Consider the following 216,066-nt stretch of genomic DNA (forward strand, 5'->3'; position numbering starts at 1 on the left):
GGCCTTCCCCCTGCCCCCTCAGTGCTCCTCCCTCGACAGCACAGTGGCATGGAAAAGTTACCATTATTGGAGCAAGAAACAAAGCAGCTCTGCCAAAGAACTTGCAGCAGCGGATTGCCCAGTATCTCCATGAGAGTTTCCTGGAGATTTGAAGCAGATTCCCGTGAAGTGAGGGAGTCAATCAACAGCCTGTTCTGCCGCTCAGACTAGACATGTGGTGGTATGCGCATCACACAGACACAAGTCTGCTTTCTGAAACCTCCTGCCCCCAACAACTCGCTTCAGCGATTCCCAAAATCAAATCCACTTTCCAGGGGCCTCCTCTCCTGTTTGAACTTTGCCAGGATCTGACAGCAGTGACTAGCTAGCCTCCTCCAGGGTAGAAAAGAGCTCCTGGCTGCATGCATCTCTGACCTCCGAGTCGTCCTCTGCCTCTGGGTCCCTGTGCCCCTCCACATCGTCGTCCAAGATTTCCTCCTCCTGGCTCGGTCCACTCGACTGGCACAGGTATCTCAGTGGCCTTTGCAGTGGAGGTGGGGTCGCTGCCGAGTATTGTGTCCAGCTCTTTGTAGAACCGTCAGCTTGTGGGCGCAGCACTAGAGCGTACGTTTGCCTCCCGCGCCTTGTGGTAGGCGTTCCACAGCTCCTTCACTTTGACCCTGCACTGCAGTGTGTCCCCGTCATGGCCCCTTTCTGTCATGCATCATGAAATCTGTTCATAGGTATCATAATTCCTACAGATGAAGCGCAGCTGGAACTGGACAGCCTGCTCTTCCCCAATGTTGATGAGGTCCAGCAGCTCAGCATTGCTCCAAGCGGGGGATCGCTTGATGCATGGAGCTGGCATGGCCACCTGGAAAGATGTGCTGAGATCACTGCACGCACCACCGAGCAAACAGGAAGAGGATTTTCAAAATTCCAAAGGAATTTACGGGGTTGGGATGACTATTGGTCAGCCTGAGGGCAGTGCCATAGAGTTCAATTTGATGAACAGGGGTGAAAACAGGCATTGTGGGACACCTCTCAGAAGCCAATTGCAGCACTGTAATCCACCACGGTGTCTATGCTGGCCCCGCGCGCTCCAGTCCCAACGCAGAAAGCTGTACGCCTCTCGTCAGGGTGGTTTTTTTTACAGTGCTGCAACTGTGCAGTTTCTGCGCACTAAGTGGCTTGGCAGTGTGTGTGCCTCGGGAGTTACAGAGTAGAAAGCTGCTTTGCTGTGCAGAAACCTGCCAGTGTAGACAGATGTCATGTTTTTCCAGCCAGAACGGATTTCCTCCAAGTGCAAGCTGGTGGCTGTGCTGGAAAAAAAGATTTGTAGCCTGGAAGGACAAAGTACAGACATGTCAGAGCATCAGAGAGGTTAAGGAGTACTTGGACAACCTGATTCAGAAAGCATCACAACCCCAGGTTCAAGAAAGAAAGGAACCAGCCACTAAGGAAGCCGAGTGTGGAGACCAGAGAGGATGGTGGGCAGTTTACCACCAGGCGCAAGACGACCAGGTGGCATTCCGCACTGCTAGCGGCAGATGTGGATGAGCAGGCGACAACCACCAGACAGAACAGGACCAGGAGGAATTACCCATAGATAGAAGTGTACAATCATTATCAAGTTCTTAGCATGGAAACTGAAGATAATTATCGCTGACGAACTGATTGATCTAATGGAATAGAGAGTTGTATGGGACCTGGATGGCTACAAAGCCCAACCCAAAAGCCAAGCAAGTGCGCCCACAAAGAGATTTCCAACCATCCAATAATGACAGGTTTCAGAGTAGCAGCCGTGTTAGTCTGTATTCGCAAAAAGAAAAGGAGTACCCGTGGCACCTTAGAGACTAACAAATTTATTAGAGCATAAGCTTTCGTGAGCTACAGCTCACTTCATCGGATGCATTAAATCTCTCCTCTGTTTTTTCCACCAAATGCATCCGATGAAGTGAGCTGTAGCTCACGAAAGCTTATGCTCTAATAAATTTGTTAGTCTCTAAGGTGCCACAAGTACTCCTTTTCTTTTTGCCAACCATCCAAGGAGGACAGACAATCTTTCTTGGGAATTCTGTCAGAATGGTCGAACCAAAGGCCCATCTAGCCCAGTATCCGGTCTTCCGACAGTGGCTGGTGCTAGGTGCTTCAGAGGAAACGAACAGAAGAGGCAATCATCCAGTGATCCATCCCCTCTTCCAGTCCCAGTTTCTGTCTGTCAGAGGCCAGGGACACCCAGAGCATGAGATTGCATCCTTGACCATCTTGGTTAAAAGCCATTGATAGACCTATCCTCCATTAATTTATATAGTTCTTTTTTGAACTCTGTTATAGTTTTGGCCTCCACAACATCTCCTGGCAACGAGGTCCACAGGTTGATAGTGCATTGTGTGAAAATATACTTCCTTGTGTTTGTTCTAAACCTTCTGCTGATTAATTTCATTGTGTGATCTTGTTCTTCTGTTATGTGAAAGGGTAAATAACATTTCCCTATTGGCTTTATCCACACCATTCATATTCCTCCCTCTCAGGTATCTCTTTTCCCTGCTGAACAGTGCCAGTCTATTTAATCTGCCTTCCCATAGAAGCTGGGAGAGCAAATGTAAAGGAAAAAATGTGAATGATGATATGGAACTGTTTAAGAATACATTACTAATTGCCCAAAATGCCATAACTGAGAGAGAAGGCTCAACTGGTATTAAAAAAACAACCTTATAGGGGAAATAAAAGCAGCTATTTAAAAAAAAAGGAGAAATTGATAGCTATAAATATCAGAAGCTAAAATTATGCACCATGACACAAGAAGGGCTAGTAAAGTTAAGGACAGTGAAGAGTTTTCAAAGTGTATTAGGAACAAAAGGAATCCTAACACGAGTATGGTATTGATCTATTACTACAATTATTCCTGTGGTACTCCACAGAAAAGGCCCCCACCCCCGCACGATTTCTTTGCTTCCCTGCAGGAAATGACATGAAAATTCTGTCTATTTGTAACAACACTTTGTACAGTTGTAGCTTTCAGAGTAGCAGCCGTGTTAGTCTGTATTCGCAAAAAGAAAAGGAGTACTTGTGGCACCTTAGAGACTAACAAATTTATTAGAGCATAAGCTTTCGTGAGCTACAGCTCACTTCATCGGATGCATTTGGTGGAAAAAACAGAGGAGAGATTTATATACACACACAGAGAACATGAAACAATGGGTTTATCATACACACTGTAAGGAGAGTGATCACTTAAGATAAGCCATCAGCAGCGGGGGGGGGGGGGGGAGGAGGAAAACCTTTCATGGTGACAAGCAAGGTAGGCTAATTCCAGCTCTTAACAAGAATATCAGAGGAACAGTGGGGGGTGGGGTGGGAGGGAGAAATACCATGGGGAAATAGTTTTACTTTGTGTAATGACTCATCCATTCCCAGTCTCTATTCAAGCCTAAGTTAATTGTATCCAGTTTGCAAATTAATTCCAATTCAGCAGTCTCTCGTTGGAGTCTGTTTTTGAAGCTTTTTTGTTGAAGTATAGCCAAACCTATCCTGAAGGACGAGCCCTCGCTCTCTCAGATCTTGGGAGACAGACCAGTCCTTGCTTAGAGACAGCCCCCCAATCTGAAGCAAATACTCACCAGCAACCACACACCACACAACAGAACCACTAACCCAGGAACCTATCCTTGCAACAAAGCCCGTTGCCAACTCTCTAAGGTGCCACAAGTACTCCTTTTCTTTTTGCTTCTTTCATGCTTACGAAAGTAGTTCATGGGTAAGAATCCCCTGAATTCAAAGGTTCTAAGTATGAGTCAGGACTATGTGCAAAGGTCAGGACTGTAACTGAGATCTGTCTTGTGGTTTTTGTCTTGCACCACTGCTGCTGTTTGCGGGGTGTAGGGTAACACACCTGTATAGGGCTGGTTACTGTGTCATGTTATTGCACCACCACAGTAGGATTGTTAACTTTGGTTGGATGAATTCCTGGAAATTTCATCACCACAATCTTTAATTCAAGATTAATCTTTAATTGCTGGAGACTCCAGAACAATCCTGGAGGACTGTCAACCCTATACCCCAGCAACCTCTCTTGGGGGCCAACTGCAGTGAATTGCAGGTACCCAACTTCCTAGTTAGCTGGCATGGCTTTCTCCTAAAGGACTGGTTTTTAAATGAACTGGTATTAGGAGCGTACCACAAGATGTGGCTATAGCTAGGGTTGCCCGATAGCAACTGTGAAAAAACAGGCCCGGGGCTGGGGGGTAACAGGCGCCTATATAAGAAAAGGTTCCCCCCAAACGGGACTGCCCTACAAAGACGGGACATCTGGTCACCCTAGCGATGGCAGACACCCAGGCTGCCCACGCGGGCGCCTTCCTGCGTGATACGGGCCTTTCTCTGAGGGGCAGGGGCAGGCTCGGCCGGCACAGCGGTCAGCTCATCCCCGGCTGCCCGGCTCCCTTCCAGCAGCGGGGTGCCGGCCGCCTGGGGACCTCAGCCGGCAGGCCCAGGTCGCTCGCACGTGGCCGCAGAGCCTGCCCCTGGGCTTCCCACCCGTCGCCGGGCCGGGCTCGGGGGCCAGGCGGGGCCTTGCGGCGGGGAGTTCCGCAGGCCCGGCGGCTGGCGCAGGCGCTCTACCGCTCAAGCGGGGAGGTTCATCTCCGCCCCGTCCACGTCGGCTCAAGCGGCGCGGAGTCGCCGCCCCATGACGAGGAGTCCCGCTCCAGCCCCTGGTCCTTCTTCGGTGGCTGCAAAGCCCCGCCTACTGCTCTTCCCCTCTGTGGTTGGTCGACCTAACTGTCAGTCAGCGGTAGAAGACGATGCTTTTTCTTCCTCCATTGGCTTGCGTGGTTGTCATTCCCCGAGAAAGGGCGGCATAAGGAAGTAGCTCCCTGTCGCGTTTCTTGATTGGCTATCGCTTCCCGCGTGTCACTGCTGTAGGGAGGGCGTAGAAAAATCGCCTCATGCTGCGTTTGGTGATTGGCTAAATCACCGGCTCAGCTCCTGATATGGTTGGATAATCTGGTTGTCACTCACGCTAGTAGGCTGAGCAGCAGGGAGCCCCGCCTCTATCCCCCCAGACTTGGCCTAGCCTTTGTGATTCGCTCTCCGATTGGCTGGCTGGGTTGTCAGTCCCTTCAACGGGGCCGGCGGAGCAGCCACGGCCGCGGCCGCCCCGCGCCACCATGAGCCCCGCCCCGCCCCGCGCCTAGTCCCGCCCCGGGGTCGCTGCCCGTCGCCGCGCGATGAAGGTGGCCGTGGACTTCGAGGAGTGTCTGAAGGACTCGCCGCGCTTCAGGTGAGGAGCGGGGGGCTGGTCCCGGGGCGGGGCTCCCCGGGCGCCGCCTGAGCCCGCGCAGCGCCCCTTCGGGGCGGCTCCGAGCCCGCGGGCGGGGGGCGGCGGCGGCCGCGGTCCTCCCTCCAGCCGCGCCTCCATGTCCTCGCGCGGGGCGTCCCGTGGCTCGCGGCAGCGGCGCGTGGGGGGCCGCCCTGCTGGGGAGACCCGCCCGTGCCGCCGGGCTGGGGAGCCCCCGGGACCCGCGTGCTGCAGGGGCCGCGCGGCTTGCCACGGGCCGGCAGGGTGCGGGGCGGCGGCGGCGGCGGCTTGTCCAAGCGTCTCCCAGGCGTGTCTGCGGCCCCGTAACCTCGTGTGTCGGAGCTGAGCGCCTTCTCCTCGCGGGGTTGAGACCGGTACATGGATTTGTTGTGTTGCCGGGAACTGCGAAGTGTTGTGAGGGGTCGTTAAGGTTTGCAAAGTGCTTTGAGAGCCTAAGCGCGAGGAGGTGCAGTAGAGTTGGGAAGTTTTTACTTTTTGTGTTCGTTTTGAGACCTTTCTGCGCCCCCTCTTAAAACACAAAGCTACCAAGGAACTGGACACACCGCTCTCTCGATACGTTTAACTAACTTACACCGAATGAAGAAGTTGCCCTGCGGAGAGACCCTGGAGCAGGGCGTGTCTTGTGAGAACCGAATTGGGACAAGAAGCTTTATAGGGGGTAGCAAAGACTAACTGGATAAAAGTCTAGATTTAGTTTTCAAGTGCAAGTATTATTAAGATCCTGCTTGCATACTCTGAAAAAATTAAAAACACAAACCATATTTAAACTTAAGTCAGAGGTTGGTTGAACAGATTCTGTTGATGTGACTCATTTTCTTCGTTTATAACTGGGGGATAACTTCCTTTCTAATATGTGAAACAAATACAGGGCAACAGAACCAAAGTCTTAGTTTGAATTTTAAAAAGAAGCAGCAAATTTAAAGTACATGGAAATAATCTGCTGTGGGTGACAGTTGCAGATCTTAGTAAATAGTCAAATGAAAAATGTAGTCTGCTGTTCCAGTTTTATGTAACTGTAGCAGCCTTTTAGAAAATTTGATTAAAATATCAGACTGAAACAATGTACAAATGAGCCCATAAAAAGCAGGTAACAGGTCCTTATATATACTGCAGAATTGCTTGCCTAATAGGATATTTTAGCTAATGTCACGTGGATGAACAATTCTCAGATCAGTCACTTTGGGAAAGGAATATGTTCTAGCCCTGCAGACTCTACTCGGGGACTAAAAGTTATTTTATCTTTAGCTAAGAATGTTAACCAGCAAACATTTTAATTGTACAATTTTTCTTACCCCTAACATCTGTACTGTACTTCACAAACTAGTCCGTACCCATGGTATTCTATTCAAAACTGCCAGAAACTAGAATTCACAACAGCAGTTTCAGTCTAGCAGTAAACCTGGCCTGTGATGAATGAGTATAGCTCAGAGACATCTAAGTGATTTGCATACTTATAATGTATTAGGTAAGACATGTAAAACAAAAATAACACCCGTGCCCTAGTTGGCTGGTGGAGAAAGTGGCTTGCATGAAGGATTGTCAATTTGAATTTACCACTTTTTAGAAAGAAAAGCCTCTATAGTCATTGGAATAATTAATGCACTGTAATGTGAGCTCACAAAAAACACTTTAGTATTTTTATAGATCGAATTCACCTAGAATATTACTTAACTGTTGTTCAAGAGCTTTTGTAAATGTGTCATGTATTACAAATTTTACAAATTCAGACTCCGGGAAGGAAAGTGAGACCGGAAAAATCTTCAAATACTGTGAACAATCATGAAACTGACAAAAACTATGAAGTTTCACGGTGCTGCTTAGGAGACTGATAAATTGCTGCAGAAGAACCAAAAAGAGCAAAAACAACCAAGGAGTACTTGTGGCACCTTAGAGACTAACAATTAGTCTCTAAGGTGCCACAAGTACTTCTCGGTTTTTTTGCTGATACATACTAACATGGCTACCACTCTAAAATAGAGCAGTAGGTTAGATTAGCAGAAACTCCCTCCAGCTTCCTCAAAGCAGACCATAGACACTGGGACTGGGAAGTGGGGCAAACAATGAAAGCTTTCTCTCTTCTTTTAAAGCCTGAGAAGGTAGTAAGTTTTTTAATTAATCTGATATCTGCAAGTCAGAGTCTGATAAAAAGGTGGAGCAACTTGTCAGGGTCTGAGGACAGCAGGCTGGTAAGAATCCCAGCTGTCTGTGGGTGGGTACTTGAGTGTCTTAGGAGGGCAGTGCTCATGGATCTTGCTGCTGCTGGTAATTGTCTGAAGTGGTGTTAGTAACACAGGTAATTTATTTTAACTCTTCTCTTTAAACACAAAGATGAGCAGTTATAAGAATTGGTAATTGTCATATGCAGAACATCTGCTCTAACTAGGAGCAAATTACAGGTTTCAGAGTAGCAGCCGTGTTAGTCGGTATTCGCAAAAAGAAAAGGAGGACTTGTGGCACCTTAGAGACTAACACATTTATTTGAGCATAAGCTTTCGTGAGCTACAGCTCACTTCATCGGATGCATTTGGACAAATGCATCCGATGAAGTGAGCTGTAGCTCACGAAAGTTTATGCTCTAATAAATTTGTTAGTCTCTAAGGTGCCACAAGTACTCCTTTTCTTTTTAGGAGCAAATTAGAATGTGCAATTGACTAATTTTACCTTTAGAGTTAGGAAATCTTTTAAAAATATCTAATGGTAACAATCAGATGCATTTATTTTCTAGCCAGTTATCCCTCCCTCTCTCCTTTTTTAAAAAAAATTAAACCAAACCAAAAAACTCGTGTTTTGGCTTATTGTTGCTATCTAGTAACCCTCAGTTTTCCTAATTTTTTTTCTTGAGCATTTATAGAGGTAACACTAAATATTGGTTTCTCTTTTACATTATAATATTTTACAAATATTCCTTTACAGATGACTTTAAAAGAAAATAAAAACCAAATCTGAGTCCTTATGAGTATTCTTATCCTTTGTATTACTGTTCCAGCAGCGTGCTTACATACTGCTATTATCATAACAAAAATCCATACCATTCAAGCTCAGTTGTATACTAGTTTTTCTCTCCCATATTGAGTTTTATCAAATTTATTTTATTTCTGGATTTATAAAATGTGCCTATCACACAGTGTGCTCTTAATAAATTGTAAATTTTTTAAACTACTGTCAAAGTAAACAGATGCCAACCCCAAAATAGATCCCTATTTCCTGAAAACACCTGACTAAATGTTGATGGTGATTTGCAGGTTTAAGCATGAAAAGTGTGAGATTTCCAAAGCACTTAGAAAAGGTGAGTAAATATTGTTTATTCCCATTTTACAGGTGAGATGACTGGGGTACAGAGAGAAAATATAACTTGACCAGAATCACATGATGATCGCTGGCAGTTAGGAACAGAACCCAGACTGTCTCATTCCCAGCTGTGCTAACTGCATTAGACCTTGCAAGTTCACGGACTCTGTCTACCAGCATAATGGAGGGAGGAAATTCCAGAGTTGAGGGCCCTCATTGATGATGCCTGGCTTCCAGTTCCCTAGTGTTCAGATTCAGGGACTGTGACCTAAAGTGTGGCCCATCCTAACTTCATCTGTCATGATATCACATAGGTTGTGAGGCAGTGTTTCCAGTAATGAAGAACAAACCACACTGAGCTTTATACATCAAAATAAACTGCTTGAATGGCCACAAGCAGCAAGGAAGGAGCCAGTGAAGTCTTGGAGAACTGGTCTCATGTGCTGTTTGTGGTTCTCCATAGAATACTGGCCCAAGTTCAAGATCCTCATTCTAATCTTTACACCTCTCCATGGGCTGGGATCAAGCTGTCTGAAGCACCACCCAACTATCTGTAACCAAACCTTCCATGACAACCGCATTTCTCAGGAACAGCGTAGCGGTCTAGAACAAGAATAAGACTGAGAGCTGGAGACAAAGCTTGTTTAGTGGTTGGTCCCACAATTGTAGAACTCCCTTGGACACATCAGGATGTTTACATATCTCTGTCTTCAGACTCATTTTATAACATCCTTACTTTCCCTGAGAAATTAAATAAACCCCAATAACTCCAATTATCCCTCACTATCATGGAACAAGAAGAGAGAAAGACTACCCCTCCATTTTATTGGAACCCTTAAGGTTTGTGCATGCTTTGCTGAGTAAGTGTTACCTTTTCTCATACCTTCTCTTTTTGTCTCTTAATGATACTTGATGTGTCATGTTAAAAATAGACTGTAAACTCTTTGGGGCAAAGATGTCCCTTTACTCTTTTTCTGTGAGGAACTGAAAAACAATACCCTATATAAAGCATGAACGTAGGCCAGAGGCTTCCTTCAGTAGCATTTGCAGTAGTTTACTGCATCGTAATGGTTTAGGTGTTCACACATTTTTCATTCTGCTTGGTTCATAGGCAATGTTTCATTTAATCAGTTGCAGAATGCTGTTTGAACTTTGCACTTAAACAGTGCAAGCGACTTAGTGGCTTTCAGGTTCCAAGCTCTGTGCTCCATCAGGAACTATGAACTTTCTCAAATCCTCTCCCAAAAAGATGGAAATAATATTTACAGCTTTTTTTGTTGTGGCATAATATTTTGTTGATGGTGACTTGATCAGTCCTGCCACCATATTAAAAACCAGTAGTTCTGTTAATTGTAATGTTGTTGTTTGAGAAATATGAATGCATGGTTAGATAACTTTTTCTGTCCCCTAAATTTATTTTTGTCTTAATTGGAGCATGAAATGGTCACTTACCCTTTTGCCATTGCAGGACTAGATTACTGCACTTTTTTTTAACAGGCTTGCTTGAAAATACCTTGCATAAATGGGATAGTCTTGCCTATTACTCTAGAACTTCTTTTGGCAAATGTTCTGGGGACTTCAGAATTTTTTCCTCAGTGCTCTGAAACCAAAGTTTAGTTTAGTTGATGAGTTCCTCTGACCAAAATATCTGTTAGTTTGAAATCCAGGTGATTGTAAGAAAGCAAGCTGTCAAGCTTCTGTGCTGAACTGGGTTTTTTTTTATGTTGTTGCCTTGATTGATTACATGAGTTGTACAGGTGCCATTAAAGTGGACAGTTCAATCCCTTGCATATGTTCTAAGTGTGTAATATAAAATTCTTATGTATTCTTGATTCAAAAAGTGTGTTTGTGAAGAGAAAATGAGAATGTCAGAAGAATCCTCAGATTGGAATACAATGCTGTTAACATTAAATGACACAATACAGTACAGAAATGAGCAAGTATTTCTTAAAATTAGCTTGCATTTTTATATCAGTTGTGTGAAAAGCAGATGTTTGGATATGGATTACTATGGTAGTAATACAAGAGGAAACTGGATGTGTTATACATCCTTGTGCTCAGCTTACTCAAATAACTGGTTTGCATAAGTGAATATTTAAATGTTGGTCTTAAACTACCAATGACAAATATAAATAACTTACATGGACAGTATTAAACTTAGAGAATTGTATCTTTTAACAGTGTACCTGGGAGTGAATAGGAAAAATTCTATGAGCTGAACTTGCTTTTCTGTAACTGTTCTCTCATGTAATGGGTAGGGTTGGGTATTTTTGGTTACTCGTTCAGAGTAAAACTGAGCTGGAGTGCCCCTCCTCCCACCGGGCATTCAGGCCAGGCTGTTGGTCCTGGGGCGGTGAGGCTTTAGCTGTGAACCTCGCGTGGGAATGACAGCCAGCGGGTATTGTAAGTAACACAGTGTTTACATGGACACTGCATTGCCCTAAGTACATCGACCTAAGCACGATATCTCTCACAGACATGGAGTTCATAGGTCGGTGTAGTGGGTAACTTACATCAGCAGGAGCAACGTTGCAATGTAGACATAGAATTAGGTCGATGTAAACTTCCTTATGTCAATCTAACTCTGTAGTGTAGACCGGGTTATAGTAATCTTTCACTTTGGTGGTTCTTCGAGTCCTTGCTTATGTCTATTCCATTCTAGGTATTGGAGACTTTTGCCTAAGCGGTATCTGTAGGGTGGGATTCAGCATCCCTTTGAGTGCCGCGCTCATGCATCAGTATATTAGGTGCCGCGGACTCAACACCCTCTCTGTTCCTTCTTACTGTCTGTTGATGGTTGGTTGGAGTACCTTGTCTTGCAGATGGCAAGAGCATTAGTGATTTTTTTTACAGCTTTTGTTATCTTCTTTTGTATACTTAGTTAGCTGTTAAGTGTTAGATTAGTTGGCAGTTAGTCTCCACTGGGATTTCGTCCTGGAGCAGGGCATGGCCCGCTCTCCTAACTTCAAACCCATGCTCGTTGTGCAGCAGGCCGATGCATATCAGTGACTCCCCACAACAGCTGTTTGAAGTGTTTGGGGGAAACTCGTAGAAAGGACAAGCGTCAAATCTGTAAAAGCATTCAACCTAGAACCCAAAAGGAACAGGATAGCCACTTGAAGGCCCTCCTCATGGAGGCTTCATTTTGTCCTGCATCAGAGCCCTCCCACTCGGCCCCATGCTGAGTACTTTGGCTTCTGTGTGGAGTGCTCCGCCTGGCACCGTTCCCCCTCACCAGTGCCTAAGTGGCACTGGAAGGGAAAGGGGCTTTGAGCAAAGGACCGATGTCAGGCCATGTGACTGCCCTGGGGCTTCACTGGTGTACTGTAGAGCTCGGACCTCCCCAGCCCAACCATTGATCTGCCTCCGGGGAGTGGCAGGAGACCCTGGTCTCTCCCAAGACCCTCATTGTCTGGAGTGGCCCTGGTGGCTAAAGAATAAGTAGGCTGACTGGCACCACAGGCACTGCATCAGGTGGCAGACTTGGCTAAGACCCTGACATCTAAGAGCCAGCTGATCATGGGACTGCCTCATAGGGCAGTGGAGCACCTTGGTCACCGGGCTCCATCTCTGCGGCCGTGGAGCCCAGCACCGTATCCTAGGTCTCCGACTAGAAGGCAGAGGTCCTTGTCGCACTCTCCACCTACAAGACGCAGGACATCGGACTCTCGGTGCCGGTCCCCATACTACCGGTATCGGCAAGCTTCCCATCAGAGATCGCCGTGGCCCAGGTCACCTTTGCCTAGATAGTTTCCCAGTCATTGGTCCCCACCCAGGCAGGGCTGCTCCTGGTCATGGCACCAGTCCCCTTTCCCTGGTACCATTTGAGCAGGAGTTGTCCCCGGATGAAGCGGTGGTGGATCCCTCCCAGACGGGCAGTCCTCTGACGACTTCAGTGTGCACCAGACCCCCCTCAAAAGGGTGGTTGCTAACTTGAATCTACCGACTGGGGAGGTTGCGGAGGAGTCTAATTACCTATTTAACCTTATAACCTCATCCACTCCAGCCCTGGTCATGCTGCCTGTGAACCCAGGGGTCCTTAAAATTGTCAAATCACTGTGGCAAACCCCCTCTTCCATTCTGTCGACTTCTAAGAAGGTGGCAAAGAAATATTACGTCCCTACGAAAGGGTTTGAATACCTCTACACGCACCCTCCAGCAACGTCACTGGTTGTGTACTCTGTGAACAAATGGGACAGGTAGGGCCACATTAGTGACACACCAAAGAACAAAGATGCCAAGAGACCTGATTTATTTGGCAGAAATATTTATTCAACAGTCGGCCTACAAATCCGGGTGTCTAATCACCAGGCACTGATAGGCAGGTACAGTTTTAACATGTGAGATTCCCTTAACAAATTCAAAGAGGCCATCCCACAGAATTGAGCCCAGGAGTTCGTCACTTTGGTGGACGAGGGTACCGCAGTGGCAAGGGGAGCCCTACAAATGGCCTTGGATGCTGCTGACTCAGAGGCCAGGATGGTTGCCTCTGTGGTGGCCATGAGGTGCAGCTCCTGGTTGCAGTCTTCCGGGTTCTCCCAGGAGATGCAGGCCACTATTCAGGACCTCCCGTTTGAGAGGGTGGTGCTCTTTTCCAAGCTCAGGGCCTTAAAGACTCCTGCTCCACCCTCTGCTCCTTGGGCCTTCACACTCCTCAGCAGGCCAGGAAGCCGTTCTGTCTTCTGCCCCCGCAGTCTAGGTCCTGGGGAACTCCCCGATTGGGTTCCTACAGGAGAAAGGAAAGAGACAAGGGGTCTAAATGGCAACACCATCATCTTCCCACTTGTTTGCTCAGCCTGACCCTCCCAGAAAGCAGGGAGGCCAGAAGCAGTCATTTTGAGGGTGTGCTCAAGGATTACACCCCAGTCACTTCACTTGATCTATCCTCCCTGTCTTTCCTTGATCGCCTCCGCCCCTTCCAGTTGGCCTGGTCTTGGCTAACCTCAGACCGTTGGGTGCTGGAAGTAATATCCTCAGGTTACACCCTACAGTTCATAGACAGCCCTCCCTTCCAGCCCCCTTCCCCGTCCCTTTTCAGGGACTCTTCTCACGAGCAGCTGCTTGTCTAGGAGGTCGAAAATCTCCTGTGCCTGGGAGCAGTGGAGGAAGTACCTCAGGACATGAAGGGAAAGGGGTTCTATTTCCGCTGCTTCCTAATTCTGAAAGCAAAAGGGGGCTTCAGACGCATCTTGGACCTGTCTCGTCTCAGTAAGTCTCTCAAGAGGTTAGTTTCGCATGGTCTCCCTGGCTTCCATTATCCCCTCCCTGGATCCAGGAGACTGGTATGCCGCCCTCGACTAAGACGTGTATTTCCATTTTCCCGGGGCACAGACACTTTCTTAATTTTATGCTGGGCCAGCGCCATTTCCAATTCACAGCGATGCCCTTTGTGTCTCATCATCCCTGAGAGTGTTCACAAAGTGCATAGCGCCAGTGGCCACTCACCTTCGGCATTGGGGTGTTCAAATTTATCCGTACCTCGATGACTGGCTAATAAAGGGCCAGTCCTGGGATCAGGTGCAGTGGCGGCATCTCAATATGGTTTGTTCCACCTGTCGTGACCTGGGGCTGTTAATAAATAAGTCAATCGTATCCCCAGTGCAGTGCATAGAATTAATTGGAGCAGTCCTCGACTCTACTCAGACCAGAGCCTTCCGCCCTGAGGCTTGGTTCCAAGCCACGGCAGACCTCATCTCGTGCATGCAAGCCCACCCTCTCACCACTGCTCACATGTGCCTGCTATTGTTGGGACACGTGGCGGCCTGCACCTACGTGGTTTGGCACACGTGGCTCTGCCTTAGGCCTCTGCATGCATAGTTGGTGTCAGTCTACATCCCCAAGAGGCACAGAATGGATTGGGTGGTCAGGGTTCCTGACCATGTACTGTTGTCATTCACCTGGTGGCAGAATTCTATATCGGTAATTAAAGGAGTCCCCTTTGTGGCTCCATCCCGTTGGTGACCCCCGTCTCCGATGCATCAGACCTGAGGTGGGGAGTCCACCTAAGCAATCTTAGCATGCAAAGTCATTGGTCCAGTCGTGATTGCTGCCTACATATCAACGTTGGAGAGCTCAGAGGTTTGCCTGGCCTGCCAAGCCTTTCTGCCTCACAAAGAAAGCAAGGTGGTCCAGGTCCTAACAGACAATACAGCGACTATGTTCTATATCAACAAGTGAGGCGGAGCTAGATAGTCTGCCCTTTGTCAGGAAACCGTCAGGCACTGGGACTTCTGTCTGGAGCACGACATCCATCTCGTAGCAGCTCACCTCTCCAGGGCCAAGAACCCTGGGGAATGTTACGCCCACTCTTAGAATTCTGGAGTGCCTCCTCGCTGGCCCTGACACTGTCAGTTTTCTCTCTTGAGTTGCTGCCCAGGTGTGATCCTGATGTTCTTTTTTTTACTTCTTCTTTCCCCTAGAACTTTATTTCTGTTTGCAGAATATCCACCCTCCTTTTATCAATGAGGAATTCAGGGAGCTACTACTGCTAATGTCCTTTTAATAATGATTTACAGTTGCCAGATCTTGAAAACTAAATGACCACTTAAGATAACTACTCTTTTTTTTGGTGTGTCCTTGTTTCTCATCTTGAGCACCAGGAATAATTTACTCCTACTGACTTCTGGTTACCTATCATATTTTGTATATGCCAATTATTTTGATTTCACTTTCTGAATAGATATTCTTTCATAATTTTCTTTTTCTGACACAGGAATCTTAAGTTTCCTGGGACGACCATTATTTCTTTTAGTATGGTCACTAAAAGACCACTAACAAGTGGTCTTTCCCAAGCGTTTTTCATAGCCCAAGAGAGGGAGATAATGTTTGTTTTACTGTTTGCTTCCTCTCCATGCACCCATATGATTATTTATACAGCTTCTTCCTTTATCTATACTTAGAATTCTCTCCTGTGTCTCTTCTTTTCTGCTTACTAGTTTATATTCATCCCAGCAGATCTATCTACCCAGTCAGCCGATTTGTTGTTGCACCTTTTTGTGTGCATGTAATCATTACACTTCTGTCTGCCCATTTGCCTTTTTTTATTGTTTATATATTGCCATTGGGGGGTGGGTTGGGGTGTGTGTGGTGCTTCAGATGAACACAAGTTCTTGCTCCAAGGACCTTACTATGTAAACAACCCAAACTTATGAAAGATAATGTCAAGCCATATGGGGAGAGGAGAGGGACATTACATAAAACAAAACAAAGGGAAAAGAGGCACAAACTTGAAAACAGACTATATTTGCAGCTATATTCTTAGTACACTTGGTTCCTCATGTACCTGGGCATAGATATGTCCAAGAAAATGATCGTTTAGGGAGGTGCTGTTCTCTAGTTTACTTGTTAATTCCTAACACCTAGTTTTCATGACCTTCTGTCTACAGTTGTTTGTCACTGAGAATATGGATCAAAACTGTTTTCTCTTCAGTTTCAGCCTGATTCTGGTCCATTTGTCCTATATCTCCTACACGGCCAAAAATCATGAGACTTGGTCATCACTCAGGTGATCTGTTTCAGAACCTGGCTCAGCCATAGACTGTCCGTGTCCGTGTCCATGAGCAAGTCACTTAGTCTCTGTGCCTCAGTTTGCCATTTATAAAAATCAGATAGTAATATTTCGCTGCCTCACAGGGTTGTTTTGAGGACAAAATTAATGTTTGTGATATAATAATTTAGCTTAAGGGATCCATATAAGCCCTTAGATTAATATGCAAAGAAGAGTTGTGGAATACATTTAATATATTCTTTTAATGTACTTTTTTAACGACCATTTTAAGATGAGTATTCTGAATATAGTAAGGATTTATTGGTCAGGTGATTTTGCAAGAAAAATACAAGAGGCAAGTTAAGTTATCAAGTGCATGAGATCATTACAATTTGCCAAATTATTTCTGAAGTTTTACAGAAAACTAACATCATCACTCAGAAAACAAAATCCTAAATCTTTAGTAAGATACTGCAAACATTGTATAGCATCTTTGAGTTGTTAGCAGTATTAGCTCATTCTTGCCCTAATTTTCAAAGATGCTGACAGTTGTCTCAAGATTTGAAACATAATAAATGTAAGCAAATGTTCAAAAATTACTCATATACCTTCAGTAATTCCAAATTTTTGGAGCCATCCCTCACATACTTGAAACTTGGATTTCTTGCTAGGATCTACCAAATAGGAATGTGAGGAACAAGGGCTAAGTTACAGCTGGAATACCCAGGGAAGAGATGGTCTTTTATAACGGCTGATTACAACTACCACTACTGTAGGTTAAATATACATTTAAATTGCCTAAATATAGTTTGGAGTCAGATTTTTTTTTCAGTTGCTAGGTTTGCCATTACTTTGTTTATAGTGATGCCTTTAAAAAAGTTAGTATGAATATTCAATCTGTACAGAAATGTTATAGAATTTGAGGAATCCCCTGCATTTCAAGTTTGTATTGGCAATTTAAGAATGCGTGTAGAGAATCTTTGACTCTGTGTCCTTTCTTGTCTTGAGGTAAATTTTCAGATTGGTATGACATAGTATTTAGTGCAGAGGAATGGAAAGTAGTATGAGGAAACAATTGGGGTCATGCTGTTTTGCAGTGTAAATTTAGCTCTGGACTTGGTTTGGACACATAATCAAGGACAGGATTTTGTCATTTCCTAATCCCCTTAAATGTTAAAGTGAAGAGGTAAGAGCAGTGGGAAAAGGACAAAAGGGAGTTCACCACAATACCATTTACGTGTTAGCGGTCCCTCATTAAATGGAGCATGGCAATGGTGCTTTATTTACTTTTGTTACTCTAGAGCCAGCCTTTGAAGTTGAATGCGGCTACGCTGTAGTAAATGAAAAAGTGATTGCAGTAACTTCACCATAAAATTAGACATTTGAAGAAAACTGGAATTCATTAGATAATCTATAGCTAATTTTGCTTATCCATTTTATGCTATTGAACTGGTGTGGATATCCGTCTGAAGGAGACAGCTGCTAATCCAAGTCGTGCATCGGTGGTACATGCAGGAAACTTAACTCTTTACTAACGTGGTTTTTAAAGTGCAACTTGGCATTGATAAAACTTCAAACAGTGAAAACCTATTGTCCCCATCTGAGAAATAGAAAACGTACAGGCTGGTGGCTAGGGGTATCTCCACAGATGGCTCTTAATTTTGTACTCTTGTATACTGGCCAGCTGCCAGTGAAAGTATAGTCTTCTGAGCCTTTCACTTAATTGAAATAAATCTGAAGAAATTATGGTAGCATTTGGCTAGCTCTGCTTTCCTTGTGTACTGAGGTTCTATCTCTTCTTTCTAAGGAAATTCTCTGAAATTTGAGATGCATTGTTCCTGTAAAATTGACTCAACATTATATGTTGAATGTGAGCTTGAGGCCTCAGACAGGTGGCACCCATTGTGTTAGGCGTTGTACAAACATGCAAGGACTGACAGCTCCCGCCTCCCAAACCTTATAGTCTAAAACAAGACCTAACACCTGAGTGAGACAAGGAGATTGGAGTAACAAACTGGCCAGCCTTCCTGCATCAACTAGTGGGTGGGTATGGTCACTTTCATTTTGTTCTTTCAAAAAAACAAAAACCCTTTAAGTTTTTTTTTTTTTTTTTTCCATCATCTACCTTACTGCTCCTGCCCTCCATCTGCGGCCGTTCAGGGAAATTGACTCTACCACACTGCACCACGCTCGGTGGGTGGCTGCAGAGAAGAGAGAGAGAGATGGTCTTGAGTCTGCATTACAGAGTGAACATAAGATTGGCCAGACTGGGTCAGATCAAAGGTCCATCCAGCCCAGTATCCTGTCTACCGACAGTGGCCAATGCCAGGTGCACCAGAGGGAGTGAACTTAACAGGTAATGATCTAGTGATCTCTCTTGCCATCCATCTCCACCCTCTGACAAACAGAGGCTAGGGACACCATTCCTTATCCATCCTGGCTAATAGCCATTAATGGACTTAACCTCCATGAATTTATCCAGTTCTCTTTTAAACCCTGTTATAGTCTTAGCCCTCAAAACCTCCTCAGGGAAGGAGTTCCACAGGTTGACTGTGCGCTGAGTGAAGAACTTCCTTTTATTTGTTTTAAACCTGCTACCCATTAATTTCATTTGGTGGCCCCTAGTTCTTATTATGGGAACAAGTAAATAACTTTTCCTTATTCACTTTCTCCACACCACTCATGATTTTACATACCTCTATCATATCCCCCCTTAATCTCCTCTTTTTCAAGATGAAAAGTCCTAGCCTCTTTAATCCCTCCTCATATAAGGCCTGTTCCAAATCCCTAATCATTTTAGTTGCCCTTCTCTGAACCTTTTCTAATGCCAGTATATCTCTTTTTTGAGATGAGGGGATCACATCTGTACTCAATATTCAAGATGTGGGCGTACCATGGATTTATGTAAGGGCAATAAGATATTCTCCATCTTATTCTCTATCCCTTTTTTAAATGATTCCTAACATCCTGTTTGCTTTTTTGACTGCCGCTGCATACTCCTTGGACGTCTTCAGAGAACTATCCACGATGACTCCAAGATCTCTTTCCTGATTAGTTATAGCTAACTAAGCCCCCATCATGTTGTATGTATAATTGGGGTTATTTTTTCCAATGTGCATTACTTTAATTTATCCATATTAAATTTCATTTACCATTTTGTTGCCCAATCTTAGTTTTGAGAGATCTTTTTGAAGTTCTTCACAGTCTGCTTTGGTCTTAACTATCTTGAGCAGTGCAAGAGAAGAGGTCACTGATTTGCACCAGACATCCTGCTCCCTTCAACTGCTGCTCTGGTTTTGTTTTGCCTGCTTGGGTTTGACTCGCTCAGGAGGTTTACAAATGTTTTATGTTGCGTGAGTGAGAATCAAGACAGTAGAGTTGTTCCCTTAGTCCTAGTGGCAAACCAATCTGTTAGAGACTACAGTGGCTCAAAGCCCTAACCCCACATCCTGCTTCTTTCTAGAAATTCATTCACTAATGGACATGCATTCCTGGTACTCAGCTCTTGGTCTTGTTTTATGACTACTTCCCATGTTAGAGTTTTGACTAAGTATGGGGATTAAGTCTGAATTAGTTTTTATGAGGTTTAAATGATCCCTGCCCCAGATGCCTTATAGTGTAGAAAATGTGCCTGCTTTAGTTTGCATTGCCTTCCTTTGGGCAACTAAAATGAGAAATCAAATTTTTTGTTAGTATAATAGTCTGAGATGAGCTGTTCTTAGTGTGTTCTCTGATATCGCAATAATTCATTCTTTTCAAGTAGCTTGGAAATTGATATGCTGCTACTACTACATTCCTTGTGCAGGAAGGACAGCTCATTCCATTGTCTTTCCTAATATTAACACATTATGGGCCTGATCTTGCAAAACACACATGTATGAATGCAATTTTACTCAGATAAGTAATGTTACTGTGTTTTCAGGGTGGCACCCTCACCTGGCAAATGTACCAAAGAATTTATTTATTTATTTATTTATTTGCTATCTAAACATCTAAATACCTATTCAGTTCTTCCTTTCTGTTTGACCCTAATCCCAGCTCTCCTTTGAAAAACAAGTACCTACTGTAGAGACCAGATGAAAATGAATCCCTTATGAGCAGGAGGTGGAAGGGAGTGATGGATGACTCTGTCATACCTGAAATCCGGCACGTTCTGGTGCTGGAGAACACATTTTTTAGATTTAGAGAGAGTAGTGCTATAGATGTACCACATCCTGTGATGTGTTGAGAGCCTCCCATTGAAGCCACTGAGGGCAATCAGCAACACCTTACAGAACTGGACTCTAATAAACTTGCCAGGGTTTAGGACTTCTAGCTCTGTATTTCTTCGTCTCTGTGAACAAACGTGAATTGGAGGAAGAGCTACCAAAATTTGTAAGGAAAATGGAAAATTCCAGTGTACTAAAACAGAGCAAAAGGCTGGATCTTTAGGTGTTAAGTAAAATCATAGAACACTGTGTAAATGTAGGTGAAGAGGGGGTGAGACCAGGATGGTAGATTGTTGTGTAGCTTGAGAGCTATATTGCCGTAAGACAAGCACTGGTGCTTGACTTTGTCATGGATAAATAACTGAACAAAAGCATTTGACTTTATCTTCCTGAGGATTACAGCAGAAAATGGTGCAGTGTAGGCTTATCATTCTGAGAAGAGCAAGATTGAGAGAAGGAAGATGCTGGGTTTATACCAGAGAAAATAAATGAGCAGATTTTCATGATGCAGCTTTTATTGCTAGAAGTGGAAGGATTCAAAATCCCAAGCATTAGACTGAGCAATTCTAATATGGTGGTAAACTTTTTGCAAACCTCCCTTAATCTATAAAGCAGTTCTCAGTGCTGCATGTTTCAAGTACCAGTGAGCTTTTTCTAAATTAAATTTTAAACCTCTCAAAGGGGAGGTGGGATCACCACATAACTCACTCTGGTCATAAAGTAGGTTTTAGAAATGCCTTCTCCAAGCAGCTTGTACTAGCTCACATAAATATGGAAGAAAAACAGAAACTGACTAGACTTGACACGAGACCTAAAAGTGTGTCATCTGGTATTTTACTACAAAGACAGATACATTATACGTGATTTTTTTTTTCTGATTTTTTCTTTTAAAAAGGTGAAATTTTGACTGCTCATCGTCTAATTGTTTGTTGAATGATGATACAGGATGATTGGCACTGTCTGAGATGCACAATATAGACAGCCCCTGCCCCCCAAAGAATTTAAGCTTCAGTGTGTCACATGATTCCTCTCATCCTTTGGTGCTATCATCTTCAAATGTTTGTAGCCAGTCGTCATTTGCTCCCTTAGTCTTGTGGTTCCCAAACTTTAACAAACTGTGAACCCCTTTCACTAAAATGTCAAGTCTCGCGAACCCCTTCCTAAAAATGAATATTTCCAGGGATTTTCTCCTTTACTGGAATATAAATTATAAAAGCAGTGATCTTGGAAATATAAAATTTTGTTTTTATGATATGCTTATTACACATATGAAAACAGCAACACTCTTCCAAGATCTCACTTTAGTAGCTTGTATCACTTTGAATAAGCCTGTTATAAGACAAGGCTCCTATGTTTCATCAGTGGGTATCGGATGTGGAACAGCATGAAGGTATTTAAGAAGCCAACTCAGAGTTCCTCCTACACAAGCATTCAGGTCTTGAGCAGTCCAGGCAAACAATGCACATTACACCAAAGCTTAAACTTGTTCTTCATTATAATTTTAAAAACAATACCAGCTGCCTATTTATTTAATTTTAAAAACAGCAAAAAATATCCACCTCCCTTTCCATTTCTTATAAGTAGTCTTGAAGTTTAAATCTCCTCAGTGTGATAGATATGCTTGCTTTGATCTGCTTAGCTCTTGTGAAGTCCAGGGGCTCCGGGCTGCTGGTCCCATGCTGCCTGGGGTTCCTAGGGACAGCTCTGTCCGCCATTAGAGAATTTTTTCTCAGGAACCTCCTGTAACATTTCACAAACCCCCCAGGGGTTCTTGAACTCCAGTTTGGGAACCACTGCCTTAGTCATTGCTTAGCCAAGCTTATACATATGTAATATTTCTCATAAATCAATTCCACCAGCCCTTCTTTCCCAAACCAGCCAACTTGTCACTATTTTTCTGGTAGTGTGGCACGCATTCAATAAGCAAGGGATTAAGCATGTTGCCTCCTTTGTGTTCCATTATAACCCATACTAGTCTAAACTGTGTTCTTAAGCATTCAAGTCTGCATGAAACTGTGGACTCATGAAAGCTCTTAATATGAGCAACTGAGACCTCGTGCTAAATCAAGAGAATTTTTAAAATAAAAGATGAAGTGTATTGTCTATGTAAAGTCTTACTTTCCAATATATTGTTTTTAACTTTGCAGGGCTGCTTTGGAGGAAGTGGAAGGAGATGTGGCAGAATTAGAACTGAAACTTGAAAAGGTAAGATGCTTAAGTTGATTGTGTATACTTTGAAAACTTAAAAAAATTCAGATGAACAGGATCAAATAAACCTATTATTCTGCTTCTGATTCTCTGTGGCAACTGTTGCAGTGCTGATGTTCTGTTGCAATTAATGTTATGTTAGGATGTATCTGATACATTCAGCAGCATAGTTGTTCATTTTCTATAACCTGCTTTTTGTGTTAGGCACAGTCAAGGGGTTAAGTACTAAACCAGATTTGAGATAATAGTCTCAGCTGTAAATTTTGCATATAATGGTTTCAGAAGCAACAGAACTAAGGTTAAAAGTATCAGATTGTTGCTAAATCTGTTTAATAGACAAAAGGTGGGTTGTTGCTGAAAACAAGAGGAACTTTCCACAAGGTCACTTTAGCACTACTGTATCTCTGCTGTTGTCTTGAAGTGCAAGTTACCCATTTGAATTCCAGTGCTTGTCGTCACTAAGCATTTTGCAATTACATGTATTTTAAAAATAAATTGACTCCTCTTGGCCATCATATCACCTTTAACTGATTCTACTTTTACTGAGTTTTCGTGCTATTTTAATGTGAACCTTGCAAACAAGTACATTTTTCTTTGCATTATTTTAATCTAACTTTTTTAAAAAAGTGCCCAGTACTTCCCCTTCCCACCTGACCAGGATGTCTCCATTCACTGTTTCTCTTGATCTTCCAGTTCTTTCATACAGTAATAGGATAGTGTTTATAAAAGTATAATAGGAGAAAATCTTTCCTCTTACATGCATGGTGAGTAATATGCTCTTCTTTAAATCAGTTTCATATTGCTTCCTTCTGGTTTGTTACAAGTCTGAGATTCACACATAGTTGTAGATTAGAAACAACTGGCTCTAATAATGATACTTCAAAAGTATACTTTCTCTTTTTTTAACCTTTATTGGAACTGTAGAAGTTTCAGCTGCAGTCAAGTCAGAGAGAGCAAAAATAAATCAAGGTGATGTGAAAGCAACAACTAGGCATGAGTTGTAGAAATTTTGAGTTAATGGGGCAGGAGAAAAATAATACAGTAGACTTTTGGTTGCACTGAGTCCTTTTCATAGTTAAGAAACAGTCAAGGTGCATTACACAGTAATGTGTAAGATACTGATATTTCACTGACTCTGTAAGTAAATGGACCAGCCATTTTCCACAAAGCACAAGCTTACGTTCCACCTTGAAAATCGGAATGTGTCATTTAGAGTGCGTACATGAATTAAGATGCTGGAGTTATCACTATCAGAAACAGCATGATAGTGCAGTACTTCATCGATAAGACGATATTGGTAATAACCCAGCAATAAAATAGAATGACTAAATCCAAACTCCTTTGGGGAAGTGAAAGTGCTACCGCTGAACCATACTGATGGTGATCACTTGAAGTTGCCTTCTCTTTTTGAAGAAAGTGTGTGATATCTCGGTTAACTGAAGGGAATTTGTGCTAACCAATGGTGAGAAGAATAAACCTCTTAATGTCACAAGCACTCTAAACAATCTTTTGGAATGCTGGTGAGATCAGTCTATAACAGCTTGCGGTTAAGTGTTTTCATACAGCTTAGGACAAAATTAAGTAGCAATTTCTGAAATACTGAAGTCAAATCATTGGTTTCTAAAGTATTTGTTTTAGTTCAGGCTCTCTCCTATGCCTGGACTAAATCTGCTACAACAACTTGGCTTATCTAATGGGTCAAAATAACTACTGCACCTGTGTGTGATCGCTTGCTATGTACCTATAAAGGTTGTCTTTCACAGGAAATTAACTTTGAAATTCTGTGTAACAAAGTAACTGAAATATATTTTATTTACCATGATCATTTTTCCCCCCCCTCCCTTTAGCTAGTAAAGCTTTGCATTGCGATGATTGATACTGGTAAAGCTTTTTGTGCTGCCAACAAGCACTTCATGAATGGAATTCGAGACCTTGCACAGTATTCCAATAAGGACGTAATAGTTGAGGTAAGTGGTTTGAGGGTTAAATATTTAAAAGGAGGGAACATATAATTTAAGTGGGAGCAAGTGTTGGAGAAATCTTTCATTTACAGTATTACTCGTTCTTGCTACTTCTATACAAAAGTACTTAACCATCACTGGCACACCTGTCTTGATGAAGAGGCTTCATTCCAGGCCATGGCACAATCTCCTATTCAGTTTTGGGTTTTGACCTGCACTGGAGATTGGGTTGTGCCACATGCCTATGAAAAATATTCTGGGACAGGGTTCTCAACTTGGGGGGGTGCTGAACAGGAATGATGGTCACAATCACTGTGCCCCTTCCTATGTAGGGGGTTGGGTCCTGATATGGAAAAGCTAGAGAACCATTTGTCTAGGTTTGACTACAATAAACGACAAAACAGGTAGCATCAGTTTAGATCGTGGGTCTGAGGTAAAGCACTTATTGTAAATAAAATACTCTCCTGGCCTACCTTTGCACTGCACTGGGCCCATTTCAGCAGAGCCATAACTTCAAATTTCAAATGTTGTCTGGTACCAGTTAAGTTCTTTAGTCTGGTAAACTGGTATAACTTGTCGTAGAAAATATACAAATTTTGTTCTATGGAATTCTGCATAAAAAGTTCCTTTTTTCAAGTGTGACTTTTGTTTTTCTTCCTTCGCCCCCTTAATTTTTGACTTGCTATTTCAGTTAAGGGCTTGTCTACACATACAGCGCTGCAGCGACACCATTGCAGCTGTGCTGCTGTAGCACTGTAGTGAAGATGCTACTACACCGATGGGAGAGCTTCTCCGGTTGGCATAGTTAATCCACCTCCCCAAGAGGCAGCAGTTATGTTGGCTGGAGAAGCTTTCCCTTCAACATAGCATAAGAACATAAGAATGGCCATACTGGGTCAGACCAAAGGTCCATCCAGCCCAGTACCCTGTCTGCCAACAGTGGCCAATGCCAGGTGCACCAGAGGGAGTGAACTTAACAGGTAATGATCTAGTGATCTCTCTCTTGCCATCCATCTCCACCCTCTGACAAACAGAGGCTAGGGACACCATTCCTTATCCATCCTGGCTAATAGCCATTAATGGACTTAACCTCCATGAATTTATCCAGTTCTCTCTTAAACCGGGTTATAGTCTTAGCCTTCACAATCTCCTTAGGGAAGGAGTTCCACAGGTTGACTGTGCGCTGAGTGAAGAACTTCCTTTTATTTGTTTTAAACCTGCTACCCATTAATTTCATTTGGTGGCCCCTAATTCTTATATTATGGGAACAAGTAAATAACTTTTCCTTATTCACTTTCTCCACACCACTCATGATTTTACATACCTCTATCATATCCCACCATAATCTCCTCTTTTCCAAGCTGAAAAGTCCTCGCCTCTTTAATCTCTCCTCATATCAGACCCTTTCCAAACCTCTAATCATTTTAGTTGCTCTTCTCTGAATCTTTTCTAATGCCTAATGTATATGTTTTTTGAGATGAGACCACATCTGTACGTAGTATTCAAGATGTGGATGTACCATGGATTTATATAAGGGCAGTAAGATATTCTCCATCTTATTCTCTATCCCTTTTTAAAAGATTCCTAACATCCTGTTCACTTTTTTGACTGCCGCTGCACACTGCGTGGGCATCTTCAGAGAACTATCCACGATGACTCCAAGATCTTTTTCCTGATTAGTTGTAGCTGAATTAGTCCCCATCATGTTGTATGTATAGTTGGGGTTATTTTTTCTGATGTGCATTACTTTACATTTATCCACATTAAATTTAATTTACCATTTTGTTGCCCAGTCACTTAATTTTGTGAGATCTTTTTGAAGTTCTTCACAGTCTGCTTTGGTCTTAACTATCTTGAGCCGTTTAGTGTCGTCTGCATACTTTGCCACCTCACTGTTTACCTCTTTCTCCAGATCATTTATGAATAAGTTGAATAGGATTGGTCTTAAGACTGAATCTTGGGAACACCACTGGTAGCACTGTCTACACTGCAGGTTAGGATGGTATAACTTGCTCAGGAGTGTGGATTTTTTCATAGTGCTGAGCAATACAGTTATACTGATGTAAGTTTGTAGTGTAGACTTGGCAGACGTATTTTTCACTGAAAACTTGTAAAAATGTCGTGTGTGTGTGTGTTCAATATCAAGTTTACATCTAACTGAAAAATTCTCATTTTTTGTTTGAAAATTTTACTGAAAAATGCACATAAAATAAGTTTTCCATGGATCATTTGTAATTAATGAAATTTGAAAATGTTTGAATTCCATGTAGCTTTTTGTTTGCTAACCTCTGGATACAGTTGCTTGAAAAGGGCAAGGACCACTGCTTTATAACACATTTCATGGAGACATTGTAAAGGATACAGAAGTTCACCTGAGATACTGGTCTGTTGAACTATGCTGATTTGCAGCAGCTGGGGAATCATTCTTTTTTTTGTTTGACAATAGTTGATCCCTTTAACATAGTAAGCCTCTGAGTGTGGACCCTCCCCCTTATAAATTAAAAAAACTTTTTGTATATTTAACACCATTATAAATGTTGGAGGCAAAGCAGGGTTTGGGGTGGAGGTTGACAGCTCGTGACTCCTCATGTAATAACCTTGCGAACCCCGAGGGGTCCCGACCCCCAGTTTGAGAACCCTTGCTATACACTTTTTATGTTCTCAGTATAATGAAAAATCTATAGCCTTTTGAAGGCTTACTTTTTTGTGTTTCATATCTGATAGGATTTAGCTTTACCTACTTGTTTTCTTTCTTTACAGACCAGCTTGACAAAGTTTTCTGACAGCCTACAGGAAATGATCAATTATCACACAGTAAGTGTGGGTAATTGGAGGATGATTGTGACCACTTCACCTAAACAAACAGATTTTGCTAGCTAATGGTATATTATAATATTTATGGCCCTTAATTCTTAATGGATTTGAAATTTGTATGCCTTGATTGTGCTGATATTGCTGGAACTCAACTTTGCACCCTTTGATGCAGGTCTGGAAACTGTGGGATACTCCTCCCTTCTTAGCAGGCTTATGGGCAACAGAACCAATTTGTAGCCAGAGTTCTTTGCCAGACTGAGTCTTGCTTCCCCTCTCCATTGTTTGCTCAATGTTTCTGGCACAACAGAGATGATATAGCAGATGCAGTGTGTCTGTTCTTTGTGCAGCTTCCTTCTTTGGAGCTGTGACAGATCAGTCAAGAACAGAAAACAGAGAAAATGCCAAGTTTGAACACAGCAGTAGTTTGTACCATTGTGGACTCCATGTGGAAGTTCAAGTATGAGTAGAGAGGTTTTTTTCTATATTTGGCATGATTACAACTGTTGCTGGAATATTGTGTCCAGTTTTTGTGTTCATAATTCATGAAGGATGTTAATAAATTAGAGAAAGTTCAGAGAAGAGCCACAAGAATGATTGAAGGATTAGAAAATATGCTTTATAGTGATCTATTCAAGAGCTCAATCTATTTAGTTTTGTTTAACAAAGAGAAAGTTAAGGGGTGACCTGAAGTCTATAAAAAAAAAAAAACCCTACATGGGGAACAAATTTAATAATGGGTACATCAGTCTAGCAGAGACGGGTATAATAGGATCTAGTGGCTGCAAGTTGAAGCTAGACAAATTCAGATTGGAAATAAGGCATACATTTTAACTTTGAGGGTAATTAACCATTGGAACAACTTGCCAAGGGTTGTGGAGAATTCTCCATCATTAACAGTTTCAAAATCAAGATTGGATCTTTTTTCTAAAAGATCTACTCTAAGAATTATTTTGGGGAAGTTCTATGGCCTGTGTTTGACAGGAGGTCAGACTAGATTACAGCGTTTCTCAAATGCGGCCATCGTGCCCTCTTGTGGCCACAGCCTCCTGGGCTGTGATTGGAGGGTGAGGGGGGAAGCAGTGGCTCCTCCCTGGTGCTCCTGGATACACTGCCTTGGTGTTGGTTGCTGGGGCCACCATTGGGGTTGAGCCCTGCCCCCATCTGGAGACACTTGGAGCACAATGGTGGAGGAGCAGGCAGCCATGGGTACCTCACCTTCCTAGGGGCTGTGGGACTCGGGCTTTGTGGTTCAGCCCTGGGGTGGCGGGGCGGCAGGATCTGGCTCCGGCTTTGAGCTCTGTCCTCTGGCCACAAGGCTTTGGGCCCAGCCCCCTGCTGTCTCCCTGGCCCCAGCTGCCTCCCCGATCACCCATCCAGGGCTTAATTTGTCCCCAAAACTTGCCAGGGCTGAGTAAGTCTGCTGTGAATGTTAGTTAGTTAGTTAATATCACTTTTCACAACAGACTTACTAGCTAGCAATAAATACATTTTGAATTGGACATGTATATGTGCATGTTTTGTTTTTTCCCAAAGCTAATTAAGTATTTTAGGAAAAGTGTGAGAGAAGCCACCAGCAAAGGTTGCAGAGTAGCAGCCGTGTTAGTCTGTATTCGCAAAAAGAAAAGGAGTACTTGTGGCACCTTGGAGACTAACAAATTTATTAGAGCATAAGCTTTCGTGAGCTACAGCTCACTTCATCGGATGTGACTACCTAATTATTTGTTCTGAGAGCCCCAGGACTAGATGATCAGTCATCCATTCTGGCCTTGGAATCTAAAAATCTGTGAAGTTGCAGTGTCTAGGGACTCAGCAAGCTGTCATGGTTGCTGGCTGAGTATATCTCTCCCCATTCTCCTTGCTGCTGCTGGAAAGAAATCTTCAGGGGACATAAATTCTGCACATGTGCAGTGGCGCAGAATTCCCCTAGGGGTAATATTCCGTTCACTATCCCATTCTGAAGCATGTGCTGAGCTGTGCTGTCTTCACTATTGCTGTTACCCAGAGTAGCTGGATTTGAGCTAGCTTGGGTAGGTTAGCCTGTGCACACCTTTTACTGTGTAGACATGTCCATGGGGAGTCTAGACACTGCCTCCGTGGTGCAGAGACCATATCTCTGCTGCAGCTGGAAGGGAAAGCTGCAATATGCAAACAGCAAGACCTTCAGGAAGACTGACTTTTTACAAGCTGAAGGCTATGAGGGATGCTCCTGTTCTCCCCCTGAAAGGGTGGGGGGAACTCACTTTGTTAAATCTTTGGTCCTGATCACTCTTTTGTTGTCCTTGGAGACTTTCTCTGATGAGGCTAGGCAAATGGAATAAAGCATCATCTCAGATCTGGCAGTGTGAGAACAATTGTTACAGCTTCAGGCCAATAGCACCATTCTCAGACTACCATTGTAAATTGCTGTGTGCTTAAGAGGCACCTGGAGTCTCTGTAGATCTAATCAGATCTACCTGAAGGCAGTTTTTCAGTTCTTTCAGGAAATTATATAGACTTCTCATGATTTCTTTCTTGCAAAGCATTTTTTTATATTATTTAGGTGGAATTGCACACCAGTTTTCTACATGTCTATTAATCAGTAAAGCCTGATTTTTCTTCGAGATGTGGTGTTTGTCCATTCCAATCAGGTGTGTGCATGCACACATGCATGGTAGGCGGAAGATTTTTCTATAGCAGCATCCGTCAGGTCGGTCTGGGTGCCCCCTGGAGTTGCGCCTTCCTGGCACTCAATATAGAGCTCTGGCGACCCACCACCCCCTCCGGTCCTTCTTACCACCAGTGATGGTTAGCTGGAACTTCCCTGTGCTCTTGTCTCGACAAGCGCATTTAGCAGTGTTGTTATAGTCTCCATTAGATATCTGTTGTTCGTTAATAGTCAGTAGTTCATTAGTGTTAGATACGTTTCCATTGCGGGGGAAGTCCTCGCCTATGCTCTCCTGGCACCGGGGCATTCCAGGGTCTCTGGGCTTCAAAGCCTGTGGCAAGTGTATGCCCAGAAACGATCCTCACACCTCATGTCTAAGGTGCTTAGGGGAGGGCCATCAGAAGGGTCGTTGTGCCTTCCAAGACCTTCCAGCCCAGGACTTTAAAAGATAGAGAACAGCGCCTGAGTGTCCTGTTGATGGAGGCAGCACTCTGCCCGCAGCCCAACCCTGGGTTGACAGAGCCTGTGCAGAGTACCTCCTCCTTGGTGCGGAGCGCTCTGGCACAGTCAGCAAAGGCTCCGGTGCTGGGTAAGGATAAGGACTCATGGCACCATCCCGGCTCCACTCGCAGCTCACATTCTGCACACAGGCACTGTTCACAGTTGCCAGTGCTGCAAAAGAAGAGGTTGGAGAGTGGTCGCTCTCCCCCTTCTAGACCTAAGGATCCTGCCACTGTTAGAACCAAGTCAGGCCACACTAGTGTTGCTCCACTGTTGATGGTCGTGTTGACTCCTGCCCGCATAGAGGGGCGGTTGATTGCAGACCCTGCTCGCTTGCTGAGGCCAAGCCGTGAGCTGCACCTCCCTTCAAACGGAGCCGTTTGAGGTGGTCCAAGAACTGCTTCACTGCATGGCACTGTTTTCTCCATCCAGATGGGATAAGTTGCTGGCACCGGTCGTCCCCGGGCTCCTTCAAGGGGAAAGCCTGCTGTGATGCCTGCCGATCTCCGACTCCACCGCACCACTCCCCAGCACAGGAGCACACCCAGCCACGCCAATCCCTGAGCCCTCGGCGTGAAAGCACGGTGCCTAGAAATACTGCTTCCCTGTGGTCATCATTTTCAGACACCTCAGAGTCAGGCTTGGACCCCTATCGCTCCCAGAGAAGTAGGAGCAGACAGTTCCCATCAACTCGAGACTTGCACTCTTACCCAGCATAGTGGCCAGCCCAATGGCAGCCCCTGGTGCAATGGGCCTTTTGGACTTCCTGGGCCTTTCATCAAAGTCAAGGTCGCGGCCAAGGGCAACATCAGTGGCCTCGGCCTCATTTGTTCCCCTGCCAGAACCGCCAGCATCGGCAGGGTTGGGTATAGGCCCATTACCACCCTGTGCTACTATTTTAGCACCTCTGGTGCATCCAGCACCGGACCCAGAGGTCCCGGCGGCGATTCCAACATTCAGAATATCAGCACCGATGGCACTTTCAGCACTGGTGGTGCCTGTGTCGGTGTATGCCGCCCTACACTGAGGGTTGGAACACCATCTGAGTCAGCACTGGCCCAAAAAACCCACCCTTGAGGGACCCTTGAGGGTGGAAGGAAAGGAGCAGCCACCCCTCATGGGGGGGGTTCTCTTCATCCTCGCCAGATGAGGCATTGGGGGGCACAGCAAGAGCCCCGGCCTTGGAGGACAATAGGGTTCTGCAGCAATTGCTGCGGAGGGTTGCCCGGGCCTGGGCACTCAGGTGGAGGGGGTAGTGGAGGATGCAGATCCAATGGTGGACATCCTAGCCCCCTCCGGACCTGCTCTTATTGCCCCACCCTTCAGAAAGACCATCTGTCACACCACGAAAACTCTGTGGCAGACTCCAGCCCCGTTGCCCCCTGCCGCGAAGCGCAATGAAAGATACTACTTTGTGCCGTCCAAGGGTTACAAGCATTTAGACACTCATCCCACACCGGACTCTCTTGTGGCCAATGTTGCCAACCAATGTGAACATCAGGGCTTCACATATCCAATGAGTAGGCCATTGTCAGCAGTACTCCTACAACACCTTCTCGGTGATGGCCAAATTCATGAAGCTGCTCCCCTTGGATGCCTGTGCCAAGTTTTTGGCGTTGGTGGAGGAAGGGAGACTCATCTCATGGGTGTCTCGTAAGGTGGCACTTGATGGGGCAGATGTGGCCACTGGGGTTATGTTCACAGGAGTGGCTATGAGAAGGGACTCATGGCTCCAGGTTTCTGGGCTTCCCTAAAAGGTCCAGCAAACCATTCAGGACTTGCCTTTTGAGGGTGAGACTCCCTTCTCAATAAAAACTGACACAAGGCTTAACAGCCTTAAAGACTCCAGAGCCACCCTCAGGTCCCTGGGCCTCTATATGCCTTCAACGCAGCGGAGACACTTCGGTTCGCAGCCTCCTCAACGGTTTGGTCATCAGAACCACCAAGATAGCTCCAGAAGGAGAAATCGGAGCGTCGGGAGAAGGCCGCATCAACCCTCTGACCAGGGCTCGGGACAATCCAAGCTGCTTCCGGGGCCAAACCACCCTTTTGAAGGTGCGGTTGAGGACGGCGCACCAGAGCGAGATCTGGATCCACACCACCTAATGTTTTTGTCCCAGCTGTCCCCTTTCTACCATGCATGGTCCCGCGTTGCTTCAGACCGCTGGGTGCTCCGCACATTAGAGAGGGGATACTCCATCCAATTCTTTGCCCTCTCACCCGTCCCTCTTCAGCGACCCCTCTCACGAGCACCTCCTTAGATAGAAGGTGCAGTCACTCCTTTTGCTGGGGCAGTGGAAGAGGCTCATCAGGAGCAGTAGGGCAAGAAGGGCTTCTATTCCTGGTATTTCTTAATACCAAAAGCCAAAGGCGACCTCAGGCCCATCTTGGACCTGGAAGAACTCAACAAGTTCATAAAGAAACTCTCAGTTCTGTATGATCTCTTTGGCCTCCATCCCCTTGCTGGATCCAGCAGACTGGTATGCCACCCTCGACTTGAAGGACACGTATTTTCATATCGCAATTACTCAGCTCCACAGAAAGTAACTCAGGTTTGTGGTGAACAGTACCTGCTACCAATTCACAGTCCTTCTGTTTTGCCTGTCAGTAGCATCTCGAGTCTTCACCTAATACACGTGTGCCAATATCTATCTGCTGTGTGCATGCACAGATAAAGTATTTGAACATGTATTTGGCCAGCTTACTTTCACTTTCTGCTAGGTGCCCAATACCTGATTTACTAACACAAATTGTATGTAGCCAACTGTTAGTGTTGAAGTTCGAAAATATGACCCTGTAGTTGGAAAGGATCCTTGAAATGAAACCAGATCTCCAAGGATAGCCAATGATATTTGAGACGGATGCATACAATTCTATGTTTAGAATTACATTTGGTGGCTTATAGGGATAGCTCAGTGGTTTGAGCATTGGCCTGCTAAACCCAGGGTTGTGAGTTCAATCCTTGAGGGGGCCATTTAGCGAGGGGGCAAAAATTGGGGATTGATCCTGCTTTGAGCAGGGGGTTAGACAAGATGACCTCCTGAAGTCCCTTCCAACCCTGATATTCTATGACCTCTACAGTGTGGATGCTGGCTGGCTACTGTTGAGGAGCTGCTGGTAAGAGGCCCATAATATACTTACTCACAGTAGAAAACACTCTGCTAGGCTTACATATTCAGCCAAGTGAAAAATTTACTAGTGGTGCCCAACAATATCACTTATTGCCTGTAGTGGTCTATATACCTACCATTCAGGACTATCTATGAGGTCCTTAAGTGTCTACCTGGTAGCAAAAAGAAAAGGAGGACTTGTGGCATCTTAGAGACTAACAAATTTATTTGAGCATAATAGACTTTTTGGTCTCTAAGGTGCCACAAGTCCTCCTTTTCTTTTTGCGGATACAGACTAACACGGCTGCTACTCTGATACCTGGTAGCAATATCTGCTAACCTTTTGCCCATTCAGGATCACACAGTATTCATACCCCCAATGGTAGATAAATTGCTCGAACGCCTTATGCATGTGTTCTTCTCCCATTAGGGAGCCTCCCATACCTTGGGACCATAATGTAGGGCTGGAGAGATTGATGGGCCCGCCTTTTGAACCAGGTAAAGGGTCAGGCAGTATTGACCATGAGATTATCTATTTGGATTTCCAGTTGAATCAAACTGTTATGAATTGGCCGGTTTAGACCCACTGATAATGATTACAGTCCATTCCTCTGGTGCTCCAGCAGCTACTGCAGCTTGTTTGAGAAATGTACCAATCTTAGATCTGTAGTAAATTGGCAATGTGGGGTATGGTACATATATTTAAACTGCTACTCCCTGGTAGAGGCATCAAGATCTGATGCCAATTTTGGCACAGCTGTCCTTCAGTGATTGTTCAAATAGCACCCACCTCCTATCCTATAGATTACTACTTCTGAGTCGCCAAGAGAGGAGTGTACTTGGACAAGCACTCAAAGAAGAAATGGTTACCTTAGGGAAACTGTGGTTCTTAGAGATGTTGTCCATACATATTCTGCAACCTCCCCGTGGCTGCAGAGATTACTATCTGAATTGTGTACTGGCAAAGGAACTGAGATGTTTGTAGTCACCCCACCTTTTATGCTTTCGGGTGAGGTGCCCCAACAACAATGTGCTGGCCAAATGGATTCAGTCTTGAGTGCATGGGGCACGTGCACCAAGAATGAAATACGTAGGGACAAGATGTCGAAGAATCACAGTTAAGCAAAGTAACAGTTTGGAGAGTCAGGCCTTTGGCAGAATTAAAGGCTTTAGATGTTTTCTGGCCTAAAATAAAAGGACTTCAGTACTTCCAAATCCTTTATTGAACTAAATTTTTGTTTTTTTCCTCTTTCAGACCCTATTTGACCAAACCCAAAGATCAATTAAAACACAGCTTCAGATGTTCGTTAAAGAGTAAGTTAATTTTCATTTCAAATAAATTCACCTTTAACAAACTGTAAGGAAAAGTATCTCCACTAAGACCAACTAGGAAGAGAAATCGGCTTCTGAGAGAGGTTGAAGATATTTGGAAATCGTCAAGCCATAGCTTGCATAGCACCTCTTAAACTTGCCAAAAATAACCCAATGGCCCAATAGGGATTGGATTGGCATGGAGACATTTTCAGTCATTGTATTTTTTTAAATCATTGCTTTAAGTCATGCATTGAGTGTTTGTCAAACTAATCTGAAAAACTGTACTATTGCAACTTTAAAATACCATTTATAATTCAATTATAGATGCTTTTTTTAAATGTCACTACTGGGATGGTATCTTATTTTAATTTTACAAAACTACAATGGGCAAAAAAAAAAAAAAAAATTGAAAATAATGGCCCTGATCATGCAAACACTGAAACAGATATGTAACTTTACTCACCTGAGTAGTCCTATTGACTTCAATGGAACTATCAATATGTTTAAAGTTAAGCATGAGCATAAGTGTTTTCCATATGAGGAGCTTTTGTTCTCTCATTTATTCTAAAATTTTCTCTTGTAGGCCCTTATCCTGCAAACAGTTAAGCAGCTCCTTAACTCTGCACTGGGAGTAGTCTCAATGACTTCGGTGGGACTGTGCTCACAGTGCATAAAATTAAGTATGTGCATACATTTTTGAAGGATTGGGGCCTTAGTGTCATAAAATCTTTCACTTTAAAACAATACGTCAGAACTAACAACAAAGATTCATATTTAAGCACCTAAGGTTGGGATGTCAAAAGCACCTAAGTCACTTAGGAGCACAAGTCCCGTTAACTTCAGACTGCAAACCGTAATGGAAGAGTATGACCTGGTTGAAGCATTTCAGCTTTCTTGACATTTTGAAGCTTAATACATCAGAAGGTATTGCTGGTTTCAAACATAGCATGGACTGTTTCCTTACCAATTTTGTGTTTGAATTTGTGGTGGTATCACAGTAGAGATGTTGAACGAGATCATGGATTGTCTTTTTCATGATAGATGAACATTTAATGTGAATCTCAGCAGAAAAAAACCTGTTAAATCTGAAATTCTACTAGCAATTAGGAAACTATTTAAGGAAAATACAAAGCAACCCACCTTTTTTGTGTTTAATCAGATTTTTTTAATCATGATTATCATCTGCCCTGGGTTGGACTAGATGAATACACCAGTGTCTACAAGATGTATTCTTTTAAATTTCACTCCCTCACTTGTTCGGAAGAACAGAGCAGCCAGGACAGTCACACTTCTATCCTTCTTGTGCTGTAACTTGCACCTGATCCAGATATTTAAGGTGGAAAAGGGGAAATAATAAAAAGATCAAATATGATACCTGTAAATGGAACCATGTTAAAAACGTTTAAAATTTGGTATATTTTTAAATATTTCATGATCAACAAAATGAGCCTTCCAAGGATATTGCAATTCATCTCCCCTTTTGTTTAGCGATATTAGAAAATTTAAAGATGCAAAGAAGCAGTTTGAAAAAGTCAGTGAAGAAAAAGAAAATGCACTCGCAAAAAATGCTCAAGTTCAAAGAAATAAACAACACGAAGTAGAGGAGGCCACGAACATTCTCACTGCAACACGAAAATGCTTTCGGCACATAGCTCTGGATTATGTTCTTCAGGTAAGTGTAGTTTTTCAAGAGCAATGTGTTACCTCCTGGGGGTGTTCTGCACCAAAAAATTAAAAATTCTGCACACAATATTTTAATTTCTACAAATTTTATTGTCAAAATAACACTGTATAATCACACCAGTTTAAATTATTTTGGTAATTTATATCGAATACCTGTCAGCAAGTATGTGTGTAACAACACATACACAAACATTCCCTCCCCCCCCCCCCCCCCAGGAGTAGGGAGTTAAAGAAAACCCTATGACAACCCAGTTCCTCTTTCTCTGTAATGCCATGACAGGTCTGTATCGATCCATGGATGGATACAGACCCTGTGGTCATCAGCAGGGATTGAATCTGAAACCTTCAGCACCAAGGATTAAATTAATTCCTGTCCAGAGGCCCTGCACAAGATCTATGATCTGTGGACCACTTTACAATTAGAAATGAGGCTGCACCTACAGGCTAGACACTGTACAGATGTAATAAAAACATTCCCTGTCCTGAAGAATTAGTATAAGAACTAGTATAAGAGAAAAAATAAAGGTTTATTCAATAAATGAGAAGTGTAACATAACAAAGAACAGCACAAGCAGTAGTCATAGCATTCCAGCTGCCTAATCATTATCAAGGCTTTTTTTTGTTGGCATTATGTCGGAGGAGAGTTTTCAGAAGATGCTTAAGTGAACATAAGTGGTTCATAATGGTCAATATAGGGGTGAATTTAGTTCCTACCATGTGAGATAAAGGAGTACAGTAGAGTTACAAACACCAGGGTTATGAACTGACCAGTCAACCACATACCTCATTTGAAACCCGGAAGTATGCAGTCAGGCAGCAAAGACACGACCCCCTCATCTCTCCACGAAAATAACCACATACCTCATTTGGAATCCGGAAGTATGCAGTCGGGCAACAAAGACCCCCCGCCCCCGTGCCTATCCTTGTCCCCCCACCAAAATGAAGCAAGGCAAGGAAACTGTGCTTGTTTCCTTTAAGATGGTTAAAAGCAGAATTTTTCTTCATAGTAAAGTTTCAAGCTGTATTAAGTAAATGTCCAGTTGTAAACTTTGAAAGAACAACCATAACATTTTGTTCAGAATTATGAAAATTTGAGTTATGAACATGTCCATTCCTGAGGTGTTTGTAACTGTGAGATTCTTCTGTAACTTATTTGTCCGAAGCAGGCTCTTACTATTTTGGTACAGGCTTAGGAGAAGTGATCACATGAATTCAGCCATTTTTTGCACATTCTGTATTGGAATTATGTGCCTTTTGGAGTTCGTCTATTCTTGTGTACACTACAGTCCACTTAATAAAACTGCATTTATAGTGAAGGAAACTCCCAAATTTTCCACGTAATCCACCATGCAAACAATTCAAGTTATAGATGGACCTTTCTGCTTACAATGAAGCTTTTCTTCTGGGGAAAAAATGACTTCACTATGAAAGGACTCTACTGGAGTGTCTTTGTCGTTATATTTACTTGAGTTTAATTTGTATTTCAATATTTCTCTGAGTTCCCTTTTATTTTTTTATCCAGAAAAGTCATGTGTGTGTTTGTGTGTTGCAGAATGCTTTCCAAAGCATTGAATGTGTAGCTTTAAAATACCATCTGTTTTTGTTTACAGCTTCTGTAAAATTATTTTACTTGTTAGCATTAAACCGACATGCCAAGGAAGTGAATTCCACATTAATGTATGCCTCTGTTAAGTGAGGGTTTTTTGAGAAAATCTTTGTTGTGGCAGGTAATTAAAGCCACTGACGAGAAAGCAAGAAGAGGACTAGATACATGTGAAAAATCAGATATTGCACATAAAATAAGACAAGGGGAATGAATGTTACTTTCTTGAATAACCAATGAACACAAGTGGTTAGTGATGTCAGCTAACTTAATAGCATGATTGAGGTGGTGAAGATAAAATGTAATTAGCTTAATAGAATTCTTGCAAAGACTTTTAGACTCTGCTCCCAGAGGTGGGGACCCAGTCATCTTGCGTGACTTTAAAGTGTCTGACATGTTTTGGCACTACGTGAATAGATTTTAAGAACGTAACCCCTGAGATTTGTAAAATACTTTTTTCAATTAATAAAACTTTGTGAGCATCTTTTGGGAATTCTAGCATTGTAAGTTTCTTTTCTCTAACTGTAAATGGTGGTGGTAAATACAATTAGTTGAAGTCGTCTCTGTAATATTAAAAAAATTTCTATGAAGTCAGATTTTTGAATTCTGTTTTTCCCATATTTTAAGGTTACTTTATTTATTAACAGTTACACATAACCTGGATTATTGCAGTTTGCGTGGGGATTGGTGAATGAAGCAAGATGTTTTTTTTTCCTAGATTAATGTTCTTCAATCTAAGAGGAGATCAGAGATCTTAAAATCGGTAAGATCTTTACATTTTATGTGTAAAATGTCTGGTTAAATCTGAAATATAAAAAATAAACATTTGAGACTGCAAGTTGCTACCCTCTGATCAGCGACTTGTGTCACATGAATTTGTCTGTTTGCCTCCATGTTGCACAACCACCATCACAACTGGAACACTGGCTGGTGGTAGCAAGAGAGGCTAAGACTGGGTGGACATGTGAACTACACTCTGTCACTATGCCTGCACTGCAATCGGAGGTGGGATTGCAGAGCATGTAGGCACACGCATGCTAACTTTAATTTAGCAAGTGCAGCTAAAAATAGCAGTGAAGACATGATGGCTTGGGCTTGAGCACAGACTGTACAAATCTGCCCAGAAACCTGGATATGTATTTGTGCTAGCTGCGCCAAGATCCACGCCACCACGTCGTCACTGCTATTTCTAGTTGTGGTAGCTAGGTTAAATTTGTCCAGGTGTGCCCACCTGAGCTGAGCTGCACTTGCAGCTCTGACTGCAGTGTAGACGTACACTTAATGGTGATCCTTTTGTGTCAGGGTGGAGGAAATTGCTAAGGTTTTACTGCTATTGTGTATGCTGTACATGTTTTGTAGCGAAACTTGAGTAGTTTGGCCTCCAAGGCTTTCAATAAGGCATCCTTTGGGAAAGCTGCATTCACTTAAAAATTAATACTTCTCCAAATCTGTTTTCAAGATTGAGTCTCTCATTTCTTTAAAATGGCACATTTTTACATGAAGGAAAATAGATTGGGACCATTTGAAGCTAATGTACATTTTTGCTTCAAATCTCATCTCTGTTGAGTGCCAGGTACATAACCGGAGACCGTGTCCTTGACTTTGTCCCTTTCAAATTCCATTTTCCATTCCTTCACATCCTTTTTTCATGAGATTGTATAATTCACTTAAACTGTGAGAGGTCGGGTCATTATTACAAATCAATATTTTTCTCTGTGCCTTTGGAATCCTGGATATCTTCCCTTCTTTTTTCTCACAATGTATGAAGACTGCTTGATGGTTTCTTCTCTTGTTTTTGGTGAGTTGTCTTGGAAGTCCCAGGGAAGCAGATTGTGAGCTATTTCAGCTGTAATTGTAGAAGTTATGAATCTTTAACAAGCAGATTCTGTACCTTCCAGTTGGTTTCTTAGGTGTTTGAGCTGCATATTTTTTAACAAAAGTTTTAAATAATCGGACTAAAACATGACCTCACCTGTCAATCAGGTTTTATAGGATAATTTTATTAGCCCGTTTATGAAAGATTTAACTTGGTAGGGTGATTCATTTCTGTCTTGACCCTCGTATAGTCATTTAGACCTGTGCAAAGTGACCACAGAGTGGGTGTAGAGCACTACCAAGGCAGAATGGTAGTATTTTGCACGCACTTTGCACTCGTGTATCTTCACGAAGTGCAGAGCAGTGGAGAATTAAGCCCTGTACTTCAAGCTTGTTTGCGAGAATTCATTCAGTGTGAGTTATGTACGTAAGATCTGATAACGCTCTATTTAAAACTCCTTTCTAACGTATACTTGTATTCTTTCTTTCTTCTAGATTTTATACTTTATGTATGCTCATCTGACCTTCTTTCATCAAGGCTATGATCTATTTAGCGAGCTTAAGCCATACATGAATGATCTTGGAGCACAGGTAATGTTACAATACAACTCCTGAATTAAAATGCACATACTAATTTGTGTTTGGGAAAACTATTGGGGAGAACTATGTATGTACCAGAGCCACTGAACATTTATTAAATAAAAGTGGAAACTTTGGGGGATAGCCACGATGAAGGCATATTGTCACCATAAAAATCATACATTTAAAAATGTTGCTAATTAAATGCGCAAAAAAAAAGTTAATACAACATTAAGGCTGCACATAAAAATAAATTGTATTTCCTTGCATTTTTCAGATTTCCCACAGCAAAATTAATTTGTCCATGTTCCACATATATAGTAAAATCTGTCCGTTTTGTTAAGTATGTTCATGTTCAGTATATACTGTAAAATGTAAAAAGAAAAGGAGTACTTGTGGCACCTTAGAGACTAACAAATTTATTAGAGCATAAGCTTTCGTGAGCTACAGCTCACTTCATCGGATGCATTTGGTGGAAAAAATTAATCAAATCAGTTAATATTGCTGCTGGAAACTTAAAAGGGATACTGTCAACTTGAAAACTGTTTAATTTTAATAATGTTTACAGTGTTTGGTCAGACTGTCACAGCTAAATATAAGGTGGAACAGATTTAGTGTAACATTTTATGCTAAACAATTAATTCTACCTTGTATTTAGCTGTGACTCTGAATACCTTTCCCTGACCTGAAAAGAGCTGTGGATAAGCTCGGAAGCTTGTCTTTCACCAACAAATGTTGCCTCACCCATCTTGTCTCTCTTTTATTTTAATAATTGAGATAAAACCGATTTCAGATACTGGCTCCTCCTGAAGATTTTTTGTTTTTTTACAATTACATTTTCCTATTTGTAAGTATTTCTCTCTTCACTTGTATGAGAGACTCACCCAAGCAGGGGAATTGACTACAACTAATTACTAGAGCTGTCAATTTATCACAGTTAACTCGCGCCATTAACTCAAAAAAATTAATCACGATTAATCACACTGTTAAACAATAGAATACTGATTGAAATTTATTAAATATTTATTAAATATTTCTACATTTTCAAATTGATTTCTATTATAACACAGAATACAGCATATACAGTGCTCAGTTTATATTGTATTAGATATTTGTTCTGTAAAAATTATAAACAAAAGAAATACTATTTTTCAGTTCACCTCATACAAGTACTGTAGTGCTCTCTTTATTGTGAAAGTATAACTTAAAAATGTAGATTTTTTTTTTGTTACATAACTGCACTCAAAAACAAAACAATCTAAAACTTTAGAGCCTACAAGTCCATTCAGTCCTACTTCTTGTTTAGCCAATCTCTAAGGTAAACAAGATGAGTTAAATACTATTTCTTTTGTTTTTTACAGGGCAAATATTTGTAATAAAATATAAAGTGAGCACTGTACACTTTATATTATGTTGTAATTGAAATCAATATATTTGAACATGTAGAAAACATCAAAATATTAAAATAAATGGTATTCTATTGTTTAACAGCGCAATTAATCGCGCGATTAATCACAATTTTTTAATTGCTTGACAGCCTACTAATTACACAGAGGAAACACTTAAATTGACTATACATAAAGCACTGCCAAGTGCATAGGGCACACACACTTTAAACTTAGCTACAATCGGTGGTTTGTGGTTTGGAGCGTGTGCATGCGTACATGCATGTTTTTGTTTGCAAATCACTACTGTAGATGCATTACTCGGGTATAAAAAGTGTCTTGCAGCAGTGTGACCTCACATGATTTCAGACATCTACACTAGGGGTTTGCAGATGTGCAGCTTTGGTAATATGGGGGAAAAAGTATAAGAATTGCTCTAATAAAATAGATATTTTCCTTGACATCTTTTCCTTACGGTTGTCTTTAAGTATTACTTTAGTAGGTTAAAGGTTTAGATAAGTGTGACCTTTTTTAGGTGTCTGTGTGCCTTTTAACCTCCATTTTCTTACTTTTTGATTTTTGATTCTGCAGCTTCAGTGTTACAATGTAGGTTTTTGCATGTAATTTTCTTTTTCTTTAAAAGAAAAATAGAAGAAATGTCTTTCCTTCATAAAAAGAAAAGGAGTACTTGTGGCACCTTAGAGACTAACAAATTTATTTGAGCATAAGCTTTTGTGAGTACAACTCACTTCACAAAAACTTATGCTCAAATAAATTTGTTAGTCTCTAAGGTGCCACAAGTACTCCTTTTTCTTTTTGTGAATACAGACTAACATGGCTGCTACTCTGAAACCTTTCCTTCATAGTAACTTTAGTTTTTCCCTGTTAGGCTTTGATGTTTCCAAATCACTTAGGTTAATGGGGGTAAGAAGGGCTTAGTTGCCACCATTATTATTGTTTGGCTGGAGACATCTTCTGTAAGGCTTGGTTAACAGGACAGCTGCATGTTTGGTTACATTATGATGCCCATCCTGTGGAAATTAGGCGGGGGCTGGCAGGGAGAAGAAAACTTTTGTAAAATATGAATCTGGGAATACCTACAATAGATTAGAAATGCAACAAAGATGGTGGCAAAATCCTAAAACTGTGCCACTTGCTATTTTTCCCCCATCTGTACTTTCTTCTGTCTGTTACTGTATATACTTATTAAGTCGAATATTTTTGTAAAGTGATGCATCAAAGAGCAGGGGTTGGTTTATAAACGGGTCAACACCAAAATTTGATTTTAAACTCTATGAAATCATTGAATTGAATATCTAATACTTTATCATTTTGTTTACCTGGAGCGTTCACAAGCACGGAGCCCCTCAGCTCCCTGTGGCTGCGGTTTGCCGTTCCCAGCCATTGGGAGCTGTGGGAAATGGCTTACCCTGATGGGCTGGGAGCCAAAGTTTTTGCCAAACCCTGAAATACAGGGTTGGCTTATGAAAGGGTCATACAGTTTTTACTATTTTTACCTATACATCTTGAGGGGAGGGTCAGCTTATAAACGAACGGGCTAATGAACAAGTGTATACGGCATGTTAAGATCATGTCTATTTTTTGTTGCGAAGAATGTGCTTGTTGAGTCTCATAGAATATCCGGGTTGGAAGGGACCTCAGGAGGTCATCATCTAGTCCAACCCCCTGTTCAAAGCAGGACTAATCCCCAACTAAATCATCCCAACCAGGGCTTTGTCATGCCTGACCTTAAAAACCTCTAAGAAAGGAGATTCCACCACCTCCCTAGGTAACGCATTTCAGTGCTTCACCACCCTCCTAGTGAAAACTTTTTCCTAATATCCAACCTAAACCTCCCCCACTGCAACTTGAGACCATTACTCCTCGTTCTGTCATCTGCTACCACTGAGAACAGTCTAGATCCATCCTCTTTGGAACCTCCCTTCAGGTAGTTGAAAGCAGCTATCAAATCTCCCCTCACTCATCTCTTCTGCAGACTAAACAATCCCAGTTCCCTCAGCCTCTCCTCATAAGTCATGTTCCAGTCCCCTAATCATTTTTGTTGCCCTCCGCTGGATATTTTCCAATTTTTCCACATCCTTCTTGTAGTGTGGGGCCCAAAACTGGACACAGTACTCCAGATGAGGCCTCACCAATGTCGAATAGAGAGGAACAATCATGTCCCTCGATCTGCTGGCAATGCCCCTATTTATACAGCCCAAAATGCTGTTAGCCTTCTTGGCAAGAAGGGCACACTGTTGACTCGTATCCAGCTTCTTGTCCACTGTAACCCCTAGGTCCTTTTCTGCAGAACTGGTGCCGAGCGATTCGGTCCCTAGTCTGTAGCAGTGCATGGGATTCTTCCATCCTAAGTGCAGGACTCTGCACTTGTCTTTGTTGAACCTCATCAGATTTCTTTTGGCCTCTAATTTGTCTAGGGCCCTCTGTATCCTATCCCTACCTTCCAGCGTATCTACCACTCCTTCTAGTTTAGTGTCATCCGCAGACTTGCTGAGGGTGCAGTTTCCATGAGAGAGTTACAATTGTTATACAATTTGTACTGGTAGCAACCCCTATATTTGGCAGGTTAGAAAGAAGGCATATTGTGTCATTCCAGAATAGGCAGGGATTCATTAGACTCTACAGAAAACTTTAGCAGATACCTGCTGATCATGCTCAAAGTGAATTTTCAGTTGCTTGTAACCAATCTGGTTGTTGATGTATTTTAAAATGGCTACTATTTACAGGTTGACTTTTGAAGTTCAGCTGATTTTTAGCTCTCTCTACAGAAGCAGCATGGCATTAATTTTTTTTCAATGAGAAAATCATATTCCTTTCGTAATTCAAATGTATGACATGATTTTTCTTAAGCTTTTAGCAATAGCATCACTCTTCAGTTGAAAAAAGGGATGGGAAATGTCAGTCCAGAGAGACTAGTTCTGAGTTTTAGTGAGAGACCTTAACCAGTGTGCACTGCCTGGGGCTCAGTGTGTGCCTCCATTCCCTCTTCTGCCACATGCCAGGGTCCCCCAATTTCCCTCTGCCAGGGAATCTGTGTGCACTCCATTTGCCTCTAGCTCCCACATAGGGTTCCCCATTCTTCCCCCATGCTATTGGCTTTGTGTGTGCCCCTTCCCTCCTCACCCATACCATGGTCCCCTAATACCCAGAACTCCTGGTGAGGGGGAATCCCCTATTCCTCTTCCACTCTTCCAGAGTGCCCCACCAAGGCAGGGGCTGTGTGCACACCCCATTGCTCCTTTCCCTTGCATGCCAGGCACTCTGTCTGCTTCCCATTTCCTCTGCATCTCACAGCAGATTTTCCCATTATCATGTCAGGGGCTCAGTGTCTACCTTCTTTTCCTTCCCCAAAGTACACACCACCTCCCAGGGGAGCAGGCAGGGGGCTAGGAGGAAGGAAAGAATGAAGCTGCCTCCTCTCTCCTATCCCTCTGGTTGCCTCTGATGACTGACATCTGTCCCATGGTTCCCAGCAGGGAGAGCAGCTATTTCTTCTCTCTCTCGGGATGTAAGACATTCAGGTGTCAACATGTTACATTCTATTGGGAGGATGAGCAGGGATAGTGTTATGCTGAAAGATGTGAATGGGTGTCATCTAGTTGGATATATAGACGATTTCAGAAGTTCCTAGAGCTGTGGCTTTGCTAATCAGGTGGCAGGGGCTCCTTGTGCCCCCCCTTTCCCTTTTGGTTTTTGGAATTCCCCCCCAAATCAATAGGGTTTTACCCTTTGAGGCTTGAACACTCCCTGAAATTTTGAAATTGATCAGATATGGGGTTCAGATATCATCATGTTATAGACCAACAGAAATGCTGTCGAGTTGAGCATAAGGCCTTTGCAAAATCAGCCAGTGATGTGAAAGGATTCAGCTGCAAAAAATCAGCTTAGAAAATGTTGTGCCTTTTTTGAACAAATGCCTGTGATTGGTTCCCCCCGGGGTGCCATCTGGAGCTGGGGTACCACTGAGCCCTCTGACCCACCACCCTGGGCTCCCTCTCTCACTGTGCTGCTGTGACTAGTTGCAAAGGCCTCCAAGCTTGCACTTTCACCAGCATTCATACAGGTAGGGACACACCCAGCTGCAGTCACTTGCATGCTTTCTAACCACTAGCTTCCTAGCCTAGGACCCCAGAATAGAACTGTCCTGTCCTGGTCAAATCTGGCCAGTATATGGGTTTAACACTCGTCCGTCTCTCCATCAATGTGAAGAGGACCATGCACGCTTGTGGTGACCAAGCTGAGACTTTCCCCAGACACCTTAGTTAAACGCACACTGATTTGGATTAAAACATAAAATAAAAATCTATCCTTTTGTAGGTTTCATAGTAGCAGCCGTGTTAGTCTGTATTCGCAAAAAGAAAAGGAGTACTTGTGGCACCTTAGAGACTAACAAATTTATTAGAGCATAAGCTTTCGTGAGCTACAGTTCCGATGAAGTGAGCTGTAGCTCACGAAAGCTTATGTTCTAATAAATTTGTTAGTCTCTAAGGTGCCACAAGTACTCCTTTTCTTTTGTAGTTAAAGTTAAGTGATATCAAACAGATCAAAGCAGATTACCTAGTAAATAAACAAAACTGCAAACTGAGCTTAACGTACTAGATAGGTAGGATATGAAATAGTAAATTCTCACCTTGAGTGATAAAGATGCTGGCAGATTCTTAAGGCACAAGCTGCCTTGGCTTTGCAGCTTGGGTTTCCCAGGTTTTCATACGCAGGCTAGAAATCCCTTTAGCCTGGGACCATCACTTCCCCCCATTCAGTCTTTGTTCCTCAGGTGTTTCCAAGTGTTGTAGGGAGAGTGAGGTACCATCATGATGTCATTTCCCCCCCTTTTATATCTTCTCACTTGCTGGAAAGCTCTTTTGCTGTGCCCTGGGTCAAACAGTTCCCACTGTGTAGTGCTATCTCTACACAGAAATAGGTTTCTATTGTACACAGTTGCTGGGGTAATCCTGGTGCTTTTGTGCATTTCCTCAATAAGCCATTAACATTGTCTGGCCTTTTTACTGTTGGACCTGAAAGACTGCTTGTGGGTGTGTTCAACGTCGGAACAAGTTTCAGTAATACATACCTAGCCAAACTTCATAACTTCACATACAATCCAATGACATATTAATGTCGAGCAGAGCAAGACTTTTAGAATGATGCTTGGATTTAGTACTGCAGTCATCTTCCACCATGTGCAATGGGTGGGAGGGTGGGAGTGCTGGCAAGAAGCCAAGTATGGCTTCCGGATTCTGAGGTCAGTTTTGTGCCAGGCCTGGCCCTATGAAGTTTAGAGCAGTCGAAGGCATGTTCTAAACATGGCCAGGTAGTAATGGAACCCCAAGGATAGCTGGAGTAAAGCATGCTCTGGACACCCACTGTACTAGAGGGTACAGGGGCGATAGCATAGGAGCCAGCTACAGAGTATCTATTCCTCCTGAGGAAATGGCAAACAGAGAGATGCGGCCAGTCTCCATCCCTTTTGCATTGCCATAATGGTAGAAATGAGAAGGGGAGGGCAGAATTCCTCATCCATAGTTAATGTGCTGAGTTTCTCTACTAAGGATTCTGTTGGTCAGATACTGTGCCCTTCTCCACGATTGACTTGTGGTGGTGAAGTGCATTTGCTCTCTGATGCATACAACTTTGCTACCCCAGTGCTGAGGTAGGGCAAAGGCTGCACAAAATCACATATGCAAAATTGCTGGTCATCACTCTATTTAGTACCAACTCTTAGTCCTCAAACCATAACTTCTTTATCTGCATTAATGTTCAGTGATCTTGTAACACTGATTGGGGCTGAGGGAAGTATAATATTATGGTTTGGGGTAAAAGGACCAAATTATTGTACTTAATTTTTATAGGATGTTGAAAGTCTAAAGTCTACAACAGTATACAAAATATTATACCACGCTGTATCGTACCAAAGGATCTATCAACGAGCTTCCATCTCCACCACATCAGAATACTTTTTAACCAGTCATATATTCATAGATCTCTCTCAAGTAATTCTGGGCAAAAGCACTGACATCAGTAACAGTATTATCATAGTTCTACTGATATTTTATTACAAGACAGGTTTTAAATAGTGATATTTTTTGTCTTAAGACACTTGAATGTGGGTTTTTTTAGAAATATCTCCTGTGTGCCACGTTTTCTGCAATAATCACTATTTTTACAACTTCTGGGAAGCCGCAAACAACCTGAATAGCTATAGAACCTTGCCCCATTGAATGCTGTCTCAGGGAGCACATGGGAGCTGTCAATTTTAAAAAAGATCAGCTGGGGCTGTCACCACCTTCTCTTTGGAGGGGAAAGTCACCAACCTCCCTTTCTGTCTGGCTTTCTCTGCTTATGCCACTGTTGCTGAATGGACCAGTCAGCCAGCAAGAGCAGCTAAAGCATGAGTCATTCCTTTCTTCAGAGGCTGAACATGTCATCAATGCAGTGTACCAGTCGCATATCCTTGGCACCATACTATTCTTGGAAACGTTTTCCTTAGAGCCTAAAGGAAATGTACACCTATCAAAGAGGTTTTGTGTCAGGAAAATTTGTCCTCTTAATTCAGAATGGTAGTAAAATGCTTTAAACAGGACTTTAGTTGATATTAAAGGTAAAGCTCTGTGATCAAGAAAGTGACTTTCCTGTGTATAAGGCAAGTCATGCAATGTCTAGACATAATGTATTTTTTCTAACATGCATTATAAAGTCTAAAGAGCCAAATTTCTTTTTCTCTTTACAGCTGGATCAGTTGGGTGTAGATGCTGCAAAGGAGAAGAGAGATATGGAGCAAAAGCACTCCACTATTCAACAAAAGGTACTTGAAGGAATGTAAAATAGAAACTGTACATACATTTTATACATTTGTTTGGTATGTCTCAGCAACAGAGCATAACTGCATTAGAACTGCTAGAAATAGTGTCCTTGCAGTGCAGTGAAATAGAATTACAGGTAATTAAATGGAGAGATGGTTCGCAGATGTTCAGATTGTGTTACCAAACAAGGTCACAATATTTCTGTGTGCTAGCTAAAATATCAATTTCACTGTTCTACTGAATCACTATATTCAAATGCTGAGAAATATAACCCATTTATTAGAAATCTGACTCTGAATATGGTATCTTGGAGTCTTCTTTGCCATAAAGTTAACTTTTTGCTTGCTGTAATTGTTATATATCTATAGAAAGGGCATCCTCCATGTGGCCTTGTAGATGTACGTTCTATTTTCTTCCTGAATTGGGGCCAAATATGATAGTGTTTTGAAGTTGAGAGTATCTGCCACTCTTCTAGACAAACAATTAAAGGAAACCTATGGGGAAGCTTGGCTTGTATTTCTTATTTAAATGTATATGAATGTGAAAGCTAAACACTAACTGAAAGTTAGTTATTGGCAAATTTGGATATGTACTAACTGATGCTATTGCATGTTGGGAAAATTGCAGCCATTTAAAGTGGAACAAAACATCTTCAGTGGCATGGATAGTTATAAAGATCTGGGTCAATATTCATTTTGCTATTGTAATGCTAGAATTTAATAAGAAAATTCAGCAGCAAAATGAAGTTGGGACTAGGATGGAAGTTTTTTGGGAAAAGCGATAACTGGAAAGTAATAGGCTGTTAGAGAGCAGCAGCACCTGGCACAGCAGCAGCACCTGGTACTCTCTTGGTACATACTATCAATTGACCACTGAAGGAGTAAGTTACGTGATTTGTTACCATGAGCTATAATAATTGCTGTAGGCCCATTGTCCTTACTTGTCTTGTTTTTTTTCCTTAAATGCTGCATAAGGCTGCATTACAGGTAAATTATTTCTAATAAACTGAGTGGTTACTATGGAGCTTTTATAAAGAAATCCAGTACTTATGGAAACCTGATCAGTTAGAATTTCAAAAACATGTATTGGATCTTACTACTTGTTGCCGTTCAACTACTGCACTTGAGTTAGGTTAGCAAACTATATGAAAATAATTTAATTCATCAAGTCATCTGTAATTATTTTAGTTTCTTAATAATGTTACACCGTTTACATGGACTCCCAGTGCATTTACAGATGCTATTCATGCTGGTTTGGCTCTAAAAAGCCCTAGGGTTTAGGCCTTGTTTCTGTTGGTCATATGCTCCTCATCTCATAAGTCAGGATTACCTCATTTGCTGTGATGATAGTCCCTAAATTCATCATTCTGAGGCTTGAAGGAAGACAGGAAGAGGTTTTGGTGGAAAGCCCTTAACTTGAACAACAACTTCTAAAATTGCTTTCCTTGTCTCTCTCTCCTCTTCAGATCCTTTCACTTGCCTATGCACCAGGTTTAAGCTTCTTGCCTCGCAGGGCCTTCACAGCTCTCAGCTGGCCTAAAGCCTAGCTGTGGTTTCTTATGTCATCTCATTTCCCTGTCACTCGGTCTAGAATGCCAGCCCATTTCTTTCCTTCTCCCCCATCCATTCCCATCATCGTACCTTCTTTCATACTGCCCATAGGCATGAACCCTCACATTATTGGCAAGCCAAGCACTTCCCTCCTCCCACCAGTATTCACATCCCTCCTAAAGGTTCACTTATTCCCACAAACATTAACCTTCAATAAAAAGTGCATATGTGTGTGTGTGTATATATAATACAAAGTTTTAACTTGACACCTTATCTAGGTTTTCCAGTGTGTGTATTCTTCTTTGAGTACTTGCTCATGTCCATTCCATGTTGTGCGCATGCCATGTGCACCGTTGCCGGAGATTTTTCCCCTCAGTGGTATCCTTTGGGCCAGCTCTAGCACCCTCTGGTGCCGTGCGCTTATGCACTAGTTTAAGGGGCCCCACGGACCTCACTCCCTCTGAGTTCCTTTTTACCACCTGTGATGGTTACTGGAACAACTCCTCTTGCTTTGGCAAGGCGTCTTTCAGTGGTTTCGTCTGTTTCCTAGTTTATTAATCTTAGTATAGTTGTAGCGTAAATATTGTAAATAACACTAGCGTAGATGGTTAGAACCCCTCCTGTGGCATGACCCACATTCCAGTTGTCTGAAGTGTCTGGGAGTGGCTCGCGTATGAGAGTGTTGTCAAATTTGTTAGGAATTTAAGCCTCGTACGAAGAAAGAGAGGCTAGATTGAGGTTTATCCTAATAGAAGCTGCTCTTAGACTGGCTTTGGAGCCAAGTTGCTTGCATTTGGCACAGAGCACTTGGGCCTCAGTGCAAAACGCTCCTCCAGCACTACACGTATCCCGATATCATTCTCTATCTCTGGTGCTGAGGAAGAAACATAAAAAGCAATAATCAGAGAGAGGGTGCTTGCTGGTGCCAAAGAAAGAAAGGCAAGCAAGGGGAAGGTAGTAGAATGCAACCCATGTTGGACCACTCCGCCCCCTTCCTTCACTTCCGCCTTCTGCACCTTTTGACTCTGCCCAGAATGTTGAATCTGCTGCAGGACCCCCTGCCGATGCCGAGAAGTCATTGTGGCATCAGTGGAATCATGGTGCCTTCAACCCCGGAGGCCTTTGCAGCAGCCAAGGACTTATTACTCCTGGTACCACTGACTCCAATGGTACAACCACCAGCTCCGATGAGCATGAGCAGGAGAGAACATGGTGCTCCGAGCTCCTTCCCAGCACCGGGACCTTTGATACCTCCCAAGGGCAAACTGATCCTACTTTCTTCTATGAGGTCTTCCCCTGTCCAGCACTTGTTTCCAGACTCTCAACACCAATTCATGGAAGGGAGGGTTACCACTCCCCTGTAGTCACCTCAGGACTCCTCCTACACCCACCCCAAGAACTGCTACCGGTACCTGTCTTACGTGCTGCCGGACCCTGGTGAGGTTCTCCTTGCTGGTACCTGGCCAGGTGTCAGGGCGTAAGCAATGGCCATTCTGGAACCCATGAGGGTTTTCCCCGGTATCGGGTCCGTCTCCTCACTGGTTCTACTTGGTTGCTTCTGAGAGGAGGGCTCCTGCACCACTCCATTCAGCACTGAACCCAGTACTGACACAGGACATGGACCCCATTGAGGTAGTTGAGGCTGAAGAAGAGGAAGTAGACCCCCTCCCCCCCGCCCCTGGTACAGGCCTCTTCCTCTTCCTCCCATCTCTGGACCAAGCGGCTCACTGCTGCAAGATGATTGTATATCCTATCAAGCAAAAGGACACACACAAACTCAATCTGTTTGGGAGAAACATTTATTCGCCAGGTAGACTACAGCTATGAATCTCAAACCAAGAAGCACTGCTTGGGAGATGCAAAATTACAACTTGTGGGACTTCTCAAATGTAAAGACTCCGTGCCTCAGGACTCAAGGCAGGAATCCTCTGCCCTCTTAAAGGAGGGAAAGAACGTTGCCAGAGCCTCTCTCCAGGCAGACCTGGACACAGCCGACGCGGTGGCTAGGCCAGTGGCCTTTGCAGTGGCTATGAGGCAGTGTTCTTGGCTGGAGTCTTCAGGGCTACCTCAGGAGGTCCAACAGTTGATTCAGGACCTTCCTTTCAAAGGCATATTGTTGTTTTTGGAGCAAATGGACATAAAGCTCCAAGGCCTGAAGAACTCCAAGGGCTACCCTCGGGTCCCTGGGCTTCTGTGCTCCAGTCCCAAGAAAACACTTCAACCCTCAATAGCCAGCCTGTTTTTTTCCAGCTCTGCCACCAAGACAGAACCTGTTCAAAAGAAGAAGCAGAGGTTACAAGCACAGTCAACTGCTTCCATCTGCCTCCACCTCAATGCAGGGGTCGTATAGGTACTTTGGGCAGGCCCAAGCAGGCCTTTTGAAAGTGCACCCGAGGGCACTATGCCAGTTCCTGCTTTGGATCTTGTCCCCCCCCTTTGTTTTTGGACCAACTTTCCCACTTCAGCCTGGTGTGGTCCCACAACACGTCAGACCACTGGGTGCTAAATACAGTGGTGGGCTGTTATACCCTTCAGTTTTTGTCCACCCCTCCCTCCCGCCACCCATCCCTGTTCCTCTTCAAGGACCCTTATCACGAACAACTCTTAGCCCTACAGGTGAGGACTGTGGAAGAGGTACCTCAAAAATTGAAAGGGAAAGGGTTTTACTCCCAAAATTTCTTAATCCCAAAAGCCAAGTGGGCCCTTGGTCTCTATTCTGGACCTGTGTCACCTCAACAATTATCTCAAGAAACTGACGTTCCACATTGTCTCCCTAGCCTCCATCATCCCATCCTTGGATCCAGGGGATTGGTACGCTGCCCTCGACTTGAAGGTTGCTTACTTTTACATTTCCGTCTTCTGTGGCCACAGAAGATTCCTCAGGTTTATGGTAAACCAGACTCATCATCAATTCACTGCTCTCCCTTTTGGCCTGTCCATGGCCCCTGGGTTTTTACAAAATGCATGGTGATGGTAGTGGCCTTCCTCAGAAGGCAAGGCATTCTAGTCTACCCGTACCGTGACGACTGGCTGATCAAAGTCCAAGCAAGAACAGCATCAGCATGGGCCAAGCCACCTTCCGAGTACTGAGCCTGTTGATAAAGGAGCAAAAGTTGACTTTCATTACAGTACAGAGAACAGAGTTTATTGGGGCAGTGTTCGACTTGACCAGGACAGAGCCTTTCTTCCAGAGACTCAATTCCAGACAATTTTGGACCCGATATCCAAGGTCATGGCCCGTCCAATCACAGCAGCCCGGGTTTGCCTCAAACTCCTGGGACACATGGCCACATGCACTTATGTGGTATGGCACATAATACTATGCCTCAGGGCCTGCAAGCATGGTTAGGTTCAGTGTACTTATCAAACAGACACCACTTGGACTCGGTGCTCACTGTTCCAGCCCTGGTCCTTGCCTCCCTCGACTGGTGAAAGAGTCCCTGTTCGGTGATGGCGGGTGTCCCTGTTGTTACCCCTCAGCTGTCGCTGTCCATAATGTCAGATGCTTCAGACCTAGCATCTTCTCAACAGGGGAAAATGTAAAAGGCGCCAAGACATTGACAAGGCGCCACTTGTGCTCAGAGGGGGAACGGGTGCTGCCCTGCTCTCCCCTAGTTACACTACTGACTTTGATCACCTCAGGACACAGGGCCTGTGGTCCCAGGACGAACTCTCCCAGCATATAAATGTTAAGGAGCTCAGAGCGGTCTGCTTAGTTTGCCAAGTGTTTCTTCCTCAAATCGCAGGGAAACACCTCAGCCGTATTCTACAAGCAGGGAGGAGCACGCTCCTCTGCCCTGAGTCAGGAGGCCATACCTCTATGGGACTTCTGCGTAAAGCACTCAATTCACCTCGAGGCTTCCCATCTTCCAGGAGGCAGGAGTGCCCTGGAAGATAATCTCAGCAGGTCTTTTTCCCCTCACCACGAGTGGTCCCTTCACCCAGAGGTCATGAAGTTCATCTTCCAAAGGTGGGGATCTCCCCAGGTAGACCTGTTTGTGACCAAGCAGAACAGGAAAGCTCATCAGTTTTGTTCGCTGAACAGGAACAGCCCTGGCTCCCTTTCAGACGCTTCCTGTTTCCAGGAACAGAGCTTCTGTTCTATGCATTTCCTCAGTTTCTCTGGTACACAAGGTCCTTCTAAAAATCAAGCAGGACAAGGCAAGAGTTATTCTTATTGTAGTCATGCCAACACTGGTTCAGCATGCTGTTAGACTTATCAATAGCGCTACTGCTTCCATTCCGCCTAGACCTGATCCTGGCTACGCGGCTGTAAGACAATGGCTATTTACTCCACCTGAACCTCCTGTCTCTTTACATGACTGCATGGAAGCTCCATGACTGAACCTGGAGGAGCAAACCTGTTTGGAACAAGTTTGACAGGTCTTGCTGGGTAGTAGGGAGCTGTCCACTAGAGCAACCTACCTCGCTAAGTGGGAGCACTTTTTTGATATGGTTGTCCCAACGAGGCCTTTCTGACTCAGTCTTCCCTTGAGTCCATTTTAGACTATTTGCTCCACCTTAAACAAGGAGGTCTGGCATTCACATCTGTCACACCTAGTAGCAGTTTCAGCCTTCCATCCGTCAGTGGGGGGAAGGTCATTTTTCTTTCACGAGATGACAATCTACTTTCTTAAGGGGTTAGAGAGACTTTATCCTCAGGTTTGTGAACTGATTCCCATGTGGGATTTGAACTTGATCCTTATGAGCGGCTAGTATCGTGTCCTCTGCTGTTTTTCTCCTGGATGGTCACCTTCCTGATAGCAATGACATCAGCCAGAAAGGTCTCTGAAATCAGGGCCCTTATGTCAGAACCACTGTATGTGGTTTTCTTGAAGGACAAGGTTCAACTGTGGCCCCCCCCCGCCCCATATGGCCTTCCTGCCAAAGGTGGTCTCGCAGTTCCATAGCAACCAAGCCATTTTCCTGCCAGTCGTCTTCCCAAAGCTGCACAAGAATTCAGAAGAGCGACAACTTCACTCATGGGATGTTAATCATGCCCTTGCCTTCTACATCGAGAGGGCTAAACTGTTTCGCAGATCCACACAACTCTTCATGGCAGTAGCAGAGAGGATGAAAGGACAACCAGTTTCAGTCAAGAGAATCTCATCCTGCATAATCTCCTGCATTTGGGTACGCTATGAGCAGGCGAATGTTCCGCCGCCTGCCATCTTGACCACTCATTCCACAAGAGCTCAGGCCTCTTCAGCAGCGTTTCTGGCCCAAGTTCTGATCCAAGACGTCTGCAGTGCTGCAGTCTGGTCATCGGTGCATACTTTCTCCCCCTACCCCATCACCCAGCAGGCCTGAGATGACGCTAGGTTCGGGAGAGCAGTGTTGAAGTACGCATGTCCATGAACTCAGAGCTCACCTTCTTGGGTACTGCTTGTGTGTCACCTAATGTGGAATGGACATGATAAAGCACTCGAAGACACAATGGTTACTGACCTTTTGTTCTTAGATATGCATTGCTCGTGTCCATTCCCCAACCCACGCTCTTACCCCTATGGTCACTGAGGGAAAAAATCTCTGGCAGTGGTGCACACAACGTGCACACACCTAACGTGGAATGGACAAGAGCACCATATCTCAAAGAACAGCAGTTACGGAAGGTCAGTACCCGGATTTTGTGTAGATAGCAAGCTTTTCAGGGACAGGACTGTTTGTGTATATAGTAATCATAATTAATAACTCATTTCTCAATTGGTTCAACAAAGATTTGGTTTGTTGATGTTCAGTGTGCTGAAAGGTGTATTTTTTAATTTTGGCTTTTCCTGAGAGGTTGGTGTAAAAGTGGTGGGGCTGGGTTAGATGTGCTGGGTAGTCTGATTTTTCTTTAGGTAAGATGGTCTCCATTTGTTATGGTTTAATTTGTCTGTCAGGTTCATGCATATACTGCAAGGATGTTAAAGCAATCCATATGTATAAAAATACAATGAACGAACTTTTCTCTCATATGCTCGGGTACATGGTGGTTGGTGGAATAAGATGGCAACACCAGGTGAATTCTAGGACCCTTTTTGCTATAAATGTACAGATGGAAAAACAAGTATTTTATCTGCCAAAAGAGGATAGGCAGCCTTCAGCGAATAGTATTGTCAGTCTAATGTGAGACTGCCAGAGTTCTTGTTTTTCTTAATCTGATGCAGCCGTGTGTTGCAGCAACAACTGTTGTGTTATTAAATAACTTTGGACTCACTAAATTAATCCCTTTCTCTCAAGGTTATAATGACTTTTTGTTTTGTAACATATCTTATATGATGCTGTGAACACAGGAATAATATGGTAAAATATGTTTTCACTGTATTCAAAGTATGTTTTTCATTTTATTCAAACACTATTCTTTCATGTAAAAAGTAGCCTAGAGTAATGGTCAGGAGGGAGCTGGAGTGAGGGGAGATGGATGAGAAAAGTATCATAGCACAGGCTACGTCTACACTACAAAATTAGGTTGAATTTATAGAGGTCAATCTTTTTAGAAATCGATTTTATACAGTCGATTGTCTCTCCTCACTTAAGACCATTAAGTCGGCGGAGTGCTTCCACAGTACCGAGGCTAGCGTCGACTTCCGGAGCGTTGCACTGTGGGTAGCTATCCCACAATTCCTGCAGTCTGTCGTCCATTGGAATTCTGTGTTGAGAGTCCAAGTCGAATAGAGTTGGACCTTGCAAAGGGAATTAAAACCAATAGTAAAAGGTTTTAAGATTCTACTTGATAAGTTTATGGAGGAGATGGTATGATGGGATAATGTGATTTTGGTAATTAATTGATCTTTAAATATTCATGGTAAATAGGCCTAATGGTCTGTGATGGGATGTTAGATGTCGTGGGATCTGAGTTACCCAGGAAAGAATTTTCTGTAGTATCTGGCTGGTGAATCTTACCCATATGCTCAGGGTTTAGCTGATCGCCATTTCTGAGGTCGGGAAGGAATTTTCCTCCAGGGCAGATTGGAAGAGGCCCTGGAAGTTTTTCGCCTTCCTCTGTAGCATTGGGCACGGGTCACTTGAGGGAGGCTTCTCTGCTCCTTGAAGTCTTTAAACCACGATTTGAGGACTTCAATAGCTCAGACATAGGTAAGGTTTTTCGTAGGAGTGGTGGGTGAGATTCTGTGGCCTGCGTCGTGCAAGAGGTCGGACTAGATGATCAGAATGGTCCCTTCTGACCTTAGTATCCATGAATCAATGCCTGATGGGGCAAAAAACATTTGTTGTGGGTGGTTCTGGGTACATGTCATCAGCCCCCCCCAGGTTAAAGCAATGGCAGACAATCGTTCTGCGCCTTTTTTCCTGGGTTACCCATTTAGACTCCATACCACGGCAAGCATGGAACCTGCTCAGCTCACCGTCACCATGCGTCTCCTGGGTGTTGGCAAATGCAGGACTGCATTGCTACACAGCAGCAGTAACTCATTGCCTTGTGGCAGCGGATGGTGCATTACGACTGGTAGCCGTCCTCGTTGTCTCCTGGGTGCTCTTGGCTGGCCTCGGTGAGGTCGGTCAGGGCGCCTGGGCGCTCCTAGCAGATCTTAGTGAGGTCTGTCGGGGCACCTGGACATAAATGGGAGTGACTCAGGTCATTTTCCAAGTTTTGTCTAATGGAGATTCAGTCCTGCCTGGAATATTGGCAGAGGGATAGCTCAGTGGTTTGAGCATTGGCCTTCTAAACTCAGGGTTGTGAGTTCAATCCTTGAGGGGGCCATTCTGCCTCAGGCTGCTCTCCCAGCCAGCAGCATTGTGAGCACCCAGGAGACGATGACAGCTAGCAGTCGTACTGCACTATCTGCTGGCGAGCACCCAGGAGACGACGATGGTGGTAATGGAGCAGGTTCATGCCGTGGAACACCGATTCTGGGCCTTGGAAACAAGCACAGACTGGTGGGACCGCATAGCGTTGCAGGTCTGGGACAATTCCCAATGGCTGCGAAACTTTCGCATGCATAAGGTCAAAGTTCCCTGAAAGTGCCTTGCTTTCCCCTGCCCTGAAGTGCCAGAATACCAAGATGAGAGCAGCCCTCACAGTTCACAAGTGAGTGGTGATAGCCCCGTGCAAGCTTGCAACGCCAGACAGCTACTGGTCAGTCGGGAATCAATTTGGAGTGGGCAAATCTACTGTGGGGGCTGCTGTGATTCAAGTAGCCAACGCAATCACTGAGCTGCTGCCGCCAAGGGTAGTGACTCTGGGAAATGTGCAGGTCATAGTGGATGACTTTGCTACAATGGATTCCCTAACTGTGGTGGGGTGATAGGGATACGGGTTCCGTCTATCTTGGCTCCAGAGCACCAAGGCAGTGAGTACATAAACTGAAAGGGGTACTTTTCAATAGAGCTGAAAGCAGTGGTGGATCACAAGGGACGACGTATCACCAACATCAACGTGGGATGGCCGGGAAAGGAACATGACGCTCGCATCTTCAGGAACTCTGGTCTGTTTCAAGAGCTGTAGGAAGGGACTTTATTCCCAGACCAGAAAATAACCGTTGGGGATGTTGAAATGCCTATAGTTATCCTTACTACTGAAATGAGCTGTAACTCACGAAAACTTATGCTCAAATAAATTTGTTAGTCTCTAAGATGCCACAAGTACTCCTTTCCTTACTACAGTGTAATTTTCCCCTCAGAAATAAGTAACACGTGCATTCTTAGTGCTTAGTTATCCTTGAGGACACAGTGTACCCTTTAATGCCATGGCTCATGAAGCCATACACAGGCAGCCTGGACAGTAGTCAAGAACTGTTCAACTATAGGCTGAGCAAATGCAGAATGTTGGTAGAATGTGCATTTGGACGTTTAAAAGCACGCTGGCGCAGTGTACTGACTCGGTTAGACCTCGGCGAAACCAATATTCCCATTGTTATTGCTGCATGCTGTGCGCTCCGCAATATATGTGAGAGTAAGGGGGAGTCATTTATGGCAGGGTGGGAGGTTGAGGCAAATCGCCTGGCTGTTGATTACGCGCAGCCAGACACCAGGGCGGTTAGAAGAGCACAGGAGGGTGCAGAGCGCATCAGAGAAGCTTTGAAAACCAGTTTCATGACTGGCCAGGCTACAGTGTGAAAGTTTTGTTTCTACTTGATGAAACCCCCTCCCCTTGGTTCACTCTACTTTCTTGTAAGCTAACCACCATCCCCTCCCCCCCTTCAATCACTGCTTGCAGAGGCAGTAAAGTCATTGTTGCTTCAAATTCATGCATTCTTTATTTATTCACACAAATAGGGGGATAACTGCCAAGGTAGCCCAGGAGGTTTGGGGGAGGAGGGAAGGACAAGGCCACATTGCACTTTAAAACTTATTAAATGCCAGCTTTCTGTTGCTTGGGCAATCCTCTGGGGTGGAGTGGTTGGGTGTCCGGAGGCCTCCCACCGCGTTCTTGGGTGTCTGGGTGAGGAGGCTATAGAACTTGGGGAGGAGGCGGTTGGTTATACAGGAGCTGTAACAGCGGTCTGTGGTGATGCTGCCTTTCCTGCACCTCAACCATACGCCGCAGTATATCAGTTTGATCCTCCAGTAGCCTCAGCATTGGCTCCTGCCTTCTGTCGGCAAGCTGATGCCACCTATCATCTTCAACCCACCACCTGTCCTTGTATTCATATTGTGCCTTCCTGGACTCTAACATTGTCTGCCTCCACACATTCTGCTGGGCTCTTTTAGTGCAGGAAGACTGCATAAGCTCAGAGAACATTTCATCATGACTGCGGTTTTTTCGCCTTCTAATCTTCGCTAGCCTCTGGGAAGGAGATGATATTGTGAGCATTGAAACATTTGCAGCTGCGGGAGGAAAAAAAAGGGAGAGTAGTAGTTCAAGTACATTTTAGAGAATAATGGGTAGACTCTTTCAGGGTGAACCTTGCTGTTAATATTACATACCACATGTGCATTTGGTACAAGGTTGCATTTTGCCTCTTATATTAAGGGTCTGCCGGTTTGGTGTGAGAGATCACACATGCAGGGCTGGCGGGCAACAGAATTCGGCTTGCAGGCAGCCATGGTAAGCCACGGTCTTTTGGCTTCTTTAACCCTCATAACGTGGGAATGGTTTCAAACAGCAGCACCTGCATTTCCCATACCAAACAGCTGTTGGGTTGGCCATTTAAAATGGGATGGCAATTTAAAAGAAGGGGCCAACTAAATCCCCTCCCCCCCACACACAACCAATTCTCTGGGATGATCGCTTCACCCCCTCTCCCCACCATGTGACTAACAGCGGGGAAGATTTCTGTTCAGCCACAGGCAAACAGCCCAGCAGGAACAGCCACCTCTGAATGTCCCCTTAATAAAATTACCCTATTTCAACAGGGTGACCATGAATGATATCTCTCTCCTGAGGATAACAGAGAGAGGAAGAACTGATGTTGCTTGAATGCCAGCAAACACTGGGACCATATGCTGCCGTGCTTTGTTATGCAATGACTCCAGACTACATGCTACTGGCCTGGCGTGGTAAAGTGTCCTACCATGGAGGATGGAATAAGGCTGCTCTCCCCAGAAACCTTTTGCAAAGGCTTTGGGAGTACATCTGGGAGAGCTTTATGGAGATGTCCCTGGAGGATTTCCGCTCCATCCCCAGACACGTTAACAGACTTTTCCAGTAGCTGTACTGGCTGCAAATTAATCATTAAACATGCTTGCTTTTAAACCATGTATTATATTTACAAAGGTACACACTCACCAGAGGTCCCTTCTCCACCTGTCAGGTCCGGGAGCCCTCCTTGGGTGGGTTCAGGGGGTACTGGCTCCAGGTCCAGGGTGAGAAACAGTTCCTGGCTCTCAGGGAAAATGGTTTCTCTTCTTGCTTGCTGTGCACTGTCTTCAGCCGCCGCCTCCTCCTTCTCCTCATCTTCCTCATCCCCAAAATTCACATCCCTGTTGCATGATGATCCATTGATGGAGTGAAAGCATGGGGGTGGGGTAGTGGTGGCTGCACTCCCTAGAATGACATGCAGCTCAGAGAAGCGGCATATCAGGGTCAGAGCCCCAGAGCGGATGTTTGCCTCTGTTTTTTTGGTAGGCTTGCCCGAGCTCAAGTTTGACATGGCACTGTTGCGGGTCCCTGTTATAGCCTCTGTCCTTCATGTCCTTGGATTTTTTCAAATATTTGGGCATTTCGTCTTTTGGAACGGAGTTCTGATAGCACGAATTCGTCTCCCCATATGGCGGTCCGATCCAGTACCTCCAGTTTGGTCCACGCTGGAGCTCTTTTGTGATTCTGGGACTGCATGGTCACCTGTGCTGATGAGATCCGCACTCACCTGCAGCTCGCCATGCTGGCCAAACAGGAAATGAGATTCAAAAGTTTGTGGGTCTTTTCCTGTCTGTCTAGCCAGTGCATCTGAGTTGAGAGCACTGTCCAAAGCAGTCACAGTCGAGCCCTCTGGGATAGCTCCCGGAGGCCAATAACGTCGAATTGCGGCCACATTACCCCAAATTCGACCCAGCAAGGTTGATTTCAGCGCTAATCCCCTCGTCGGGAGAGGAATACAGAAATCTATTTTAAGAGCCCTTTAAGTCAAAGTAAATGGCTTCGTCATGTGGACGGGTGCAGGGTTAAATTTATTGAACGCTGCTAAATTCAACCTAAACTCGTAGTCTCCTTCAGCCAAGATGAGGAGCCAGTTGCTGCCGTGTCTATAAATCAAGAGTGGATTCCTTCACTACTGTTGCTGAAGCACATGCACATTTTGGCCCTTTGCTCCTGAAGGAAGAATGATCCTTCTCGTCCACCTAAAACAGAACTGCTGTTGGAAAAATAAGAGTTACTTCCTGGCACTAAAATAGGGATGAGACAACCTTGCGTTGTCCCAGCTTCTGCTAACTACTCAAACTATTTTGGGTTTTGCTAAAATATCTCAAGTTTGTTGGCTTGTTTTTTTTTTCTAATGGTGATTCAGTTTCAAAACCAAAGATATCTTTGTGATGCTGGCACTGTGTGAGGGGAATAGATGATTCCCCCCTCAAAAGCTGGATTTGCACAATGGATATCCTAAATACTGGGTATGCTGTATTTATTTTTCATTAAGATTTCCTCTCCCCTCATCTGATTTTGTCACACTCTTTGTATTTGATGTTCATTCAACCTGCCCCATTTTCCACCCTATTTTTCATTGGATTTTTTTCTCTGCTTCTTTTTTTGACAGTTTCACTTAAGCAAAATACAACCCCAACATTTGAACACTGAGTGCCTTCAGAGTCTGGCAAAATGAGTTTAACCATCTTTTCTATAGACTTTAATGAAGAACTTATAACCAGTCACTAATTTTGGCTATTGCAAGGATCTAGAACTGCAGTTCCTAAAGAATAGGATTATATGCAATAGCCGCAAGAAAATTATCTTATGATAAAAGTGGAAAAAATACATGTCGCATAGCAAGTTTTTTAAAATCCAGTATGTCTAAAATATCGGTGGTGATTTTCAAGAATTTCTGAGAAATTATGGCTATTATGCAACACTGTCAAATTTAGTAAGACTTACTGTGATGTTGCATAGGTGCTGACTTTTTAATTTTTTCCTGGGATGCTCTGCTCCACCACTTCCCCTGAGGCTCTGCCCTTGCACAGCCTCTTCCCACCCCTGCTCCGCCATCACTATGCCTCTTCTCGCCTCTGCTCCAAACCCTCCCCTGAGACCCTCACTGCTCGTTTTTCTCTGCATGCCCTCAAGCACTGCCTCCAGCTGATCAGCTGCCCCCAGCCGCCCAACAGCCGATGCTGGTGGTGCTGAGCACCCAAATTTTTTTTGCTGTGGGTGCTTGAGCCCAGAGCACCCAGGAAGTCAGCAACTATGCATGTGACTTACTAAATTAGTGTTGGTTGCACATGTTACAGTTGCCTTGGGGTAACTTAACTAAAGGGGGATCCCTGCTTTCAAAGATATGAAAAAGTAGAACACCATACTATACATTTCAATTGTTTGGCTCATTTCCTCTACATGACCCTCCCTCAGTAAATGGCAAATCTTGAGAAATGAATGAATTCCAAAATAGAAAATATAGTTTGAATTAGAAATCTAATGTTGTAGCACTTCAGTTTTGTCTATGCTGGCTAGCTGAAACATAATTTCTGTTTTAATGAAAATAAATTTGCAAATAACTTATCAGTCTTTAGCAAATATGTTTATGTTAAGGAACATAAAATTCTAAATCATGTGAAATGAGTGGGTTTATTTCCTATAGAGCTCTCTGGAAAGAGCTGGAAGTATTTTTTTTTTTTTTCCCCTCTGATTATTTTTGTGATTCATGAAACTTTTTTTCCTTTTGCCAGGAACGGAAAAATACATTATAATATGACTGCTTTGCCCCTCTTGTTTGTTATGAAATACAAAGACGCTAAAGATGATACTCTGCCAGTTTCTTTTTCAACAACTATTCTGTTGCTGTTATAGAAAATTTCTCCCCCCACCCCCCAACTTCACCAGTAAAATACCATGGATAGAGTAGTTGGAGGCCTTTAATTGGTTTTGGCTTTCTCTTGCAGTTTGATCTTTGACTCGTATGTAAATGACCGGCTGTGGAGTACAAACATGTTAAAAATACTTAGTCAGTTGTGTACTGTATGTAGATAGGAAAGTATGAAACTACTGTCTGCACCTACTCTCAAGTCTTAATGTACCATGTAAGGTTGCAAGTCAGTTGAGCTAACATCAGCAGTACTGTCCATGCCTTAAGAGAAAGTCATGGTTTCAGTCAACGTGAATTGAAGCGGGAGCTGCATAATAAGAGCGCACTTGGATTATTCACACAAGGCTACCAAGAAAGCAACTAATGGATCACGTTTCTTTTTACAAAACAATTGAAATGTCAGAAACAACTTTGTGAACCTAGAGGAGAATGTGATGACTGCATGGCACTCTTGGTTGGGCAAAAAGAATCCAGGAAATCTACCTTTTTTTCCTCAGATGACAAATCAAAGAAATCATTAAGGACAGCAAGATGCAAATCTTTAGCAGGTTTCATTATGTTTGGGAGTTGGTAAGTTTGAGAGAAATTAAAACCTTTAACTTAATTATATTTTGTAAGAAGAATGTTAACTCAGCAAATTTTAGCCCTTTTGAAAAGGTTACAGTATGGAAAAAGAAACCTTGAGAATACTTTGTAAAACACTTATATTTTAAAATGGTACTATAATTTATACTGAGTATGCATTTTTATATGAAATCTTTTTAATATTTAGCATCTTCTGAATTGGAGACCAGGTGTCAAAGTATTAAGGTTTATGAAGTGTTGAGGACTAAAGAAAAGTATGTGTGTCTGAATTCTGGATTTTATGAGCATTGGGTTATAAACTGCTTTGTGTTTTTAACATATAAGCACATACAATAGCTGGTCACTGCTAAAATTCAAACAGTAGTTTTTACTTTTATAGTGAGTGCCTACTATCAGATTCTGAATGATTAGCCAATATTCTGATCATGATATAGTTACCTATTAAAATAAATTGGGAATAGCTGAAAATATTGTGTGTAAGCTCTTTGGCCATTTTATTGAATAATATACTGTCCTGGGCCCAGGAACCTGCTGTCTTAATTGCCTGCATCCATTCATAAAAGGCCTAAATTAACAGTTGTAACCATGCCCTGCTGGGTTATCACTTTTTCTTCCAATCACAGGGGCAGAGCAGTGTTCCCTTTGGGATCTTTTTAGAATCCTATTAGTAAGGTATGAGGCTCATCAGTGGGAGCAGATTATGCTGTCTTTGCTGCTGCCTCCTTTTCCTTCTACCCTAGGCCTGGTCATGACAGAGTTTGTGTCCATTCAACTATTTCAGTTAAGAGCAAGATTTTGCTCTCCCCCCCCCCCCCCAATAGATAAATCAGTACAACCCCTAGTGAGAACACAGGTATACCAGTATAAAGATGCCTTATAGAAGTAAAGCTTCTTCCTCCACATTTCCCTGAATAAGCTATGCTTCAACAAGCATCTTTATACTGGTGTAACTGTCTCCATACTAGGAGGTTGTACTGCTGTAACTACACTCGTATCTGATAGTTAAAAGCAATACAGAAAGTGTTGGAAGATGAGCCCCTATGGATCAAAGCTCAAATCAGAGAATTAAATGGAGGTCCCTCATTAATTTAGCTACTGCTAAAAATTAGTATGGTCTGGTCACCTTGCTCTCTGTGAAAAGTCTCTGTGCAAGTTTGTCATTCTCACCCTCAGGCAATGAACTGCCCCCAATGTGATGGACTGGTTAAACTTGGGGCTTGTCTACACAGCCCTGCTGTGTAGGATAGATTCAAATCCCAGCTTGCCATGAACTAAATGTTATAGTAGAAAAGCCCTCAGTTTATTTCAGTTTGTTTACAACGTGAATTAAGATAATGCTGAATTCAGGTCACTTTAATTCTGAATAAGCATGACCATGCAGTGGTTTCATGCAGTTTAAACTACTCTGAAAGTGAATTTGGTTTGTTTCCTGAGTTTGCCCATGTAGCCAAGTTCTAAGTGTATTTCTTGTCCTTTGAGCCATGGCTTAAGGTTTCACAGTGTATATATGTATATGATGTCACTCTGAGTGCATGTAAATCCCTGGCAGACTTCAGCCTGCTACATGCAATGAAGATCTAGAATTTCTTAGGAAGATTTGAACTATCCACCCAAGGAACAGGTCTGTGTACCTCCAGGGATATGAAAACCAGCAACTATGACTATATATTCTTTACTTATAGATCAGCACCTCCTTCGTAGAAGTGAATCTGTCAGCCTCCCTGAAGAATGTACTAGCTGACCCAGTCCTGAAAAAAGCCAACATAAGATGGAAACAATCTTTCTATCGTCCTGTCTGTAGCATCATTCTGCAGTAAAATCATTGAGAAAATAGTGACAGCCAAGCTCTAGCCTTGTATGATCTCTGCAGCCATGCTGGATGCTTTGCAATCAGGCCCCAGACAAGGACACAGCATAAAGCAGAGGTGGCCAGACTTACTGATCCTCTGAGCCACATATAATAATCTTCAGACGTTTGAGAGCCCCAAGATGCATGCAACCCGCCCTGTGGGGCGGAGCCTATTGGGGCTTGGGACTTCATCCCTGTGGGGCGGCACCTGCCGTAGCTTTGGGCTTCCACCCCGTTGGGTGGTGCCTGCTGGGGGGCACACCTGGCTGAAGACCTGACCCATGCCAGTTCCCCCCATCCCTGCAGGGCAGAAGTCCCTAGCCTCACCACCTTGCTGCAGGGCAGAGGCCCCAAGCTCCCTCTCCCAGTCTGGAGCCGGAGAATGGTGGGGGAGTGCAGGGGGCTCAGCGAGCCATGCTTTAACTGTAAAAGAGCTGCATGTGGCTTGTGAGCTGCGGTTTGGCCGCACCTGGCATACAGCCAACACTAATGGTATTAAGACAGCCTTCTTATGGCAATGGATGGAGGCTACATCTCAGTGTTTCCACACTTAACCTCTCCTCTGACTTTTGACACAGCTGCCCTGTTTAGATGATGCGTCAGGAGAAGGTGGTGTAGATATACAATGGCTTCAATTGTTTCTCTCCGACCGGATGCAGATAGAATGAACGCCTGCTTCGCTTCCTTTCCCACACCCCCAACCCTCACCTAAGGACCTATCCTAATCTCCCTCTTTGTAACCATGCAAGACCATTTAGAGAGTGGTGAGGCCAATAAAAGGTTGATGACGCTCAGCTATCTTTCCTTTTCCGAAAAGTCAACTAACATCTGCATAAGAATGCTGCAGGTCTACAGGTGACTAACTCCTGGAAGAAAAGCAGCTACTTCATATCAAAGCAAGCAAGACTCAAGGGCTGATGGTCAGAAGAGGGGGAAAATCTTTGAAGGAGTGGTTGGGTCTATTGTGTTCCCTTTCAAATGAAGGTGCATTTTGTGTCACTGCAGAAATTGTTTTGGGATCGTGCTTATTGTTCCAAAATCCATTGGCTGTATCTTTGACAGCGGTGCCCATGTTTTTTTCGGTGGACCCGGTGATCTATTTATTTTATGCTCTGGATGTTCAACTTTGTGTTTTTCGGCAAGGTTGAGGAGATGTCCTATCAGACTTTTAGCCAGATATTGTCGTCCTTTGCTCACTGTGTTTTCCCCCTCATACATTTATTGAATAATGTCTGTTGATACATAGTTGAGTTCAGTCATGATTCCAAAGGGCAGTTCGGGATATGTATTTCACAGCCATCTACTGTGTTTGGATACTTATTTACTATTCATTTTATTGGGAATAGTGTTCATATCCCTTAAACATATTTGAAAATCTTACCCTATTAATAAAATATCAGATGTAAAATTCAGATGTAATCGAAGCAGAGGGATAATAAAAGAAATAGGATCATGGGATGGGGGACTCTGTACAAAACACAAATATACAGTGTTGAGCGTAGGGTGACCAGATGTCCTGATAAAATTGGGACTGTCCCGATTTTTAGTTCATTGCACAGTCGGGACACCATTTGTCCTGATATTGTGGCTTTGGTTGCTCCAGTGGTTGGTTTGATGTGTTTTTTTTTTTTTTTTTTTTTTTTTTTTTTTTTTTTTGCTTCGGCAACTCCGGCTGCTTTTTTAATGTTACTTTTGTTTTTTTTTGCTTCCCCCATATGTCCTGATATTTTGTCTGTTTCATCTGGTCACCCTAGTTGAGCGTGTTGCTGTGAAATATAACGTTCCAGTAAAGACATGGTGATTACCACAATTTCTGATTAATTGCAACTTTCTGAAAATATACTCTTAGTTCAGGTATTGTTACTCAGTCACTCTTTTTTGTATCTAGACAGTTGGGTGTTCTGCTTTTAATGAAATTACGGAAGTTTTCATATTTCCTTTCAATTTGATTTTCAGTTTCTTGGCTTTTCTGCCACTTGCCCACTGCTGATGTGCAGTTTATTGAGCTGTAGAATGCTGCTTTTTTTCACAAGTATCTGTAAATATGGCTGGTAAAACTCCCCATGTCTTGTTGTTATATAATGCAATTATGACAGGTATAGATTTTGTGAAATAAAATGGACTCTAGTGCCTTAATTTTCCCTGAAAATTCACCACCTTACTGTTGTGTGTGGGCCTAATAGCTGCAAAATAATCAATAGGTATTGCAGGCATGATGCTATTGCCAAATATCTGCACAGTTTACAATTAATGTTTTGAGCTGCATTTGAAATTTTCTTTTCTTTTTTTTAAATACCAGGATTTCTCCAGTGATGATACTAAGCTAGAATACAATGTAGATGCAGCCAATGGCATTGTTATGGAAGGGTATCTCTTTAAGCGAGCCAGCAATGCCTTCAAGACTTGGAACAGGTAAGACTTCAAAAACTCTTTGTTATGGTTTGTAACCATGCTGATTATTATTAAATTCTGGGCTGATTTATAACCCTGGAAAACCCATTAATTCCACAGAGTTGCCTGAGGCATAAATTGGTGCACCATTTGGCCTGTTATATTTACTGCAGTGACTGTACAGAATTCAAGGAAATTTCTTCTTTTGTTTTCTTGCTTGTTTGCAAGCACAGGGCCTGATCTTTGCAAGTCCTCTTCTCAGAGCTTCTATTGAAATCCATAGATGCCACAGGTGCCGGCTTCTAATTTTCCCCGGAGATGCTCAACCCCTGCTCCACCCCAGACCCCGCCCCCACCCCTGCCCCACCTCTTCCCATCGCCACTCCACCCTTCCCCCACTGCCCCATCCCTGCTCCTCCCCCTCCCTCCTAACACCTCCTGCACGTGGCGGATGGCATGCAGGAGGTGCTGGGAGGAAGGGGGAGGAGTTGATTGGTAGGGCTGCTGGCGGGCGGTACTGGGGGGAGAAGGAGGGAAGCTTGGCTGCCAGTGAGTACTAAGCACCTGCTAATTTTTCTCCGTTGGTGCTCCTGCTGGATTGGGCTCATGGATTGTGACTTCACACAAACTTTGCCTTGCTCTTTGGGTGGAGCATTATAGCTCGTGATTGTGTACACAATGTCATTTGGTCACAGCGTTGCACTAGAACAAATGTTCAGTTGATTATCAGTGTCACTATTTCACAAGCTAGAATGCCCCATCCTGTAAGTATGGCTTACATTCTTTGTTCATAGAAGAATATATTTACAATTAGTCATGATAAAATGCATATTGTTTGCTTGCTCCCAGCTTACCAAGTTATCCAGATAGCTGTGTATCAGTGGTGTGTCCTCTGCATTATTTACCACTCCCCTAATTTTTGTATCCTCTACAAACTTTCAGTGCTGGTTTTGTGTTCTTCCAAGTAGTTAATAAAAATGTTAAATAGCATTCGACCAATAACAAATCTCTGCTGATCCCACTAGAAACACACCTGTTCAATGATGATTCTGTGTTTATAACTACATTTTAAGACTTGTCAGTTATTAAATGGATTTAAAATTGGCTGTGGGCCATGTTAATTTTATATCTTCTAGTTTTTTAATTAAAATGTTGTGGAATACTAAATCAAATGCCTCCCACAAGTCTAAGTATATTACATCAACGCTATTACCTTTAACAACCAAACTTATAATGTAATCTTTTAAAAAAAAAAAAAAAACAAAAAAAAATCAGGTTAGTGTGACAGGATCTATTTTTCAAAAAGCCATGTTGACTGGCATTAATTATATTACCCTACTTTAATTCTTTATTAATCAAGTCCTATATCAGCCATGCTGTCATTTTGCCTGCTATCAATTGTCAGACAGGCAGGCTTATAATTACTTGGTTCATTCTGTTAACTCTTTAAATATTGGCACCACATTAGCATTCTTCTGAAACTTTCCCAGTGCTTCAAGACTTATTGAAAATCAACGTTAATGGTTCAGCAAGTCCCTCAGTGAGCTCCTTTAAAATTATTGGATGCAGGTTATCCTGATTTTAAAAATGTCTAACTTTAGCTGCTATTTAACATGTTCCTGAGCTACTAGTGGAATGGAAAGTTGTTTATCATATATGATTACATCAAATGTTTTTCCCCGAATACAGAACAGAAATATTTATAGAACACTTCTGCCTTTTGTGCATTATTATTGATGATTGTACCATTGGCATCTAGTAATGGACCAGTATGCTTATTAGGATTCTTTTTGTTCCTAATATATGCTTTAACATCTCCTTTACTGTCTTTAGCACTACTGACTGGATTTTTCCTTGTGTCCCTCAGCTTTCCTTGTCAATTTTCTGTAATTCCTAACTTCTGATTTGTATTCATTATTATCAACTTTCCCTTTCTTCCATTTGTTGTAAATATATTTTTCTTTATTTTTATTTACAAGTACTTTTCTAACTTTAGTTCTATGCATTCTTAGGCATAAATGCAGTAACTTCCTATCTGTTTCTGAAGCCTAAAATGAGAGGTGATAAAACGCGTTGTTTACATATAGAAACTGGACATCTCACTGAAATGTAATTAGAAATATGAAAGATAAAGGTGACATAAGAACCAGTTTTACACATTTATTACAGTGACATCACACTTGATCACAATGAGATACATTCTGTCAAGAAAAAAAAAGGATAACATTTTTCTCTTGCTCTCCTATTTTCTGGTGTGTGATTACTTTACTTCCCAAACTGGCCAGCTTGTCTCCATGTATTGTGCAATCCTCTGGGCAAAGGATTTGCTTTTGGTTTGTGTTCATATTCCTGAGATTCCAGAACTAGCCAGGAATCAGATGCTATAGTCCAGAGCACTCTTATTGGCTATACAATTAACATTACTTCCAGGAGTTCAGACTGGTTTTCAGTGTGGCATTTTTTTTAGGATTAGTACTGATGCTGCAGTGCAATTCTTTATTTTTTTTTCTTTAAAAAAAAAAAAATTTTTTTTACTATAGAAGCAGAGACTTTAGTGTTAATTTAATTAAAAAGGTCTGTCTGGTGTTATGACAGCAATGCCAGTAAGTGGTGAAGATGTTAGAAACTTCTGTGGATTCTGATGGCTGAGGGTCATAGTTAAGATTTAAAGTTTATAGTGTATTAAAGGAAAACTGCATTAGAATGTCTCCAGTCACTTGACCACATATAACACGATTATAGTGCTGTTTATTTCTTTAAAATGTCCTGTATATAAAAATGTAAAATGAAACGGAAAGCATTTAGAAATTCTGATGCCTTTATACATCTGAAAAAGTTGAGAGCTGCAAGACCCAGGGAAGCACAGGAAATTTCCACAGTGGGTTTTTTTTAAGATAACTTATTTGTGCACACGTGAAATGGGAAGGAAAAAAAAAAAAACCCTTAAGAAAAAATATAGAATTTGCCTAGAAAGTGCTATTGAAATGTACTTTCCTGAGTCTCTTCCTACAGTGCTGATCTTCTTTCTTGCTAAGTACAGGCTGCACTTCCAGTTGAAATTATTTTAAAAAGGGTAACTGCCAGTTCCACCCAGTTCCTGTCAATTAGCACTTTGACGTCTCTTTAGTATTTTAAAATACTTCTTTGTAACTGATTTTCTAAAAATACATTGTAGTAAAAATCATGGCACGTTTTGCAAAAACATTTTGCTCTTAACTTTCCAAGATGTTTTACGTTAGACTGTCTTTTTAAAACTGCCATTGTGTTTCCTTAACTATCAAACGGATGCTGCCCTAATTAAATAATTTTTTATATTACCTTTGATGAAGACACCATATAGAAATGTAAGAAAAAGTAAGTTGACAGCTTTTGGGATTCTTTGGGGGAAATTATCTGTTTACAGGCAACCCTGCCCCTTTTCCCAATAAAAAATACTATTGTAAGTTTTCGTTGGGTGTGGAGCAGATCAGTGCATTGCTAGCTGACAAATACTGATGATGATGCATGTCTTGGTATACAAGATTCATAAATAAACTTGTGGACGGGTTACTAGGCAAATATAGAAACTATACACAATGTGACATTGTTGTCATGTAATTTTGTTTTATCAATCCAGACAAAACAATTGGGTGATATTCTCTGAACATTATTTGTGATATTGAGTATTCCTCCCTTTATTTTCATTTTGTGTAATTGTATGCTGTGCAAGTGTGTGTGTGTTTGAGGGGGCTGGGGGTGGTACCCAGTGCTCCTTCTTTTTAAAGTATTAGAAGCTAAACATTTTGAAATCTTGTATATTTCTAACTGTGAGTATTCATCTATGTGATGATGGACTTCAGTGGCGATGGGAGTTAAAATGTAGTAATTTTATAATGGAAAGCTTGCAAAGAGGGGTATGCAGATTACTGCTGGAGTTATCGGTATATATACTAAAAGATGCACATGTATCACCTCAGTGGTTCAGGAAGTGAAACCACACTCGGTTCTTAGTGTGATGCACTCTATGGAAAATTACTTGGGTTCCTGGAAATTCAGTATTTTACAAAAATTCTTTCTCTTTATCAGTGGTGTGAATGTGGTAGGTGGAAACAAACCCCTTAGGAAATACAGTAGTACTTTTTGTGTATTCTGTGCAGTTTGTCAGATTGGGCACTGTAAACCTTGTCTTTGAATTCTGCTGGGTTTTCATATCATGCTAATTCTTTTATTTTGCTCATTTTGCATTTTCATTCCTTTCCCTCCTTTCCCTTATGTTTTAATCCTACCCAATTTTTTCACATGACAGGAAAAAGCCAGATCGCATCAGGTACCAACCAGCTTTTTATACTTTCCCAATGTTCTTTGGCACGTAAAAGCTCATCATTAACCCTGCATTTCATTTTGATTACTTGCAATGGATATAAAGTGTCTGTTTAAGAAAACAGAAGGATTTTGCATGGATTGACAGCACATGTGCTGCTCAACACCTTTTAAATTGATAAGAAGGTATGATGCATTTATAGTCAGAGAAGCTTAAAACACCCCCACCCCCCCCAACTTAGTCTCCAGTGTCAGACTTTTGCAGAATATATGTTAAAAAAGCTGTCTTGCTCCCATTTAAAAGTCAATGGGTATTTTGCTACTGACTTCAATGGGAGCAGGATTGGGACTTCAAGTGCTTTCTCTTTTAATCATTCTATTTAATTCTCTTAGCCTAGATGATTCGGTCAGCTGCATGCCTGTCAAACAATAAATGAAATGACTCCCTCTTGAAAGTTGTTAAAGCTGATTTAAGTTTTATGTAAAGACACGAATGTCATTTTAAAAATTCTTTTCATATTGCTGTTTTTTCTCTTGTATTTTCAAACATCTAAGAACTACTCTTCACTGATTTTTGTTCTTTTCTAACTAACAAGTGTTTTTATTTTTCCTTTCTTTTGGATAAAGTTGAAGTGAAATTAGCCGTTTTGTTTAACGGCAACTTTGAATGATATAGAAGAATTTAATGTCAAAATATCTGCCTTGTGGAGCAGCATCGTTTTAGTTATGTGCTACTAGAGAGCCAGCAGGAACAAAACTAATTTTTTTTTTTTAGGCCCCCACAAACTGTCGCTCTTCTCCCCCCCCCCCCTCCTCCCCCCCGTTTTCTGGTAGAGCGATGTATTTAAAACACATGGTTGATAAAGCTCAGCACTTACAGCACAGCTAGTCTCCAAATCATTTACAATCAATCCCAGGAATGCACTAGGGATATTGCATCCAAATAATGTAGGAACAGAGGCACGAGGTAGGAGTCTGATTTGTCTTTGGACCATGCCCTTCAGTGTGGATTAGAAACCAGAGAACTTCCCTCATTGGATTTAACCTTTTTAAGATAGACTAAAATTTGGGCCTAAAAAATCTCGATTATCTTTAATAATGAAATCACTGTGGTGCTACTAGTGATCTTAATGCACTGTATTTTGTAGCTGTCACTTTTCAAAAAATGCTATAATGCTAATGCAGTCACTCACACATTTGGCATAGATCTGTGGCTAAAATAAAGCCAGAAACTAATAAGTATTCGTTATGGCATATACTGTACCAAATAAAGGGTTACATTTTCAGTGAAATTTTTTCCTCATCTCTAAAAATTTAAATCAGTGGGCTTCTTTAATTTGACTTTTTGTAAAAGGTAGATAGAGCAATGTGAAAACCTCCAAGAGAAGACCTCAGAAGTGTCGTGTCATACTGTACATTTATACTGTCAGATATACCATGGTTGCCAGATTGCAGTTTATTCACTGTGGAGATTCACTAAATGTTAACTGTACAAGTGGAGTGTGTTGGATTCATAAAACTCACCACACTTAACAGCGATTATTAGAGATTTGCTCCATTGCATGTTATCTCTTGTGGCAGGGCTGCATTCTTCTTTGCTTTGTAGGGGTTGCTTTTCATGTATCTAACTGGTTGTCTTTACAAAAGCAAAGAATAAGTCTGAGTTTACTTTCCTTTTGCAGCCTGCTTTGTAGCTGAATTATCCATTTCTTTACTTAGATAATCTACATAATGATTGGGTTACATGCTTGATTAATACATTCCTTTTAGATGGTAAAGGTGATACCTTTTAAATTTCAGTGACTGAAATATACTGTAGTTAATAACTTGAAAAAATCCTTTCCATATTTCGTCCAAGTATTTCAGTCATTTAGAATTAACCTTTATAATTTTATAAATGGAGATCTTGCTTTTTGAAACTAAATATATTCCTACAACATTTGGAAATATAATTGTTAAAAGGTAGAATCTCAACTTTCTACAGGCTAAGTACTAACTGTTTTACAATAAAAAATTCGTGGCATGAGTAATTCTTTTTATACCTTATTTCCTGCTTTGTTCTTCCTTAAGTATTTTTTGTGCTTGTGGTGGTTGAATGAATAGGGGTGTTTTGTTACTATTTGTAGTGAAGTAGAGTTCAGTATTAAACAATTTCATGGATAATGTGACTAAATGTTTTGATGGGTACTTTACATAACATTATTCTTCATCTTAACAGGCAGCCAAAAATAAGTGACATACTGTATGAGTGTGTTTGTGATAGCCACATTAATATACGATATAAAACACAGGCTTGTATTAAAATAAACCTTGATCAAACAAGTATGCCCAACTTTGACTATAGTGCTGAATTGGTTTTGTTTTTTAGTTTTTTCTATATTCTTTAGCCAGTTACTCAGTGATTGATTGCATCCCAAGGAAATAGAGTGGCAGTTAATCAGTTATATTTGTCATGTTTCATGTATGGTAGCCTGATCTGATGATGAATCAGATGTTCTGGACCCAGGGTCCTATATGCAGAATCTTTTCCACAGTAGTAGCAGTATTTCCAACCCCAAGGATTCAAAAATGAGTGGCAATTTTGGGAGTCTTTTTATTTGCCTTCTGGTATTTGAGCCTGCAGGGTGAATTTGCTTCATGTTTTCAAGCTTATTTCTCCAAAAACGGGCAAGGAACTAGCTTAAAAAAAAAAAGTTGATTCTCATGATTCCAGCATCTAGGGCTTTAAGAAACACCAAATACTAGAAAACTTGCAATAAATCGCAAGAGGTGGCAACACTGCAATAGTTTTTAGCAACTTCAGAAGTTACTTTCTAAAACCCCCTCACAAAAATATTTGACAGGTTTCAGAGTAGCAGCCGTGTTAGTCTGTATTCGCAAAAAGAAAAGGAGTACTTGTGGCACCTTAGACTAACACTCAAAAATATTTGAATGAGGAATTCATATATTCTAAGGCTGGGAGTGACTGCGGTGATCACCTAGTCCAACCTCCTGCATAACAGTTCCTGGAACTTCCCCGAAATAATTCCCTGTTTGAACTAAAGCAGTTCTTTTAAAGACACATCAAATCTTGATTTTAAATTTGCCAATAATGGAAAGTCCATCACAACCCTTGGTATATTGTTCAGTGCTTAATTACCTCATTGCCTTGATTTCTGTCTGAATGTCTAACCTCTCTGCTTCCAGCCACTCCATAGTTTGTGTTATTGGTAAACAAGCTAAAATAGATTGATAAATAACAATTTAAAACATTTTGCTTGTCATAAAAATATAGACGTGACCATACATTGGAATATGTAACTTTTGGAATGAATAACTTCACTAACATAGTGATTATGTGCATGCACTTGTGTATGATTTAACTAACGTGAATCTTGCTTAATTTCTTTTCCTTTGTCATTGTTTTGATGAAAGCTCATCCTTGTGCAAACTTGTCAACCCTTACTGAGACATAACTTTTGTGAACTATAGATATTATGTTTGTCCGTTACAACCAGTAAGCACTGTGAAATCAGTTAATGTTTGGATGTCTTCTTATTTATATAGACGCTGGTTTTCAATACAGAATAATCAGCTTGTTTACCAGAAAAAATTTAAGGTAGGTACTGTACTTCCAATACCCAAGAATGTTATTAATGGGAATTAGGGTGGTCTGTTGATTAGAGCAGAGGGATGAAAGTTGAGATGCCGCCACTCACTTGCAAGATGACCTTGAGCAACCCACTTAATTTCTGTCTCTATTTCCCCGCCTATAAAATGGGGCAATATCAACTTCGTAAATCTCTGAGATCCCTGAATGATAGTAAGTGCGCATTGTTATCATTGGGTTCCTGATAATGATTCCACAAGTTGGGATGCTTTCTACCATGAGCTTAAACTGCATGAGCATAAACAGTAAGCTGCTGTTTGCTGTTAAATTTCATATAGGATTAGTTTTTAATGCCCTTTAAATTTTCTGTGCAGTTTCTGTCTCACTTTCATTCAGAAATTTGTAATAGGAAGACTTTTAATTTGGGCTTTAATTAAAACTGCCAGTCACAAATTTAGTTTTTCATTGTTGGCTGATGCAACTTATAAAAACATTGTATTCATAGAACTTGGGAGAGATGTGGCAAATCTGGTGCAATAGATAGCTTGGTTTTTAAGTAATATTCTTCCTATAACTGAAAATTTTTGTGTACGCACACAAACCTGATTGGGGCCAGGAATGTGCAGTCCTGTTTGATTGGGAGGTGCAGATGGGCAGATGCACATAAAAATTTCTCTGTCAGGAGTTATCCTACAAGAGAAGGTATGTGCAGCTGCTGCTGGACAAAGTATTCTATGGTGCTCCATCAATAGCTATATTTCTGCCCCTACTGGTCTGCTCCCTGCCTACTTATCCACCTCCCACCCCTAATTAAAAAAATTATAGGAAACTAATGCATGGAAAGCTTTGTTGTGAAGCACTTAGGAGTTGCTACACACAAGATGCCTGACATAAATCACAAAAGCAAGGCTATGAAAAATTAAGCTACTTTATATACATATCCTCTTTTTTCTTCTGCCCACAAACACGCACCTCTCATTATCACAGCTATCAAATACTGCAGATCACGCAGAGCATCCTTAACTCTGCCCCACCTGCAGCCCAGGGAGGCCAACCTTCTTCATTCCCTTCAGCAAATATGCCTGTACCAAATTATCCGTTACCCCACACAACTAACTTCTACACCAAACGCCCACAGTTACTAGTGTTGGGGGAGAAGAGTCTAATAAAGGATTGTGTGCAGAGGGGCAGAAGTGGGGCAGGGGGGCAGAGTTAGTTAGAAATTGCCATTGTGGATCAAAACTGAGGTCCATCTAATCCAGTGTCTTTTGGCCAGCAGCTGGGTGTGGTGCGTGGTCTGTTGTGTAAGGTGGCTCTGGTAATGGTTGGATATATGCTTGTGGGTGGACAGGAAGAATGAATGTACTGATTAGGTGGTTTAACTTTTTTTTTTTTCTTTTTTCTCTTTGGGGGTTTGTCAGGTCTGGGAGTGTGTGGCAATCCTAACTGCTTCATGATGTTTTGTGAGCAGTATTATTATTATTATTCTACCATGATCACACTGTAGACCCCATAACAACTATTACACTTCAACAAAATCCTTAAACTAGCATCAGTTGTTTTGGTTTTTTATGGACCAAATTTTAAAACAGCTTCAACCTAGCATCTGATTTTGCCCTTGCTGTGAAATGTGGGCACATTTAATTGTGACCCCTCTGTCTGATTTGCAAGCTAATTATTCTCTTCTCAGAAAGAACAGTGGTTCTCAGTTGAACCATTGTGCTGTTTAAATATCAGCTGTCAATCACAGTCAATTTTTGTAGGAAAAGGGGGGTTCTCCCAAGTCTATCTTACATTTTCATACACATTAATGTTTATTTCCTACTATGGATTTTACATGCAATCTGTTTTGATGAAATGGAAAAATTGCAAAGCAGTTGGGACTAGCTGTGGCTTCAGTAAGTTTCTCCCCTCACCATAAACTTGACTTGTTTTGTTCATTTTACCTCTTTCTAGGATAATCCCACAGTAGTCGTTGAAGACTTGCGGCTTTGCACAGTTAAGCATTGCGAGGACATAGAAAGACGTTTCTGCTTCGAGGTGGTCTCTCCAACAAAGTAAGGGGTAATTTTTTTTTAAAGTTCATATATAACACAAGTTTTACATATCCATTTCAGATTTGGAACTTAAGAAGGCCATGTAGGGTTCTGGACTAGAGGACCTCTTGAAGTCTCTTCCAATCCTATGATTCGGGAGTGGTCACAATGGAAAAAGAATCTCAACCACTTTGTTTTCTAAATCCTGGGACCTGGAGCATGCGATATTCTGGACAACCTCAGTGACTATTCAGTCTGCTTTTTGCACTTGTAATAAATATGCATTCTGGTGCTCTTTATACAGAAGTACAGTTGGTAGGCAGATTGCTGCTATATGGATCAGTTGCAGGCAGTACTGTCAGCTGCTTCTTAATAGTACAAAAATGGCTTCCAATTACATCTGATAATTTCTAAATTCAGGAATAAAGCACAACATAATATTGAATTTTTAAAAAGTCAGTTTTAGCCCAACCAGCACCATGTAGTATGAAATACTGCCTAGTGTGTTTAGAGAGGAAAGGCAGCTCTGCATGTGCAAAAATTGGACATTCATGTCAGGTTAGTGTCCTGTGGTATAAGGACAGCTGCTCTTGTGGGGTGCTGTGTGTGCGTGTGTGTTCTCTTCATCTTATTATTTGTCTGTTTCCTGCTCTTTCTCCCTCTACCCTGTAGCCGAATTCTACCTTTATTTGGCTTTTGCCTATCTACACTTTCTCAACCCTTCAGTTTGACACTTGATTACTTGTTTTCTCTGAACGTTAGTGTGGGCAGCAGTTTTTCTCTTTAAATCCCTGAAGTCTCCTGCCTTTGAATTCAGTCCCATATGTTAGACATCAGAACTCTGTGCCTTCTCTAGGACTGATGTCCATGTCCTATTTAGTCAGTCATGCAGGTGAATGGGAGATGAGGATGCAAAGCAGAAACTTCAGGATAACCACATGGAAATTAAACAGCAAATTAAACCATCCTTTGGATTTCTTAGTGTCCTACCAAGGTATCCATCATTTAGATTTGAGTATTTTGTGGCAGGAAATGTCTTCATTCCGTGTTTGTGAAGGGTCAAGCACATGTCAGCTGTTAACAATAATAGTAACTGTGTGGAGTAGTATGTATACAAGGATGTGCTGAAGTTTCTAACATAAAGCTTGCTTAAGAGTCTGGCTTTTAATGAATGAGTCTCTTCTTTGAGCCAATTGGTCAGTTTGCTTGAATCTCAAAGTCTGTGTCTTATTTCTCATAAAAAGAAAAGGAGTACTTGTGGCACCTTAGAGACTAACAAATTTATTAGAGCATAAGCTTTCGTGAGCTACAGCTCACTTCATCGGATGCATTTGGTGGAAAAAACAGAGGAGAGATTTATACACACACACACACACACACACACACAACATGAAACAATGGGTTTATCATACACACTGTAAGGAGAGTGATCACTTAAGATAAGCCATCACCAGCAGCGGAGGGGGGAAAGGAGGAAAACCTTTCATGGTGACAAGCAAGGTAGGCTAATTCCAGCAGTTAACAAGAATATCAGAGGAACAGTGGGGGGTGGGGTGGGAGGGAGAAATACCATGGGGAAATAGTTTTACTTTGTGTAATGACTCATCCATTCCCAGTCTCTATTCAAGCCTAAGTTAATTGTATCCAGTTTGCAAATTAATTCCAATTCAGCAGTCTCTCGTTGGAGTCTGTTTTTGAAGCTTTTTTGTTGAAGTATAGCCACTCTTAGGTCTGTGATCGAGTGTCCAGAGAGATTGAAGTGTTCTCCAACGGGTTTTTGAATGTTATAATTCTTGACGTCTGATTTGTGTCCATTTATTCTTTTGCGTAGAGACTGTCCAGTTTGGCCAATGTACATGGCAGAGGGGCATTGCTGGCACATGATGGCATATATCACATTGGTAGATGCGCAGGTGAACGAGCCTCTGATAGTGTGGCTGATGTGATTAGGCCCTATGATGGTATCCCCTGAATAGATATGTGGACAGAGTTAGCAACGGGCTTTGTTGCAAGGATAGGTTCCTGGGTTAGTGGTTCTGTCGTGTGGTGTGTGGTTGCTGGTGAGTATTTGCTTCAGATTGGGGGGCTGTCTGTAAGCAAGGACTGGTCTGTCTCCCAAGATCTGTGAGAGTGATGGGTCGTCCTTCAGGATAGGTTGTAGATCCTTGATGATGCGTTGGAGAGGTTTTAGTTGAGGGCTGAAGGTGATGGCTAGTGGCGTTCTGTTTTCTTTGTTGGGCCTGTCCGGTAGTAGGTGACTTCTGGGTACTCTTCTGGCTCTGTCTGTTTCTTCACTTCAGCAGGTGGGTATTGTAGTTGTAGGAATGCATGATAGAGATCTTGTAGGTGTTTGTCTCTGTCTGAGGGGTTGGAGCAAATGCGGTTATATCGTAGCGCTTGGCTGTAGACAATGGATCGAGTGGTATGATCTGGATGAAAGCTAGAGGCATGTAGGTAGGAATAGCGGTCAGTAGGTTTCCGATATAGGGTGGTGTTTATGTGACCATCGCTTATTAGCACCGTAGTGTCCAGGAAGTGGATCTCTTGTGTGGACTGGTCCAGGCTGAGGTTGATGGTGGGATGGAAATTGTTGAAATCATGGTGGAATTCCTCAAGAGCTTCTTTTCCATGGATCCAGATGATGAAGATGTCATCAATGTAGCGCAAGTAGAGTAGGGGCATTAGGGGACGAGAGCTGAGGAAGCGTTGTTCTAAGTCAACCATAAAAATGTTGGCATACTGTGGGGCCATGCGGGTACCCATCGCAGTGCCGCTGATTTGAAGGTATACATTGTCCCCAAATGTGAAATAGTGATGGGTGAGGACAAAGTCACAAAGTTCAGCCACCAGGTTTGCCGTGACAGTATCGGGGATACTGTTCCTGACGGCTTGTAGCCCATCTTTGTGTGGAGTGTTGGTGTAGAGGGCTTCTACATCCATAGTGGCCAGGATGGTGTTTTTAGGAAGATCACCAATGGACTGTAGTTTCCTCAGGAAGTCAGTGGTGTCTCGAAGATAGCTGGGAGTGCTGGTAACGAAGGGCCTGAGGAGGGAGTCTAGATAGCCAGACAATCCTGCTGTCAGGGTGCCAATGCCTGAGATGATGGGGCGTCCAGGATTTCCAGGTTTATGGATCTTGGGTAGCAGATAGAATACCCCAGGTCGGGGCTCCAGGGGTGTGTCTGTGCGGATTTGTTCTTGTGCTTTTTCAGGGAGTTTCTTGAGCAAATGCTGTAGTTTCTTTTGGTAACTCTCACTGGGATCAGAGGGTAATGGCTTGTAGAAAGTGGTGTTGGAGAGCTGCCTAGTAGCCTCTTGTTCATACTCTGACCTATTCATGATGACGACAGCACCTCCTTTGTCAGCCTTTTTGATTATGATGTCAGAGTTGTTTCTGAGGCTGTGGATGGCATTGTGTTCTGCTGTGTTCTGAGGTTATGGGGTAAGCGATGCTGCTTTTCCACAATTTCAGCTCGTGCACGTCGGCGGAAGCAGTCTATGTAGAAATCCAGGCTGCTGTTTCGACCTTCAGGAGGAGTCCACCCAGAATCCTTCTTTTTGTAGTGTTGGTAGGAAGGTCTCTGTAGGTTAATATGTTGGTCAGAGGTGTGTTGGAAATATTCCTTGAATCTGAGATGTCGAAAATAGGATTCTAGGTCACCACAGAACTGTGTCATGTTTGTGGGGGTGGAGGGGCAAAAGGAGAGGCCTCGAGATAGGACAGATTCTTCTGCTGGGCTAAGAGTATAGTTGGATAGATTAACAATATTGCTGGGTGGGTTACGGGAACCATTGTTGTGGCCCCTTGTGGCATATAGTAGTTTAGATAGCTTAGTGTCCTTTTTCTTTTGTAGAGAAGCAAAGTGTGTTTTTTGTAAATGGCTTGTCTAGTTTTTGTAAAGTCCAGCCACGAGGAAGTTTGTGTGGACAGCCTCAGAAACTGACATCATAATCAAAAAGGCTGACAAAGGAGGTGCTGTCGTCATCATGAATAGGTCGGAGTATGAACAAGAGGCTAGTAGGCAGCTCTCCAACACCACTTTCTACAAGCCATTACCCTCTGATCCCACTGAGAGTTAGCAAAAGAAACTACAGCATTTGCTCAAGAAACTCCCTGAAAAAGCACAAGAACAAATCCGCACAGACACACCCCTAGAACCCTGACCTGGGGTATTCTATCTGCTACCCAAGATCCATAAACCTGGAAATCCTGGACGCCCCATCATCTCAGGCATTGGCACCCTGACAGCAGGATTGTCTGGCTATGTAGACTCCCTCCTCAGGCCCTTCGTTACCAGCACTCCCAGCTATCTTCGAGACACCACTGACTTCCTGAGGAAACTACAATCCATAGGTCATCTTCCTAAAAACACCATCCTGGCCACTATGGATGTAGAAGCCTCTACACCAACATTCCACTCAAAGATGGACTACAAGCCGTCAGGAACAGTATCCCCGATACTGTCACGGCAAACCTGGTGGCTGAACTTTGTGACTTTGTCCTCACCCATCACTATTTCACATTTGGGGACAATGTATACCTTCAAATCAGCGGCACTGCAATGGGTACCCGCATGGTCCCACAGTATGCCAACATTTTTATGGCTGACTTAGAACAATGCTTCCTCAGCTCTCGTCCCCTAATGCCCCTACTCTACTTGCGCTACATTGATGACATCTTCATCATCTGGACCCATGGAAAAGAAGCTCTTGAGGAATTCCACCATGATTTCAACAATTTCCATCCCACCATCAACCTCAGCCTGGACCAGTCCACACAAGAGATCCTCTTCCTGGACACTACGGTGCTAATAAGCGATGGTCACATAAACACCACCCTATATCGGAAACCTACTGACCGCTATTCCTACCTACATGCCTCTAGCTTTCATCCAGATCATACCACTCGATCCATTGTCTACAGCCAAGCGCTACGATATAACCGCATTTGCTCCAACCCCTCAGACAGAGACAAACACCTACAAGATCTCTATCATGCATTCCTACAACTACAATACCCACCTGCTGAAGTGAAGAAACAGATTGACAGAGCCAGAAGAGTACCCAGAAGTCACCTACTACAGGACAGGCCCAACAAAGAAAACAACAGAACGCCACTAGCCATCACCTTCAGCCCCCAACTAAAACCTCTCCAACGCATCATCAAGGATCTACAACCTATCCTGAAGGACGACCCATCACTCTCACACATCTTGGGAGACAGACCAGTCCTTGCTTACAGACAGCCCCCCATCTGAAGCAAATACTCACCAGCAACCACACAACAGAACCACTAACCCAGGAACCTATCCTTGCAACAAAGCCCGTTGTCAACTCTGTCCACATATCTATTCAGGGGATACCATCATAGGGCCTAATCACATCAGCCACACTATCAGAGGCTCGTTCACCTGCGCATCTACCAATGTGATAGATGCCATCATGTGCCAGCAATGCCCCTCTGCCATGTACATTGGCCAAACTGGACAGTCTCTACGTAAAAGAATGAATGGACAGAAATCAGACGTCAAGAATTATAACATTCAAAAACCAGTTGGAGAACACTTCAATCTCTCTGGTCACTCGATCACAGACCTAAGAGTGGCTATCCTTCAACAAAAAAGCTTCAAAAACAGACTCCAACGAGAGACTGCTGAATTGGAATTAATTTGCAAACTGGATACAATTAACTTAGGTTTGAATAGAGACTGGGAATGGATGAGTCATTACACAAAGTAAAACTATTTCCCCATGGTATTTCTCCCTCCCACCCCACCCCTCACTGTTCCTCTGATATTCTTGTTAACTGCTGGAATTAGCCTACCTTGCTTGTCACCATGAAAGGTTTTCCTCCTTTCCCCCCCTCTGCTGCTGGTGATGGCTTATCTTAAGTGATCACTCTCCTTACAGTGTGTATGATAAACCCATTGTTTCATGTTCTCTGTGTGTGTGTGTGTGTATATAAATCTCTCCTCTGTTTTTTCCACCAAATGCATCCGATGAAGTGAGCTGTAGCTCACGAAAGCTTATGCTCTAATAAATTTGTTAGTCTCTAAGGTGCCACAAGTACTCCTTTTCTTTTTGCGAATACAGACTAACACGTCTGAAACCTGTCATTATTTCTCATAGAAACTGCATGCTCCAAGCTGATTCTGAAAAGCTGCGGCAGGCATGGATTAAGGCTGTTCAGACCAGTATTGCTACGGCATACAGAGAGAAGGGGGATGAATCCGAGGCAAGTACATTTACCTTTCAGGATCCAGTAATACAGTAAACCATTTCTGATCCTTTTTTTCTTCCAAGTGAGAATTGTAGAAGAAATTTTAATTATTTTTGTGAGTTCTCTGATCTGTGTCTACTGAATTAACTTTTCATCTAGTAAGGTTATTTTGACCGTTATGTTTTGAATCAATAACTTCTTTGAGCGATTATCTACACAAATTTCACTGTTGGAATGCATGCACCCCATGTGCACATATTGGGTTATTTTGAATGACGGTGTCTGTTGAGGGCTCCGGGGGCACAGGTGTGGTTCCGCTCCCACTGTAGATGAGAGAATAAGGGGCGAGGTGGCCTCAGCCACCTTGCAGAGCACCAACATGTGTCCCAGCGCCTAGGGGTAAACAATACCAAAAACTACAGAGATCTTGGTCCTCGTTCAGGTACCAGTCCTAGCAACAATTCCAACAGTGTCTCTCAGAACTGAGGAAATGTCAGTGGTTCCACTAGCAGTGCTCATCAGTCTCATCCTCCATAGCCCTCCAGCAGGATAAACACCAAGGAAGCTGTTTGGAAGGGAAACTTGAGAACTCAGCTAAATCATCTGTGGATCCACCCCCTTGGTTTTTGTTTGGCCTCTATTGTTTCAAAGAAGTCTGAGTTAGGATGACCTTGGACTGGTGGGTCCCAGAGGTTGAGAAGAAAGGTTCTCACCCAGTTTCAAACTGTTCACCTAGCCCATACCTACCTTCCATCTCCCATCCCTCTTCAGGAACTCTTCTAATGAGGCACTTCTACAACTAGAATTCAGCTCCCTACTACAACTGGGAGCTGTAGAGGAAGTTCCTCAAGAATTCAAAGGAAAATGCTTCTACTCCCACTGGTACTTGATCCCAAAGAGGAATGGTGGGTGGAGACCCATCCTAGATCTGTGACATCTGAATTCCTTCATTGATGTTTCAAGTTCTGGACGGTCACCTTAGCCTCCATCAACCCCCATTGGATCCTATGGACTGGTTTGCAGCTCATGACCTATAGGATGCTTATTTCTACATCTAAATAGTCCTGGAACATCAATTCCTGCGGTTCATGGTACGAACATCCTGCTCTCAGTACAGGGCCCTACCCTTTGTTCTGGACAGCCTGAGGCACGTTAAAAAAGTCGTTCCCCGATAATATTTGGGTTGGGTTATGGGGAACAGCAGCAACTGTTAATTCAACTTGCAAATTCTTAATTTCCGTGTGCACTTTAGCCAAAGGCACAAGGATTTTGTGACCCCCTATTAACAAAAGCTCTGCCATCTGTCCTGGCAGTATGTCTTCCTCCTGAACAAGGTCTCCCCTGACCACAGAAATTTCTGCGCCAGTATCCTTCCACCCAGGGAGTTCTTTGCCATTTACTCTGACAGCCTTTGTGCTTCCTGCCAGGCTGTGCAGTTGCTATTTTTACAAACCCTGTGTGATAAGTGGCAATTGCCTGAGGTGCCTCTGTGCTCTGGGTAGCAGCATTTCCATGAGCTGCCTGCTGCCTGTTCCCACTCAGCACCGGGCATTTATTCCTCAGGTGCTCAGTGGAATTACAATGATAACACCTTCTTGGCTCTTCTGTTTTTCAGGAGAGTTGGGAGGAGGACTGGAGGAATAACTTGGGGAGGTGAGAGCCTACCCTCCCATCCATTCTCCTTCTTCCCAGGGGTAAAATGAGGACCCTGCTTCCCACCAAACTTAAACCCCTCTGCCTGTGATTTATTTCTAATAGATGCTTGAGATTCAAATTCCTCTGCAAAAGTATCAAACTCCAACAGTTTTCACCTTTTTTATCCCATAGACACTGTTTCACCTCATCATTAGACATATTCAGGAACTGTTCCTGGGCAACCAGATCACACATTTCTTCAAAGCTTGAAATACCTTTTCCCCTTACACACTTATCCAGTAAATGTCTCATTCGGTTTACGTATGCCACATTACTCATTCCAGCCCCTCTCTTAATGCTTCTAAATTTTACTGTAAATTTCAGGTGTAATCTGAAATTTAGTTTTTAAAACCAATTCCTTAAATTTACCATAATTTGAAGCATCACTAATTGGCATCTTACTGAATATAACCAGAGCTCTCCCAGACAACTTTGGAACTAAAGTGGTCATCTTTTGATCATCAGCAATCTCATGGAGTACTCAGCCTTTCAAAGGTGATGAAATATTCAGCAATTTCCCCAGTCTCACTATATGCAGAACACAACCACTCCCATTTGTGGATTTTTGGAGAGGTGGGGCCCTCTGGTGTGGGGTTCTGGTTCTGCTTCTCTATCAAGGCCAGTTCAATGCTGTCTCACTTTTTCTCTCTCCTCCATGTCTTTGGCTTGCAGTTCCAGGGCAGCTTTTTGCCTAGCTGCTTCTGCCTTCATCTGCAGACTCTGTAATTCCATATGTCTTCTGTGTTCGTTTTCGTTTTCTGCTCCCTGCGATCTGCAGAGCTCCAATTTTGCAACTGTTTCACTATCACTCATTTTCCTGCTTTTTCTGCCCCTACTTCCCTTGCCCGAAATAAGCAAATAGAAAATAACAAACTGGTAACTACTTTCTGTTCTCTAGCCAACACGCTTAAAACTCCCTTAAAACCACCACCAGTGTGTCAGAGCAATAAGCTGTGCACATTACCCTGCTCTCTGTGCCACTGTGACGGGTTGACCCCACTTTCTGGAGTGCCACCTCATGTACTGGGGTATCACTGAGCCCCCATGTTCCACCAGCCTGGACTCCTTCACCCTGTCCTGCTATGCCAGGCCCTCAAGCCTCTTCTAGCACACACAGACAGGTTGTAGAAGGATATAGACACTGAAATCAGCTCTGCGTGGAAAGACTCAGCTTGGGAATTGCCCTTTCTGGAGCGTAAACCCAAAATTTTATAGTCTTGCACTGCACAGAAATCTGTATGGCATAAACTCATTAAATTTGCTCCCCCCCTCAATGTGGAGGAAGATAAGCACAGCTTCCCCCTTCTCCCTTGCTGTTAGGAATTCTACAAACTGGGTTTTAGAAAACGAACGTTTATTAACTACAAAGGATAGATTTTTAAGTGATTATAAGGGTTAACAAACAGATCAAAGCAGATTACTGAGCAAATAAAGCAAACGCAAACTAAGCTCAATACACTAAAGAAACTGGCACCTAAATATTGTTCTAGGCATTTCTTTCACAGGCCAGACAACTTTTTCTGGCCCAGGCTCAACTCTTCTTCTCTCTTCCCTGCCCTCCCCCCAGTTCTTGTTTCTTAGATCTTCTCAGCAGTCATCGTGGGGGAGGATTCAGTGAAGAAGGAGCCCTGATTAACTTTCTTCCCTGCCTTAAATAGGATTTACATATGGCAGGAATCCTTTATTTCCCAGTTTGGTCTCCACACCTTCTGTGGAAAAATACTAGCAGGCCAAGATGTGGTCCAGTACCAGATGACAGGATCACATGACCCTGCAATGTCAAAGCAGCATCCCAGGAAGCTTCTCAGGAAGGTGGGAGATTAGAATCTTCAAAGTCCTATTGCCCTCCCAAGTGGCTCATTGACTAACCAGCCAGTCTTGTGGGCATTCTCCAGGTGCGAACACTTTGGTAGTTGATACATAGTCTATATTCCTAACTTCAGGTACAGAAATGATACATGCCTACAAATAGGATAATCATATTCAGTAAATCAAAACGTTTCCAATGATCCCTTACATGACTCATCTTGCATAAAACCTGTCTAAGTTATGCCATATTCTTATCATAAGCATACAGGGCGTAGTGTCACAACATCCACACCGACTCTGATGTAATATACAAAATTCATAGGAACAGTGATAGATTCCTAGTTGGCAAAAGGATACCTGCCACAGCACCTAGACATCAGTGACGGACATACGACAATTTTATGTGCACTCAGTAATGCAAGTGAAAATCTGCCTGAAGCTTCTGGGGCACGTGTCGTGTATGACCTGCAGCTTGCTAAACCTCAAAGGGTGGTTAAGATCTGTGTATTAATCCAAGAGAGACTGTAAGGACATGTGGATACCTCTCCACAGAGAGCCTTTCTTCATTAGACTAGTGGATACACCCAGACCAGGAATGCACAGGAGCTCCATTGTCTGCCTCCCTCCCTCAGATTAATCTGATCACGAGTGCCTCCATCTATAGCTGAGGAGCACACTTGGACCAACTCCAGATTCAGGAGAAGTGGTTGGCTTTCATGTCATTCCTTCATATCAGTGTGTTGGAACTCCAAATAATTCGATTGGCATGCAGAGTATTCTTACCTCTCCTTTAGGGTCTCCCTATGCAAGTGCTTATATACAATACCATGGTGATGCACTACATCAACAGGCAAGGAAGGGCCCTATTCTCCCTCTTGTGCCAAGAAGCTATGAGTTTGTGGTTATGGAGTATTCGGCACCAGGTCACCCAGTAGCTCTCCATCTCCCAGGCCTTAGGAACATCTTGGTGGGCCAGCTCAGCAGAGATTCTCCAAGAGCCACAAGTGGCCCCTCAAGCCCTTGGCCCTCCAGACAGTTTTCTGCAGATGCGGCTACCCAACAATAGACTTGTTTGTGATATGCCCCAACGACAAATGCTAGAGGCTCTGCTCCAGAGGAGGTGGAATCTGGGATCCCACACTGGTGCTTTCCTCATCCCTTGGTCTCCAGACCTCCATATATGCTTTTCTCCAGGATCCTGTGAAAGTTCAAGCAGGATTCAGGGACAGTCATCCTGATAGCATCCGCTTGGGCCAGACAGTTCTGGTATTCATACCTGATGAGACTGTCAGTTCAGAGGCCAGTCACCTCACTGAGTCTGCCTCGCCTGCTCTCTCAGAATAACAGTCAAGTCCTGCACCTGAACCCAGAGTAACTGAACCTGACGGCCTGGATACTGGCTGGCTGATGTTCCCCAGGAGGAGTTGTTTGCTGGCAGTCCTTGAGATCTTGCTGCAGAGCAGGAAACTGTCCACAAGACAAACTTACCAATGTAAATAAACCAAGATGGATTTATTTTAATTCACTTATTTAAATCACTGATTTTTAATAATTTAGATCAGCAAGTAGGAGACTGTCATCAATTTTAATCTTGTTTTGCATTTGTATTTTTCTACAGAAAGATTGATTCTTGTTGATAACTATTAAAATATGTTGATTTGTAACTACATATAGTCTTTACCCAATTTTTCTGACTAAGAGGTGTAACCGGGCAAGGCCAGATGGCTATGGAAGAGTAGTGGGAGATAAACAGATTAGCTCCAGGCTAAACAAATCCCTGGTACCAGGATAAGTGAAATGGCAGCTGCTCCAGGTCAATTAAGACACCTGGGGCCAATTAAGAACTTTCCAGAAGGCAGGGAGAAGGCTAGGTTGATTGGGACACCTGAAGCCAATTAGAAGCTGGCTGAAACTAGTTAAAAGCCTCCCAGTTAGTCAGGTGGGTGTGCATGTCAGGAGCTGTGGGAGGAAGTTGTGCGGTTGGAGAGGCTGAGTAGTACACACCGTATCAGGCACAAGGAAGGAGGCCCTGAGGTAAGGGTAAAGTGGAGCTTGAGGAAATGAGCACTGCTGTGGGGGAAGTAGCCCAGGGAATTGTACATGTCATGTTTCTAAAAGGTCAGCTACCATAGCTGATACTGTTAGGGTCCCTGGGCTGGAGCCCGGAGTAGAGGGTGATCCCGGGCTCTCCCTCCACCTTTGCCCCTGATTAATCACTGAGACCGGGAGACAACAGAGACTGTGCAAGGAAGGATAACTTCTCCTCACCTCCCTCGCTGGCTTATGATGAAAATGGCTCAGTAGACTGTGACCCTTGTCTCTAGAGAAAGAAGGTTACGTGGAGGGTGACAGTGAGCCTCTGAGGCTAGCGAAATCTGCCAGGAAACACGGGACCCACGGAGGCAAGGACAGAACTTTGTCACAGAGGATACACTATCATCTACACACATTTATTTAAGCAGCTATATAGCTTAACTTACATTTATTCAGAATATTAATTTTTACATTTTTATGTTAGAAAATGGTGAATGATGCATTTCTTATTTAGTAAAATGATTAATTTTTTAACTTGTGATTTGTGTCAAGCTGTATTTGGATGGAAATTCAAACAATTAAAATGCACAAACATTTCAAATTGTTTTAGTTAAATAAAATGACCTTTAAATGAGCTGTATGCATAAAGGAAAAATGTTTATAAAAACATGTCTTGCATTTAAAACTAACTGATTTATTAAACAAAAGTATTGTCTGTTAGTGAATTGAACTAATTTTTTTCTGGTCACCATGTCCTTTGAGGATGAAAGCTACTAGTTCTAAAATCTTGAACACCTAATTGTTCTATAGATTGGGAGAGAACAACAAGCTTTCCTGCTGTTTCAGCTTCCAAATGTTTTCTTACTTTGAATGAACTAGTTTTTGAACTGAACTGGTTTAATAAACTGAAATTAAGAAATTTTCTCTGTACCTGTAAAAAAGACTACTGCTATCATAAGCTGATTTAGCACTTCAGCAAACTCTGGGTACAGGTGCTTAGCCAGTGACTTCCTCCAGTTCAGTGGTTTGACTTTCTTTGAACTTGGCGGCAACCATGTACTGCTTACTATTGTTTAATGTATCCAATTTTGATAGATTATACTAAGGTTAGTCCTTAACATAGGTTGTCAAAGTTTCAAATTTAAATTATTTTTTTTAAATAAACCTATATTTAAATAAAAAATCCATTTTTAAAAATAAAATTTCAAATACTGATTTTTTTATCCACCTTCCTGTAGGGGGATTAACCATGTTTGTCCCACATGTGACACGCATGTGCATCAAGTGCTTGAGACTCAAAAACCTTTCACGTAGTGTCTGTTGGTCTATGCCTGTGCCCTGATCCATGCCCGTGTTCAGGGTATAAGGGGAGGTAAGAACCAACTGCCTCTGCATTTCCTTCTTACCATCACATGGCCTGAGTCGGAATCTCTTGTGTCTGAAGATAACTTTGCACTCTTATCTATAAATATAATTGCATCCAGTTCTTAGTCTAGTGTGTTTGGTAGTCTCTTTATAGTTAGTGTAGGTCAGCTTTTCTCTGCATCAGGGACCGTCTCCATTTCCCCTCTCGGGAGGAGAGCTATGCCCAGGGTTCAAGAACTTTCTCTTGTCCTTGCTGCTACTTGGTCAGCAACAACCATCAGTGCTATCTTTACTACCTTAGAGAGGCACGTTTCTCTGCCCTTTCCTCCCTGGACCCGAGGGATGAGAGCTTCGACGGAGGAAATACCTCATGGAGAAAGCAGTGAGACCTCAGTTGGATCCAGGCTGGGGTGAGTTCCCCGTTCGTTGGCCTCAGCACTCGAGTACCACCCCTCCGAGCATAAGCTCTGGAGTGGAGGCCAGATCTGAAAAAGCTCAAAACTTTGTGTCAGGCTTCTCATGAGAGTTGAGGACATGTGTTACAGAAACAAGAAAAAAATGCCCTTCCGGGTCTGTTCCCAAGAGAAAGGATCCCTCCTCGACTCCTTCCAAATCGGGTGAGTTCTCGCACTCAGGTCCTAAAGATTTAGTCCCACTTAAGCCTCCCAACCATGAGGGTAAGGTGCACAGGAGCAAGTGAGACATTTTGGAGATCACCAAGATCAGTAAGTGTTTCTCTCACCATCTGCCCTATAACCTCAGGTGCCTTCATGCTCTTCTGCTGTAGCTCGCATCCCTGATGCTGGACTAGCTGCTGGCCTCCTCCCTGAGTAGCTTTGCTGCTAGGCAACCAGTGAGCCCAGCTGCAGTGCCTTTGAACTGACAGAGTAACCATAGCCCCTGATGGGCTGCTGATTTACCAGCCATGCTTATAAGCTTGGTCCGATGATAGATGAACGGATGCTCGGTGCATACCAGCCCTGCAGCTATGCTTGCCCTTGTTCCAGCCCTGCTCCAGCCTGCGTCCAGGGCTTGGCCCTGCTCTGTTCCAGCCTCGTTCCCTTCTGGCTTCAGTCCTCTGCTCCACTTCTTCCCTACTACTTTGGTTGACCCTCTGGCTCTGGCATTCAGCTTCTGTTCCTCCAGTACTGACCCTTGGCCCGTTCCTGAACTCTGTGCACCCTGGACCTAGCTCTAATCTCTCATTTCACTAGGCTCAACTGTCCACAGCTCAGTGGCAACATCTACCTACAAGCCTAGGGTCTCACCCTGGCTTCCACTAGCCCAGGTACTACTTGTCGGGTAACCCCAACAGCACTTCTAGTTCTGAGTCTGCCCAAGTCCATACTTTCTGAATTCTTAGGTACCTTATGCTCAGACTGTTCCCCTCCATCAGCCTTTTGGCATCCACATGCCACGCCGTTTGCAAATAAAGGGCTGCTGGGGAGGAAAAGTAAACAAAAGATTTACTTAATAGAAAAACCGATTCAAACCTGAAATAGCAAGGGAAAGCAAACAGTCAGGTTACACATAAAATAAACATGAATGCAACATCAGGCTTTGTTCTTCTGTATTAGAAAAAAATCCCTTTTCTAATATGAGTTACCTATTGCCTTTGGACGGTTTCCCACATATCCCTTTAGCTTGGGGATCAAGTGTTCACAGACAGCTTCCGGCTTAAAGACTGCTCCTCAGTTTCTGGAGGCCAACCCTAAGACACATGCCTGCTTTTACAAAGCTTCGCCCCCCCCCCCTTAATACATGGAGACTCAGGGTCATGCAGACTGTGGAGATCCCCTCTTGATTCGAGAGCCGGGATGTCTTTCCATTACGTTCAGTGGTCCACCATTGTCCTTTCCTGGGCTGGAAAATGGATGTGTACTTGAAGTTGGTTTAGTGTCAATGACTGGCTGGGAGGTGCCTTTCCCTGTCTCATTGCTCACTGTACTACTGTAAGGTGGAGCTGAAGTTTTATAGACTGAGGCTTATAATTCCCTGGAGGATATCTTCACCCTCCCATACCCATAATCACCTGGGCTTTCGGGCTCAGTCCTTCTGAGGGAAGTATCCACACCAGAAAAGGAATCAATTTCAAGGAGAAAGAGCTACTCCACTGACCCTGAGTGGGAGATACACAATTCAGTGCTAAACAAAATCTTCATTCAGTGAGGAACTCCATCGTGGGAACTGTTCACCTCTGATATACAAAGAGTTCAACATATACTGCATTAGAGCAGCACTGGGTTGGGACTCCAAGGCAATGCCCTTCTACAATCCTGGACTGACCACTTGAGCTTTTCCCCGTTTTGCTGCTGCTGTAGGTTCTATGGGAGATTCATCATGACAAAGTGTAAGTCATCGTTCCATTCCACTGGCCCAGGCTATTCTGATTTCCAGACCTCCTGTGAATGTCTACCCATCCACCCTTCCTGGAGCCATCACTAGAGAATGGCAGGACCAGACATCCCAGCCCATACACTTTCCACCTCACGACCTGGTGTCTGGAAGGAGATCAGACCTAGAGCGTTGGTGTTCGGAGGCTGTTCATCATCAAGCTATTCTTAATCACAGCAGACAAGACTCCACCAGAAAATGCTATCTTGCCAAACGGAGGCACTTCTCTACCTGGGCACAACAAAATCCATTTATTTCCAGAGACTGCAGGTATTCCTGTTTTTGTTCTAGAATACCTCCTCACTCTTGAGAAGTTGGGCCTTCCTATTCACTTGCTGCGGGTCCACCTAGCAGCAATCAGTGCCTTGCATCTTTGAGTAGAGGTTTAATCTATTTTGACACACCCCATAACACTCAGATTCCTGAAGGGTCTCACTAGGGCCTTCCCACCAGAAGTGAACTCAACAGCTAACTGGGGCCTCTGTCTTGTACTCTCAATACTTACTAAGCTGCCCTTTCAACCGCTGGCCATGTGCTTGAGGTCCCACCTATTCGCAAAGGTTTCATAGATACTAAGGTCAGAAGGGACCATTCTGATCATCTAGTCCGACCTCCTGCACAGCGCAGGCCACAGAATCTCACCCACCCACTCCTACGAAAAACCTCACCTATGTCTGAGCTATTGAAGTCCTCAAATCGTGGTTTAAAGACTTCAAGGAGCAGAGACGCCTCCCTCAAGTTACCCATGCCCCATGCTATAGAAAAAGGCGAAAAACCTCCAGGGCCTCTCCAATGTGCCCTGGAGGAAAATTCCTTCCCGACCCCAAATATGGCGATCAGCTAAACCCTGAGCATATGGGAAAGATTCACCAGCCATACCCAGGAAAGAATTTTCTATAGTAACTCAGATCCCATCCATCTAATATCCCATCTCAGGGGATTAGTCCTATTTACCCTGAATATTTAAAGATCAATTACTTACCAAAATCCCATTATCCCATCATACCATCTCCTCCATAAACTTATCAAGTAGAATCTTAAAACCAGATAGATCTTTTGCCCCCACTGCTTCCCTTGGAAGACTATTGCAAAACTTCACTCCTTTGATGGTTAGAAACCTTCATCTAATTTCAAGTCTAAACTTCCTGGTGGCCAGTTTATACCCATTTGTTCTTGTGTCCACATTGGTGCTGAGCTGAAATAATTCCTCTCCCTCTCCTGTATTTATCCCTCTGATATATTTATAGAGAGCAATCATATCTCCCCTCAACCTTCTTTTAGTTAGGCTAAACAAGCCAAGCTCCTTAAGTCTCCTTTCATAAGACAAGTTTTCCATTCCTCGGATCATCCTAGTAGCCCTTCTCTGTACCTGCTCCAGTTTGAATTCATCCTTTTTAAACATGAGAGACCAGAACTGCACACAGTATTCTAGGTGAGGTCTCACCAGTGCCTTGTATAACGGTACTAAAACCTCCTTATCCCTACTGGAAATGCCTCTCCTGATGCATCCCAAAACCGCATTAGCTTTTTTCACAGCCATATCACATTGGCAGCTCATAGTCGTCCTATGATCAACCAATACTCCAAGGTCCTTCTCCTCTTCCGTTACTTCTAATTGATGCGTCCCCAACTTATAACTAAAATTCTTGTTGTTAATCCCTAAATGCATAACCTTACACTTCTCACTATTAAATGTCATCCTATTACTATTACTCCAGTTTACAAGGTCATCCAGATCTTCCTGTATAATATCCCGATCCTTCTCTGAATTGGCAATACCTCCCAGCTTTGTATCATCAAACTTTATTAGCACACTCCCACTTTTTGTGCCAAGGTCAGTAATAAAAAGATTAAATAAGATTGGTCCCAAAACCGATTCCTGAGGAACTCCACTGGTAACCTCCCTCCCCGCCTGACAGTTCTCCTTTCAGTAGGACCCGTTGCAGTCTCCCCTTTAACCAATTCCTTATCCACCTTTTGATCATATTGATCCCCAACTTCTCCAATTTAACTAATAATTCCCCATGTGGCACAGTATCAAATGCCTTACTGAAATCTAGGTAAATTAGATCCACTGCATTTCCTTTATCTTTATTATTTTCAAGTTGCAATGGGGGAGGTTTAGATTGGATATTAGGAAAAACTTTTTCACTAAGAGGGTGGTGAAACACTGGAATGCGTTACCTAGGGAGGTGGTAGAATCTCCTTCCTTAGAGGTTTTTAAGGTCAGGCTTGACAAAGCCCTGGCTAGGATGATTTAACTGGGACTTGGTCCTGCTTTGAGCAGGGGGTTGGACTAGATGACCTTCTGGGGTCCCTTCCAACCCTGATATTCTATGATTCTATGATTCTATGATTATCTAAAAAATCTGTTACTTTTTCAAAAAAGGAGATTAGGTTGGTTTGGCACGATCTACCTTTTGTAAAACCATGTTGTATTTTGTCCCATTTACCATTGACTTCAATGTCCTTAACTAATTTCTCCTTTGAAATTTTTTCCAGGACCTTGCATACTACAGATGTCAAACTAACTGGCCTGTAGTTACCCGGATCACTTTTTTTTCCTTTCTTAAAAATAGGAACTATATTAGCAATTCTCCAATCATTCGGTACTACTCCTGAGGTTACGGATTCATTAAAAATTCTTGCTAATGGGCTTCCAATTTCAGGTGCCAATTCCTTTAATATTCTTGGAAGAAGATTATCTGGGCCCCCCGATTTAGTCCCATTAAGCTGTTTTGAGTTTCGCTTCTACCTCTGATATGGTAATATCTACCTCCATATCCTCATTCCCATTTGTCATGCTACCATTATCCCTAAGATCCTCTTTAGCCTTATTAAAGACTGAGGCAAAGTATTTGTATAGCTGTTGGGCCATGCCTAGATTATCTTTAACCTCCACTCCATCCTCAGTGTTTAGCGGCCCCACTTCTTCTTTCTTAGTTTTCTTATTTATATGGCTAAGGTTGCCTTCCTTATCACCATCACATCAGCCAGGATGGTGTGTGAGCATGATTGAATGCAATCATGGCCACCCTACCATAGGGAACTTGTCAAAAAGAAAAGGTATCCCTTTGCTTCAACCCAAAATTCATCCCTAAGGTAATTTCCGGGTTCCACATAAATCAAGTCAATTAACTTACCGGTATTCTTTTCAAAGGTTTATAACTCCAGTAAGGAGAGGAGGCTTGACTCTCAGATGAGCTTTGGCATTCTGCCTACAAAGAGTGAAACCAATTAGAAAAATGCCTTGACTATTTGTTGCTATAGCAGAGTGAGCACAAGAACAAGTAATACCTGTTCAGAGACTGTCTACATGGATTTCTATTCTCCTTTACTGTCAGTGCATCTCCCTCTCCAGGATGGTGTAAGGGCCCATTCTACTAGAGCACAAGCAACCTCAAAAGCATCTCTTTGATACGCATCTATGGTGAACCTTTGTAAGGTGGCAACCTGGGGTTCCAGCCACATTTTCGCGAAGCATTACGCTTTAGTCTAAGACTCTTCTGCAGGTGCAGCTTTTGGAACATGTTATGGGCATCTGTATCACCTGCATCCTTGTGCCCTCCCTGCTATTTGACTTTTGCTTACCAGTCACCCATGTGTGGAATACACAAGGATCAGCACTCAAAGAAGAAATGGAGGTTGGTTACTTGAAACTGGTGGTTTTTTGAGATACGTGATCCCTATCTGTATTCTACCACCTGCCCGCTTTCCCTTTTGTTTTGGATTGGATTCACGGTAGTGAAGGAACTGGAGAGGCAGGTGGTCCACAGCTCCCTTTATAACCTTTGCAGCTAAGCACAAGGAGCTCCAGGGCACAGGTGCAGACCAGCATATGCTGCTTGCAAGATTTTTGATCTCAGATTCCTGGTGCGCGTGTGTATTGGATGTTTTTGTAGTTATACATCTTTCCTTTCAGTTATTTAGCAATTAAATAGTTATTGATTAATGTGGAAGCTTCCTCAAGGGCCATAGCAATGGTAACTGCTGTGCCTATAGTTCTTTTTATTTTATTTTATTTTATTTTATTTTGCCTCTTTCTAGAAACTAGAGAAGAAATCATCCCCTTCTACAGGAAGCCTAGAATCTGGCAGTGAGTCAAAAGAGAAGTTGTTAAAAGGAGAAAGTGCTCTACAGCGGGTTCAATGTATTGGTGGTAACATCACCTGTTGTGATTGTGGCCTAGCAGATCCTCGTTGGGCCAGTATCAACCTAGGAATCACATTGTGTATTGAGTGTTCTGGGATACACAGGTAGGTAAACCCTTCACACATGCCTCATTTCATGAAGCATGGCCAAAGCATTACCTCATTATGAGGTGTTTTTCCATCTTGTAACGTGTTCGGAGGCAAGATTAGAGATCCCTGCATGCAGATAGAATTAAGATAACAGCTTGATCTGCAAGAGGGACTAGTAAGCCTGCTTAACATAAGACAGTATGTTAGCATACAGTAGTTATGTATTAATGTGAGGTTATTTTTCTCCCCTGTTTAGGAGTCTAGGAGTCCACTTTTCAAAAGTTAGATCCTTAACTCTGGATACATGGGAACCTGAACTTCTAAAGGTATGGTAATCCTTTGAGAAAAGTTTCTAAAAATGATAGTAATAGTTTGTAGCAGGAATTGAATTTTTTGTCTAATTGTTGGTCTAGAGCTCGTGCTTGGAAATGACTGTTGGTACGGAACAATTAGTAGTGGGCCAAGTAGCCTTGGAAAGTGAGAGAGGATTATCATATTTTTTATTCACAGCATTTTCAACCTGATTTAAGCACAATAGCTAATGAAATCTGAGTTACAAACCAAAGCCCAACACCATTTGAAAAAAGGGATTCCAAGGCTTCGCTTGATGTAGAATATTGATGTTCAAGACATTACAGTTGCTTCAGATTTCTTGTGTGCGCTCATTGTGGGGGGAGGAGAGTTATGTGTATGTACTGTGACGACGCAAGGGCAGATGGCTTTAGTTATGTAGTGGGAGACCGATATATTAGCCCCAGGCTAACCAAATCCCTGTTACCAGGATAAGCAAATGGTCAATTAAAACACCTAGGGCCAATTAAGATCCTCCTGAAAGCAGGGAAGACAGCTAGGTTGATTGGGACACCTGAAACCAATCAGGGGCGGGCTGAAACTAGTTAAAAGCCTCCCAGTGAGTCAGGTGGGCATGTGTGTCAGGAGCTATAGGAGGAATCTGTGCTGCTAGAGAAACTAAGCAGTACAAACCATATCGGGCACAAGAAAGGAGGCCCTGAGGTAAGGGTGAAGTAGATATTGAGGAAGTGGGGGCTGCTGTGGGGACGTGGCCCAGGGAATTGTACATGTCCTGTTTTCAAAAAGTCTGCTACCATAGCTGATACTATTAGGGTCCCTGGGATGGAGCCCAGAGTAGAGGGTGGGCCCGGCCTCCCCCTTCCATTCCCCCAATGAATCACTGATACTAGGAGACAACAGACTGTACAAGGGAGGGTAGCGTCTCCTCGCCTCCCTTGCTGTCTTATGTTGAAAATGGCTCAGTAGACTGTGATCTGTGCCTCTAAAGAGAGAAGGGCTATGTGGAGGGTCACAGTGAGCCTCTGAGGCTAGCATAATCTGCTAGGAGGCGTGGGACACACTGAGACAAGATCGGAGCTTTGCCACAGTACGTATTTATCAGAATGGTGTGATTGTTAGGATCCAGTGTCACGTGATGAATAGAAAAAATGCTTTATACATTTGTTCAGTTGGGTAGCTGGTCCAAAGCATTTGTTTCTAGCCGGGATGGTTCACAAGTTATTGGGCCTTACTGCTTTTCTAATCCTAAAGAATAACCCTGTAAAAATGGCAGCAAGGATAAGGATGTGGATTTCATTGTATTTGTGTTGTGGATTTCCACCTCAAATATGTTCATTTTACAATTAAGCACTCCCTGCCCCTTTAAAAGTCAGGTTAGCAATCTCTATCTGGGTCTGAGAGTCAAGCTGTGTTCTTTCCTTCTGACACACCACTGCCAATAACAGTTCTGCAAGGGAAATTCTGCTTGCAGTGACACCTGTGCAGCCCCTATATCATCGAGAGTTTTGTACAGATATAAGTGATTGGAGCTGATTCTGTTGATGCATGAGATGGACTAGAACTGAGTGCATTGCCTCTTATGTGTGCAGGCTCTGCAGGACTAAGAGGAGTATATTCAGTAAAAGGAGCAGGTATGGCTGAATGAATAAAAGAACTGTTGAACAAGAGGGTGGTGCAATTTTTACATAATCACTTTTCAGACTAGAATACACTTTAACCTGCTGCTAGTCCCTTGACAGAGTAGTTCTTTTTTGGTACTTGCCATTTACCAGCCCAAACTATTTTTTTCATCACCTCATTTGGAAGTCTGTTTTCTTTTATTCACCACTCTTGTTTCATTACCCCTACCCTTACAAGGTTTGTAAAACTATTGTAAATTAAAGATATCTCGACGCCCAAACGCTGTGGTAATGGGCAAGGTATGAATATCACTGAGAGATAATGCCTTTTATAGTTGTGCTGATATTTTCTTGTCTTGTAGCTGATGTGTGAATTGGGGAATGATGTCATCAATAGAATATATGAAGCAAAAGTTGAAAGAATGGGAGTTAAGAAGCCACAACCTGGAAGCCAAAGGTAGTGATTTAGTTTGATTTTACTGATCTTCTTGTAACTAGTGCTATAAATGTTTTCCATTTAAGCTCTCTGCATTGTCATTTAGCACAAATAACTTAATTTTGTCTTTTTGTTGCTGATTTGTGCCCATTTTGCACCATTGCCCTTTCGGGTCAAATGCCTAATGGTTACAGGTTCTCTTTCATCACTATTGCTTTAATCCTCTATGAAAGAGCGTATTTCTCTCTGCTGCCATTCAGCAGCCCAGCATTTACTGGGGCGAGGAAGTAAAGTCTGCGTTTCTCTGACATGCTTTTGCCAGGAAATTCTCAAAACTAATTTGGTTCATAGAAGCTGCTTCTGGTTGAGGCTAAAGCTTTTGTGTTCTCAGCACTGCACCAGATTCTCCCTTTTGGCCTTCTGCTTAGCTCCCTTCACCCTTTCCCCAGTGTCTTCCTCCCCCCCGCCCCCATCTTGTCATTTTCTGTCTCTTCCAGCCTTAGTCTATGTCTACACTACAGACCTTACAGTGCCACAGCTGTACCACTGCAGCTGTGCTGCTGTAAGGTCTCTCGTGCAGCTGCTCTATGCTGGTGAGAGAGAGAGAGAGCTCTTCCACTGGCATAATTAACGAGCGGCGGTAGCTATGTCAGGGGAAGAGTGTGTTCCACTACCATAGCCCTGTCCATACCGGTGCTTTTGTTGGTGAAACTTATGTCAGTCAGGGTTGCATTTTTTTTCACACCCCTTACCAACTAAAGTTTTGCCGATGAAAGTACTAGTGTAGACAAAGCCTTACTTTAGCCTCCTCTGCGTGTGTAAAGTCTTCCTCTACCTGTTCAACTGCTTCTGTTCCACCTTATTTTCATCTCCTACCAGTTCTCATGTACATTAATTTCTCCCTCGGCTCCTTCTCTGCCACCATCTCTTTGCTGCTGGCAGCATTTGTTATGACCCTAGCTCTCCTGGCATACCTGTTACCTCCCACCAGCCTTATTCCACCTGCTGTTCCCTCTCAGCATTCCTTCCCTTGTTCTCTTCCTTCTGAAGCTCTCACTCAATCTCCAACAAACCTACCGTATCTCATACCTTCTCCTCCTGCCCTTGTGAACATGTGACTGGAGGCCATCATCGGCCATCCTTATCCTGTGCTGATGCTGATTCCCTAGTTTTCCCCTTTTCTCAGTCCCCATCCCTTAACCTGGGTGACTTCAACTTTTACGCTGATGACAGTCTGACTCCAGGGCTACTCACTTCCTCACAGTCAGCCTGCAGCTATGAAATCCACCTCTACCAACTATCTCTGCCACTCCATGACTGACCTCTTCACAAACAGTGCTCTTTTCTGAGTCCTTCGCCTCAGCGTTCCCTCTCTCATCGCCACCTTATTGCATTTAATTCTTATTATATTCTCAACAACCTTCAAGTAGGTATTTCTGATCCTGCCACTCTGTCTCCTCTCGTTCCTTCCTATGCTTCATGGTCAAGCTGTGCCCAATCATGCATAACAATAGGTCTCCAGTCTTTCATTCTGTGGGTCACTTTATAAGAGAGCTCTTTGTAGAACATTTCCGTATCCAAATTCCCAGTTCCCTCCTGCGTGTTCTTACACAGTTTCATGCTCTGGACTGTCACGCTTTGCAGATCACTCATGGTGCATGGACGCTAGAAAACCATTGTTGCGGGATGCTTGACGACATTCCCATGAGTGTCTTAGCTATTCTTCAGTAACTCCAGTGATGGTGGTTTCATCAACCCTTTCGTTAATTTATTCCTGTACTTGATTGCTCTTTCTTAGCTCGCACCTGAAAGGTGGCTGAAAAATAAAATCACCTGTTTGTCTCTGCCTCACATTTTGTGTGTACTTGGTGATGGACCCCGAGGTCAGGAAAGAGCGCATTTCAGTGCAGGTTGTGCTGCAGCTTCCTACTTTGCACCTAGCATCATTCATCACTCGCATGTCCAGCCCTTAAAATCTTTTAACTTTCCCAGGCATAACATTAATATTTATATAAAAATCTAAATGGACAATATTTTATTAGAGTGCCGTTACATATATAAAGATACGGTATACCGATGTTTCTAAAGTATGACTCACTCATGGGAGTGTCAGCTATTCTAAATATGGAGTTTGGTTTTCTTATAAACTTTTTTGTTCGTTCACTCAGCATTCTCAAAAACTCTTCTCTTGGGCTGAAACAGATGCAGGCTTACTTCCAAAGTGAACTTTAAATCTGTTCAAGAATTTTGCATTTCAGAGAGCTGGAAAATATTGTCTTCAGCTTTCTTAAAAAAAGATTTTACATGCAAATAAGTCGGAGGCTGAACTGCATTACTTTAATAATGGCTTTCATATGAATGTGTGCACTACTTACTGTGTTCAGTAAAGTTAATATAACTTCATTGGTGTTTTGTCTGTGCCAGGCAGGAGAAAGAGGATTATATCAGAGCAAAATACGTGGAAAAAAAATTTGTGGAGAGACAGCCTGCAACAGTGTCTCCCCCTGAGCATGGAACAAAAGTTCTGCCTCAAAGTCGGGAGGAAAAGAGGCACAACATCCCTGAAAAATCCCCTTCGGCAGGTGAACAAGTCACAGCTTCTTCAACAGGTATTTTCACCCCTCTATCCTTGTATCTATTAGCATGTTCTTTTAAAATGTGTTACTGATATTTTATTTACTGAATTGCTATCACAGTAAAGAGAAGCCAGAGCTGGGTCTTAGTTGCTCAAAGTATTTCAGAGGCTCAGGGGAAATATAATACTTGCCCTTGAGTGTGTGTTGATTTTAAGGGGGAGGAACATCTTAAATTCAGACATGTACTAATCAGTCTTTCCTCCCTATTTTTATCATCCTAAACTTTCCCAATAACTTCTTCCTGCCCTTTCCCCTCCTTGCTGCCTGCTTTGTGCTTTGCTAACTTGCATGTCCCCAGCGGTTGCAGTAAGTAGCGACGAGGTGAGGCGGGAGTCTCTGTTCTGTCCTGATGAGCTAGATTCACTCTTCTCCTACTTTGATACCTCTTCAAAACTGCGTAGTAGTAAGTACTACTCTCATGACGGGTTCAGCATCTGCATTGTGGTTCACTGTGTGGCGTGGCCATCTCTCTACCTATAGTCCATTGTCTCCAAGCAATTGCATTGCTTCATGTTTCCGTGAAATTTAAAGATTTTGACTTATCCTGACCTCTTTCCTTTTTATAAAATGGTTGCAGCTTGAACCACTGTAAGTGTCTGGATCAAAAGTGCAGTTTCAGATTATTTCTTTGAATACATTAGAAATATTGAATCGTTACCACTGTTCCCTTAAAAATAACTGGTAATGAATTCAGGACTAAGTGTAAGAGCTTGCTTTATTTTCATGTTGTCTGTGAGAGGTGGGTATCTTAGTAGCATGAGCTCTAATATGTTTTTTCCTAAAAACAGTAAGAAGCAGTGACAGTGGGACCGAGCACAGTGCCGATGACCGTAGAGAACACCTCGCTTCCACCATCTCCACAAACAGTTTGTATGAGTCAGGTCCGTTTGATCTTGCACTTAAAGATGGGACTTAAGTGATTTCTTTTTCTGATTAAAAACATGTTGGCAAAAAGCAGACTGTGATTTGCTGGTCCCAGTAAATACTGGTGGTATTACTAAGATTTCCCCTTTTCCCCTTCCTGTTCCAAGTGCTGTTTTAATATAGCTAATAATTCCTGCGAGTGAGCAGCAGTATTGTCTTTCACCCATTCTCCCTCTCACGTGTGGTAGCAGGAAGGTAGCTGAATCCTTCTAAATCCAACTGGAAGATGTTTTTCTGCCTCAGATAATACCAAACTGGAATTTCTTTTTTACAGCATTTAGAGCAGTGCTGTTTTGACTGTCCTCTGAAGGAAGGCTTCTGTCATTAAAAACTTACATCCCTAGTTAACCACCATTCATAAAAATTGAAAATAGGTGTCCAGAGGAACATATATAAATGGCTGAAAATGTATTGCATCCTGGTAAATGGAATTCTGACTCACTCAGAAACAATGGGAACTTAATGAATGTACAATTTTTGTTGGAGTCTGAAAGCAGAGCAATGAAACAGTCAGAGTTGGGAGTTCCTTTAAAAGTTTCTCTTATTTCCCCAAGATACCTTCATTAGCCCAGCTAGTAAAAACTGAAGTGTTTTCGGTCTTGTCATAGGGTGGTCTGTGCCTGAAGCGTTCTCCTGCAGCGTGCTGCAGTGTGACGGGCACACCTGCCTGATTTTCCCCCTGCAGACTCTGTAGAAATAGTCTAAAGTCTTTCTGAGATCAAACAGCCCTTCTGGGGTTCATTTATTGCAGAAGTCCCATGCACATAAATCATAACAAAACATGTCCCATGCTATAGAATTTCCCTAGCATCATCCAAATGGTACATGCAACACACAGCTCTGGTGCCTCCACCAGGCCTCAGCCCTCCGGCACAGCCCGGTACCCTTCACCGTGCCCCAGCCCACACTTCCATACAGAGTACAACTCCGTTCTTCTCAGCAGGTACCTGGCAGCATCCGTCACTCCCTTTAGCCCTCTCACGGTTCCCCTGGGTCCAGCTCTCCAGCATGGAGACATTAGCCAGTAAGCCTCTCCCCGCTCTCAAGCCCTGGCTCTCCGGCTTGGGACATAGACTAGCAAACCTCTCTTGCTGCTCTCTTTGCCTTCAGCCTTCCCCAGGAACCACCTTCTGCTTCCTTTTGGGACTGTCCAACAGCCCTGATCCTTGGCATCTCTCACCTGTCCCTGACTCCCACTCAGGCAGCTCTGATTCACCAGGTCTCTCTCTTTGTGCATCTCCCTGGTCTGTTATAGCTCCAGGTGCCTAAATGGGAGTGTTGCCATGAGGGAAGAATGCCTTTCTAATCCCAGAAAGTGGTGATCTGGTCAGATGTGTTTCAATTTGGAAACACAATTCAAAATATACCTGTAGGGCACAGAGAGCAGGGCAGCAGCTGCAGCAGAAAGGCTGCTGCATGGTTGTGGGGAAGGGACAAGAGCCATTCAGCTGCACCCCCATCCCCTACAACAGCCTGCTGAATAGATGGCACCAGAAGGCAGAGAAGACTTTTCCTCTTCCTCTGTCCCCTCAGCTCCCCTGTGCAGTTTCCACATCTGCTCTGGGCTGTGTGTGTGTGTGTGTGTGTGTGTTTGGGAGGGGGGTGGTGGTATTACAGAGCATCCAAGTTACCTCTTCCTGCCGCTGTTCACCTGGAGCCCAGAGGATACTTGCTCTTGCCAGTCTGGTCTGATCAAATGTTCCCCTGCTGAAATGGGCAGCGGGGGCAATCCCAGGTTCCAGGTCATCCTTTTTTAGCACAGTTCTGTAGCATTTTGCAGCAGTTCTGACTTGGGATCTCTTTCTCCGCTAGAGCTGTGTCAGTAAACCCTTTGCACCAGAAGGGAGCAGACTCAGGCTCTGTCTACACTGCACTTCCATCGGTAAAACTTCTGTCTGTCAGAGGTGTGAGGAAAAACTCATCCCTGAACAGCAAAAGTTTTACTGATGAAAAGTGCCGGTGCGGACAGTGCTTTGTGGGCGGGAATGCATCTCCCACCTGTCATTAGGAGTGGTTTTATTTTGTTGGCAGGAGAGCTCTCTCCTGCAAACAAAGGGCGGCTTACGTTGCATGCCTTACGTTGCATGCATGCCAGGCTTTAGCGGCACAGCTATGCCACTGTAAGGTGTGCAGTGTAGACATAGCCTTAGAAATCTTCCTGTGCTGCCAGGATTGCTGAAACATATCAGGCATCATTTTGGCAACGTACATGCTACTCTTACTTTTGTTCACTTGATCACCAAAGGTACAAGTCATGATAGCTCCCTGCCTGATGGATCTGTGTCTGACATTCAGACAGCTCAGATTTCTGAATGTCCCATGTGTCTGAAGACTGCTGCGACAGTGAATGATACAGCAACCAGCCACTGCTTCTCCCCTCCCCTATCCCCTTGGATAGAATTGGAAGTTCCCTTCAATGCTTGATGCTGACTTGCCCTTTGCTTGCAGATCTCAGATGACTTGTTCCCTGTTTCTCTGTAATTCTTTTGTCAGTTAATCGCTGACTTGGGGCATGTCTACACTTGCCATTTAAAGAGGAAAAAAATCCCTTTTTTTGCACAAAAACCATGGGAGCGTCTACCCTTGCCAATGACTTTTTGCAGTGAAACTCTGAAGTTTTACCGCAAAAAGAAAACCACCTCCACAAGAGCTATACAGCTCTTACTGGTGATGCTTTTGTGGTGGTATGCAAGTGAAGACATGCTCTTCCTGTTTACAGAGCTTTTAGCCTCCTGAAGATATCCCACAGTGCCTAAAGTGACCACTCTGGCCGGCACTCTGCTGCTTTGATGCCAGGTAAACAGACATCCATCCCTCCCCCTGTAAAGCCCCGGGAACTTTGAAACTCCCCTTCCTGTTTTCTTGGCAAGTGCTCGGGTATCATCTGGCCAGGTGACAATGGCTGCTCCACGGAGCAAAAGATCTCCTGCTTGGAGCAATGCTGAGCTACTGGAGCTGATCAGTGTTTGGGGGGAGGAGGCTGTGCAGGGACCCAGGATGCCCCGCGATCACCCCCCCCCCCAAGACCTATCGTCAAAATGGAGAGAGCTGCACTGTGGGATAGCTGCCCTTAGTGTGCTGCTCTCATCGGGAATGGAAGTGCTGCTAATGTAAACACTCTGAAGCCTGAGGAATGAAGTGAGTACAGAAACCAGGCTTTTCTTTCACCGGGTCCCTATCACTGGTGAAACTTACAGCGCAAAAACTCTGCAAGTGTAGACATACTCTTAGTTTTCTTTTATTTACAAGCCTGACTGCTAGAGTGAGGCCAGGCTTAGCCAGTATAATGACACTTTGATGTGCTGTGTGTCTGTGATGCATCTTTTTTGCTCATTTGTTGGGGCTTTTTTAGATTAAGTTTCAGTTCTGATCATTGGTTTATTACGCTTGGGGAATGACCCCAGCAGTTGAGGGGTGTCAGCCAGGTACAGTCATAGCCTCCAGTGCCTGTATTGGATTGGCATGTAGGATCACCTCTTGCAGTCAGATCCTGGAGTGAATGCTGTTTTGTGACAAGCCACCCCAATGCATCCCATAAGTTAACACCAACATGGAACACAGCCTTAGGGAAGGAGCCCTTGAGCTGTGTTTAGCTCTCACTGGTACTGAGAGTCTGTGTTGAAAAGTGGTGCTTCAGAGCAGAGCTGGCCTGATAGGCCCAGAAGCACTGTTCAACATTTTTGTAGCTATTTTTTGTTCCATTGGTCAGAACTGAAGGGCTGTGTCCAGGTATCAGCTGTGAGTCTTGACGTTTCACGTCCTGAAGCCTGTCTCAAGGTGTACATCAAGGCTGCTTCTTCACGTCGTATACTCTCTTGTCTTTGCTGGAAATACAACTGGACTTCCCAGACAGGCCTTTTATTCACTCTAGTCTGCTTTGGGAATTGTGCCGGAAGTTCTCTGGCCTGTGCTATGCAGGAGGTCAGACTGGATGATCGCAGTGTTCCCATCTGGCCTTGGAATCTGTGCATCTTGGTACGGTTCCCTTGGGTCAGAGAGGTGGATCGGTGGCAGCATAGCCACATCACTAGTGTGGTTGCACTAAGGCATCTGGAATCTCTTGCCATCCAATCTTTCCTTTTCTTTAATTTGTCACAAATATCTATATTCATGCCATGCCGAAGAGCTGTCTGACATCATTTTTCACTGTTATTCCCAACTAGGCTTACAGCTTGAAAACTGTGTTAAGGCACATTCGGACAGAGGGCAAGTCTGCAACAGTTGCTAGATTAGCTCCTGTGCAATGGAGTTGCAGGGCAGCCACATGCAGTTCTCATGTGTGTACAAAGCATTATTGCATAGACTGAAAATCATGGCACCAATCCTGGTTTGTGCCATCTGCTCAACAACCATTATCTGGGTTGAGTACCCAAACTCTGCTTCCATGTACTCTTTTTTTTTTTTTTTTTTTTTTTTTTTTTTTTTTTTTTTTTTTTTGGGCATATTCAGAGCAGTCTTACCTCTCTATTTAAAACTTTGCATTACTGTTTGTTTATGCATTGTATTTACACTAGGTGGTTCCTTTGACACCTTTTTCTACTAGGTTAGCTTAATAGCAAGTTTCTATATATTACTAGTTAAGGTGCTTTTTATGGATGCATCCCTGGAGCTCTCTAGTTTCCTTTATAAGCTACAGCTTGTGAGAAAAGAAAATTTCTTGGCTGTAATTCTTGTATCTGACTTCAGAGAACAATAGCTAGATTAATGAGTGATGTTGCACAATTATTAATAACTTGATGATTATTAATAGTTTTGAATGGAACCACAAAGTGACTTTTATTGGCTGCTGGAACTTAGCCATGGCCATCTATGTCCCCCAATGGCAAGATGGTTCAGTGGCTCAGAACACTGTTTTGCAAAGTCTGACCTGTCATGTGCCAGAGGCACAGATTTGCAGTGTGGATCTATTTCTGTATTCTAAGTGTATTCAGCACCTTCTGAGAGCAAGAATTACAGGTAATTAATCTTCCTTCTTTCAGAAGGAGAAAAGCGAGATTCTTGTTCGTTTCATGATTCAAAACAGCTTCATCCAGGACTGCAGCTTTATCGAGCTGCCTATGAGAAGAACCTTCCTGATATGGCAGAGGCATTGGCCCATGGAGCTGATGTAAACTGGGTCAATACAGAAGAAAACAAAGCAACACCACTGATTCAGGCAGTCTTAGGGGTATGTGACTTACTGCATCTTGATTCATGGGGGGGAACCAGTAGAAATATCACTGGATAGGTGGTAACAGCTAATTATTTGCCTTGCTAGCCAATGATGGCATTTGATTTGTGGTACCAAAATTGACTACAAAATTACCTTCCTTTCTCATAAAGTGATCTCTGAACATTTCTCTGTTACTGACCTGGTTGAGACCATATACGCTGCCAGTACTTAAATGTGATATCTAAGGCCAAATCCACCGAAGGCAGGATTTGGTCTTGGTTCTAAAGGGTTAATCATTGAATTGGTCTTTTGTCTTCATTCCTTAGGGCTCATTGGTTACTTGTGAGTTCTTGCTGCAGAATGGTGCCAATGTCAACCATAGGGATGTGAAAGGAAGAGGACCACTACACCATGGCACAGTCTTGGGGCACACTGGGTAACACACTGCTGCAGGATTGTTGAACACCCATTCTTCCCTGTATTCGTTGATTTGCAAATATAACTCTTATGTTTTCAGCATTTCCTGGCATTTTAATATATGTTGAATAACTGAAGTTATTCTTAAGGGCATTCTGACTTTTTATGCACAGCCCCTTTTCAAACTAGCATTTTCATTCACTAGCAAGCGAAGTATTGGACTGTAAAGGGCTAGACTGAAAAGTCCAGTGTCCTTTCTGTAATAATATGTGTTAAATGATAGTTAGAAGAACATGGGATGTATTTCAATTACCAATTGCTACTAACTCCTGATGGGCACTGCACTTCTTATGAAAGTGTCAAACAGATAGAACTGGTGTAGTGGGGGCCAGAACAGTCCCTGATTTCTTCCTGTCAACACACACTGCTCTGCCAGTGCGCCTCACGTGTGTTCAAACATCGCCAAGCACAGTGGGGCACAGATCTATGACTGAGGCCCCTACATGCTACTGCAATAAAAATTAGTAGAAAATAATAGTTTGACCTGCAGTGTCCCTACTATATGCTTGCTTGAACGTCTCTTGACAAGAGACTGCCAGGCTTGCCAGAATTTCACTTCATCCTGGGAGAGTTTTGACGAAGGGAAGAAAAGCCTAGTGCCTTCCCTGGTGTAGGTGAAGGGCCCCCAGTGCCAGGAAACTGAACAGGATTTCAGAAAGCATCTCTCCAGTGCTACAAGCAGGTGCCTGACTCTAAAGACTCTTCAGCATGTACATTATATCTTGTTTGGTGCTGCTCAGCGGTGGTTCTCTTGCAACATGCTGGAGGTGGACGGCCAGATTTCTGGCATGTCAAATTAAAAAGATTGTAAAGGAGATTTTAAACTAAGGGCTCGGGAAAACAGACAGGTGCGGAGGAGCACCTTGTTCCAACAGAGACATCCCTTAGGGGACGATTTATTAAAGAGGATATTCTATATCCTAGTAAAGAGGAGAGGATAGAAGCTGATAAAATACAGGCAGAAAATGAAAAGAAACAGACAAAAAGAGGCCCATTCAATTACATCAGGTGAAGGCAGACAACCTAATACTGACCAGTTTTGCAAGTGTTTGTCTACAAAAGCGATAAGTCTAAATACTAAGATGGGTGAACCTGAGTGGGATTAAATGAGGTTGATATAATTAGCATCACAGAAGCTTAGTGGAATGATGATGATCAATGGGCTGCGGTGATACCAGGATACAAAATATACAATAGAACCTGAGTTATGAATACCTCTGGAATGGAGGTTGTTCATAATTCTGAACAAAAGTTTACAACTGAACATTGATTTTATACAGCTTTGAAACTTTAATGTGCAGAAGAAAAATGCTGCTTTTAACCATCTTAATTTAAATGAAACAAGCACAGAAACAGTTTCCTTTCTGTGTCAAATCTTTTTTAAACTTTTATTTTTTTAGTAGTTTACATTTAACACAGCACTGTACTGTTTGCTTTTTTCGTCTCTTCTGCTGCCTGATTGTGTACTTTTGGTTCCAAATGAGGTGTGGGGTTGACCGGTCAGTTTGTAACTCTGGGTTTTGTAACTATGAGGTTCTACTGTATAGGAATGATGGAGTAGGTTGCACTGATGGGGAATGGCACTATATGTGAAAGAAAGCTGAATCAAATATAGTAAAAAATCTTAACTGAATCAAACTGTACCATAGAATCTCTTGGAATTTCTATCCATAGCTTGAACAATAAGAGTATAGCAGTAGGAATATACCACGGACTACCTGACCAGTGATTTTGAAATGTTCAGGGAGATTAGAGAGAATACAAAAAACCCCAAACACCCCAATAATAATTGGGGATTTCAACTATCCCCATATTGTCAAGGAGCATGTCTCCTCAGGGCAGCATGCAGAGATAAAATGTCTAGACACCATTAATGACAGCTTCTTGGAGCAGCTAGTCCTGGAACCCACAAGAGGAGAGGCAATTCTTGATTTAGTCCTAAGTGGTGCACAGGATCTGGTCGAAGAGGTGAATACAGCTGAACCGCTCGGTAACAGCAACCATAATGTAATTAAACTTAACATCGTTGTAGGGGAGAAAATGCCAAAGAAACCCACCACTGTAGCATTTAACGTCAAAAAAGGGAACAACACAAAAATGAGGAGGCTAGTTAAACGGAAATTAAGGGGTCACAGGAGTGAAATGACTGCAAGCTGCATGGAATTTAAAAAAAAAAAAAATCAGAGTAGAGGTGCAAACTGTATGTATACCTGAAAAAACAACAACAAAAAACCCAAGAGGAATCTCCTCCTCCTCCCCTTCCCCCCCCCCCCCAAAGCCACCATGGCTAAGCAGAGTAAAAGAGGCAGTTAAAGGCAAAGAGGTATCCTTTAAAATTGGAAGTAAAATCCTACTGAGAAAAATAAAGGAACATAAACTCTAATGATTCAAGCATAAACGTGTAATTAGGCAGGCCAAAAAAGGATTTGAAGAGCAACTAGCAAAAGACAAAAATTAACGGCAAAAGTTTGTTTTAAGTAGATAGAAGTAGGAAGCCCATCAAACAATCAGTAGGACTTCTGGATGATTAAGATGGTAAAGGAGCACTCAAGGAAAACAAGGCCATTGCTGAGAAGCTTAAAAAAAATTCTTTGCATTGGTCTTCGCTGTAGAGAATGTGAGGGAGATTCCCACACCTGACTTTTTTAGGTAACACATCTGGGGAGCTGTCTCAGATTGAGGTGTCAGTAGAGGACATTTTGGAATAAATTGATAAATTAAACAGTAGTAAGTCACCAGGAATAGATGCTATTCACCCAAGAGTTCGGAAGGAACTCAAACCTGAAATTACTGAACTACTAACTCTGGTGTGTAACCTATCAAATCAACCTCTGTACCAGATGACTGGCAGATAGCTAATGTAACATCAATTTTTTAAAAAGGCTCTAGAGTTGATCCTGGTAATTTCAGGCCATTGAGTCTAACTTTAGTACCAGGAAAATTTCTTGAAAGTATAGTAAATAAAATAATTATCAGACATACAGGTGAACATGATATGGTGGAAGTCAATGCCACTTTAGTAAAGGGAAATTATTTCTCACCGATCTCTTAAAATTCTCTGAGTGGGTCAGCAAATGTGGCCAAGGGTGATCCAGTAGCTATAGAGTACTTGGACTTTCAGAAAGCCTTTGACAAAGTTCTTCAACAAATGCTCTTAAGCAAACTAGGCAGTCATGGGATAAGGGGGAAGGTTCTCTGTTGGATCAGTAACTGGTTAAAAGATAGGAAACAAAGGGTAGGAACAAATGGCCAGTTTTCACAGAGGGGAGAGGTAAATAATGAGGGTCCCCCAAGGATCTGTACTGGGACCAGTGCTGTTCAACATATTCATAAATGATTGGGAAAAGATGGTGAATAGTGAAGTGGCAAAGTTTGCATTTGATACTAAATTACTCAAGGAGTTAAATCCAAAGCTGGCTGCAGAGAGTTACAAGGGGATCCCATTAAACTGGGTGACTGGGCAACAAAATGTCAGATGAAATTCAATGCTGATAAATGCATAGTAATGCACATTGGAAAATATAATCCCAGGTATGCATACAAAATGATGGGGTCTAAATTAGTTAACACTGAAGAAAGAGATCTTGGAGTCATTGTGGAGAGTTCTCTGAAAACATTTGCTCAATGTGCAGCAGCACTCAAAAAGCTACCAGAATATTAGGAAAGGGATAGATAATAAGACAGAAAATATCTTAATGCCACTATATAAATCCATGGTACTCCTATAGCTTGAATATTGTATGCAGTTCTGGTTGCCCCATCTCAAAAAAGATGGATTAGAATTGGGAAAGGTACAGAGAAGGGCAACACATGATTAGGGGTATGGAACGGCTGACATACGAAGAAAGATTGAAAAGACTGGGACTCTTCAGTTTAGAAAAGCGGATGGCGTATTCGATAGAGGTCTATAAAATCATGAGTGGTATGAAGAGTGAATAAAGAAGTGTTTTTTACCCTTTCTCATAACAGAAGAACCAGGGGTCACCCAATTAAATTAACAGGCAGCAGGTTTAAAACAAAAGGAAGGTGGTACTACACACAATGCACAGTCAACCTGTGGAACTCATTGCCAGGGGATGTTGTGAAGGCCAAAACTATAAGAGCGTTCCAAAAAAACTAGATAACTTCGTGGAGGATAGGTCCATCAATGGCTATTAGCCAGGATGGGCATGGATGTAGCCCCAGGCCCCTAAGCTTCTGACTGCCAGAAACTGGAAGTGGATGACCCGGGATGGATCACTTGATAATTGCCTGTTCTGTTCATTCCCTCTGAAGCGTCTGGCAGTAGCCACTGTCAGAAGACAGGATACTTGGCTAGATGGACCATTGTCCTAGTATTGCCCATATGATCGTTCTTACATTCTTGTGAGGTCTTAAAGTCTTTGGTCCTACTGAGTGTGATCTCCAAAGGGAGGAGGGGCCCATTGTAATAGTCTCCATTCCCTTAACCTGATCTGCAAGGTGCACCTGTGATATTTATCAAAAACTATTCCACAGCTCCAGCTTAGTTTTGATTAAAGTAAGAAATGACTTTCTGCACTATTGAAATCTTGGCATCATTTCAGATTAATTGAGCTGATGGATTGAAGCTGTGTTGCTAGGGTTTGTGTAAAATGCACTTGGAAGGTATTTGAGATGTTTAGATTATTTTAGTTGGGTTTAAACTAAACTGTATTGAATCCAGCTTGTTTGTCTGTAAAAATGTTTTGTTTTTTGTTTTTTTGGTGGAAATTATGCAATAATGCAATTTCTTTAATAGGCAAGTGTGTTTATTCCTAAAACGAGGAGCAAATCAGCATGCCACCGATGAAGAAGGGAAAGACCCTTTGAGTATAGCTGTACAAGCTGCAAATGCAGATATTGTAACTCTGTAAGTGTTTGATTAGGTTGAATTTCAGATTTTTTCCTGTATTGCTATACTCTGAATCCTGTAAGCATGTAAGAAATACTTGAATGGATTTATACCAGAATGGACAAACTCAAGACAATCCAGAGAGAGGGAGCATAGTGTTCACTGGATGAACTGAAAGAAGCCCTGTGTATCTTTCACTGATGAAACTCGGAAATGCATTATAGTTTGTACTATGTTATTTTCAATGTAGTCAAAATAATGTTCTTGTCTTTTCCAAACCATAGGTTACGTTTGGCAAGAATGAATGAAGAAATGCGGGAATCAGAAGGACTTTATGGACAGCCAGGTCAATACTCTACTAATAACCATACTGAGATGCAGTATAAGAAATGCATTCAGGAATTTATTAGTTTACAGCTAGATGATTCATAGTTTTTGAGCAAAAGAAAATTAAAGTACCTTCATACCACAATGTTTTCATAAGCAACATATACATGTATGACGTTTGATTGAAATGGACAGTTGATTGAAGTGGACTCTAAATGGTCATGTGTTCACAGGTCGAGGAGGGAGGGTGTTTGAAATTCACAGTTGTAGTGGTACATGTTAGCACTGCTGTATGCAACTCTTTGCTGCTGGCCCTCCACACCATTTGCTGTGCAGCTTTCTAGTAATGTGCTGCTGAGACCCAGGCAATGGTCAGCTGCTGCCTTCTATCTGGATGGTTCAGCCGCAGTCAAGCGTGAATCTTACTACGGGATGTCTGTCTTCTCCATTATAACCCTGTTGTGTCTGTCGTCTTCATTATAACCTCATTTCCTGAGGCCTGCACCAAACCTTCATACAAAATCACTGTGGGCAGAAACATAAAAAGAAGGGCTTTTTTTTTTTTTGCACTAATTTTTTAAAATGTTTTAGCCCAAACATTCATTTTTAAAGACCCGTTTTTGTACTGTACAATTAAACCAGCACATTAGAAAAAATTGGCAGGCATTTGGTCCAATTGGTATTAAAAAGCAAAAAATCCCACTTAGCATATATGTATAAATAACTCGCAGGCGAACAATACCATTTATACTTAAATGTCTAAACTTGTATTTATACAAACCATTTTTATTACAGAGGACTTACTTAAACGAATGCTAAAGGAAACCAATAATAGAAATGAAGTTGGTTGACAAGTTATAGTACTAGGTATTGTTAAATCTGACTTAAATGGGCACCAGCCAGGCAATTTAGTTAAAGCAAAAACATCCTGCTTAAAGGACTCATTCCTGCAAAGTGCTAATCACTGTGGTGTTGATCCAACAAAGCACTTAGCGTGTGCCATTCACTTCAAAGTGACTGTGCAAAAGTGCTTTGCCAGCAGATCAAAGCATATACCAATAGCCCATAAATGTGCACATAAATCCTGCAGCATAATCCAGTATTCAGAAACCTAGGATTATGTATTTCATAACAGACCTCCTTAAGGATGGATTTTCAACCATAACTCTGAATTTTCTTGGAGTTGTTAATATTAAAGGTTTTTGACATTAAACTTGGAAGAAACCACCAGTCAAAAATGATGCAGGCTCTTCTGCTGAGTAAAGGAAAGTCCATCCCCTTTTTGACTGTCCAACATTTAGCCAGTGACTATAACAGCTAACAAGATGTGTGCTGTTTGTTTGATTGACAGGTAACAGGGAACCTCCTAACTATTTAGTTCTCAATTTCATTTTCATTTTAAAGTTAAAGAAAGAAATGACCATCTAATTTCAAGGGTGGAATGCATTTGCTTTGAGGCAAAATGCTTGAATTTGGTAGCTCCAGAGTAAAATCTTTTATATAAAATTTGGGTAAATTAACTGATGTGCCACAGATACGAAAGTATTAGAAATCAAAATTTGTATTTGTATAGTGTATAGAAAAGTTTATTACTGAACATTCCAGGGCTTGTGCTGGCTTTCATTCTTAATGAATACATGCAAATTTTATTTACATAAAATGCTTTGAATGTCTAACCTTTAACTTGAGGTGACTGAAAATGTCTTCCCTAGCGTTGTGTTCAGAGGATTTTTAGACAATTTTTTCAACCATCTGGAGAACTCGGAAAACAGAGAATTTGTTTAATCAAAGACAATTTGAGGATTATCTATTATTTGTGTTACAGCAGTATCTCCAAGCCCCAGCTGAGATTGGAGACCCCTTTGTGTTGGGCATGGTACAGTGAGAATCAGTCCCTGCCCAATCTAAATCAGCAAGACTGACAAAGGGAAAATAAAAGTGCATAGAGGGGAAGTGACTTGCTTCAAGTTATGCAGGAGGCCATTGGCAGAGCCAGTGGTAGAACTTGGGTCTCCTGACTTGTGGTCCAGCACCTCAGTCACCGGATCATGCCGCCTCCCTGGGCACTTTGTGACCAGCAATATTTGATAGACTCAAAACATTTACAAATTATAACAAATGATCTGAATGTTTTCAATGTTAATATATGTTAGCCTGGCAAATGATCATGTGAATTTACCAGCCTGAGAACAAAATATGTTCACCCTGCCTTTACTGTGACGATGAAGGCAACAAATTTGCAAGAGAGATGCATCTTAAAATGTCCTTACCACCCTTACTCTAATACTGCTCTTCAGAGATGGTTCTGAAAAAGATGATGGTATAATAATAGATTCTTTGATAATTTCCCTGGGATTGGGAGCTGGAGGAGGGTAAGTGTGGTGTAAGAGAGTCCTGATGTAGTCCTGTAGAGTCCTGACCTGCAGTCAGAGGTGTGATGGCAGCTCAGGTAGGCACACCTGTGCAAGCTTTAATGAGACTGTGTGACTAAAAATAATAGTGAAGGCATGGCAATACTGGCTTTAGCAGAGATGTACAAACCCACCTGGAACCTGGGTTACATACTTGTGTTGCTGGACTGCAGCAAAGATCTGTGTTGCCAGGTTTTCACTGCTATTTTTAGCTGCATTAGCTAGATTAAAGTTACTGCAGGTATGTCTACCTGAGCTGCAGTCACACCTCCAATTGCAGTATCCACTTACCCATGCTATGAAATAAGTGAAACCAATGATTAGTTTATCTAGGTAGCATCAACATTTCTGGTGTAAAAACATATGATTGGTTTGAACTGTTTGATGGAACATATACATGACTTTGCATGGTACAATGGGTCTTCCAAAATATACTTTATGTAAAGGGTATTAGCTGATTTAAACAGCTCATTCTACAAAATATTCATTGCTGCTGGTAGAAGCCATATACTCCATGGGTACTGTTCCTTGCATAAAACTTGAGAATGCTTACATTTTGGTGCTACGGAAAGTCTGTTACTATGTGTCTGCTACCCTTTTTCCAGTCTTTTCTTAAATGTTCAAAGTGTGCCTTTTAAGTTATTTTGCTATTGAATGGTTAATCAGTGATGATAGTATTTTTGTATTAAAAATCTGCACTTTAGCTACATTTTGCTTGGAAAGGGGCTTTCCAGAATTCAATTTTAAACATTTAAAAATATTTACAAGGTTTACAGTATTAAGTATTTTCAGGCAGTGTGCAAACTTAAGGGATAATTTATTTTACTCATCTATTTTTGTATGTGATTAGCCAAAAATAGAGCCAAAAATATATCTTGCAAAAACAGTTTTTCTTGAGAGGGAACATCACAGAACCAAATGTGTTAACTGAACTGTAGCACTAGTTCACCTATGGAATCTATTTTCCTCTTATTTCTACCGTGTTAATTTAATAACATGCATTAGACATGTCAGCTCTGACTTGTGTTCTTTAGTGTTCTCTAGATGAATGATCTCGACTCTGGTTTTATTGTATGCTTGCCTCTCAGTAGAAGTAATTAGAAGCAGCTGTTATGAGCAAACACATGCTGTGTCTGTTCAGGTCTCAAAAAGTGCTTAGAGCTAAACTTGAAAAAGGAAAGGAATTTCAATAGAAAGGAAGTTACCTTTTAAAAATGTGCTAGTGACAGTACTTATTTTTTAGAGTTGGGGAAGATTTCTGTGGGCTTACATTTTTATGTAAGCCCTGCCATTATTCTAATTTTGTTCAGGCCAGCTGTCATTTCTGACAGGTTTCACAGTAGCAGCCGTGTTAGTCTGTATTCGCAAGAAGAAAAGGAGGACTTGTGGCACCTTAGAGACTAACAAATTTATCTGAGCATAAGCACTTCATCGGATGCATCTGTTTTCAAATGAGCACAATGCTAACCACAAATACACAGGAATAAGACAGGTTTTGCACTGGAAATGCACATATAAAATGGTGGAAAGACATAATGGCAATGTAACCTTCTACTCCCTGTCCCTTAAAGACTGTAAAGTCATTTAAAACCATACCACGTGGAAATGGATGAAGGGGGACTATCTGCTTCCCTTCGCCAGCCAGACAAAGGGAAGGGAGGTGTGTTGCACACCACTGTAGTTGGTGAGAGAGAGAAACTTTTGGTTCCCCTCTTCTCTTATGATGTGCAACATATAATGGACTTGTCAGACAGGGAACAGCAGTGTTTGGCCCCTGCATACTCCTTTCCTGACTGGGAAGGGGCAGGTTTTGGATGGCAGCATATTATCTGCTTCTGCAAAGCGTTCGGCATATGAATAAATTCCATGGAAATCAATGGCTGAAAATTGCTTAGCTGCTAGTGTAGACAGGACAGGAAAAGAGACTTGGAACAAATCTCCTTTCCATGCTCCACTGTCTGTCAGCAAAATCTTTTTCAGTACCCATTGAAGGGGGCTGGGTGACACTGCTGAAAAAACATTGTCAGCAATGGGTCATTGTCTTAGTGTAGAGAGACTCCCAATGCATTTAAAAATAAAACAAAATGCCATTTTATCTATTAAAATACTAAAGCACCAGCATTTGCAAACTTTAATTTCCTCAGTAATGTAGGAATGTGCTCTGCTCTTATACTGTTGCTTGCTAATAATTGTTATATTATGGACTAGCTGGTTATGACATTTTTTCTTCATCCCTTATTTCTGAGATAAATCTACTTTCAAGAGAGCCTCTGACTATTTCGTTTTTAAAATAATTTTATTCTGTATATATTAAATGTTTCTTTTACATTGTTTTAAAATGCTTGCATCTCTCCTTTCTAACTCTGAACTTTCCTCTGTGTGGCTGCCTTTGAGGTGCTATTTTCAGGTATAATTTGGCTTTGTTTTAATTTGCTTTTACAGAGTGTGCATGTAGTTAACCAGTATGTCAGCTTTCATGTCATCCATTTTATACCATATATGAAAAATCTGTTATACAAACATAAATGTTATGCAATAAGGACTAGGACATTTGTGAGATGATGCATGGTGTTAGCTATCATGATAAATATTTTAGAAATATTTTCCTAATTTATTTTTTTTTCTTCTACCCAGGAGATGAAATTTACCAGGACATTTTTCGTGATTTTTCCCAAATGGCATCCAATAATCCAGAGAAGCTAAACCGTTTTCAGCAATCAGATTCACAGAAGTCTTGAGTGTCTAAGAAGGAAAAGAACTAAACCTGTTCTTTTCTAATGCTTCTAGAGCAGCAGTCTTTATTTTTTTTAAACTGCTTTCATTGTATGTTTTTTGTTATATATTTGGTAGTCTGGATTGAGTGAGCACTCTAGTGTAGACTTAGGCTGGGTGGGAGGTATAATTTGCTGCATGTGATTCAGGGTGAATACTGCAGCAGCTGGAGATGGAGCTGTTTTAGCAAGGGATACTGCCTCTGATTGGAGAGAGTTTTTTGTTTTGCCATGTGGAGGCAGGATTAGGTTGAATCACACTCAAGGCTGGCGGAAGCTGGGACCGTTGCAGAACTGATCTGTAAGTGTTGTGGGATGACCAGATCATCATTGCTCATGAGCAGTCGCTAGCAGCACAATTTCCCCACGTCTCCCATTCTGTCTAGCTATAACCCTACAGCTCCTATCTCTTAGGGCCAGGACCAGTTTGCCTTTTCCCTCTCCAGTCTGTTTGGATGGGAAAGCTGGTGACCACCTGCCTGAATTCCCCTTCTGTACATCTGCCCCTGACACACACGATCCTCCATCCCCCTCTGCCCCAGTGTGCTACTAACACAGGAAATGATGATGATGTTGCAGGCTCTTCCACAGCTGACTCCTTCTAACCAATGCAGTCCATGACTGCTGTCCTGTCACTGTATGTACGTATTCTGGAGGACCAAATGTCAGAAAAGCAGCAACTTTCCTTTTTTACATTGACTTGTTGTGAACAAAGTTGCTTATTTGATTGATTCTCTGTGGAACTTTCCCTTAGGAGAAAATTTGATCCCCTAATGCCATCAAGTTTTGTTTTTAATGCATTAAACTGACTGACATCAAAATGCATCTCAAAAGCTGGAATTAGGGAGTAGAAAATAAATAGTGAGCTAAGCAGAACATTAACATAGGACAGTCATACAAATGAAAGGTTGCGTCTCCTGCCAAGCTGTTATCAGGATTGTTCCCAATAAAGAAATATTAAAACACAAGTTATGCAGCTGTCCTACACTCGGGGCAATCAATCTTTTTTGCCAGATCTTGCCATAATATAGTCTGTGTACTTGCTCTCTAAAATAGGGCATGTAGTAAAAAATCTGGAAGTCTTACTGTGCTGCTGTTCTAAAAAAAAAAAAATATAATCAGAAATGGTATTCTATTGACAGCAACAAGAACTTTTCAGTGGGCTCCACTCTGTGTTCTGTTGATGTTCGCATGTACATGATGTATAAAAGTAAAGATTTATCTGTATATTTATAGTAGATAGCATATAGATAGATAATACACATCTGAGCCCCAAAAGCATCGCAGACTTTCTTAGTTATTGGTCTTCCATTTGCTGGCACTTTGAACAGTGTAAGAAGGATTTCTAGATAGGTCTTCCAAACTACTGCAGATTTCCTGTAATCTTCGTCAACTATTCAGAACAATGTACTATACTGCTGCTAAAATTTACTTTGGAAATAAGTGAGATTTAAAAACATTAGCTTGTTACAATGCAAATACAGAAGGGGCTTTCTAAATTTATGTAATTGTGTGATAAAATTAAGCTTTTCCAGACATATTACATTTGAGTTTTTTAAACATTTATCCTTGTGCATTAAATAGCTAATCAAAAATAAAATATGTGAAGGATTTTTGATACCAGAATAAGATCTTCATGCTATGGAAAGTGCCCAATAGGTTATTGTGGTAAATGGGTGAATTTTACAGTCTCATCATTGCTTTATTTGTAGCCTAATTACTTGAAGCAAAGTAAATTGTGCCCATTTTAATTGTATTGGTTTGTGGACAGTAATACATTTGAGGTTACTGCTTACAAATGAGTTTCATAAGCTTTAACACGAATTGGTTCCTGGAGAATGATTGGGTGCTCTCTGATGTCACATTAAATAGCATTCTATCTTGAGTAAATTAGAGCTTAGAGAGTAGAAGCTTCCACACGTAGAGTTGGGACACTGTGTAAGATACACCCATTATAGAATATGCATTTCAGATGCACAGTTTTGTCTAGATGCCTTGTCCTCTTACGTTACAAATAATGCTTGGTGTACAGTGAGAGTGACTATAGTAAAGCTGCCTGAAGCTTCAGGGCACAATCACTGTCTTTATTCCATAGTACTGAAAGATATTGGAAGTCTCTCCTCTGAGATGCCCCATGCCATATCTCCACCTTTGTGACCACTGTAGCATTTCCTTCCCAGTCATTCAGGGCTGCTGCTTAAACTTGCAAAAGCGTTCCCTATAAAGCACAGCTCTTTCTCTGTAGCTGTGTGGAGCCCCTGCTGCGTTCCCAGCTCTCGCCAGTCAGGGGAGTGAGTGACCTAGCTTTTGATACTGTGTTTATGCTAAATTGTAGAATTTGCTTGGATTGTTTAATGTGTATGATTGTATCAGAGTGCTCTGACAGAAGACCTAGAGTTTGTAAAAACTTGAAGTAGTTTTGGCAGCCCAGGCTATGCAGTGTAGTTCCTTGGCCTGGTATGTATGCTGAGATGTGAAGTGTAATGGGCATTCACCAGAAGAGCATTGTTGTGATCAGTGACACACTGACAGAAATGGACATGCCGTGAAGCTATCTGGTGTATAGCAAGATCAAGTGTTCAGTTAGCAGGACAAAGTATAGTTGATCCCCCTGGCTTTAGAGACTGTGCTTGATGGGCATATCTATAACTCGTGCTGCTGTTTTGCTTAGTAGTATTAGGAAATTCCCACTCATGCTATGAGGTAAATCTGAATATAACTTGAATAGTGTGCATGAAGTAAGACTCTATTGTGCTTTAGTATCTGCTGAGCCATGTGCCAAGTAATGGGAAAGTTTAGTTTCAGTTCATACTTTCATCTATGTATAGAATACAACTGGCCTTAATTTGTGGAGAAGGCATCAGTATTTTCTTAACACAGTTTAAAATAAATTATCATTTATTTTAGGCTTTTATTATCTTTATCCTAGCCATGGCCAGATGTGCAGAAAGACTTTTGGAATGAGTAAATATGGAAAAGCACATAATACATTTTAGCACACTTTTGGACATGATTTACCTAGGTTACCTGCTGGTTAAAATTGTGGCTAATGTTTCATTACAATCTGTACTTGTTTTTAAGGCTTCCTGTTTTCTGTTACTTTTGGTACAGTGCTTATATACTCAGGTATTTCTGTACTCTGCTGAATTTTATGCTATTTGACATATAGAAACTGTTATCCTTTTCCTTAAGTTTGAGTGAATCCAGTAGGTGGTAAAAGTCTTGCTTTGCTTTCACTCATCTTGCAGTTGGAATATGCACATCAGTTCATTGATACAGGGTAGAATTTAGTTTCCTCACCTGCACAATTGGGACCAAATCTCAACCTCATCGAAATCGGCGGGAACTTTCCCATTAACTTCACTGGACTCAGATTATGCTCTTAATGATTTATAATGTTCATGGTATGTTGGAAGATAACTGTCGGTATCTTTTTACTTGTAGGGATTCATTTTCACTTGCTTTACATGTAGACAGGGCTGATGTGAAAACAAACCCCCTCCAAGTGGTGTTGATTTATCAGTAAATCCTCCATATAAAACGGAGCGTCTTTCTCTCATTCTGAATCATGATTTGTACCCACAGCATGTTGTTTGATGTATAGCAATTGTATGTAAGCATTGCTGCAAGGGATACATGAGAACTAGAAGAAGTGTAACATTTGCTATAATGTTTTCAGTGTGTAGACAGCTGCTGGGAAGCACGGAAATCCTGTTTTTTAACAAACGTGCATGTGAAGTATGCATTTTAATAATCTCTGAATGGCACAGAGAACATAAAAGGACCACTTCATGGAATTCCAAATGTACAAATGCCTTGAGTCCAAGGCATGAGTATTTGTACATCAGAAGGATTAGAACTGATGATTAAGATACTGAAAGCATTTTAAAAGCCAATTCTGAAAACATCCACTATCCATCCACTTACAGATAGGTAAAGAATATTTTCCCCAGTTTAATACAATGCCATGGTTGATGCTCCTTTGCACAGAGTTCTGCCTGACGCACACAAATGTCTCAGTATAGATATCTGTTTGTACAAATGGACACTTTTAAAACAGTTAGCCAACTATGTACAGATACGATGGGGGGAGGAGATGAATGTACTTTTTTATTTGCATTTTCCCCCTTTGCCATTCTTTCTTTACCTTTCTGCGTACTGTATTTCTTCTCTCTTTTCCCATGGAAGGAGATGGTAAGGAAGGAAAATTTCCACTTGATTTTTATCTTAAGATCAGAATTTTTCCCATGTTATGATAGTAATTACTGGGGAATCAAACCATGTTTCCTCAAACTGGATGGTTATTCGGTTTGGAGTGATAAATGACTTTCTTTACCTATCCCTAAGTACATCTTTACTAGACAGTAGTTTTGAACCAGTCCAGTAGTAAATTCTTGTGATTTTTTTTTTTTTGGTTTTCCTAAATGCATAATTGGAAAGAATGTATAACCAGTCCTACTTTGCATTTAATAAGTCTATAGACTTTGTATCAGAAACTTGAATGTAGTTTTATTGTAGTTTCATTGTAAATGAAGAAAAATACATTATCTTTATAGTTACTCTATGTACATTATGTAAGAATTGTAAATACTATACTTGAATAAAGACTTTGTATGCTGCAAAATCCTGGTGAAATGTGTACAGCTGTCAAGGCTTTGCTACACTCTTAGAATTAAAAGTTAATACAGCTTAAAGCAAGTAGCCTTCAATTGCTAGTTTGGTTGTGAGCTACACCTACCCTTGGCATATTGCATTTGTGAGTAAAAGTTCAGCAATGGCAGGTGCTTTGGCAGAGTACGCTTCCAATCACTGCATTGGGAAGGAGCCTCTCCTGCAGAGCTTTGGAATTTTGCAGAAGGAAAATTCAAATTCTTAACTGCTCAAATCATGCCAGTTCGCAGTTTTTCTAAAGTTTCAATTTAAAGGGCAGATTATTTCTGATGCATTTTGAAAGAAGCAGTCCAGACTGATGCAGAGGTGGAACAAGTGTTGCAGCCAATCTGAAACAAAACTGGGAAGAATCCTCCCAGACACACTATAGATGGAGCTGGTAGTGCTGCCTATTATTCAGGTTGCCTAACACTTTCCATTAAAAGACCCTCTTCTCTGTTTAAAATTTTTCCAAAATGTAACTTGGCTGAAATTTTCCATGCCAGGTGTGACACATTCAGTCACAGAGACTCTCTTGGGACTGTCACTTGATGTGCTGAGCCAGTTTTCCCTGGCAGCTTGGGACTCCAGAACCCTGCCTTGTTGAGCCAGATACACAAGCCTGATGCAACACAGACCCAGGGTCTGAACCACACGCCCCAATGCTGCAGACTTAACTGAAAACAGCTTAGCAACTGTTACTGTCTCTAGCACCCAGACACGCAGCTCCCAGTGGGATCCAACCCACAAATCTGTTTTACTCTGTATAAAGCTTATACAGGGTAAACTCATAAATTGTCCACCCTCTATAACGCTGATAGAGAGAGATGCACAGCTGTTTGCTCCCCCAGGTATTAATTACTTATTCTGGGTGAATTAATAAACAAAAGTGATTTTATTAAGTAGAAAAAGTAGGATTTAAGTGGTTTCAAGAAATGACAGAACAAAGTAAGTTACCAAGCAAAATAAAACAAAACACGCAAGTCTAAGCCTAATACAGTAGGAAACTGAATACAGGTAAATCTCGCCCTCAGATGTTCCAGTAAGCTTCTTTCACAGACTAGACTCCTTCCTAATCTGGGCCCAGCCCTTTTCAGACCAATGTTGTGGGCTTATGGCCTGGGTGCAGGAATCACTCACACTCCCGTAGTTACAGACCTTTGTTCCAGTTTCTTTCAGGCATCTCTTCGGGGTGGAGAGGCCATCTCTTGAGCCAGCTGAAGACAAAATGGAGAGGCTTCCAGGGCCTTATATTCTCTCTTGTGGGTGGAAACCCCTTTGCTGTTCTGTGGAAAATAACCGCAACAAGATGGAGTTTGTAGCCACCTGGGCAAGTCATGTCCATGAATGATTCAGCTTTTTGCAGGCCAATGCCATTATTTACATGTTAGTTTGAAGGTTCCCAGAAAAGCTAAGGTGTGGATTGGCATCTCCCAGAGTCCATTGTCAGTTAAGTGTTTCTTGATTGGGCACTTACTGAGAATAGTCCTTTCTCAAGAAGCTGACCAAATGCTTCACTGAGGCTACTTCTATTGCAATGTGTTTGATTCTAAGTACATAGCCAATAGTCATAACTTCAAATACAAAATGATACACGCATACAGCATAATCATAACTGGCAAATTACCTTCGTTGACCTCCTTTGTACAAGATTTGGGGCAACTATAGGACCTCGGTTGCAACAATGATCTATGCGGTCACAGTTCATGTAAATAATGTCACACCAGGTATCTGCCTCCGGATGATTTCTTTTTTTAAATTCAGCCCAAGCAGTTTGGTTGTTTTCTAAGAAAAGGCTAGAGGAAAATATATTGTTTTGCCAATGTTACAAAATTCTTGATCTTTTCTTTGAAATGCTCCTGTACCCTGATGCTTTGGATTAGGGAGCTGAAATTTGGCAGTGGAGGGGGTCTTTGTGTGAGGGATGTGCCTTTTGTCTTCCCCATGAAAATCTGCCAAATTTGGCCAAGTTATTAGGCTTTGAAAAAATGGCAGGTGTCATGTACTCAGCAGACTTCTTTGATTTTTTGATAGCGGAAACTTCTGAAGATTGTGCCCTTGCTGAGCCTGCTGGAGTATCTCACAGCTACTAGTGCTGACCAGTGTGCATGCTCCGTGGTCAGAGAGGTCCTGAATATGCTCCTGAAGGGTGGATTTGATTTAAATCACTAGTCAGGAAGACTTTATTTAGTTATGGATTTCTACATAAAAGCACATTCTTGTTGGTTGTTATAACCTTAATACATATTCTTCACAACTCAGATAGATGTAGGTTTCATTTTCAGAAGGTACACACTATACAATTTTAGTGATTTATTCTGAAAACTTTTCAGATTAGTTTACAGCTCTATCACAAAATGAATGATTGGTTATTTCATTTACAAAGGTATTTGAAGCAGATATTTATGAAGTCATGGGGAGGTGAACTATCTCCAATTCAACAGGTTAATCCATTAATGTTTGGAGGATTTTGTTTTCTAGGCTGTAGTAGGAGAACATCACCAGACAACATTTAAATTGTTTTATCTATCTACAACACCATATGTATTCTGGATTTTTTTTCTTCAAGAGCAAATCGCTATTTAACAGAACAAGCATATGAATTTTTGAACATCGTTAAACATTCAAGTTTTTTTAAAATCTGTTTGTTTGGGGAAGCAGGGCAGGCTGGGGACGGATACTAGGGTTGGGTGTTCAAAGGGGCAAGAGTGGGCCTGGCTGGGGTAAGGAGACTGGGGGCGGGGGTACAGGAAGACAGGTTGGGTCTGGGCATTTCCTGTCTTGACTCTCCCCAGCCCCTTGCCTGCACTCTTTGGCCCGGTGCGTTCAACCCTTTCCCTGGTCCCCACTGAGCTGATTCCGCAGGGGTTGCAGGCTCTTTAGTCAGTTTAAAAGGCCCTTCCTTAGTAATGAGCTTACTGTAGCAATACTGGGGTTTCCAGCTGAGGGGAGGGAGAGAGAATCAGGCTCAAGCAGAATTAGATTCAGGGGGATGTAGACGATCAGGTTCTTTACACTTTATTTTTAATCCATTTGGCATTTTCAGGAGCGGGAAGCATGACCCTGCTCTGGCCGGGCCTCGCTGCAGCCTGGGGCGGGCTGATGGAGAAAGGGACGTTTACTGACCCCCCCCAGCCCTGCCGCCTGTAACGTGTCTCCCTGGGGCGAGGGGCTGGTGCCTGCAGCCGGACCCCGGGACCAGGGACAGGTTAGTTCCCTGCAAGGAGCAGAGCCCGGCTGGGTCAGCGGGTGTCCCGCCAGCGGCCAGACCTTCGCGCCCCGCGCCCCGCACATCACAGGGGACAGTCCCGATTTTGGGTCTTCTCTTATAAAGGCGCCGATTTGCTCCCCCCCCCCCCCCCCCGGATTTTTCACAGTTGCTGTCTGGGCCCGGACCCTGCAGCCTCGCGGCGGGGCCCGTTCGGGTTCGTCCCTCTGCAGGGGCCGGTGCTGAACCCGCCCCGACCGCGAACGGGCAGCAGCCGCGGGCGGCCCCTGGCCTTTGTCCGGCGGGCCCCTGCGCGGCCGGGGGCTGCGGCGCGCGGGCTCGGCCCGGCCCCGGCCGCTCCCGGGACCCCGCCCGGGGCCGGGACCCCCCGAGCTCCGCCCGCCCCACGTGGCTCGGAGGCGGGGCCGCTCCCCGCGCAGCCGGCGGTCTCCGGAGCCGGCCGGCCCGTGCGCGCCGCCAGGCCCGGCTGGGCGCCCTGCGCCCCCCGCCCTGCGCGCTGCCCGCTGCTGCTGCTGGGCGCCGCGCTGGCCGCCTGCGCCTTGCACTACCTGGGCGCGGGGCGCGAGAACCTTCTCCGGCCGCCGGCGCGCCGCCCTGCGCGCCACGCGCGCCCCCGCGGCCCGCTTCCACCTGCTCCTGATGTTCACCAAGGCGGCGCGCAGCCCCGCGCTGCAGGCCCGCGGCCAGGCTGCGCTGCGCTCCCTGCTGCGCCACGCGCGCTTCCAGCCCGGCCAGGTCCTGCACCTGCACTTCGTGAGCGAGCCGCCCAGCCGCCACATCGCCCAGGGCCTGCTGCGCCCGCTGCTGCCGGGCTCCCCTTCCAGTTTGCCAGTTAGCGCCGGGGCGCGGGTCGCGGGGGGGCACCGGGCACTGAGGCTGTACGGGGCGCTGGGGGCACCGGGCACTGAGGCTGTACGGGGCGCGGGGGGGCACCGGGCGCTGAGGCTGTACGGGGCGCGGGGGGGCACCGGGCACTGAGGCTGTACGGGGCGCGGGGGGGCACCGGGCACTGAGGCTGTACGGGCGCGGGGGGGCACCGGGCACTGAGGCTGTACGGGGCACGGGGGGCACCGGGCACTGAGGCTGTACGGGGCGCGGGGGGGCACCGCTGAGGCTGTACGGGGCGCGGGGGGGCACCGGGCACTGAGGCTGTACGGGGCGCGGGGGGGCACCGGGCACTGAGGCTGTACGGGGCGCGGGGGGGCACCGGGCACTGAGGCTGTACGGGGCGCGGGGGGGCACCGGGCGCTGAGGCTGTACGGGGCGCGGGGGGGGCACCGGGCACTGAGGCTGTACGGGGCGCGGGGGGGGCCACCGGGCACTGAGGCTGTACGGGGCGCGGGGGGGCACCGGGCACTGAGGCTGTACGGGGCGCGGGGGCGGGGTGGGACGGCAGGCACCGGGCACTGGGATGGCACCGAGCACTGAGGCTGTACGGGGCGCGGGGGGGGCCCCGGGCCCTGAGGCTGTACGGGCGCTGGGGGGCACCGGGCACTGAGGCTGTACGGGGCGCTGGGGGGCACCGGGCACTGAGGCTGTACGGGGCGCGGGGGGCACCGGGCACTGAGGCTGTACGGGGCGCGGGGGGGCACCGGGCGCTGAGGCTGTACGGGGCGCGGGGGGCACCGGGCACTGAGGCTGTACGGGGCGCGGGGGGGCACCGGGCACTGAGGCTGTACGGGCGCGGGGGGCACCGGGCACTGAGGCTGTACGGGGCGCGGGGGGGCACCGGGCGCTGAGGCTGTACGGGGCGCGGGGGGGCACCGGGCGCTGAGGCTGTACGGGGCGCGGGGGGGCACCGGGCACTGAGGCTGTACGGGGCGCGGGGGGCACCGGGCACTGAGGCTGTACGGGGCTGGGGGGGCACCGGGCACTGAGGCTGTACGGGGCGCGGGGGGCACCGGGCACTGAGGCTGTACGGGGCGCGGGGGGGCACCGGGCGCTGAGGCTGTACGGGCGCGGGGGGGCACCGGGCACTGAGGCTGTACGGGCGCGGGGGGGCACCGGGCACTGAGGCTGTACGGGGCGCGGGGGGCACCGGGCACTGAGGCTGTACGGGGCGCGGGGGGGCACCGGGCGCTGAGGCTGTACGGGCGCGGGGGGCACCGGGCGCTGAGGCTGTACGGGGCGCGGGGGGGCACCGGGCACTGAGGCTGTACGGGGCGCGGGGGCACCGGCACTGAGGCTGTACGGGGCGCGGGGGGCACCGGGCACTGAGGCTGTACGGGGCGCGGGGGGGCACCGGGCACTGAGGCTGTACGGGGCGCGGGGGGGCACCGGTACTGAGGCTGTACGGGGCGCTGGTTTTCCTCCTTTTCCCCCCCTGCTGCTGGTGATGGCTCATCTTAAGTGATCACTCTCCTTACAGTGTGTATGATAAACCCATTGTTTCATGTTCTCTGTGTGTGTGTATATAAATCTCTCCTCTGTTTTTTCCACCAAATGCATCCGATGAAGTGAGCTGTAGCTCACGAAAGCTTATGCTCTAATAAATTTGTTAGTCTCTAAGGTGCCACAAGTACTCCTGTTCTTTTTGCGAATACAGACTAACACGGCTGCTACTCTGAAACCTGTCGTTATGCAAGGCACTGAATTTAGCCGTATAGAGTGGAAATCTGTCAACTTCATGAAAAAACTCGCACAGATACAGACAGACATCATCTTCCTCTCCAAATGCAAACAGATGGACATCATACCGAAAGGACTGAAGGTAAAAAATCCATTACAATCTACATACCACACAGATTATGCTGACAGCTTGTGCCACACACTCTCAAAGAAACTGCGGAACCACCTGATCAACATCCTCTACAGCAAACAGGGAAAGATTAAGAATGAGCTTTCAAAACTGGATACTCTCTTAAAGAACCAACCTTCCACACAAACTTCCTCATGGCTGGACTTTACAAAAACTAGACAAGCCATTTACAACACACATTTTGCTTCTCTACAAAAGAAAAAGGAGACTAAGCTATCTAAACTACTATATGCCACAAGGGGCCACAACAATGGTTCCCGTAACCCACTCAGCAATATTGTTAATCTATCCAACTATACTCTTAGCCCAGCAGAAGAATCTGTCCTATCTCGGGGCCTCTCCTTTTGCCCCTCCGCCCCCACGAACATGATACAGTTCTGTGGTGACCTAGAATCCTATTTTCGACGTCTCAGACTCGAGGAATATTTCCAACACCCCTCTGACCAACATATTAACCCACAGAGACCTTCCTACCAACACTACAAAAAGAAGGATTCTGGGTGGACTCCTCCTGAAGGTCGAAACAGCAGCCTGGATTTCTACATAGAGTGCTTCCGCCGACGTGCACGAGCTGAAATTGTGGAAAAGCAGCATCGCTTACCCCATAACCTCAGCCATGCAGAACACAGTGCCATCCACAGCCTCAGAAACAACTCTGACATCATAATCAAAAAGGCTGACAAAGGAGGTGCTGTCGTCATCATGAATAGGTCGGAGTATGAACAAGAGGCTACTAGGCAGCTCTCCAACACCACTTTCTACAAGCCATTACCCTCTGATCCCACTGAGAGTTAGCAAAAGAAACTACAGCATTTGCTCAAGAAACTCCCTGAAAAAGCACAAGAACAAATCCGCACAGACACACCCCTGGAGCCCCGACCTGGGGTATTCTATCTGCTACCCAAGATCCATAAACCTGGAAATCCTGGACGCCCCATCATCTCAGGCATTGGCACCCTGACAGCAGGATTGTCTGGCTATGTAGACTCCCTCCTCAGGCCCTTCGTTACCAGCACTCCCAGCTATCTTCGAGACACCACTGACTTCCTGAGGAAACTACAGTCCATTGGTGATCTTCCTAAAAACACCGTCCTGGCCACTATGGATGTAGAAGCCCTCTACACCAACACTCCACACAAAGATGGACTACAAGCCGTCAGGAACAGTATCCCCGATACTGTCACGGCAAACCTGGTGGCTGAACTTTGTGACTTTGTCCTCACCCATAACTATTTCACATTTGGGGACAATGTATACCTTCAAATCAGCGGCACTGCGATGGGTACCCGCATGGCCCCACAGTATGCCAACATTTTTATGGCTGACTTAGAACAACGCTTCCTCAGCTCTCGTCCCCTAATGCCCCTACTCTACTTGCGCTACATTGATGACATCTTCATCATCTGGACCCATGGAAAAGAAGCCCTTGAGGAATTCCATCATGATTTCAACAATTTCCATCCCACCATCAACCTCAGCCTGGACCAGTCCACACAAGAGATCCACTTCCTGGACACTACGGTGCTAATAAGCGATGGTCACATAAACACCACCCTATATCGGAAACCTACTGACCGCTATTCCTACCTACATGCCTCTAGCTTTCATCCAGATCATACCACTCGATCCATTGTCTACAGCCAAGCTCTGCGATATAACCGCATTTGCTCCAACCCCTCAGACAGAGACAAACACCTACAAGATCTCTATCATGCATTCCTACAACTACAGTACCCACCTGCTGAAGTGAAGAAACAGATTGACAGAGCCAGAAGAGTACCCAGAAGTCACCTACTACCGGACAGGCCCAACAAAGAAAACAACAGAACGCCACTAGCCATCACCTTCAGCCCCCAACTAAAACCTCTCCAACGCATCATCAAGGATCTACAACCTATCCTGAAGGACGACCCATCACTCTCACAGATCTTGGGAGACAGGCCAGTCCTTGCTTACAGACAGCCCCCCAACCTGAAGCAAATACTCACCAGCAACCACACACCACACAACAGAACCACTAACCCAGGAACCTATCCTTGCAACAAAGCCCGTTGCCAACTCTGTCCACATATCTATTCAGGGGATACCATCATAGGGCCTAATCACATCAGCCACACTATCAGAGGCTCGTTCACCTGCGCATCTACCAATGTGATAGATGCCATCATGTGCCAGCAATGCCCCTCTGCCATGTACATTGGCCAAACTGGACAGTCTCTACGTAAAAGAATGAATGGACACAAATCAGACGTCAAGAATTATAACATTCAAAAACCAGTTGGAGAACACTTCAATCTCTCTGGTCACTCGATTACAGACCTAAGAGTGGCTATCCTTCAACAAAAAAGCTTCAAAAACAGACTCCAAGGAGAGACTGCTGAATTGGAATTAATTTGCAAACTGGATACAATTAATTTAGGCTTGAATAGAGACTGGGAATGGATGAGTCATTACACAAAGTAAACTATTTCCCCATGGTATTTCTCCCCCACCCCCCACTGTTCCTCTGATATTCTTGTTAACTGCTGGAATTAGCCTACCTTGCTTGTCACCATGAAAGGTTTTCCTCCTTCCCCCCCCCCCCCGCTGCTGGTGATGGCTTATCTTAAGTGATCACTCTCCTTACATGTGTATGATAAACCCATTGTTTCATGTTCTCTGTGTGTGTGTATATAATCTCTCCTCTGTTTTTTCCACCAAATGCATCCGATGAAGTGAGCTGTAGCTCACGAAAGCTTATGCTCTAATAAATTTGTTAGTCTCTAAGTTGCCACAAGTACTCCTTTTCTTTTTGCAGAGTTAAGGGTGCCCCATGGCCTTTTGTGCTCTTCCACTATGTCGACAAGCGCGGCTGACTGTCAGAGAGTGGGCGCTCAGCGCTTCCTAGGAATCGGGCCCCTTCTGGTGCCTCCGGCTGATGGGTGAATACGCGGCTCGAGGGTTGAGGGGCAAAGCACAGCCACATCAAATGTAAATGAGAATCAGCCTGAGTTTCCTGTTTCATTCACTGGAGGATGAATGTGCTGGCTGACTTTGGGATGTGATCAGTGTGTAAGGATCTTTGGGGGAGAAAACACCTGCTACTGAAGGGCTCTTTGATCTGGCGGAGAAAGGCAGAACTAGAACCAAGGGCTGGAAGTTGAATCCAGACCAATGGAAAGGAGTAATCAGGCACAGTGAGGGCGATTAGCCATTGGAACAAACTCCCCTGGGAAGTGGTGGATTCTCTCTCTGACTTCAGACCCAGACTGGAGCCTTTCTGGAAGATGTTTTAGCCAAACCCAAGTGACTGGGCTCAGAGCAGGGGTGGCTGGGGGACATGCAATGGCCCTGTGCTTCACAGGAGGTCAGACGAAGGTCCGTTCTGGCCGCACGCTCTGAGTCGGAACGTGGTAGCTGTGGGATGGGCACAGAGCAGAAGGATGAACATAAATACTCAGAGGTTCCAGGAAGCTGCTGTTGCAGTAGAGAGACTTTCTCTCTGTCCGTCACTTTAATTGGAATGTTTAAAATGTATTTGAACCGGGGGGAATGCGCCTTCTTCTAATGAAATTAGAATGGAGCTGGTGAGACGTCATTCGTTCCTCTGATATTCTGAAAGCAAGATCCTCTTCTTTGCTGACGCTTTTGGCTGAATAATTAATCGTTGAGTAACCTGTGATCAAAGAATGCTGTTAGGAAATGACTACAGTTTGTTAAATCATTTTCTGTCTTGTTGGTTGGTGGCCCTGGGAACTGTAGATAGTTTTCAGCCCGCTCTGGCTACTGAAAACACTGTGAAGAGGATAGTGGGGGATGCTGCATGCAGAGCCACCTGTCTGGACTCTGCTGACCTGGCTGGATTCATGGGTATGGAAAACATAGAGCAAGAGAGAGAGACTGCCGGGGAGTTTGACTTGCTCCTTGCGTGTGTCCAGCGCATGTTCCAGCTATTTGACTGACATCTTAGCTAGGGCAGGGCCTTCCCTAAAGGATGAGTTGGGGGATGGTCATGCTGAGACTGAATCCCAGGGCTTTTGTACCTGATACCTGGGAACCCTGCATTCCTCAGCTACAAACCCACTTGCTTCTCAAAGCGCTGTAGTGCAAAAGGCAGCTGACTCCCCCTGTGGCTGTGGGCAAGCCGCCTGCACAGTGCTGCAGCCCCTGCTCCTTTGACATAGGGGTGAGTTCCCCTCCTCCTAGGCCTGGGTGCTGAGATCCTTATCGATTGACAGATTGCAAGGCTAGCAGGGACCATTGTCATCATCTGACCTCCTGCATAGCACAGGTCAGAGAACTGCTTCCCAGGATGGAGCCCCCCATTCAGTAAGCATGGTCTACATTCATTATTCCTAGATGTGTACATTTAGAGTAGCTGTATTAAATACCATATTGTTTGCTTGTGTCCGGCTTACCAAGCAATGCCGATTGCTCTGACTCAGTGACCCGTCCTCTGCATTATTTACCACTCCCCCGATCTTTGTGTCATCTGCAAACTTTATCAGTGACGATTTTATGTTTTCTTCTAGGTCATTGATCAAAATTTTAAATCATATTGGGCCAGGCACTGATCCCTGGGGGACCCTGCTAGAAACACGCCCACACCCCAGAGCTTTGATAGGCACCCACGTTGCAGGCTGTTGAAAGGCATGGGCCCTGGGGTCACTCAGGTTGCACTGGGTGTTCTTATTGCTTCCACGCTTAATTCAGCTGATCCAGTTCATGTGCTGTGCTTGCCGCCTATGAGGCTGGCTCCAGGTAGCATCATCTGTCACTTGGTCCAGCCTTAGGGAATGAAAATGTGGCAGTTGCGTGAGAAATGCCAGTGCAAAGGCAGCTGAACCTGAAAGAGGCTGAGCTCGGTGGAGAGGAATTTGAAACCCAGCTAGACAAACCTTAAGAAAGCCAGGTTAATCTAAAGGCGTAGCAAACAGGGAAGGATCACAGAGAACTCAGAGGGGAACCAGGCAGGGACAATAGTTACTCCTGGGGGCTTTCTGTGCCAAAAAAATAAAAATTCTGCGCACAATATTTTAAAATTCTGCAAAATTTATTTGTAAAAATAAATCACACCAGATTCAATTATTTTGGTAATTTATTTCAAAATACCCGTCAGCAAATATGTCTGGCAATACAGACACACACAAAAATTCCCCCAGGAGTAGAGAGTTAAAGAAACTCCTATGACAACCCAGTTCCTATTTCTCTTCCCCCTCCCCACCAGCCCAGACACTCACACCCCTGCCCCTCCAGAGCCCAGCTGCTGCTCCCCAATCCAGACAGTTGCATCCCTTACCCCCCAGAGACCAGCCACGGCGCCCTCCCCCCCCCAGCCCAGACACTCTCACACTCTACACTCCAGAGGCAAGATGCGGTGGGTCCCCCCTTCCACCCAATCCTCCTAGAGCCCAGGGATCCAGAGGGAGAAACAGCCTGCAGCTGGGTCCTGGGCTTGCAGGGACTTTCCTGCACGCTGCCGCCTTCTTCCTTCAGGGCGTGCTGGGATCTGCAAGTGCTGGGAACCTTCCAGTTTCCTCCCGCTCCCCTCGGCCTTCTTTTATGTTTGCGACCTGGGCTCTGCCCCTAGTGGCGGCCAACATCTCTGCAGCCCATTTCTGTGGGGAAAAAGGGAAATTCTGCGCACAGAACATTAATTTCTGTGAAATTCTGCATTGCGCAGTGTTGCAGAATTCCCCCAGGAGTAAATAGCCTCATGCAGTAGGGACGGCACCTAATTAATCGCGGACATAAAGGCACCGGGGAGAAAAATGAAACTAGCAGAAAAGGTTTAAAGATGAGCCGACATCCGTGCAAGAAGGGGGTTCACAGGAGCAAGGCGTGGCCCTGCCCTCACGCTGGCACGACTGGGTCACTCAGCGTCAGTTAGGCGGGGAAGCTCTTCGGGGCAGGGCCTGCAGTCGCAGGGGCTGTGAGCACACCGCAGGGCCCAGGGCACGGACCCCATGATCCCAGGGCCAGATCAGCAGCCTGCACTGGAGTGGGTGTCAAACGCCCAGAAGGTGGGAGAAGTTCCCCTGGACGCCAGGCTGCGGGGAAGGTGCATCCTTGCCGCCTGGCAGCAGGTGGCACTGGTGCATCGTGAGGCTGCACAGCAAAGCTGCCAGGCAGCCAGAGAGGAACCAGAGGAGTTTGTTGCAAATGTCTCGGTGGCTCTCGGTAGAAGGACCCTGCGAGTGCCAGGTCCCTCCTTCCCCAGCTGCTTCCTCCAGCGCCCTGGCTCTGCTCTATATTTGGAGGTTTTGCTGGATTTTTTATTGTTTGTTTCTGTTGAAAGTTCTTGAGGGTGAGCGTTTCCGGGCTCCGACGCCCCTGGGCTGCCAGCCCTGCCCTGCACCCAGGATACCACTGACTGCGCCGCTTTCTCCACAGCGCCGTGCTCCCGTTCTGGAACTGCAAGGCTGGTGCCACGTCCCCGTGACCGTGCAGCTCCCTCGGCTGCAGTCAGGCTGGCCTCCTCCAGGGAGTGCTGCCTGCGGATGGGATAGCAGAGATTTATTTGAAAAGAAAAAGCTGATGTGAAAGCTGCAGAGCAGTGCTTGTCTTTGTCTCCTCCAGGCAGTGCGGTGCAGAGGGGCAGACATGCGCGTGTTGGACTTAATAATAACCCAGTGAACCATTCCCATGTCTTGTAATCAGCGTTACCCATTTTCTAATTGCCAGAGCTATTTTTGCTTTAAAACAGAGCTTGTTCTCCCAGCCTATTACAGGGACGCATCATTGTGATCTGACATTTGTTACCAGCTGTGCTACTCGCTGCCTTTGCAGCCCTGGGCAGATAACTTCCACTCTCTGTGCTTCGCTTTCTCCATCTGTAACCTGTGGATAATAACTCCCTTACTGCCGAGATCGGCACTGGACCAGAGCGGAGTATTCCTGTCTCCTGTGGTAGTGGTCCTGCAGTGAAGCTATGCTGATCTGTCTGTAAAGCTGTGCTTATGCCATCGCTGCAAGCTAATTGGCAGAGGGGGGGGGGAAAAGCAGGGATAAAGTAGAAATGGAACCTAGTTTTTAGTGAGAGTGCATAGAAAGGGTCTCTTCTCCGTGTGGGTGGTATGTTTATTAAAAGCTGTTTGCACAGGAAACCCACAGCCACACTTTCCTCGAGTCCTAAATGAACTCAGCCAGATTTTGCACCAGGGATTTTACTGAACGCTGCAACACAACTAAAGAATGAAATACAAAACTACAGCAGATGAACTTGCTGCGTCCAAATCTGTGCTGAGGAGAGGAAAAAGGGCCCTTAAAATAGCAGAGCATAGCTTCTCTGGAGGAGAAAGCCCCCCCGGCTGCGGGCTGCGGTACAGAAGTGCCTGTGGTAATTGAAAGCACACGCTGAATGCAGTTATTTTCCCATCTGTTTTCGGCAATGCTCCTTCTGACGGCTGGAGCTTCAGAGTCTGTTTTCCAGTAGTTTTGCCATTGCTGTTTGGCTTTGTGTGCGTTTCCAAGGCAGCGGGGCTCCACTCTGTCCCATCTCAGTGCTGATTAGCCCGGGAAGGGAGCCCCCAGAGGTGCTGCAGGGCTCCAGGAGGAGGCGCTCTTCCCTCTGAGTCAGCATTGAACTGATGCCCTGGCGTGCGGCTGAGAAGCATGATGCTGCTGATGCTGCCATTTGCATGGTCAGAGGAGACAGACCCAGGCCCTAGCTATGGTCTGCGGCAGATGTAACCTGGGCAGAGCTGGGGTTTGTGTTGTGTTAGCCTCTGGGATCAGCCAGAGAGCCGGGGCGGGGGTCATGCAAGACAGCTGGAGCAGGTGAGGTGAAGTGCCCAGGCCAGTCAGCACAGAGGAGAGTTTGGCTGGAGGGAGCACAGGGACACCAGCTGCGTAACATCACCCGTAACCAAAGGTCCCTGCTGATCCCAGCTCCCTCTCCAACCCTGCGCTTCCTTCCAGCCTGCTCCTGCCAGTCTCAGTTCCTCTGGGCCCTGGAGCTTCTCTTTGCTGAGTCCCGGGAGTGGGGGCACTGTGACCCCAGCCTCTTCCCCCCGCCCATGCCCCATTGCAAATTGCATTTGGGACAGCAAAAAACCGGGGAATGGGGGCTGTTCGCCAGATGTCCCGAGGCTCCTGGTGCTGGTGCCGTTAGCTCTGGAATGAGAGTGAATGAGTCACTTTGTTCCAAGCTGTCTGGGGCGAGATGCTGATGTGCTACCTCTTCCCTGGCTATCGTATAACCCCTAGGCACACGGCCTGGACGGCCCCGGGCGCAGAGATCAGGCAGCCACAAAAGCGAGCTCCAAACGGACCCCTCTCTCGGCCGTGAGAGCCCGCCTGGGGCAGTGCATGATTCCCCACCTGCTCTGAGGAAGGGGAACGTAGAGAAAGGATTTCTCCGTTGTTTGTGCAGCATCTCTGAGTTAGCGATGTTATGCAGAGGAGTCTGGTGAGATGACAGCAGAAGGTTGTGGAGCTGAGGTAGCCTCCCTTGCAGTGCGTACCGGACCTTGCCTTCCCCATCACTCCCCATCCAGGGAGGCCTCTCTTGGCACTGGGGAGCCCTTTAGCTGACGTCCCTGCTTTGCTAATGCTGGCTCAGCGCCCCGCTGTGAGAGCCCTGGCTGCTGGCCATGCAGTGTCGAGCACCGTGCCCTCAAAGCCTGCTCAAAGAGGCCTAGTTGCTGCGGTTCTCCAGGGCACCAGCCGTGGCTGGATCTATTGTGAAGTGTTTGTGTTTCTGTGGCACTTGTCGTCCCACACCTGGTCGTCCTGGCCCATCCCATCTCCATGGGCGGGAGAGGGTCCGTGGAGGGATCCTCCCATGGGTGAAGGGTTCTTTGACACAGCCTGTCTGAGTGTGGGGGAGTCGCAGACGCCGGTAGGAGGCTGCTCTGTCGGCACCAGCTTGAAGTGGTCTTCACATTGGTCCTGTGCCACAGGCCACTTGAACCCACTTTTATTCTTCTTGCTCCATTTCTGGTCAAGCTCTGCTGCTTGTTTCCACATCTCTGGATGCAGCAGCTTCCACCCTGGTGCGTGGCGCTGGGTGGGCTTGGCTTTGGCTTGTTTTGGCAGAGCGTGAGCCCTGAGGGGAGCAGAATTCCCCTTTCCACCCAGGCCCTGTGCAGCTGGCCCCCGTCCCAGCACACAGAGCCGTTTATCAGGAACTGCCCGGAGGGTGATTTGTTAGTGTGGCAGCGCGACGGAAGCCCTGCTGATGGCTTTTATTAATGACGAGGAAGTGGCAGTAAAGGAGCAGAGGTAACGAGGGGCACCGTGACTCAGACAGCAGCAGCTTCCCCTTCTGTGGCAGGGAGGGGAGCCCTGCACCTCGGGGCCCAGTGAGGCAGCGCCAGGGCCAGGCAGCGGCTCCCAGGCAGGCTGGAGCAGCCCGGGGCTGATGGCGATCTCTGGGGGAGATGGGTTGGTGGGACTGCCTCAGGCAGAGCCGAGTTGTGATCGCTGCCCCAGGGGCTGAGCCTCACGCACGCCCAGTTATCACATCTCCCCCTCCCCCAGCCCGACCCGCTCATTGGTTGTTCTGTCTCAGCACATAGACCATGTGCTCTTGGGAGCTGGCGTTCGCTGGGGGCCTGCACAGGAGGCTGGGCTCTGATCGGGGTGGGGGGCGGGTCTCGAGCTGCTCCTGCAGCATGAACGTTTAAGACTAGGGCTCTTGCAACCCATGAATGTCCACTTGATAGTGCCCCTTTGCCAGCATGCAGCAGCGCCCCTCGCTGGCCTGGGCTGCAGCTGCATGCAGCCCAGTCCCCTGCGGGCTCACAGCCAGGCTGGGATTACCATAGGGGCTCCTGGTTCCAAGCTGGTGCACAGACCAGGAGAGCTTTCCTTGCCCCAGCCCACCCGCCATAGCATGGCCTGGGAAGTTTACTGTGCATGATTCTATTGGCGGCCTTCTCCAGCCTGGCGCTGGAGGAGATCTGCGCTCTGACGCCCAGCCCACAGCTGCTTCTCAGGCCTCTGCTGTGCTGGGCACTAAGGTGTGACACTGGCTCCCCCAAGCCGTCTGGCTGGAGCCTTTCTTTCTCTCTCCTCTGTGCAGCACCACTTCGTTCCTCTAGCTCTTCGCTGCCCTCCCCGGGTCCGTGCCAGCTCAACGCCCTCTGCGCCCCTCTGTTTTTCTTCCACTCGCATTTGATTTCCCAGCCCCTCCCATGTGTCTGCTTCATTCATTTCAGTAGCAGCATCTTTTAAACCCAATGGTCAGTGTCTTGGCCTATGGCATTAGCTGAACCAATTATTCCTTCCCCTTTTCAACTGCTCCTCCTACCCAGCGGACAGCCGATAACAGCTCTTGGTTGAGGACCTGGTCTGTATGGGAACTGGTGGCCTGAAAAGAGGGTGTGTCCCATTCCTGGGCCTTGATCCTTGCAGAGCCCATGTGACAGGTGCGTGGCTGCGTTCCAGCTCCCGGGAGACAGCGTCACAATCAGGCTGCCCTTCGCTGGTTTTTTGCTGTCCCAAATGCAAGCAAAAGAAGCTTAATCATGTTACAAAGATGATTGTGCCGGTGAGAAAGGGAGAGAAACCGTGTGGCTTAGGGGGATGGATCATTCATGATTACCTGTTCTGTTCATTCCCGCTGGGGCTTCTGGCACTGGCCAGTGTCGGAGGAGAGGATACTGGGCTAGATGGACCATTGGTCTGACCCAGTAGGAACCGCGCTGCATAAAGGGACAAAATCCTTACGTATATCCTGTGTATCGCTGTGTCAGCATCAGCCTGTATCTCCATCAGCCACAGGCAGATCCCTGATACAACCTGAGCTGCGGCCTGCCCCTCCCAAGGGGGGAGCGCAGCACGGCACGGGGGTGGCCTGCCCCCCACCCCAGGGAGGGGGAGCGCAGCACGGGAGCAAACATAGATATGTGAAAGGCAGCCAGTCCCATCCAGACGAAGTGGCGTGTTTGGCCTTCCGCAGCAGGTAGCTCAGGTCCCCACAGACAGCTCGCTGTGCAGAGGAATCGCTTCTCCTCTTGGTGCGAGCCGTTATCATTCAGGGCCGGGGGAGCAGGATGTGTGTGTGCAAGATGCCCCCCGCAAGGCTGGAGGAACTGGGAGGGGGCGAGATGCCCCCCTGGGGATAGGGGGGCAGGCAGGGTCCGAGATGACTTCCCTCTATGGCAGGAGGAGCGGGGGGGAAAGATGTCCCCCCCCCCCCGGGCTGGAGGGAGCGGGGTGGGGCAGTACCTTTGGGCTAAGGGCTGTCTGGCAGGCATCTCTCTTGGTAGCTGTGTGGGGAGGCCAAGGGCCCAGCAGTGATCGGCGATGGCCTGTCCTGGGTTTCTGCTTCCCACTGCCCCTGTTTCGGTGCCCAGGGCATTCATTAAATAACACTGCACTTCTCTACCACTCGCCAGCTGAAACTTTCCAACCACTTTACACGGGCCAATGAGTTCGGCCTCGCCAGGCCCTGCACTAACCGCTCCATTTCGCTGGGGGGCTCATGCCCAGAGCACTAACGTGGCTTGCGGAGCTCACACAAGGAGCCTGGCAGAGTTTGAGACTACAGCACTCTCTGCACAAGGAGCATGACCTGTGGCTGGCAGCTCTTGTCCACCGTGAGCCATTTTCCTCATGCAGCCAGTGTCTGAGAAGTCTTGGCGTGTGTCTGACAAGGCTTGGAGAGGGGAATGCTGCTAAGATCCCTGTCCTGGAGGGGACTCGAGGAGAAATCAGTACCCTATTAACAGACCCTCTTCTGTCTTTAGGCAGCAATGCTGCCAGCCTGTGATTTGACTTCTCTATTCGCTGTTCTTTGGTAATATCACAGTCAAGGTAAAACTTCAACTTCAAGATCAAACCAGACGACAGGGAGGGAAGGTCCGTTTGCAGAGGTAACTCTTGCTGCACTTTCCTGACATCACTGTTATATAATGTGTCTTGCAGAAGAATGAAAGGTTTCAGAGTAGCAGCCGTGTTAGTCTGTATCCGCAAAAAGAAAAGTAGTACTTGTGGCACCTTAGAGACTAACAAATTTATTAGAGCATAAGCTTTCGTGAGCTACTGAAGTGAGCTGTAGCTCACAAAAGCTTATGCTCTAATAAATTTGTTAGTCTCTAAGGGGCCACAAGTACTCCTTTTCTTTTTAGAAGAATGAAAGATGGTGTTGTCAGTTACTGCGTTTCTCGGGTATCAGAGACTTCTCCCTCGTGTGGATGAATTACATCTTGGTTTGGTGGATTGAAGTAAAACCCATCACAGTCTGTTTGAGGGTTGGTCTCTGAGTCTAGTTTAGAATCAATTTGCAGTTCGTCTAGTGATGATGTTTTAGTGAGACAGTACTGCCTGGGAAATGTCTGGGAAGGGAGAGCCATGGAGTACAGACCCTTTGTCCTCTCTGGATTCAGCTGCGTTTAACTTTACTGAAGAGCCAGTGTCCGGTTGAACTTTTCCAGTTTTCCTTTACATGCAGAATACAGCGTGACCTTGACTCTCCAGGTCTCAGAGATCCCAAACTCTCTTATCAGCAACAGGGTCAGGTTCTTGATGTCTGTTAATTACTCTGAATGTTCACTTGGTTATCTGGCATGACTCAGTAACCTGTATTGCATTTGGATAATAAACATTGGACTGCATAGTAGTTACTGTGTGTCAACTTAGATCGCATCTCAAAATCAATTAGGGGCTTGTAAAATGTCAGTAGCTAACGGCTGACAAAGTACATCTGGGAACACGTGCTCCTCTTGGCAAAGCCCCTTTGTTAGCCTCCTTTATGTAGTCTCCAGTCTCTCAGAGGGCAGTATAGCATGTGGGTGCGTTGTTGTTTTGTTTTCCTGTAGCTCATGAAAATAACCAGATTTTTATTTTTGCATCTATTTAATTACGTCGTATGTCACCAGCAAGAGGGTTATAAACAGCATGGATTTGAAAGAGATCTCTACGCAGCTGGGTGCCACAGAGCATCATGGGAGTCCACGTGTTCCAGGCCATAATGCTCTCTACCGTATTTACAGTGGCACGCCACAGTGATGTCTGTGCAAGGCTCACAGTCTCCCTGCATGTCCAGCCACAGAAACCATCCCTGGGAAGGGAAGGGGACAGTGCTCTGTTTGTGATGTGATGTGTTCAATCCAGTATTAAACCAGCCTCTGCTCTGACAGCCTGTAGGGCACAGTAGCAGCAGATACACAGGGCGGGTTTGTGGCACTGATGTCCAGGGACCCTCTGAAGCACTAGCAGAGAGCAGTTATTTTTCTTTCTTTCAATGTACCATGCAGCGACTGCACTCCTTGGCCTCGTGAGTGCCCAAGTCCTGGCAGCAAACTAGCACCGCAGGAGAGTCTGTTATACCCCCTCGTTCAGCACAGGGTTCATGGAGATATAAAGTGTACTGAGAGATCAGCATGGGAAAAGTGAGATGTTACCTTTGATCTGGGTGGGAATTGTTCTCGCAGATGATGGTGGTGATTGTTTTATTAGCATTTATGGTGTGTGCCTTCCTTGTGCTAGATACTGTGCAGACATAGATAGAGGTAGAATCCCTGCTGCAAAGAACTTGCAGGCGAGGGTGTACAATAACACTTCGTGGGATCAGGCCCCTGCTGACCACCTGTGGCTACAGTGAGATCTCCCAGGGTGACAGTTTCTGGTCTCTAACCACTGACATTGATGAGAGTTTTGCCACTGGCTTAAATGAGAGCAGGTCCAGGCCATTAGCCCATAGCACATTCTCACTGCATCAACAGCAGTGTAAGAAACCCCAGGAAGCCGGCTGTGCCACAAGCTCTGACCTCCTACTGGAGCAGTTATTGGACCCTCTTTTATTTGTTGGCTTGCATGCTGTGGCCCATCCTTCCCTGCACCTAGTCTTGTGCTGAAATATTAGAGAAGGAGGCTGGGCTTGTGGTCAAAGCATTGGGCTGGGGCTCCGGGGATCTGGGTTCAGCTCCTGGCCCTGCCCCAGATTCCCTCTGTGGCCTTGGCAATCACTTAATTGCTGTGTGTCTCAGTTTCCCCATCCGAACAATGGAGATAAACAGTTCCCTTGCCCTGTCTCATCTATTTAAATTATAAACTCCTTGGGTCAGGGGCCCTTAACTGTGTGTGTGCAGTGCCCAGCCCAGGGAGGTCTCTGGGCACAACTGAAGTCCAACTAAATAATCTACCTGGTTCAGTTTTAAGCGCCAGCGAATGTGCCGAGCACATGGGGGAGATTGTCTGCAGTGCACAGTGAACCCAATGGTGGTTTGTGTGTCTCCTGCAGGTAATATTCCATGATGTGGACGTGCTGACAGAACAGCTGTTCCCAGTGGTTGAGGCCATGCAGAAACACTTCAGTGCTGGGTCCGGGGCCTACTACAGCGACTCCATCTTCTTCCTGTCCGTGGCCATGCACCGCATCATGCCCACAGGTGAGTCTTCTGGGCGCGGCAGTGGCCAGGGGCAGCACAGCGGGTTTATCCCAGCACATAAATGTACCCAATGGTCCATGCAATGCAGAGAAGCTGCTGTCACGGGAACAGCAAGCTTGTCCATGTGCTGACAGGCAGGTTTGACCTTGATGAGCTACGAGCCACTGCCCTAGTGCAGCGCACAAGGGCATTCTGGGTAGCCTGGTGTCCAATACTGCATCACTGACGCACACAGGACCGTGTTGGCTGGTGATTTCCAGCTGTGTCCTGGGGCTCCCTGGCCCGTTACATAGGTGTTGCTGGAAGGTGCGATGCTGCAACTGTTATTTCCAGGTGGTGGCTGGGGAGTGCCCAGGGCTAACCTGCAGTGGGGCTAAGCCCTGCAGTCAGACGTTCTTTCCAGCTGTTGACACTGAATAAGGCCTCTCCTCCCAAGGCTCCGGAATATGCTCACACGTTCCCCCAAGAAGGTAATTCCCTGTGATGGGGTCAGAACCTGATTTCTGCTCACTGTTCTTAAGGAGCCTGGTGAAGGCCCAAGTTGTCACGGACTCACAGGTCATGCTCTCCTGGCTCCGTGCAGTCCCTGGGGGGAACCCCCTACAGTGCGACAGCCCTTCTCAGGGGTCCACTCTCTTTTGGGGGTTAAGCCCCTCCGCCTCCTGGATCCGCACCTCTCTGAGCCTCCAGCATGCCTGACTCTCACCGTGGGCCCCCTCAGGGAGTCCACTCGCTCTGGGCCCCCGGGGCCTCCATTCCCAGGGGGAATAATGCCACCCTGATCTCCGGATCAGAGTGACTCTCAGCCAGCGGAACACTGGAGGGTGTATTGAGCGTCTGAACCCAGCACAGGAAACTCTCTGGGCCTCAGGCCTGGCCTCCCTCAGCCCAGCACATCTAGTCTCTCCAGCATCCAGGCGGGCTTTGGCTGCTCATGCTCTTTGGACTGAGCTGTCCCCAAAGCCCCGGGAGGGAGAGCTGGTGAGTTGGAGAGCCTGCATTTAAAAAGCCAGTCCTCAGACACAGACCTTTCCTTCACCCACGGTGGTTTCAAACCAGCCCTGTTGTGGACCAGGCCAGAGGAGCTCTCTGTGCCATGCGGGCCTGAAGCTGTGACTGCCCCAGAAGCTCAGGTTGAAAGGGGTGTGGCTGGCGAAAGGTGCTCGGCGCTTGTGAATGGGACAGCGGCTAGGATGTGGGTGTGTGTTCGGAGTGCCAGTGATTTTGCGGGTTGAGTCAGTGTGTCAGGACGCTGCTGTGTTACGTCTGAGTCTCCTTCGTGCCCCTGAAGCCCACTGAAAGGAACTGAAGTCGAGGATCCAAACAGCCCTGAGCTGCAAAGTAGAACGGAGCAGGAGGCTGCCCTGGCCCTGTCTCTGCTTCCGACAATATCTGAAATTCTCTAGCTGCATTAACTTCCTGCTTTTCCATCCCCGCCCATGCCTGGCGAGCAGATGGGGACACAGCAGGTTTGTGGTAGCTGATGGCCCCTGGCTGGCTGGCTCCGTGTGAGTAGACACTGGGAGCAGAGCAGGGTATTGATTAGTGCGTTCCTTTCCCATCGGAAAGCTCTGTTGATGGATGGTCATTGATTTTGTCTTTATCTGTTCTTATCATGCCTTGCTCTCTGCATTATTGTGGAACCAAGGGACAGCAATAAATCTACAGGAAAACAAAGCAGCCCTGGAAAAGGGGCTTGGCTCAGTTAGCTGCAGCCTTTTCCTTCCTCTGCAGCCTGTGGGTAGTTCTCCTGGGACACATCTTCTCTGTAAGCTCGGCCTGTAACTCGCTGTGTCCCTGCTCTGTCCTCCCTTCCAGCTAAGACTCCTGTTTCTCACAGCAGGGGCCAGACCTGGGAGAGTGGCTGAGTTGTTGACGCATTAAGGAATGTTTGGGTCAGAATTTGATGGTCACAGACCATGTGGGTGTTGTGGGGCCTTCATAGCGTTTTGCATCCCTGATTCAGCAAGGTACCTGCGTGTGAGGAGCCCTCTGGCTTTAGGGGAGCAGTCCGCGCCTTGCAGCTCAGCACACACGTCAGTGTCTTGCTGAGCTGGGCCACTGAGCAGTGTTTGGCTATGGCGGGAAATGCATTGCAGTGGTTAGAACAGGGGGCAGGGAATCAACATTTGCATCGGTGACGGGAAAGCCTGTTAGGTCGTCTAGCCCAACTGCCTGCCAGTGCAGGGTGGCTGGCTCTGGAGCTATGTTCTGGCCAGCCAGTGTTCCCAGTGACAGCGCTCCCAGGACTTCTCATGGGGAAGCTTCATTCTACTAGGGCAGAGTTGAGATGTTCAAAGCTGTCTAAGGGATTTGGACACCCAAATTCCCATGGGATCCCAAATCGCCTGGCAGCAGCTGCTTGTGTGCATGTCCTGGGTCGGGGTGTACACCAGCTGCTGCTGTGGCTTCCCTGCTTTTGTTACTTGCACTGCCTAGATCAAAGCTGGCTCGGGTATGTCTGCTTGTGCTACAGTCATGCTTCTGATTGCAGTGTTGATGTACGTGTCATTAGTGATCGGTTGTAAGCCAGGGACTCTGAAATATGCTCAGGGAAGTTTCTGTTTGGCCATAAAGCCCATTATAGCTGAGTTAACACGAGGGGGTGGCTTGCCTCAGCCCACAGTGTATCTTGCAGCGCCGGCAGTTATATGAGCAGTTGTTATTTTCCAGACAAGAAGGAAATGGAGCAGACTCTGGCATCCTTCCTTTGTTCTTGGGCCGTCCTTTCAAACACAGCCTTCTGGAGGAGGGTCATAGCGTCAGGCAGCAGGGAAGGCAGGAGGGTGACCCAAGACCTTCCTGGTGGAGGTCTGGACCCACTGGCACCATGAGGCATGCAGAATGGTTTGTGGGGGAGGGGGGAATCTCCGGAAGAAAGAGGCTGTCTTGGGTTATTTTGTGATGGGCTTTCTATTCGCTGAACAGTCACCCGGATAAAGTGAATCTATCTAATGCCCAGTGCTGTTAGAGTATCTGGATTGGCCTGGCCAGGCACCCGGTGTGGGGCAGAACAGGACAGTGGGTGGGGGCTGAGTCCAGGAATCTGTCCTTGATGCTTGTTAATTTCCAAAACAGCAAAGACCTGCTTTTCTACAGCCCAGAAGGCTGCTCTCTTGTGTTTCTTCCCACCCTGATTTGTCCTCCTCCATCTGAGAAACAGGTACATCCCACCTACCCTCCGGGAAGCCTCAGTTTGGCTTGGAATGCTGCAATCCCCAACCCCAGAGATGGTTTTCACAGCAGCCTTTGCGTATTTGTTGAAATTCATGGATCAGGACAGCACTGGGGCATTCTGTTGCATGGTGGCTGATTTTGTACCCTGCTGCAGCTGAACTGACTGCAGCCCCCTTTGCTCCCTCGTCCCAGGCGCTGGAGCTGTGCCAGGACTCCGATTGAAAGGTTTCCCTGCTGCAGTGACCGAGTGCCAGGCGGTGTGCTTGGCTCTCCTGGCATGGTTCCTGTAGGAAGGGTAAGGTGCTCTCATTATGGATCATTGGCTGCATGGGATTGTAGACCCTTTGGAATGGATTTTGAATTACTGCCTCTAGTTGCTTCCAGTGCAGCAGGGCTCTGTGGTAATGGTTTCCATTTGTGAATTCTTGTCGCTCTGAAATTGGCTCCTTTCTTTGGCTTGTATCACCGGCTTCCTGTGAAGCTGGCACTTACCCTCCAAGGACAAGGCAGAGCCACTTGAGCCTGCTGGCCTCCACCCAGCTTAAATCCCACCTGCAACCTTTGTGCAGCTTGGCAAACTGCGAGCACCGTCTCCCTCTGCAGAGGCAGTAGTGAAATGCAAAGGGCAATGTCTTGGTGGCCAGACTTGTCAGTCACTTGTCACGTTCCTGAAGCCTGAGTCTCCTTCCTGTGGGCATCTGGGGCAGCTAGCGATGACTGGTCACTTGCCATTAACAAAAGAGAAGGAAAAGCGCAGACTGGAGAACGTCACATCCTTGGAAACCTTGTCAGAGAGGCTCTGAAACATGCAAGTTCTGTCGTCGCCCTGAGCATAATGCGTCTGTCGTGGTATGAGCTGCTGGAGGAGGAGTGGTTAGGTGATGCTGGGGTGGGCAGAGGCATTCCGGGAACAAGGAAAGGTGAGGAACAGACTGCATGTCATGCGCAGAATGGACCAACATGCCAGCGAGCCAGGATAGGAATAAATGGTCAGCTTTCTGAATGGAGAGAGTGGTTTCCCCCAGGGCTCTGTACTGGGCCCAGTCCTTTTTAACATATTCATAAATGATCTGGAAAAAGGGGTAAACAGTGAGGTGGCAACATTTGCAGATGATACAAAATTACTCAAGATAGTTAAGTCCAAAGATGATTGAGAGGAGCTACAAAGGGATCTCACAAACCTGGGTGACTGGGCAACAAAATGGCAGATTAAATTCAATATTGATAAATGCAAAGTAATACACATTGGAAAACATAATCCCAACTATACATATACAATGATGGGGTCTAAATTAGCTGTTACCACTCAAAAAAGATCTTGGAGTCATTGTGGATAGTTCCCTGACAGCATTTGCTGAGCTGTGTAGTGTCAATCAGAAAAGCTACTAGAAAGTTAGGAACCATTAGGAAAGGGATAGATAATAAATCAGAAACTGTCATCATGCATGTATACAAATTTATGGTACCCCCACACCTTGCACACTGTGTGCATATCTGGTTGCTGCATCTCAGAAAAGATATGTAGTAATTGGAAAAGGTACAGAGAAGGGCAACAAAAATTATTATGGGCATGGAACAGCTTCCGTTTAAGGAGAGCTTAATAAAACTGGGACTTTTCAGCTTGGAAAAGAAACAACTAAGGGGAGATATGACAGAGATCTATAAAACCTTGACTGGTGGAGAAAATGAATAAGGAAGTGTTATTTACCCCTTACTTAACACAAGAACCAGGGGTCACCCAATAAAATTAACAGGCAGCAAGTTTAAAACAGACATAAAGAAGTACTTCTTCACATAATGCACAGTCAACCTGAGGAACTTGTTGCCTTGGGATGTTGTGAAGGCCAAAGGTATAACTGGGTTCAAAAAAGAATTAGATAAGTTAATGGAGGATAGGCCCTTCAATGGCTAATAGCCAGGATGGTCAGACATGCAGCCCCATGCTCTGGGTGTCCTTTGCCTCAGTTTGCCAGAAGCTGGGAATGGGCAACGGGGTGGATTATTTGATGATTCCCTGTTGTGTTCTCATTCCCTCTGGGGCACCTGGCATTGGCCACTGTCGGAAAGCAGGATACTGGGCTAAATGGGCCATTGGGCTGACCCAGTCTGGCCATTCATATGTTCCTATGGAGACTGAAGCTCTTTCCTGTTGACACTGTTGTAATGAACTGGCTATCAGGCATGCGCCACTACCCTGTCCTGGGCCGAATCAGAACTGCCAGCTGTGTGTCCCAGGCCGTATATTGCAGAGTGCTAAGGGAGAGTCCGCTTTAGTTCAAATGTTGGGGTTCTTTGGCAGCAGGGGGCTCTGGGGCCTGTTGTTGCTGCCGTGAGGAGAAGCGTGGAAGCTGCAGGTGGCAGACGAGTTTATGACACTGCTCTCGTTGCCTACTCTGGCTGGAGAACGGTGCCGCAGCCTGCTTTAACGAAGTGAGCGGCGTCCCGTATGCAGCTCCTCAGCTCTGCTGGGTCTGAGTGCAAGAGCGAGCAGAGACCAGGGGTTGGGGCATGCTCTCACCGGAGAGGGGCCAGGCTGGTGTAAACAGTGCCCCACCGCCCCTCTCAGGCAAAGGAGCAGAGCTGGTGCTGGCCCCTCTCTGCAGACCAGCACCTGGCTGTCTTTCTGTGCTAGGGAGTCACATGCTCTGTGTCCGGTCCAGAGGGACACGTGAGGGCTGTGTGACCATTAAAACGCAGTTGGCTCCTGGCTCGGAGGCTCACCATGGTGATGGCTTTGAGAGCAGAGGAGTCAGTGGGGCGCTGGGGACCAAGGGTGCCTCCGAAGACCCGGGGCCAGTTGCCAGTGCAGTCTCTTTGCCTGTGCGTGTGCAGTGCCCGGGTGTTGGGAGCAAATGCAGAACCTGGCTTGTTCCGCCGGCCCTGCGTCCCCATGCGGCAGGTGGATAACCTGTTTCCATGTCGAGTAGATGTACTTCTGGCTGGGGAGCCCCAATAGGTTGCTTTGCCTGTGAGAATTATTGGGAGGCCTCTGGGGATGACGCTCCTAAATAGTGCCGCTAGCCTAAGGAGATCCCAGGGCAGGAACAAGCTTCCAGTCCACGACCGTTCAGCCCAAGCAGGAGCCGAGTTGTCGTGGGCTGAAAGCTGCTCCCGCTGGGTGGTGGGGATCCCAGGTGATGGGCCCTGAAGCAGCCAGGTTTCAGCTCCAGCTCTGCAGATTTCCCGCTTGGGCCTGAAGCAGGCAGCATAGGCCAGTCACACAGGCCCAGGGCCCTGGGTTGTTTACGAATTTGAATAATAAAAAACGAGAGCCACGCAGTGCAGGTTGTGGAGCAGGGAGCGGGTCCTGGGGCACCCTGCCAGGCCGGGCCTGGCTTAACACCCAGTGCTCTTCTGTAGCGCTGCTGAGGGGGCGAGGCCTGCCCCTCCTCCTTGTGTCGGCACTGGGGATGCGATACCCCTGGGCCTGAGGGTGCGCGTCTCTCTGCCCGCCAAGGCCCAAGTGTGGATGCACACCCAGAACGAGCAGCGGACACATGAATTGCTGAGGGTTCGTTTGCACTGTGTGAATAACTCTGCCCCACCATGGCAGCTCTGCAATTTGGTCCTCCTGCTCTCCAACACTCTCAGCTAGCATAGCAAGCGGGGGTCGGGAGGAGGGGCCATTCTGATCCGCGCGCAGGCCGGAGAATCCAGCCAGGGATTCCCGTGGCTAAGCTCCAGCCGAGCTGTTAGAAAGGTGCCCACTGCTGATTGAAAGAGCTCACGTGGTGGCGAATCCACCGCAGCCCTTGGGAGTTTGTTCCGGGGCTAAACCCTCTTGTTTCTAGTCAGGCGTTGTCTGGCTTCAGCTTCCCACCGCTGGGTCTCGTTCTGCCTACAGCTGCTGGCAGGAGCAGCCCTCTGCCAGCAGGAATCCCCTCCCCATGGACACTCAGTCACTGGGATCAAGTCACCCCTTAGTCTGCCCTGTGGCGAAGGGTTGGGGGAGACACCTAGCGTGCTGGGGAACGCTGGGACTAAAGTGGCGACCGCCCTCACATTGCTGGGCACTGGAGAGGCCTGAGAATGTGACTCTCTCAGGGGGAAAGACCATGGGCCTGTTGCCCGCCCCCCGGATACAGGCTGAGCTGCCTGGTCCTGTCAGCACTGGGCAGCGCTGGTACTGCTGTCGTGGAGGCTGAGACCATGCCAGCAGCCTCAGGTTTGCACCTCCGAGAGATGTCCAGTGTACTGGGGCATCGCTTCTTTCAAGTGTTCAGCCCTAATCAGCCTGGCCTAGCTACGCCCAAGCCAGGTGCGTCTCATCCCATACGACTGCTGATGTAACTGTGGTGCGGGTGTGCATGTGCACGGTCATTGCACTGCTGATGGAAGGGAGCTCTCTTTTCACACCTGGTGGGGCGTGACTCAGATGGGGTCTGGGCTGAGTCACTTGTAAGCAGCAGGCCAGGAAAGACATTTGCTGGAGCCACTTTTCCATTAAGCTCTTGTTACGGTTTTGGAGGTGTAGGTAGTATGCTGAATGCGAATAGCAGTATTATTATGGTCTGTGTCACTTACACACTGTCCTGGTTTCTTTATTCTATGGCTTGAGATGCTCAGGATGTCCAGCTTGCCCTGTCACAGAGGAGTCTGAAGCTACTTAATGTGAAATGCTTGTTCTCAGCTGACAAGTGTAACCGGGGGTTGCAGTCCTGGCTCTAGAGTCTCATAGAGACCTGTCTGTCTGTCTCTGCCTGTCCGTCTACCCATCCATCTGTCAGGGCCTCCCAGGGGCTGACTTGGTGCCCAGTATTTTTAAAAAGACGTTTGACAGTTCAACGAGTTTAACTTTGTTTCAGAAGCTGCTAGTGAAGTTGATTGATGCTTCGTTCTCAGCACGGTCAGATTTACTGCCTCAGGTGTCTGCATTATGTGTGCAGTGCCTGTGGTGATTGACAGGGCGGGCCAGGCCTCCAGGCTCACTCCCTGTGTTGTAATTGAAATCAATATATTTGAAAACGTAGAAAACATCCAAAAATATTTAAATAAATGGAATTTCGTTATTGTGTAACAGTGCGATTAATCGCGATTAATTTTTTCAATTGCTTGAGAGCACTAGTTTTAAGTGTAGACAAGCCCTTACATTTCTCACTTCAGTGGAGTTAATCTGATTTAAACGGGTGGAGGATCTGGGCCACTGTATGCAGTAGTGTGACTTGCGTAACTCTTAGACTCTGATTTGGGCTCATATACCGTTTTTCAATGCAATGGTCGATTTTGTGCTGGGGAGACTTGCCCGGCGAGAGAGTGTGGGAAGTTGTGAGCATTGAGGATATTGCCAAGTTAAGGATGGTGTCAAGGTGAAATAGTGCCTCTCCAGGGGTGTGCAAAGCTTCCTGCTTGCAAAGGGCACTTTGAGCAGGGGATTGGACTAGATGACCTCCTGAGGTCTCTTCCAACCCTAATCTTCTATGATTCTATGTCCTTACCCCACCTGGAGTGAGAAGGGATGGGTTCCCTGAAGGTGGACGCAGTAGAGGATACCATCCCAGTCACTCCTTTGCTGTCTGACTGACTCTGCCAGCAGGGGACAATTAGTGCTGATTGTGGTGCTGGTTTGACATCGCAGGTGCTTGTCCAGGAGAACCTGACTTGAGGCACCAAATTCAGTTCTTCACAAGCTAACACCTTTTGGTCACCTTTGACCTGACCCAGATTCAAAATGGCTGATGTAAAGCTGAAGGACTCTGTCACCCATTTCTCATCCCCTGGACCACGCGGTCACCCCCCAGAGTCTCTGCGTTGGTGGCCAAGGATTGGTGACAACGGAGGCACCGAAGCCTGTTGTGAGCTCAGATCCGTTACCCAGGAGAGAGAAGGAGTGCGCCTGTGCGGGGCCGGTGATGTGAGTAGAATTCAAGGGCCTAAGGAGCCAGAGCTTCACTTGTAACGAGTCTGAATAAGAATCATAGTCTGTGAGGTTCAACTGAGGTGTGATTATTGCTAATTGAATATTTTTACCAGCGTGTGGTGAGCTGATGTCAGCGGGCGTCATGAGCAGCTGGTCTGTCACTCAGGAGAAGGCACTGTGCTCTAGTGGGGTAGGCCCAGCTTTGAAACTTCGCCCTGTTTGTTTGGTTGTTATTTATCTGTTCCATTCAGAGTATGCTGAGTCAGGAGAGGAAAAGGAATCAAGGGGGTGCTCCTCAGGAATATGAGGGACTGTAAACATCTGATCCAAATACATGGCACCTGAAGGTTATGAATGTGTATCTGGCCGTTGTGTTCTGCGTCAGACAGCTCTTTAGTTTATAGCCTCTGATTACACTGGAGGATTGGCATCTTTTTGCTTTGAGGGAATCTCTGAAAGGTCACGGGTGGGCAGTCGTGCCCTGTGGAGTCAGAGAGATTTCGTAGAATTTGGGTGAAGGTGGCATTCAGTAACCTGGAGGCAGCAGGCTCTTGCTTGGCCAATAAGAACAGCTGGCAGGCTTATGAAGACGCGTAGGGTGCGTTTGCACCACAGCTGGGCACGTGCTTCCCAGCGCAGGCAGACAGACGCGCTAGCCCAGAGCGAGCTCACGTGCTAAAAGCAGCAGTGTGGCGGTGGCAGCTTGGGCTACCTGGACGGGCGGCTGGTACTCGGCAGTGCAGACGTGCCCAGTACAGGCCCCATTCGAGCAGTGGGAGAGGCAGGCCTTGCAGACATTCTGTACCTGCTAAACAAACTGACAGGAAGAAAGACGCCCTGGCAATAGAGGAAAAAACCAGCCCAGACTGCAAAGTGCCCTCAGGCCTTAAGGTTCCCGAGATGAGAGGGAGGTTGGCTCTGGCACAGGGCTTTGCATCTTTTTACTAAGGGGATTCATCCACCGCATTGTGTCTTTGTCCCAGCACTGCAATCCTAATCCCGGCCTGATGCAGCAGGGAGGCCCCAGGGACCGGGGCTGGACAGCGAGCGCTCCTGTGCCAGAGGGCTGGCCAGACATTACAACCTGGCACACAGGGTCCCAGTGCCACTGGGTTTTGGGCCAGCCACCCCTCTGTCGGAGTGGCACTGCGAACCTGTGCGCTAGGTCAGGGCTGGCGTTAGATTCATTGGGGCCCAGGGCAGAAACTAACGCGTCAAAGCCCAAGCCCCTCCACCCAGGGCAGAAGCCGAAGCCCGCTCATGTAATTTAGCTTCACAGAGCCCCCGTGGCATGGGGCCCTGGGTAACTGCCCTGCTTGCGGCCCCCTAATGCTGGCCCTGCACCAGGTCACAGCACCCAGAACAGAGAGCTGGCCCCAGCCCTCTGGGACAGGATCTGCCTCTGTGGGATGTGGGCAGGGAGGGCTCGCTCCCCCCAACCCTCTGTCCGTGTGGCCTCCTCTCTGCACCAGGCCCTCGACTCATCTATAACATTCTCACCAAGTGTTTGGGAAACATGGTGTTACCTGCCACCAAGCCACACCCGAGACAAAGGTGAGGTTCTTCTCCTTAAACACCTGTCTGTGATGTGTGGAGATAAATAAAAATAAACAACATTGGGAGCGACTAATCATTGGAACAAACTCTCCAGGGAAGTGGTGGATTCTCCATCTCTTGGTGTCTTCAGACCCAGACTGGAGCCTTTCTGGAAGATGTTGGGCTCAGACCGGGGGTGGCCTGGTGCCATATAGGTCGTACTAGGGGATGTAATGGTCTCCTCGGGGATTAAGTTCTCTGACTCTGTGATGGCTCTGGCACATTTTCTGATCATACGAGGCTTTAAGCATTGCTCCTCACATGGTGATGTTTGACCTGGCTGTTAATTCCAAACCCACAGACTGCTTGGGATTGGCTGCAGCTTGTGTTAGTAGCTGACCCCTCAGAAAGTCACTGTCCAGCCCTGTGGCTGCCTCACAAGTGTATCTGGTAGTCCCAGCCTTGGCTGGCCAGTCTCTGTCAATGACAACGTACACTTCTCTCACAGAGCACAGCCCTTGAGGGCAGTGGCCTGGGGAGAGAGAGACTGGAGCAAGCCGTGAGCTGTTCCATGTCTTTCGCACATCCCATTCCTGCCCCACCTGCTGGTGAATGGCTTCCTGCCGGCGGACCTGAGGGGCTGTGTTGCATCCCAGGGAACCCGTGCAGCCCCCTGGGTAATGTGATCCTTCAGCCTCGTAGGCGTGATGTGGAGGGCTCCCTGTAGATTGCGGACCATGGGAACAGGTCACCGAGTTCCAGGCTTCAAGAAAACGTTCAGCTTAGCTCAGAAGACAGGAAAATTTAGTGGGATCCAGGAGGCATATTTTAAGATGAGGTGGTAAGAAAACAGCCTGTTATTAGACATAGCATGCATTCAAAGAAGACTGTCCTCTGCTGGTATATTTTTGGGAACACAGGCCTGTCCTCTTTTGCAAGTGTGTAGCTTGTTCAGGTGGGACTCAGGTGTGTGCACAGGCAGGTAGGAGTCAGAGCTGTTCAGGCTGTTTGGAGCGTTCACTTCTGTAACAGAAGCTTGGCCCAGCTCAGTCCAGGAATCTCTGCCTGCATCAATACAAGGCCATTGCTGACGCCAGACATTGGCACTACCAGTGATCAGTGTATCAGTTACGTTTTCATCTCTAAATAGACTTGGGCCAAAATTTTCAACCCTGGGAGCCTGAAGTGGGACAGCTAATACAAGTCCTGCTTGTCCGCAGCGCTGAGCTCCCCTAACTCCTGGAGAAGGCACTGGGAGCTGGAGGGTCTCAGCACCTTTAAATAACAGACCATTTATTTCCTACTGCCCACTGGTTTTTGTTCCTTGTAACTTCCTCGTGGGCTTTCACTGATGATTGAAACCTGGTCACCCATGTGGGCTGTTTGGGCTGGGTCATGGGTGCCTTATTCCTGTGTCACATGCTGTACAAATAAAGACACAAATATCAGAAGTTGGTTAAAGGGAAACTTGCATTGTTAATTGGGTCAATAATCAATCTTCTTTTCCTTTTATCAATGTACAGAGTAATTCTTGGTGTTCTTGTAAAATCAGAGAGGATTCAGTGCTCTGTTACAATTAATAAAAGGTATTTACAGAGTGTCTCTCAGCCCTTTGCAAATGACTAACCCTCACAACCGTCGTCCGAATTGAGGGTACGTCCACACGGCAATTAGACACCTGTGGCTGGCCCAGGCCAGCTGCCTTGGGCTCACGGGGCTTGGGCTAAGGGGCTGATTAATGACGGTGTAGTCATTGGGGCACAAGCTGGAGCCCAAGCTCAAGCCCCAGGACCCTGTGAGGTGAGAGGGTCCCAGAGCTCATGCTGCAGCCCAGACCCCAGCATCTACATGGCCATTACACAGCCCCTTAGCTCGAGCCCCACGAGTGCAAGTCAGCTGGCACTGGCCAGCAACAGGTGTCTAACTGCTGTGTAGACGTACCCTGAGAGAAACTGAGGCCAATGGGAGAGCTGGGAGTAAAACCCAGGTATCCAGACTTCATACTTTGTTCCAACAGCTACTCACGGGCCGATCGGGCCAGATTGTCTGAACGCTGCTGCCATGACACAGCCACATGCATTGTGAGGTGAGCGAGCGCCATTTTCAATGGCAAGGTAACAATGGATTGTTATACAAAACAGTAACGGGTGGGTTGGGGTGACGAACTTTAAGAAATGTCGTTGCAGCATCTGTGGAGGAGAAGGGCAGCTGGAAGCACCCAAAGTGAACTCCCATGAGGCAGTGCAACAGCATGTCAGAACTGCAGTACTTTGTTGTTGATTTTTGGCTGAAAACACAACATTTTCCACAGGAGAAACCCCCCCCCCCCCCCGTTTTCTGTCTGGTTCTAATCGCAGCAGCATGGCTTTGTGATCAGGCGTTTCAAGGGCAACAAACTGAGGTGCTTTAAGATTTCTAAACAAGCTGGAGCTGTTAACAAAACTGGAGGAAAATAACTGCTCCAGCAGGGAATAATCTTCGCCTAGACTCACACCAGCCCTTTAACAAGAATCTAGGACAAGGAAAGTGAAGACAGTTCCCTTCCAGTGCCAGCAGCCCAGTGGGACACAGGCTGATTGCTTCTTCCCAGGAACCGTCCTTCCCCCGAAACAGTGACATTGGCATCTGGAAGGAAGGCTGGAGTTTCTAAATGACACTCTGGGTAGGGAAATCCGGTCATTCGTATCAGGGCTGTGGATTGTCAGGCTTGCTCCCTAGTATGAATTTCTAGGATGTACAGTGCACACACAGTGAGTGTATGACAGGTCATGGACTGCAGGGTTTGCTTTGCCCACACATCTGCCAGCTTACATGCGTGCCTGGGGGAATCCCTCGGGTGCCTTGCACTGGCTGTAATATGGCACTTTCAGAGGCACCCAGACTGAACCAACACCAACTGGAGCAGTAACCTTGAAACTAAGCAGGAATGTGTAAAATAGCCATCTCCTCCCCAGAGTGACCTTCCATTTTCTCCAGTGCTTGGCAGATCCACTGAGCAAGTGCAAACCTCCCACAAACCAGTCGTCCTGGCTCGAGAGCGAGCTGCAGGAAATCCTGCTGCTGTTGTTGGTTAGAGCCTGGCTTGAAGCAAGAGCCACCCCGCAGAGCTTGGAATCTGAATCAGCTGGCGCTCAGGCCCACCTACACGACAGCTGCCGTCTGGCCATAGCGTCCAGGGCTGGTTGAAAAATCTCCATCAACACTGTTTTTCGACAGAAAATTGGGTTTTTGACAAAACAACTTTTCATGCACAGTGTGTGCTTTCCACAGAAATGTTTTAGGCCAAAATGTTTTAGGCTGAAAACCTAAAGTGCCACCCATGGTGCCTCATGGAAGTTGTGATTTGGGTATCTCATGCCCCCCTCCCCTCTATGGACTGGGCTCCCCAGCTGGACTACATCTCCCATGATGCATTGCAGCCATGCGCCCTCACCCAAGACGGGCTGGGTTGTGGCACATCATGGGAGGTGTCATTTGGGAAGGGCCTTGACTCTTAAAGGCAGAGGGGTTGGAACAATTTTTTATAGTGGGGGTGCTGGGAGCCATTGAACCAAACTGTAAACCCACTTCAAGCCAGGGGATGTGGCAGCACCTGTAGTTCCAGCACCTATGCTTAGAGGAGAATGGGCCCCGGGGCACCTGATCTATGGCTGCCATGAAATTATCTTTGAAAACTCGTGGCGAACGGGGGAAGTCCCGGATGACTGGAAAAAGGCTAATGTAGTGCCCATCTTTAAAAAAGGGAAGAAGGAGGATCCTGGGAACTACAGGCCGGTCAGCCTCACCTCAGTCCCTGGAAAAATCATGGAGCAGGTCCTCAAAGAATCAATCCTGAAGCACTTAGAGGAGAGGAAAGTGATCAGGAACAGTCAGCATGGATTCACCAAGGGAAGGTCATGCCTGACTAATCTAATCGCCTTTTATGATGAGATTACTGGTTCTGTGGATGAAGGGAAAGCAGTGGATGTATTGTTTCTTGACTTTAGCAAAGCTTTTGACACGGTCTCCCACAGCATTCTTGTCAGCAAGTTAAGGAAGTATGGGCTGGATGAATGCACTATAAGGTGGGTAGAAAGCTGGCTAGATTGTCGGGCTCAACGGGTAGTGATCAATGGCTCCATGTCTAGTTGGCAGCCGGTGTCAAGTGGAGTGCCCCAGGGGTCGGTCCTGGGGCCCGTTTTGTTCAATATCTTCATAAATGATCTGGAGGATGGTGTGGATTGCACTCTCAGCAAATTTGCGGATGATACTAAACTGGGAGGAGTGGTAGATACGCTGGAGGGGAGGGATAGGATACAGCAGGACCTAGACAAATTGGAGGATTGGGCCAAAAGAAATCTAATGAGGTTCAATAAGGATAAGTGCAGGGTCCTGCACTTAGGATGGAAGAATCCAATGCACCGCTACAGACTAGGGACCGAATGGCTCGGCAGCAGTTCTGCGGAAAAGGACCTAGGGGTGACAGTGGACGAGAAGCTGGATATGAGTCAGCAGTGTGCCCTTGTTGCCAAGAAGGCCAATGGCATTTTGGGATGTATAAGTAGGGGCATAGCGAGCAGATCGAGGGACGTGATCGTTCCCCTCTATTCGACACTGGTGAGGCCTCATCTGGAGTACTGTGTCCAGTTTTGGGCCCCACACTACAGGAAGGATGTGGATAAATTGGAAAGAGTACAACGAAGGGCAACGAAAATGATTAGGGGTCTAGAGCACATGACTTATGAGGAGAGGCTGAGGGAGCTGGGATTGTTTAGTCTGCAGAAGAGAAGAATGAGGGGGGATTTGATAGCTGCTTTCAACTACCTGAAAGGGGGTTTCAAAGAGGATGGCTCTAGACTGTTCTCAATGGTAGCAGATGACAGAACGAGGAGTAATGGTCTCAAGTTGCAATGGGGGAGGTTTAGATTGGATATTAGGAAAAACTTTTTCACTAAGAGGGTGGTGAAACACTGGAATGCGTTACCTAGGGAGGTGGTAGAATCTCCTTCCTTAGAGGTTTTTAAGGTCAGGCTTGACAAAGCCCTGGCTGGGATGATTTGACTGGGACTTGGTCCTGCTTTGAGCAGGGGGTTGGACTAGATGACCTTCTGGGGTCCCTTCCAACCCTGATATTCTATGATTCTATGATTCTATGAGGCACTGAAGCAGCATTTCAGAATCAAAATATTTCACTTTTCGGCCAAGGGATTTTGGTTTCCGTGGGGTAAACCTCACATTTTCCTACCAGCTGGTCTGTACTTTGATTGTGCTGAAGTCTTGCCCTTCTTTAGCAAATAAAATAGTACATTAATGACCAAAACCACCAGGGAGACCCTGCAGAGAGGGCGAGTGTGTGTGTGTGTATGTCTGTGCACACACATGCACCTGGGTGTAACACAGGCAGGCCAAGAGCTGTGGAGACCAGAAGTGGGAAAAGCTGCTGCTCTTGTCTGTGTTGAACCTGCTGCTCCAGGGGTGAGCAGAGGCCTTCGGTGCCCGGGGCTGTCCATCTGGCATCTCCCATGAGCACTCTCACTCTGTCGCTCACACTCTGGTGAACAAGCAGACTCAGTGCGTGCCGCACACATTCAGTAGGGCCGCTGTGACAGGGATGATATTGTTGTTGTTTGAATTTAATGGGAGAGGCATGTTCAGGACGGTCCCATGGACGGTGCTTAGCCTAAAACACCTGTTTCCCCTAAAGAACCATCATCTCAGTCAGTCGTGACCCACAGCCCCCCAGGGGTAGTGTCAGTTTGTGTTATTTCCGTGAGCTGCCCCTTGCTGTAGCACTGACACTGATTATTTTCGGTGTCCTAGATCTGTCAAAGCAAGCCAGGCATGTGCTGTTATTTCACCTGCTGCGGAACGACAGGGTCTTGGCATCTGCCCTGCCAGTGCTGTTATGCAGATACACGTCCTGGGGGAGGCTTTCTTCTAGCATTTGTAACAGTGACTATTGATTGTGATCATGGTAAGTGGGATGGGTTGGAGAGAAGTTAAACAGAAACCGGTGCCAGCCAATGGCTTTGGGGCGGCACTGATTCTCTCTGTGCCTTCGGCCACTCTTCCTGTGCTTAAAGGATCATCGCAGCATAAAGACGACTTGGGAGTGCATTGTACGGTGCCTGCTCTGGTATTTACGCACCAGGTTGACAGTGAGATGTGACATGGATGGCTGTGCAGGGCCGGCTGCACTGTGGAGTCTTGCCGGCCATCTTCTAAGGGTTTGCGAGTTTAGAAGAAGATGAAATGAGGATAGTATTTGTCTGTGGTACCATTATCCCTCCCTAACTGCCTTCAGTAGCTAGTTAAGGCATGAGCTCGTTTACTTTTGGTGGACGTATGAAAGAGGAGACAAATCCCAATGAACTTTGGACTCAAACGAAAACGATTATGCTTAAAACCACCCGAGCACTCATTCCACAAAGTCAGTGTCAAGCCACACCGTGGTTAACTGAGAAGGTGTTTGAGCTGCAGAAAAAGGAGACAAAGTGAAAGAGCCTGGCGTGGAGATGGACGAATGTAGGAGAGAATATAAGGAACCAAGTAGACAGATTCAAAGATAGATTAGTTGAGAAAAGGGTGAATATATATAAGGGCAAAATGTATGGAATGTGAGACTTATAAAACAAGTAATAATAGAAATGGTATGGTCACAGTGGTCAGACTTCTTATCGAAAGGTTCCCCTGCGATCAGACATAATCAAAGATCATGATGGCAGAGTCCTCACTGGGGGTGATGATACTAAACGTAGGTGGATCAGGAGCCGCCAGTCCTGAGAAAGGAAGTGAAGCATGCTATTGTGCGGATGAAACCCGGGAAAGCATCAGGGGTAGACAGTGTGCCTGCAGGATTGTTAAAAGGGATTGGCCAGTGCGGTACTGATCTTGTGTTGAAAATGTGTAGTGATGTATGGATGACTAGAAATTGGCTGGCGGATTGGACACAGGGAATTTTTCAGCCCTTTCCAAAGAAGAGAAATGTAGGAGAGTAGTAACTGTTGAACCATCTCCCTGATATTGTTCACAAGCAAAGTTCTGCGCCCCATAATCCAGGATTGCAGGAAATGAAGAACCGAAGCAGAACTAACACTACAGGAAGCTGGTTTAAGAAAAGGCTGAGGCATGTGTGACCAAACCACGGGTCTCTGTCCCACCCTTGATGACTCGCTCCTTAGGGTGGAGTTCAAGATGTGGGAAGTCCCCATATGGCTTCATCCTGAGAGGCCACGCACTCACCGCTGCCTCTAGCGCTGGAATCCAGCAAGGGCTGCCGGTCCTCGGTCCTCGGCACTGCTCAGGATCTGCCCCTGGGGGCGGAAGAGGGGGGTTTGTGAGCAGACAAGCAGCCAGATAGGAAAAGTTAATTCTCTGCATCTTACCCCGCTTCACTCAGGTTGACTGGGAGCAGGCGAGGGATCGTGTCGCTCAGCAATGCGGGAGCGCATCAGGAACACAGCCTTGTGCCAGTGCACAGATGTGCAGTGGAGGAGCGTTGTGGCGCATGGTGTGGCTGGCTGAATAACAGACAGCTCCCGAATCTTGCACGGCACTTCAGAGGGGCTGGCGACAGGCTGGAGGAGCCCTCCTGGGGAGCGCTATGAACAGGCACCGGCCTGACCTTCGTGCCCTCCTCCCACTGGGCTGTGACCCAGCCTGTGTCACTGCAGCCCCAGCACTTCCTAGCCACATAGGGAGGGGGTGTCCCAGCGTTCCCTGCGGTGTCTCGGGTTCTGCCTGTGCTAAGCAGCATCCAGAGCTTTACTTCCAACCCGTGCGCTGGAGGCTGGGACCGACGTGTCCGAGGAGCCAGAAAGGATTAATCGGTCAGTGGTTGCTGGGCACCAGTGTTCCCTCTAGTGTTTTATGTCCATGTGCGGAATGAATTTTATGATGTGCACCAATATGGAGGTGACGTGTGACACATCATCTTCATATGGGGGCACATCACAAAATTCGTGTGGTGGGGGTGGAGCTGAGGGGTTCGGTGTGTGGGAGGGGGCTCAGGGCTGGGCAAAGGATTGGGGTGCAGCAGGGTGAGAGCTCTGGCTGGGGTGAAGGGTCTAGGATGGGGCCGGGAATGAGGGGTTTGGGGTGTGGGAGGGGGCTCAGGGCTGGGCAGAGGGTTGGGGTGCAGGAGGGTGAGAGCTCTGGCTTGGGGTGAAGGGTCTAGGATGGGGCCGGGAATGAGGAGTTTGGGTGTGGGAGGGGGGGGCTCAGGGCTGGGCAGAGGGTTGGGGTGTGGGGGGGTGGGGCCAGGGATGAGGGCTTTGGGGATGCAGGTTGTCCCGGGACTGCAGCGGGGAGAGAGGACTTCCTCCCCCCCCCCGCCCTCTCACCGCAGCAGCTCAGGGCCGGGGGAGAGGCGCCTCTCCCTGTCGGCAAGGCCAGTGGGGTTGAGCTAGGCCAAGGGAGGGCTCCTCTCCCCACTGCAGCAGGTCCGTGCTGCAGGAGAGGCATCTCTTCCCGCCACAGGCCTGAGCCCCTGCGTGGGGCTTAACAGGCAGCTGCGCAGCCGCGCGGCTTAGAGCAAAGTTATCTGGGGGCCCGAGGAGGGACAAGTGGGCGAGCGCTGGGTAGGGCAGATTGGCCAGTTGGTACCTGTGGCATCACCCCTGCACCGTCCCTGGCTGCGGGGAGTTGGAAGCAGCCTGCTGCTCGGGTTCCAGTGATGCCCACAGGCCTGGGCACAGGGGTGCTGGGTGAGGGTCGGAGGGCACGGGCCCCTCTTGCCTTTGTCCTGTCATTTGGTGGCAGTAACGGGCAGGTCTGGGTGTCTCTGTGATCACTCTGGCTGGTGGAACCGGACACGTGTGCGGACATGTGTGCATGCACGCACACGCACATGCATGCACGCGCACACACACACACACACGCACACACACATCCAGCTGAGTGCCGGAGGAACCTGTAGAGAGGGGTGGACAAGGGAGAATCGTTGCTCCCAATCCCTGTGGGAGATGTGGTTGGCACCAGGGGCCCTGATGTGGTGGGACATCCAGTGAGCATCACCCCAGCTCTGAATGGGGTTGAAATAACTGTGTGTTTACCCTTGTGGGGCCACATCCCCTCTCAGCCAGGGCTAAAATGCTGGGAGAAACCAGGACTTGGAACAAGGGAATTGGCTGGGCGACGCTTATAATTAAGGCTTGAAAAATGTACCAGCCACTGACGAGCCCAGGCCTAACCCTGCTAGCCAGGGGGACGAGGACGCGGGCACCCCCCTGGGTCTGTCACGTGGAGTCCTGACTGAGACGGGGCCCAATTGTACAGGGTGCTGCACAGCCCTGGGCCGGGCAAACAGGCCTTGCTGCAGGGGAGGGGAAGCGTGGCTTTGCATTGCCCCAGAAAAGCCCAGGAAACTTGTGTGACACAGAGGGCAGCTTGCCTCCCGCTTCCCTCTTGCTCTGGGAGGAGGGGAGGTGCCTGCTGCCCGAGGACTGGCCTAGCTGGGGAGGGTGCCCTGCATTGCCTGGCCAATGCCTAGGCACAAGCAAAGGGGAGGGTGCAGCACTGTCCCACGGTCGCTGGGTCCTGGGCATGAAGCAGATCCGGCCCTGGGCCAGGGCAAGTGCTCCCATTTGACCAGGTAAGAGGCTGGGGCAGCACCTGTGGGCTATGAAGGACCAGGTGGATTCTGAGCATGAACGAGCTGGTGACTCAGCGTGGCCTGAGAGTCAGGGAAAGAGGCAGGGGAGAGCTGCCAGGATCAGAAGGCAGGTCCTGGAGGCAGGTGAGCAGTAAGGGGGGTTTGCTGGGTGACTTCTCCAAGCCAGAGAGCCAGGGCCGGGGGGCTGAGGACAGGAGCAGCAGCCGAGCTGCTCTCTATTTAAGCCAGAGCCAAAACCCAAGGGCTCCGTTTCTCATATGCCGGCATCCGAGATCAGTGCTCAGGTGCTGTAAACAGCGGTTGGCACTATCGAGGGGGGCAGGGTGTTGTAAACTGCCCTCCAGATGTCGAGTTGGACACTTCCAGCACGAGTTACTGCCTGCAGCGCTGCCCCACAGTCACAGCTGGGGGAGGAAACCAGCTGGGAGAGGAAACCAGGTGCCCAGCTGTGTCAGCTGCGGAGGACTCGGAGCAGCCTGTTGAGGCTGATCCAGGATCTACAGTCAGGAGGGCGGGGAGGCAGATGCAGCCATGGACTCCTGAATTTACGTAGTGTGTTAGAAGCGCTCTCCCACCGATGCTTCCCCCCGGTAAGGCTGTCGTCGTCTGCTCCCTGGAGGCCGTGCATGGTAGAGGGTCAGTAGTACGGCTCCCCCGGGCGCGTGGGCTGCCATAGCAAAGGGGAGTTGAGAGCTCAGCCGGCAGCAGGGAGATTCCTGCCCTGAGTACCAGCAAAACTCTGAGTTGCCCCGCGTTTTGTTTCCTGTCTAAAAACGGGGCGTCAGTCAGGCAGAGCTGAAATTGGTGTCGTCTGTCCCAGCTCTCCCGGCAGGTTTGCCAGTAATGGTGTCTCATTGAAGGCCTGGCGGATCAGTGTGCACTGGCACGCACGGACTGGAAATGGACGTACAATTCCAGCAGCCACTAGCAACACAAGCAATACCAGATTCTGATCCCTGTCAACAAGCTGAAGGTGTCGCTACGCACCCGGCCCGCAGAGCACCGTTCAGGCGGAGCAAACACCAGGGCCGATACAGACGGGGTTCAAGTGTTCGTCGTAAGTGGAGAGGCTGAAGGGAAGGCAGCAGTGGAGGAGTTTGTCTGATGGAGTTTCCACCCCAGAGGAACCGTGAGAGGACCTGGGGAGCAAGGGCCTGGGGGAGTAGCAGGGGTGGTCTCCTGTCAGACAGGCTCTGGTGGTTCCCACTGGGAAAAGCCTGGTTGTGCTTCCGCTGGATGAGCTGGGTGACTGCCTGGCAGAGGAACAGAAGAGGACCGCCAAGGAGCCTAGGTGTGGCAAAAGGCATATGTGGGGCGCCGAGGGATGGGATTTTAATGACTTCTTGCAGTGGGGTGGTAAATGGGCTATGTGTTGGGACTTAGGTTTTGGACAGTTTGCTCAGTGGTTTTGAAAGGAGATGCACAATCGTATCAAAAGCGCCTGGTGGAGAGTCCTTTGGTTTTCTGAGGGGGAAACTGAGGCAGACCCCCATGTCATGCTGTGGCCTTCCACAAGAGGGTCAGGTTTTCAGGCAATGCTGAGCACTCAGGCCCCTCTCAAGTGAGGCACCCAAGTCACTCATCAGCTCTGTTGTGCCGTCTGTCTGTGCCAAGTGTGCCCTGCATGCCCGACCGGCAGAGCCTTGGCCAGCTGGTGCCCCACGGGTCGGAGCTGGATGTCAGTTTGGAGAGCAGATCCACTCAGCGTGACCTCACACACCGTACACGCGAGGGCACACCTCATGGAGGCTGCCATTTTGGACGGCCTAAGGCATGCAAGTGCGGAATTGCATGCCTTGCTAACCCTGTCACACCAGGCCACTGCTCCTCCGGGCTGTTGCTCCCAGCCTCGCCCTGTGACGGTCCCGCAGCCTGCTCTGAGCTGCTCGCTGCCTGTCGCTGGGAAATAACAGAGCCATGTGGAAGCTGCTGTGCAAGTGCAGAAGCAGCCAAGTGCAGGGGCTGTTGATGGTTTGTCATCAGTGGCTGGCATGCATCCTAACTGCTTAATTAGCTGATGGGCTGCAATCGCTTTGCAGGAGCGGCTGTTCTGCTGTGTCAGGGGCATGATGGGGTTGTGGCCTCTGCTTACTGACATCATTAAGGAGATTGAGTTCTGCCTCTGGGGAGCATCCTTCCGCGCCTCTGGCCACCTCTCCTGCTGCAGGTATTTCCCTGGCAGTCTGACAGATGCCTCTGGCTGGGTCAAGAGCATGCTGGAGCTTCTGCTCATTGGACAACTGGTGTGAACGGACTGCTCTGGACTGTCTGCAGAACAGGTGGACCGACGTGGGTCTGGTGTGAACGGACTGCTCTGGACTGTCTGCATAACAGGCGGACGGAGGGGGGCTGGTGTGAACTGACTGCTCTGGACTGTTCGCAGAACAGGTGGACAGAGGGGGGCTGGTGTGAACGGACTGCTCTGGACTGTCTGCATAACAGGTGGACGGAGGGGCTGGTGTGAACGGACAGCTCTGGACTGTCTGCAGAACAGGTGGACGGAGGGGCTGGTGTGAACTGACTGCTCTGGACTGTCTGCAGAACAGGTGGACGGAGGGGCTGGTGTGAACAGACAGCTCTGGACTGTCTGCAGAACAGGCGGACGGAGGGACGGCTGGTGTGAACGGACAGCTCTGGACTGTCTGCGGAACAGGTGGACGGAGGGGCGGCTGGTGTGAACGGACTGCTCTGGATTGTCTCCAGAACAGGTGGACGGGGGGCTGGTTTTCTTCAGTTGACTTTAAAACTTCCTGTGGGTAAAGAGAGAAAACCAGCATCTCCCGCCTGGGTGCAGGGCTGAGGGTGGGGAGCCACCTTAGCTTCTGCCCCTAGCAATGAGAGGGAGATTGGGAGCACTGTGCATGGAGTGCCCACAGTGCAGCTGCTAGGATCAGGTCACTCTGGAATTGCCTGGGCAAGCCCATGTCTTGCCCCGTGGCGCACGCTGCAAGTCCTGTCTCTTTCCAGGGGTGAGGGTGAAGTGGCACATACCCAGCAGTGTACCCCTGGCTAATCCAAGTCTGGGGTGGAGCTCAGGTCCCATTGCAGACATCATTCCCCGCCAGACTCATGTAGCCAGCACCTGTTCTGAGCATGGGCTGGAGGGACAGGTGGATGGGCAAACACCATTCGTTTCTGGGTGTCACTGTAGCAGAACGATAGAGCTGAGCGGTGTATGGATGAGGGCGCTGTAGGAGTGGGCACCAATAAGAGAAGATGGATGTTGTGCCATCGTGCGCGGCTGGATGAGTGGCTAAAAGGGCGGGTTGCAAGAAACCCCCAAGGGCCAAATTGTGAGATTCGGAGAGCAAGCCGGGCCTTGGCCCAGTGCACAACTGGCACGAGAGTCTGTAGCAGTGGGGAGTGCGGGTGCATCTCCTTCAGTGTGCCCCAGAGACCTGCTGGTCTGTGTGGGGAGGGGGCATTGCATCCCCTGCCCTGCCTGACAGCCGAAAGGAGGGACAACTTCCCTGCACGCCCAGCTGCTTGGGAAGACTTGTAGCTCACCATGTATCATCCCCAGGGATCTGCACAGCCCCCTGCTCTGGCCAGCGGCAGAGGGCCCCAACTTGACCCTAAGGATGGAGCTGGCTTGCTTGGCATAGCCCAAGAGGGTGTCAGTGTGGGGCTGCTGGGGGCATGCTGGGAGGGAGCTGCATTTCACACCAGGCCTGGGAGTGGAGCGTCTCGGGACCGTAATGGGCTTTTCCAGGGGTCTCCTTCTCCAGGCGAGTGCAGCTCAGCTGTGCCACCTGGGCTTTAGCAGGGCTCAGGTGGCCACAGGACGCAGCCACTGGGGCTGGAGCGGGACATTTCCATGCGTGTTTGGGGCTTGCAGCTGCCTTGCAAAAGGATAGTTTTCAAAAGGCACATGTGTTGTGGGGGATGCCAGGAGTGTGCAGTTCCCTGACCATGGTGCAGTGTTCTGAGATCTCAGGCCAGCTGTCCCATGGTGTGCCGTTCATGCTGGCTGCAGAGCTTGTGAACTGTGTCACGTTTGCTCTTGCTCATGCTGCAGCCTCTGACAGCAGCCTCCCAGCTTCCTCTTGGCGTGGCTCTGACGTAGTGAGGGCGCTGCTCCGTGGGAGGCAGGATTTGTCCTGGGGGCAGAGGGAGAGACTTTTATCTGTCAAGAAAACAGGACCCTAACAGGGGAACACAACAAAACAGGAAACTGCTCACAGCCCTCAGAGAAGCCCAGGGGAAAACTGTCAGGAACAGCCGAGAACACGGGGGTTAGAAAAACAAAGGAAGCCATGAACAAAGGAGTGGAGCGTGTTTGTATAAATAACCTGCATATCCATGTGAGGTTTACCATAAGGTCTGGGCATCTGAGGAGCTTCTCTGCTGACTTGTCACCTTGTGCATGTGCCCTGCTGCCATTGGCATCCCCTGTGCCCAGAAAACTGTGCTGGGCCCTTTGAGTCACCTGGCACAGTACAGATGGCTTCTCTCCCCCATCCACTGCTTGCCCAGGCCCCTTCCCACATCTCCCTTCAGGCATCAGAGTGCTAATTTGGTCGCTTAGGTGGTGCTTTTTCCTGTGTATCCATGGACGTTGCTGGAGCTGGACTTCACCTGCTGGCTAACCCAGTTGCCTGAGCCAGTGAAATACACTTTATGCATGTCTGTGCACGTGCATGCATGTGCGTGCATATGCACAAGTATGCACGTGGTGTGTGTACGCGCAGGCATGTGTTCAATACACATTAAAGTCCCAGACCAGCCTTGCTGCAATATGTAGTGCACGGTGGAGCACAGAGTGTTTGGAGGCTGGGGCACAATCTGGGAGGTGGTGCTAAGCTGACTTCCCTGGGGGATGGGAGTGCTCAGCACCTCTTGAGATCATGCCCTGACCTGAAAGGAGTGACTGTTATGGGTGCACAGCCAGGTGCCAGCTGGATCTCCCAGGCAGTGCAGAAGGGGGCTCTAGGCCGGCCCATGCCCACAGAGACAGGCCACAGCTGGGGTGGTGGGGCTCAGCGACAGAGACAGGCCACAGCTGGGGTGGGGCTTAGCCAAAGCATGTGCCCGTTCAGTTCTGGGGTGTGGTGGAGATAAGGGACCGTCCTCCAAGTTCAAATCCAGGTGGGAGATTGTGCAAGGCTGAGAGGATGGGCTGTGGCATGTGGAGCTGCCTGGGGCCTGTCTTGTGAACCGCGCTGGCTCTGGGCTGGAAGTTCACACTCAGCACGTGGGAACCTGCTGCTCTCCCCATCATGAGAGTCATTTCCAGGTAGCAAAAATCATCAAAGGAGTCAAGATTCAAACGTGAAACAATGGAGCAGTGAGCGTGCAGCCCAGTGCGTGTCTCTGCCGCACATGCTGGCTGCCTGGCCTTCGGGCCGGCCCGCGCGCTGGCGCCACTTGGCTCAGGGGCAGGGGCCACGTCACCGGCAGGGGCCACGTCACCTCATCGCTTGTTTGGCTGGCTGCATGCGCTCCCCCCGCGCGCTGGCACAGAGGCAGCTCCCAGCCCAGGTTAAAGGGCTTTGTTTCATCGGGTTGTTCAACACCAGTTCCTAAAACACACACGTGCACGCACGCGAGGGAGGCTTGCTGGCAGCCTGCACGCAGCCCGTAGGTGGCACGCTCTTGCCTCCCGTGTGTGACTTGGCAGCTCTCCCCCACCCCCCTGAGCTTTACACCCTGTCCGTACAGATGCGGGCAGTCAGCTCAGACAAGAAGTCACCCGCTGTCGGTCCCCTGGCTGTAGTCTTCATGCATCACCGCGGGAGGTTGCTGCCTTTCCCTCGCAGTCCCCAGGAATGCAGGGCATGCTTCTCCGAAGCTGGACACAGCTGTTCACGGCATTGCTCCGTGCAGGTTATAACGCCCACCCGCCTAGTCGATACGTGGCTTTGGCTGCTTGCCCCGGTACCCAGCGCTTTCCACACTCTCCGGAGGCAGGAAACGGGCTGGTGCTAGAGCCGCGGGGAGGAAAGGGAAGGAAATGAAATCTGGGACTTCTAGGCATTTTTCTCCTTGTCTTAAATTCTCCTCTGAGAGTTTTCCAGCCTGAGCCCACTCAGGCCCCAGCGCAGCAGAGAGTAAGTGCCTGTGTGTCCGGCAGACAACTCCGCACCCTGCACTAGACATCCATCCTGGGTGGAGCTGAGCTTGCAGGGAACTTGTCCCCACTGTATAGAGGGGGCAGACACGGAGAGGCCGAAGGTCGTACTCAGGGTCTCACAGCCACTCCGGCTTGAGCCGGGAAGCAAAGCCAGGAGTCCTGACTGATAGCCCCCTGCCCCTGCCTGTAGACAGCAGCCCCCAGGGACCAGGGCTGGCGAACAGCTAAGGGCTCTCTTGCTGTGGGGAAGGAGCAGCGCTGTGCGCCGCGGCTGCCAGGGATTCGCATGGTTGCGCATGCTTGGCATGAGGCTGCCATCCTGCTAAAGAGCTGCTGACACCTGGCTCCCGTGGAGATGTCTGGTTTCCATGGCGAGCACTTCCCGGGCCGTGGAAAATGAGCGTGTGAGCGAGGGGGTATGTGCCTGGCAGGGCTGCCACTGCCCCCTCCCCTGTGGTTTCCCTTGCACAGGTGGAGGGTGCGCTCACGCTGGCCGTCACTGCCAGGCCGTGCCGAGCGCTAGGATCTAACACAGAGGAGGCTCTCGGTCCTTTGGCTGCATGACGGCCGCAGCTCAGCATGGCGTGCGCCCTTAGCAAGGCAAAACTCTGCTGGCTGCGCGTGATGGGCCGGTCCCAAGAGCCTGTGCAGCTGACTCTGCGCCTTCACGTCGCCCGCGTGGGCTGGAGGCCGCGCTGCATTTACTCTTCACGCCAGCCCCTGCCCAGCTGGCGGCCCGATGGGTAGGTTGCTGGAGGCCACTGGCAGCAAGTTCCCTATTATGCCAGGGATTCATTTGGCCCATGAAGGTAACATGGGTAAGAAACCACCTGAGCACAGGCTGCTCCATCTGCAGGAGCGGGCATCTCTGCCCCAGCACGTCTGCAAGTTGCCTGGTGGGGCCAGTACAGGGAACAGTCACGTTTGCTGATATGATTGAAAGCTAAAAATAAAGCTAAAGGTAAGTGCGAGGGCGGCCGGCTTCTCCCAGGCCCGGCGTGTGCTGTAGGACCATGGGCTTTGCACCCTCCCGCAGCGTGAGTATTGCAGGGTGCGCTTTCCCACTGCATCTGCTGAACAGCGATGGCTCAGCTGCAGCAAACCGGCAGGCGCCTCGTGACGTGTGTGACAGCTGTGCATTGCGGTGCAGAGTTCTGCACCCCAGCAATGTGCTATAGCTGTGCAGGGGTTGACTTTAGGGCCAGGTCCTGCTCCTATCACAGCCAGTGGGCATTGTGCCGTGGCTGCTGGGTCCCAGCCCTGCTCCCACTGGCCTGCTGAGTTGCATGGCTGCTGGACAGGGCTGGGGCTCCGTTTCTGCTCTCTGCGCTACAAGCCCCGCTCTCCATTTCCCTGCAGCGAGTCCCGTGTGTCCCGCTTGCTCTCTTTGGGGAGGCTTGGTGTTGATCAGTCTGAAGTGGAGCTGGGGAATCTCGGAGACTTTCAATGCTCCATCTCAGGCCAAAGGCACGGTTCTGACACCAGCCCTGCTCACAGTGGGGGCTGCTGGGCTTGAGGAGTTCAGCCAGCCAGCAAGGACAGACTCCTGCTCTCCAGCGCCATTGCTCATTCCAGACGTGCCAATGGCACCCACTGAGCTGCAGGACCCTGCCTAGAAGCCGCAAGGCCGTGCTGTCGCAAGGGTGGCATAGTTGGGCCCAGTAATACACCATCTGCGCTGCCTCCCTCATGCAACCAATGAAGGTGGAGGTGGGGGGGAGGCACCGAAGACTCTCCTCACCTGGGGTGCCGGCCCTGCACTCCACAGAGCTTTAGTGTATGTCTACGCTGCAGTTAAACACCCGCGGCTGGCCTGTGTCGGCTGACTTGGGCTGGAGCCCGGACGCTGCAGTTTGATAGCCCTGCAGCCTGAGTCAGTGTGTAATTGCAGTGTGGATGTACCCTGAAAGAGCGCTGGCAGTGGGCCTGGCCCACGCTTGCTGCTTAAGCCTCAGAGCAGCCCCGTGAAGAGGGGGGGAATCCAGTGCAAGAAAAGGAAGGCCCTGATCCAGCCACAGGTGTAGATCCGTTTGCTGGCCCACGGCCTGGTGACATGCCCATTGCCAGGCAGAGCCCATGTCAGAGCGGGGACTAGAGCTCAGTAATGCCTGGCCCTGTCTGGAGTTTAGATCACAGATTAATTTGCGCTTTCATGGAAACTCAGTTCTGGCAAAGAAACGAATCATGTGCCTTTGCCACTTCCTCCTTCGCTGTTTGCGTCCCTCGCCGCACATTGTAAAGCCAGGCTCCTGGCCAAGGCAGGGTGAGAGCTCTGGGCGGGGAGCGTCTGGGGAGCTCAGTGTAACACAGCTGGTACGAGAGGGAAAATGCCATTTTCAAGCCCACGGTATCTCTTGGGTGCACTGAAGAGAGGCCCTGGCCCCCAGGACCATTCCTGTGCATTACCCGGAGCACCTGAGCCATGCTGGTTGCAGCAGCAATTACAGTACTGACAGGCTGTCACCGGGCCAGGCTCTGCTGAGAGTGGTTTAAAGCCCTTGTTTGCACAGCGGCTGAAAGTCCCAGGAACGAAGGGAACAGATGGCAAAATATAGTTACCTGTTCAGTGGCAAAGTTAAAAAACCCTTATCTTCCGAGACACATCCTTATGGTTCCACACACAATCGTGCCAACTAATGCCCTGCGCGGGGAGTGCTCCCTGGGTGAGATTGGGCCTCGGAGCTGGAACCACCTGATTCCTCCTCCTGCTCTTAGGAGAAAGGGGAAACTATCTGTAAAGGGACCAAGTGCCCCAGTAGATCATAACGATTCCAGCCCGGCACACTGCCATTACCAGGGAGCGCACAAGCTGTGCTGGGAGCTGTCAATCCAGCTGGGCAGACAGCAGCTGGCAGAGCAATGGTTATTTTCTCCCGTGCTCATTTTCTCCCTAAGTGCGAGATGCTTTTGTAATGTTTTTACTCTCTCCATGTCTCACTTGAGGGTGGCTGTTCTCTGGAGGTGTGTCAGCCAGCGCGGCCTGCAGACCAGTGCAGAGAGGCGAGAGGAAATTGGAGTTCCTCTCTGAGCTGAGCTTCCTTTTGGGGCACGATTAATTGCAGTTTGTTTTCTAGAATTACAGATGAGAGCTGTCAGGTGGCATGCCTGGTGGCTGGTTTAATTGAAACCCGATGAGCTGTCTCAAGGCTGCTTTGCACTAGAGAAGATAGCTTTGGAAACCTCGCCTGCTGCGGCTGGGAGCTCTTCCCAGAGCCGTCCCTTCTGGGGTACCAGATCCCTTCTCCCATTCCTGCTCCTTGGAAGCACATGGCAGATGGAAGTTTCAGTCCCCTCCTCCTGGCTCCTCCATTCTGAAGCCAGGCTGCTCCTTGGGGTGCTTCCCCCCAGCAGAGGTTACAGCTGCCTCCACCTTGCTCCCGGGGAGACCGCTCTGCCTCCTTGGCTGCAGGTTTGCAGGGGCCAAAGTTGGGTCTGGTGCAAATTGTGCGCTTTCCACAGAAACAGGTCAAAATTTCTCATCTTTGCTGTGGTGCTGCAGGAGTACAGGGGCCCAATTCCTCCTGGAGACAGTTTGGTGATTTTGGTTAAATGTCTTGTAGTTGAAGCAGGGAACTGGGGCTCAGGAGCTCTGGGTTCAGTTCCCAGCTCTGTCGGACTCCCTGGGTGACCTTGGGGAAAGCACTTCATATCCCCATCTGTAATAGGGCTAATGACACCTCCATCCCCTGGTGCTTGTGAGGCAAGTTCATGAACAGTTAAAGTTCTCTGAGCATCTCAGATGGATGTTGCCATAGGAGGAAGAAGTAGCTGCATTAGAGCGTGGCAACATATGTCTGTCACTGTCCTCTGCTATGTGGAATTACCCACTCATCTATGTGTCATAGTGCCTATATAGCAAACCGCTAGTGGAGATTCCCTTTTAGCACAAGTTATCGAGCCCTGACCTGTGACGGGCCCTCCTTGCAGTTGCCTGGCTGCTGGGTTCCTGCACAGGGCCTGGCTGCAGCTGAGCCAAAGTCGGATTCTTAAAAAACGTTCTGGTAAATGAAAAAAAGATTCTGCATGTGACTGACAGCTGGTGGCACCTCCCTGTACAGTATGAGAGCTTCCAGAAACAGCCCATTGTCCCAGCCACAGTCCACGGAGCCTGCATTGCCACGGAAAGCAACGATGCGGGCGAGTTTGCACCCTGTGAGCCTGTTGACTGGTAATGCTATCGATTTCACAGCACGCCCTTTCCCGCCAAATGGTTCCCTTCGCCTGGGGTTGGATTATCGCATTTATCTGGTTTGCCCTAAATCCCAAATGGGGCACACCTCTCTAATCCCTGCTCCCTTATTTCTGTGTATAGCCCAGGGGCTGTTTTGGTCGGGGTCAGTGAACGCACGGTGCTGGTCTGCACAAGTGACTTCCAGGATCCATCTTCAGGTCCCTGTGAGCAATGAGGCTAACCTGCCCACTTTTATCTATATCCACGTCTGCGTTCATGGGACACGTGGGTACAAGGGTTTGGTTTGGCCCTCTGTAGCGATACTGAGCAGTTGTGAAATCCTAGTTTAGCTCTAGGGTTCGAGAAGGCATCCTGGAAAGACCCTGGGGTGTTCAGGCCTGTGTCTCACGTTCCCAGTTCAGAGAGCCTATGTCCTATGTCACTCCCTGTGCATCGTGCTAACGCTTCCTAAAGCTAGCCGGAAAGTGAGGGGATCTGCTTTAGCGCACACATTACTACTGCACACCGATTTGAAATCTTTGCAGAGGATTATGATGGTGGCAAATACTAGCCAGGCTGTGGGATTGTTTGCTGCAGTCTGAAGTGAGTACATCTTTCCCCTTTAGATAGTGTTGGATGAGCACATATCCAGTTAACAAAACGAAATCCTGTGCAGGTTGACGCTCAGAAAGTATTTCACCTTGATTTACAGTTTAGCTGCGATACTTCAGCGACTAGACTGCAAGTCTCTTGTCTGATGTCATGGTTTTTTCTTTAGCTTTTCTTTTTCGTTTCCACTGAGGATAGTATGTTGGATAGGCCAGGTGCTGAGTGCCCTGGATTAGTGCAGGGTTTGCAAAGAATGCAGTGCTGCTGTAAAGCCATGTGTTCCGGAGACATATAAATAGAAAGTGCTGGATGCATTTGAAATGGAAAAGCCACATACTTGATCTATATGTTCCTAGCTATTCCAGTCTGTGTCGTCTCTCCTATTCCCTGCAGTATGCTTTTAGATCTGAAAACGGTGGGCTTTCCACCCATCCTCAGCACAATGGTAACTGCGGACGGCATGACTCGTGCAGAGCGGCCAGAGAGCGTGTGGCGATGTAAGAAGGATGAAAATGGAACATGAAGAACTGCTGAGTCCAGATAGTTCATGTTATTGTTAGTGTTGTTTGCACACGAATGGTGCCAGTTCATCTGAGGATCCCCAAGCACGTAAATGTCCATAATTAACACTCACAGCATCCTGGGCTGTAGATCTTGGCCCCATCCTCCAGGCAATGAAGTGAGTCAGTGGTGGAGCTCACTCCCCCTCCTGGTACCCTGACCTCTACACAGCTTGACACAGCAGGGCCCAGACCCCAGTTACTGTCACAGAACGCCCAGGGCAAGGCCAGCAGGACTATTCGCTCATTCGCACATGCTCAGGGGCTCTGTTGAATGGGGGCCCGGAGGAGTCGCTGACAGCAGCAGCTGGCACCTGCAGAGGGACCTGGCCCACTGAGTTAGCAGGGTTTTGCAGCCAGTGTTTGGAGTAAGCAGCCATTGCCAGTCGCTGGATGGGCTTTACATTTTACCCAGCACACTGCAGTCGGTACAGAGAGAGAGGAATTGGCAATCTGCCACGAGTGGGTATTCATGAGTTCTTAAAATTACCTGGTGGGGAGGGGGGTGGCACTTGGACCAAATTCGTTTATTTCAGTTTTTTAAACTCATTTTTAGACATTTGAGAACAAACAGGTGATTTCTCCCCTTTCTGTGGGAGCTGTTGGGTCAGCGGAGTTGCTGTGGGTTGCATGTGGCCCTGGGTTAGCTAATGCAGCAGCAGTGACTAGCCCTGCTCCCTTTTGCTTACATATACTGGTGCCCACGGTTGCTAATAACAGCACGCTTGGCCTGATGGCCATTGACTAATTGAGCCTTGAGCTGGGCACTCAGCGCAGGTCTGCCCTGCAAGTGACCCTCACTCATTTCTCACTGCGTCTCTGACTTCTAGAGCATGTTGGCTCATCCTGCAGCCAAAGAGCACTCTCCAGCTGCCAATCCTGTGAAATCAGGTCGCTCCCATGCAGCTGAGCCAGTGCTGTGACCTGGGAGCTCACTACCCACACTCATGGAAAGCTAGTGGGTTGCACCGGGGGTGCTGAGGACGTAATTTGACCCATAGAACCTGACTTGCGTAATGATCCAGCCTATGGTGGAACAACCCCACGGTAGCACTCCGAGTCTGCAGGGCTGGCAGCTGGAGCACTCTCTGTGCTTGGGGGATGAGCTGATGTGCTCTAGGAATCAGTGAGGCTGTGTACCCACTACTGCTTAGGTTGGCATAAGTTATGTTGCTCGGGGGGTGTGAATACCCCACCCCCCGAGCGACCTGAGTTACACCAACCTGAGCACTGGTGTGGATGGCGCTATGTTGGCAGGAGAGCTTCTCCTGTCGACAGAGCTACCGCCGCTCGTTGGGGGTGGATGAATTATATCGATGGAGAGCTCTGTCCCATTGGCTTAGAGCATCTGCACTAGCAGCGCTGCATTGGACAGCGGCATTGCTGTAAGCTCTGTAGTGTAGCCATAGCCTGAGACACAGTGAATGCACAGGTGATGCTCTTTCTACAGACTCACTTCCCAAGACAGGTCCATGCTTAAAAGTATCCATGGAGACTCAATAAATCTACAGCTCAGTATTGCCTTTAGTTCTCCTGGTGGCTAGCAACAGACCAAACTAGAGCAGGGAGAGATTTAGACAGAAGCAAGAGCTAAATGATGATTAGAAATCAATTTACACAAGTGGAAGAAAAATTAGAATCTGTCCCAGAGAATCTAGAATTGTAACTAGCCTAAACGGTGGCTCTGTTAGTGGTTTATCAGAGGGGTCCATTGGCACATTCAGAATGCCTGTTCAAAGCATTAAGGCCCAGACCTGGAAGGTCTTTAAACTTCTAACTTCCATTGCCCAGATACCTTTGAGGAATCAGCCCTAAGTTATTAGTATTTAAGTTTCCTGAATTTGATGGAGCTGTTCTCAGTTTACACCAAAGTAAGTGAGATCAGAATCTGGCCCGCTGAGCTGTGTGGCCCAGATCCTAGATTCAGAGATTCCAAGGCTGGACGGGACTGTCCTGATCATCTCGTCTGACCTCCTTTACAGCACAGGCCATAGAACTGCTCCACAATAATTCCCAGAGCAGAGCTTTTAGAAGAACATCCTATCTTGATTTAAAAATTGTCAGTCATGGAGAATCCACCATGAACCTTGGTAAATTGTTCAAGTGGTTAATTAATTTCACTGTTGAAAATATTTGCCTTATTTCCAGTCTAAATTTGTCTAGCTTCACCTTCTAGCCATTGGATCCTGTTAGATCTGTCTCTGCTAGACTGAAGAGTCCATTATTAAATCTTTGTTCCCAATGCAGGTATTTATAGACTATGATAAAGTCACCCCTTAACCTTCTCTTTGTTAAACTAAATAGATGGAGATCCTTGAGTCTATCACTATAAGGCTGGTTTTCTAATCCTTTAATCATTCTCGTGGCTCTTCTCTCCAATTTATCAACATCTCTCTTGAATTGTGGGACCCAGCACTGGACACGGGATTCAAGTACCAGTAACACCAGTGTAAATATAGAGGAAAAAATAACCTGTCAGCTCCTACTCGAGAGTCCCCTGTTTATCCATCCCAGAGCATGCCGTTGTTGTTGATCACATTAGTATGTTGTTCATCACGCCAGGAGCTCATGTTCAGCTGATTGTCTATCATGACTCCCAAGTCTTTTTCAGAGTCCCTGCTTCCCAGGTAGAGACCCCCCCATCCTGTAAGAAAGCAGTTCTTTGTTCCTAGATGAATACATTTACACTTAGCTTTATTACAACTCATACTATTTGCTTGCGCCCAGTTTACCAAATGATCCAGATTGCTCTGAATCAGTGACATGTCCTCTTCGCTATTTATCACTCCCCCAGTTGTTGTGTCGTCTGTAAATGTTATCAGTTATGATTTTATATTTTCTTCCAGGTTATTGATAAAAATGTTAAATAGCATAGGACTAAAAACCAATCCCAGGGTGAAACAGACCCACTCAATGACAATTTCCTGTTTACAGTTATATTTTGAGACCTATCAATTAGCCAGTTTTTAAACCATTTAATCTATACAATGTTGATTTTATATATTGGTCTAGCTTTTTAATCAAAGAATTGTGTGGTGCTAGTCCAGTGCCTTAGAGAAGTCTGTAAGTATATTATGTATGTATATTAAATATATCATTTTTAGATGACAAATCTGAGGAACTGTCCCAGACTGAGGTGTCATTAGAGGAGGTTTGGGAACAAATTGATAAACTAAACAGTAATAAGTCACCAGGACCAGATGGTATCACCCAAGAGTTCTGAAGGAACTCAAATGTGAAATTACAGGACTACTAACTGTCGTCTGTAATCGATCATTTAAATCAGCTTCTGTACCAAATGACTGGAGGACAGCTAATGTGACGCCAATTTTAAAAATGGGATCCAGAGGTGATCCCGGCAATTACAGGCCAGTAAGCCTGACTTCAGTACTGGGCAAACTGGGTGAAACTATCGTAAAGAGCAGAATTGTCAGACACATAGATGAACATAATTTGTTGGGGAAGAGTCAATGTGCTTTTTGAAATCATGCCTCACCAATCTACTAGAATTCTTTAAGGGGGTCAACAATCTTGTGGCCAAGGGGGATTCAGTGACTATAGTGTACTTAGATTTTCAGAAAGCCTTTGACAAAGTCCCTCACCAAAGGCTCTAAAGCAAAATAAGCTGTCATGGGATAAGAAGGAAGGTTCTCTCATTGATTGGTAACTGGTTAAAAGATATGAAACAAAGGGTAGGAATAAAAGGTCAATTTTCAGAATGGAGAGCAGTAAATAGTGGTGTCCCCCAGGGGTCTGTACTGGGCCCAGTCCTAGTTAATATATTCATAAATGGGGGTAAACAGTGAGGTGCCAAAATTTGCAGACTGCAAAGAGCTACAAAAGGATCTCTCAAAACTGGGTGACTGGGCAACAAAATGGCAGATGAAATTTGATATTGATAAATACAAAGAAATGCACACTCGAAAACATAATCCCAACTATACATATAAATGATGGGGTCTAAATTAGCTGTTACCACTCAAGAAAGAGATCTGGAGTCATTGTGGATAGTTCTCTGAAAACATCCACTCAATGGGCAGTGGCAGTCAAAAAAGCAAACAAAATTATTGGGAATCATTAAGAAAGGGATAGAGAATAAGACAGAAAATATCATGTTGCCTCTATATAAATCCATAGTACGCCCACACCTTGAATATTGCATGCAGATGTGGTCGTCCCATCTCAAAAAAGATATATTGGAACTGGAAAAGATTCAGAAAAGGACAACAAAAATGTTTAGGGGTATGGAATGGCTTCCGTATGAGGAGAGATTAATAAAACTGAGACTTTTAAGCTTGGAAAAGAGACGACTAAAGGGGGATATGATAGAGGTCTATAAAACCATGACTAGCATGGAGAAAGTAAATAAGGAAGTGTTGTTTACTCCTCCTCATAACACATGAACTAGGGGTTGCCAAATGAAATTAATAGGCAGCAGGTTTGAAACAAACAGAAGGAAGTATTTCTTCACACAGCGCACAGTCAGACTGTGGAACTCCTTGCCAGTGGATGTTGTGAAGGCCAAGACCATAACCAGGTTTAATACAGAACTAGATAAATTCATGGAGGGTAGGTCCATCAATGGCTTTTAGCCAGAATGGGCAAGGATGGTGTCCCTAGCCTCTGTTTGTCAGAAGCTGGGAATGGGTGACAGGGCATGGATCACTTGATGATTACCTGTTCCGTTCATTCCCTCTGGGCTACCTGACATTGGCCACCATCGGAAGACAGGATACTGGGCTAGATGGACCTTTGGTCTGACCCAGTAGGGTCATTCTTAATTTCTTATGTAAACACTATTACTTTTATCAACCAAACTTGTAATTTCATCAAAAATATATAAACTTAATTTGACAGGATCTATTTTTCATAAACCCATGTTGATTTGCATTACTTACATTACCTTATTTTAATTATTAATCTAATCCCACATCAGCCACTCCATTATTTTACCTGGGATTGATGTCATGCTGCAGAGTTAGAATTACACAGGTCATCCTGATTACACTTTTAAAATATTGGCACAACATTAGCTTTCTTCCAGTCTTCTGGAAATTCCGCAGTCCTCCAAGACTTATTGAAAATCAACATTAACAGTCCAGCGAGCTTCTCAGCCAGCTCTTTTAAAGCTTTTGGATGCAAGTTATCCTGACTTGCTGATTTTAAAATGTCTGACTTTAATAGCTTCTATTTAATATCCAGATACATTAGTGGAATGGAAAGAGTGTTATCACCATACAATGAGATTGTCTAAATCTGTTTTTTTTCCTAAATACAGAATAGAAATATTTATGGAATGGTCCTGCCTTTTCTTCATTACTGTTGATAATTCTACTATTTCCATCTAGTAATGGACCAATACCATTGTCATGATTCTTTTTCTTCCTGGTATGTTTTTAAAAACACTTTTTTATTGTCCTTAACTCTGCTGGCCATAGACTTCTTATGTTCCTTTGCTTCCCTTATCAGTTTTTTACAGTTCCTAAATTCTGATATATATTCACGACTATCAACATCTCCATTCTTCAGTTTGTTGTGATGTATGTGTGTAAACACATATTATTTTTTATATCTGCCTTCACTTATCCTCTCTAACCCAGGTGGCTTTTTTAAACCAGTACAGCCTTTTTCCTCGATTGTGGTTTTTTGGGCAGCTAGTAAGGTGTTCTTAAACAATTCCCAGTTATCATTCAGATTTTTCTGATTAAATTGTTCCTCCCAGCTGATTTGTCTCATATTCGTTTTCAGCTTTGTGAAATTGGTCCCATTAAACCACCAAGTATATATAACTGGTCTGAAATTCATTGTTCTTGGACATTATAAATGTGATCCAATCATGGTGTCTTATACCTAAGTTACCATTAACTTTTAGTTCTGTGATCTGTTAGGACAAAGCATAATAAAGAATTCCCCCGTGTTGAGTTAGGAAATTGTCATCTATAATGTTTAGAAATTCCAAGGATGTTTTAGTACTGGCAACATGAGACCTGCAATATATGTCGCTCAAATTGAAGTTCCCCATGATCACGCAGATTTTCTTCCTAAACATTATAGATAGGTGCATAAGAAGCCCATCATCCTGTTCTCTAGTGTGATTTGGGGTCTGTAGCAGACACCAGCTAATACCCCATCTTGTGCTTGACCTGTTGGACATGGATCCATAAGCATTCAAGAGCATTGTCTTCTGAGTTATCAGTGACCCAGACACAGCTGATGCCATTTTTGACACAGAGTGCCCCTCCCCCTCCCCTTTTGCCTACTCAGTCCTTCCTCAGTAGATGATAACCATTGAGTGTAACAGTGCAGTCATTGGCATCACCCCACCAGGTGTCTGCAATGCCAACTAGGTAGCATTTACACTCACGGTGAGTAAGACTAAGATTTTGTCATGGATAATAATAACTAATAACCGCGGCAGTGTCTAGGGAGCTGTCAGGGTCGTCCTCCTGCCCAGAGGCGATGGGAAGCCACTGTGGTCCCTCTGCCTCATGGCCGGGGAGCAGCTGGGGTCCCCCTGCTCCACAGCAGCTGGCAGGGAGGTGTGGGTGTCCCCCTGCTGCCATGGCTGGCAGGGAGCTGCATGGATCATCGTGTCCTCTGCAGAGGCTGGGAGCTGCAGGGTACCCTCCTGCCTGTGGCAGCTGGGAGCTGTGGGGTACCTCTGCTGCCCATGGTGGCTGGGAGCTTGGGGACCTGCTGCCTCAGGCGGCGGGGGTACCTCACAGCTCCCTGCCACTGCAGGAGGCAGCAGGACCCTGCAGCTCCCAGCTGCCGAGGCTGAAGTCATGGAGGTCTTTGGAAGTCGCAGATTCTGTGACTTCAGCTACCTCCGTGTCAAAACTGTAGCCTTAATGATAAGCAATTCCGATTCCTCTTGGCAGTTACCCAGGCTCCTTGCACTGGTGTGTTGGCAATTTAAAAATGTCTTCTTTTCACAGCCTTTGGTTCCTTCATTAATTTTGTCGTCTTCATCTCAATTTTGTGTTGACTGAAGGCTCGTGTTTTCCCTATTTTTACCCTCCTCTGATGCTGTTAGTTTAACCCCCTCCTTACTGCTGTGGCTAGCCTGTCCCCAAGGAGATTGGTCCCTCATCTACTGAGGTGGAGTAAATCAGCGTAGCCGCATTGACGTCCCCATTGATTTACAGCTACTTGAGTTTGTCTCCTTGTGTTGCTGATTTTTTTTCTCTCTCTTCTAGAGATAGAACGGATAATCCAGCTGGACTTGGACCTGAAGTACAAGACCAACATCCGAGAGCTGTTTGAGGAGTTTGACCATTTCCTGCAAGGAGCCGTCATTGGGATAGCCAGAGAGATGCAGCCTGTCTACAGGTATGGTAGTGTGTGTGGCACTCAGCAGAGGTGGCGAGACAGCAGCTGGCGTTCCTGTGCTTTGCTCACATGGAGACTTACTCTGCAGAGCGAAGTGCAGAGATCCCATGAGTCCTGCTTACTGGGGCTGGGTATTGGGGATATTCAGAGTCTGGTGTCTGTGTGAAGAGAAACATACAGGACGCTGTTCTTTGCCTAAGATCTTAACTCCATGTGTCACTTTGGACAGAGAGGCCAAAACTTGCAAAGCTGAGTTCCTGAAGTCTGTACATAGGCTCCCTGGACGTGGCCTGGCTCCCAGCCATGCTGCTTCCAGAGGAGTCGCTGTGACTTGTGGGTGCTAAGGCCGCTTCTCTTTAGGTGCCTACGGCTGGATTTAGGAGCCTAACTCTGGGCATCTACATCCAAAATCTTGGCCACAAAGATTCAGTTCTGCCAGTCAGAGCAGCATCCTTTTCCCAGGCCTACGTGGGTGCCAGGTGTGACAGCTGCATGTGTGTTTTGCTAGTCTGACCACTGAGCCGAACCAAGTTCTAATCACAGATTCTGTGCAGTGCGGACATCCTCCTGGCCTCTCTGATGACCCCGGGGGGCTGCGTGCATGGCATCATGGTGGTGATAGGTTTAAATGGGTCTCACCCTCCACTTCCTGCACCAATTTCAGACCACGTTCAGTGCTAAAAAGTGACCCCAGCCAGGGAATCACTGACCCCAAACACAGTGAGCACCTCCATATTAGGAGCCACTTTTGGCTCCTTGCACTTGATTGGTTCTTTCGTTTCACTGCAGGCACAGAACAAAAGGGAGGAAAGCGAGGCTTTGAACTGCCTGAAGGGTCCTGCTGGAGTGCTGAGTGTACGGGCTGGGAATATATTGACTTGCACGTTGTGTAGATATGGGTTTCCCACATGTGCTGGAGGCTACTGCTCGTGCTGGTGCTGATTTCAGTTGCAGTTGATGATTTTTGTACTGAAAAATGTCCTTTGCTCTAAGACATATTTGTACGAATGCTGGAGACTACACACTGATAAAACTCTCAATAACCCTGCTTTGCAAGCTCGACCCAGGTGGAGAATTCAGGAGTTTGAGCCACAGCCTGCTCCAGCAGAGCCAAAAATGTTTCCAGTCACAGTCACAAGGCCTGGCAGGGGCAAGCAAACTGCATTTCCAGTGTCTTTGTGTTGGTTTCTCTCCGCTGTTGCCAGGTGAAAGAGTCACATAACCAATGGGGAGCCTGGCTGGGAAGCTAGTGACTCCAAGGAGCCCCTGACTGACCCTACACACCATGTAGAAATCGACAAAGGAGAATAGAGAGAGAAACCCTTTTCCCTTTTCTCTATCCCTGACACAGCATCTGGGATCACTAGAGCTAGAGACATTCTCATGTCTTCAGACACCAGTATGATCTTTTTAAATACGTGTAACCGCTTCTGAGAGTGCTGGGATTTCTTTAACGAAATGTCACTGCTTCCTGTGAGAGTCACTAGCCTGGACTTGGCCTGGTTGCTAAAACACAATAATCCTCTTGAAGAGTTTTTCTGTGAGAAACTTCTTCCATCTCCAAGCTGTACCTTGGCTTCACATCGTGAGTCCTCTTGCAACATGAGCTCAGTGGGATCATGGATCTGGATGCACACGCTAATGAACTCCTCACAAAGTAATTGTCCAACCTGGGTGTCTCTTGGCACCGTTGAGTCACTTGTGCTCAGCAGGAAGGCCAGATAGAGCCAGTGCAGAGTGAGGTCCCGTTTCCTTTTCAGAGACAGAAATGTGGGTCAGGTCAGGCCACCAGCGAGGTGTAGGAAATGGATGTTTTCGCTTCCTTGACTGAGCCAGGCTGGTGGATAACGAGGGGCTGGGGTTTTCCAGGGCTCTCGCCCTTCACCACTGCAAATCCCAGTGGCTGGGAAGTGGAGTTAACAGAGCTCTGGCATCCCCCATCACAGCCAGGGCTGAGTGTGCACCCACTAGGCCCAGAGCTTCACGGAGCTCCCCCTTGGCACCTCAGTAAGTAGCCTCGTTTTTCAGAAGAGCCTGGTGTGTTGGGAGCTGAGCCATTCCATCAGCTTGGTCTCGCGTGATCAGGGTGACGTGGCCCCGGAGCCTCAAGTGAGCTCCAAGCTGCACAGCATCCATGGTGATGCACGACCATCCAATGCAACGGGAACCTGATCCATTGTTTTAAAGGAGTTGAAGGTAGGTTAGGGTCTTTCCCTGTCCCTGCAGCCACGCCCGCCCACCACTCCCCCTCCTGCCAGGTTCACGGGGGTTACAAACTCTTACATAAAACCAAACCCCGCCTATGCTGCTGTGCGAAAGAGCCACACAGACTGGGAGCCTGGCTGGCTGCTCGGGGACACAGTGGCACCATTGTGCACAAGGGGCTGTCCTGGGCACAGAGTAACCGAACTGCCAGCCCAAGGGATGTGTCTCTGCCTCTCTCACCTCTAGTGACCATACACAAGGCCTGTAACGATGGCAGGGAAGAAATGCTTCAGACAGTGGCTTTGAATTTGACGATGCCCCACAACTTCACCCCAGCTTTGGGGACAGATGAGCCTAAAACACAAACCATAAAGATGGTGGTGTGAGGGCAATGCCAGGCTCCTTCGTGTGCAGAGAGAAAGTTGTTATTGAAGAGAGGTGCAAGGGAGTGATCTGAGCGCAGACCAGGGAGCTGGAGCAAGGCTGGCAGACCAAGTGCCAGCTCATGCCAAGGTCCCCAGGTCCCAACTGAGCACTGACACACCCACAGCTCGAACCGGACTGGCTCATCTGGGTGCTATGGGTTTAGTGTTTAGACTGTATTAAATGCTTGTGAGTTGCTGCCTGCATTAATCGCGCACATTACCATGTAACATGGGATGCAGATATTCTATTTAAGCATTGGTACAGTAAGCCCCTGTGGCTGCGTAATCACCAGACAGGGGAGAGACATTAACTGGTGTAAAGTGCTGCTCTCCAACAGAAGGAGACCATCCTGGCCAACGAGGAAGGCCCATTGACACCAGACGGGCTAGTGTGGGACATTAAAGAGGATAAAAGACTTTGTTGCTCTGCTCTTCCCCCACCCCAATGAAGATGAGTCTCTCAAGTGGCTTCCTCCCATCAGCTGAGGTCACAGCTCAGGGCACATGGGGGATGGGAATAAAATTCCCTAAGAAGAAGGACTGGACTCTGGGGGCCAGGTTTCTAGGCACAAGCAAGAGAACCCCAGTGCTTAGCTTGGGTTAGCCCTAAAGGACATATAGAGCTTGCTTTTTATAGAAGCTTCTAGTACCTTTTGAAACTTAAGATGGTAGCTTATTTGTGTATGTACATTTACCTGCTTTAACCTTGTTCTTTACGTTCCTGTTTCCTTTTCCTATTTAATACATCTTTAGTTGGTTTATTATAAGACTGGCTACAAGTGTTGTCTTTTGATATAGGATCTAAGGTGCAATTGACCTTGAGAAAGTGACTGGTCCTTTGGGACTGGGAGTAACCTGAATATTGTTGGGATCCTTGGTGTCAGGGACCATCTAGTTTACAGTTGCTAATTGGTCAGTGAAATCTAAGTGTAGAACTCACAACCAATCTGGGGTTTGTGCCCTGGTTTCTAACAGTCTGCCCGTAGCTTGGTAGCCATGACCTGGAGCCGCTGCAGGACAGCTTGACACCAGGAGCCCCCAAGTTCTAATCCCAGCACAGATCTAGGTGAACTCGGGCAGGTCGCTGGAGCCCTTGGTGGCCCGTAGACAGAATTCGAACTCTGTCCTCGGGCACCTGTCTCGAGATGCCTGATTTACAAATGTGCTGAGCACCTGCCACTCCCATGGACCTTCCATGAAATCTGGGCAAGGGCTTTGCTGAATTACAGCCCAGAAGGGACTTCAGGGTTTGCTCTGCTGTGTCTGACTCCTCGGAGGGCTGGGGGGACACTGCTACCCTGTGGGCACTGTTCCTCATCTCTGAATGCAGCAGGAGCGTGCATGTCTGCTGTCAAATTCAGCCATAACTTCCTGCCTTTAACAATAATAATTCCTAGCTCTGACACAGCATTTTTCATTAGAGACTAGTAAGGTGCTGTGCAACGTGAGTCAGCAGCATCACTCCCTTTGTGCCGGTCACGCATGTGGCCGGCTTTCCGCACAGAGCAGTCAGGCTAAAGGAGCAAAGCAGATTGTTGCAGTGTCATTTCCAGATCCCCTTTGAGGATGTCTCCTCTAAAGTGAAATTCACAATGTTCTGATTAGTACGCAAGAAAATTGATTTAGTTTGGCCTTGTCTGTTCAAAAGACGAATCTCAAATTTTGTTGTAATTGAGGCTGAGCCAGATCGTCACCATGAGATGCCTTGATGAGTTGGTTGTACCAGATTGGCTTGCACGAGGGTTCTCAGGTGGAGCGGCTCAGCTCCCCAGACTGGAATTGCTGGTTGTAATGAGTGTGTGCTCAGGGAAAGATCAGAAATTAACAGCTCTTCATGTCTCTTCTTTTCCCATTTGAACTGTTAGTAATGGGCATTAATAATTAAATCTTCTTCTGAGGGGAGCCCAGCAATACTATATGCGTTGCTGGGTGGCCAGAGCCATGATAAATTCAGTGCTGGGTGCACAGACATGGCGTGGATTCTGCTTCCATACCAGTCTGTATAACGGACAGGCAGCGGCAGGCTTGTGCCCAAAGGAAATGTGCCAATGTTTAAGATTTGTTGTTTATAAGTGTAAATGGATTTTTCTTAATATTGGAAATTAAAGAACCAGATTCTCTCCTGCTACGAGACTTTGTGCAGCAGGCGGGAGGCTCGGGGCTTCCTGATTTTCAGCACATAGCCCTGCCCCGCCCCCAGCCCTGGGGCTGCTCTCACCTGTGCCACCTGGCAACTGTCCCAATGGGACCAAAGGCCATCAGGGGCTAGCTGGAGTGCAGCAGTCTCTGGCCACACACCCTCCCTTCACCCTGCGCCAAGGGTGGTATGGAAGCTGGGTGCACTAGCATTGCTGGATAGGTCGAACGGTGACTGGCACCGGGGGGTATTTTTACTGTGCAGAGACCTACATGACACCAGTGTGCCGCTTGCACCCTCGTGACGAGAGCCGTGGGAGAATGAGCTGTCCCCTGAGTTCCTGCTGTAGATCTGTGTTCCCAGGGAGAACGTACAGGCCAAGAATAACCAGTCTTGACTTTCAGGACCCTGGCTGAGTTTGCTGGGCTGGCAGAAAATATCTTATTTGTAATTAGAGCAAATTTGCTCTGATTGAGAGAGACTGAATATGGAGCCAAAGTATCATTTGTTCTCTGACTTTGGCTCCCACCCTGAAGTCGAATCCCTGCGCCCATCCAGAGAGTCATGACTGTGGGACCGGGGCCCATCTTTGCACACAACCCTCCTCACTCTCCGTGGTTGGCGAAGCCAGTGGGACCATGTGGGGGACATGTTCTGGCTAAATGGATCCCTTTCCATTTAACACTGTTTGGTTTTTTAACAGTTTTGTGAGTGGAGCTGAAATGAAAGCAGCTGTTTGCTGCGCCGTTGTGATGCTGGTGCATAGCTCAGGGAGAGAAATGGCAATGGGCTATGGCGTTCCGTTGTCACCTCGAGGTCACTCGTCCGAAGCCAGCTTAGTGGCCACATTTAAGCCCTCACTAACTGGCTGCTCTGCAGCAGCCTGGGCCGAGTGACCAGGTGCTCCCAAGCCAGTTCTGCGTGTGCTATTGGTAGGGCCATACCAAATTCACAACCATGAAAACGCGTGAAATCTGGTCTTTCGTGTGCTTTTACCGTACACTATACAGATTTCATGGGGGAGACCAGTGTTTCTCAAATTGGGGTCCTGACCCAAAAGGGGGTTGCTGGGAGGTTGCAAGGTTATTTTAGGGGGGTTGCAGTATTGCCACTCTTACTTCTTCACCGCCTTCAGAGCTGGGCGGCGGCTGTTGGCCAGGTGCCCAGCTCTGAAGGCAGCACCTCGGCAGCAGCAGTGCAGAAGTAAGGGTGGCGATACCATACCATTGCACCCTTACTTCAGAGGTGGGCAGCCGGAGAGTGGCGGCAGCTGACTGAGGGCCCAGCTCTGCAGGCAGCAGCGCAGAAGTAAGGGGTGGCAATACCACACCAGGCCATCCTTAGTTCTGCACTGCTGCTGGTGGTGACGCTGCCTTCAGAGCTGAACTCCCAGCCAGCAGCCACCACTCTCTGGCCACCCAGCTCTGAAGGCAGCGCTGCCACCAGCAGCAGCACGGAAGTGAGGGTGGCAGTACCACAACCCCCCCTACAATAACCCTGCGACTCCCCCACGACTCTTTTTGGGGTCAGGACCCCTACAATTACAACGCCGTGAAATTTCAGATTTAAGTAGCTGCAATCATGAAATTTTACTATTTTTAAAATCCCATGATTGTGAAATTGACCAAAATAGACCATGAATTTGGTAGGGCCTTAACTATTGGGCTGGATACAGGAGTCACTGGACTGGGGGCTCTGGGTATGAATCTGAGAATGGCTCTCATCTGCCCTGTGTCTGGAGTCTCTGCAGACAGGGACCTAGACACTGTGCTCCCCTCAGGGGACCCCTCCAGGTCAGGGGTGTGGGGAGCTTGCCTTGTCGCTGTACCTGTTCTGGGCACGTGTGGAGGATTTCAGGGCCCAGAGCTGTAAATCCAGCTCCACCTATCATATCACGTTAATACACCACAGGGACTAGCTACGGTGTTGCAGAGTCAGATTTCAAGGTTAACGTCTGACTAAGATCGTTGTACAGTGTTCGCAGTGTAGGCTCCAGGAGTCTGTGTGCATGGAACAAAATGTGACTGTTTTCTGGGAATGCCTCAGAGGTAGAATGGCCCTGTGTGTGGTGGCTGAGGCCAGAGCAGCCTTATGGGTAGCTCTGGAGGATGTAGCCTGCTAACCCCTCTCTGCAAGTGATCTTGTAAAGGCAAGTTTTGGTTCTCGGGCCAAGTCCATGAACAATTGACCATCCCGGGAGTACTGAATAAGGGTGTAGTGCTTTACTTTCTGCTGTCAAAGGAAAGCACCTGCATGATAGCAGACTGGGGTGTGGTGTCCAGCGAATATTCATGGCAGTGACAGGCTGGGTGGGTGGTTATTTATTTCCCTAGTTCATGTTTTCAGACCAGTTTTTGCTTCTGACTGATTCTCTTGTGTTTTGTTTGGATTATGTTTTTTTATCAATATTAAAAACCCAAGACTCCCTATCCTCAAACCATCCAGGGTATGGAGAGCTATGGGGTAGCCAGGGCACCCACTCCTGCAGAACTCCTCTTGCTCATTAGCACTGAAACCCCCTTTGGTGAAAGACTTGGCAAACAGAAACACAAACAAACAACACAAGAACAGGAGCTAGGAGCCTGATGCCGTTTCTGCCAATTCTAAGCAAGACAAAAATAGTGCATTATTTATACAGAAAAACAAGACATCAAAACTGCAGCCAGGTCCTTTCTCGTGTGCCCTGTGACCCAGGGATGGATTGGAGGTGCTCCTTGCGGTGTCTGAGGCTGTTCTGGCTACAGGTCTGGGGGGACCCTAATTTTCCTTGTGATTTCCTCCCTGCTCCCTTGCAGCTTTGACAGTTCCCCTCTGTGACTGTTTTGCCCCTGTGGTTGCGATGCTGCTGCGGCCCCAGAGTGAAGCTGACAGAGTTGTGTGTCAGGGATTGGCCTCCAGTTGGTTGCCCAGGGTTCTGCGATGCATGTCCAGCAACAAGGGGCAAATTCGCATTGGTCAGATAGCGTTTTTGCAAACAGTGGCCGTGCCCAGGATCATGTGCTGTGGCTCTGACTGTGATAGGAAATGCAATGCCTCTTGTGCAGCTGCACTTGTGCTAGCAATAGTGTCGGCACAATTACAGGCAGGGCTCAGGCATCTTGAGTAGCAGGTCATGAAAACCTGCCCGGGACAAGGCTAAATAATACAGCAGTAAAAACACCGGCATGCTCACAGTTGTGCAGAAAAACAGACAGAGAATCCCATAGTGCAGACAGGCCCTAAGATGCCTGAGTTCATACCATCAGTGGGCCTGGGGTTTCCCTTACCCATGTATTCGTCAGATTTCCTTTGATCCCATTCTTCCTGTCCATCCGGAGTCAAATCACCTCTGCTTTGTTGCCTGTGATCACATGTTCGCTGTGTCTTATGGGCCATCATTGTGTTACTTGTAACCTGTTAAAAGTTAATGGTAGCTTAGGTACAAGTGATCATGACTTGATCACATTTATAATGTGCAAACAGAATTAAGTCCAGACCAGTGATATATACACTTGGTGCTTTAATGGGGCCAATTTCACAAAGCTGAAAACAGTTATGAGCTAAATCAACTGAGAGGAAGAATTTCATCAGAAAAATCTGAATGATAATTGGGAATCATTTAAGAATACCAAACTAGATGCCTCAAAAGGCACAATCCCACAATTGAGGAAGAAGGCCATGCTGGTTAAAAAACTGACCTGGTTTAGAGGGGAAGTAAAGGCAGCTATAAAAATAATAATATATGACAAATGGAAAAACGGGGAAGTTGATAGTAATGAAGATAAATCAGAAGTTAGGAATTGTAGAAAATTGATAAGGAAAGCAAAGGGACACAAGGAGAAGTCTATGCCAAGCAGAGTTAAACACAGTAAGAAGGAATTTTTAAAATATATTAGAAACAAAAAGAATCCTGATAATATTTGTCTATCAGTAGATGGAAATGGTAGAATTTTCAATAACAATGTAGAAAAGGCAGAAGTGTTCAATACATATTTCTATGCTATATTAAGGGAAACAAGAGATGATGCAGTCTCATCATATGGTGATGATAACACTCTTTCCATTCCACCAATATCTCTGGAGGATGTTAAACAGAAGCTACTAAAGTTAGACATTTTACAATCAGCAGGTAACTTGCATCCAAGAGTTTTAAAAGAGCTGGATGAGGCGCTTGCTAGACCATTAATGTTGCTTTTCAGGAAGTCTTGGAGCACGAGGCAAGTTCCAGAAGACTGGAATATTTAAAAACTGTAAACGGCATGACCTGGATAATTCTAGATCTGTCAGTCTGACATGGATCGTGGGCAAGATAATGGAATGGCTAATATGGGACTCAATTAATACAGAATTAAAGCAGGGTAATGTAACTAATGCAAATCAACATGGATTTATAGAAAGTTTGATAGATTTAGATTATAGTGTTGATGTAATATACCTAGACTTCTGTAAGGTCTTTGACTGGTTACCACACAACTTTGATTAAGCAACAATTAATTAACATGGCACACATTGAATGGATTAAAAACTGGCCAACTGATAAGTCTCAAATTGTGACTGTAAATAGGGAATCATCACTGAGCAGGTGTGTTTCCAGTGGGGTCCCACAGGGATCGATTCTTGGCTTTGTGCTGGTTAACATTTTTTTTCAATGATCTGGAATTAAAAATAAAGTTGCAGATGACACAAAAATTGGAGGAGTGATAAATAATGAAGAGGACAGGTCACTGATACAGAGCGATCTGGATTGCTTGGTAAACTGGGCACAAGCAAATAATATGGGTTTCAGTACGGCTAAATGCAGATGCATAGAACAAGGAATGTCGGCCAGACATATAGGATGGGGGGCTCTCTCCTGGGAAGCAGTGACTCTGAAAAAGGTTTGATGGTTATGGTGGATAATCAGGTGAACATGAGCTCCTAGTGTGATGCTGGGGCCAAAAGAGCTCATGTGATCAACAACAACAACATGGGCTAGGACTAGGGTGACTAGATGTCCCATTTTTATAGGGACAGTCACGTTTTTTGGGACTTTTTCTTATATAGACGCCTATTACCCCCCACTCCCATCCCGTTTTTTCACAGTTGCTATCTGGTCACCTAGCTAGGACGCACAAACGGGAATCTCGAGTAGGAGCAGAGAGGTTCTTTTACCTTTCTATTTGGCATTGGTGTGACTGCTGCTGGAATACTGTGTCCAGTTCTGGGGTTCACCGTTCAAGAAGGATGTTGATAAACTGGAGAGGGGGTCAGAGAAAAAAAAATTAGAGACAATGCCTTATAGTGAGAGACTCAAAGAGCTCAGTCTATTTAGCTTAACAAAGAGACGATTAAGGGGTGACTTGATGCCAGTCTATAAGTATCTACATGGGGAACAAAGATTTAATAATGGACTCTTCAGTCTAGCAGAGACAGGTCTAACAGGATCCACTGGCTGGAATTTGAAGCTAGACAAATTCAGACTGGAAATAAGGTGTAAATCTTTAACAGTGACAGTAATTAGCCACTGGAGCAAGTTACCAAGGGTTGTGGTGGATCCACCATCACTGACATTTTTTAAATCAAGACTGGATGTTTTTCTGACAGATCTTCTCTATGTTGGGGCAGTTCTCTGGCCTGTGTTATACAGGAGGTCAGTCTAGCTGAGCACAAAGTTCCCTCTGGCCTCAGGATCTATGAATCTACACACACAGCCCGTCAGAGTAGATGGGGAGTGTTTAACCAGAATCGTTTTTTCAACACCAAGGTGAAATGCTGCTGTTCCCCTGCATGCCTCCCAGGATCTAGGACACAGGTTCCCGCTCACTCCATCCATTTGCATTTCTGTTTTCTGTTTTTAGGCTTTGTAACCATAAAATGCTGTCGGTGCAGAAGCCAGGGGCACTGAGCTGCTGGGCAGGATCAATACAAATGCTTGCAGGAAATGTAACAGTAAGAGAGAACCAGATAGGAAACGGCCCCGAGCCTGCGTTCATATCCTGCAGAGCTAGGGGAAACCTCCAAACAGCAAAACAGGGTGGTGCTGGAGTGTTTCCAGTCACTGACTCATGCTGAAACAATGCTTGGGTGATGTTTGTGTTGGACAAGTGCATTTCCAGAGCATGTCCGAGAGCGAGTTGCTGAGGTTTCTGTTGCGTTGGCTGGGGATGGCACCTCTCCTGAGCCGTGCTGGCTCATGTCGTTATGCTGTGGCTTGTTACTTTCAGGTGATGCTCTGCATGTTTAGCTCTCCCCTGGGATCCCAGCATTGTGGGCCAGCCTTGCTCTGGCAGATTTGCTTTGGCAGTGGAGTGGACAACACAATATTGACGTACTCAGTGGGGTGCAGATGCTGCTTTCTGTGGCATGGATGCACCGTGGGTGGGAGAGGGTGTGGGGAGCCTGCACGGGTCCCTCCTCTGGCATGTTATTAAATACCATTGAAATGTAAAGCTGGGTGTGTCCCGTCCCCTTTCCTGAGCTGGGCTCGCCCTTTTCTGCCAGCTGCTGTGTATTGACCCAGGTTCTTTTCATGGCTCAGACATGCTGTACTTCCTGCTCCACTTGCATCAGACACATGGTACAGGGGATTACAAATGTCTCTGCAAGACCGGCCACAGGAAGGGGCTGATCCAGCCAGGTGCTGAGCATGATCAGCTGCCCTTGGTTTCAGTGGGAGTTGAGGGCACTCAGCATCTGCGCAGGACTGTGCCTTAAGCTAGAACGTGCCGGTAGGTTTGTAGTGGCAGAACTGGGTTCTGATGCCGCCAGCCCTTGGTCCCCAACAGGATGTGGGTTATACAGGGACTGTGTGTGTGAGGTTTGCAGGTGGGGCCCCTTAAGGACAGTCAGATACCTGGTCACATGTTCTCTGCACATAAGGGGGCTAACGCCTGGGCTGGTGCATTTGTGTTAGTGTAGGGGATTGTGGGGGTGGCTTCAACTCGGCCCCAAGGTTTATATTAGCAGATGGGGTTCTGCGCACGGAAGCACTTATGCAAAGTCATAATCTTTACAAAGCTTATTGCACCTGCTTAGCGTTCCAGCTAATCGGGTGTGCTGCTTAGTAACGTGTGCACCGGCTGGCAGAGGGCTGGGGACGATGCTCTTCATCCAGCAACTGGGCTTCCGTGCCAGCTCATGAGCTCACTGAGAGTGATTATTGTTTATTATTAGCATTGCCGTGGTGCCCAGGAGCCCCAGCCATGGACTAGTCCCCAGCGCTGCCAAAAAACAGGACAGAAAGACAGTTCCTGCCCCCAGAGGCTACAATCAAAGTACGACACAAGACACAGCCCACCAGGGGAGCACTAGGGAACAATGGGACATTGGTCAGCCAGAAGAAAAGGAGGACTTGTGGCACCTTAGAGACTAACAAATTTATTTGAGCATAAGCTTTTGTGAGCTACAGATGAAGCATCCGATGAAGTGAGCTGTAGCTCACGAAAGCTTATGCTCAAATAAATTTGTTAGTCTCTAAGATGCCACAAGTACTCCTTTTCTTTTTGCAAATTCAGACTAACACGGCTGCTACTCTGAAAACTGGTCAGCCAGAGAGGCAGTGGTCCCCGCCCGCCAGCGGCCTGACCATTCCAAACCCTCCCACCCTCTGGCCACATGGCTGCATCAACAGCCCTCTTGGATATGCAGGCAAACTCCGCAGGCTGCAGGCGTAGAGCCAGGAGTGACAGGACAAGGGTCTGACAGGAGACGCTGTTTGGCTCGCAGCTAGACCCTGATCCCCTGCACGAAGCTGGACTTCCTGAACAAGGTGTTCAGCTGAGCTGGGGGTCAGATCCCCGCTCCGGGCCATGCTGCAGGGCCTCAGGGCTACAGCGCAGTCCTGGCCCCTTTGTGCCCCCTCCACACAGGGTTGTGGACATGGAGCCGTTGGGATGGAGAGCTGCCGTGGAGTCCTCCATCCGGCAGTCTCTGCATGGCCTGCCCCCATGCAGTGGGATTGCATTGCTGCTGTTGCCGTGTGTGAGGCCCTTCCCGTCAGTGCACAGGGCAGAGCCTCGTCTTCCACGGGTGAGCGGAAAGATGCACAGGGTGGGAAATGTCCAGTCCTGAGTGCTGTGACCCCACCCTCGAGGAAGAGCCGGGCTGCTGGTCTCACCCATTGTGCCAGATCGCTGCTGTCTTGGGCTATGCTCTGCAGTTCCCTTCGGAGTGCTTCCTTTGGCAAGTACCAGCCCTGCTGTCTGTGGGGAACACCCTGCCTGAGGACGCAGCCCTCAGGGGTTGGAACCTGTGAACTGTCCCTGGGGCAAAGAACAGCCAAAGCCCAGAGCATGACTTCCTGTGTCAGCATGTGCATGTGCTTTAAACGTATGAGGCCCTGGGTTCAATTGCCAGCATCTCCAAGTTCTCTTTTTTGGGGGGTGGGGGGGAAGGGAGGGATAGCTCAGTGGTTTGAGCATTGGCCTGCTAAACCCAGGGTTGTGCGCTCAATGCTTGAGGTGGCCATTTAGGGATCTTGGGCAAAAATTGGGGATTGGCCCTGCTTAGAGCAGGGGGTTAGACTAGATGACCTCTTGAGGTCCCCTCCAACCCTGGTATTCTATGATTCCATGTGCTAATTGCCATGTGGAGCCCTGTGCTGGGATGTGCTACTTTGCAGCCAGCAGTCGACAGAGCACAGCTGGCTCTGTGACTGTGCGCCATATCTGAACGCCAGGGGGGATCGGGGCGACGGATCAGTGGGCTGTGATGCTGGATGCTTCGTGCACAACTGGGAAGTGCTGTCCCCGTGTCGGCAATGGGGAGGCTGAGGCAGAGATCACGGCGGAAGTGTCTGCACTGGGCTGCACTGTGCTCGCCCTACCGGCAGTCACGGCAGAGCTGCCGACTGCAGATTTCCTTGCCTGCTGGAGGGCGGCAGCTCACCACTGTCTGAATCCCAAGTGTGGACAAGATCTGGGTGATTTTCAGAGCCACCCTGTGGTCTGCTAATGGCACGTCTTCTCCCTGGCTCCCTGCGCAGAACACTGCTGCCTCTCGCATTGTGGGGCTGATTCGCCAGCAGGACGGCACAGGGAAACTGCTGCATTTCCCTGGGCTCTCTCAGGGTCCGGATGGCACGTAGTCTCCAGCAGCAGAACGTGGCCAGAGCTCTGTGGCCTGAGTCACCGACCGGAGCAGCAACAGAATGGATCCCAGCGGGCAATTGCCAAGGGCTCTCTGCAGGACGTTGGTTGCGGGCACGTGCTGGCTGGCGTGGTTCGTGGCTCAGATATGATGATAATCCCCTGATTTCATAGGTCACCAAATCCTGCTGATCCTAGCGCTGTCCCCGCTTGGAGAGTCTCTGCTAGTCAGGTGGGTCTGGATGGGGTGAACAGAAAACGACTGGCACCTGCAGGCTGCAGAAACGGGGCCCAGCAGCAGCACTGCCAGCCCATGGCGGATTCATACCCAGACAGGCTTGGACTAGCGAGCCTGGAACATTATCTGAGGGTGTAGGCAGGGCTGCAGGGAACCAGTGCAGGCCATCCCATCACAGCCGTGGCAGGGTTCTTGCAGCTCCGTGGGACAGTTGGCAATGGCCACTGTTGGAGGGAGGACACTAGGCCAGATGGAGCCTGGGTCCGAACCAGGCTGGTAGTGCCTGTGATGTTTGTTAACCCTCTCACTGCCAGCGCTCCTGCCAACCTGCTGTGATCTACTGATGTCCTGGTGGAGTCAGGGGTTGTGGGGGGCACGTACTTGTCCCTTAGAGTGGCTCAGTAGGTAATGGTTGACTTGGATGCATCTGGAACGGTCAGTTGCAGTCAAGGGGGTTAAAAGTTCTCCATGGACCCCTTTGCATGGACATTAGGTGCCCTACAAAAGGCAGAGGGGACGCCTGTGGGGGATAAGAACAGCCATAGTAGGTCAGACCAATGGTCCATCTAGCCCAGTGTCCTGTCTTCTGACAGTGGCCAATGCCACTGGGACAGGGCAATTGCCGAGTGATCCATCCCCTGCCAGCGAGTCCCAGCTTCTGGCAGTCAGAGGTTTAGGGACACCCAGAGCATGGGGCTGTGTCCCTGCCCATCTTGGCTAATAGCCATTGATGGACCTATCCTCCATGAGCTTATCTGATTTTTTTTTTTTAACCCAGTTATAGTTTTGGTCTTCACAACATCCCCTGGCAACAAGCTCCACAGGTCAACTGCGCGTTGTGTGAAGAAATACTTCCTTTAGTTTGTTTTAAACCTGTTGCCTATTAATGTCATTGGGTGACCCCAAGTTCTTGCGTTGTGAAGGAGTAAATAACACGTCCTGATTCAGTGTCTCCACACCTGTCATGATTTTATAGACCTTGATCATCCCCCCCTTAGTCGTTTCTTTTCCAGGCTGAATGGTCCCAGTCTTTCTAATCTCTCCTCATACAGAAGCTGTTCCATACCCCTCATCATTTTAGTTCCCCTTCTCTGCACCTTTTCCATGACTAATCTCTCTTTTCGGAGATGGGGTGACCAGAACTTCACCCAGTATTCTAGGTGTGGCATTATGATATTCTCTGTCTTACTATCTCTCCCTTTCCTAATAGTTCCTAACATTCTGTTTGTTTTTTTGACTGCCACTGCACATTGAGTGGATGTTTTCAGAGAACTGTCCAGTGACTCCAAGATCTCTTTCTTGAGTGGTTACATGCCGGTATTTAGCCTTAGATGGAGTTTACCACCAGCTTTGGGCTGCATTCCCAAGCAACCCGACTCCAAGAAGACCCGGTCCCGGCGCACCGGGGGCCACTACCGGCCTCACACCGTCCACAAGCTGTGCCTCAATCAGAAGGCTTGAACTCTCTCTTCAAAGTTCTTTTCAACTTTCCCTTACGGTACTTGTTGACTGTCGGTCTCGTGCCAGTATTTAGCCTTAGATGGAGTTTACCACCAGCTTTGGGCTGCATTCCCAAGACCCCATCATTGTATATGTGTATATTGGGATTATGTTTTCCAATGTGCATTAATTTGCATTTATCCACATTGAATTTCATCTGCCATTTTGTTGCCCCGTCACATAGTTTTGAGAGAGACTTTTGTAGTTCTTCACACCCTGCCTGCGACTTGACACAAAACTATTCAAGACAGTCATCTGCAAATGTTGCCACCTCCCTGTTTACCCCTTTTCCCAGATTCTTTATGAATGTTGAATCGGACTGGGCCCAGCACAGACCCCTGGGGGACCCTGCTATTGTCCTCTCTCCATTCTGAAAACTGACCATTTATTCCTACCCTTTGTTTCCTATCTTTTAATACTGCTCAGTTCTATTCTGATTTGACTTGCTCCTTTCACAGGCAAATTCCCCCCGAGTTTCAGGTGTAAAACCGAGTGCCAGCAGCTCAGGACTCAGACTAGAGCTGGAGCTTGCCTGTGGTTGCTGTGCCTGCCATGGGCAGGCTCCATCTTCATGGCCCTTGTGCCACCCTGGGCTCTCCGGCTGTGCAGGGGAAAGACTGGGGGATCCAGGGTGTTGTGGATCCTCTGGCATTGCCTCGGAGCCAGTTACAGTGTGCAGGGGCTGGGTCTTGGGGCTGGGAAATGCCCCAGGGGCTCTGGCAGATTTGTTTTGGCCATGATAGTACCACTGTTTGTTTCCTCCCTGGGGGAAAGTCCATGGCTATATTCAGTGCTGTGCCTTCCTGTTGGGAGCACGAAACCTCCTTCAGGGCAGGCGCTGGCCACAGACCCTCTGCACGTGTGGTCCCTGTGGCCTGTCCAAGTCCAGCCAGCCCATTCTTCCCAGCCGTTCCTCCTCCTGGCAGCGTTGGCTGCTGCCGAGCACTGCCAGCAGCACCTGATGATTCCTGACAGGCTTGCACAAGCTCCCAGCACGCATGAGCTAGGCATGCAGAGCAGCCTTCTGCCCGTCAGGAGATCAGCCACTGCAAGGCTGCACATTAATTTGCAGTCAGAGCTGCTGTTCTATGTGTGGGGAAGAACGGAGCCTAGGAATTGTTGGGCAATTGCTCCTTAGAAGAAGCAGCCAGAATTACAGAACAGCCAGTGCCTTTAGAAACTGGCAGGAGACACTCTGATTTGCAGAGAGCAGCAAGAGCTGTACTGTAAGCTTCTCATCAAATAAATACCCCCTGTTTTGTAACCCACTGTGTGCGCACACGTTCTCACATACGCTCTGTCCGGGGCGGGGGAAGGTGATATGATGTGTGTGCATCATGGGGCAGTGCTGACTGAACATCGCTGAGCAGCTGGCCCAGGATTTCTTTTTTCTGAGTCCAAAACTGACTTTATTCTTTTCGTAGCTTTGGCAAAATTGTATTCGCCCATTTTGGAGAATCCCAAGTGCTTCAGAGACGATACTTCTCAGCAGCTGAGAACGCTTAAGATAACATGTGGGTGTGCGCAAGTGCTTGGATAAGTCAAAGTGTTTTTTTAGTAAAAGCCCCGAACTTGCCAGGGATGGACTAGGGCTGTGATCCTACACATAGACCCTTGCCAGGGTTGGGATCTGAGTGTGCGAGGCCTTGCTGTCGTTAGGGCTTTGCTTAGTGCTTGCTCCTGGCTGGATTGCACAAGTTTCCAGCAGCCAGCTGTAGCCAAGAATCAGAGGCCATGGTTCACAATACAGGCATGAAGGTCTCTGCTTTTCTCATCATTCAGGGCAGCTGCATCTCCTCTCTCTCCGCTGCCTCCCCCCATTCCTGAGATGGTGCTTATCTGGGTGATTATTGACATCTTCTGCATTTAATATGTTCTGTGCATTTTACTCTCTGGGTAATTAGCAGCAGTGATGAGATGCTCTCCTGTTGCTTTGCCATGTTGCTGTCTGAGCTAAGCTCTGTGTGTCTAGGTGTTTATACCACACTTGTAACTGCAGTGCTTGCATATAGGGGGCAGGACTCTCTGGGTGGCAGAGAGCACAGAGATCACCATTTCATGCTGCTCCAGCCTGGCTGGCCAGCTCTCTGCTGGACCTGCTGGGCACGTTTCAGACTTGGACCAGGACCCAGTGGAACCAGCAATGTCTCTTGCCTGGGAAGACGTTTTGTGCGTAGCCAGCTCTTGACGGCACTGTGGCTTGCAGCAGACACGGCTGAGGCGACTGTCATGTGATCTTGCTGAGGGGAAAGGATGTGGATTGTGCTGGCCTGGCAGCACCCGGAGGGCAGACTGTTGTCACTAACCAAACAGACAGTCCCTGTCTGAAGTTGGAAGTCTATGCCTACCCCCTGCACTTCTCTATGGGAGCTCAGCCTGCTCTTGACAGAGCTGGTGAAAGCCAGAACCTTCATCTTTGTGCACACAAGACCTAATGAGCGCTAACCCCCGCACAAAGGAAATACCAAGCCTTGAAGACCTGCAATGGAATCAGTGTCGGTCAAAATGCCCTTTGCAATCAGTGTTGAAAGAGTCTTTGATCTGACGAGGCCCTGGAGCCACTAGGAAATCATAGACCCTTGGTAAAAGCTGCCCAGAATTATTCACATTTGCTTTGGGAAAACGGGGCGTGTTGCTCCCTCTTCTGCATGAACCTGCACCTGTCCATCCCTCCGCATCTCCCCTGGCTCTGGCCTGGAGGCAGAGGTGATCAGGGTAGACTTCGTTGTGTTGGGGCCTCACCCAAAGCCCACCGAAGTCCGCGGGAGTATTTCCATTGACTGCAGTGGGCACAGTCCAGCTGTGTGTGTGCACTACTGGCAGGAATGCACCATGTCCCTGTGCGGCCTGCCCCCGCTGCAGCCCGTCAGCCCAGGCGGGAACATGCAGCACGTGCTTCCCGGGGGCAGCTGCAGGGAGCACTGAGCATGCTCAGAAACAATAGCTCTGTAGTGGTCCCTTCACCGTGGAACAGCCACAGGGACCTCATCTGCAGGGGTCAGCCGAGCGCTCCGGCGTGGTCCTGAGCAAAGGGAGTGGCTGTGTGTGGACGGCACTAGTGACACAGGCGGCAAGCAGCACGCTGCCGTGCGGGGCAGATTGGCCCGAGTGGACAGTTACAGCCTCAGAGGAGCTTTTCCCTCCCCCCAGAAGCTACGAGGGAATGAAGTGGGGCTACAGTGAAAAGAACACTGCATGGGACCTTCCCTGCAGCACTGACTGCCTTAGCTCATCCATCTCCACGCACGTGCCGTGGGAGGGGGACGTATCCTGGAGCTGTGGTGAGCTGCAAGATGTCTACCCCCCTGAGCGGTGGAATAGGGATGGGGCAAACCAATTTACTCTGCTCTTCCCCACCTCCAGTGCCTGGCTACACTGGGCCGTGGATCCAGATGGTGCTGGGCCGGCCCTGTGCTCGTCCTGACTCCTGGCTGTGCAGACAGCACCTGTTGTGTGCCAGAGGAGGCAGGACAGGTGGGAGCGCTGCTGGAGGACCCGTGGGCAGGCAGGGGTCCAAGTGGGCTGTCTGTTGCTGTGCACCGGCCCTGCTCACCGCTTATATGCAGATGGGGAGCGGTTTATATCTGTGTTGTCAGGATGCGGCACTTTTGATTGAAATGAGCTGGTGGTGGTGGTTCTGTGCTCGATACGGGTGTTCTCAGGCTGTGCCGGGTGTGTGGGGGGTGTCCCATGGGACTGCCAGGGTGCAGGGCATGGCAAGGGCATGCATTGCTTCTTGGCTTGCCGTCTGCACTGGGTGCGAAGCAGATGTACTTCGCAGGGCTCAGAGTTTTGTGTGTTCTGCTTGGGGGGTCTTCGCATGTCTGCTTCGGTGGGGTGAGTGCTGTGATGATTGGCACCCTGGCTAGTGTGTCTGGGTGGGGGAATAAGAGGATTTTATTTTGTTTGAACCAGTTGGGAATGTTTACAATGTTTACGGCCTTGCTCATCCCATGCTCAGAGCTGGTGGGGACTGCCCAGTTAGTAGTAAATATCCAACAATAGACACCAACAAGTCTGTGACCAAGGAAAGAAAGTATTTGGGGATGTGAGGGGGTTACTTATGGCTGGCAAACACTCCAAAATCTCCAGAGGAGAGGTGCCGGAGCAGCATGAGAGAGCTCGGCTCAGCACCTTCTGCACTTCTCAGGCTGTTGGAGGAGTGTCTCCCTCGTGGCACCAAGGAACCTGAAAGAATGTTCTTAGCCCTGGGGCCTGACATTCTGCAACTCAGTTCTGTTTGGTTCTGAATTAATGCAAATGGGAAAAGGGTCCGGGTGTGTCTGTTACACAGTCGCATGCAGCTAGATATGAAATAACAGTGGGGCCTATACAGTGGGCTGTCCTCCATGTGGCTCTCTGGGAGAGCTGGATGATCAGTTAGTGAAGCTGTAATATTATCCCCAGAGTCGTGCCAAATGCTTGGTACAGCCCCTGGGATCCTGCCGGCTGCGCTGCTGAGAAGAGCTGTGGCACAGTACTTCTAGCATGGTGCTGGGCTTTAGATCTTTAGGGCCCTTGTGCCAAAGCCATGCCTGGTGAATCTCCATGGACTTCAGGAGACTCGCCCCAGGGATGCATTTGGCCCATGGTCAGGACCCATTGATAGTGGTAGCAGTAGCGTAAACCAGTAATAGACAGTGTCTGCTACCAGCCACCGCCTGAGGTTCCTGCCCCTTCACCCTTGCCTCTCCCGGCCTCAGCTCTCAGAGCACTGGCTGGCAGCTCAGACAAGGTGACATTGCTTTCAGGGAGCAGGAGAGAGTTTTTCATCCGCTCTGGGATTTCTCCTGTAAGGTACCCGACCTATGCACAGCGTCATCACAAAGAGCGTGCTGGCCTGCCTCAACCCGTGCACCCCTGCCCTCGCGGGCGCTGCTAACAACAGCGAGGCACCTGTCTTGGAAATGGCATCATGCCAGCCCTTGCAGCTTGGCAGTAGGCACCCTCCATGCCACGCGCGGTGGCAGGCCAGGGAAGGAGGATTCTTGACAGGATGGATTAATGCACAGTGCTAGCGGCGTAGTGCTGGGGCAGGGAGAGAGTGGAGGACAGGGACTGAAGAGCAGCAGCCCAAGGAGGTGAGGAAAAGGATGCAGCCCTGGGGGAAGTCTTAGCTGAAATGGGGGGGCTGTGGATGCTACTGCACGGGGCTGTCAGGGTGTGCGAAGTAGATGGGTCTCACGTTCCTTGCACCGATCCTAAGGGAAGAGAGGAGATTCCCTTAACTGCCTCAATGTTCAGAGTGCAGGGGACAGAGCCCCGCACTAAGGCTTCCGAGTAGCAGCCGTGTTAGTCTGTATTCGTAAAAAGAAAAGGAGTACTTGTGGCACCTTAGAGACTAACAAATTTATTAGAGCATAAGCGTTCTCTGTGTGTGTGTATATAAATCTCTCCTCTGCTTTTTCCACCAAATGCATCCGATGAAGTGAGCTGTAGCTCACGAAAGCTTATGCTCTAATAAATTTGTTAGTCTCTAAGGTGCCATGGGTACTCCTTTTCTTTTTACTAAGGCTTCCTGCAGCCTAAAACATTGGTTGTTGCTGTGTTCCCTTGGCTCGCCACCTGGAGCTGTCAGCCAGGGACTCTGGAGAGCTTTGGCGGCGTGGTGACTGGCTCTGAGCTGAAATGCCAAACCCCCCTAATCTCCAATTGTCAATTGACAGAGTTTGTTTTTGAACAAGCTTGGGAACGTAAACAGGGAAATGGATCCCAGCTGGTGGGGTGGGGTGGGCTGGTGCTAGTGCTCCCTCCAGGAGGAGGCATGTTGAAAAGCTTCCATGTTTCGCTGAGAGTTGGTAGTGGAGAAGCAAGCTGGGCTGCACAACCCTGGAGAGGCAAGCTGGCTGGAGCCCCAGCCCAAAGGACGCGCAGTTGGTGTTTGTCTCCAACCTCTCCTGGTCTCTGGTTCTCTTCTCTTACTGTCTGGAGTGCTGGGAGCAGTGAAGGGCTGTGGCTCAGGTGCAGGGAAACCCTTCCTTCCAGACCCAGCTGTCCTTTCAGCCCAGATGCCTTGTGTGCTTTGTGAGGAATAAAGCAGAAGTCCAGGGCCTCCAAGACTCTGGAAGAGCATGTGTCTGTTTCTCTAACCACGTACCCCGGGCTATGTTACTGAACCCGTAAATAGTCCCAGTGCATCAGATCTGGGTCTTGTCTCAGCCCCTAGACATGGGGCCCTGGGGCCCTTTTACTGTTAATGACCCCAGCAGCCAGCCCCTCAGTCTGACATTGCATCCCAAAGCTGTCCTGTCCAGCAGTCCAGCACCACTAGAGGCTGAGAGCTGGCTTGGTGTTGACGCTGAGTGCCCCTCACTGAGTCACCAGCTGCAGGAGCTTTCATCCATGCACAGACCCAGCCCTGCACTGCGCAGTGTTACCAAGCTGCCGCTGGAGGCCAAACACGTGGCCAAAGGGGTTCTCCAGGAGGGAGCTGCGTATACCTTCTCTCTCATCATGCAGGCACAGGGCTTACGGCAAGCCAGGTACCCAGGTTTGCGTGTTGTCTGGGCCAGATTGCAGGAATGCAAGTTTCTATCACTCAGATTCCCTGGAAGCTTTGGGCAGTAAAATAATTTCTTGACAGTCTGACGAGAACTTTACAAGACACCCAAGCAGCCAGCTAGGTTTTGTTGTGAACCTATTATGCTGTAGGTGAATCTCAGGCAACTGCAGTCAACAAACTCCTAATAAGCTGTCTTCCTCTAGGGCCATGTGTTTTTCACAGCTGTCCAGAATGTCTCTTCAGCTCCAGGGAGTCCTATCAGCTTTCCAGCCCCTTTCCTCATCTGGTAGGGCCACGGTCATCATTCAGCAAAGCCGCACTTTCCCCAGCTGCTGTTCACCCCCCATCAACAGTTCCTGGTGTTCTTTCTCAGCCCTTTGCGCTGCCCTAGCTCTTCGCTCATGAGTCCAAACCTCTTTGCTCATGTCATTAGTCCTGGAGAAGGTGGAGTCATGGCAAATCCTTGGTCAGCAACGGATTCACTGACTGTCAGACGTCGGCTCCAATCCAGCCAAGGCCAACAGTGACCAAAATTGTTCCCTTCCTGGTGCCTTTGTAGGGGTGTCTGTGGATGTCTGGGCAAGTGTCCACATCCCACAGTCCAGCCCTCCGTGGTCCCCTGGGGCACAGAGACTGATGCCCTGCTCTCTCCTGCAGGCGGTGCCTCCAGGGTGCAGGAAGGGAGGAGAGAAGTGATGGGTCCCTGAGTCAGTGACACGTGTAGGCACATTCGTGCACCTGGACCCAAGTTTGAAACCAAGTTTGATCCAAGTTTGAAACCATGCCTACCCCATGGAGCTGCAGACTTCCTAAAGAGAAGAGAGAGAAATCACATCTGGCCAGCTGACCCGCCTGGCGCCCCAATGCCTCAATGCGCCCCAGGGCCAGAAGTGTAGCATGACGCCAGCGTTTGGTCTGGGCTTGGGCTACTGGGCTGGCACTGGCGGAGTGGAAGGCCGGATCTTTCTCCCGCTGTCAGGGGAAAGGCCCAAGCACTGGCTGCAGGAGTGTTAGGCCAGGAACTCTGCTCTCTGTTCCTGTGAAAGTCTTCACACATGTCCTGCTCGCCAGGCACCAGCCACTCCTTGTAAAACGCGGTCACCCCAAGCAATCGGGTGGCACTGCTAGGCGATATTTGCCCTCACAGCCCAGATCCCCAGAGCTGGGGGCTGCTCCTTTTGCCCTGCATGCATCATCTTGCCTGACATGATAGAGAGAAGATAAGTCGAGTGGCTGACATAGGACTCCATTAATAAAGGATTAAAGGAGAGTAATAGAATTAATGCCAATCAACATGGCTTTTTGGAAAAATAGATCCTGTCACACTAACTTGATATCATTTTTGTTGAGATTATAAATGTGATTGGTAAAGGTAATAGTATTGATGTAATATATTTAGGTGTTTGTGAGGCATTTGACTTTGGTACTGTATAAAATTGTGGTTAAAAAAACTAGAATGATATAAAATTAACCTGGCAGACATTAAATGGATTGAAAACTGGCTAACTGATTGGTCTCCAGATGTAACAATAAACGGGAAATTGACATTGAGTGGGTGTGTTTCCAGTAGGGCCCTGCTGGGATCAGTTCTTGGCCTTACATTATAGAATATCTTTATCAATGACCTGGAGGAAAACAAAATCATCCCTGATAAAGTTTGCAGGTGATACAAAAATTGGGTGAATGTTAAATAATACAGAGGACAGTTCTGATACAGAACAATCTGGATCACTTGGTTAACTAGGCGAAAGCTAATACTATGTGTTTTACTAATTGTAAATGTATATGTCTGGGAACAAAGAATGCAGGTCATATTTACAGGCTGGAGGACTCTTTCCTGGGAAGCAGGGACTCTGAAAAAGATTTGAGCATAAGCTTTCGTGAGCTACAGCTCACTTCATCGGATGCATCCGAAGAAGTGAGCTGTAGCTCACGAATGCTTATGCTCAAATAAATCTGTTAGTCTCTAAGGTGCCACAAGTACTCCTTTTCTTTTTGCGAATACAGACTAACACGGCTGCTACTCTGAAACCTGAAAAAGATTCAGCGGTGTTGGTAGATAATCAGCTGAACACGAGCTCCCCGTGTGACACTGTGGCCAAAAGAGCGAATATGGTCCTGGGATGGATAAATGGGAGCAGGGAGGTTATTTTCCCTCTGTATTTAGCATTGGTGTGATGACAGCTGGAATCCTGTGTCCAGTTCAGTGTCCACAGTTCAAGGAGGATGTTGATAAATTGGAGACGGTTCAGAGAAGAGCCAAGAGAATGATTACAGGATTAGAAAACCTGCCTTAGAGTGATAGGATCAAAGAGTTCAATCTATTTAGCTTAACAAAGAGAAGGTTAAGGGGTGACTTGGTCACAGTCTGTCAGTACCTACATGGGGAACAGCTATTTGATAATGGGCTCTTCAGGCTAGCAGAGTTAGGCCTAGCATGATCTAGTGGCCAGAAATTGAAGGCAGACAAGTTTAGAATGGAAATAAGGTATACATTTTTGAGTTTTTTCCGCCAAATGCATCCGATGAAGTGAGCTGTAGCTCACGAAAGCTTATGCTCTAATAAATTTGTTAGTCTCTAAGGTGCCACAAGTACTCCTTTTCTTTTTATTTTTGAGAGAGAGAGTTACTGACCATGGGAACAACTGGGTTGTGGTAGATTCTCCGTCATTGGCAATTGGGTGTTTTTCTGAGAGCTCGGCTCTAGGAATTATTGTGGTGCAGTTCTCTGCCTCTGCTGTACAGGAGGTCAGACTAGATCAGTGGTTCTCAAACTGTGGGTTGCGACCCCATTTTAATGGGGTCGCGAGGGCTGGTGTTAGACTTGCTTGGGCCCGGGGCCTGAGCCCCACTGCCTGGGGTCCAAGCCTGGAGTCCAAGCCTGAGGGCTTCAGCTCAGGGCAGCAGGGCTGAAGCCCTTGGGCTTTGTCTTTGGCCCCCCCTTCTCCTCCTCCCAGGGCAGTGGGGCTCAGGCTTTGGCCCCACTGCCTGGGGTAGCGAGGCTCAGATATCTCAGGCTTTGGTCCCCCTTCTGGCAGTCGTGTAGTAATTTTTGTTGTCTGAAGGGGGTCATGGTGCAATGAAGTTTGAGAACCTCTGGACTAGATGATCACAATCGTCCCTTCTGGCCTTGGGATCTATTAAAGGCACAGCACTTCCTCATTTATAGCAGGTATCAAATCTCTTGTTGACTTGAATGGGAGCAGGTCCTAAGCAATTATTGTACCATGGCCCTTGTCATCTCTTCATGGCAAACCTGTGAAAGTCAGAGGGATTGTGGGTGCACAGGAGATGTAGATCTGTGTGTGTGTGTGTGTGTGTGTGTGTGTGTGTGTGTGTGTGTGTGTGAAAGAGAGAGAGACAGATAGACAGACATATACAAACATATACAATATATGGAAATATCCATTTTCACCTTTGAGGATATTCTTGGTGATTTAACAAGAAGCTATTTTAGAACATATTATCACAGCCCTGCCTTGAAGCCCTACTGTATGCCAGGATCGTCGGTCTGCCAAGCAGTGATAGGTTGTTTATTTCTAAGGCAGACAGCTCTGAGGTAGGACAGTCGTCTGAGCTGGCCGGGCAGCAGCACAGAGCGTTAAAGGAAACATCAGAGGAAGCCAGGCCAGCGACTGTGTGCCCAGTGCTCAGCCGGCAGGGGAAGTCCTTGTGGAATTTTTTATCTAGCTTTCCTGGGCTGTGTGCTTTGAATGCTGGGAAGTGCTATTCTCCAGATGTTTCCTAGCACATGGACGCTCTGTTTATAAACAGTTGCTCACAGCAGAGCCCCTCTGCAAAGGGTAGCCTTCAGCCAAGGGACGCAGGGATGCAGAGTCATTAACAACACAAGTGAAAAACTTGACTGTGTTTTGTTTTGGGGTCAAGGCCCCTGGGCTGCTCTCTTGCCCTGGCTTTGTCTGGAGCCTATTTCCTCTTTTCTGAAAGGGATCGTGGAGGCTAACGAAGCTACGCCATGATCAGGCCTGAAGTTTAGTGAAAGGCTGAAAGTTTCTCCTCTCCACAGAGCAACTTCCTGCTGCTTGTCAGCCTGGGGAGAAAGCAGGGCTAATGAGGTCTGTCGTCCTGCCTTTGCTGGGGGCTCCTTGGTGGCCAAGAGAGCTGGAGTGGTCACAAGGCAGGGCGTCACTCCACGTCGGGAAAATGTCTCACTCGGTTAACTCCAGAGGCCAGATCTTGGGCTGACTTAATGCAGCCTAGCGCGGTGGAGGCCACTGGATGCAGCTGAAGGCCCAGCCAGCAGAGTTTTACACAGTCCGAGAGAAGGGCCGTTAGTAGCTCAGCTTTTGCCCTCCTCTCACGACCGATGTACCATGGTCGGAGTCTGTCCCCGGGGGCCTTGCCAGCAGGGGGAGTTTGGAGCAACAATTTCTGGCGGTTGCTGGTCCCTATACCACCCACCCCGTCCCAGTAACAATGGGATGTGCTGATGTTGCAGGGTACTGCAGGCCGGGGCACTGTAGTCCCTGCAGACACCCGAGGGGTGGAGACACTGAGGCCTGGCCCAGCTCCATGGAGCTGGGGGGGGGGGGGGGGTTGTGTCTCCCTTTGATTTCAGTGCTGTTGGCTCACAACCAGTGAGCAGAGAGGGCCTGTCTGCACCAGGAAGCTAATTCGGTTTAAGGTGGGGGGTGATTTTAAAGCGGACATAACCCTGGAGTGACAAGTCTTTGGTATGATGGCATCTGGCTGCAAAAGTGTGGCTCCATCCTCCATCCGCAGAGGGGTTTGTGAACAGACGCCCCCACTATCAAGTTTCAGAGCAGTAGCCGTGTTAGTCTGTATTCGCAAAAAGAAAAGGAGGACTTGTGGCACCTTAGAGACTCACAAATTTATTTGAGCATAAGCTTTCACGAGCTACAGCATCTGATGAAGTGAGCTGTAGCTCACGAAAGCTTATGCTCGAATAAATTTGTTAGTCTCTAAGGTGCCACAAGTCCTCCTTTTCTCCCCCCCTATCAAAGCATCCCCATTCAGGCCGTGACCCTGAGCCCCATGTGAGATTCTCCTCTGGCCCCTTCCCTGGCTCCTGGCACAGCCGATGTCACAAAGCCGTGAACTGCAGATAGCACATTTATTGGATGACAGTGTGCCAGGGAGACTGGGGCTTTCCCTGCATTCCCAAATGCACACTAAAGGCAGCTTCTGCCTGGCCAGGACACAGCTCCTGTCTGCTCTAGCTGTAACCATGTGGGAGGACTCTGTGGTCCCCAGAGCCCCTGGTTAGTTCTCACTGTTAGTTTTGGTTCCCCTTTGCTTATCCCATGAATACCAGAGTCTCCCGAGCACGTGGTGAGGGGATTTGGTCTGGCCTGAGAGGAAGGGCTAAAACTGCAGTGGCCAGGGTAAGCGGTAAGCCTGGCAGCAGCCCCCCCAGTGGGAGCACTGCAGTGTTACTGACCAGGGAGTGAGCGGAGCAGAGCGGGGACCCGGCTGGGGCCATCCCACCCAGCAGGCATGCACTCACAGGACCGAATGGCGGGTGAGCGTCCGTCCCTTGAAGTAGTCACCTCTCAATGAGACGCCTTGGGACCATGCCACTTGCTTGCTGGGTGCATCAGGGCCATGTGCTTGTGGGGAGGTTTCCTGGAGCCTGGACACGCGGTGGGAATGGCAGGCCATGCAGTGCATATCCTGCTGCTCATGTGAGCGTCTGGGTTCCCCTCCCTGACCCGTGCTGCCAGGCGACCGTGTTGCTGTCGTGGCAGCAGGAGCCTGCGGGTCTCTGAGGCCTGCAATAGCAGCTGCACAAACCCTAACCCTAACCCGCACCACCAAGAATGTTGTCTCCCACAATGGTATAGGGCTCTCCGTAGCCCCTCGTGGGAGCTCTCAGGCCGTGGTGTGTCCCATCTGTGGGGGCTCTGTGCTTTAGGGCCTGATCCTGTGCTCATCTCTGCTGGTCCAAAGCAGAGGAACGGGGCATCCGGGAGTCAGATCTTCCCCCTGCGAGTGCAGGCTTGCAGCCTCCCTCAGGCAAGGCCTGGGCTCTCTGGCCTGCCCAACCCCCTGCTTCCCCCTGTGCCACTTGCCGGGCAGTGTGAAGATCCTCACGACGCTGAGAGCTGAACATGGGAGGAGAGCATAATATCAGACTTTGGCCCAGGAGCCACAGCTCGAATCCTCTGCTTCTCCTCGTATTTAATTCCAGAGCAATGCAGAATCCAGTGTCTCGTGCTGGGAAGTGGGGGTCCAGTTTGCTGCAGAGTGCAGGGGCCGTCAATACAGTTTGTCAAGGCGCTCCGTGAGCACAGCCTATGTTCACGTTGACGGTGTTTTCACAGGTGTCACATGCCCTACCCCCTCTACCTCAGTCCCATTGAGCAGAAGGAAACCACCTCGGGCCTACCCAGCGCTTGTGCGGGCGATCCTGAGAGCCTCCGAAAGCACTGCTGGGCCTTGAGCTAAAGTCCTGGCGGCCACAGGGGCGCACTCCTGCAGAGACCTTGGCTCGCCTGGCGCTGTGCGCAGAGGGTGCAATGCTAAGGAGCCGCACAGCTGCATGGGACCCAGACAGGCCACACTGGGTGGATTCTCATGGCTGTTTTCTTTGTTCCTTTCCATGTCATTCTTCTTCCCCCTGAAGTGCCTGTCTCAGGCACCTGGTCCCATTAGCCTGGCTTCTCGGCTCCACATTTCATTTCTTCTTGATTTGCCTGTGATCTGAGTATTCTACAGCCCTGGCGTGTTCCATTGTTTTGACGCTCCTGCTTATTCCGTCCTTCTAGAAACATAAAACGTTTCCATTTGTTACCCCCCCCCATCAAAAAGCACCTGCAGCAGCGTTGCTTTTAAAGCAAAAACAAAGCATGTTGGAATGAGCGTGCTGGAAAAATTACAGCTGGCCCTGGGGTTAGTGGAGAAAAATACCAGGGCATGCGCAGCCTGGCTGGAGTCTGGGGAGGGTGAGGAGCTGGGGCTTAGGCCTGGTCTTTCTGTGGAAAGCTGACGTGCATGGTTATCAGATATGGGAGGTTGCAGCCCGGAGAAACAGAACTCTGCCCAACCCGCAGGCTTGGGGGACAGCTGGGCTTTCGCTGTAGTGTGTACTCTGGTGTTTGAGGTTCAGGGTCATTGCCCATGTGGATTTCAATGCAGTGGTCAGTTTAGGTGGCACGCCGTTTGTGTTGTGTTTTACTTTGCTGTCGTATTGAGGAGTATGAAGCACCCACCTGGATTTCCTTCCCAAATGCTGAAGTTTCTGTTTGCAGGAAAATCAGGAAAAGGTTCCAAGGTGTTTAGGGATGAAAAGCCACAGCCTGATCATCTGCCAGGCAGCTGCGTTTAGTAGCTCCTACTGACCAGAGAAATCAGCAGCCCTCAGGCGCCAAGGAGAACACTAGTTGTGACAGCGTATCCTCCCGGAGCACTCCCAGGCTCTTTTATTTGGTAACCACACAACAGACACATGGACTCCAGCCTGCCTCTGTGCTCCGGGAATCACCAGGATGAATTAATGGTTTAAGTCCAGCCTGCCAGTAGCTATAGAAAACATGCTCCCAGAGCACTAGCAACTGCACGTCTAGGCTAGATCCATGTCGGGGGAACTGCACCGCCTGCCCTGCAGGGTCTGTGTGTGTATTTGGGTATGTCGGTGCCTCTCTGGAGCTCTGTGAGCTTGAGCCTGACTCTGCAAATGCTTATCCCACACAGCGAACTGGCTGCACTGAATCACCCAAAACAGGGATCTGGATCAGACGCTGAATGCACGATGGAACTGCCTGTGGGGTGCACTTTACTTTCCAGACAGCAGCCTGGCTAGGCCACCTCTTGAACCCCTGGGAATCGGTGGGGAATTTTACCAAATCCTGTAGAATTTTCCTCCCAGACTCTGCAGAAATTTGGGTGCGGGAGGAAGGGGAATTTCTCCTGCAGATTCTCTCCGACGCTCAAACACTGGGTAATGTTTGTCCGCACTGAGTGTAAACTCGGGTAGCTGACTTTACTCACTTCTCGTATGGGGAATATGGAGTTTAGTTTGGGTTAGTTTAATCACTTATATTTTTTTGTCAGTACACGACCATTAGATCACATTGATTTGTCACTTGGTTGTTTCACTCTGGTTTCCTTTAAAGAAAATTGAACTCTTCCATCCCTCTTGATCTCATCCTCCTCCCCCCGCACCTCCACGGGGCGCTCCCTTTGACTGGGCTCCCTCTTCCCATACTCCTAGCTAAAGAGAACCAAAATGCCACAATTAAAGGAGCGGTTTGGCAGAATGGTCAGTGACGGTGAGATCTGCACGAGAGACCACGCCAGTGGGATGCCAGACCACTCCAAAGCAGCTGTTGTTGTTGGTTGGATTTGAACCTGCACCTAAAAGGTTAAAAGCTGTCCATGCTGTTACCAGCTCCCGGAGCTATCCGCTTCCTTGCCACTGAACTGTTCTCACCCTCATGTACTCTGTGCCTTTGGCAGCTGAGCCTCAGGTCTGTTACTGCAGACACCGGGTCTTCGCGTCTCTGAAGAGCTGCACTGGGATTCCCTTGTGAACAGTGCAGTCACACGTGCGCGCACACGCACTGTGACTCTACCTAGTACATAACAGGACAAGGGAAAGTAACACTTCCTCCTCCAGGTTTTGGCTCGGGACTAAACAATTGCTGTTTGTTTGTCCACTAAAACGCAGGGTATTGTTCTCTTCCCATTACTGCGTCTGTATTTACTTGGATTAGCGGCTGCACGCTAATCCCCTGGGGAACGATGCTGCTCTAAAACTGATTTAGTCATTTAAAGTAAATCTGCTTTTCTGCCTGGTCAAGCTGGGGCTTTAGCCCAGCCCTGTGCTGGTGGATGGCGCAGTCGAGGGATGAGTGGTGCTCTGGGTTGTGGCTGTGTCAATGTTCCTGTTACAGCGACGGGTTATAATCCTGTTTTCAAGGGTTATAATCCAGCTCTTCAACAGTCGCTCTGGGCTATCCCTCGGCTATCGAGGGTGCAGCACGTTTCTTTAAAATAAAAATGTGAAACAAATGATCAGTCCCATCGCTTACGAGGTGCCACCGTCCCTTTCCCCTCTTGGTGTCTGGCTCTGTCCCTTCCTCTGCTCTGCCATTATTTTCTCTCGTTTCCATGGGTGGAAGCTGATTATTTTCATTATAATGCTTGAGCGCTCAGAAGAGAAGCTGGATCAGGTAATACATAGAGATGGGCTGGAGCCCCAGCCCTGATCCAGAGGCCCCGAACATTGAGGAAGTGTCGCTCCGGAGCCAAGCTTTGGGGTGCAGATCTGTATCTATCAAGGGCTGAATCAAACCCTGCACTTTGGGGAAGCTTGGTTCTGGATCCAGTCTTTGCATCTTGGGCCTATCTCTAACTCTGTGTGGTTTTGTTATTTTCTTTCTCATATAAATGCAACGTAGGTGATGTGATGCTGTCTCACACCTGGTATTTGCTTGGTTCATTGGCACTCACAGACAGACTGACATCACTGTGGCCTGCGTGGTTCTGTCTGAGAGATTTCTGTGATAGCCACAGAGCCTGATGGAGAAAGGTCTGATTCTTTTCTCTCTTCCCAGCACTTTGGATTGCACTGATCATCAGACCGTACCGACTGCCCCATGAGCCTTCGCTGAGCAGACCATGCACTGCCCGCCCCGCCCCCACACACTCATCATCACTTCCATTCTTCTCCCTCCGAAATCCCAGACAAGGGTTTGGGTAGAACTGTTCAGAAAATGGAGTTTTCCTTCCATGGGAAATGGCCACATTTCAAAATGGCTTTCACTTCCACATTGGAAGGAAAGGCCAAAGTATCAGAAATATTCACAAAACAAAAATTCCCAAGTTTCACATTAGAAACGCCTAGATGGAAAATTTTGCCTTTTCACTTGCAAAGAAATAGGCTCAATGTTTGGAACCGACATTCTTGGTTTGATTCAGCTGATCAGAAAGCTGAAAATATTGTCCCAGTCGACGATTTTGACAAAGCCATGTTTTCTGCCGGGAGAACGTTTCCTACTGAGAATGTCTGGTCACTCTGGCCTTGGCCATTGGCTCCCGTGCGACGCCACCGCCCTCCGTGGTTCTGCACTGACACCCT

The 216,066-nt window shown here is 46.7% G+C and overlaps 2 protein-coding genes across 6 annotated transcripts; both read left to right on the plus strand.

The window, feature by feature from the left end:
• Positions 1 to 5,028: 5,028 nt before the first annotated feature.
• Positions 5,029 to 124,714, plus strand: ACAP2 (ArfGAP with coiled-coil, ankyrin repeat and PH domains 2). Of its 5 annotated transcripts, none has more exons than XM_038415404.2 (24): positions 5,113 to 5,263; positions 22,432 to 22,489; positions 24,340 to 24,459; positions 27,214 to 27,267; positions 34,778 to 34,836; positions 36,325 to 36,508; positions 38,841 to 38,885; positions 40,433 to 40,528; positions 48,650 to 48,724; positions 68,400 to 68,512; positions 72,777 to 72,797; positions 76,337 to 76,388; positions 78,336 to 78,436; positions 84,545 to 84,650; positions 97,980 to 98,188; positions 98,430 to 98,499; positions 100,467 to 100,561; positions 102,965 to 103,149; positions 103,965 to 104,057; positions 109,080 to 109,267; positions 109,579 to 109,688; positions 114,489 to 114,599; positions 114,866 to 114,927; positions 119,954 to 124,714. In XM_038415404.2, the coding sequence occupies exons 1-24, from the start codon at positions 5,211 to 5,213 to the stop codon at positions 120,055 to 120,057; spliced, it is 2,364 nt and encodes a 787-aa protein (XP_038271332.1). In that variant the 5' UTR covers positions 5,113 to 5,210; the 3' UTR covers positions 120,058 to 124,714. The 5 variants fall into 5 exon arrangements, with proteins under 5 accessions (XP_038271333.1, XP_038271332.1, XP_043348910.1 ...); XM_043492975.1 differs by lacking the exon at positions 5,113 to 5,263 and adding an exon at positions 18,234 to 18,432; XM_038415405.2 differs by lacking the exon at positions 72,777 to 72,797 and having other exon boundaries at positions 5,029 to 5,263.
• Positions 124,715 to 127,797: 3,083 nt separating this feature from the next.
• XXYLT1 (xyloside xylosyltransferase 1) lies at positions 127,798 to 187,287 on the plus strand. Its single transcript, XM_043492584.1, is given in 8 exon segments — positions 127,798 to 127,886; positions 128,144 to 128,465; positions 128,467 to 128,576; positions 128,578 to 128,916; positions 140,979 to 141,201; positions 144,898 to 145,045; positions 183,820 to 183,952; positions 184,742 to 187,287. Coding segments are annotated over 8 exon segments (1,398 nt in total). The 3' UTR covers positions 184,776 to 187,287.
• The last annotated feature ends 28,779 nt before the right edge of the window (positions 187,288 to 216,066 follow it).

The sequence above is a fragment of the Dermochelys coriacea genome, chromosome 9, assembly GCF_009764565.3.
Source record: "Dermochelys coriacea isolate rDerCor1 chromosome 9, rDerCor1.pri.v4, whole genome shotgun sequence".
NCBI lineage: Eukaryota > Metazoa > Chordata > Testudines > Dermochelyidae > Dermochelys > Dermochelys coriacea.

What these genes read in the sequence shown, in the direction of transcription:
- ACAP2 (XM_043492975.1), top strand. Translation starts at nt 18,299, where the DNA reads ATGGTCTTGAGTCTGCATTACAGAGTGAACATAAGATTGGCCAGACTG. An exon ending in CTCTGGATTATGTTCTTCAG is followed by an intron (nt 36,509 to 38,840) that starts GTAAGTGTAGTT and finishes TTTTTTTCCTAG; the next exon opens with ATTAATGTTCTTCAATCTAA. An exon ending in GATCAGAGATCTTAAAATCG is followed by an intron (nt 38,886 to 40,432) that starts GTAAGATCTTTA and finishes TCTTTCTTCTAG; the next exon opens with ATTTTATACTTTATGTATGC.